Below are 288,358 nucleotides of genomic sequence, written 5' to 3' on the forward strand. Positions count from 1 at the left end.
ATGCTTGAACGTCTGGTAGGGACTAGAGCAGAGCTTTTGGAAGGGCTGGGCCATGGCTTTTCTTTAAGGAGTAATTGACTGGACACAGAGACTTCCTGGCAAGTATGTAGATACTCTTTTTCCAAGATGTGGGGTTGAGAGATACCAGACAGTTATTATTATTTTTAACCACTTATTACATTTAACCAAAAAGCTCAAATTAAGTATATTTTGGGGCATTCAATAGCATAATAAAATAATCCTAATATCAAACACTATGAAGTTTTTAAAGCTCAAAGAACTAGAATCCCCCAAGAAGATGGTGACTATTCTTGCCTGAAAATTTTGCTGGTTTTATTATGTAAAAGAACACAGCATTAGCTTTCTTGAACTCAAAGAAAAATCAAATGATTTAAGGCAGAACTGAAATTCACCTCTAAGGATATGGCTAAAGTAGTCTGTTTTGAAATACCTGGCATTCACCTTGACCTTCCTCCCCACACTGACAGACCTGGGAGAAATACGTGCCTCTGCTCTGAAGAGCACATGTGCTGTCACACAGGCCAGGACCTAAGGAAAAGACATGCACTGGAAGTCACAAACCATTAAAATCAAAATACCACTATCTTTGGCTTGATCTGTGTTACAGTGTTCAGAAAAAAATCCTCAAAAATGTAATACAGTTTTCAGACCACTCTGTTAGATACTGCCCCAGTGTAGGTCCCAAGGATAAGACTAAACATTTCTGCCTTAGAGAATGAAAGCACCACTCTGATATCCATGGGCATGCAGGAGTGACAGCTATGAGGTCTTTCCCTATGTTCCACTGCCTCTTATCTCTTTTTGAGAAAACTTAGGTAGAAGCACTTTCCTCCTCTGAGCCCCACTTCTTAGCAATGGTAGGCACTTCAACATCAAAGCAAAACTGGAATCTTTTAAACCTGGAGCAGTTGCAGAATTGGAAGATATGAATGCAGTTTCTCTATGGTTTAAAGGGGGAATATATTCAGCAGAATGATGCACAAAGTTTTTAAAATGTTGCATCTCAATTTCAAAATGAACGAAGTTAGAGACTTTTCACTATAGGGCAGTCATAAGGTTAGAACAAAGCACAATGACTTTCTATTAAAGCTTTGGACATAGGAAAGGTAAAAATAGCAGTCACACAATACTAGCTTCTTTCTTTCAAATCGAAGAGGTCCAAGTTTTAGGGCAAAAGATCATGTTTTATGCTTTTTAACTATATGCACAACAGATACTTAAATTAATTTATTTTGAAAATTCTTCCTGTCAACAAATATTTACTGAATGCCTGCCATGAGCCCAGAGGTGGGCTGGCACTAAGGATACAGCTGGGAACATGAAGTCTGGGTCTCTGCCCTCAGGAAGCTGGCAGGGACATACCAGAAATGATTCTGGGTGTAAAGCGGGCAGGTGGCAAACACTAGGGACATTGTTGATCATGATGTCTATTTCCCACAGGATGATGGGTCGTGATAATTTGCATTGGCAGTACAAGATGGCTACAGCAGGTCTTAAGGCAGACTGTAGCCATGTCCTATGCTGTGTGTCCCAGTCCTACAGTCATTGCCACAGTTCTAAAACAGATTGGTACTGGCACAAGAACAGACCCATAGATCAATGGAACAGAATTGAGAGCCCAGATATAAACCCAAGCATAGATGATCAATTAATATATTATAAAGGAGCCATGGATATAAATGGGGAAATGACAGCCTCTTCAACAACTGGTGTTGGCAAAACTGGACAGCTACATGTAAGAGAATGAAGCTGCATTAGTGTCTACTCCATACACAAAAGTAAACTTGTAATGGATCAAAGACCTGAATGTAAGTCATGAAACCATAAAACTCATAGAAGAAAACATAGGCAAAACTCTCTTGAATATAAATATGAGCAACTTTTTCATGAACACATCTCCTTGGGCAAGGGAAACAAAAGCAAAAATGAGCAAGTGGGACTACATCAAACAAAAAGCTTCTGTACAGCAAGGGATACCATCAGTAGAATAAAAAGGCATCATGCAGTATGGGAGAATATATTCATAAATGACAGATCTGATAAGGGGTTGACATCCAAAATACATAAAGAGCTCACACACCTCAACACCCAAAAAGCAAATAACCCAATTAAAAAAATGGGCAGAAGATCTGAACAGACACTTCTCCAAAGAAGAAATTCAGATGGCCAATAGGCACATGAAAAGATACTCCACATTGCTAATCATCAGAGAAATACAAATTAAAACCACAATGAGATATTACCTCAAACCAGTTAGGATGGCCAACATCCAAAAGATAAGCAACAACATACGCTGGTGAGGATGCCGAGAAAGGGTAACCCTCCTACACTGCTGGTGGGAATGTAACTTAGTTCAACCATTGTGGAAAGCAATATGGAGGTTCCTCAAAAATCTAAAAATAGAAATACCAATTGACCCAGGAATTCCACTCCTACAAATTTACCCAAACAAGATTCAGATTCAAAAAGATATATGCACCCCTATGTTTATCGCAGCACTATTTACCATAGCCAAGATATGGAAGCAACCTAAGTGTCCATAAATAGATGAATGGATAAAGAAGATGTGGTACATATACACAATGGAATAGTATTCAGTCATAAGAAGAAAACAAATCCTACCATTTGCAACAATATGGATGGACCTGGAGGCTATCATGCTCAGTGAAATAAGCCAGGCAGAAAAAGACAAGTACCAAATGATTTCCCTCATCTGTGGAGTATAACAACGAAGAAAAACTGAAGGAACAAAATAGCAGCAGACTCAGACTCCAAGAAGAGACTAGCAGTTACCAAAGGGGAGGGGCAGGGGAGGGCGCGTGGGGAGAGAGGGAGAAGGGGATTGAGGAGTATTATGGTTAGCACACATGATGTGCATTGGGGGTCAAGTAGAAGACAGTGTAGCACAGAGAAGACAAGTAGTGACTCTGTGGCGTCTTACTACACTGATGGGCAGTGACTTCAATGGGGTATGGGTGGGGACTTGATAATATGGGTGAATGTAGTAACCACAATGTTTTTCATGTGAAACCTTCATAAGAGTGTACATAAATGATACCTAATAAAAAAACAAGATTGGTGCATTTGGAGAAAAAAATGACACCTTTCTATGTGTAATGCCACATTTCTACCAGGTTTTAAAAACATGAACTAAACTTATAATAACTATACTTTTATCAATTTCAATGATAAATTATTTTGCTTTATGGAAACCTATCAATATTATGAGTATTGAAACAAATTTGAATAGAATTACAGTTGGCTTTATCCTATCTGCTCCTCAGTTATTTTTCTGAGCAAGAAGTTTTCTAGATTTTTTTCACCATGAAAATTTAGAGTTAATGTTTCTTTCAACATTTTGACTATGTCCTTCAATAAAACTCCACATTAAACCAAGCGTATATAAAAGAACTACTGGCTGAGTTTACATTTAAGGAGACTTCATCAGAAAAAAAGAAGGACCAGTTTTGATCAGGAGCTCTAGGTCCAGTTCTACATTCCTATTAATGAACTAATGATGATGAATATAACAATAAAGAAAACAATACCAACATTTATTGAGCATGTACTATGTGCCAGACACTGGGCTATGTGCTTCTCAATTACAGTTAATGTAACAGTTCCACAATGAGGCGGGTAGATGAGGAAGATGAAGAAACTGAGCCTGACAGGAGTTAAGTGAGTTACCAGTTAGTAGGCAGCTGAGATGACACACACCCCAGGTAGTTTGACAATAGCTGCACAACTATGAAGAAAAATGTTACATAAAGGACTTCTTTGTCACCTTAAAGGTTATTTTGGGTAAATTTTCTGTTGTATAAGAATTCATGTATATGTTACAAAATGTCCATTTTTCCAGATGCCAGAGTTCTGAAAATGAATAATTGGTGCTTTATCTGCCATTTCTTATCTGAGATGATTCCCCAAATTTGACTCTGTGAAATAGGTATTTTCATCATGACAAGAAGCAGACCAAGAAAGACTGTGATCTGACCAAGATGACATGAATAGCAGCTCCCAAGACTTGTAACTCCATCACATCCCAACTCCCTAAAATCTCACAAAATCTCAATGTTTCTTCAACAGCATTATTTTCCATTAAAAAGAAATGGAAATGCATTTGAATCATCTTTAACAAGGGTCTGTAGTTTCACAGGTAGAGCTCCCTCCAACGACATAAGACTGTTACTTTGGTGTTCCCAGCCTGCATCTGTCCTGTGCATATTCACGGGTTTCCTCATTTGACACAGGTCTCTCTATTAATTACCTCCGTGCCTCTTTTAAGCTATCTGGCTTTGTGTCCATACCACAAGAGAACCCAGTCTCCATTCCTACACTTCATCCATTCGAACATGATCTTATAAGCCCCCCAGTCTTTTCACCAATCAGTAAGGATTAAGGAAATAGCAGTCCTACACTTGTCCACAAGAGGTTCAGTTTAGTGAACTGAGACTATAATCACAATCCATTTGAAAACATACCATACTTTCGGTATTTCTTCATTTCCAAAGCATCTTTCTTTAGTGGCTTTACTGGAGTTCTAAATAGCTTTAAGGTGTTAGTGTAGAGCAATTATGTTTATCTTTTGTATTTATATGCATATATGCTTTCTTTGTATTGAAACTCTTTAAATGCTACCCAAAGAACTTTGAAAAAAACATGCATGCTTAAAAAACCTAATATATAAAGGAGGAAGATGATTTGGACACTAAGTATGAAAACAAAATTGGTGAAACAGATGAAGGGAGAAAAAAGTAGAAATGTATCCATTTGATTTTATCACTCACAGGGCCCTGCATTCTGAACATTCAGGCATCAAACACAATCTGTATTTTTGTATGAAATCTACTCTCAAACATTTTGAAGTTCTAGATATGGCATATTTCCAATTTTTTCCTTTAAATGAAATATCTTATTCTGCATTCTTTTAAATACCTACTTATACACTTAGCAGCTATGACAGTGTATTTCATCTTAAAAGTGCAAGCTTTCCGAGAGAAATTGTTCGAGTCACTTGTTTTTGCTACACAGCTGTGGCTTGTTTAAAGATGATACAAATGCATTGAAAAAGATAGCCAATCTTACTATTAGTAAGGTATTTCAATTTAAACACACACACATACACACGTTTTTGTTACATATAAGTAAATAATGGATAAAGAAGTTGTCAATGATAATGTTAATGTATGATGGCAAAGCTGTATTCAATTCCTATTACATATCTACCTTTCTGGAAAAGGCAGAACATATGTGGCAATAAGAATTGATGGTCCAAATGGGTGAGAAGATCCTAGAGAAAACGTAACTGCTATAAATAAATTCAAATGCTCTGGCCTAGATTAATTCTTTCCAGAGAACTGAGTCTCCAAATTAGGTCTCTGAAGAGTTATCACAGGTGGTGAGGAAATGGAAGGGATGATGGGAGACCAGAGAGGCGATTCCTATCATTAAAAAAGATGAGGCAGGTGGTTCCACAAAATGCAGACCAATGCACTTGACATAATCCTGGGCAACATTCTGGGAAGGGTTACTAAAGGTACGGCCTGTGAGAATTTAGAAAAGGAAGTGCTAATCTCCAGGAACCAATATGTGCTCACCAAGAACAGCTCATGTCAGGGAAGCCTTATGTTTTTTTTCATAGGACAAAATAATTACTGAAAGTTTTTAGTCTAGATTTTACAACATGCAATAAGGTTTTCATGATACTTTGTTAGTGGAGAAATAAACAGAAGTGGATTATTAATTCATTCACTCATTTAAGAAGTATTAAGTATCTATTCTGTGTTAAGCACTCTGCTAAACTTTGAGTATAAAATAGCAAACAAAACAGACATGGTCTCTCATCTCAGAGTTTCTCAAGAGGGAGAGTCAAAACCCAAAAACCCAAATAAAGTATTTGCAAGTTTTTGTAATGAAGTCTATGAAGAAAATAAAGGCAGGGCAGAGATAGAGAATAATTTGGGAGAAACCTCCTGTAAATGGCATGATCAGGTCTCTCTGAGATAACACTTATGTTAGATACAAAGAATGCGAAGAATCTGCTGCGCTATGTGGACCAGTGGAAGATGGCCATTTCAGGAGAGGGCAACATGTGCAAAGGCCCTGAGATGGGAGATGTTGGAGTGCTGGAGCCATTGACAGCAGGACAGTGAGATAGGAGGGCAGCGAGCAAGGGGGAGAGTAGTGTTGGATACGGGTGGGGAGACAGGCAGGGGGACCCTGCAGACAGCGAACTGAGAATATGAATTAAGGAGAGACTAATGACCTATTCCCTCAACACTTATCAGTGGTTGAGAATCTGTATCAGTTGCTGAAAACCCATTGTCTTCTTGAGATGACAAGGATACAAAATGTTGAAAGAAATAATTTGTCTGATAAAATTTGGCTCCAAAAAGCCAAGTACAGTGGATAAAAGCTCAGGTTCTGGCCTCAGACCCATGTTTAAAAATCCAGCCCTGACATTCACTCTTTCTATGACCTTAGACAAGTTACTGAAGTTACCGCTAAGTCAGGTATCAAAGACAGGTAGAGGATTAGGCACAGGCAGCTCAGGGGAATCTTATGTCTTACATAATAATCTGCTGCATCAAGTTAAATATGGTTTGTTTGCTGGACGAGGAGGCTTTTGGCAGCTTTCCCTCTGGGATTAGTTTAGGTACATCACCCAACCTCTGACAGTATTGTTTATAGATCAAATGCAAGCTCTTACATTTACTTCCCTTACATCATCAATAAACCATACTGCTTCTCAGATTCTGTTTGAAGGATGATAAATTTAGGATAGCCAGATTTTAGAAATTAATTTTGGCCTTCTAATCCTATTTTCGTCATTTGGAAAGAAATTGCTGTAGGACAATATTTTAAAGATACAAATTTGTATCATTCAGTGTTGGAACTACTGTAACAAAATATTTCTCTATTCCTGTAATGTCAATTAAAATTCAAAACTGTCTCAATTACACCCAAGGGCACCTAAAAAGTATTTGTAAGATTGGGTGACAAAGCTTTAAACTATTCCAGTTCAATTTTTTAAAAAAGTGTCTGAAAGGGTTTAAGGAAAGCACTATAAATTTAAAATAACTCATCCTAAAAATAGAAGCAAATAAAAAGTAGGATTAAATGTGTAATTTCATGTATTTTAAGACAGATGAGAAAGATTAAACCATTCAGTGTAATAACAGATCATTAAGAAAACCCTTAAATCTCGGGCTTCCAGTTGAAAAGGGAGGCTCGGTGAACACAGAGAAAGGAGTGTCAGGCAGCAATGCTGTATACATTTCCAAGCTAATACTGCCTACAGAAAACGTCAATGTAGTTTTCACTTGACTAAACTTAAGAAATGAGAAAACTACATTAATCACAATAGCATTTTGGGCATTAAACAATTCCCTCTTTAATCTTATTGGCCACCTTTTCCCACTGTTTTTGTTTATGAGGTCAAAAAATTTTGGTAGGTGGAGATTTTACCTAGATTTCCTATTTTTTTCTATGTACATATTTAGCTAGGAGTGATGAATTTTTCCTTATATGATCAAGTATTTTAGTTATTTTTGCATTAAAAACATGCCTTGACAAAAATACTATCTATATTTAGCTTTATTTCAAAACAGGACAGTTATATTAAATGGGAGATGCTAGCTTGGCTTTATGACTTGCTTGAATTTGGAGAAACTGACATATTGAACTACAAAGGCAAATCGCTTGATTTTCTGTACCCCAAATTGTGCTTTTTTCTTAAGCAACTTCTTTCTGATGTACTCAGTTTAATTCCAATGCTGTCAATCTGATCTAGGGAAATTTCACAAGGCTTCCTGCCTCCACTCTCTCCTGATTATGATCCAATTTACAGCTGCTGGCATAGTTTCTAATTCTATCTTGCTAAAGAACCTATCTAAATACACACTCTTCAGCCTAGCATATTCAATAGCTACAATCATCAAATTCTTCTACCTCAGTTCTGCCCCTCACCAGTTGCTACCTACCACTACCCTTTCACACCTGGCTTCTCCATCTTCCCTAAATCAAAATCTTAAGATATTCCTGTGATGAACATGTTACTATGCTGATGAACAGTGACTGAAATGGGGTTTGTGGGGGGGACTTGGGGTAGGGGAAAGCCTAGTAAACATAATGTTCTTCATGTAATTGTAGATTAATGATAACAAAATAATAAATAAAACACACACACACACACACAAAGATATTCCTGTGATGAAATAAATCTAAGACACCAAATTCCACTGCCTCCACTTGGGTCCCTTTCCTGTTTTTCTTTATTATGCATGCAACCAGTTTTTGCTTCATTGCTTTTTGCCTGGTCTCTTTCCCTATGTTCTTATCATTATACATTTATGTATTTGCCTGTCCCCCACTAGTTCCTAAGTTCCTTGAGGCAAGGGTTCTCATCTTCTATGGAAGTTTTATTCCAAAAATCCCTCAGTGTCTGGGCCTTTGCAGTGTCACTTACTCTTTCATTGAATGACCTGCTCAAGAGTCTGAAGTGACCTAAGAAACCTAGGTCCACACTGAGTCAGGGGAAGAGCATGACTTGGAGCATGTCCTAGGACACACTCTGGATGTAATTCAAGGTTTACAATTCTCTTCCTCTCTAAATGTTATCATCTATCTACTTATATCTGTATTTCATAAACTCTCATCTTTTGCCTGTTAAAAATGCTTGAAAAAAATAATGGAAAGGAATATGATAAATGTTAATAGTTTACAGTTAATAGTCTACAGTTACAAAATGGGAGTTGTGGGGGGCAAAGCTGGTACAGAAAATGAAAATGTGGTTTTTCTTTGGTACTGATTCTTTATAATCTTCAGTACTTTCTAAATATTCCATAATGAGCATGAACATGCATTTCTCATGTAAAATTTGTACTGAAAAAGATACACCAGTAAACCTGACATGGAAGGCATGATAACCAAATTTGACATGGGTAAAATTTGTAAAATTGAGTGCAAGGTTTATGATTCCAGTATTTAAAAACTTTTTGAAAGGTAGTCCTCTATTGCAAGTATATTAAAAAAAAGTCGGATACAGTATCTAGAATTGACAAACCAAGGTAAATGTTACCATATTACTTCCCCAAATACTTAATGTCACGCAAAATCTGTTGCCATCCTAATGGTTTTAAATACTACCCATATAGTGACTCCAGTATTTTATCCTCACCTTTTCCTCTACATTCATACATCCAGCTGCCTAGTGTCTCCTTTGGGCTAATGAATAGGAATCTCAAAACTCAGCATATCCAAGGCAGGATTTGATTTACACCCAATTTTTCCTCCACTGGTTTCCTGAAATTTCAGCTAATGGCATTATCAATCTTTGCTCAAAACTGGGGAGTCATCTTTGATTTCTTCACTCTTCTTCACATCTAATCCATCAAGAAATCCTATCAGCTTTAAGGAGACATCCTGAATCATCTCCCTACAAGTATTACCCCAATCGAGGCTTTCACCGTCCCTCACCTACATGACAGCAAAGGTTTCCCTTATTCACCCCACTGTAGCCTATTCTCTATCTGCCAGATAAATATAAAGCAGACCATGTCATTCCTTTACTTAAAACCATCCAATGACTTACCATCCTACTTGGGATAAAATCTAAATTCCTCAATATGACCTCACACCCTAAGTGGCAGGCCCTTGGCCAGTCTCTACAACCTTATCACCTACCATTCACCACTCGCTGGACTCCAGTTCCTACTGCCTTTCTTACTCAACTCAGAAGCTCATTCCTGCTTCGAGACTTTTAGTTTATTGTTCATTTAATCAAAATGCTCTTTTCTTTGATCTTGGTGACTTTATTCTCGTCATTCAAGGTCACTACTGCCTGATGATCTCACTACTGCCTGATGATCCCACAACTTTGTTTTGTACCCCAATGTATATCTATAGCCTAAAATAGTGACTGGCACAGGGATCTTGAATGGTTGAAAACAATCTAAATATTCAATTAAACTTCCTGGTCATGAAAACATCTGTTCCAACGGATCCATGCTTTTTGCAATGGCAACCCCTCTACCCACCCCCACCAAAAAACCCCACCAACCATCTCCCACAGAATTTCCACCCCAAACCTCCTTACAACATACATTTTAGAAGTACATGTTCTGTATCAGCTATGTTCTGTATAAGCTGCAAAAATATGAAACAAAACCTGAGCCTCAGAGACATGTAGTTTTTATGCACACACAACAAGCAGTATCATTCCTTTGCAGATTTCCTCTCAAGTCAGCCCTTTGTATGTATTTTTATCTAATTGCAACTAGATAAAGCTGCATGTATTGGGCATAGAATAAGGGAAGGAACCAGTGTTATTTGTGCTGCATTAACAGATGTGTGAGATGGATCTGGGCTCTGCATTTTTCCTAGAAGAGTTCTGACCATTTATGGCCTCTTTGCCTCTACCAAAAAACAACTTTTCAGCTTTCTTTGCTACTAAATAAGGGATCTAACACCAATCTGAATAAAACTTACCAAACTAATGTTTAGAGCCATGGAGCAAAGGAAGTTTGGGATGAAAATGAATAGCAACCAGATCAAAATGTCACACACACACAAAAAAGTTCATAGACTTTGAATTTTGCCAAAATGAAATGTAGAATTCAAGTATCAATTTTTGTGGTTCCTATTATAAATCTCACATAAACTCATATAGACCATAAGAACACAGAGCAATTTGCACACTTGGGTTCAATTTTTGTCTAAGAAATACAAATTTAACTATGACTCTTAGTAAGTGTATTTAAACCAAGCTGTTGCTTCCTGAAAAAATTTTTTTTACTGTATTTAGCCAGAAAAGAAAACACTGATGAATGCTTTCTCTTTGTGGGGTGATTGTATTACAAACAAGAGTATAGTAACAAGACTAAACTTTAGGTGCTGATAATCAAATTTGAAAGGTACTAGTATATTTAAGGCCTCTAAATTACTTTAAATCAGATGGCAATATTATTCTCTAAAATAATATTAACATTGTAAATGTATAGATTTGTATATGTGTGTATATATATGCATATGTATGTGTGTATATATATGTGTATACACGCACAAACACACACACACAGAACGAATGAATGAATGTGAAAATGGATATGAATCAGAGCCTCTCCTTGGATTAATTACTTCACTCTGAAGGTGTGTTCAAACTTCTAATGAATTTCCTGGTTTGTATCAAAATGAACTTCAAAAAGACCATAAAAACAAAAATTTCTTGACAGTCTACAATGGGTTTCAGAAAAAGACACAGTGACTATAGACTTAGGTGCAATTTCATGCCGGTGATTTTCTTTTTTAAAATGTAAGCCACTAATATTTTAGAAAAAAATTTAAACTACAAGTTGCATATTAATATTACACACAAACTGAAACATAAGTGACTTTTAGCACAGTGTATACATGCTTACATAAAACTCAAATATTTACACATTTAAAACAATTTCCATTTAACATATGAAAGTTCTGAAATACATAAAAGCATTAATACTTTCTATAAAACTACAATTAGAACATCAATTTGCTACAAGCATATAAAAAACATCAAGTGCTTTCTTGGAGTTTCAAGTTACTTCGTTAAAACAAGATCTTGTTTGCATATATAATCTTTATCCAGTAATCAATATGGACTATTTTATTTTCCAGGTACATTATAAGCTCAAGAAAACGGACCCAACAACTATGCAATATAATTATGTCATAACAACTTAATTGCACATAATGCTTTAAAGTAGGTTTGGATCAAGTTCTCAAACACTTTGGTATGTTCTTCAGGGACTTCTATTAGAAATAACAAGATTATAAGTCCCTTCAGTCCCCATTTTGCTTCAAAATGGACAAGTCTTTGGTTGAAGTTCTACATTTTGGGCATTTATTATTAATTAAAATGGTCCCCAAACCAATAAATGATGCTGATGTATCAACAGTTCACAAGACTTCATTTAACTTGTTTCTGATGTAGTGGGAGGCTATAGGTATTCATTTATTATAACATGTCATTGATAGTTTCAATCTTTTACTTATAAGCAGAGAAATCAATAGGTTTAGTCAATATTTCTCTGTTCATTTTCTGTATAATCTAAACAGTACAGTAATTTGCAGTAACTATAGATACTCTTCCACAGTATATGTGATTATAATTGGAAAGATGTATGCCATTAAATTTAAAGTTAGCTTACTTGAAATAAGTCAATATTAGGTTGTACAGTAATTCTGCATTAACTATAGTACGTTGTCAGGTAATGCTTATTTAAAAACCCCAAAACATTCCATTTACAAGAGAAATTGTTGCAAATGTATAAAACAGCAGATATACAAGGAGAACACCAAACATACTTTATTAGCACAAAAAAGCAGCCATAACAGGTACAGCAAGCAGAAACATACATCAGCAGTCAAAGGTTAGTGTTGCATACAAATACAGCTTTTCTTTTTTGTAGCCTTGGCAAATAGCCACCAGGATGTAAAATAACAATCTGTAGCAGCAGGTAAGGAAACTAAGGAGCACTCACCAGTGGTACAGAGCACACTAACCAAAAGACACAAGAAGAGATTCAACTATGTTAGTGCAAAATGTCTAGGACAGAACTGTAAATTCAGTTCAATACTAAGAAGCAAACACTAGAACTTGGTATTACTTCCAAAATAGCTCACTCAAGTAGTATTGCATACTATTATTCTAAGTGACAAAAAGGTGCTAAGTAAAGTTATTTACAGATATAATGGTTGTACAGTACCTTTTAAATCTGCAATTTAGGTTTCAGATATTCCATTAAAAAATAACTGCACTGAACTTCTACAAATTGTACTCAAGCAATCCCGCTATGAGAGCTTACAACAAAGAGTTAACTACTGCCATCCAAATTGTTAATGACAGGTCTAACAATAATCTCAACATCAGCAACCACTGCCGTTTTTATTATCTGACTTGTTGGGTAATCTTCTAGTCTCATTTTCTTCATGTTTCACAAACTCATCACGGGCATAGGAAAGATCCAATTTTAATGAATCAATGATCAGACTACACACATTAATTTAAAAAACCACACACAGGACTACATTGCAGCAGCTATTTCCAATGTGTTTTAAGTTAAAGCACTCATTAAAAAATTAATGCCTAAGGCCTTTAAATAAAATTCTACTACCAACTTTACAATTGTAAATTTTAAGAACTACTATTTAGAAAACCTGGTTTACTTAACAGTACCTTTTGCAGAAGAGAAAAGGAGACTGACTATAAACTATATCAACACGTAAGTGACTGCACTATGCCCTTGTGGCCAGAAGATTGCATTTTTTTTTCTAAAAGGTAGGCAGTCTTTATTTTTTGGACTTCCAGAGCTTGATTTATAATAACTATAAACACCACTAATTTTGGAAGGTTATAGAAAAATCTTAGGAAAAAAATAATTTCAAACATTAGTCACACTGTTGAAATACTCATCCAGTATTAATAATTTGTTCTTCAGTAAGAAATAGAATTCTTCATAGCAAATGCCCCAGAGTTTGCTCACTCAATTACTACGGCCATTAAAAGCCAAACTGCTAAATTGGCAAAATGTTTTTGTAGTCTTACTAAACACCTGTAGCTCTACCCTCTGTTGTCTCAATAGGCACCACAATTGACTGAGTAACAGCAGATCGTACCTGACAGATACGGACACTAGGCTGACCTACAGTGCTGAAGAACTCGAACACTGACATGTGTGCTTGCTACAGGTACACTGTCTGATGCACATAAAAGCAGAACTAGTTCATGCCCTTTGGGGACAGGACTTACTTTGCCTTGACTGGTTCTCTTTCTAACCAGCGAACTCTAACTTTTTGTTTATAATGATACTCTTTTAAAAAATCCTGTAACACTGATGGTAAAGGGAGCCCGTCAATTCCATCATATGTGGTGCACCTGCAGATTACTGCGCGACAGATGTACTGCAGACTGAAAGGGAAAGTCCTATTTAGTGATATAGTAAGCAACGGTTCAAAAAACATGCAAGAACTGGGATCCTTATAGTGTTCCAAAAGTCCTGTTACAGTGGAGGAGTGAAACACACATGGGTCATGAGCATCAAAACTAAAGTTGTGATTCCACTGTTCAATTCGGGCATGCAGGGATCTGTTGTAGCGCCGAAAGCTCACAGAGAAGAGGTAGTCCTCTTGTGCAGAGTCCCTGAGCAAAAATGTGCCTTCAGGTTTCCCATCAAGAAGGGCTTCTGCTTCATAGCGGTCCATCACTCCCCAGTAACAGGGGTTACCGGTAATCTGAAGCAAGTCGGGCACAAGGCAGTGTATGTAATCAATCTGCGTGTGAACTTTCCAGGCTCCCTGCCTGCTAACATGGGCATGGCTGTCTCCAGACACCTGACGTTGCTTCTGCCTCCGTGACTGCAAACACAGGGTGGTTGTGTCCTCTTCTGAGTCACAATTAGCCTGTGGAATTACAGAACTGTCCCCATTTATTTCAGTCATTCCAGGAGCTAGCTTTGGTCCCAGTTTATATAATGGATTAACCTGTGCAGTGGCTTCAAACGTATGTATTTGCGCATTGGGAGGGGGGTCAACCCCTTCTTCAATACTAAGCCGCCTTCTCTCTCTAAGCCTATCTTCTTCATCTTCTGTGGAAACCAAGGATGGATCAAATGTATCAAAAAATGTTGAATGTGGGCTCACAGGGGCTGTATGCTGTTTAATTAAATGCCATTTTTGGGCTAAATCCGAACCAGCAGGAAAAGGGCATTTCTCAAGCATTAATTCTGAAAGGTGTATTTTTCTTTTATTAGAAAAGAGGGGTTTTGACTGCTTGTTGTAAGTTCTCATGGGAAAACAGAAGCCCACAGTATCCTGCAACCTTTGTCTCAGAGAGCGACTTCCTACAGTTCTGCTGGAAACGCTGTCCATATCATGTACAGAGCTTACGCCATATCGCCTCTCTCGCCTTTGAAGTCCACTTCGCGTTCTCCCAAACTTTTTTTCACTATCCAATGAACTCTGGGTCTTTGTGGAACAGGAATGTTTTTTCTTCCCACCCCATGGAGCATGTCGAGAATAGGAATCTCTTCTCGCAAGTCTTGTTCCTGGGATGACACATGAATCATTATCCTTTTCTATGCTTATTTCAACAATCTGAGGAATTTCAGTGGCACAGTTTTGGTTTCTCCTTGAAGAATTCTTTGAGGGGCTAAATCCCAGTTGTAAGGCAACACTGTCTCTTAAGGGACTGCTTTGTTGCTGAGGAGTTGAGTCTCCTATACCAATGTTTTTCTCTTTGCCAGACAAACATCTGTTGGAGTTCATGTCCACATTTTCACTATGGCTTCCTCCCTCATGACTGAAGAGATTCTGACACCTGTACTTGAAGTTATTCCACATTTTCCCCACTTTATCCATTGATTATAAGATCTAAAGACAAAATAGGAAAAAGGAGAAAAATAAGTCAATCAAAGTGGTGTGTGAAAATAGAATACTACCCACTCACCTTCTCGTTGGAGGTTTCAGTGATACCGGCCAAGAGTTCTCCTGACAGTACCCTGCTGAAGTGTGGAGGCAAACCCTACTGCAGCCCAGAACGTCACCAGGCCCTCTGCGGCACTGGGCCATGATTCAAGCCAGTCTTCACCTCCCACTTCCTTTCATGTGAAAGGAAACAAACATTCTCAATTAAACTCTGGTTTCCTTTTTCCAAGCATCAACCTAATTTCATTATGACATTGATTTCTCTGTCACCTGACTTTGAATTATTTAGGTACTGTCTCAAGTATTACAAAGGGAAAATATGTTTTGTATTGTTGAAACACTCCAACTTTTCAAAAGTTATGATCTGGACCACATTTGTGCAACACATTAAAATTATTTTAAAAACTTCTAGGTAGTAATCTTCCCAATCTCACTTACCAACTGCAGTTCAATGCATGCAGCCATCTAAAGCTTACAGCCACTCATTCGTAAAAACTCAGTATCTTTCCTTCCCCCAACACAATGTATCAAATTTTATTCAAGGCTTTGAAAAGGCAGTTTGCGTAGAAAGAAAAATATGAGGAAAGAAAGAGAACATAATATTTAGGTATTATATATTTAGGTAATATATATTTAGAATGTAATATTAAATAGAAGGTGTCTTAAACTTCCAAATTCTTAGTCCTGGAAGGGCTTGGAAATAAAACAGTAATGGGAAAAAGCTATGATACTGCAGTTTAACAAAAAAATATGCAATTTGTCCCCTTTATTCTTACTCCTTAAAAATAAATATAAAGCAGTTTATGGCACTTTACAAATTATTTTAGACTGCAATAACGACAGATGGTCTCACTCAATAACCCAAAAGTCAACAATTAGAAGGTACGGAAAAACCTGAACTTAAATTCAACTGGTTCTGTACCAATGTACAGCAGAAACATTTTTTAAAAGGTCTGTTTTTCTATTTTTGCCATTTCATATGTATGGCACTTTTTTTCACAGAACTTTTTGTTCATGTTTATTATCTCATTACATACTATTCTTCACAGTATTGTAAAACTTATTTTTTTTACAGTGGGGAGAGTCATTAGAGCTGATCCTTCCATAACTTTGACTAATCCTCTTCATCATAAATACTTGGATTTTCAAGAACTTGACTATGGTAAGACACCAATAAGGATTAAATCTTGAATATTTTTCTTAAAATGCATTATATATCTTCCCTTAGTTTTTTACAGAAAGGGTTCTTGGACTAACAAAACTCTTGGACTAATGATAATGCCAACATAGAAAATTTATGTCTATGAAATCACAAAATGTACCTTCAGATTCTTTTTTTTTATTAAGGTACCATTGATTTAAACTCTTACAAAGGTTTCACATGAAAAACACTGTGGTTACTACATTCACCCATATTATCAAGTACCCACCATACCCTATTGAAGTCACTGTCCATCAGTGTAGTAAGATGCCACAGAGTCACTACTTGTCTTCTCTGTGCTGCACTGTCTTCCCCGTGACCCCACATACACATCATGTGTGCCAATCATAATACCCTTTCAATCCCCTTCTCCCTCCTTCCCTACCTGCCCTTCCCCACCCCTCCCCTTTGGTAACTGCTAGTCCCTTCTTGGAGTCTGTGAGTCTGCTGCTGTTTTGTTCCTTCAGTTTTGCTTCGTTGTTATACTCCACAGATGAGTGAAATCATTTGGTACTTGTCTTTCTCCGCCTGGCTTATTTCACTGAGCACGATACCCTCTAGCTCCATCCATGTTGTTGCAAATGGTAGGATTTGTTTTCTTATGGCTGAATACTATTCCATTGTACAGATTATTCTTTATTAAAAGCATACTGTTAGGTACACACTTTGCATCTAATAAAATCTATAGATGGAACCACTATTATTAAACTCGACCAGAACATTACAAAAAAATCTTTTTTGTAAGCCCTTTTTGAAACTTACACTATTTGTACTTAACATGCCTTGTCACTTACTCTTTTTTTATATTAATATTTCTGTTACTTGCTAATAGTCCTATTACATGGAGGACTAATTCCTGCCACATTCTTGGTGTGTAACTTTGCAGACGTACCTTCCAATGTGCTAGCCCCTTCTAGTCTAGTTGCCTTTTAATTTCTTTGTTTTTAAGTTGCTTTTTATTTTTACCTAATCTATACATTTATAGTTTCAAAGGTCAAACACTAGTACAAGGCTTATAGCAAAAAAGTAGCACTGCCTGCTACACCCTTTCCATCCTTGATTCCCACTCCCAGGGAATCAAGGGAAATTACTTAAAATTCTTTAGCTATTTCAGATAGTATTTTCCTCATCATTTGTAGATAACATGTTCATATTGCTATTGGTTGATAAGAGTCTAGATTAGAAATAATTTACCCTCAATTTTGAAGGCACTACTCCACTGTTCTAGTGGCTTCTAATGTGGCTGTTCTAGTCACCAATTCCCAGTCTTCTGTTATGTGACCTGTTTTTATTTCATGAAAGTTGTAGCTGCTCCTCTTTACTCTTAGTGCAGGCCGTTTTTTTACATTCATTGTACTGGGCCCTTTCAAAGTCCTTTCTATTGCTGCCCCCCACACCCCAAAGTCCTTTCATTAGACATTAGACCTCTTAGATTCATCTTTCAATTATCATGTATTTTCTTTTCAATATTGCATTTCCTTCCATTTTCTACTATCTGGTATCTTTCTTTGGCATCACTTTCCAAACAAGTATTGCAGTTACAATTTTTCCTATCACGTTCTTAACTCCCAAGACTGTTTTCTTGTTCTCTTAATGTTCTTTTTAATAGCATCCTCTTCTAGCTTCTAGGATATAATATTTAATTTCTCTGAGGATATAACTTTTTAAAATTATTTCTTCCTTTTTTTTCTTTTAACATTTTAAATATTTTTATCTGTTTCTTTATTCTCCTTAAATCCGTAGGTCTCTGGTTTTTATACAGGAGGCTTTCCAGTTGTCTGACGAGCTCTGGCTATCTATCAGTATTAACATGCTGATCAGAAGCTCTGTTTACATGGGGGTACTTGTCAACTGGTTGGCTTTATGACAAGGTGATGAGGCAATGAATTGGTTTTTTAATAGGAATCTCCAAAAGTCAGTATCTATAAGCTCTACCTCCTGGTTGCTTATCCCAGATTGGAGTGCTCCAATCTCCTGTCTGAGGCATATACACTTGATTGCCATGTTCTGAGAACAGGGCAAGGGGAATGGTGAGGTTTTAACCTCAATATTCAGATTTTTATTTAGTCCCTATTTTTCAAAAGATGTCCTTATTTTCAAAAGATATCCCAACTTCAGCTATGACTGAACCTCTCAGATTAAATTTCTGCAAACACTAACCTCTAGTTTCATCCAGGGTAAAGGAACAACAACAGTCTCCTGGCTGTTCAGGGGGAAGGAGGACACACATGGGAGTCAGGCACATACAGACTGTCAACCATTCCCATTTTTAGCTCCATACTTCACCCTTATCTTCTGAGGCTAATTGGTTGCTCTCATTTCTGAGCCAGCAGTATAAGTTGGTTTGTTTCTTTTTTACATCTTTTTTGCAGGCACTTAGATCAGCCTTCTCAGTTCTGTTAATTTCTAGCTGCCTGTTTCTACAAAAAACTTGTGGACCAGTCAGGCTCACTTCTGTCTTCTCTCATTTGCTTTCTACTTGTGGGTTTATGCCTTCTACCTTTTATTTCTTTAATTTTAGTGGGGTCCCAGGAGGGAGTAAAGATAAATGCCAACGTGCAATCTGACATATTTAACTAGGAAGTCTTCTTTTCACTGTTAAAGTGAGTGAATGGTACTACACAAAATGTCCCCCACCCAGATTAGTTATTTTTCCAGATACAGAAAGAGCAAATTTGCCTGGATCTGGAATCCAACAATAACACTGGCTGCATAATATAATTACCTGCAGTGCTTTTTAAACTTCAGGATGCATAGGCCCACTCCCAAGAGATTTAAATTTAATTGGTCTGGAGTTGAGCCTGGACACTACTATTTTTTATAAGCTTTCTAGGTGATTCTAGAGTAGAATAAGAAAACCACTTGCCTATGGTACCTTAATCATGGGCTTCGATGGTAGCTCTGAAATAGACAAATAAAAGGACACTGATCCACAGTGGTTGGGGGATTCAATAGTGTTAAATAAACTACTACAGCAGTCTCATCACCATTCCTCTTCCTTTAACTTTTGCCTGCGTATACAAGAGGCCTACTGAATCTTTGGTCTTTCCTATCTGTAATAAAGAGACAATTTCTTTTTAACTTCTTTTGTGAGTTATAAAATTCTTTTGTGAGATATAAAAAAAGTAAATTACTGGAAAAATGGAAGGTAAAAAAAAAAGACATGAAATACAAGTGCCAATTTTATTATTATATTGAACAGACATAAAATAACTGTCAAGTTACTATAAAATATTTTAAATGCTTACTTTTAATTCCTATAGTTAACTCGTCAGACTGGTAAAAAACTATAGAATGGCACAAGTTCATGGCCCATTCTTTGAGTAGTTCTGGTCTAGAGCTGTGCTGTTCAGTACAGGTGGTAACTGAGCCCCTGAAATGCAGCTAGAGCCACATATTGGAATGATAATTGTTTGGATAAAATTGGTTAAATATATTATGAAAATTAATTTCTTCTGCTTTTTACTTTTTAAATGTGGCTACTAAAAAATTTAAGATTACATATATGGTTCAGATTATGCTTCTAGTAGATAGTAGGGGTTAGCAAATTATAGCCCACAGACAAAAATCTGGCCTGTGGCCAGACGCTTATGGACCCTAGCTAAGCATGGTTTTTAAAGGGATAAAAAACAAAAACATAAACCCCACAAACAATTTCTGACATGCAGCCTGCAAAACCTAAAATATTTTCTCTGGCCCCTTACCGAAAAAGTTTACTGACCCTGCTAAAGAGTATGTAAGATTATAAACCATTCTACTATAGACACTAGAAGAGCAAATTCAAGAAGTCCAGAAGTCTCTCTTCTTCATGTTTATAAGTTTTGTACTAAGATATTTCTTTGACAAGCAAATTATACCTGAAAATGTCCCTTTTAGAAAGCAACCACATTTAAAACCACTTATCTCCTTACACAGTTCTTTTTAAGTTGTATAAACAATTGGGACATGCAGAAAACGTGTACTTGCCAGGTCACAGAACACAGTTCCAACACTGATCCTTTGGTTCCTTTTCACAGATAGAGCATGAAATTTAGTAATTTCTCTATTCCTAATCTGCAAACTGTTACTAGATTGCATTGTAACAAAATATTCTAGTTTAAAGAAAAACTAAAATGCTTCCACACCCCTTGGGGATGGAAGTGGATTTCTTGACGTGGAGAAGGCTATGTGGGTGGCTGTAATACTGGAAAGAAAAAAATACTGATAGTGATTCATAGAAGAGTCCATGTAAAAATTAGGAAGGCATTTCAACTATTTTAATATTTACAATGTCAGTTTTGAGGTTCTTTTATTGGCTTTGTTGTTAAAAAAACAATGAAAATGTATTTAGCTGAAACTTTTAACATCTAAATTACAACTCTATTACTTTGTGCTTTTTATAAAGTCATATAGGGCTAAAAAAGTATTAAATTTCAAATGTATTGATTCTAGAATGAAAGGTCATCAACCACTATAATCTTTCACATTTCTACATCTACATCCTTAAAACCATCTGAAACAAATTTTTCTAAAAAGTCTTTCCTTCTCCCAAGGACAGTCATAATTAAAGCTGGTTTTATAATGCTGTTGTACATTAAATAGCTTTTGTTGAAAAATGATATTTAACATGATAAGTTATAAATCAGAATTATGGAAAATTAGAGATCAAATTCCATTATTACAGAAATGTACATATGTAAAAAAAGTAAAGACTATAGTCAATGGCCCTCTTTATGCCAAGTAGTATCTATTACAAAATTTTTACCAAACAAAATAACTGAAATAGTTCCCAGGAGTTCATTTCAATGGGACTTAATCCACACTTTATTAGAAATAAATTCAACAAGTTTCAAGAGTACGTGACATGCTATTGTGGGTAAAGAGGAAGAATTTGGCCCTGCTCAAATTCCTACTCTATTGTTTAGTCTGTTTAGACTATTTAGTCATGATAGTACCTTTCCAGTAAGTCCTTCAGTAACAGTAACAAAAATTGGGACACATGGACATGTCATGGGACACATGACTAAAATACATCTGTGCCAAATTCAGGTACAAGAAGCAGTTTAGGAGATTCAAGTTTTGATTGATTTTTTGGTGGTATTACAGTAACTTTTAGAAAAAGATGATACAATGTTTAATATTAAGATTGACCCAGAAATCCAGGGATGCATGACTGTTATGACATCCCTTCAAGTATCTGAGAACCACTTAGGTCTTTTAAAAAAATTATTTATTTAAAAATTGTTACCTATATACTTTATTGTGACATGGCTTATTCAATTGGATGCCTTCTAGCTTTAATACTGCTATTTAATATTATGTTCAACCATATAAAATTACTGTTTCATGGGTGAGAAATAGGCATCTAATTCAAACTCATAGTTACACTATTATAGTATACATAATCTATTAACACAGATCGTGCATATGTGCACTCAAAAAATATGGACTGCAATGATCTAGTACACCCAGATACTTCTGCTCTAACCACCGAGTTTTACTTTTACTGAAATAGTTAGGTTAACTCCCAAATCTGTTTATGCTTTTTATACTTATTATTGTAATCATGTGATTTAATTGAATGTTAAGTAGACTAATGAAATGTTGGGAAGTAGGGAAAACTGAGTTGAATGACTTTGAAATACTCAATAAAAAGTGAGTACACAGTTACATGAAGTATACGCCAGAAATAGTAAAAAAATAATAAGAAAAAATATTGTGAAGATCTACAAGGATTCTAAACTCAGAATACAATATAAGGATCTAAATTCTTGTCTACTTAAAAAACACAAACTGGAAATCTTAGATGATACATTATATCTGATACAAACAATACAGAACTGCAATGAGTGGGCCTGCTGTCAAAGAAAAGGCACCGGCCCCTTGATCAACACTGACAAATGAACACAGTCTTATTTGCAGAGTAAAATATTTAAGTTGTGTGTCCCTTTTTATGATTTCTTGCTTTGTCAGACTTTGTAGACTACTAATCCTGATTCAATCAGATAAGAAGTCTTCCTCAATAATCATTTTTAAAAATGTATTATTGATATACAATCTTATGAAGGTTTCGCATGAACAACATAGTGGTTTCAGCATTCACCCATCACATCAAGTCCCCACCCCTGCATTGTGGTCACTGTCTATCAGTATAATAAGATGCTTTATAGTCAGCACGTTTCTTCTCTGTGTTGTACTGCTTTCCCTGTGATCTACCTATATTGTGGTTGTGAATTATAGTGCCCCTTAATCCTCTTTTCCCTCCCTACCAACAACCCACCCTTCCCAACACAACTTGTTTGGTTACCACTAGTCCCTTCTCGGAGTCTGTGGGTCTGCTATTCTGTTCCTTCAGTTTTTTGTTTTTTTTTTTATATTCCACAAAGGAGTGAAGTCATTTGCTACTTGTCTTTCTCTGCCTGGCTTATTTCACTGAGCATAATACCCTCAGCTCCATCCATGTTGTTGCAAATGATAGGATTTGTTTTCTTCTATGGCTGAATAATATTCCATTGTGTATATGTACCACATCTTCTTTTCCATTCATCTATTGGTGGACACTTAGATTGCTTCCATATCTTGGCTATTGCAAATAGTGCAACGGTAAATATAGGGGTGCATATGTCTTTTGGAATCAGGGATCTTGTTTTCTTTGGGTAAATTTCTAGGAGTGGAATTCCTGGGTCAAATGGTATTCATATTTTTAGTTTTCTGAGGAACTTCCATATTTTTTTCCACAATGGCTGAACTAACTTACATTCCTGCCAACAGTGTAGAAGGGTTCCACTTTCTCCGTATCCTTGCCATCATTTGCTGTTTCTTGTCTTTTGGATGCTGGCCATCCTAACTGGTGTGAGGTGATATCTCTGATATCTCATTGTGGTTTTAATTTGCATTTCCCTGATGATTAGTGATGTGGAGCATCTCTTCATGTGTCTGTTGGCCATTGAATTTCTTCTTTGGAGAAGTCTCTGTTCAGACAATCCACACATTTTTTATTGGGCTATTTGTTTCTTGGGTGTTCAGGTATGTGAGTTCTTTATATATTTGGATGTTAACCCTTTTTAATAAGTCATTTACAAATATATTCTCCCATATTGTAGGATGCCTTTTGTTCTACTGATGGTGTCCTTTGCTGTACAAAAACTTTTTAGTTTGACGTAGCCCCATTTGTTCATTTTTGCTTTTGTTTTCCTTGCCCGAGATGTGTTCAGGAAAAAGTTGCTCATGTTTAAATTTAAGAGATTTTTGCCTATGTTTTCTTTCAAGAGTTTTATGGTTTCATGACTTACATTTAGGTCTTTGATCCATTTAGAGTTTACTTTTACGTATGGTGTTAGATAACCCAGTTTCATTCTCTTACATGTAGCTCTCCAGTTTTGCCAACACGAATTGTTGAAGAGGCTGTTGTTTTTCCATTGTGTATTTATGGTGTCTTTATTGTATATTAATTGGTCACATATGTGTGGGCTTACATCTGGGCTCTCTACTCTGTTCCATTGATCTATAGGTCAGTTTTTGTGCCAGTACCAAATTGTTTTGATTACTGTGGCTTTGCAGTAGAGCTTGAAGTAAGGAAATGTTATCCCCACAGCTTTGTTCTTCCTTCTCAGGATTATTTTGGCTATTTGGGTTTTTTTGTGGTTCCACATGAATTTCAGAACCATTTGTTCTAGTTTGTTGAAGAATGCTGTTGGTATTTTGATAGGGATTGCACTGAATTTGTAGATTGCTTTAGGCAGAATAGCCATTTTGATAACATTAATTGTTCCCATCCATGACCATGCCATATATTTCTATTTATTGGTGTTTTCTTTAATTTCTCTCATGAATGTCTTATAGTTTTCAGAGTAAAGGTCTTTCACCTCCTTGGTTAGGTTTATTCCTAGGTATTTTATTCTTTTTCATGCAATTATAAATGGAGTTGTTTTCCTGATTTCTCTTTCTGCTAGTTAATTTTTAGTATATAAGAATGCAACAGATTTCTGTGTATTAATTTTGTATCCTGCAACTTTGCTGAATTCAATTGTTAGTTCTAATAGTTTTTTGGTGGAGTCTTTAGGGTTTTCTATGTATAATATCATGTCATCTGCAAAGAATGACAATTTGACTTCTTCCTTACCAATCTGGATGCCTTTTATTCCTTTGTGTTGTCTGAGTGCCATGGTTAGGATCTCCAGGACTATGCTGAATAAGAGTGGTGAGAGTGGGCATCCTTGTCTTGTTCCTGATCTTAGAGGAAAAGCTTTATTTTTTGCTGTTAAGTATGAGGTTGGCTGTGGGTTTGTCATATGTGGCCTTTATTATGTTGTGGTAACTTGTTGTTGTTGAGAGTTTTTATCATGAACAGATGTTGAAGTTTGTCAAATGCTTTTTCAGCATCTATGGAGATGATTATGTGATTTTGTCTTTTTTGTTGATGTTGTGTATGTTGATTGATTTTTTGATATTGTACCATCCTCGCATCCCTGGAATAAATCCTATTTGATCATGATGGATGATCTTTTTGATGTATTTTTGAATTTGGTTTTTCTAATATTTTGTTAAAGATTTTTTAATCTATGTTCATCAGTGATTTTGGTCTGTAATTTCCTTTTTTGTGGTGTCTTTGTCTGGTTTTGGTATTAAGAGTGATGCTGGCCTCATAGACTTTCTGGAAAATTTTAAGGTGGATGGGTATTAGCTCTTCTCTAAATGTTGGATAAAATTTAGCTGTGAAGCTATCTGGGACAGGCATTTTGTTCTCAGTAGTTTTTTGATTATGAATTCAATTTCATTGCTGGTAATTGGTCTGTTCAGATTATTTGTTTCTTCCTGGGTCTTGCAAGGTTGTATTTTTCTAGAAAGTTGTCCATTTCTTCTATGTTATCCAATTTGTTGGCATGTAATTTTTCATAGTATTCTCTAATAATTCTTTGTATTTCTGTGGTGTCCACAGTGATTTTCCCTTTTTCATTTCTGATTCTGTCTGTGTGTACACTGTCTTTTTTTCTTGATAAGTCTGGATAGGGGTTTATCTATTGTTTACTTTCTCAAAGAACCAGCTCCTGGTTTAATTGATTGTTTCTATTATTTTATTCTTCTCAATTTTATTTATATTTCCTTTGATCTTTATTATGTCCCTCCTTCTACTGACTTTGGCCTCATGTGTTCTTCTTTTTCTAGTTTCATTAATTGTGAGTTTAGACTGTTCATTTGGGTTTGTTCTTTCTTGAGGTAATCCAGTATTGCTATATACTTTCCTCTTAGAACTGCCTTCACTGTATCCCACAGGTTTTGGACTGCTGAGTTGCTGTCTTCATTTGTCTCCACATGTTGCTTGACCTCTATTTTAATTTGGTCATTGATCCACTGATTATTTAGGAGCATGTTACTAAGCTTCCATGTGTTTGTGGGGTTTTGTTTTCTTTGCCTAATTTATTTCTAGTTTCATACCTTTGTGATCTGAGAAGTTGGTTGGCACAATTTCAATCTTTTTGAATTTGCTGAGGCTCTTTTAATGGCCTAGTATGGTATCTAGTCTGGAAAACATTCCATGTACATTCAAGAAGAATGTGTCCTTCTGCTTTTGGGTGGAGTGTTCTGTAGATGTCTGTTAGGTCCATCTGTCCTAAGACATTGTTCAGTGCCTCTGTCTCCGTATTTTCTGTCTGGTTGATCTGTCCCTTGGAGTGAGTAGTGTGTGTTGAAGTCTCCTAAAATGAATGCATTACATTCACTTCTCCCTTTAATTCTGTTAGTATTTGTTCCACATATTTAGATGCTCCTATACTGGGTGCATAGATATTTATATTGGTTGTATCCTCTTGTTGGACTGACCCCTTTATCATTATATAATGTCCTTCTTTGTCTCCTGTTACTTTCTTCATTTTAAAATCAGTTCTGTTTGATACAAGTACTTCTACTCCTGCTTTTTTCTCCCTATTATTTGCATGAAATATCTTTTTCCATCCTTTCACTTTTAGTCTGCATATGTCTTTGGATTTGAAGTGAGTATCTTGTAGGCAGCATATAGATGGGGTTTTTAAAAAAAACTATTTTGTATCTATGTATTTTGATTGGTGCATTCAGTCCATTTACATTGAGGGTGATTATTGATAGATGTGTACTTATTGCCATTGTATGCTTTAAATCTGTGGTTACCAATGTTTCAAGGGCATTTTCTTTACTATCTAACAGTCTGTCTTAACTTGCTTATTATGCTATTATCAACACAATCTAAAGGTTCTTTTTCCCCCCTTCTTTCTCCTCCACTCTTTATATATTAGGTGTCATATTCTGTACTCTTTGTGTGTCCTTTGTGTATCTTTGTGTATCTCTTGACTAAGTTTATTTAATTTTGTATTTGCTTAGTAATTAATTGGTCTATTTCCTTTACTGTGTATTTATTTTCTCTGGTGACAGCTATTTAGCCTTAGGAGCACTTCTATCTAGAGCAGCCCCTTTAGTATACACTGTAGAGATGGTTTGTTGGTGATGAATTTCCTCAACTTCTGCTTATCTGGAAACTATTTAATCCCTGCTTAAAATTTAAATAATCTTGGTGGGTAGAGTATTCTTGGTTGGAAACCTTTCTGTTTCACCACATTAAGTCTATTATGCCACTCTCTTCTGACCTGTAAGGTTTCTGCTGAGAAGTCTGCTGATGGACTGATGGGGTTTCCTTTATAAGTGATCTTTTTTTTTTTCTCTCTGGCTGCTTTTGATACTCTCTTCTTGTCCTTTGTCTTTGCCATTTTAATTATTATGTCTTGGTATTGTCTTCCTAGGGTTCCGTGTGTTGGGAGATCTCTGCACTTCCATGAACTGAGAGACTTTTTCCTTCCCCAGATTGGGGAAGTTTTCAGTAATTATTTCCTCAGAGATTTTCTATACCTCTTTCTTGTTCTTCTTCTGGTATCCCTGTAATGCAAATATTGTTCCATTTGGACTGGTTGCACAGTTTTCTTATTATTCTTTCATTCCTAGAGATCCTTTTATCAGTGTCTCAGCTTCTTTGTTTTCCTGTTCTCTAATTTCTATTTCATTTACCATCTCCTTTACCTTATCTAATCCACTTATAAATCCATCCATTGTATGTCTCATTTCAAATACTGTATTTTTCAAATTTTCTATCTCTTTGTTGAAGTCCTCCCTGGGTACTTAAATATTTTTCTGTAGCTCCATGAGCATGTTTACAACTTTTATTTTGAAATCTTTATCAAGAAGATCGGTGATTTCAGTTTCACTAAGCCCTCTTTCTGGTGTTTCTTCTTGTAATTTTGTTAGGACCAAATTCCTTTGCTGCTTCATTTTTTAGTGTTTCCTATGGAATAATAACTTTGTGTAGGTGGTACTCTCTATTGCCCAACAGCTCAATTTCCTGTGCAGGAGCTCCAGCTGTTGGCAAGCAATGGGTGTGGTGCCTGTTTTGCTTGTAAAGTGAGGTGTGTGGGCCATCAGCTGATTGTGTGAGAAGGGAAAATACTCTCTGGAGCTGCCATGCATCTGCAACAATGGTGAAGGTCAGAGGTGAGTTGAACTGGTACCTGCTGGAAGGAATGAGCTTGCCTAGGAGGGTATCTTGCCTTCCCAGCTGTAATGCTTGCCTCCACTGCCAGGTCAAGTGGGCCATGTGTGCATGGGGGAGCCTCTGTGCTATGCCACTGTAGCTGCTGTGGACAGGGTCACCCGCTGGCTGGCCTGGTGTGATGGCAGGGCAGCAGGTGAGAGGTACTGGTGCCTGCCGGGAGGAAGGAATGGCAGGCTGCATACTGCAGTGGGGAGCTTTGGGGCTGTGTTGCCAGCTAGAGGCATGAAGTGTTGAAGCTCTTGAGAGTTCCCAATCTGCTGGGCTGAGCATGCCAGGAAGGTTTTGTCCACCTGCCCTTTCTCCTGAGCAGAGAGCTCTGTGTTATCTTTGCCCCTTTAGTGCCCCTCTAGCTGCTGGGAAGTCCTTCAAACTGCCTGTCTTTCTTTTGTCCCAGGGGAGCTGCTTGGGCATACCTTTTTTTCACAAGTGGCTGGAATCTCAGTCTCTCTTGAGTATTTGGCCCATCTTTGCTTTCCAACCCCACTAATCTCCAGAGCACCATGTAATATGAGTTTGTGTTCCCAGAGCAGATCTTCAGGGCTGGGTGTTCAGTGGTCCTGGGCTTCTACTCCCTCCCTGCTTCATTCCTCTTCCTCCAACCTGTGGGCTGGGTTTGGGGGAGGGCTTGAGTCCTGCTGGATCATGGCTTTGCCACTTAACCCTTTTCTGTGATGTCTTCTCTTCTTCCCCAGATGTAGGCAGTCTGTTCTGCAGTTTTCAAGTCACTTTTTCAGGATTAGTTGTATTTGCTGTATTTTCGTGTTTTATATGATTTTGGGAGGAGGTTTCTGCCTCACTTCTCACAAATGCCATCTTTTTTTTCCAGTACCCTCTGAATAATCATTTAGTTATGATTTATAGTACTGCTGGAAGGGAACAGCATAAAGCCCTAATGATACAGGGAGACATGACCTAGTTTAAGGAATGGTGAACATGGAAGACTACTCTCCAAAGAGGTGGTATTTCAAAATTGTGTCCTGAAGGATAAGTAAGAATGAATTAGGACACTGTTCTATAGGCAGAGGAAACAGTATTTGCCAAGATCCTGAAGGAGGAATGAGCATGGCATGAATAATGGCTTAAGTTAACTGACAAGCAAGTGAGGGGAAGAGTGCCAAGATTAAGTTGAAGAGGTAAATCTTGTAATCCATAAGCAAAAAAGAAAGGATGGTGATACTGAACTGAAGACTACTGCAGTGATCTAAGTAAGTGCTTGACTAGGGCAGTGATAGTAGAGATGGATCTCATATGTTTTGAAGTCAAACCTCCAGAATTAGTGATTGGAAATGGAAAACGAGGGAGAGATGTGAATTACTGTCAAGTTTCTGGCTTGGGAAAATGGGTGGACAGATGCCATTTCAGACTTAGGAAACACAATAAATAGAGCAGTTTTGGCAAGTGAGGGCTTGGAAAGAGCTAATAAATTCAAGTTAGAAAACACTGAGGTTGAGACTGTCATCGTGACATCCGTGGGAAGACTTATCAGTTCAGTAATCATATAATGGATTGTTATACAGCTGGGAAGATAAACTACACGTACTTACATTATATACGTATGAATCTCAAAAACATAATGCTTAGAGACAGCAATGATACAGATGATATATACATTAGGAATCAATTTACCTTTTAAACCCCAGAATGTATTGTTCAGGTATACATATATATAATAAAAATATAAAAAGCAAGGAAATGGTCACATACTGCAAGGAAGGATAGAGAATTTAAGGGAGAGGAACTCAGGAGGCCTCTAAAACAATGGTAATATTCTATACCTTCATTTGGGTAATGGGTACACAGTTTTTACTTATTAATCAGTCTTTAGACTATACTTCCATTTTATACTACACTCCTTCCTGTAGATGATACATTCCATAATAAAAAATTTTAAATTATACAGTTCACATTTGACCACAATGGGAATTATGAACCAAATATTAAACAACAAAAAACCATTATGAAAATAAAAAGCTCTCATAACTCTTAGGTAAAAGAAGAATTTGAAACTGAAAATTACAGACTATTTAGAAAGTAGCATATTGGAATTTGGGGGATTTATTTTCTAGATGGCAATTTGTCAATATTTATCAAAATGCTCTTACTCTTTAACTTAGCAATTACATATTCTAGCGAGATGGTTAACCTAAACTGGGCAAAGTTAAAGAACAACAAAACCCAAAAACCAGAATAAACACTAAACTGGCTTTTCTAGTGTAGTTCAGGGTCAGCAAACTTTTTCTGAAAAGGGCCATTATCATAAGCAAATATTTTAGGATTTGCAGACCACACATTCTCCGTGGTAACTACTGAACTTGGCCATGAGAGAATGACCACAGCCACAGATAATATGTAAGTGAATAAACATGACTGTATATCAATAAAACTATTTATGGTCAGTGAAATTCAAATTTCATATTTTTACTTGTCAAAAAACATTTTCTTCTCATTAAAAAAAAAAACATTAAAAAATGTAAAATCCATCCTTCATTCATGGGCTGTCCAAAAACAAGTGGCAGTCCAGATTTGGCCAGATTTCCCAACCTCTGATATAGTACACTGTAAGACCTTTGATATTATATTTACTAGAACTAATCTTCATCCTATGTAACAAGTAGGGGAAACAATACCCTAAGAGATAATCTTAAGTGTGTGATGATAAAGACACACGGATGGTGCCTAGAACACAAAAATGAAAAAAATTAGACACTATTTCTTGTAAAAATGAAGCACATACATATAGAAAATTAAAGCACTACATAAACATACCAAAAAAAAAAATTCAACCCTTATCTCTCATCACCCAAAGATAACCACTGTCACTATTTTGGAGAATATCTCCATATGTTCTCTTTTATGCAAAAAGCTATACATAATCTTTTGTAATTAAAAAAACCCCTTCATGTCTGTGGCTATACCCCTTTCTCATTTCTTGAAAAGTATATTTTTCTTACATTTTTAGTTAGCCATGTCAGAGATGGGATCAGACTGGTAAAAAGAGACAAACCTCTGGCAGCTGTATTTTTTAAATCGACAAATCCAAGAGTCTCTGGAGTAAGCAATAAAACAGACAAACTTCTGGAAAGCTGAAAGAAAATAGTGATGAGGATGGCTGTGAAGATGTTTTACATTGCTGAGAGCTAATACATGCCAGGCACTAATATAAGTATTTTACTTCTCTCAGCAAGCCCATGAGTAAAAATTATCTCAATTTTATAGATGTAGAAACTGATACAACTGAGAGATTAACCTGGACTTCACTTTCTTCCATTATTATTAATCTATTCAGGTTTTCCACCTCTTTTTGGAAGAGGTTTGGAACTGCATATTAACAACTCCAAGTCCAAGTAGTGTCATTAACCAGTTCTTAAAAACTTCAAGGAATACCCCATTTTAATTTTCTTCTCAACTATTATAGAGCAAAAAAGAGGAATGGAATTAGCTAGCACATACACACCCAAAAGACAATTACTGGCTTGTTTCCTTTCAACTAATGTGTGAAAGAACATTCTGACCAGAAGAATACAGAGTGAAAGGTATATTCACAGGTCTACTATGAATGTTTTGTTGTCTGTATCCTATGCCTAGCTACTAAGAAAGTCATAATCCTTTATGCAGGTTTATATACCACTCAGGAATGCTCTGATATTATTACAACCAATCTATATAACTAAGTTGTACTTCTTTTCTAGAACACTACTTCTAACCATATCGTCTGTTAAGAAGGTGTTTGGAATCACGTGCCTAATTTCAAGGGATGAAGCTTAAGAAGTTCTTGTATTTCTTTCTGAATATTAAAGAAAATACAGTTGTCCTTTTAAAAAAGAAAAAGAAAAAAGACGACATAAAATCAAGAGTCACACTGTTATACAGACTCTGCATTAATACTCTCCCCCAAAAGACAACTGAAGGTTTCTTTCTTTTTCTAATAAAAAACAAGTATCTAAAATTTGCATCCCAGTTTCTTAAATTTTACTCAAATAATTCCAACTTCCAGGGTCATGTCAGAGGATGCTCCCAGCAGTCAAAATCCATTCTTAATCCCAAATCACTTGTGGAGACATTGCCTGCACTTTGCTTAAAGTAGCAAAACAAAAAGGACATAGGTATGAGATAGGCCCATTGGTCAGGGCTGGGGGTGGAGGTGGGGGCTGAATTCCAGCTTTACCACTTCAGAATGTTGTGAACATGAATGTATTCCTTCACATTTCTGAATCTAAATTTCCCTCTTGGTAAAATGAGAATAATAATACATGCCTCACTTGTTTGGATGTGAGGATTAGAAACCAGACTACAAAGGTTTTGGCTCATAGGAGATATCAAAAGATAGTGGCTTTAAACATGTTACCAGCACTATCTAGTATGAAGCTTTGGCTTTTCTTTCTTTCAAAAAATATTTCTGCCATTCAATTCTGGTTCATGCCACAAATTTCAGTATCTTCCTATGCACAATGTCTGCCAGACTGCAAGTTATATTTATTGTTTAAGCTTCTATATTATTTCCTAGGGAACACTATGGGGATTTCAATGTTCCTTAGCAGTTGAGGGTATAGTTCATCTATAACCTAAACTAAGCATAGCTAATCTATACAGTACTGGTCAAGGTCCAGGAACATAGTTCTCATTCATTACTTTTCCCTTCAAAACTCCTTTTAGTCTAACACTGCCACAATTTAAGTTTTACCGTATAGATACTGCACACCAGAGAAGCATAAAATCCTAATAAGTTATGCTTCAGTTTCTATGGAGAAAGTATCTTATGTAATATGCTAACAAGCATACCATTCACTGAATTGCTTATCTGCCAACATTACTGGTGCGCTGTAGTTGAACACCAGGAATACAAGTGCCAGCTTCAGAGAGCCCTAAAATCAAATTCAAGCACTCACTAGCTGTGGGCAATCTAAGTCTCAGCCTTTCCATCTAAAAATAGGACCAATTATCCCTCTTTTACAAGGGTTTTTAAGAGGACAACATGACATAAGTACAGCTGAGGATATAAGAGGGACTGAAAAATGGCAGCTTTGGTTGTATAACCAATCCAAGGCAGGAGGAGGTACATGTATGTTATCGTAGCAAAAAGTAAAACTGTTTTATGTCTGGAGAGAGAATTATTGGTGAGTTAGTATTGCCTTTATCTCCCACCTCAAAGGAGGCAACTTCAAGTTGGAAAATCAAGCCATTTTACTAAGCACAGGCAACCCTGTGATCAGTACTGTTGGTACTGCTTCTCTAGGCCACGTCTCTCAGCAGAGGGCCTCAAAACCTCCCACAATCTCCCTTAACACCAGAAGGCAGCTACAAACAAACACACACAACCTAATAAGGCAAAACAAGTCTTCAGTTGAGGAATTTAGTGGATCTAGCTACTACACTGGTCAGCCTTAATCCAGAAAAGAATCTGCTTTAGGGAACTGCTTAACAATGAGCTCACTGTGATCCTGCTAATAATTTACAAAGAATATTTAGTTACCAAATGGTAAGTGAGCAATTGCAATCTGGATCATTTCCTTTTCTAAGAAGGGTAACCATTTTATAACCCCAGTAGTTTAGTATCACAAGAAATAAAAAGACTCTAAAGATTGTAAGAAAAGGACTTTGTTATAAAAGTTTCCTTTTACTTTTTATCTAAAACTACCTAGATAAATCATCCTTTTATAAACTAAAGGATACCACTCTCTTCTATGTCAAATTTTAGGCCTGAAGAAAACTATGGGTCTTCAAATAATCTGACAGCTCATAATGAATCCAAGAAACAAACAAAGGGAGAAAAACATAATTAGGACAATGTCCCTTCTTTTGATCAAGATTCTCCACCAGTAGAAAAAATTTAAACATCTCAAAATTAGTCTATTCTTTAGAAAGATATTTGGTAGTGAGTACTGATAGAAGTAAAGGTAATAAGCATACCTTTGAACCATTTAAGAAAACTAATGTTAAAGAGAAGCACTTTGACCAAAATTAGAGACTAGGAACTAAGTAATATCCTGCAGTTTTGTGTTCTGTATTTCTATGTGACATACAGTTTTATTTTTTTTAAATAACAATCAAAAATCTTTTAACTTGTTACTAGAACTGAAATAAAACTTCACCTATCAAAAGCTGAGAAACAAGTAAACTGAAAAGATGATAGAAAATATACTCATTTTAACATTCATTAATACTACATGTGGAAGATATAAAGTTCAAGCTCTCAAACAAGAATAATTAAAGCCCTGCTCTACACATATTTATTCTAAATTGACCCACAGTTTAAGCAAACTTTACTCTCTAGTTTCCAGGTGCATAGCGGCTTAGAAACTATAGATGAGAAAAGGGGGGCAGGGAGCAGGGAGCAGTTAGAACTACCATGTGTCAGTGCACTGCCCAGGGCAAGAGAAGACCGAAAACCCTGGAAAGTGTAACAGCCTGGGGTATGAACTACATGGATACACACTGTAAGACTAAAAAAAGGATCAGACTATAAAACAAAGATTCAAAAAGTGAAAAGACCATTAGGAACAACCTTAAGCTAATAAATTTAAAAGTTTAGAAATGGCTACATTTCTAGAAAAATACAAATTTCCAAAACTGACCCAAGAAGAAATAAAAAATCAATAGCCCAGACTAGGAACAACAAATGCTGGCAAGGATGTGGAGAAAAGGGAACCCTCCTACACTGCTAGTGGTAATGTAAATTAGTTCAAACATTGTGGAAAGCAATATGGAGGTTCCTCAAAAATCTAAAACTAGAAATTCCATTTGACCCAGGAATTCCACTCCTAGGAATTTACCCAAAGAAAACTTCTCAGATTCAAAAATACATATGCACCCCTATGTTTATCGCAGCACTATTTACAATAGCCAAGATATGGAAGCAACCTGAGTGTCCATCAGTAGATGAATGGATAAAGAAGATGTGGTACATATACACAATGGAATACTATTCAGCCATAAGAAGAAACAAATCCTACCATTTACAATAACATGGATGGAGCTAGAGGGTATTATGCTCAGTGAAAGAAGCCAGGTGGAGAAAGACAAATACCAAATGATTTCCTTCATTTGTAGAGTATAATAACGAAGCAAAACTGAAGGAACAAAATAGCAGCAGAATCACAGAATCCAAAAAGGTACAAGTGGTTACCAAAATGGGAGGGGTGGGGAAGGGTGTGTGGGGAAGGAGGGAGAAGGGGTTTGTGGGGTATCATAACTGGTACACATGATGTGTGTGGGGTCACCGGGAAGATGGTGTAGCTCAGAGAAGACAAATAGGGACTCTGTGGCATCTTACTACACTGATGGACAGTGATTGCAATGGGGTATGGGGGGTGACCCGATAATAAGGGTGAATGCAATAACCACATTGTTTTTCTTGTGAAACCTTCATAAGAGTGTATATCAATGATACCTTAATAAAAAAAATACTTAGACCACACATACAAATGCACACATACATACACACGTACACACACAAAAAGTCAATAGCCCATAACTCTTAAAGATTTTTAATTACTATTTAAAAACCTTTATATTTTTAAAGTGTTCCAGGCAAGTGTTCCAGGCAGAAGTCAATCTAACAATTATTTCTAATTACTGGCAGCCAGAGCAAGAGGTTAGTGTCAAAAGAAAAGTGACACCTTAGGCAAGAATAATAAATAAATAAATGCATACTAATTGGAAAGGAAGAAATAAAACTGTCCATTTTCAGATGACGTAATTGTCCATATAGAAAACCCTAAGGAATCTTCAAAAAAAAAAAGAAAACCTTAGAACTATTAAGTTCCGCAGGATCATAGGATATAATATCAACACAAATACCAATCACATGTCTGTATACTAACAACAAACACAAGGAAACTGAAATCAAAGAGATGCAACAACAAGAATGACCTTAGGATATTTCTTTAAAGTAATTCCTTTAGCAAAAGTCCTAACTTCTATATGATCCAGAAGGATGAGATTCAAATGGCATGGTAAATAATATGCTAGATATCCTAGAGTTACCACTGCCTTTATACTTCCCCTACAGAGTGCTGACGTGTAAGAATGTGGTCTACAGTCCAAACCATGGTTCTGTCAGATCCATTCTTTCTCGCTATCTCCACTGCCCCTTTCCCAGGTTCAGTCGTCAGCATTATTCACATACATGAGTTTTAACAGCTACCTGAATAGTCTACCTTTCTCCACTCATTCCTCTCTGAACATCTTCCATAATATTGATCCCAGGATTTCAAGCTCCTAAGAAAAAGTCAGGAGAGTCTATGTCTGGATACTTCCTCCACACTTTAAGAACCTGCACAAAAGAAGCAACAAAATTATAGTTTTCAGTATTGTAATTTAGGAATATAAAGGTAACATGGCTGAAATTATACCACACAGAGAATGAAAGTGACCAAATGGTTGTTTTTATGCATATAAAAAGGAGAACGCTAAAAAGGGAGATTTTTCTATATTTCTTTCTAAAAGAAGTTGGTTTAGAACAGAGAATTCTGACTGGTCAATCTTTCTGAAAGATTTCTGACAAAAACAAAGAGGCTCTTAGAAGAAAATTAATATTTCAAATAGTTAAAAGTGTAAATAAACAACCAAGAGAGATTTGTGAGGAGTCTTTCATGGGAGATGTTAAAGAGGATAAGCAACCTCTGTCTCTAGTCAGCCCAGGCAGTCCTTCCACTACAAGCAACTGAATTAACTAACCTCAAAGATCTGTGATTTTTTTTAAAGTTAGAATTTAAAAAATAAGCATAGCATTCCAGAAATAGACTCAAGTTCTTTAACATCTAGCACTAGCACAGCAATTACAACCCTGATTCCTAATCATACTACTGTCCAATTAAACTAAAGTTTAATCCTAATGTCCAATGTACTAAGATATCTAAACAGTCTCATACTCTGTATCTAGCCATGTTTTAGTCAGGTGCTAATTTCATGTTCAACTGAAGCCCTATACGTTTAATGCTAGTTGCAAAAATACCTAAAAAAAGCAATACTGCTCTGTTAACACAAACTTTCTCCTTCCTGTCTCCCCCTAAAAAAAACCTTCCTATGTAGTTTAAGGTATGGTAACTTCCCATAAACACAGCTTTAAAATGAAAATTTTTTTTCTGCAGATAAACCAAAGTTTAAAAAGTTTCAAAAATGAACTGAGTAAAGCAAATTTTCACTATTCTTTGATAATGAAGGAAACACTTGCTTCATGAAGACTCAAAAAATTTTTAGACATTTAGTCAGATCTGAAATGAAATAATATTTACTATTTACTTAAACAGTTCAGATTATAATTGTTTGAAGTATAGCAGGCAAATACAGTCCGTTATTGCTATCAGGTAATCCTGTAAACAAACCTACTTACATGAGGTATTACTCCACTTTGTCAAATAACAGTACATTCCAATTTTCACAATAAAATATCAAACTTTCCAGTTAAGCACTTGGATATAATCACTTTGCAATTGCTATTTCTAACTGGAAATCATAAATATACATCAATCAGATCTGATTTAAAACAAATCTCAATTATTATATTGAAAGAACTAGTTTAAGGAATATCTAACCATCCACAAAGATTTTCTATGATCTATCCCTTATCAAATTACTTCAAATATGTGGTTTGTATTATTTTGACTTCTACAGATATACTTTACCAGAACTACAAGTTCATATTATACCCTCAACTTTTATTAAGGATTTATAAAATAATTGGTCTTATATTATTCCATGTTCTATAAAAATGGTATCAAAGGCATCACCTCTCATATAAAGAACAAAACAAAAAATGCCTCAACTTTACTGCCAAGACTTCTCCCTTAAAAAACTGGTATGTGTTCTTTAAGCAGACAATGAAAAAACATATAACTCATTGTGTTTCTCCTTTTTTCTATTACCTGAAAGGAAACCAAAATGGAAGGTCTTAGTTTATAAATTTCTGATACTTAGCAATCACTCTTCAATTCCCCTGTATACATTTAGATCAATTATCATTATACTAAATGTCTAAGTGTAGGTTTATTGCTAACCATCTTCTTTCCCTTCTTTTTGGAAGTAGACTAAAAATGAAGGGTACAAAAATAAAGTTAACAATTGAATTTTCTGAAACTTGAAACCTCCATACTTCTGGGTCTAAAATTTAGTAATCTCAAATGTTCCTGTAAGAGGAATGGCTGAAAATTTCAATGAATTGTAAAAACATATAAATATACCATTAAAAAAGTAGTAAATAAAAGAAACCATATGACCTCTCACAGAAGAGATGGGAAAGACTAAGTAAAATGTTAGAGAAATCAAAAGGAAATCAAAATACTTAATGACATAAAATTTCAAACTTTTCCATGTCAAAAAAAATGCCATAAACAAAATTAAAGGGCAAATGATAAGCTGGGAAAAACATTAACATATGACAAAATATTAAGATATTTATAGGAAAAAGATATAACACTCAATAAAAAAAGCAAAAGACATGTACAGAAAAATCACAAAATTAGATATATACTTGGTTAATAAAGAAATGAAAAGATCATTCTTGGAATTTATCAAAGACATCCAAATTAAAATGTGATAAAAGGTTTTTCACCTATCAACTTGGCGAAGCTTTTTTTTCTTTAACCATTAGATATTACCATTATCACGGTATTGGGAGACTAGCATTTTCACATATTAATGCCAGAACATAAATCCACATGGCAATTCAAGTAGGAAATTTTGTATTACATGTTAAAGCTTTAAAAAGGTGTGTACCTTTTAAAGAGGCACAAAATTTCAATTGTAATACAATTTAGTCACAGGGATGAAATTAGTAATACAAATTAGTCACAGGGATGAAAGTACCGCATAGAGACTAATAGTCAACAATACTGTAATAACAGTTGAATTATGTTGAAGATAGTAACTACACTTACTGGGGTGAGCATTTAATAATGTAGCTAACTGTTGATTCACTATGTTCTATACTTGAAACCAATATAACATTGTATACCAACTATATTTCAGTAAAAAAAGATGAATAAGGTCTAAAGATCTAATGTAAAATATGGTGACTATAGTTGATTAACACTGTATTGTGTAATAGGAATTTGCTGAGAGTAGAATTTAAATCTTCTCACCAAAAAAAAAAAAATGTCAGGTGACGGATGTGTTAATTAAATGGCGAGTATCCTTTCATAATGTAAATGTGCATCAAATCACCATGATTTCTACTTTAAATACCTTACGGTTTTGTATGTCAATTAAACCTCAATAAAACTGAAACATTTTTAAATTAAAAAAATGGCTCAAGATTTCATAATTAGAAATTTATCCCAAGAAAATAGATAAGGACACAAAGATTTACATATAAGAGAAATTCCTTACAGCATTAGTTTCATTAGCAAAAAACTATATTGTTCAGTTAATAGAGGACTGGTTGAATAAACTGTGGTACTTTCAGATACTAGAATAATGCAAAAGACCTTAAAAATTATGTTTTTTGAATATTTAATAATCTGGAAATATTCATGATATTAAATGAATATGGTTATAAAATAGCATTATAAACTGACCTCAACACAAATACATATATTTTTAATAAAGATTATTAATAGGAAATACCACTGTGGTTATCTTGGGTGGTTTTCAATTAATGTAATTTCATTTTTTCTTTTATTCCAAAATTAATTACATTAATTTTGCATTCAAATGTATTACTTTCATACTTGGAAAAAAAATGCTACTTAAAAGGAAGTAGGTCTTGAAAAAGACCAATCTAATTTCATAATATAAACTCAAAACTCTGTATAACATGCAGAAGAGATAAATGATGAGGTATTTTTAAGATTTTTAAAGGAAAGGTGGGGGAACAATGAGGAAGGAAAAAGACACAAAGAAATGGGGGTTAGAGGGATAGATGAACACATTCAATGGAAAAAATAATAACAAGTACTGAGATCCTCACTAAAGCCAGCCTGATTTTTCTCAAACACTAGTAGTAATATTAGACTGGGAAGTAGGAAATATCCTTTCCAAAAGATTACCGGTAATAAGCAATATGCATTCTTTTGTATATGGAGATACTATTTATAGGATAACCAACAGAAATATAACATTGACACTTCTAGTACAGTTAAGCTTAGAAGATGAGCTTCCAAAATGTAATAAAAAGAAGGGAAGAAACAGTAGTAGGAATGGTGGGTATGCCATTGTTACAAAAATGTCTGGTATCAGTTAATCAAAAAAGTAGTAGTGTGCTATGAATTCACTTCTTTCCTTATGTATCAGTCTCTTCTATTTGCAGTGCAAACATAAATATATGTGGTGGGGGAGAAGTACTGGTTTTAAGTAATTTCAATGAGAATTCTCACAGAAATCCAAGAACAAAATCAGTAACACAGGTGGGTGTAGACTTCAGGGATACTGGAACTGAGAGCCTGGGCCAAGGCTGCCCTAGAAGACTGGGCAGCAGGAATTGGTGGATCCTAATTCTAGTGCTGCATTGCGACTCAGCAACTCCCTGGTACCAGCTTTTGGTATCTGATTTGCCTCCAGCCACCAGCTGGTCTCTCTGCTTCTATATTCTTTTTTTACCTCATTGCTGCCACTCTGACATACCTTTGGCTAATTCTTGGCCCATGACAGGTCCCTCCTATCTCTTTCTCCTGACTTCAAATTCTGCTTCCTTCCACTGTTTAACTGCCAAACCTCTTTCTTTTAGTGAGTTTTGCAAGCCCCAATGTCACGTATATACTTATAGTGACCACTGTGCTCCCTTACTTATCTATCTTTTGCACACCCAGAAAAAAAACTAAAGCCGGAGTTGTATGTCTTTAACATGCCACTGAGCTCTGTGAGAGCCTGCTTGGCTCAGCCAATCCTCATCTGGACAAAACTTCATGTGCTGGTGCACTTTAGTGGCTAGTGGCTGGTCTGTGTGACCCGTTGTTTTGATTTGAGTGCCCATGCTGGTCCAACCACCCATGGCCAAGAGGAGGTCATTTATGCCATAGAGAACAGCCGCTCTGGTTTACTCCCTCAATAACTGTTCCCCTCAGACATGACTGCAGGAATAGCAGGAGCGGAAATGACCCTTTGACAACATGTAGTAATGCAGAGATGTTTGATACTTGAATCCTACTCCAGCATTTCATAAATCATGTTCTCCAAAATTCTAGTATGCTATTAGATATTAAGAGGTATTCGACAAATACAGTTTTCAGTTCAAGTAAGTTAATGCCTGAACTTTCTGAGAGACAATATCCTCCTGGGCTTTATTTCCCAAACTTACTTGACAATGGCAACCATATTAAGATTTCACAGGACACTAATGTGCTATGGTAAGTTTGGAAAATGCTATCCTGTAGTGTGCTGCAACATTCCCCAAAAGCCAGAATCCACTACAATGTTAGTTTCAAGAAAGCAGGCACTTTGTTTTGTGCCATGTTTGGTACATATTAGATGCTCAATTTATGAATGTTTGTGAAACTGAGTCATTAACATGAGACTGAAGGGACAATTGGGACCTAGAAGACTAAGTAGAAAAAAAAAAATCAAGAGGACACTACCTTTCGTGGTAATGATAGACTAGGATTTTTCAGACCAAACATCTTGCTGAAAACAATTAAAACAATTAAAAATCCTTAGATTTAAAAAAAAAACAAAACTTTGGGATAAAAAAGCTGACAAGATGATAGGAAACTGCCAAACCAAATTTAGGGGCAACTGGGGAACCCAGAGAGGTAACAAACCCTCCATGAAGACACTGGCTCTGAGGGCACTTGCAGATAGAGCTCGGCAAATTAGGTCTTTGATTTCAGTGGCCTCACAGGATGAGGGGAACAAATGTCAATGCCCAGAGTCCTCAAAAAGTGGAGAATCCAAGGGAACTCTTCCCCAAATCAAACTGGGATCCCAAAGAGCAATAACCTTAGGTAAAGGTAAAATATGACAAATCCTAAACCGTAATCCTACCCCAGGCGACTGAAGGGAAGGTTGTTTTTGCCTAGAGAAAAGTGAGAGAAAAAAAGATGGTTAGGACATCCAGGATATAGGCCCCTAAGAAGTGTGGCCAGCCTGGGTAGGAGTGTGCAGTATGGGTTTCAGTGGTATCCTAGTACAGGGAACTTCAAACTGTGAAATTCTTTTAAAATATTCTTGGGTGAGTGATACCTTCATACATCTTAGTGGAAGGAAGATGCTTTCATTCTAGGCCTCAAAGAATACCCACAAGTAATGTTAAGGACAATAAGCAGTAGAAACAAATATAAGCACATAGAAGACATCATGAATAAAAACAAGAGTCCACAGAAAATAAAAGTAACAGGAGTCAAATTCTTTCCAGATAGAAAATCCTAGGTCTAGATGGCTTCATTAGTGAATTCTATCATTATTTAAGAAAAAAACAATTCCTATCTTACATAAGCTCTTTTAGAGATCAGAGAAATATTCCCCACCTTATTTTATTAACCTAATATAATCTGATATCAAAGCCTAACACGGACATTGAGAAGAATATAGGCCTATCTCAGTAATGAAAATAGATACAAGTTTTTAAACCAAACTACTACAAGCTGAATCCAACAATATATAAAATGATTAAGTTATATATAGGAATGTAAGGCCAGGTTAACATTAGAGTATCAATTAATATAACTTATCACACTGATAGTTACAGAACAAAAAATACATGATACTCTCATTAGATGTAGAAAAAGCATTGCACAAAATTCAGTATCAGTTTGTGGTGAAAATTTTTGGCAAAGACTGAAAAATAAACTTTACCTAACATCAAAAGAGCATTTTCAAAAAATGACAGCTAACCTTATACATGGAACATGAGATTAGAGTACGGCAAGAATGCCTATTATGATCCTTCTATTTCATATTGTGATAGAGGTCCTAGTCAGCAGAATAAGGCAAATAAAGAAATAAAAGGCATTGATTAACTTTATAGATATGGAAGGAACAAGCAGTTATCATTAGGCCCAGATGAAATAACTGTATTTTATTACATATTTAAAAATCTAAAATGAGCTATAAAAAATGATTAGAATTAGTAAGAAATTGGAAAGGCTGGTAGATATAAATCAGTATATAAAATATGTACTGTGGCCCTATATACAGCAACAAAAAGAAAATGCAATGTAAAAAATGTATGCAACTTGCAAAAATATCAATGATCTTCAAGTTCCTAGGACAAATCTAAGAAAAGATCTGCAAATTTCTACAGAGAGGAAAAAAAGGATGTACTGTAAGGGAAAAGAATGGAAAATTATACTACATTAAGAACTTCTCTACTCATCAAAAACACAAAGCAGGAGACAAAATTCTCAACATGAAATTGATCAGAGACTAAAAGACTCTGGAAAATATAAGAACTCCTAAAAATCAGTAAGAAAATACAGAGAACCAAATGGAAAAATGGGTGAACAGGCACTTCACAAGAAGAAATCCAAATATGAAAGGGGCCTCATCACCCTTAATAAAACCCTAAGAGACACCATTCACCTGTCCAAAATATTTGATAATACCAAGTGATGGTGAGAATGTAGAACAGGAATACTAGTATGCTGTTGGGGTGTGTATAAACTGGTATAACCACTTTAGAAAACAGTTTGGTATTATCCAGTCAACTGGAAGATAGGAATTTCCTATGATCCAGCTTTCTACTCCTAAGATACTGGTGCCCATGTGCCCAAGAAAAATATAAAAGAATGGTCATAGTTGAGTTTTCCAGTATCATGAAATAGAGCAGAATATATATATCATAGAATATTCATATGGTGGAATGGTATGGGTACAATGGATTAGAGAAATGAAAAGTTATACCCTTACCACATGGATGAATGGCAAAAAAATAAGTCAGACACAAAAGATTACATATTGAGATTGACACATACATCTGCATATATATGAACAAAAAAGGCAAAAGTAAACTACATCACTTTGGGATGAACATACAGGTGGTAAACTTTAAAGAGAAAGGAAAAATGATTATCATCAGAGTAAGAATATAGGTCCTACTGGGGGATGGGGTGGGGTAGAGACAGGTTGGGTATGACAGAAGGGGCACACAGCAGGCTTCTGGTATACTGCCAATGTTCTGTTTTTAATCTAGGGGGTGAATATGCTTCACAATTATTCATTAAACTGTACCTTTATATTTTATTCACTGATCTCTATATACGTTATTTTTCACCATAAAAAGAAAATAAAGAGCAAAAAAAGAAGCATACACAAGAGGGAGAACAAAGAAAGCAGAAAACAGTATTTGTTGTAGGCACTAACAAAGTGGTACTAAACCACCTCAGGAATCTTCGGTGAAACCGAAATAATAGTCCATCTCCATACTAAAGTACATTATATTTATCATCACTGTAACATACTTTAAAACAATTTCTAATCTAATTATAAGAGAAATATGCCTTCGCCAAGTTTTTTTCTATATGACTCCATATGGTTATACGTTTTGCTATATATACAAAGAGCCATTCTGAGAGAGAAAGCCATAAACATTCAGTACAGCAAATCCAACTAAATGTTCCACTAAAGGAAAACATGAAACGTTCTATTACGTACTAGTAGATTACGTCGAATGTTGTGAAATCAAATCACACACTGAATAGTTAATTCAATAACTTAAGCTATAACATTTAAAAACATAATTTTCCTTAGTATGACATTATTTTGCCATAATATCTATTTATTCTAAGAAGTTGTTCTTTATGAAAGAATCTAAGTTCTTACCCCTGTTCTGCATTTTACTAGCTATGTAAGACAAATTGGATACTGCTTTCTTATTTAAAGATATGGGAGAAGAACTTATGTTTCCTGGATGTAATTTATGAATTTCATCTATTTAACTCCCTTCAGTTGAAATGAAGCTAATGGGAAAAAATTATTTGATTTTAAGACTTTTTATATATATATAAAGCTATAAGAACATATGTTCTTGCCTTCACAGTTTTAACCAGGTATTTTCTAGGACCACATCTTTCCTCTTCAAGTACAGCTGTACACATATGGGAAGCACACATTTCACCAACTTTTCAATCCACTAACAGCCTGAAAGTCTGCCTCAATTTGGTTATTTCCCACTGCACCTCAAATTCACCATCTCTAAAATTAACTTAAGATTTCTTCCTAAATTGGGATATCAGTACCACAGTTTCTACAAAATTTCTTAGAAAAATTTTACTCTTATTCCATTTAACACCATTATATTAAATATTACAACAGTTTCTCTTTCCAGAATGGCTCTAAAATTTACTTTCCTGCACTAGTCCAGATTTCTACTGCCACATTCCTAGACCACTATAACACCTTAGTCTCTCCTCTCTTCCTAGACTCATAACGAGACTCATTTCCTTTCAGGAACATTCAAGAGTCACACCTAGCATCTTGTGCCTGACTTTCACTCACTGCCAGCTACAATTAGGCTCCAATTTATCCTTAAATCTCCTTCCTCTCAAACACCTCCACTACTTTGTCCTTTGCCATTCAATTCTATTTTTAATGTCTACATCAAGTTCTAATTTCTCTAGGAGAGTTTACTGCTAACATCACATTTGTTCTTTTCTTTTCAGATTGTTTCAGGCATGTCAATTTTATCTCTATGACTCTAAGATTCAAAAGACAAGGAAGTCACACTACTACTTGTAACTCAAAACACTTAGGTTGTTAACAACCATTTGATCAATAAATATGAGAGATGCCCTCTCAAAAAAATAACAATAGACCATCACATAGAAACACAAATAAAATCTATTTATGAAAATAATTTCATTTCCAAAAAAAAAAACTTAGGGGATGGATGTAAATTTACATCCAGACATTTTAGGAAAAGACTAAAAGGTATCAGAACCAAGGTGCTCTGTTCAATTCTGGTGTTTTGGTCTTGGCTTAAATGAATAAATCAATAGCTGGTCTGTGAGTTGGCTAATAAAGTATGATTGTTTTGCCAAACTGACACTGCAATGGGAATGTGTCTACGCAATTTTATTTAAACCACTCGACATGTATTCTATTAACATAATTATTTGAAAGCTTGATCAGAGAATTTTAGTAAAAGAATATGATTGCTTATGTGAACTATATACCCAGTGGGATAGAGGCCCCAAAGTAGAATTTTCTAAGCATCAGACATAACTGGCAGTCAAACATCCAGTAATAATTACTGTTACTAAACTAACTTAGACCTAATAACAAAGGAGGTCAAGTGATAGGAATGGAAATACCCTTACTCCACCCATCATTAATCTGTTCCCTTCAACTTTAGAGAAATTTCATAAAAGTGAAACTACTAAGCTATATCTTGTAAGAGTTTCTTTGTTGTCCACTCATGGTAAAATCTCTGTTTTTCAAAAGGATAGGATTCACAGGTTATAAATTCCTCTGTCTTTACCATTTAATCAAGAGATTCTTAATTAAAACAAAATCTAAACTTTTCTTGTGAAAAGGCCACTATATTTCCTTCTGATCCCACTCTTGTATTATTTTCCAGATTTGACAGCAGGATAATGTTTTCCATACATTAATTTTTTTAGTTTATACTTCAGAAACTATAATTGGGAGAAGGGGTGGAATACTTCCTATAAAAATAAGTTCCTAATATGGGTGATTGTTTTTATCTTCTTAAATTGCCTCTTAAAAAGATATGTAATTATGTGGTTTGTGTTTGGGGGTAGTGGTGGTGAAATTTAAATAGGGTAAGATACTATTTGTGTTGATAATACTTGTTGAAAACGAAAATCTTGCAAAAACCAGTATGAAAGCAACCCAAGTACCTGCTGACAGATGACAGGATAATAAAATGTGATGCACATATCCAATAGAACACATTTGGCCTTAAGAAGGGAAATTTTGGCACTTGCTACAACAAGGATGTACTCTGAAGACATGCTAAGTGAAATAAGCCATACACAAAAGCATGAATATTGCCTGATTCCTTTTATAAGAGGTTCCTAGAGCAGTCAAATGCACAGGGACAGAAAGTAGAATGGTGGTTGTCAGGGTGGTTGTCAGGAGGAGGGAGATGGAGAGTTAGTGTTTAATGAGTACAGAGTTTCACTGGGTAAGAAAAATCTTCTGAGAATAGATGGTGGCGATGGTTGCACAACAATGTAAATGTACTTTATGCCACAGAACTGCACATCAAAAAATGGTTAAAATAGTAACTTTCATGAATATTTTACTACAAAAAACCAGTATAACAGAGAAAAATAAACACCTTCATGTTCTATCTGTACAGTCAATTTTGAAGCAAAATGAAAAGCAGAAGCCATGTGCTCCATTACTAGCAGTGTTCACTTTTCTCAATGTAATGGAGAATATAGGAAGAAAAACTTAAGTCTAAGAAATGAATGTCTACATAAGCAATTACCCTTGTTCACATGGGTATTTAAGTATCATCAACTGCTTAAGTTTCTGATAATTTTGTTGCAATCTTCCCCAATGTCTTGAAGTATTCATTCAACACCTTAAGAATATGGACTATGTGCTAAACTTTATTAAGGTGCTGGGATTAAAAAAAAAGAAAAACATACTCAATGTCTGAGAAGTCCGTAATCCAGTGGAGAAGGCAAACAAATGACAATACAACCTAAATGCTGATTAATTAGAGTACTTTCAGAAACACAAAGCACAAGGCAACTATCTCAAGCTGGGAAAGGGTTGCACACTGCTAGGCATACCCCATACCTGTTCTCCATTTCTTCTATAATAATTAGCTGGTCCAGAGCCACCAAGAATAAAGACTATACTTCTCAGCCTTCCTTTGGGCCAATGGGACACAAGCAGATAGGTAGTGTGAAAGCTTGAGGGAACTTTTAAGCAATAGCTTGCATATGCCCTTAGTCGCTTTTTTGTTCTTTCCTACATCATGCTGCTTAAAACAAAGATACCTCAATTTTGTACCATAGGGACAAGGGTCAAATCAGAGATTCTGAAGTCATGAGCTATAAACTACTTTCCTAAAGGCTTCAGGAAGAGCTGTCATTTCAGCCCCACAATGCAAATTCTGAACTTTTATTGTAGAGAGAGAAATCCTCTCTTGTTTTTAGGCCATTGTTATTTTGGAAGTTCTGCTACTTGCCACTGTATCTAATCCTAACTAATGTAGGGTCGGGGAAGGCTTCACAGAAAAGGTGACTTGGAGCTATGTTTTGAAGAATGCCAATTGGAGAAAGGTGCAAGCAGAGATAATGCAAATGCACAGACTTCAGAAAGGGTCTCTTCAAAAGATGAGGAGTGATTCAGATGGTTGAAGTACGGGAAAGGTGGAGTGAATTAAAAGAAAAAGCAATCTAAAAGCTGGGAAAAAGAGACCTAAAAAGTTTTATATGCCATGCTAAAAAAGGTGCTTCATTTCTTTACTTGGTCATATTAAATGGCTATGACTTCATAGAGGATTCTCTGCATATTCTAGAAGAGCCAAATGGTCAGTCATAAAACAATCAAAACAGTATGAAAAAGGTATGGGGAGGACAGGGGTTAGGGAGAAAAGCAAACCTGATTTCTATAACAGAAAGGTACACTAGTATTTCTGCAAATGCTGTGGACTAGATGAAATACCTGGTACAAATATTAAGGGTCCTGAAAGAGTTAAGGGAGAGGAATACAGACATTAGAGAAAAGGAGCACACACATAATTTGGCAACGTCTGGACAAGGTCATGATTAGAATACCTGCCTTTTAAAGTGAACTGAGGCCAATGAATTATACTATAATTATAACCATATGATTATAATACATTTTATTTTTATTACATGCCTATAGCCATGGTTTCCTTTCACAAGTGGCTGTCATAGATTACTTAGCAGTACCTGAACAGCATCTAGTGTCTACAGTAGGAGCTTGGTATTTGACGATCAAATACACTTCCCTATCAAAAAAGTTAAAAATATGACAGAGGAAAAAAGTTAATGCTCTTTGAGGTTATTAAGAGTTTTAATTTTTCTTCAAGAAAGTAGTAATTTTTATTTTTCTGCAACCATCATGTATTATTTTTGTAAATTTTTGGTATAATTTAAAACACAACCACCAATGCCCCATCAAAAAAAAAACAGCAACTGAAGTTTCAGAGACAAATTATTGAGAGGATATATGGCCTCTGTGAATCTATAGTCTATTAATTATATTTTCTAAAGTTTTAAAGAGCAGAACACTCCAAAAGTCTCACAGTGTTTCCATTATTTTTGTCTCCCAGCTCTCCATAAACTTAAGTTTACATTTTAGCCTTTTAACAAACATTACATGCTGATCATACCCTAAATACTGTGATGGATACTGGAGTTTACTAGCTAGAAAAACTGTAGAAATAGCTTTTTATGTTCCATACTGATATTTCTGTTATCAATTAGTTTTAGAGAGCATCTCTGGTATCTTGAACCAGATTATGAGTTTTTTCAGTATCCTACAGTGGTAACATATCCTACACTGGTAACAGACATCAAAACACTTGCTAAGGAGCACTGAGAAAAAAGATTTAATTTTTTAAAGGGTGGCATAAACATCTTTCTTACTTTAGACCTTGTTATTTAAATCATTTTTACATCTAACTTTTGCTTGAAAGAATGTAGCTGTATTATTTTGTTAATCCTTTAATTTCATCTATTTATTCATCCCTTACAATGGTTATTCTGTATTATAAAATGGGGAAAAAATAGGAATCCAGTGGGCAAGAGAACTTTAACCCATGTAATTATTTTTCAGTGGAAACATATTATGATAATAAAACTTCTCCAGTGATGATTCATCACACCATTTTCAAAGACTATATAAATAAAGCTAATAGTAAAACTAGCTATTGTGAAAGCTGGTTATAAATTTATTTGACTCATCACCATATAAGACTAACTCTCATGGTCTTAGCCTTTTAAATCAAGATATAGGATTACAATAATAGTGACTTCTAGGACTGCAGAAAGGACATGGTTTCTAGTTAGCATCTACAGCTTTTAAAATATTCTTAAAGGGGTCAAGCCAATGAAAGATCCATACTAGTTCCTCCTTACCTCATTAGATTCCCAGACTCCAGCTGAGTCCCCTATAAATCAGTTAGAAAATGTAACTGTTCAAAATTTTTCAGTGTTCTCTATATCCTGAGGGATAAAATTTAAATTCTTTCAAGTGGCATATAGGGCCGCTGAGAATCTACTTGCTTAACTACTAAGTTTTAATAACTGTTCCTTTTCCTTCCTTCCTTCTAAGTTCTAACCTTGTTTCTTTTTTTTTTTTCACAAGCAAAGGGTAGTTTAATAAAGTAAAGTACACCCTCAAGGAGGGAGCGCAGGCATGCTCCAGAGGTGAGCAGCACCTCTAACCTTGTTTTAACACTGAACTGTATAAAGTTTCCTGAACATACCAGCCTTATGTCTGCATGGTTTTTCAGAGGCTGCTGTTCCCCTTGTCTGGAAGGCAATCCCACTATTTATACAATACCTGGCAAAACACTACACTCATTCGGTAAGTCTCAGTTGTACTGGCATCTTCTCTTGTCAAGTCCTCCAAGACTCCTCCAGGCCAACTGAAGAGCTCCTTCTCCAGTGGTGTGTTGACAAGCTAGATCTCAGAAGAGGAAAAAGCCCTGATACAGTCAGTTTTGCTTTAACATTTGTTTCGAAAACTTGAATTTGTTTCTATGTGCTTGTTACATTAGGGGAACAACATGAGCACATGAATCCCACTTGCCTGTGTGCTATTAAATGCTAGATGAATGTGGAAAGCTGTACCCAGCCGCACAGAGCCCTGCTCCTGAGTACACACCCGTACTTCAGATCCCTCCCAGCTACCTCAGTTCATCGCCTGTGTCAGGGGCCACACCCATCCACATCTGGTGTTAACATTCCCTCAGATTTCAGATACCTACCTGCCAACATTTCAAATTACAAGAGGCAACTTTTCCACGCCCACTTCCACAAACAAGCTTCAGGTCTTTTTCAAAGTAAAGCACACTATTTACTATAATATTTATGTTTTTCTCACTCCTTTTAACATGTAGAACTGTGCTACCATTTTTAAAAGTTTCCTGGTTTTTTTTTTAATGTGTTACTGAGAACAATGCTATGCCCCAATCCCATTTTTCCCTAGGCTTGGTCATTTTGGGAATGTAAATGTCCCATTATAGTAGAACTGACTATGTGTATGTAGCATTTACCAATCTGTGTTGTACATACCACCGCAGATGACTTCAAATGCTAATGCTTGGGTTCTACAGTCCAGCCTGGCTCCAACACACCAGACCTGCTGTACTCTGTGATATCTTTATCAAAGCAATCATTTTTTTTGCATAACAACTATTTTTATGTTTATTTCAATAGGCAAACCCCTTGAAGGCAGAGCCCTTTTCACCTTCATACTGACAGTTAGTTAATACTCAGCAGTTAGTATCTTGCTATTGCAGGCACCAGAGAGTAACAGAATTAAAATATAATATAAGCAATGATAATTATAACTTTTTTTCTAAAATGGAGAATTAATATCCGCTCTGCCCCAATCTCCAGCCACTCTATCAGTAAGAGGAGAGATGGAATTTGAACAGTGTTTCTCTATAACAAGAGAAACACTAAATCTACCAATCACATAGACTAAAAAACAGATTCTGGAGATGTGGTCTAATAGATTTTTTTTTCCTGACTGGTAAATACACATAAAATCTCTTGTAAGGGTATGCAGATTAAATTTAGTTATACATTTAACCTTTTGTGAAAAAAGTAAAATTACACAAAATGGAGCTATCCTCCAAATATGGGCCATTTTCTAATTCAAACAATCTAAACCAGTATTAAAAGTTATCCTGAAATCTAATGTAAACAGCACTAATATTGTGAAATTTAAAACACAGAACATTATATAACATAGTATTTGCCAGAGACTTAAGTGAATTATTAGCTAAAAACCACATCTAAGTTGATTTCTTCACACACACACACACACACACACACACAAACACACATATACACGAACACTTAAAATTTTTTAATTCACAGTACTTACATTTAACTACTGTTAATCTTAAGTAATATAGGAAAGTATGATTTTAAATCTATTAGTGATCAGTTAAAAAATATATTAGTTCTTACTCAGCATACTATTGTATATTTCAAAAGATGGTGAAAAGTTACTTTAGCTTCCTATGTTACAGTTTTGCTGAGAAACCAAAACATATCAAGTGCTTGCAAAGTCCTGCCACAGAGGGAAGTGGTACTCAAATTTAGCCTGCATCAGGATAATAGAGGCTTATCAGGAGAAATTACTGGGCCCCACTCCCAGAATTCTGAAGGCAGGTCTGAGATGGGGTTAGAGATTTTGCATTTCTAACAGTTCTCAAGTGATTCTGATGATGCAAGTCCTGGGACACCACCTTAGGGTCAGAAATACCTGTGTTCAAATCCCAGCTGGTTACTTAATATCTATGTTGTCTGAACAAAAGTTTTAACAGTTTTTCCCTTCAATTTCCTCATGTCTAAAAGGGAGACAGCTGTCAGAGAATTAAGCAAATAATAAATTTAAAGGATCCAGCACATGATGCGGGCTCAAATGATAAATACATATGTTGGTTTACTAAATGAATGCCATACTTAAAAGTATACATGACAGGGTTTCAGTGCTGGCAAACATGGAGTGAGAACACTCCACCCTGTCTCTCCTACTGAACACAGCTATAAAATATAAACAAAATGTATGGAGCAGTTACTTGAAGACTCTTAACAAGTAAATGGTAGCAGGTAGATTGGGGAAGAAGACCAGAATTCAAAGTACCATGGAACCAAGTGTGGGTGGGTTTACCTTTTACCCACTTCTGTTTTGCTGCCTAGACTGGGCAAAACCTGGAAGTGGGCAACAATATAGACAGTGTTCCAGGAGAAGCCCTCTAATTCTGGCTTGAGCAGGAAAATGAATCTCCTAGCAGTACAGCTGGGGGCAGTGTAAGTAAGGGTAGTAAGGGTCTGAGGGAGGGAAAGCTTTCTCTCCAGTTCCAGTAGGAGTGGTTTCAAGTGGGTGAGGCAAGTCACATCACCAACTTTTTTTTTTCCTCTCTGTGTTCCTATCACTTGTCCCTGGAGGTGGGTGCAATCACAGGAAGTGAGCAGAGCAGACAAAGCTTTCTGGAGGAACTGAACAGGAAGTGAGCAGAGCAGACAAAGCTTTCTGGAGGAACTGAAAAGGGGAGACCCCCAGGGAAGCAGAAAGTATAGGGGAAATTGTAGAGTGAGAGAAAATCAAAGAAGTGATTCCATAAAGTTGATTATGAATTCCTGGGCTCAGTCCAGAGCTGAGCACAGCATGAGTCTCATATTAAACAGCAAACCAAAAACTAAAATAGCCAAACAATTTTGAAGAAGAATAAAACCAAAAGAATAATACTGATTTTAAAACTTACTCTAAAGCTACAGTAATTAAGATAGTATGGTATTGTGGAAGAAGCCAGTCTTAAAAGGGAACTTACATTCTTTTATATAAAAGAATCACATATATTACATGATTCTACTTATGTTATCAGTGATCATTAAGGTTAAAACAGAATTACGGGTGTGATAAAAGGAATAGCATGAGTTTTTGGACTGATGGGACTGTTTTGTATCCTGGTTGTGGTATGGTTACATGGATCTATATACGAGGTAAAATTTATTTAACTCCCTTCAAAATGTCAATTTTACTGTATGTTAATAAAGTTTTTAAACTTTTAAAAATACATATGTTACCTTAGAACTTTCTAATTCTTTACAAAGTAAAGCTGAAAAGTAAATGTTTTGAGTATGTGTGCATCAGTGAAATGGGAGCATAAAGAGACAGCTGTCAAGAGACTTAACTTTTAAAATTATCTACAAAGATATTGTATAGGTAAAAATTTTAGATTCAGAAACAGCTATGTTCTTCACTTAAACACAGAGGCTATTAATACCTAATAGCAACTAAACATAAATATTTAATATTGCCATGTAAAAAAGGTAATTTGAGACAAAACAAATACAGCATATGTCAAATATAATACATATCATATATAAATCAAAAGGAAGTCTAAATGATGATTCACATTCATACTAGATAGTCATTTGGTCCTTGGAATAGAAATATTGTCCATTATCAGTATGTTACGTGCCTTATTTTTTCTAATAGCAGTTACAGATTTACAGTTTATCCATTTACAGTTTTTTCTAATAGCAGTTACAGATTTACTGTGACTCCGCTTGATACAGAAAATAAGTACTTTTAAGAATGTTGACTAGATGAACAAAGAAAATGAGACTATATATGTATATTTATATATACAAATATATACATGTGTAAGTATATATACATATAGATATATAATAAGTGTATGTGTGTGTACACACACATGTATATGTAGTGGGATATTACTCAGCAACAAATAGGACATCATGCCACAACATGGATGAACTTGGAGAATATTATGCTAAGTGAAATAAGCCAGACACAAAAAGACAAGTACTAATGATCTCCCTTACATATGGAATCTACTCAGAGAAGCAGAGAGTAAAATGGTGGTTGCTGGGGGCCGGTGGGTGGGGGAAATGGGAAAATATTAGACAAAGAGCACAAACTTTCAGTTACAAAATGAGTAATTTCTGGGAATATAATGTATGTCATGGTGACTATAGTTAATATTATTGTAGTGTATACTTAAGATTTACTAAAATAGTAGATCTTGAATGTTCTCACCAAAAAAGGGGGGTGGTATAACTATGTGTGGTGATGGATATGTAACCTAACTTGATTGTAGTAATCATTTCACAATGTATAGGTATATCAAGTCCTCACGCTGTACACCTTATATATATGCAATTTTTATTTGTCAATTATACCTTAATAAAGCTTGGGGTTGGGGGAAGAATGCCCCTTGGATCAAGTACTAAGACTGACCATAATTCCATCACTCTATAAACCATCCTAAGAAGCCATAAAATATTTTTTTCTCCAAAGAAATATATCCATAGCAAATCAGTACACCAAAACAAACAGATGGTTATAATTTTAAAAAGCTACTCTCTATAACTATCTGTATTTTTGGATGGCTGCCATAAAAGTTAGTAGGTCTTAGATTCTGACCTTAAAAAACAGAAATGCAACCAGATGACAAAAGTCAGTCATTTATTTAAATAAGCGACCAACCTCTCACCATATCTAACTTTCCCTAGTTTTTAAAGCATTAAATGTAAGTTATCTGTGGGAGCACTTGATTCCTTTCACATGACAATAGCACTTTTATAGCTCTTTTCAATCTTAAGTCTTCTGAGGATATGAACTTTAAGTAGCAAATCTGGCTCTTTCTAAAGCTGAGTATATTAAAGTATAAAGTGTGGTACAATTAAACAATTGATAACAAATACATTTTAACTATTGATCAAGTTAATTACTGAATGCCTGAAATATTCCAAGCCCTAAGGGTAATACAAAAGAGATCATATAGGTCCTCAGGGACTTACCTGAGACAATAAAGACACTGAGAAAATCAGACACCAGAAGTATAAATAAGCAAGTCCTACTGTAGAACAATTAGAGAACGACACCTAAATAGATGTCAAAACATTCTTTAACACAAGTCTCCATATAAGTTAACTTCTCAGAAGAGCAAACAAATTCATCTCATGTAGGGAGGCACTGGGATACAGTGAAAGGAAGAATATGCTGGAGTTTAGAAACCCACTCAATTCTGCCATTAAAAATACTCTCCGGTAAGTCTGTTCCACTGTGCCTAGTTAGCAGACATGGTATCTGATACAAAAAGGATTATTTGTTCATTCAGCTCTGATTTGGATTTAGTTAAGCAAGAAAGAAGGGGCAGGCAGGGGCTCCTTCTAGACGGGACTCACCCTGGATGTCTACAATTTAGGACTAAGGCAAGCCCACTGGTTGAATTCAATACTGTCCTCTCACAACTATTTGAAAAAAGGATGTGACCCCCACCCGCTCCAGAGAAGGAACTGGCTGCTCTCCTTGCTTCCTCCAGAGCAAAGGCTCTCATATCAAGGGCCTCACTGTCCTGGGCCCAGCTGTACTGGCACCTCACAGTCCCAGGGACCCCCTATGATGCATCAGCTGTCTGGCTTGGTTTTAGTCTGATTCTCTGGGTCTCAGTAAGTTCATCTGAAAGAAAGGGAATTGGACCAGGTCCTTCACAACATCTTAATCTACAAATATATTAGAAATATTAACCATAGAACACAAAGCTTACCAAGCTATCAGCTAAGAGTAAAAACAGCTTATTAAGTCTGTTTTACAAGAAGTATCAAACTGTTTTAGAAATGCCAAATTGGAAAAGCAAACACTATTGGATTGCTTAAAATAACAATTCTTACCTTGGTCTAAAAAAATTAGAAAGACTAGATCTCACAGTAAAAACGTAACCTATTCAAAGACTCGTAACAGCTCTGCACTAGATTGAGTTAAATTTTATGACTCAGAACAATAATATTCTTGTAAATCAAGTAATGTTAGTACCTCTACAACAAGTGCAGCTGTGTTCCCAGGAATGTCTGCAGGGAGCAAGAAAGGATCTAGAGTGCTGTTCTTAACTTCCACACCTCAAGTGCACAAGTAGAAGAAAACAAATCACCTTAATAGTTAAGAAATTACTGAATGGCAACTATGTGCTAGGTGTTTTGTTAGTCACTTTACATGAATTACCTTCTGTAGTTTTTGCAACAATACTCCAAAGTAGCTAATTATTACAATTTTATTGATGAGAAAACTGAGGCTCAGGAGGTTAAGAAATTTTGCCCACAGTTACACAGCCCTTCACAAAACCTAAAAATAAGGCAATCAAAGAAGATGTACCACTATTTTGCGCCTTCAGGAAAACATACTCTGAAAAGCAGACCCAAATTGTTTACATTCATTTGGTAGATGAAGCCCCACAATAAAGATGTGGGCCGTCAAACTATCATGGCTTAATATTATATCTTAATGTACATTAATAAATTAACTTTGTTTTCCATGCGAGTCTTCAGTCAATCTGCTTAGCATGAAAACAGTTCCCTGACCAAGCTGACTTTCTGGATCTACAACTACTGAGGAAGAGACATCAGACTATTCAAGTTAAGGTCACTCTCTAAGGTCTGGTATGAATGGCACCTCCCTGGAGGATGTGTCTATTTCTTTGTTCATTAACCACAACATTCCTTTGTCTCCTCTTTTGAATATTAACTTGCTCTTCTGGATTTCTAACATATTCTATATATAGCATAAAATATGAAGCTGAGTCATTAGAGTGAGTTCCTGAAGAGCACCAAGTCTTATGCCTAAGATGCCGGGAACAGCAAATAAATTATTTTATTGAGAAAACTAGACTATGGCTTCCATTCTTTAACATAAGGAAATCCACATCTGCAAGGAGGTGGGCAGTAAGTGTCCAAGTAAGGAAGACAAAAACTTCTTTAAAAAACAGCTCTGGGAGAAAGAAAAGGGAAAAAAGCAACGTTCAATCTCTTCAAGTGTACAAAGAAATGCTTGATAGAAACCCACAATTGTAAACTATGAAACATGGAGATTTCCTTAGTCTGGAAAATTTTAGGGTATATATTACACATACTGTGTAAAAATCAATGTCTCATTCACTAAATTTATACTGGTAAAGCTCAAGCTAAAGAATCTGCAAAAATGGAAAAGAGGCATGCTCAAGATGAGAAAAACTAAAAATCATTTGAATCAATCTTCCTTCATCCTCCCAATCATTAATTTTATCAAAATTTAAAAAATTAAACTGTTTTGTGGATAATTAAGAACATGCTTACTGTAGAAAATGTGAAAAATAATAAATAGTATATGAAATGACTGAAAAATAACCCATAATCTAACTACTCAGTTAGCTTATTTTATTTTATATTCTATCCTTTTAATAAATATTTCCTTTATAAGACACTCAAAAGTATCTTACTTTTTCATTTTCTATATTATAAACATTTTCTGTACTTTATATCCTTAAATATCCTGAAAGTTCATGATTTTTATCACCTGTTAATTATTTTTATTACAATCAGTATACTAATAAAAAATTTGAAGAACACGATTTATAATCATTTTGTAGTATTTGGTTATTTGGCTACAGAATAATTTAGTCATTTAAGATGCTAATTTTTTAGCATTATAAAATAGCATTGTAATAACTAAGTAACATACACATTTGTATACATCTCTTATTTCCTTGTAATAAACTCCTCAGTATGGAATTGTAGGGCAAAGGGAATGAACATTTTTAAGGATTCTGAATATTGCCAAATTGCCACTGTAATGGACTGAATGTTTATGTCCCCCAGAATTCATATGTTGAAATCTAATCCCCAAAGAGATGGTGTTTGGAAGTGGGGTCTTTGGGAGGTAATTATATTATGAGGTGGAGCCTTCATGAATAGGATTCGTGCCCTTATAAGAGACCAGAGTGCTACCTAGCTCTCTTTCTGTCATGTGAGGACACAAGAAGTCTACAGTCTGCAACCCTGAAGAGGGCCCTCACCAGAATCCAGCCATGCTGGCATCCTGATTTTGGACTTCCAGCCTCCAGAACTGTGAGAAGTAAATTTTGTTGTTTCTTTGCTACCTATTGTTTATAATACCACAAATTTATGGTACTTTATTACAGAGTCTGAGCTGACAAAGATGGATACTTAGACAGTTAAATAATTTATGCTCCTACCAACAGCAGGTATTTCCAACACTTGATTGTTTTTTATATGAGACCTCCTGAAGCATAATGATTCTAACCACTTTTTCCATAACCTTATTTCTTAAGCTTAGAGGAAAACCTTTTAGCAAATGTCTTGTGGTAAATAAATACCTGGGGCTAAACAATTTTTCCAGTGTTAATATTATTTAACACATTTATCTCTTAATTAAAGTGCTTCTAATTAAAATAGTATAATAGAGTGCATAAATTCATTTAAAAAACAGAATTATTCTTCTATGTATACATTTGCAATAAATGATGTCTGAAATAATGAAGATAATTAAGGCAAACTTTGGATATGGGGATAGTGAGTTATTTAATTTCTTTTTAAAAACTTTCTTCTTTATATTTTTTTGGATGGCTTTAAAACTAAAATGTGAACTAGCACTTTTTTTAATGAACCCAATAAATGATAAATAAAAAATTATAAAGGGTATTTTTCAAGGAAAACCAAAATTCTACAAACTTTCATTTCCAGATGTGATAGAGTAAGTGACACTAGACTAGACTTCCTGCTATAAATGACCATAAAACTGGGCAATGTATATGAAATATTGTTTTCAAATGTTGGACAACAGAAAGTGCAGGGGTGTGATTCCTAAGAGAAGGGAAACAGACTCATGAATGCCTTGCTTTCTGCTTGTGCCACAAGGGAAACCCAAAAAGAGCATAGACATCACATTGACATAGGAAACAGAGCTCTAAGCTCAAAACCACTGAAGTCACTGTAATTTAAGGGGAATAGTGCAAAAAAGAAGTGTAGAGAAAAAAAGTTTCAGAAATCTATAAAGAGATCTCCTAATTCTTTGACTGGAGACTGAACTGTATATGCACGGGGCAAGACTCCATGAAGCCAGTGAAAGGATAAAAGCTAGAAAGAACAAATATAGAGTGTGAACTGAACAACTACCTGAGCTTGCAAAGGTCTAGGAGATGTTCAAGTTCCCATCAGCTAGAATGGAGAGACCTCAATGAACATCACATGCATTTAACAGAGATCCCAGAAAGGCCATGCCTCTGTATTAGGGCTAGTCCTAGAATGAACAAAATTGCTGAAAACCAAAGATAAAGAGAAAATCTTTCAAGCAGCCAGAGGGAAACAAGGTCAATTACATCAAGTGAACAATAACAGGAATGACCACTACTCATCAGAAACAATTTAAGTTAGAAGATACTGAAATGACTCCACAGTACTACAATTGAAAAAAAAAAAGCTGTCAACTTAAAATTTTATAACCAGCATAAATATCCTCCAAAAAACAGACAACATGAGCAACAAAGTCCTGAATTTTCCTCATGGCATAAACAAGTAGAAAATTAGACAAAATATGAAACAATTGTTTTCAAACATTAGATAGCAGACAGCATGGAAACATGATTCCTGAAAGGGGGAAAAATGAGGTGAGCCCAAAGCTTTCTGTCTGGAACTACAATATAAGGAAGGGGAACCCAAACAGAGCCAATAGTCTCATGGAGTTGATGTGTCAGAGCTTAGAATTTGTGGAGACTAAGACAGCTAGAATTTGCAGCTTATTATCACAAAGAAGAAAACTAAACAGAAATGTTCCAAAAATCTGCAAAAGAAGTCTCCTTGAGTTTCTGGCTAAATACCAATCTACATATATGTGGTATGTAAATCTATGAGGCTAGACAGAGAAAGTAACAAATACTGGGGAGCTCTACGCCAAACAATTCCCAGAGTTCGCAGAGAGCCAGGCTCATTTAAATTCCACTCAGCTAGGGTGAATAAACCTTAATGAATATATGGTGCAATCAAGGGAAACAGCAGAAGGAGCATGCCTCAGTAGCCCAAACTAGCCCTAAATGGGAAGCTATTCTAGAATTGTCTCCAAACCAAAAGATCCTGAAAACAAAACTCGAAAGATTAAGCTGATCCACAAATAAACTAACTGCCTGCCAGAACAAAACTTACTCAAGAAAGAAGAAAAAAATTAAGACACTCGACATCCTAACTCCATAAAAACATTACCAAACCTAAGAAAAAAAACAAAGAAATGGTAACCTATAATCAGGATCCAGAAATGGCAGAGATGAGAGAATTTTAACAGACTTTAAAACAGCTATTAGAAAAGAGTTCAAAGGCTTAAAGAAAAATATGAATATAATAAAGAAAAAAAATCCCAATAGAGAAGCGAAATTTTAAATGAACAAAAACACCAATGGTAAGTCTAGAACTGAAAGAAAGAATATCTGACAAAAAATTAACTGGATGGGAATAACAGCATATTAGCTAAAGGAGACTTTTAAAAAGTCAGTGTACTTGAAGACAGGGTAACAGGAACTTTTCAAACTGAAGAAAAAGAAAAAGAGATTGAAAGAAAAATGGACAAAGCTTCAGTGGCTTGTGAGTTAATATTAAGTGGTCAAAGAAACATATGTAGAATTGGAGTCAGAGGAGAAAAGAAATACTAGACAATTTAAAAGTGTGAAGATAGCTAGCTAAAAATTGTACAAATATGATGAAAATAATACACCCCAGATCTAAGTTCAAAAAACCCCAAAGATAAATACAAACAAAACCACACTAAGAGGTTTAATACTAAAGTTGCTGAAAACTAGTAATAGAAAACCTTAAAAGCAGCCAAAGGGAGAAAGCATATTAGATAAATGGAAACAAACACAAGAATCACCATAGAGTTCTTGTCAGAAGCTATGCAAATAAGAAGATAGTAGATAACATCTTTAATACACTGAAAGAGGGGAAAACCCTGTAAACCTAGAATTCTATATCCACTAATAATAACTTTTAAAAATAAAGGCAAAGAGAGAGAATGTTACTCTGTAAGAACTGTAAAAGGAAGTTTTTCAAGCAAAAGTAATTATGATGCCAGTCATAAATTTGGATCTACACAAAGAAATGAAATCTAAAGAAATGGTGAAAGCGAATATTAAAGATGTCTTTCTCATTTTTATTTACTTCCAAAGGTAGTGCCTAAGAAAAACAAAAAGAATAGCAATGGGGTTACAGCATGCAGAAGATCAAAATGAATGACATAAAAAGTAGAAAAGATAGGAGGGAGGAGTTGGGAGTATACCATTACGTAAGATTCTCGAGTATACATGAAGTACTATAAATATTATTTGAGGGCAGGCTGTTAATTAAAGTGTAAGGGCCACCAGTGAAAAAAATTTTTTCAGAGAAATACGTCATAAACCATGTAAGAAATAAAATGGAATAATAAAAAATAACCCACCAAAACCAAGATAACAGAAACGTAGATAGAAAAACCAAAGAAAAAAGAACAAATAATAAACAAAAGTAAGATGGTATATTTTAATCCTACCATATCAATAACTATATTAATTGTTAATGGTCTAAACTAGAGGTTGTCATATTTTTTATAAAGAGCCAAAAAATAATTTAGGTTTAGAGGACCATATGATTTCTGTCTCCATTACCTAACCTTGTCACCATGGCACAAAAGCAACCATAAACAATATGTAAATGAATGGACATGACTGTGTCCCAATAAAACTTTATTTACATAAGTAGGCGGCAGGTCGAGTTTGGTCTGCCAACCACAGTCTGCCAACTCATAATCTAAACCCACCAAATTAAAAGATATATTGTCAGATTGGATAATAGCAAGACCTAACTACATGCTGTCTACAAGAAACTCACTTTAAATGTAATGATAGATTAAAAACAAAAGAATGGAAAAAGATATACCATGCAAATATTAATCAAAAGTCATTGTAGTATCAGACATAAAGACTTCCAAACAAGGAAAATCACCAGCGTTAAAAAGGGACATTTCATGATGATAGAGGATCTCAATTCACCAACAAGATTTAACAATCCTAAATGAGCATGCACCTAAAAGTGCTGTAACAGTGCTTGAAACATGAAACAAAATTTGACAGAACTGAAAGGAGAAACAGACAAATCCAAAATTGTGGTGAAAATTTCAACTCTCCTCTCTCAGTAACTGATAAAACAAGTAGACAGAAAATTAGTAAAAATAGAAGAAGATATACAAAGATCAACCAAACTTAACTGACATTTACAGAATATTTCACGTAGCAACAAGATAATCACATTCTTCTCAAATACACATTGAACATTCACCAAGATACACCATATGTTGGGCCATAAAACAATCAAAAAGCTTGAATGAATTGAAATTAAGAATATCTTCTCTGACCACAATGGCATTAAATATGTTCTCTAACAACAAAAAAAAATTGAGAAAATATTTTGCATGGAATGATAATGACAATGGCTTTTAATGTTGATAATTTTTTTATTAAGGTATCATTGATATACACTCTTATGAAGGTTTCACAAGAAAAACAATATGGTTATTACATTCACCCTTATTATTGAGTCCCCCCCATACCCCATTGCAGTCACTGTCCATCAGTGTAGTAAGATGCCAGAGTCCCCTGTTTGCCTTCTCTGAGCTACACTGTCTTCCCGGTGACCCCACAGACACCATGTGCACCAATCATGATACCCTTCAATTCCCTTCTCCCTCCCTCCGCACCCCTCTCCTTTGGTAACTGCTAGTTCCTTCTTGGAGTCTGAATCTGCTGGTATTTTGTTCCTTCAGTTTTGCTTCGTTGTTATACTCCACAAATGAGGGAAGGGAAATCATTTGGTATTTGTCTTTCTCTGCCTGACTTATTTCACTGAGAATAATACCCTCTAGCTGCATCCTGATAATATTTTTAAAGTAAAATTTTAAATCAATGGTCTAAGCTTTCATCTTAAAAGCCAGAGAAGGTAGAGCAAATTAAACTCAAAGGAAGGAGGAAGGAGGAATTAATGAAAGATAGCTCATATCAGGAAATGGAAAACAGATAAACCAGAGAAAATCAACAAACTCAAAAGTTGATTATTTAAAAGGATTGATAAAATTGATAGCTGCTAACTAAACTAATCAAGGGGGAAAGGAGAAATGTACCTAAAATCAGGAATGAAAGGGAACATCAGTACTAATCCTACCCACATTAAAAGTAAATATTGTTTCATAAGTATATAATTTATTTCAAGCTAATAAATTCGATAGGTTAGATGAAATGGACAAATTCCTCAAGTGACACAAATTACCAAAACTGGCATAAAAAGAAACAGAAAATCTGAACAGTCTTATACCCATTCTTTTGAATCCATAATTAAGAATGTTTCCACACAGAAATCTCTAGAGTCAGATGGCTTCTTTGGTGAATTCTATCAAACATGTGAGGAAGAACATCAATTTTGTACCTTAAGGAAGAGGGGATACTGCTGGTAGGAGTGTACAATGGTAAACCCAGGTTGGAAATTTTTGTCAGTTTCTCACTATGTTAAATGTACACCTATTCTATAACCCAGCAGTCCCACTTCTAGGTATCCACCACGAGTTAAGAATACATGTACAAGAATGTTCATAGTAGCTTTAGTCATAACAGTTGAAAACTGGTAACAACCCAACCCTTTCCATAGTAACAGATGAGTAACATTCAGGATATCCATACAATAGACTACTAGTCAGCAAATAAAAAGTAATTAACTACTGTTACATGTAACATGGATGAATCTATATTTTAAACAAGAGCTTTCTATAATTTTTAGGCCCAGGAAAGTTTGAGAACCATGATTATAGAAGCACATATATAATAATAAAATAAAAAGAGGAAATATAAGGAATTTAGGTAGTTTATAAATTAGTGCTGTAAACATTATAAATTACAGAAGAGCTGTCATCTTCTATAAGTGCTTGTTCAAATAATGTTACACTACTTTTCTGTTCATGTTCAATATTCTACTAAATTGTTTCAAGGAGTTCCAATTTCAAAGTTTAGTCTTCAATCATCTAAGCTTCCTAATTTCTCATTAATCCCAACTCAAATTGTACCTTTTAGATAAGGAATCCTGTTCACCAGTTCCTTTGCTTTTTCTTCCTTGGTCTATTTCCTTGGTGCGGTTTTCCCCACTTCTGAATAGTGTTATTTTTCCTTTTCATTGCATAGCCTTGCCTTTCTACCTCCTTTAAAACTGAACCCCAAACTCATCCTTTGCACTAAGTGCTAAACCATCTCAGATTCTTTCCAAATTCCCTCAGCACTTGAAGATCTTGCTCCTAATAGATGTATTTATTTTACTGAATTTGGACATCTCATCTTTATGACTCACCAACTCCATCCTCTGGCTTAGAAAGCAGACCCTTTGGAAGAGAACTGAAAAGATTACAGTCCTCTTCAAGGTTCTTTCTTTTGTGCCATTTTTACTTTTCCCTCTTGGAATACTTTCTGTTTGCCAGAGCCCTAAGCCCTATAGGGCTGGAGGGTAAAAGAAAAGGAAAGGCAAATAGATTGTTGATTAGGGCTGCTCTGGAACAGACTTTAAAGGTGAAAAAACCCTTCAGGCTTCAGTATCAGTTCAGACTATCTTACCAGCCCAAAGAAGTAAACAAGATTCCAAAAATGAGTCTTTAGGTGAGGAATACCGAAGTGCATTTGCCAACAAATTCCCTGTGTTGTACTGGGTACACCAAACTGGATACACTGTTTAAAGACACTAAAGTATTTCTGGCTTTCTGGTAGCAAATATTTCTATATATATTTTCTGCAAGGCTAGGTGGTGGGGATTTGACTACAGGAGGGTAAAGGGTAAATATTTAAAAATGTCTACATTCTTGTTGAACCAAGTGCCAGTATTGGCAGTTACTTTTTGTTCTACATAATTATTTAGAAAGTACGGTCATTATTTGCTTTATAAACTTCTCGCCTTCCAAATAATATCTATAAACCTGATCATACTCCTGAGCTAGATCCATATTTCCAACTAATATCATGGCCATGTTATTACTTACCTAAAAAAGTTATACTTATCTAAAAACTCTTTATCTGAAACAAATATAGTACTCCCCCTCTCTTAAACATGCACATAGTGTCCTACTGCCAAGTCAGGAACCTTAGATTCATTCTCACTTTTATCACCTCTAAACACTAACCAACTCTGGAGGACTTAAAGTCCTAAATATCTCTGAAAGTAGTGCTCTTATTTCTATCCCCACTACAAATTTCTTAATTCAGACCATCATCATCTCCTTCCTAAACTAGGGCAGGTCCTTAAGTGGCATCCTTGACTGGACCTACCTACCGCTGGCCAGAGAGAATGCCTCATTCACTTACCTTGCTATGTGTATTACTTGGTGAATAAATAACTCCAATCTCTGTTCCTGTAGACCATTCTCTTTATTACTGCTATAATCAGTTTTCTAAAACACCAAACTATTTGTGTCACTTCCCCACCTATAAAACAAAATGAAAATCCATACTCCTAGTATGCATATGAGATTATCATAATTTGTTCCCATTCTATCTTGGTTCTAGACTGATGTCCTATTTTTCTTTTGCATTCATTTTGACAGATCAAACTGCACCCTTCTCCTTAAACACACTATGGCCTTTCATTGTTAATAATCTAAAAAAATAGTAACTCATCCAGCTTATTTTATTTTTATGAGCACCCTTATACTATGTAAAGGCATTAACTAAATCTGTACAAAAGTAATGGGTGAAGAAACAATCAGAATACAACCAACTCTCATTAGGTTATTTTCATAACTTTATTAACACGGTCAGTGTAGACTAAATGGAAAAGTGAAAAAAATGTCTTATCTACCTGCTGAGCTTTTTCCTTACAGTAAATTTAATGTTAAAAGTCTTCAGTTCTAGACTTATTACCCTCTTTTGACTGACAGGCACAAAGAGATCTATAATTTAATTTCTTGACATCGATCCTTTTCCCTTTTTTCATCAGTAAACTTCCTTTCCCCACTTCTGCTGTTTTTCCTCCTGTACTTTTCTCCTTCTGCTACCTGTTTTCACAGCATCCTCTTCGTCCACCCTCACAAGAACATCAGTTCTCTATCACCCTCTTTAGCAGAGCACTTAGAAACTTATAAAGCATTTTCACATATACCTACTCACTTAGTTCTCCCAAACATGTTTTTTGGGGAGAACAAATGTAATAAAGAAATCAACAAATGTAAACAAAGTGTGTGTGTGTGTGTGTGTTTGTAAAACGGTTTATAAACAGCAGATGCTGTCCTTACAAATAAAGTAAGAAACTTTCTTCTACTTTAACTTAAATTCTAGGAAACTGCAGTTCAAAACCATTCACTTATTAATCTAACATACCGCTATTCCCTCTGCCGAAGATTTCACAATCTCTCTTCACCTGTTCGTCTCTCAAGACATAGCTCAAGCCTTCCTCTACTCCCAGAGCAAGAATGTTATGCCTGTATCAATACTATCTTAGGTTTTTCATAACCACTAGAAGAATTCTGGTCTCTGGACTCCTACTCTGGTGTCACTTCTACCCAGTAATATTTTTCTTAACAACTAAAGTTACGTTTCTTAATGCCCATTAATGATCCAGCATTTTATAAAGTCAACAGGAGAAACATCTTATGGATGGCCAGCACTGATTTAACAATCTTGAGGGTAAAACTGTACACCAAAACATTCCCTGGAGCTTTCTTTAAAAATTAGGAATTTAAGGAATGTCTCCAAATCTTCTCAAAATATCTAGATAAAATCTCATGTGGTAATGACATCCAAAGCTGTCACAGCGTAACAATAAAAGAGTGTTTCATAAAGTCCAAATTAAACTACTATTAGTTTTAAGAGATACCTTCTAGAGTACTGAGCAACATTTAGGACTAACAGACCACCAGGGCCTTAGTCCCAACTCCCAAATGGCTAACCTGGAAGTCACTTAACCTCCTGAGTCCAATTTCCTCTTTGATAAACTGGATAATGTCACCTACCTTTCTGAATCACTTCACCTGGAACATAACAAAGAGTTAAGAAACGGTAACCCCTTTTATAATTAATTTTATGTACATCATTTGTTTTCAGACCCACGCCCAAGAACCTGCAGCATGTTCTTGGATTTTTGTGGGCCAGTAGCAACTACAGTAAATGCCTTCAAAGAAGTTATCTCCATGACTTCTGGATCCCCTTCCTGGGTTACAACTCAGGTCCTATAAATATAATTTGGAATATCTCTTCCTAAATGCATTATCTTTTTCTCTGCCATACAAAAACTCATCAAAGGGTGTTCCTGTAGCTTCTCCCTTGTTGGCTTGACTTTTAACTATCTGGAACAGCACACAGAGTCAGCTGCAAATCTGGCAACTTTCACTGCCAGTCTGTCTTTTAAATCATTTATAAAAATGTTAAATAAAACTGGTCCCAGCACTGATCACCTGAAGGGTAATTAATGCAGCTGGACTGTTGTCTCATGTTAATAACTGAAGTCAAACACTAAATAAATAATTAGATATATCACCTCCCCTTTGGCTACATGCATAGTTAACCCTTAACAGAGTACTTACTTGGACTTCTCCCAGAAGATTATATTTAATGTTTAGTAAATTTTACCTTTAATTATAGAATATACTTCAGCAATTTTCCTAATACAAAGACATGATAATCTGTAGAACCTAGCATCGAGGCTAGGGCTAAAGTACAAAATCCTGGTTTTCCTCAACATTTTTCTCTTTCCAACTTCCAATTCCTATCTTAATTTTCCTTCCTCTGACTATCCACCATTTACACAGTCTTGAAGTTCAGTTCCCTAATAATTCCCATTCCATCACTCTTTAATATCCCCTTTGAAGTATATATGATATTTAAATAAGCAACTATCCTTTTCAGGTGCTTGAAATACAGCATATCAATATTTGATCACCACCTCTAACTGAAAAACCTTGGTCAGAATAGAAAGACTGGATATTATTCCTATTATAGTGGTTTCAAATAAAATAAGAAAGTCTGAAGACAATCCCAGAGCAGATCAGCCCATTTCCAGAAAAATTTTTTCAAAATTATTTTCTTCACTGTTTCCTCTTATTAGCTTTGATAAAAGATTACTGTATGACATCTCATCAAAGTAAAAAAAATGTTTTTAATTTAATTTTGGTATCAAAACATCATCTAAGTAAAATGCTCATGGACCATTACAGAACCTAGGGAACTTCATTCTCACTATACTGTATTCAGTAATAATGTAATTCCTTAGAACTTGTCACCTACATACAGAGTAAGGCAAGTAACTAATTCTCAGTTAAAGTACTCAAATGTAAATTTACCCAACAGTAAGATGAATCAACAGGCCAGCCAGTTACCCTTCAAGATTACTTCTGCTCTAACCAGACTCAAAAGCCCTTTTTCCCTTTAAAAAGTAGTATAGTTGGCTAACCCAGATGAAGAATTTATTAAGCTGGACAAAGCAAATGATTCACACTTTCCCTCTGTCATTCTCAAACATCTACACTGGAGCTAAGAAAACAGTCTGCATGGTCCATATCTGTTCAGTTCATGTATCCATGAATTTTAAATATAACAGGCAATTCACAATGCCATCATTGTTTTTAAGTATATAAAGAAAACTCCAACTTAATGAAAAATTGAGTAATGTTTGGTTATATTTATTATAGTTATTTTTGATATCTTTGGAAACCATACTTAACTATTTTATTCAAATAATTAGATTATGTAATAGACCTGAAGATAGGTTCTACATGTCTGAGTTCTACAAAATTCCTAACAGCACAAGTACAAAATGTCACAAGTACAAAAATGTCCAGTAAGTTGCAACCATCTCATAATCTTTATTATAGTAGTTCATCAAAAGGCGATTAGGAGTTGGTCACTCTCAAACATTAAAACTCTGTATCAATGAAAGAAAAATATGATCCTGGAAACTTCTGATGGCTCCATGTAACTCCCTTAGCCCTCCCTGCTAGCATTACTTCAGACTAAACAGAATGCCTGCCTGAGATCTAAAAATAATAAGAATCTATTATTGGCATAATAAAAATGCTTTTGAGCTATAACTTGTTCCCCATTTTAATCTCTAACCTGTCAAATGGACTCAATTCAGTAAAACTCTAAAAATAAGGGCAATTAAAAAATACTGTGTGATATATACTTAAAAATAATTGAAATTAATGTTTTAAAGGAGGCATAAAAAAGCTAAGCTCATGTATTGCCGATAGTAAGAAGTTACATGTGTGGCAAGAGGTAAACATATGAGAAGGAAAGACCACAAAGATGCATGAGAATCACAGTAAACAGGACTGTAAACGAAGACAAGCTATTATAAAAGCAATAGAAGAACCTGATAAGGTGGAACCAAAGAATACCCAGAAGTCCACCGTCACCAACATTTGCTAAAACACACACTCCTGACACTAATTAGACCTAGGTTTCAGCAAATTAAAAAGAACAAAATGTTACAAAATTGGAGTTACACAAATTGTATCACTAAAAACTAAGAGTTTAATGAATGAAGTTATCAAAACATTGATTTTCTCATAGCTCCAATGGCAGAAAGGGGTTGCAATTAATAACAGACCCTGCTTTCCTCACCTAAGTTTACCCAATAGGCACCTAGAACTCCCTGTATTTTTCACTAGAATACCTGCAAATCAATCATTAATATTTTGGTTCTAGAATAATGAAATTGCAACAAGGGTCATTTAGGAAATGACCCTACAACATTTAGGAAAAAACAAACAAACCACATTCACTCTAATTTGATATGCATACCTAATTAAAGTTCTAAGGTGAGCCAGAAAGGAGAAAAAAACAAACTTACATGAGGGCATCATTTGCAATAAGTGCCCCTTAAGACAGATGATTTTTTGATCATGTATTACCTAGAAATTTTTTGTAACCTCAAAGTGACTCCCTTAACAGCAAAGAAACAAATGGGCATACAAGTGCCTAATGAACCATAAAGACTAATGTCTAGTATTTGTTGCATGCTTACTGTGTGCTAAGGAAGCACTTTTAATGCTCACCACTACCCTATGAGGTAGGTACTTACATTACCTTCACTTCACCAATGAGGAAACCTAGGTACAAAGTGGTTAAATCACTTGCTGGGGATCATAATATTATTAAGTGGATGAGATACAAATCAAGTCTTTCTCTATTACAACTATGATAGAAATTTGTTTCCATAATTATGTAATTCTACTGCTGCTCTATTTAAAGGTACTAAAATCCATTTTAACATAACCCCCCCTACTTACTGAAAATAAGAATTTTCCTGTAATTTACTTTGAAAATATAAGAGCTTTTTGATTTCTAAGAATCTTTGAAGCAATTAATTTTTAGCATAAAAATGCTAGAACACTAGCCTACTCTAAGAATTCATCTAATATTTTAATCTAAATGACAGTTTGTCTTTTTGCAATGAAGGAAATATCAGGACTTCCAGTTACAATGCAGCACATTGTTTTAAACTTTTCAATAAAAGCTCATTCAATTTTATATCATTTCATGTATAAAAGTAGTCAACTCAAGCTTCCCCCATCCTTAGAAGCAATTTATTTATTATTACAAATAATCCAAAAATCACTTATAGTTGGCACTAGAATGCTTCAGGAATCAACAATTGAAGGTGATAAAGTAGAAAAACCCTGCACTATAGTCCAGAGACCTCCCCACCAATCCTGGCTCTGTCACTAACTAGCAATTTAGTCTCTTCCACTGCTCTGGGCCTTGTTTTCCTGATTTGCAAAATAAGCACCTCCATGGTCTACTCTTCCAGCTCTAAAAGAAATGTGACTCATACACATACATCTTTTCTCCAAGCTCCCCATTCTCATTCTGTTTAGTTATTACCATTTGCAGGCATTAAACATGATTTTTTCCTTAGTTCAACAAAAGGAGAGAATAGCCCATTCTAAACAAAGATGATAGGGGGAAAGCTTTCCCAACCACTGGTTTGCCATAGACGAATCTCAAGGTGAATAATGTGGAAGCTATTATATGTTAAAAGGTGTTAGGTTTCAATATTTTAGGCTACTGTTTTGTGTGCCAGTACATTCTCCCTAAGGACGAATAGTAAAATTCAAGGACAATAGGGAGAAAAAAAATGTAATTATCCATTAGTTATTCAAGAACCACAAAGGCGCCAACTGAAAATATTAACACCTTTTTGCAGAAAATTTTTCCCTGACTGATGAATTACATTAAAAGGCAAGCTAGGAGCTACAAAATTTTCTCATACGTTCAACTACTCCATTAAAAAAAAAAAACCTTCCGTTTTGTAAACTGTGAGAAATGGTAGAATAACACACATATGATTAGGCAGATTATTAAAAAAGACTAAAGATCTAGCTGTTCAATTCATAGCTTCCTCTTCTCAGTGACATGAAGAACCTCCATGGGGTGCCAGAGTTGGCTTCTGTGGACTGCCACTGCCTAACCCAGGTATACATCTTCTGTGTTCCTAACCTATTCTCAAGAGAGTTATGCAAATACAAGATTATTAAAATTAAGCTATGCATCTGACAGTAAGACTCCCGACTGTTAGAAAACTCAACCTGATTTTAGCATTACTTTCTAGAGCTACTAGCTTACCAACATTTTCCCAGTTCGACACTTAAAATTTAAAGTATCTTAAAACTGCTCTAGAATGTGTAGTTCAATTTTGCATGACCTTGTAATGAAACAATTTAAAGCAAGGGAAAGAAAGCATGCGAATTACTTATGAATCCTGTGGAATAAAAGCCAGGAGCGAACCTTAATAGTACAGTCAGCTCTAAATGTTAAACTGGGAAGAAGTAAGCCACTTCTATAGGTGGAGAGACCTGAAGAAAGGATTTTCAGTAACTGGAGAGGCTGCTGCAAGAGTTTCAAGGTGCAGTTATGAGAACTTCCAGCAAAACTAGCAACTGGTACAATACCATCAAACATACACACATTTTAAAATAAAAGATCACTGACAAGGTCCAGCAGCAAGCCACTTTTTGTTGGAATGCCAAAATGCCAGTAGAAAATGCCAAAATTCACCTTTTGACTCCAATTCCCCAGCCTTTCAAAGTTCAGAACCTACTTATACTGTTTATCAGAGTCCTTTTTAAAATGCAACTCCCTGTCCATAAAGTCATTTCGTTTCAGCTACTTGAATGCCCAAATCCCGCACCAGAGAATCTCAGCAGCCCAAGTTGTTGCAAAAGGGTCTTCCCCGCCTGCGCATCCCTTTCCACCTCGGGTTAAACCCTCGGAGGTGCTCCAGTCACTTCCCCCATCCAAGCTGTCCAGTTCCCTCTCCATCTCCCAGTGGACCTCTTCTCTTCGACCTTGAGGACCCCCAAATCGGAGCCGAGGAGCCCCAACTGACCTGGCCGGTGTCCCCTTACCTATAGCGCTCGCAATTGCCCCCAGTCTCGGCGGCCACTTCCCGACTCTGATCACGAGCGCCCTCCTACTGGACCGGACGACCCCCTTTCCCTCAGATGCCCACGTTCCTCCAACCGTAGAAACAATCCTACAGAAATGCCTCGAGAGCCTACTAAGCGCAAGGTCCCACTACGCGCGGCGCGGTATGCACCTGGCTTGAGGCCCGGACTCGCCGTCCCCCGCCCGACGTCCTCTTCCCGGCCAGAGGGCCGGCGCTGCCTCCGCCCGGGGTGTGGAGGCGCCGGCCGCGGGCACCGGGCAGAGGAGAGTCGGCCGCTAACTGCGGCGCAGGGACTGAGGGGCGGGCGCCGGCCGGGCAGGGCGCGGACCGCAGGGACACTCACCGGTCGGGGCGGCCTCATCCAGGGGCACCTGCAGCCAGGCAGGACGGGCCCGGACAGCGCAGTCACCGAGAGGGCAAGTCCGCCGCCCGCCGGTCCCGTCCCGTCTCCTCCGACTACCCTAGCGAGGGCAGTCTCGCTTCCTCCGTGCGGAGCCTGAGGACCCCAGCTCCGCCGGATGCCCCAGTCAGGCCCCCACCCCCTTTCCCGGCCGCCTCCCCCCTTCACCCTTTCCCCTCCCCCTACCCCAACCCCCACCGGAATGGAAAATACCTCCCGGGGCGGGGGGCAGCGGGGGCACGCCTCTCTGAAGGGCAGCCTACCGTGACCAATAGCAGGCGAGGCTCTGGAGGGGCGGGATTCCTGGTGGCCAATCCGGAGGCGTGTGGGTGAAGGCCGAAGGAAGAAGGCACGGAGCGAGAAATGGGTGGCCCAGGAGTCGGGGAGGTCCGGTAGCTCGGATGCGCGCTAAACGCGGCTGCCATTTTGGAGTCGGGCAGCTGCGACGGCGGCCGGGTCTGGACCGGGGGGAAAGGAGGAGCCAGTCAGGTGGGAGAGGAGGTCACGTGGGCATAAGGGGCGGGGTAAAGCGGGCTGCCCGAGAGGAGGGGTCTGCGGAGGCGAGTCACCGAGGCTGAGGAGGATCACGTGGCTGAGAAGCGCCTTTGGTGGGCTTCGGAGTGGGGGTCTATTTGAGGTGGGAGAAGGGAGGAAGTTTTGTACCTGGCTTCAACTCTGTTAGGGAAAAGGAAAGGCAAAATGATGAATGGAGGGCATGAGTGCCGTGTTGGAAAATGTGAATGAGTCTTCCAAGCTCCCTCCAATATGGAGCCGCCCAGTTAGTAAATTCCAACATCGACGGGAAACTGGGCACTTCATTTAATTCAAGTATTTCCATCCCACTCCCAGCTGTCACAAACATGACTCACAGATCGGATTGAGGGGTGTTTGTTTCCCACTTTTTGCCTGCACTTTATGTGGAAGGGCCCTCGCCCTAGAAATGGCTAAAGGGTAGAAGCTTAGTTGAGACACTGTGACACTGGCAGAACTCTATCTGGCCTTTAGAAACCTTGTCATTCACAAACTTAACTACTTCCGTGTTTGACATACCCGTGATCAGGTTACAAGGCCTTCAAAGTTTAAGAAAATGAAAACAACAAAACACAAAACTTGTCTGTCTAGCTCTCATCCTTTTCAATTCACAGGTTAAATTATACTCCCTTCTAGTTCACTGAAAGTACGCTTGAGGCTACCAGTGTCATCCGTATAACCAAGTTCAAGGGTCACTTTTTAGTTCTTATTTGACCTCTATTGTAGTAGGTTCTATGGACCACACCCTTCTTGAAGTTTTTTCTCCCCAGTGCACCCTTCACCTCAGTTTCCTTGAGGCTATAAACCTTCAGATTGTCTTTCTCTTCAGTTAATCTTCCTAAATCCGTTCTCTCTTGGCATTTAGAGTCCCAGGATCTGATCCTCAGTCCTTTCCTCAGTAGGTAGACAGTCATTCTACTGCACACTCAGTGATCTAACCATTTGGATGGTTGAGTGTACATTTAATAAGGTCCAGATGTGCATATGCAAGTGTTTTCAAACATCTTCACTTGAACCTCACTGTGACATGTCCAAATGAGAATTCAAATACCCTTGGAAGTCCACAAAACCTGCTCCTTCCCCTCTGTTCCTTATCTACTTTGATAACATTACCATCTACTCACCTACCCAAATCATAAATCTGTGAGAAGTCCTCCATGCTACTACCTCACTGCTGTACACTTCCCTACTCTTTCTAACCTTGTCGTGTTGACTACATTTCTAAATGCCCTTTCCTCTCTGTTTCTACATCTGGGTCATTTATTCATTAGGCCAATATTTACTGAGTACTTTACCTTGTGGCAGGCATTGTTTGAGATGGTCAGGATATAGTGGTAAACAAAAATGACAGGGTTCCTGAATAGGGTGAGACAAACAGTGTATGAGTAAATTAGTAAATAAACAAGATAATTTAGGGGGTAAGTGCTATGATGACAAAAACAAACAGGGAAACCTGTAAGAACCTCCCAAGTTGTTGCCCAACTCCTCACCTTAGTCCCTCCCACCCCTACCCCCTACTCCTTCTCATCTTTTCTTCTTGTTCTCAGAGAGGAGATAGCCCTGATCCTTGCACTTAGAGTCCTAATTTCTTTTCGTTTAATCTGCGAGGGCTTCCCTCTATATTATGGTTGTCTGAATACAAATCCCACAACTAGAAGATAAGCTACTTTGAGGGCAGGGATCATACCTTATACATCTTTGTGTCTCCACAGTGCCTTGGCTCAGAACAGGTGCTCACAAATGAGTGGTAAATGAATTGGTGAATCCCTTAATACCTGAATCAGACCACCACAAAAGCATCTCCAGCTGAAATCTTGTTGGAAAGGTCAGTGAACTCACCTACTAGAGTGTAGTGGCAGTGGTGCTTTATGGCAGGGGCAAGGTTATGAACGAGACAACCTGTTTTGGTCCCTTCCAGGCCTTGTATTCCATGATGCTGTGTGCCATATGTGGCAGTAGTTGCTTCATAAACACCACTGACAGTGTCAAGTTCACATGGGCAGCTTAAAATTACTCTTGGTTTCTGATGACGAGCTCCACACCCAGAGCATTCTGGGTGAATTGCCAGGAGAGGCCTTGCAGGAGAAGGCTGCAGTTGCCACTTTACTTTGTATTTCTAGACCCTTGGGTATTGCACCCCAACAGGGAGCGAGATGTTGCCAGTTCCATCACAGTCATTGTAATTAAATCCAAGTTCTGGCAAAAGGCAGTGCATAATTATGAAGTATTATTATGGTTTTTATCATTATTAGGCACCCAGCTGCCCAGCCCAGGAAACCACAGTAGTAAAACACTGAGAAGCCAATCTCCTCTCCCAGCTGGCATGAATTAATACCAGGTGTATTGGCACACAGTCTTGGAGCTCCACTCATCAAGATGAGACCTTCTGTCCCCTCTTTTTGGCAAGTTAAAATTTTAAATGAATGGAAAGAGGAAATGTAAAGGAAGACCTTTGCCACCGCTTCTGAATGAAGTTCTTTTATTTCCATCTCTCTAAAATGATCTCTCCTTGACTATGATTTATTGTGTAAATCTTTTTCAGCTCTATCCTTGATCTGCCAGTAAACATCGTTCTCAATGTCTGTTGAGGATATATTAGGATGAGAGTAGCAAGCTCCAGGAAGACTGTATCTACTTTCAAGAAATTTATGATAATTCAAAAAGTATACTCAGGCTTTTCAAGATGTCTTCCTATTATTGAGCACCTACTCAATACCATACTCAGCATTTTCATATATGCTGTCTGACTTAGTCCACACCACCCTGCAAGATAGGTTTTTTATTACCTTCCTTTCTTCAAGATCTCAAAGACAGTAAATGACAGAATTGAGATTCTATATGCAAAACACAGATTTGGTGATTGTATACTCATGGTGAATGTGTCCACACTGGCAGATGAATATAGGTATCAGATTTTACCCCTTTCTATCAAATTTTAAAAGTTTTTTTTAGTACAAAACAGATTTTAAGCTGAGCACTGAAAGGACAATTCAGAAGTATTGCTGAGGGAATGATGCCAAATGAGGAAGCCAAATTGGTCGGAAGCCTAAAATCAATCAATAAGGAGCAATTTCTTGTTCAGCTATGAGTCATATTATATTCTTCAAGTACCTTTATTGTTTCAGTGACACCAAATGCAGAAGCCAACCCAGGTGGTATAAGGGTGAACTGAGAATGGAGAGGGATGGTTTGGGGAGGGAATAAGTTTTTGAATGGAAAACACCCAAATGGCTCATAAACTGGCACATCTAGCACTGGCTTTTTGGAATAATTGAAACCATAGCAGTTTCCCTTGCTGCCTGCCAATCACTTGTTTTTAAATGATGTGTGTAGAACAATTTCCTATTCTTTTTCCCAAAATACTTGATTACAATTTTTGAAGATTAGCACATACTATGTTGTATAAGGCAGTTCATTTCTACTATTTTTAGTGGGTTTTTTAAGGGATGTAAGATTCAATAAAATGCACACATTTGAATTGTATAGTTTGATCTGTTTTAAGACATGTATATTCTTGTAACCACTATCATAATCATGAAATAGAACATTTCCATCACTTCAAAAAAGGTCCCATGTGTCCTTTTTGCTGTAGGAATTTTAATGTGACTTGTTAACTTGATGACTCCAAAGATCTAGATCTCCAGCTTTAACCTTGCTTTCAAAGTCCAGGCCCATATTTTTAGCTACTTACTTGACATACCTACCTGATGTTACAGACAGGTACTTCAAACCAAACACAACAGATAAAGAAAACATAAAAGATAAAGAAATACTTTATCTTAGCTACAAAAAAGCCCCCATCTCCCACCTGCAGGTCCCATCTCAAGCCATTTTTCTGTTTCTTCAGTTTGGTTGAGGTAATTGTCATCTATCAAGTCACATTAACTAGAAATTTTTAAAAATAATCTTTACTCCTCTCGCAAAAAGTGATTCTAATTAATGCACTTGAACATTCTTTAATCAGTCTTTTCCACTTCCACTATCCTCAATCAGACACTTATCTTGCCTGCACGATTACAAAAACTCCCAACTTGTTTCTCTGTGCTCCAATTCATCCACCTATCTGCCACTTTAATTCTCTTTTGAAAACCCAGATCCACCTGTTTGCATTCTCTGCTTTCAGGGATCCAACTACACACAAAATGGTACTAAAAATCTTCCACAGTATGGCCCAAACCTCCCCTTCTGGATTCCTCCCCTGAAACCTTCCCAGAGAGCATGCTATACATTTTCATCTTCTGTGCTTTTCATCAGATCTTGGTCTCAAATGTGCTGCCTCCACCTGAACACTGTTCAGCCCAGTTATGACTTTTCCTCAGTGAAGCCTTTCCATACCTCTCCCAGATAAAATCAGTGTTCTCTCTGTTACACTTGATCTCCCATAGCATGTTGCACATGTTTACCACACTGAATAGACATAGTGGTGAAAAAGAACAGAAGAGCTGAGTCAGAAGATCTGGGTCTAACTTAAAAATCTCATTCCTTACTTGCTGTGCCATCTAAGACAAATCATATAACATCTCTGAGCCTCAGTTATTTAATCTCTAACATTGAAATAATAACTATAATACCCTATTTCACAGGACTCTTGTGGTGATCAAATGAAGTAATTATAAATGTGAATGTGGTGTACACTATACAGCTATTGGATATTTTAATTACAAGCTGTATCTTCTGAAAGGTTTTGAACTCTTTTGAGTACAAAACCAGAATCCGGTCCTCTTAATATCCCTTCTACCTAACACAGTGCCTGGGCCTGCTTGTTGTTGCCTAGATTAGTTTGAGACATAAATTACCATTTTTTTAATAGAATCATGTTCTCTCATTTAACTCTGCCCACTTTCTACAACATTTCTTCAAAAGCCAATCATAACATTTTTATTTCTTTTTATAATTCTTTATTGCCATCATAATTAAATAGTTACATTAAAAGTCTCTGAGGAAATGAAATAAATATTCTATCCATGATTAATTTTAAATGCTTTCATTTATTCAACAAAAACTTTTTAGAGCCATTATGTGCCCAGCCCTGTTCTAGGTACTGGTTGAACAGAGGCAAACAAGAGACTTCGTAGAACTTACATTATAAGGAACAATAAGCACAAGCTAACAAATAAAGATGTTAATCTATATAGTTAAAGGTACTATAAATAGAACAATGTTGAGTTCAGGGCTGTTGTAACTAGAGTGGTCAGAGAAAGCCTCTCTGAGGAAGCGGTGTTTGAGCATCCAAGATGAGAAGGAGGTAATCATATAAAGAGAAAGGAGAACAGCCTTCCAGGTGAAAGGAAGAGTACAGACAGAAGCCCTGAGACAAGAGCAGGCAAAGCAGATGTGAGGAACTGGAAGAAGGCCTATGTGGAAAGGAGGGACAGTGGTCTGAGGTGAAGTCAAAGAAGCAGACAGGAAGCAGACCATGTAGGGCTTGGAAGGTTGGGATAAAAAGTTATTTTATTCTAATTGTAGGAAACCACTGAAGGAGTTTAAGCCTGAGTGTGATATGATTTGTTTTTAAAAAGACTGCCTTAGTTGAATATGGAGAATATATTCTGGAGGCAGTGGGAGAAGGAATCAGAAGGTAGGCTGGTTGTTTTGGTCCAGACCAGAGGTGTTGGTGGCCTGGATTAGGGTGTTAGTGCTGAAGATGGGGAAGAGTAGTAGGTTCTGGGGTATGTTTGGCAGGTAGAATTTACTGATAGATTTAATGACAATGAGTGAGGGAAAGATGTTAAAGATGACTATTATGATCTAAGTGGTAGGTAAAGCTTTAGTTTACTGAGTTTACACAGTACCTATAGGAGCACTGTGCTAGGTTCTGAGAATACAAAGCTCAGTGAGTAAGACTGTTCTTGCCCTCAAAAAACTTCCAGTCTAGTGGGCAGTGCCTCCTACCCTGGTGATTTCTGTGGGATGTTTCCCACAGAGCTATGCACAGGTTATGATGACAGCATCAAGAAGGATCCCCTAGCCCAGTCCAGCTAAGTGAACCAGGAGTTCTGCCCTCTTGGGAGAATAACTAGGGAACTTTCTCAGGATTTGTGAATATATGCAGCAATTCACATTGCTAGTAAAGCTTTAATTTAGCTTACTCCTTATGAATACAGTATGATAGTTGTCAATAGCATCTTCAGGATCTCTGATTTGTTATTTCTTTTTGAAAGAGAAAAGAAGGATATAGGAAAAAAGTCAGGAGGCTAAAGATATTGAACAGAGGCAAGGTGCTTGGTTAATAAGAATGGGAGTCAGTGTGGTTTGGGCTTCTGCTGCAGCCCCTCCTCAAAGCCTATCAACCGCATGCCTGTGGTTGAGGGCAGATGGAGTTTTGTTTTGTTTTCATTTTAATTGCAATTATAACTTTTATGAAATTACCATATGACCCCTGAATGACTTCTCAAGTTTTTTCTTTGTGGTATTTATTTAATTACTTACATTTAACTAGCTGATACATTCATATGTTTCAAAAATCAAGACAAAATGAACAGGTATACGGTGAAAAGTTTCTCTCCTACCCTGCTCCTTCCACCCAGTTCTCACCCGAACCCCCTCATAGGTAGAGATAACTTTATATTGATTTTTCTATGTATCTTTCTAGTGTTTCTTCAAGCAAATATAAGCAATTCTTATATTTCTTCTCTTCCCTCCTTGTACACAAGAAGTGGCATATTTTATTCTCTGATCTGTATCTTGCATTTCCCTCTAACAATGTGTCTTGGAGATCTGTCCTATCAGTACCAAGAGAGCTTCCTCATGCTTTCAAACAGCAGCATAGCATCACATTGCAGGATATGCCATGGTTTGTTTGACTACTCCCCTACTGATGAACCCTTAGGTTGCTTCTAATCTTTGCTATTTATTCCATACAATGCTGTAATGAAGAACCGGGCACATATGTCTGCAGATCTAGCTTTAGAATAAATCCCCAGAAGTCTCCCAAATGCTTAAATAAAATCTTCAAGATGGTATGACTGGTTGTCCAAATTAGAACCTCAGCTTTCCAAGGATTAATTCTCACATTTCATTAAGAGTAGTTCCTCATTCTTTAGCATTTAAGTTGTATTTTTTCCAATAAGGAAAAGTATTTAAATATTTAATTTTCCTTTTCTGCAACCAACAATATATTTGGTATGATGTTTCTAAAAAGAAAAATAAAACAGTGAAATTCAGTTATATTATGCTCCAGCTAATAATTGCAAGCTCCAGCAAATACTCAAGTTATCTTACTTCAATATATAGAAGCCTCTCTGTAATGAAGTCTCAGATGGGAATGCTGGGTTTGGAGTTGAGGACTTGTAGGGTACATGCTGGCCCCAAAAGCTCTATTGCTGCCTCTCACCAGGACCAAACACCCCTTGGCCACTTTTTATTGGGGTCCCTTTTCATTTCCCTTAGTAATTCTTCATTTTCACATAACTGCTTTTGGAAAATAGGTTTATAAGCTTGGTGAAATGAGTAGACTTTGGTAAATGTGCTTTGTAACTATGCCATGTAAAGTAAGTACTCCATCCTTACACTAGCCCCCACCTCCAACCCAAATACATTTTCTTATTTATTAGATTCCAGATACAGGAGACCAGGATGGAAGAATCCTAGGGCACTTAATTTACACAGATCTTTGGGAGAACATGAACAGATGCAGAAAGTGATGTGGCAGTGAGAGCTGCCATTTAAGAAAACATATATCTTAAGAAGCAAGCTCAGCCATATTACTATCATTATTAGAAAAGGAAATGATCTTTCCACATAGTACTTCTCTTTCATTGGGCTTCATGTGTGTGGAGGTGTTTTTCTTTAATGTATATAATTATAGCACAAGAGAAAATGTTTAAAAATAAACTGTGAGGTTGATAAGGTAGAGCAAATAGCCATCCAGAAAGCTTTTCTTAGCTCTAAAGCTCTCTTCCTCAGGAATCACAAAACCTACAAACTGTAGAACTGCCCAATATTTCTGAAGAGTATCTAGTCCCAGCTCTGGTTGAAACTATCTTCCATTTTTACATTTGTCTCACATAAAGATTCTATAGTCTCCCTTGTGGCTTTACCTTTTTTATTTTCTTTCATTTCTTTAGCTAGTAAGGCTTAGACTGCATTCTTAGACATAGGTAAAATTCCTTCTTAAGTGAAAAATAATACTTGAAATTATTTGTGCATCTGATTACTGAGCATCTGTAGAGAACATCAGTTCTAGTGACCACACTTTCATCTTGTTCTGGGGACCATGGCCCTCCCTTACTCCAGTCCCTGGCCTTGGGAGGAAGAAGATGTCTCCACCTGCACCGCAACCCCTGCCTCAAGGGTGGAACATGTGTCCTTAGTTTAGGTCATCTAATATATCCTATTCCCCTGGCCACAGTAATCCATTCTAGACCTACTAGAAAGTTGGCTCTGGATTTGAACCTAAAGGCAAATAGTTCCTGGACCTGCTTACCTTCATATTGGGTACATGAAGAGAGAGCTTGCCCAAGATTGGACATGCTGAACTGAGAAATGGAGAGAGAGAAACCAGGGCATTGGTCACACTGTTTGAGCCCTGGATCAAACTTCACCTGAATCAAATACTCTAAATTCACATGAGCTAATAAATTCACCTTTTTGATGAAGCTAGTTTGCATTATGTTTTTCATTTCTGGCAAACAAAAGATTTTTAGTTTATGCACTATCTCCAAACAAAATCAGATTAAATTCATGCTGTTGCATGGTCTGACGAATTACATGATTTCCCTCACTAATTCCCAGACTCCTCTCTTCTTCACTTTGGGTGACACTACCATTGCACCAAAGCTGCCTACACACCAGCCAGAGTTCTTCTCTCCTTCTGCCAAGGACTCCTCCAGTTCTGTGCTCAAATCTAGCCCACTGGAGAAGTTTAAGAAGGAAGGGAACAGATGGCAACCTGATTCATATTCCTCTGAAAGGGAATTAAGCCAATTTATTTTGATGGTCAGTTCTAGTTCAGTTTCAGCAGTGAATGGAACTTGTTTGAACCCATTTCTGGTTCAGGCCTTTAATCATCTGCACTAATACAAAGTTCTTCACATGGTAAAGGTATTTTGGGGGGAGTTACAGTTTTGTTCTAGTTTGAGAGAACTGGAACATGGAATCAAGTCACACCGGGCTTATTAGGCTTTCTGTGCTAAAAGAGGTAGCATATGGGCAGGATAGGGAGGTGATTAATAGTATATTTAATACTAAAATAATCTGCCTAGACAGCATCCATAATAATCAGTGTCATAAAATCTACTCTTTGGATTTGCTTTTAATATTTCTAATCCACATGAAAGCACAATTTGAAATACCATATCACATAGTATCCACTAAAGCGATAAAATAGAGGTTGAAACATTTTTTGAAATGTTTGCTCCTTTTAGAGGAGCATTTCATTGGTATATTATTTATGCCTCTGCTTGAAAAGTATTTGTAATTACAATGATATTGTGTCAGTATCTTAAAGTGCTAAAACATAGTGAGCAGTTTGAGTATGGGATTATTCTATGGAAATGTTATTAAAAATCTAGGCTCAGAATAACTGAACCATTTTCAAATTGCTTCAGGTAATCTAATGGATATGTTCCAGTATTAAGTATTCTTTGTTTCCATAATAAATAAACATATATTTTTATATAATGATAACTATAAATAAATGATATATAAATCACATATATATATTCAAGACACTTACAAAATGCTCAGCTTGTTCTAGGATATTTTTTGTTAGTGGTATGCAAACAAAAGATAGAATGACAGATGCCATCTATGCATTTTACAAAAACATCTCTTGCTTATGAATGTGTTTGCAGGAAGTTGGATTTGACAAGATGCAAAGAGATGTCTTACAGATGGCACTCGTGAGCAGGGTGGGTCTTCCCAAAGTGACAGAGCTGTAAACGCGGTTGTCATGTCACACCTGTTCTGCAAATAAATTGCCACTGGTAAACATGGATCTTCAGGATCAGAGCCCAAGGCTAACTGAGCTTAGTTCAGTTTTCTATTAGTTCAAGAGAGACAATGACCACCAAATGTATTGTGTATCCTTTTGTGACCCCTCTGAGACTTTTACATTTTCTCTGGCGTTGTGTTATTTAAAGATTAAAATGCTTTTACTTGGTCCTTGAAGAAATAAGCATAATTAATCTTATAGCATTAAATTCATTGGCATTGTCTTTGGAGGGAACAAACTCGTATTCTGCAAAAGGGCTTGGATGTACAGAATTTCAATGCTCCAAATGATGTCATTTTTCTATGATACTTAGCCTGCCATTTTTAGTTTGGTATTTGTATAATAGGAGATTTCGAAGAAAAAGCTAAAGGGAGGCTAATTTGTTTGGTAGTGTTTCTGTTCTTTTGTTCTTTTAGAATCTAAAATTAACCAACATCTGCAGTGTCAATAAGGACTCCATATGGCATTCAAGTTTGTACTTTTCCTAAATAATGCAATGTAATCTGAGAGGAATTTTGAGGTAATAATGAGTAGAATGCCTTATATTGTATGGTATTTACGAGTTTCAAGCAACTTGGACTTCAGTTGATCCTTGCAACAATGTTAAGAGCCAAGGAGATCAGGTATTTCTTACTCCTGTTTAACAGAAGAGAAGATGGAGGTGCAAAGTGTTGAAGAGAAATAACCACAGACACAAGTCTGGGGAATAGCAGAATAAGAATGAAACCCAGGCCATATGGCTCCTAATCCATGCCTTTTCTATCATATTACTATGATCAAGTTATTGACAACCCATATTAAACTAGCATGTTTTCAAAATAATAGATCCCACAACAACTGTGTAGGAAAATAAAAATAACTCAATTCCAGAAACTAAATAATAAATATGCCTGTGTGGTTTTCCAGAATTTAAAGGATTTCATTTGCTCAGTTAAGTCAGCAGATGATTTCCACAGAAATTTATCTAATTGCTCTTGTGATTTCCTATTTTACCTACAAAAAAAAAGACTTCACTGAAATATTGTTTTCTCTCTGTGAAAGCATACTTCATAAATCCTGATCATATCTAAAAAATTCAAACACTTTCCTGTAAAAGATGTTGCAACTAAGAGTGTTTTCCTCCCAGTAATAAATTATAATTTATGTCTACCTGAGTTTTGAAACATTTCATTTCAACTCAAACTTCTGTAAATTTCTGCAGTATAGCTATCATTTGGAATTTTTGGGACAAGGAAAACAGTAGTTTGACATTAAAGAATGTATTAGAAACATAGCTTGTGAGTGATGCATGGGCATAAATTTAGAAGGACCCCATTTTTGAGAGCATAAATAACATTGCCAATCTGCACTTTAGAGAAATTTCTATCCATATACTATTACCATTTGTACTTTAAAATGCAGAGAAATTCAATTGCTTCCATTTCTTGAAAGTCTGAGGCTTAAAAATGATGAATGCTGGCATTCTTGAAGAGGAACACTGTGAATTTGTAATATCAAAAATGTACTGGTGTTCTTAAACACTGACAGGCAGATATAGTTCCAACAAGTGGAAACAGAGGACTATACTGGCATAAGGAGCAGCCAGCAAGAATTTTGATTATGATTTGGCTCAGTCTATGCTGGTTCTGACTTCCCAAAAGTGTATCTTCAGGAAGCACCTCCTACCAAGTGGCGAGCTCCAGGAAGCAGCATTAGAGGATGTGGATGCAGTAACCAGAGCATGCTGAAAACATAAAAAATGTTTCCCTGTTAGTTGTTTGGATATGTCACAGAGAACCATAAACAAAATGCAATTTGAATTTGATATAGTCCAAAATATTCTTGTGACTGTAATATCTTACTTACTTTGCGTCCAGAATTATTGGAAATGCACAAAACATTTTTGAAAAGGTCATCTAAGTAATGTTATCTTCCCATGCATGAACATACTTGCACATGGGAGCCATGAAAAAGAGACACAGAAAGAGACAAGGGGAATGATATGGAATGTACAGTGTCAGAAACAAGTAATTGGGAGAGACTTGGGGGGTTGAAGAATTTGGGTAAGAAAGTTTTGAGGCAGGGATGGTTTAAATCATGCAAGAAGGCAGTAACTCCATCTGGCTAGTCATGGGAATCTGGAAGAGGGGAGTCAAGGGTGCTAGACGAGAGTGCCCATGGTGGTACCTTTAGCTTTCAGAGTTAATCTGACTGCAGAGAGATGGAGGGTGCAGAGACGGGGAGAAGGCAACAGCGCTAGGAAGGGAAGTGCCCAAGGGTCCACAAGAACTGAACTAAGTTGTTTTCTTTTCCTTTACTCAGTCAGATCTAGTTTTTCTCCTTCTTCCCCACCATCTCCACACCTCTACATCCCTGACCCCCAAACTGCAAGAAACATCTGTGTTCACAGGCCCAAGTTTGCTTAACTTAATCATTATTCACCACTGAAGGATCTGTGGAGACTGGAATTGGTAATCATTATTTAGCAATGACTTCAGCATTAATCAATCAGAACTGGAATGATATAACTTTGCTCCCAGTCAACCCACTCCCAATCACAGACCTCTTTGTGCTACAGTGAAGCATTGCGGTCCCCTGGCTGCTCTGCTGCTGATTAATGGACTGGACAGAAAAGTGTTGGAAGGGCTGATGCAACTCCCACAACAGTACAGTGCTTTCCTGCTTGATTTGCTTCAAAAAAAAAAGCAGCAGATCATGTCAAACTATGTTCGCCAATACCTGTATTGTCTGCCTGAATTATAAAGCCCAACAGGGCATCTTGTTCTCTTGCAATTCATTGTCAGAAGGAAGAATAAGGGGAAATATTAGACCATGCCTACAATATACAAAACAGCTAGATGGCCCTGTGCACTCCTACACTGCCCATGGAGCGTGTCATTTGCACACTAATACAGTAATGATTACTCTCAAAATTAAATGCAATATCACTCCTTCTCCCCCTCCCTTCCTAGATGTAACTGAACAGTGACTCTCAGAGGCAGTGGGCAAAGCACATGGTCTTGCCAGCTGGTGCTAAAATGGAACCAAAGATTTAACTGCATACAAAAAAGTGCATTAACCTCTCTCAAACCACTCAGTCCACATACATCATTGCCACAGAGGGATCGGGTTCCCTCCCTAAGGTCGTCTACAGGTGTCTATGGAGGGCAGCTGGACCCAAGGGACTTTGACTTTCTTCCTCCCCAGACACCCTAAGGATGATGTTTTGGTGCCTGTGCACTTTTAGGAACCTAGTTTCTCCTGTGTGAAAATATCAACAGCCAGGAAGAATGGAACACAACATGATTTATCCCTAAATTCCTCATCCTGCTGGACATGCCCCAGGGTGGAGTTATTCTTGCTGTCACAAATAATTCAGTCCTGAGTGGATCAACATGTTTAAAAGAAGTTTCAAACTCTAGGTGCAGAAACTTAAGTGCCAATTAACAAGAGCAATTTAGAATAGAAAACAGGTTGGAAATTAGAAAAACAGAGTCCTGTGAAACGATAGCAAGAGCCAGCTCCATCAGTAACTAGTTGTGTGCTCTTGGTCAGGATGCTCATGTCTCAGTTTCCTCAACTCCAAAACACACACTAAAATGATAGGAATTCGGTGAGAAAAACTTCTGAGAAATAGCGATTTATGCTTTTTCTCTGTACTTTCCCCATTCATTCTTCCATTCTAACAGTCTCTATGTGTTTTTACCTTGTGACGGGACTTCCAAGCTTTTATCCCTAACAAATTCACCTAGAATAGGGTTTGAGGAGAGCTGTATTTTCCCAGACTAAAAGGATGTATTCTCCCAGAAGCAGAAAGGATGTCATCATGCTTCTTGGCAGTATTCTTGCTATCCTTGCCAAAGAGTCCCTCTTTTCTAGACAACAGCATTGGGGTGAATTCAAAAGGACAATACACATTGGGACTTGCTTGTGTGGAGTAATAATGGGAAGGGCCTGCAGATGTTATAGGGCTTCTTAAGATGCCTGATCCCTGCCAGAGCCCTCAGTCAGTTCCTGAAGGGTACTTCAGACTGACCCGAGTTGAATTTCCCATCCACCAACAGTACAGAGGCTTCAAGCTAAAACTGAATGATCATACTCAAAAGAATCATTGGTGGTAAGATAACATCAGTTTAATTTGTGTCTCTTTATTATTTAATAAAATTAAACCTGAACAAATCTTTTGCAAGGTAGGAAATCTGCTTCTTGGGGTTGGGTAAACCAATAGTTTACTTTTCCAGCCATCCTTGTCATGCTTTTCCAGCTCCAGTTCTTTCTGGCCTCCATGTTTTCTCATTCAAGATGTCTTATTGAGAAAGGCTGGTGGCACCTTGAAAAATATCATGTGCCCTTTCCCAAATCCCTGAATATTTTTTTCAAAGTAGAAAAGAGAATCTTTCATCCCCCCACACATGTCAGATGTCTGTGCTCTCCTGAGGAGCAGCTCATAATAACAGCAGAAAGCTAGACTACTGGCTCTTTGATTTAGCATCTCTGGGTCCATGTGCCATTCTGGAGTCGCTAAAAAACAAAATTTAAATTTAAAAAAATTTTAAGCGATTGTTTTTGTTGCTGGTGTTGCTGTTGTTTGATCGGCGAAGGCTTCTCTTATTTCTGTCAGGGTTGTGCTGTGGTTGGAAAGGGGCAAAATACTTAGTGCAAGCGGAAACCTTTCAGGACAGGCTGCCAGCTTTTCTGACTCTGAAAGCACTTATCTCATGTGTGTTTTTCTTGGTAGAAGACACGAATTGTCATGTTCTTCCTAAGGCCATTTTCCTGGTATGGCTTGCTTCTCTCTTTAAATATTTTGGGAGGAAAAGTAATCTATTTTTTGTTTCTTTTGTTATTTATTTACTTATTTTGTGATTTAGAGAGCCTATATTCTTGATTCAGTCAAAATAATCTTTGGATCACTTTGTAATTTTGTATTTCATGCCAAATAGGCTTTCTTAGAACTTGGAGAACAAAGTAAAATAGTACCCAGAACTTTCCTTTCCTCTTATCTTACTGAATTCTCCCATATAGCCAAGGAATCATCATTCTGAGGTGGGGGAGGTGGGGAGGAAGTCTCCCTTTAACTTAAGGCTGCCTAAATCTGGATTTACTATTGTTGTCCAAAGAACTAATTATTCTGAAAATTGTAGAAAAAATAATGCAAATATTTTCCCAGTAGAAACTACTAAAAGTAGTCATATGATCTCTTAAAGTAGAATTTATTTCATAATCAAATGAAAAATAAAAGGAAATCGTGCACAAACTTTCAGAGAATTTGACTAAAATATAAAAAAAGTAGCTGCAGCCAAAAAAAAAAAGAGAAAAAGATGTTGAAATATGGAGACAATATGAGAACTCAATTAGATTCTTATGTTCCAACCAAAACCTGAAACAATTAAGAAAAGCTCTGAAGAAAGGTAGAAGAATGCAGATAATGGAGAAAAGCAGAGGAGTACAGAGAACAATGAATAAGAATATAAAGCAATAAATCAAGAGTCTGGGATGATTCTTAACTAAAACACTTTTAAATTGTAGCTTTCAAATAAAATATGATATTGAAAATCTCATTTCTAGAATAGACAAAATTAATTTGTAAAAAGTCCCCTTTGAGCTAACAGCCTTCAGAGGTAAGGTCAGCTCATTGAAAAAGAGCTGAAACAAAGCCAAGTGGCACAAATGAGAGTACATTTGCTAAAAACCATCATGGATTTGCCTCCTCCACCCTGCATGCCAGATAACACTCCCAAAGGCAAATGTCTTGCCTTAATGTGTCTACTTCCAAAGGGAGACAGGGCTTAGTCAACCATAATAGTTACATACTGCTGTGTAACAAATATCCAAAAACTTAGGGTTTAAAACAACACATTTCTCAGTTTCTTTCTGTGACTTAGCTCCTGGAGGGTCTTACAAAACTGCAATCAATGTATCAGCCAGAGTGCTAGGATCCACCTCCCAGCTCACTCTGCTGGTAGGATTCAATCCCTTACAGGCTTTTGGACTGAGGACCTCAGTTCTTCGCTGGTTGTTGACCAGGTAAGTCTCAGTTTGATTCTGTGTGCCATGGGGACTTTTCCACATCTCCCAATGTATTGTAGCTGGCTTCCCTCACAGTAAATGAGCAAGAGAACACCAACAGAGTGTGCAAGGAAGATGGAAGTCATCTTTTGTAACCTAATCACAGAATTGACATTTGCAGTATTTTATTTACTAAAATCCAATCACTAAGACCAGATCACACTTGAGGAGGGGAATTACATAAGGGTATGAATACCAGGAAGCAGTCATCTTCAGGGTTGCCTACAATACCAACTTATTTTATTCTTCATTTAATTTTATAGCAGAGAAATAGTTAAACTGCTTTCTTCAAGACCAAAAGTACTTTCTTTGGAGAAAAATGCTCCAGAAATCTGTTATGTTCCATGTCTCTTTCATTGAGTAGCAAATATATTTACTTTTATCATTCATATGCCACTGAATAGCCCAGATCATCCTGGCCAGGACAACTATTAAAATCAATGAAGGAAATATTCATTCACATGTTTCATTGGGATGTAAGCTCTATGAGGGCAGGGACTTTATCTGTCTTGTTCTCTGTTGTATCCTTAGTACCTATCACAGAGGTTAACATATAGTAGATATTCAATAAATAGTTGTTAAATCAATGGCTTCAACTATACTTATTGTGTATCTGTTATGATATCATATGCCAAATACTTGACTACATTCCTTTAGAAACTGAGCATCAGAAATACTTGCATTTGTATCCAGTTGTGGACAGAAGAGAACTTTAGCACTTGGAGGTTCCAAAGGCAATCCCAGTTACTAACTTTGTTAAAAATTCAGTTTCTAATAAAAGAAGGGCTAACTCCATTTTCTCATAAGGGAAGGTGGCCTTTTCTCCTTTAATAAGTCTTACTTTCTGTGGTCTATCATTCATTATTTGAGATGAGTATAAAGGACCACAAATTTTAAAAAAATTAAACTAAGCTTTAAACAAATACAAAAACAAAACGTACACAAAAGGAAAATAGTGGACCTTCCAAGGAAAGGCTACATGTCCTATGGATTTTCATTCTGAACCAAAAGTCTGTGAATAGGCATCAAAGAGTTCTGTAAGTAAGAGCCTGTAGGATCTTGCATTCTGTAGAATATTTACAGAATTGTTTAGGGCTGCTCTGGGATGATTAATGCAGCTGGAGGACAGGGGTACACACTGCCTTTCAGAGGCCAATCAGGAGGAGGATACATATGAACTTCTCAATAAGCCACAGCATCTTTGAAGCAGCAACTGAAGATCTCTGCAGGACCAAGTTTGAATATAAATATGTTGGAGGAGTTTATTTGGTCATCTTTCAAACCACCAGTCACATGTCTATGTTTTTTCAGTTCTCTTCAAAAATTAAATCGTTGGGAAGGACAGTTGGTTTTTATTATATTCTTCTATTTCAATAGACTTCTCATTAACAACAGACAGCTTCTGACAGAGAATTTAAGTTATATTCTCAAAAAAAACACCCTAGCTTTTTTAGACCACATATTTAGTTTATGTCTATACTGTAAAAACAAGTGCAAGGTCTCTAAAAGTAGCAGCTAACATAGTATTGTCTGCTTAACTAGTGCAGACATTTAAGGTAGAAAAAGAAAACATTCTGTATTCGACTTACTTTCCCAGACTGATGTGTGGATGGGTTTCCTGGTCATTGACTAATTATGTATTTTAGAATATTAGACTCAGAAATCTTCTTCCTTATGCTCGGATCAACATTTGTCCCTGTGAATTTTGTGTTCACTCCCCATTCAGTGAAATAGGATTCCACCTGCTCAGTGGTCTGATTATGTAAAGGTGAAGATTCCACATATGTCTTCATGCAGCCCTTCTAGCATTGAACCTGTCACTGGAAAACTCAGGATGAAAACTCAGTAGAAGCTTTCTCTGGGGGTTTGGAGGCCAATGATGACTCTCTGGACTAGATGAAGAGTACTCATAGTGGAGAGTTCAGTGAAAGACTGAAGACACCCAGGAGTATCTACACTACCAATTTTCATTTGCCTTTTTTTTTAAAGCTTTTCCTGAGTGAATGGGTACAATGCTGCCTTTTTTGAAGGTACACTAGTGAAACATTTAAAAGCATCACTTTCTAGAATGAATTAACTTATTTTAATGTATGTTGCTGTCATATTTGTATTGATTCTGCAGAATAACAGCCTACAGTCTGTCAAGAAGGAAATATTACCTCCTAAAAACATAAAACTCATATATACCATCCATTCCTCATTAGCCCACTGCATGATTTCCTTTCATCCATCAAAAACACTCATAGAGCAAATTGAACTTTCACCACACATCTGCAGACAGAGCCCTTGAACTTTGAAATACATAACTTTAGAACATGAAAGAATAAATTCTAGTTTACTCTCTGAGTTATAAACTCATCATACCAAGAAGCACCATAGACACGAACAAAACAAATGCTATAGGAATTTAGGTAACTGCGTGGGTAAGAACTCATAATGAGTTGTTGAAGGGAGCTAGTGCTGTTTATGTTACATCTGTAATTTTGTAAATATCACGTACTGAAGACTATTTTTATCTTTTCACAAAAACACTTCTTGGTTTGTCTATCAGAGTAGTCTTCCAAATGAACCAGACTCGGTCTTCCTGCTATGACAACCAATACTTAGCACAGTACGTGGTGGGAAGTGGGTCATCGGTCTTGGCTTGATTCAGAGAGATACGGTCTTCAGAAAACTGATGTTGACCTAATATCCTAATATTTAATTTGGATGAGAAAGTTACTTACAGATAATTATTATTAATAAATAAACAAATGGAATGAATTGTTATTAACAATGGGATGTTAATACGCAGGATATAAGGCTGCGTTAAGACTCCTGAGTTCCATTGTGGCTTCTCCTACTTCCCCAGGAGTGGTCCATTCTCCCTTGATAAGTAAAATGACACAGATAAACGAGGCTAGACCAAGGCAGACAGCTGCCTTAATAGGCCAATTTGGTATTGCTTCAACCCCATTTTATTGAAGTATGTGCTTAATATTGATTTGGAGACAGCCTGACAACCACAAGGGAAAAAGGATAGGATCAGGCTCTTCTCTATTGGCTCGAACTTAGTTCTGACCCAAACTTGACTCTCTGCTCAGCAGAAGAAGAGCTCTGCCGTTTGCCCCACCCTCTCCTCTTTGATGGCAGGTGAGTGAACTGCTGTTTCTTGAGCAGCCTCCTTGGGAGTCTAAGCTGCCCTTTGAGAACCTCCCACTCCAAGCAGCTTCCTGAGAGGCTTCAAGTAAGTATAATTATCTCTATTTTATTGCATTTCAATATAGAGATCAATTCACTGTACAGACTGAGTTTATATTTCATTTACAGAATGATGCCTGGAATTCCATCCTTAATTCAATCTTCAGATAAAGCAAAAGGAAGGGTGAGAAAGATTATCTAGTACATTTAAGATTTTTACTTAAATTATTTACGGTAACCATAGATGGCATTCCATGAGGGTAGTAATTTGTGTTATTTCTGTATCTCCATCATCTGGCCCACAGTGGGCAGACAGAGCATACTTAGTCAATGCTCATGGAAATAGTGCATGGATGATTCAAAGACAGTAACACAGCATCACTCTCTCATTCTCCTCTTCATTTGGTCCAGGAAGGCACTTTAATGACAACCAGACTTTATTCTTACATTGAGTCACAATGAGAATCAACTCAAGTTTATGAAGAGGAGGAGGCATCCGAAGGCTACTCATTTCATGCTGGCCAACAGCACAGGAAATTCAGGTTTTCAAGGCCAATTATTTAAACTATTCTCTTCTTCCTAAACAGCTCAATACTCATTATGTTAGACTGAGCCATATAAAATAGCCTATTTTCAACCATTTTTGAGCTACAAAAAGGCTAATCATAGTGGAAGCTGCATTGTTTCCAGCATGACTTGTTGGAAAGGACATGGAGATCGGATTCTGGAGTTCTGAATTCAAGTCCCAGTACTGTGAAACCTTGGAGAAGCCACTTACTCTCCCTATGTTTCATTTACTCATTTAATTAAGTATTATATACAAGACTCTATGGGGAACACTAAGGTGTGTAAGACATGTTTTCTGCTTCCTTTGGGCTCACACTTTACTTGGGAAGATAAAATTCACCTGCAAAAAATTAACCATAGCAATATACGATGGCATCAGTCACCTTTTTTAAAATAACTGCATCCCAGCAAGCGGTATTACTTCCGGCTGTAATAATCAGGAGAGGAAAGCTGAATTTGAGCTTAAAGCATGATCAAGTTTCATTAAACAGAGAATTGGGGGAGGGCAGCTCAAACAAGTGGTATGGCAGGAGCAAAGGTTCAGAGGCTGAAAACACTATGCTATTCTGGTGTGGCTGGACAGATGGTTTGTGTGGGAGGCTGTAGGAGGTAAGAGTAGAAACCTGTTTCTTCCATGGTATGTAGTCCACCAATCCTCTGGACTCCCTCTAACAAGTCATTATGGGGCTGCATTGCCTTCAGCTTGTGAAATGGAGACAATTGGTCTGGTCCCTACTTGGCCTAGGAGTTACAGGGGCAAAATGAGCAATCAGAAGGAAAACTCTTGGGAAAGGAAGACTGCTGGGCCTTTTTAGTATAACATGAATTGCTATGGATTACAGTACATTTAAATGCTCCTGGTGACAATAAAAAAATATATGTACCTTCTTCCTAGAATACTTATTGCAGGTCATCTCATTTCATTTACAAGTGGAAGAAATTGGGGCATGGGGAGCCTAGAATGTGATCACCTGGGTAGCTAAAAATGCTACAAAGTCTTTTAGATGGAGGCATGGACAAAGACAGTGTGGGAATAGCTGCTCAGTATCAAAAGAAAGGCCCATCATGGCACCTGGAGAGAAGTCAGGTGAAAAAGCCTCCTAGAGGTAGGAGATCGGGTGGAAGAATTCATTGAGCCGCAGAAATACCATCAGATTGCCAAAGCCTCCTGGTGTCCAGTTCTACCCCAAGCCCTTGCTCCAGCGGAGCATGACCTGTGCATAGGTTGATGATGTAGAGCAGGAGGAAGTCTTCTTTGCCAGTGACTTACCTGGAGCCAGTCTACTTTGATAGCCAGCCACCAGAGCAGGATGGGTGTGCCTCCATCACAGCTTATTGGATGAGTCTTGTTGTTTTCAGCTAACTTTCCTCAGCTTTTAGGTTCCAGGATGGACTCTACCAGGTCAGAGTCTGAGAACAGCCACACATTTTCTAAATGAGATTTGGTTTTGACAGATTCTCCTCTGCTGACTCAAATCAGGTCAGATGCCCTTGGAGACATCCCCTATGCAGATCCCAGGGAATGTGGCTTCTTTCTGTGTTTACCCTCTGTGGGTATGAGAAGGCTCCTGGCTGACAGACTCATCCATGTGTCACTGCCACCAAAGCCGCAGAGGAACAGCAATCTTCTGGGGAATTTTCCTTGGCACTCCTAGCCAGAGTCATTGCCATCTGTAGGTCAGTGACCAGATGAGCTCATTTTCCCCAGTGCAGTGAGGTATCCTAGGAAATCTAGACCAAACCCCTGTGGAGCAGAGCCTCTGGGACTCCAGTTTTCATCATGGAGTAGCTCCCCAGGCATCTTCTTCCTTAGCAAACCCTGAGCATCCATCTCCAGTAGAGCTCATGGGCAGTTTGAGGAAAAGAAATGAGGACTGGGTGGCCATGAAATGGGAAGATGCTTGCATCCACTGCTTCTGTTCCCTAGGCAAGCTGATCTGGGGCCAGTATATGAGGTGTCTCTGATTGGGAAATTCTTGGCCTCCCTCATTCTACCTAGGTCACATCACAGAGAAGCAGGAGTCACAGGGGGAGTGATTCAAATATTGTGGGAAAAAACCTAATAGTGCAGAAGAAGAAATGCCACCAGGTGTGGACAAGATGAGAACAACTACATTTTTCCATGTAAAGAATTAAAGAAACACTTGTGTGGACCCAGTGAGAGAGTTTTTCTTAACATTCAAGTGAGCAAGAAACATTTGCACCAGAGAAGTTCTCCACCATGTAAGTCTCCTGGCCTGGGAAACAATACCAAAACATTACCATTTAAATCTAGAGGTAAAAATACCTGTCCTTCCCTTGTGTGTCTATCATTTATATCAATATTTCAGAAAGACTGTCTGGTGCTTGTGACATGTTTCAGCTACCACAAAGTGGATGAGTTTCAGAAAATTGTCAGTAACCATAGATGGTCTCTAGATTGGCATTCCATGAGGGTAGTAATTTGTGTTATTTCTGTATCTCCATCATCTGGCCTGGTGTGGGCAGACAGAGCATACTTAGTCAGTGCTCATGGAAATAGTGCATGGATGATTCAAAGACAATAACATGGCATCACTCCTCATTCTTCTCTTCATTTGGTCCAGGAAGGCAAATGCCTCACATCATAAAAGAAGACAAGCACAGAGCCCAATGGTGAGCTACTAACAGGGCTGGCATTTCACAGCAGAGCTGCCATGAGCAAGATCAACATTAATGCATAACACACTGATATACAGCAGGGCATTGTTTGGTAGCTCGGAAAAGTCCCATCAAGACAGGCAAGGGTCTGAGCCTCAAGTTTGTAGATTTCGTGCTGAGGCACCCAGGAGGACCAGGGTCAGGTAAGGTCTCCGTGTAACAGATAATTGTCACCTGGCTCCTGAGGACATCATGAGGGTGAGCAGTTGGGAGTGTGTGGATGTGCTGTGCAGGGGTATAGCAACACAATTTTGTAGCATATAGATTTATATGTTTGATCATTCGTGGCTTATTTTTATACACTGATATGTATTTACAGTAGCCATTTATGTGCTGAATGTCATTGTTTGCTGCCAATGGGACTAGGCTGAACATTTTAGGAAACCTATTTTTACCATCATAAGTAGTTGGGGATATATATAGATGTTTCCACTCCTTAAAGAAGGCAACTTTGGGGGATTCATTTGATGTGTAATATTTTAATCCTCTTATACCTACCTTCTGAAAATGTGTCCACAACAGCTTCACTAAAGCACAGTTCCAAAAGCACCAGGACAGGCCCTGGAATGGTTGGGCAGGAGCTGCATCTGTCCTCTGTGTAGGACTGTTGGGTTGGAAAGGATTTTCTCTTTTAGCAATTCTTCTCCTTCTGAACAACCCCAACTTGTTCTGCTCATTCCTTCACTGTGTCCTCTCAATATTTATGGACTCTTTTCCCTTGGAATTGTGTAGTGCATGCTGCTCTGTGAGAATTCTTTTCTAGAGAGCCAGAAACTCCCAAGCTCTGGGACCTGCTGCCTCATTAGCCCGGACTTCCCAGAGCAGGGGCTGGTTCTCTCCCAGCCAGCCTTGGACACTGATGGGACAGAAGCATGCTCTTCTCCTCCTGTCTCCTCCCTAGGCCCCTTGGGAAGGTGGCTGCTTTTAGCTGACTGACCTCAGGTTGCCATCGAACCACATAGTTCAAACAGGAACACAGGCAAATAGACCTCCTCTTCATAGTAAAAATCGTGGCCAGAGCTGTTTCACAGACCATGTAGTCCACTGGGAATTTTCAGGTAGCTTGTTGAGTCTACTTCTCTCCATCCTCTTAGGTGCTCTCCGTGACCCTTCCCTCCTCTCTGTTTCAAGCTTATTTTCTGTAACCTAGTTTGGTGGAAGAAAATCTTCTACATCTGCCTGTACATTTTGCCTAAGCTAAAATAAAACAAAAACAAAAAATAAAATATACGGCAAAGTCCTGGCATTGCCCTTGAGTCTTTGCAGCTGGCTGGATCATTGCTCATGAGCTGGTGAGGTTGGGAGGTGGGGATGTGGTGGCAGCTGGATGCCTATTAGAGGGCTTTGGAACCCCTTCTCTGAGCTTCACCATATCATATAGCCCCAAATTATTTGGATCCCTTTTGGGGCAACTGCTTGGCCTGGAATTGTCCCCTGAGTGTTTTTTTATTTTTTTATTTTTTTAATGAATTGGCTGCATTTAGCAGAGTAGAGTTAGTGTTTTAATAGCCTGAAAAATGATATCCAGATGCTTCACACAAAGGAGGGGGCCCTTCCCTGTAATTCTGGGCCTGCCACAGTCATCCTGAGCCTAGGCCCTCCCATCTGGACAGTTGCCCTGAGCTCTCTAGGGGTCTACCTTGGGAGACCGCCCAGGAGCTCCAACTGGCCTCGAACCCAAGGAAGGAAGGCAAACCATCTGGAATGCATTGTCCAGATCGGCTCCACATTGCCCAGGCACCCTGACAGCTTTTTGGGACTGTTGGAGGCTTGGATTTAATCCATCAGGCTCTCTAGTCAGACCTTTGTCTTTCCTTCCAGAATTTGGATTCCACAGAGGCACAATTAGACCTGCTAGTTGCTTCCAAGTTTGGCTTACTAAGGAAAAGAACTAAGGTGTGCTCTGAGAGACACTTTCCAGCAGCTCCTGGACTAGGAACAAATAAAGGAAAGGGAATGGTTTCAGCAAAAATTTCTTTCTCCTCTTTTTCTATTCCCACTGCCATATCCTGATCATCCATTCCAGCCCTGATGATTGACACTTATTTGGAGAGAAGAAAGAAAATGTGTCCCATTCCAGGACACTTTGGGGAGCCTTTAAGAATGGCAACCTGGTCTTTCATAATACCTCCTCACCAAGCAAGGTCTGCTTGGGAGAAATTAAAGGATAAACTCTACAGGGGAGGGAGTGGTTAGGAAGAGGTTTGGAACTATCCTCAAACCAAAATGTAAAATAAGGATTGAGGGTTTTAAAAAAATTCTTCTCTAAAACCATAACCCCCCCATAAGCTATCAATGAATTTATTGCAAGTTATTTTTTTCCTAGGACAATAAAAATTCTATTAGGATACAAGAATTACTAAGTTGCCTTTACAAAGGCTAAACATCATTCCTACCAGTTGTTCCTACTTCTGATGTGTTTCTTCATAAATAAGCAAAGGATAATTTGACCCAAATCCCTGACTACCAGAGCACAGATTCCAAGTTATCTTGGATCCAAATTTAAGTGAATCTAGTGGGCCTCCTATCAGGCTAGTTCTCTCAAATGGTTAGAGTGTAATGACAATGAATCCCAGAATAACCCAATACCATCACCTAAGAGTTGCCTCCACGATGTTTGGTACCTGGAGGGATGTTTCCTGTCCCTGCATGAGTTGTCCAGCTGGCAGTTGTTTCTGTGTCAAGGATTCCTTCTGCTTCGCCCACTCCCACTTTTAGCCTCTGCTCACCCCTTTGGTGTTGCCCACCTGTAACTAGCAGATTACAGCCTACAACTGAGATACAGGAGCACTAGCTACCTATGATTCTCAGTCGGGGGGAGGGAGTGAAGCAGGCCACACTTCTGTGTGTTGTCCTGTTTCCTCCCTCCTCATGGCACCACCACAAAAGCTGTACAGGTGTATCAAGACTGGAAACAAGGAAGAGGTCATACTGTCCACTGTCCCACAGCAGACAAATTAAAATTGAACAACATCCATCCTCTGGTCATGCCACATAGGAAATCTCTTATTGGCTACTTTCCTCCTAAGTTCTAGCTTCCTGCTATGTCACTCAAATTACTCCAGCTTTCTCCAGGATCCTCTCTTGTATTCTTTCCTTCACCTTCTATCTACCAATTCTTTGTGTAGAATAATTTAGCTAACTCTTTGTCTTCTTTCAGACCATGCCTTTGGAGCATCACTTCCAAAAAAAGAAAAGGCCTCTAAAGTACCATTGTGGATGGGTCACTGTATCTCATACCCATGCTGGGGACAAACCATTTGGAGCCCTTGCTCTCTTCAGGACATTTTTGTGCTGGATCTCACTGAGCAATTGAAGGAATGTGGCTAGGGTGAGAGGGGCTTGGGGAACTAACTGCCCAAGGCAGAAGCTGGTGCTGGAAGTGCCAGTGATATGATAGGTAGACAAGCATCCCAAGGCCAAAATTTCATTTTTGATTTCATATCAGGTGAGCCTGGGACAGTTGCCCTGAGCTCTCTAGGGGTCTACCTTGGGACCCCTCTGGGTTCCAATCTGGCAGGCAGAGTGCAGACCCAGGGAATTCAAGAGGCCATCAGTGCTCAGAAGACCTCTCAGTAAGCAGATATCATGTAGGAGGCTTGCTCATGTGCTGCAGGACCTAGGCACTAGATTTGGGTGTAGGCCAACACTCCAGCCAAGAAACGGGGCCAACAGAATCTCCCACCATTGGATGGTCATTAAGAATGAAGCTTCAGTTTCAGAAGGGGACTTGGGTGCTAGGCAGGATAAAGGAATTAAATATCATACACTAAGGTCAAAGCTCTGGTAAACATGGCAGATGTAGAAAGAGCTTTAATTCAGGGCCAATATGCATGACTGGTGGTCACCAGAGAAGCCTCAGATCTCTGGCTCATTTACCAGCAAGGATACAAAGGGAGTAATGTAGGAACTAGGCACCTGGATGTGGGAACAGGACTTGATTGTAAGTCTCACTGGATGACAGGGTCAGTGGCCAAGCTGAGCTATTGATGTTCTCAGCCAGGAGGGCCAGTGAGGTTGGACTGGGGAAGAGAGAGGAAGAGGAAACAATGTGGAGACTGGTAATCTTCAGCAATTAAGGATAGCATGTTTATTATTAGATTAAGACTGTCTGGCACTCTGGCCATGCACCAGCCTGAAGTGGTGGGGAAAGCACCAGATTAGCAGTTAGGAATCTCTCATCTAGTCTGGCTTTAAGCAATTACCAGTGGTGGGTGGGCCCTTGGACACACACTTTCATTAACTGTTAGGCTTCAGTTTCCTCATCTGTGACATCAGGAATTTGGGCTAAGTCAGTGTTCTCAAAGTGTGGTCCTCAGGCTGGCCATATCAGCGTCACCTGGGAGGTTATAAAAATGCAAGTTCTTAGGTCTCACCCTATAACCACTGAATCAGAAACCCTGGGAGTGAGGCCTAGCAATCTGTGCTTTAATAAGCCTCCAGGTAATTCTGATGTACAGCAAAGTTCGAGACATACTGTGCTAAATAATTTCTTAGTCCCTGTGTGCTCAAATGCTTTTGGATCTGTTAGAAGAGATGAAATAATTTCTCTGTTTCTCTATCTCTCCCCCCACCCCCCACCCCACACGAACACAGCTACATACAATTCAGCCAGTAAAATACCAGTCTTCTGATTCTGTAGTTAAAAGCTCCATAAGCAAGTCTTCACTACATGTCCCAGAAACCCAGCCCACATCCTCTTTCTCCTCTGCCTGTCACTAAAATCAGAGCCTGCCTCTGAGCATTAGTGTTCTAGTCAGCGGGTGGCAAATTGTACAATAAACTTTTGTCTCCTCTGCCTCCTGCCCAATTAGCCAGAGATAAGATAGGAGGATTTACTCTTTTCCATGAGCAAGGTCGCAACCTGAAGTCATAATAGAAGCCAGTTTCTATCCTGGCTCTCCTGAGGCTGCTGCAGCGGATTTGCTGAGAGGCAGGTAGATCTGCCTGGTAGCAGGGATTTAATAGGTAAAGCAGTGCAGGGAGGAGAACCAAAAGGGAGGAATAGCTGTGCTAAGCCTGTTGCCTTCTAGTTTAAAAAAAAATTATAGATCTATTTATAACCAGTCTTGCTCCACAAAGGATTTAAGGTACTGCCTTCTTGTTGGAAAACACTTGATGCCAATACTTCAAATCTAATACCATGGACTTCCTGGCCCAGAACAAAGGGATAAGTTTTGTTCATGCAGCACCTGTGGAGGGGATAATGGCTACTCTGAGTAGTTGTTCTAGAATACCCTTCTTCCTGCTCATCCCCTTCCTTCTGCCTGCCTCCGCAGAGAAAATGTGATCATCACCACCCTGTTTCTTTTTGTTTTTAAACTGCATAACCTGACTCCTGACCTTACAGGTTTTTTCCTTATAGTATTTTCCCATTCAGATCAAATAAACAAGATTCACTAGGAAATATTCAAAAAGACCTGTTTGAGAGTGGTGGTCAAAGGTCTATCAATAAACGGGAATTATCCGGCTTCCCTCAGCAATCTGGTCCTCATGGGAACATGCCAACTGATCAATCAGCTGGATACATACTCCGAGTAGATTGTATTGGCAAGGGGGGAATGGGATTTAAATGATTTAGTACATGCTAAGTGCCTAGAAGAGAGTCAGGCCTATAGTAAATGCTCAGTGTTACTTAAAAACCAAACAAACCCAGTAATGCACACACATTTGTACTGGAACCATGAACATTCTCTTTGGGAGAAAATGGGCTGCCCCATGGGTTCAGCTAAGTTTGCTTCCTTGTGATTTGGATGCCTCTGAGTCTTAATCCCCAACTCTGGCCTCTCTTTCCATTTTCACTTACCTCCTTAGCCTAGAACAGTACTCAACAATTAAGTCAGTCCTAGTTTTTCTCTTTTTAAGGATAAGTAATTCTAGTTCCTTAATAAACCTCCCCAAAGGAGGCTTTTGAGAGAGGTTTAGTACCTGTATGATATCCCTGGGCCACAGTGCTAATGAAAACAACACAGACAACCTGATAATCACTTTTTGATATTGGCTGAGCTTCCCCATACTGGGTAGTCTTGACTGGGCTGCCAAAGGCTTCGGCCTCTGGATTTCAGATATGCTCTGGTCACTGGCACAATCTTTCATGGTGTGGACCCTACTCTGCCCCAAGAGGCCCTTACTGCTCTGCACGTAGGTGCTCCTCCCTGATCCTGCTGTTTACCAGTGGCTCTGCTTAGTAGGTTCTTTTTGGAACTTGACAAATCAATTAAAAATGTCTATAGGGAAGAGCCAAGGGCAAAGAATAGACAAGACACTTTTAAAAAAGAAAAGAGACTTATTCTACCAGGTATTACAACTTACTATTAAGCTACAGAAATTAGAAATTTTATTATTGGTGCATGGATACGTTAGTAGAGCAAAGGAATAGAAAAACGAATCCAGAAACAGACCCCCATACATATAAATGCGTAACAGAGAAGGCACCAAGGATAGGCAAGGGAGATAGTTGGTTGCCTAGTCAATAGGTAGTACTGAAAAATCGGTTTCCATTAATAAAGAAAAAAAGAAAATGGATCCATACTATATACAAAAATTAATTTCTGATAGAATAAAAACTTTAAAGGTACAATTAAAAATATTTTCAAAGAAACTACAGGATAACTATGAATTCAGGATAGGAAAGAACATCTCAAGTCATAAAAGGCAGAAGCCATAAAGAGAATTATTAATGTATTTTCTTACATTAAAACTTCAAACTTCTATTCACCAGAATTCACTTTAAAAAGAGTAAAAAGATGAACTACAATCTGAGAAAAAATATTTTTAACATATGTAACTGGCAAAAGATTAGTGTCCAGAATACATGAAGAACACAAATGAATCAAGAAGAAAGAAAAACATCCCAATAGAAAAAGGGACAAAAAACATTAACAGGCATTCACAGAAAAGCAAACACATATGGCCAATGAAAAGTGAAAAGATGCTCAACCTTTGATTTGCAAAATGCAAATCTACAATGAGATACTTATTTCATACCCACCAGATAGACAGATGTTTAAAAGTCTAAAAATAAATGCTGGAGAGAATGTGGAGCAGCCAGAACTCTCATACCTTATCAGTGTGAGTATAAACTGGCACAGGTGTAGGAAAACAATGTGGCATTTCCTGGTAAGGGTCAAGATAGGCCCACCCTATAACCCAACAATTATATACCCAGGTAAACACCCTAGATACTCTCTGTATCTCTATCTATATAATTTGAATAAATAGTCCATTTCAGATAATATTTTTAGAAAGTTACCATGGTAGTAGTAACTAGGTAGGTGGGGTAAAATGAAGCACTCACTAGACCTGCAGGCAGAAAAGGATGAGAATCCAGGCCTTACCACTAACTAGCTGTTTGAAATTAAGCAAGTAACTTAGCTTTTTTGATGAATCCTGTTAGAGGCTGAAGAACCACAGTCCCTAACCTCACTTACTCCTGGGGATTTTAGGATTAAATAAAATTATATAAAGTATGTGAAGTCATGTACTAACAGATGCATAATAAATATTTTTCCTCTTCCCAATCCAATTCTATGTCTTGTTTACTCCCTTGTTTTTTACTCCCTTAAAAATCCCTGTGCTCCAACCAACCCAGGTCCCTCCCTGACCCCCACCCCTGGCCCTGCACCCAGACATGGGTCCATGCATGAGTCCTTCTCCAGACTGGTCCTTCCTCTTGTCAATCTGCCTGGCTGAAGCCCCTCCCCTCCAACGTGGCTTCCCTTTGGCTCCAGCACAGTGTCTCCCTAGTCCCTTACACATTGTAAACATTAATAAAAATAGGTATCAAGATCTTAGCACAGAACCTCTTGTCAAATTCAGTTGGGACTGTTGTTGATCAGTTACTTGAAAAAAAATGACAAGAGCTGATAAGACAATGAAACACACCAGGCCTATAGTATCTTATTTTAACTTAAAACACACAGATATGGGTATATTTGCAAGTCTTCTGATGAAAAGAATTTTCATTTGGCACGAATTCCTCATCATCTTTCTTGCATCGTTTCAATTTCTCTAAGGTGGAGCAAGAACACAGTCAGTTGAGAAACCCAAGGTCACAGAGCTTGCAACAGACCTGGTACTAGAATGACTTTGTATTCCTCAGTACAGTGCTGAGTGGAGGAGTGTCCTATAAATTTAGTTGAACTGCAGAGAGCTGCTTGGATGGGTGCCCGAGGAGGGTTGGGATGGGAACAAAGAGGATAAGCTGTGAGATGCAGGCACGTGCCAAAGAAAACTTGACTTACATTATAACACTGCCCCTGGTGGTCATCCCCAGATCAAGTACTGGGCATAGCTATACACACATGAAGCTTCAACCAATGTCTGTCTGTTTTATAGCCAGTTGCTCATCCTGGGACTTAATGCTTTTGTATATAGTGTGTGTGTTGCAGATGGGTTTGGGAGGCTGGGGAGGGGAGGAGCACATGGCTGATGAGAGGGGCAGGCTTCAGCTTCCCTCCAAAGCTCAGCTTCTCTGGCATCTCTGGGCCCTTTGTCCTGTCTGTGTTTCAAGGTCAAAATCTAGTCCACAGCTACAGTAAGTCTTGATTGGATCTTAGAATACTGGCAAGCTCCAGCAGAATTAGAGTTCATGAGTAGTTTCCTAGGGCTGTTGATGCTTCTTGTGAGAGGCACAGCAAATCCCAAGGAGGCAGTATACATACACGCATATGTGTGTGCGTGTCTATGTACACGTGCATGTGTGTATGTGTGTGAGTGTGCGTGGGTAGTCCTTCACCCCACCTAGGCCGGGTGAGTACAAGGAGTCAGGAAGTGCCCATTCCAGTTCATGGCTCCTAGAATTTCAAGGTGCACATGTTGCTTTCGATTTTGTTTCTTATAAATATTACCTTACTTCTCTCACATGGGCACTGCTCCCCCAGGGTGCAGGGGAGGCCATGCAAGTCCAGTCTGTTTGTCCTGGTGGTGACCTGCTCAGGCATAAAGAATGGCAGGCATTGGCTCCAACTGCAGTGCTGGCAGCCAGCTGTTGGGGAGCGCACGGGATGCACAGAGAAGGACAGCAGGGCCAAGGCACACGGCGGCGACAGTGGCTGGGGCAGAAGGTGGGGGAAGTGGCGATATGAAACTCTTTTAGCACTATTTTCTCCTCCCCCTGCCCACTCACAGATCCTGGTTTAGGAGAGCTGAAGCATGGCTGTGCAACTGCTGCTAATCAGGAAATAAGATAGAAATTCCTTGAGTACTCTCGATGAATACTCCATGAGTATTAATAATTCATTTCCTGTTAGTGTGATTTAGGTTCTTGAGAGATTTGGGCTGGGTAGGAGGAGATTCTTCTTTGAGAACAGAGGTCAGAAGCTCTTAGATGGCAAATCCCTCTAGAATAGACTCCTGATTTTATAGATTTCAAACTATAGCCCAGAGGGGTTTGCTGAGTTGCCCCAGATCATATGGCTTGATGGCATGCTTCATGAAGCTTCTTTTTAGGACTGAACCATTCAGAAAAATTTCATCAATTTTTACACTAAATAAAGAACAAATTAGCAACTGGCTTCTCTGTTTATTAGCTTTGGTACTTTGTGCAAGTTATGTGTCTTTCATTTCCTCCTCAGTAAAATGGAATAAATAATACCTCCCATGATCACTGTCAATGTGCGTTAGACATCTATCTCAAACACTCTAAGGAGCAATAAATGCCAGTTCCTTTTTCCCTCCCTCAGTATTCCTTTCCTCCGTGAAAATCACAATAAACAAAAATAAGTTCACATCTTATTTCATAGACAGGCTTACCTCAAATCTATATGGTAATGAAATGTAAATAGAAATGTCTCAGATAAGTCAATGGCATTGTGACAGGTATTGTAGGAAGGACACTGGGAGCAAGGGCTGAGGGGAAAGGAGGAGGGGAGAGTGGATTAATTTAAGAGAAAAAGGCCTCCAGATGGAAGGCCAGAAAAGACTGTTTCCAGTTAGAGAAACGTGCTAAAGGAGGAACAGCCTTTCTCTTCAGTGAGGGAAGGGAGGTGACAGTGACTGCAAGAGAAGAGTAACAATGCTCTCTCCTGTGAGTACTCAGAATGCCACCTGTGGGGTCAGATTAAGAGCGGAAGCCAGTGATGAGCAGCCCATGGACCCCAGGAGGGTAGCGAGCAGGACACTCAATATCAGTCCCCCAGGGTAGGAATGGGAGCATCAGAAAGGTGGGGGCTGTTTAGGGATGAAGTCCAAGGAGAGACACCTCCCTCCTCTGCAGCATCATGAGTTAAGGAAGGACCTGCTTAATTCAGTTCATATTTGGTGAGACATGGGCACAGAGGGGTTTGCCAGCTTCATATACCAGCCGCCAAATTAATGATTCTAAAGACTGGTTTTATGTTCACTGTGCTGCCTCTTACAGCTCCTCTGTCAGAGATGTTTGGTAATGGAAAGCAGACAACTTGATTTGTGTAATAGATATTTTCACATATAGCATACATGAAAAAACAAAAACAAAAGTGTCATAAAAATTTAATCTGGTCTTTTTGTAACAGCTATGGGAAGCACAAAAGATCTTTTTCATGCTATCTCCTGTAGGATCTATAGCTAAGCAGAACATCCATGGAAAAAAAGTGCTGCTGTTATGCAAAATTGGACTTGGGGATCACTTGAAAGTTGAATGCAGTGTGGATAAAACAACTTCAAGGCCAAGTGAAGTCCAGTCTCTTCTTGGAAGCTTTCCTGGCAGAACGCTAGAGGTACATGATGACTTAGCTGAATCTCCTCAGGCCACGTCAGTTTGTGGGAAACAGTGCAATCACCTTTGACTTCTGGGGTTTCCAGGTGCTCATTTCCCACCACAGAAATCACTGTAGGGGAATCTCCCCTTTGTTGTGCTCCACTCGGCCACCTGGTGGCTCCACTGTGCAGCCTCCTACTCAAAACCTAAAACATCAGAAACCAGGGTTGAATTGCCAAGCCCCACAGCCATCATCCAAATCCTTCACACAGACAAGGGGTCCCAGGGCAACATCCAGGGGAGAAATGGAAATGCAAACTAGGTACCATCCAATCTAGCCATTTTACTGAAAAGGCTTAGGAAAGATAATCAATTTGGAGATGAAGCTTCACTGCTGGGAAGAATTCCCCAAGCCTCGGAGCACAGCTCCTGCCACTTCTGAGAGGTGGGATAAGAAAGGGATGGTGGCTTGGTTAGACAACCAGTGTCCATTCAAGTGCTCATTGCCTTTGTCACTCACCCTGGAGAAAGGTTCCTGTTCTCTCGCTGTTGCTAATTACAACTCTTACCAGGTTTGCAAAATGAAGTTTAACACTCCCTCTGATGAAGAACTTGGGTGAGTTCCTAGGACTTTGCCAGGAGTTAAGGCTATTTCTGAATTGCCACATCACTTACTAGAGATGTTCCTTTCACCCATCCCTGGCTGTGAGCTGAAGATTAAAGTCTAAATGGATGAAGCCAGGGAGCTAATTCTAGGACAAGTGTTTCCAGTTGGTGAGGATGGCAGTCATGGCGAAATCTGCAACATGGGATGGAGCCATGACCTGCCCAGGTGTTCTACAATATGAGGCAAGAAAAGGCTGCATTTATAGGCCTCCCAAGGCATCCAAGGCCAAGGACTAGGTCGGGGCCTCACCAGGTTCCTTAGTTCTCCTATATGGGGCTTTCAGCGACTTCTTCCCAGAGTTGAAGGCTTGTTTATTGTCCCTCTTACTTCAGGAATGTAAGGCTTGGAGTTTTGGGACTAACTGTCACTTCTCAAGGTCGTCTTTGCTATTTTGGCTCCTGTGTGACTGCAGCAAGTCATAGCCTCTCTGTGCCTCAGTCTCCTCATTTGTAAAATGGGATAAATAATAGTACCTACATGTTAATTCATTTATAAGAATTAAATGAGCTGATGTGTATAAAGTGCTCAAAACAGTGCCTGGGCCAAAAATGTTTATTAAATAACAAATGAACACCAAAATGGCAGAGCTATTTGTAACCCAGGTGGTTTGATTCCAGAGCACACATTCTTAACCGCTCTCCTATCGATTGTTGCCTGCTGTTTCTTCAGAAAACTCTGGCAGGGATTTTGGTTTCCAGTTTACAAAGATAGGGAAACTGAGCTATAGAAGTATGAGTCCAGGGCCACATAAGCTTCTCTTCTGAGAATTCCCTGGTTACAGTTCATGTGTTCTCATGGGCCAGACACTGCTCTGCATACTTCATACATACCAACTCTCAGAGTTCACATACAGCCTTAGGAGTTAGGTACTATTATCCATCCATTTCACAGATGAGGAAACTAAGGCACAGACCAGATGGGCCCTGCTGTCATACTGTCTTCTACCTAAGCCCTTCCTCAGGTCTGAAGCCAGCCAGTTCTGCCCTCAGGTCCTAAAGCAGGAGCTCTGGGCCAGTAATCTAGGGACTCAGCATGAAGGTATCTGAGGGACCAGCACCTCTTCTCTGCCTTGATCTATGACCAAGCCTTCAACTGGAAGCCAGATTTCAGCAACTGCCCTAGCCTAATTTCCATGGGTATATCAGAACCCCCCCTCCAACCCCCGTCTGGCCTGTTCTAGGGTGACCAGCCATCCTGGTCAGGAATTGCCAGTCTTAAAGCCAAAAGTCCATGTTACAGGAAACCTCTGTCCTGGGCAAACCAGAACGGTCGGTCACTCTCCACACTGCACAAGCCTGCAGCCATTCTGTGACTTGGGGAAGTTTTCTGTTGGTGCTTGGTAGTCCTTGCACCTTCCTATAGACCTCCAGAGAATAACCTCTCCTCTCCAAATGGTATCTTAAATCATTTTAATTCAGCAACAGCTGCATCACATTTTAAATCAAGAGAGTAAGGAACATTATTAGGGAGACTTTCTTTCCTGCTGGAGACCTCTCACGTTTGCTTTTCTAAAAGACACTGATGGAATATAACTAGTCAGGCCAACACTTTACTCTGCTTTTCACACATGACCCACCAAGCTATTCTTTTCTGTTCACATTTCCATTCTCCCCAAACACTTCTCCTGTTTCCTTTCAGCCAAAGGCAGGCAGCAAGATAAAGAAATCAGGGCTTGGCATTAGGTACAGTGTGAGAGGAAGAAAGAACATGGACTTTGAAGGCAGAAAGACCTGGGTGTGAATCTTGTCTCTGACATGTCCTTTTATGCCTTTGTGCAAGCTATTTAACCTCTCTGAACATTCAATGTCTGAAGATAATAATCTGGATAAAGTGCCTGAATGCAATACACACACACACACACACACACACACGCACACACACACACACACACACACACACGCACACACACACACACACACACACACACACACACATAAAATATAGCATGTGATGACAGGTGCTAAATGACTGATAAAGGTGGCCACAGTTCCAGACTGGCCCTCCCGTGGATGGGCAGGATCCTGACCCTACCTGGAGTTATCTGAAGAGATGCTGCTGGAGGCTGATACATGGCTGATGTGATCTCTGACCCAGTCTCATCTCACATTCAGTGTCACTTCCCTTGGACATTCTGATTACAAACTCACAGCGCTTTTCACAATTTGAATTCAAAATTTACTTGGGAAATTATCTTCCCTACCTAATGACAAACTCCCTAAAGGCAGAGACCGTATTCACTGTTGTAGATTCAGCAGCATAATCATTCTTAGCACATTGTAGGCATTACACAAATGCTTGTTGAATGAAATGAATTGATCAAATGACCATCAAAGGTACTAAGGGGATGACTTGATTCTGGTAAGGGAGATCAGGCAGTAGTAAGCCACTAGATGGAGCTAATACACTGCATGTAAACTATGCAGTAGGCTTTCAAGCCAGAGTACAGGTGGCAGACTCGATGTCCACTTTCCATTGGAAACAATTCTGCAGAGATTTTAACATCTATCTTTTACTCAGCACCATGGTAGGCAATTTACAATGCATTTTCTATAGTTCTCAGAACCACCACAAGAGAAAGCAGCCCATTTTACCAATGAATAAATTCCCAGTCATTTTAAGTAACTTTTCTAAAGATACACAATTTGTAGGTGACAGAATAAAACTCTGAATACCAGGTCTGTTGGCCTCCAAACCTGTGTTCTTATATATCCAAGGCTTCCACTTTAGTGTCTGATGCAGCCAATGAACATGCTTCCTTCTGTGACAAGGCCTTCCTGCCACAGTTTTTTTTCCCTCAAAGCTGGTTGTTGTTTCATCATATACCCAATCAGAACTCTCCACACAGCCACTGATTTCTAAAAAGTCAACTTACAGAGAGGGGAAATGAGAGACAGAATAGATTCAATGTCTCTAGACCAGACATTTGATTTAATTCTTGAGCTCATCTATGAGCTAGGTGTAGCACTCTGAGGGAGGAGTAAATCTTCAATTTATCAGTCATGCATAGTTCCTCATTCAGCATCTGTGTTTGCACACAGGCTTAAGTTTACAATCTGGTTGGGTATCTAAGACATTCACATATGGGACATAATACACTGCAGTCTCTAAGTGCCTAGTGGATGATATATATATATATATGATAAGAGCACTAAGGAAAAAAAGTATGTTAAGTGTTTGGCAAAATTGGACTGGAGGACCATTTGGAGCAGGAATGCAGACTTGAATGCACCTCTGAAGGCCAGAACGATTCCTGTGGCTGGGGTGGTCATGGGTCAGTGTTGACCTTCACAGAAAATACATTTAGAGAGATGGGTCCCAAGCAAACTAGTCCTTTCCACTAAAGGTGTGGACCAGCACCTTTGACACCACCTGAGAACTTTTTAGAAATACAGACTCTCCAGTCTCCTGAACCAACAGCTGCACTGTAACAAAGATCTCCAGATAATTCGTACACATTTAAGACTTGGGGATTAAGTATCTGTATTCATATGTCTCTAATACTTAAACTAAAATACTCTTAATTTCACTGTGTACTTTTAATTTTGGATTTTAATTTGCTTTTAAAAGAATGGCACTAAGTCTTGAAACTTCTGCCAGTCTGCTCTATAAGAACCTACGGAGATTCTTAATAGCTAAATGTTCCATGGCCTGTTGATTTATTAACTGGGAAGAAAGCTCTTATTCACAGCACCTTTGAGTGAGATTTGTTGTTTAAGAAACTAGGCCTTAAAAAATCTTAAAAGATATTTTTTGGATCTAGAAGGAAGTTTACTTTATATTCAATATAATTTCGGTATATTCTAATTCTTTGCAAATTGTTAACCTATGTATGGTATATGATGGAATCATAACACTGAACCACATCTTCTCAGGTCACTCCCTACCTCCCCACACTGTCCTTCCATTTGTTATTCTGGGTAAATGAAAGCTGTTGGAATGTGGAATCCGTGATAACTGTGATGGGGAAAGTTACACATTTAGACACCAGCATATCAATAATACTTGACTGAACATGTCAATAAGAAGTGATTGTGGCCCTAAGTTTTATTGTGGTCCCATTTCACTTATCCTCTTGAAGAAGCTGCGTAGATAAATAGCACTAGAAAACTAAGTGATGAAACACAGGCTCAGGTCTGACATGTTAGCTGGGTAGTGTCACGTCTCTACTCCCAATTCCCCATCTATAAACCTGGGAGGTAGAAGTAGATAATTGTTAAGGTCCCTTCCTGATTTAGCATTATATGAGTCTGATTAACTAGGAGTTAAGAGCATGGGTAGTTACTCATAACCCAGATTATACACTCCCAAATAGAAATGGCCACATTGTCCTTACTTACAGATATAAAAGTTGATTAGGCTGGTTACCACAGCAACTCACCTTCATGGAGTCATTTATAAATTCAGTTCTGTAAAGTGACAATCTTTTATACTGAAAACCTGCAAAGCTCCTCAATCCTTCTTTTGCTTCCATTCTTACTGGAGGCTATGGTGCCAAGAGCTGTCCTAATCTGGAGAAGTGATCAGAATTCTCAAGCTGCCTTTCGGTCTGCTAGAACAGAAGGTGCTGACAGGGGTGGGAGTGAAGGCAGGCCTCCTTTCAGTTTACTAATTCTGCAGCCGCCCTTCACAAACTCCAGCAAATATTTTGTGATGTTGCAAGGTGTTACGAGAAGTGAAAGGCAAGCTGTGATTCAGCTGGTATGAAGACTTTGCAAACAAAAAAGTGATCTGTTTTGCAGCAAACTATTATTTCTGCCAGAGCCCACAGACTGGAATACCAAAAATGATATTTCTGCAAGACATTGCCGTCATACATATTGGATTTTCGAAATAAGACCAATTTCAAATTAATTGGCCCAGTAGGTCCCAACATGTGGGCTTCAGATCCCTGGGAGCTGTAAAATTACCTACCTCAAGGGATTTATAAACCCATGTGTATGTTCCTTCTGTAGACTGAATGAAAAATATGCTCATCCATATGGATTACTTCTTAAATATGCATAAATGTTGTTGTGATGAATGTAAAGAGTGACAACTTACAATGTCACTGAATGTAGCTTAGCTTTTTGTTACGTATTTTCTTAATCAATTGATACTAAAAGTAGAGTTAATAACATGCTTGAGTTTAAGAAAAAACTATCTTTTTTTTTGTTGAAATGCAGCTTTCACTCGTCAAACCATTTGACTTGATGCTTAAATCAGAGACTATGGGCACCTTACCATTAGGAGAGACCCCTTCTCCCAGTTACTGGCTTCACTTTTCATGACATATGTTAAATAATATACTTACAAATACTGGAACCTTAAAACCTGTTAGGATGACCCTTAATGTGAGCACAGCTCCCCTATGAGAAATGTCATCCAGAATTCAACTATAAGCAGTGGAAACATTTCTTAGTCTACAAATTTATGTAAGAAATATAAATTTTTATTTCAAGCTTTCATTTCTTTGCATTATCAGAAATAATCTCAGTGAACGTGTAGATTTCAACCTCCCCTTTTCCTGGGATTGTGTCAAGTTTCTGGGGGTGGTGGTTATGATGTGCCAAGGTATGCGGGGGGGGAGGGGAGGGAGTGAGGAATATGGTCCTCAAGTCATCCTTCCACATTGATGTCTACTGAACCATCCTTCATCCTGTTTGCAAGACTCCTTCAAGTCCAGGAGTCCTCTCCATTTCTCCAGTGCTCTCTTGGGCATAAGGAAACATGTTTCCATGTCTCACTGGGGCAGAGAAAACTTTGCAGGCCTGCTAAGGCACTTGTGGTGACAACCCACCACATACTCATTTTTTTCTGAGGTCTTGCAACCTTCCTGGGGCTCTGCTGAGGATACAAGGATCATGTCTTTCCTACTGCCAGACCCACAGAAGTATTTGGGATTGTGCCACCTTCCAGGGTGAGCCAATGGAGTAGTGCACAAGAATTAACACCATCTCTGCCTTTGGGATTTTCCTGTGAATTTACTTCATTCCCCCAGGAATAGGGAACTCTTTTCTAACCTCATTATCTTTTCATCCAAGTATTTTGTCTATGCTGCCAGCTTTTTTTCCCCTTCTTTTTCTCCATCTTTTTCCTAAAGGCAATTTCTGAAACTAAAAGCCAGAAGACAGTCTTATTTCCCTGCCTCTTGCTATCACATCCCTCCTGTGAGATAAGAAGCACAAACTAGGCTAACTGCCTGAATGAGGGGGCAAGGTGGCAGGAAGTGATCTGCTGATGTTACTCAGCTACATATATAAATGAACATATATTCCATGGGTCCACAGCCTGCAAGAGAAGTCAACTCCAAATGAAATCAGACACTGAGCAAAAAGTAAACTTTTATAGAACAATTAAAACTGATGCAATGTCTCTATAGGCTCTTCCCATTTTCTGTATTGTGGCATTTGGAGCTAAGGGGCTTTCACAAACAACACTGAAATAAAGGGATCTTTTGCAAGGATAGAGTGAGCAAGGAAAGCTTCATCAATGGAATATGGAAACTCTTCAGCAAGTCAGACTGGGGTTTTGGGAGAGGAAGGATGAGATCGGAAGGTGAGGCAGCTGCATACAGTGCAGCACCATCCTGAGGCTCTACTCTCCCTCAGACCCTCTCTGGAACTTCCTTGCCCCTGGGGCTACTGGAAAGGCAGCTGCCTTCTCTTTCTACCCCAGGAAGATCTGAGGTCCCTTCATTCATTCAGAACTATTGAATTCCTATGCTGGGCTATATACAGAGGAAAAAGTAATCCTATTTTGGTCTTGGTGAATTTACCTAAGAGTCTTGTTGAACAAAAAAGACATGTTCTGGATTTAAGGATCTTAGTGTTGGGGAAGGGAGGAACCCAACAGAAAAACAGGTGAGGGAGTGATCTCAGTGTTACAATGGAGAAAATGCAGGTGGCAGAGGCAAACAGCAGCAGGACAACAAGCCAAGGCTTCTTGGATCAGACAAGAAGGAAGAAGTAGAACTTGAGAGAAGGAGCACCACAGCTTTGGGGACAGGGCAAGCTCCGACAGGCCAGGCCACAGGCTAGATGCTGCTTATGTGGGCAACGGCACTCAAACAGCCCCAAAGTTCCAGAAGCAGTGATAGCTATACATTTCAAATCCAGCAATTATGAACACACATTTTTCTTATTCAAGTAGCTAAGTGCTAAATGACTGGGCAAGAAAGTTCTATTTTCCTGTTTCCCAACTTGTAATTTTTGAATCGAGAGTCTAGAGGAGAAACATGGGGATGGAGGGTCCTTCACAATGCAAAAGGACAAACTCTTCCCTCCTCTCTTGGAGAGAGAGCGGCAGTTAACTTTAAGAATCCTCTATTTTAGGCAAAGAAGAATTTGTTGGCAAACTATGTAGGAGGCACCAGCATGAGAAATTAGTTTTTGCAGCAATGTACTTTCATTGTTGAACACTTGACTAAAGCTCGTTTGTTCCAAATGGACTGCCTTAGCTGAGCATGCTCAACTGAGTATGAGGTGAACAATTTGAAAATACAGTTTGTTGTCTATGATCCACAAAGATACCAAGTTAACATTTATTTTATAAAAAAAGAATAGTGTGAGAAGGCAGGGGGCTCACTGGTCCACTAAATCATGAAATAGGATTATGTTTCTCCAGCTGTGAAGAGTGAAAATTAATATCCTGTTTGGGGAACCTCAACCACGTCACCTAAAGGCCAACTCTATGTCATGGAAACAAATCAAAGGACTGCATTTGGAGAAAGGGCCCAACATTCCAGATCACACAGGAAGTAATTACATACTATTATTCTTGAGCGAATGTAGCAGGAAAATATAATCCTTGAGTAAATAACCAGAACAGACTAAAGACACGTGTTAAACTATAAACAGTCATCTAGATCAAATTACTTAGTAGTTTAGTCCATGAATGTAGAATAGTATGTGCTTTAGCTTACGCCAACAAGGCAGTCTTTAGAGATGTCTGCGTGACTTCTGGCTCAAAATTGAGTCCATAAGGTGATGATTAAGGAATTAGGAAACAATAAGGCTGGCCTGGGAAAACAATGTACAACTACTGTGCAGCTACTAATCTTTTATATCAACCCAAGGTTTTCCCAAAAATGATAATTTCTAGAGCTATCTAGAACAGGCATCAGCAAACTTTTTCTTAAAGGCCAGGTAGTAAATACTTAAGGCTTTGCAACCACAGACAATCTGTTAATGAATGGCTATGGCTATGTTCCAATAAAACTTCATATACAAAAATAAGTAACTGGTCTGTGGGCCATAGTTTGCTGACCTTTTATCTTAATTGCATAGATGTAGAAAAACTGTATGTTCTTTTGGAAAAATTATGAGCTCCTTGGAGCTCCAGAGCAGAGCAATTTCTGTGGGGCTGTGTGCTGAGGGTATAATGGTTCACTGGCTAGCAAACTGTACACTTGATCTATAAACATTACAAAAGGAGGCCTGGACGAGGACTGTCTGGTGTTGCCAAAGGCCAGATGACTCACAGACAGCAGACCTGGTGCCTGGTTTCAGGAAGAGTTATTAGAGTTATTAGTTTGAGGTACAAACTTCGTATGTTGATGGAATGAGCACACTAATCCAGTCTCACAGTCTTCCCACTTTTACTTCTCATCGTGGCCCTGTGAGGTAGCATGGGAATTCTGAATCGTACACCAACTTCAAAAGGTAAGTTGTACACCAAAAAGTTCCAGCTTCCTTTCTAATTCAGATCCATTAAAACAACTGTTTTGTTTGGGCAAGTCAGTATTCCTGCCATATTCATGGTTACTACTGAATGAATAATGCTGTGTAACTACTCCCTCCCCACCCAACCTCTGCCACAGATGGCCACTCAGGTATGTGTAACTTGTACCCTGAATCAAAAGATGGAACTGCATCCTAATCCTCTTTTCAGAAAATTTGAACTGAAAGACCAGAGGGAAGATACAGATGATGGCAGAGATGTAGCCAGAAAGGTCATGAGGCCTTAGGGGTTGGAATAGGCCCTCATGGGCCTTGTACAGGATGTGTACACAGCATAAGCAAAACAGAGAAAGTGTTTCAGTTTCTTTCCAGTTCCATGATCCAAGGAGGCTGGTTATTTCTTTATATTCCAGCGAGACTGCTCTGTGGATCTCTAATAGCCTCCCTTTCCGTTTTCTTGAGTTGTCTTGATTGGGTCTTTTCTCAGTAACTACATTTCGTGGTGCTCTACTAGGCACATTTCTTGCCATAACCAACATTTTACTTAATGAGTTTTAGATCTGCCATCCAGGAATATAAGATTCCATAGGTTCAACTGTGATTTATTTAACTTTTATACCTGCTAGAGGTAACAAATACAATCAAATTTTCCTTGTCAATGACTTTTCAATCTGTCCTTTGCATTCCTACCCCTCCCACTACAGCCTTGTATTTTATCACTCCTATCTGGATTTCAGCCAGTCTTCCAGAAAGCCCCTTTGCCTCGACTACTCTTCCCTATTCTTGTCCGTCTATTGTCAGATCTGTTAGATTTTTATAAAATCTACTTTCATTAAATCATTTCTCAGACAAAAAGTCCATAATGCTTTCCTATTGCCTCTTGGATCCAATATGATTTGAGTATTTTAGGTTTCATAATCTGGTCCTACCGTATCTATTTAAAGCATGCATATCTCACATGACATTTCAACAAGAACTTCAATTTTAACCAGGTTAATCCCCATATTCTCTGTTAACATTTCATTCTTCATTCCCACTTCCATATCTTTGCATGTTTTTGTTCCCACCACTTTCCTTATTATTCAGAATATCTCCTCCCTGTATTAGAATCTAATTATATTATTTATAAGAAATAGAAATCTAGTATTATCTATAAAAAAGAGAAAGGATGGAAAGAAAATGAAGGCTGTTATCTGTCCCCTTCCACCTGACAGCCCACAATCCAAAGTAATAGTCAATATCTGGTGACCATTAGAAACAACAAATCTAACAGAAGTACATGTAATTGAAGCTTCTGGATAAGGACAGCAGAAAAAAATACACATCTAATTTTTATCCTTCTCAACCTCCCACATAGAACTACAATTAAAGGTATTTTTAGGGTTGGTGTAAATCCTAAGGATAAAGAGAGTGAAGAGGATATCAAAGGAACTAGAATTTGGAGGATAGAAAGCTGAAGGACAAATAGTAATAAACTTGGCAGACTTGAAAGATCAAACTGAACTGATACTAAGTAAAGATAAAAGCAAATTCAATATGCAGTCCAGAATCATCAAAAGATTCAAGGATTGATGGCACCTCTGTTTGGATTCTTGGGTTTCTCCCCTCCGTCACTCTGCACCACTGGCTGACTACCCCTCTCACACTCTCGCCAAAGTCTAAAGGCTTAGGTTCCAGAGGTGGGAAACACAAGGCAGAGTTGAGGGTGGGTATAAAGAACTTAAAACAGGAAGAGTAAGTGAATGCATACATAGTGAATTTTAAGTCTCCATTTTACCCTGCAGGCAAGAGAAAATGGAGGATATAAGCATCTCAGGAGGAAGTATCTAAGTATACTGACTTTAAGAGACCTCACAAACAGCCCAGAGATCATCCTACACTTGTGATTCTCAACTAGAGGCATATGGCAATGCCTGGAGACATTTTTGATTGTCAGAAATTTGGGGAGAGGGGGCTGCTACTGTCACCTAGGGGGTAGAGGCCAGGGATGTTGCTAAATATCCTATAATGTACAATAAAAGCTTCCCACTACAGAGAATTATCCAGTCCAAATTCTATTGTCACTGTTGATGAGCTCTTGCTTTACATGAAATTCATGGTCAACTTGGCCACCAACACAGTTTCCAATAGTCTCCCACTCTTATTAAGAGTGAGCAGAAAACAAAAAATGACGAGACACTTGAGGAACATATCTAACAAGGAAGATAGAGACAGATAAACAGATAAAGGCAACTTGGAGGAAACAGACTCTGCAGGAAGAGAAAAACTCTAAAAACCTACACTTCCTTTCCACATGATGGACTCCCAGGGACCAGATTTACCTTCTTGCTCTAAACAACTAGAAAACTAGACAAATTTAGAGAATTCCCATATACTTGACAACAGGCAGCTCAGGACTTCCTTTCACATCGAAGTCATGGATTTGACTTTTGCATATAGGGATCCAGGTGTGCATTTACTGAAGAATTCCCTCACTGACTTATGATGCCAACTGTGTCATACACCACCTTTCCATATACGTATTCATCTGCTGAGATCTGTTTCTGTCTTTGTGCTGGTAGCATACTGTCTTAATATTTCAGCTTTATAATCAACTTTGATCCTTGGTACAGCTAATTCCTCCAACTTGTTTTTCTTTAAAAATGCCTTTTGGCTCTTTGTCCTCCCATAAATTTTACAACCAGCTTGTTGAGTTCTATCTTGTTCAATAAAATTTTATCATTTTCTACATACAGGACTTGGATACCTGTTATGCTTCTAGTTGCTATTATATATATTTTAAAATTACATTTTGTTTTTGCTGGTATACTCAATGCACTTTATTTTTGTATATTGATTTCCTTCACAGTAAACTGGATAAACTATTTACTAATCCTAATAATTTACTGTGGATTATTTTAGAATCCACAAAATACTGGAATACTGCAAATAATGATAGTTTTGATTTTTTTCTTCTGATCTCTACACCTTTTCCCCCCTTTGTCTTGTTTTACTGCACTTGCTAAAATCTCCAGAACAATACTGAACAGAAGTTCTAAGAGTAGACATTCTTGTCTTGTTACTGACTTTAAAGGCAAACAATGCATCTAAAACTTGATATGATATTTGCTGTGGGCTTTTAATGTTATCCTTTACTAGGTTAAGGAATTTCTATTTCAGTTTACTGAGTTTTCACTATGATTGGGTGAATTTTATCAAAAATAGTCTTAATTTTTTTCTTTATTAATTTATTAATGTGGGTATTAAATTAATAGATTTTTCTAATGTTGGCCAATCTTGCATTCTTGGGATAAATCCGCATTGGTTACAAAATATTGTTATGCATTACTGGATTAGTTTTCCAATATTTTTCATCTTTGCTCATATTTGGTAATGCCTTGTAATTTTCCTTTCTCTTGAGTACATGCCTGGTTTGGGTAACAAGGGTGTAAGTGAGTTGAGGAGTATTCCAATTTTTGTCTATTGTTTGTAAGTTTGGAATCACTTGTTACTAGAATTCTGCCATAACTTGCCTATGAAACCATCTTATTCTGGTGTTTAACTCCTGATAAATTTCTCTAATGATTATAGGTCCTTTCAGATTTTTAATTTATTTTTGAGTCAGCTTTGATTAATCATTATTTTTACAGGAAACTGTCCATTTCATCTAATATTTTTCAAATATATTGGCATGATTGTTCATAATTCTTAACCTATTGTATGTACAATTATGTTCCATTGTTTATTCCTAAAAATGGACTATTCTTGACTTTTTTAGTCTTACTAGTTTTAGAATTTTATTACTTTTTACAAAGAACTGACTTTTGCTCTGTTGAGCTCTGTTTCTTCTATTTTGTTTTACATGTGATTCACTTATGATCTTATTTTTATTAATTTCTTCTTCTTACACTCTTTGGATTTGTTTTTCTAACTTAAGTTCAATTCATAGCTCATTTTTTCCTATGTAAGCATTTAAAGCTATGCATTTTCTTTAAAATTCTACATTCACCATATTCCACAAGGTTTGATAAAATATTTTCATTTTTATTTTATCTTAAGTATTTTCTCATTCCACTATGATTTTTTTGACTCATTGGTTCTTTAAATGAGTGTTTTAAATTTCCAAATATATAGTTTTTAAAAATTATCTTTCTGATTTCTAAACTTACTGTGTTGTGATTAGAGGATGGTTTTTCTGATATCAAACTTCTGAAATTGTTGAGACCTGTCTTATGGGTTAGACATGATTACTTTTTATAAATGTTCCTTGTATGCTTAAGAAGAATGTATATTATTCAATTATTGTGGTGGTATTTTATATATGTCCATTAGAGCAAGCTTGTTAATTTACTGTTTAAATCTTACTGAATTTTTATCTTTAGGCTGCTTATTTTATCAATTACTGAAAGAAGTATATAAAATTTTCCACTATAATAGCTTTGTCAATTTTTGCTCTATGTATTTTGAAGATGTATTATTAAAAGCATATAAATTAACAGTTTTTATTTATTTTGGAAACCTGAAACTTTTATCAGTATGTGATGATCTTTTTTCCCCTCTAGTAATGCTTTTTACCTTAAGACTACTTTCTCTATATCAACATAGCCACACCAACTTTTAGTTAGTATTTGCCTGATAGTTTTCCATCCTTTTAGTATAAACTCACATTTAACGTACTCCTAGAACATAAAAAAAAAAAAAATCAACATGACAGTATTCATCTCCTTAACTGGGAAAGTTAGTATCTTCACATTGATTATGATAAGATATATATTTGGATTTATTTCCTCTGTATTACTTTGTTCCTTCTTTTCTTTATAACTCTTTTCTCCTCCGCCCCCTTCTTAACTTGTTTTGGACTGATATTTTTTCCCTCTTTCTACATGCCTCTGGTTTGGAAGTTACATACTCTATTTTATTGTTTAGTTGTTAAGAAATCGTAACATGTACTTTTAACTTGGCCATGTTGAAAGTTAATCAATCTCTTTTCCTTCTTTAATGCTTGATCTGATCAACTAAACTATGTTCTATTTTCTAGTATTTTAGTTCTTATTAACTCCACAAATTATATATCATCATCTTACATAATCAATGTTTACCTATACTTACCTACATATTTATCATTTTCTGAAATTCACCATTCTTTCTTATATTTTGTATCATCCTTTTGAGCTCATTTCCTTCTTCCTGAAGTATACGTATATCTTTTGGTATGTCCTCTAGTTATGATCTCTTGGTTGTAAACTCATTCACTGCCTGAAAATATCTATTTCATTTTTTTAAAACTATATGAAAAAAAAATGAATATATCTCTTTGAAACTGGGTGTATATCAGACTTTTTTCCTCTGCTTTTCATGTCTCAATTTCTATTTCATATTTTCTGCCCTGGATCTTTGTGCTGAAATCTCTGGAGAGATTTTATTTTTTTTCCCATGGTCTTCCCAGGGCAAAGGTCAAAATAGCGAAGTATTGCCCCAGCCCTTCTCTGTATATTTGCGTGCATATATCAGAAAACCAACAGAAATTGTTACCTTGCAAAGCTCTCTGCTTTATGCACACATTTCTGATTTCACCTCCCCACTTTGCTCAAGTTCGGGGCTCTGTCTTCCATGCATTTGATACCCTTTAAGACATAGACTTTAGACCTTCAGGGATTAGACTTTAAGGGATACTCCTTAAGGCAAGCAATGGTTTTGGTAATAGTTTACCCTTTGAATTTATACTTTCCCTTTGTTTCTGGTCATTGAGGGCCACTACTTTCTTGTCAGTTTAACCATATTCATATATTAAAGTTAAATCCATATATAAATTTTGTATATTGATATGCACATATCTGTATATATATAAAAAATAAATATTTTCTAGGACTTTTATTGGACGGTTTCTCTATCTTGCATACAAGTTTCTGGAAGCTTAAGTCCATCTATTTGATCTTTAAATTGCTAAAACTGCAAATCTTCTAGCCTGATGAAAAATTATACACTAAGAAAGAACACTATTGCCATCTGGTGGAGAAATCTACTATTATGACATCTAAATGAGACCAACTGTGATTCAACTCCTTATTGCCCCAACATTTAATCAGTAAGTCCTGTCAGATCTTCTTTTACCAGGTCTTTCAAATTTATACTTCATTTCCATTCTCCTAGCACTACCTTAGTTTATTCCCTAGTTGTTTTTTTTTTGCTAGAATTGTTGCTTTTGAATTAGCCTCTTCCTTTAGTTACTTTTCTGTCAATATTTTCCTTGTCCCTATTGTCATACCTTACTTTTACAACTTTACATTAATCTGATGGGTTGCTCATCAAGTTCTTGCTTATGAACAAACACTTTGAAACCAACAACAGCAATCTGATTACGGATGAGAAGAAGAGGTTCAATAAATATTAGCTGTATTGAAAAAAAATATTTAGTACCATTTGCTCATTTGCCAAATTTATCTGGGAGGCACAGAAATTTCCAAACCTCTTTCTTTGTATAATAACAGAATGATGAATGACATTCACATATGTAATTCTCCTGTAGCTTACCTAGATTTTTTTAAAAACTTAAAAATTATTTTTAATCAAAAAATACATCACTGATATAAAAATCATAGTTCTGCAAGTGAATAAGTACATTGATGATGCTGGAACCTAGGGTTCTCACTGTGGCAGAGGATACAAATATGAAATAGGGAAAGGCAAGAAAAAATCCTGCGAGGTTGGGTTGGAGTTGGAGATATCAGTAAAACTTGTGATTTCTAATATATATGTATCCTAGCTCTTACTGTTGAAGGGGCCTAAAGGCACTATAACCCATCAGACCTAGATCTTATTATCTGAACACTATTCTCCACTTAAATAAACTAGGGATCTTTGGAGAAATGGCTTCCAGGGCTGGGTAGGGGGAGAAAAAGATAAACTTGAAACATCTTGTGCTAGAAAGTAAGGAAATACTTAAAGAATGATAAGAATATGTCAGACAGTCCTAGGAGACAGACTGAAAGGTCTCTTACTGGGACATCAAAACAAATGAGAATAACAGACTGAATAAAACAGGAATCTGTGAGTTAATATTAAGTTGGAAAAAGAGAAAGCTTTTCCTTACAGCAAATGCAGAATGCCAACTAATAAATGTAAAAGGAATGACAGAATTAGAAAACAATTTGGCAACCCCAGAGTAACAATTAATCCAGCCAAGAAACATCACTGGATGTTAAAATTAGTGTGTGAAAGTTTGCTGAGAAACAGAATATTTACAGTTTCAAAGTATCTCCCTACCAAATGCTTATTAACTTAATAGAAAAAAAATAGAAACTACAGTGGAGAAATCTAGCAGGTATCACCTAAAACAAGTGATCCAAGTTAATACCTTGTAATGGGACAACTGATACCATGGTATGATGCACTGAAAAGGAGAAGGCATCACTTCTGATATCCCTACCAAAATGTGTATGTTCCATTTAATTGTAAAGAAAAAGCAGAAAAACTTAGATTAAGTGAAATTCTATAAAATAACTGATCTATGTGTTTTACCACCTTGATATTTTTGTGAGACAGATTTTAGAATGGTTCTAGATTAAAGGAGATGAGAGACATGACAACTAAATGTAATGTGTTATCCTGGATTGGATCCTGGATCAGTGTTTTAAACAAAGGCCATTACTGGAAGTAGTGAAATATGGAAAAGATTAGCTAACAGTATTATATTAAAGTTACTTTCCTGGTTCTGATAATTGTGCTATGGTTATATAAGAAAATATTCTTGTTCTTAGAAAATATATACTTAAGTATTTGAAGTAAAGAGGTATCACATCTATAACTAACACTCAAATGGTCAGAAAAAAAACATTTATTCTGTACTGATATCCACCCTGGTTAAGGGAAACCTTTTCCTTGGAGTAGAAACCTTTTCTTAATTAATACAGAAAGGATGATGTAATGAGAAAATCACAATTTTGTAAACATCACAGCAAAAATTTTTCAGGTAAGATTCATCAAAGGATGCTAAATCTAGAAGGAGCAGGTTTGATGAAGGATTAGAATATCAACATGGTCTCAGAGTTTATCCTCACAAATTACTCACTAACTGCAAAAGGAAAAAAATAGTAACTATTCAATGGAGAAACTGGACTTCTTATCCAAGAGAACAAAATGAACATTATTAATAGGGGGCAAAGGGACATTATGTGAGTCTGGCTGTGACACTCGGAGGACACATCAGTCATAGTATGTCAGCCCACACTGTATAACCAAATGTAACCATAAGGAAACACCAAAAAAACCCAAGCTAAAGGATATTCTACAAGTTAACTGTCCTGCATTCTACAAATATAGCAATACCACAAAAGACAAAGAAGGCTGAACTGTCCCAGCAGAATCATGATGATCTAACATCTGAGCCTGGACCAGATCCTGTATCTGAAAAAGAATTACCAATGGAATCACAAATGAAATTGGAATAGGCACTGTAGATTAAAGTATTGTATCCATGCTAAATTCATGAATTTGATAACTGTACTTTGATGTTTGTTCTTATTAAGTACATTCATGGTATTAAAGGGTAAAGGATCACAACCAACACAAATGATCAACCAAGTGAAAAGACAACCTATGGAATGGGAAAAAATATTTGCAAACCATATAGCTGGTAAGGGGTTTAATATCCAAAACATATAAAGAACTCATACAACTCAATAACAAAAAGCCAAATAATCAAGTTAAAAAATGGGCAATTAAAAGGATCTGAATAAACTTTTCTCCAAAGATACCCAAATACCAACAAGTATATGAAAAGATGCTCAACATCACTAGTTGTTAGGAAAATGTGAATTAAAACCACAGTGATAAATCACCTCAGATCTTTAGAATGGCCAACATCAAAAAGACAAGAGATAACAAATGCTAGCATGGATGTGGGGAAAAGGGAACCCTGTGCACTGCTGGTGGGATTGTAAACTGGTGTAGCCAGCATGGAAAACAGTATAGAGGACCCTCAACAAATTAAAAAGGAATGACCATAAGATCCAGCAATTCTATTTCTAGAAATATATTTAAAGATAATGAAAACTAACTCAAAAAGATCCCTGCATCTCCATGTTCACAGCAGCATTATTTATAATAGCCAAGACATGGAAAAACCTAAGTTCCCATTGATGGATGAATGGATAAACAAGTGATGATGTGTGTGTTTGCATGTGTGTGTCACACACACATACACAATCAATGAAATATTGATTCATTGTTTCATTGATTCATTGATTCAGCCATAAATAAATGAGGAAATCCTACCATTTGCAACAACATGGGTGGACTTTGAAGGCATTATGCTAAGTGAAATAAATCAGAGAAAAACAAATACTATATGATCTTACAAGTGGAATCTAAAAAATTAAAAAAGACAAAAAAGACCCCAAATGCATAGACAAAGAGATCAGGTTACTAGAGCCAGAGGGTTGGGGGGAGGGGGACTGAAGGTAATCAAAAGGTACAAACCTCTGGTTATAAGATAAATAAGTACTAGGGATGTAATGTACAGTATGACTACAGCTAACACTGCTGTGTGGTATATAAGAAAGTTGTTAAGATGGTAAACCCTAAGAGTTCTCATCACAAGGAGAACAGTTTTTTTTCCTTGTGAATAAATTTTTATTTACACATAATTCAAACAAAAATTTTTATGAAAAGAGGGATAAAAATTGTTTCATTGCATCTACACGAGAAGATGAATGTTAGCTGGAACCTAATGTGGTAATTACTTCACAATATATATAAATCAAACCATCATGTTGTACTGCCTTAAAAAAGGGGGGCAAAGGATATGATGTCTGTAATGTACCCTCAAATAGGTCAAGAAAAAATATACAATAAGAGATAGAAAATGGTAAAGCAAATATGAGAAATATTAAAAAAGTCAAAGTGAAGAACAGTATATATATTTCTTCTACTTAAAATGCGCAGAACAAATATATACATATATCTGCTCGTAAATATTCATTTCCAGGATACTAAAATTCTTAATATTCTCCTGTTACCCCAGGTAAGGGAACTAGGGGCTAAAATTATTAGGTTGTTGGCATTAGGCTATAAAGGGTTAAGCCTCTCTTTTCTTAACCCCCAGCTCCACTCCACAGAGCAAAACAGTACTAATAAGATTTCAGATGTTTTCTATGTATACATAAACTTCTGTACATATATGTAATTCTTATGTCATCTTGACGGCATATTCTAATGAATACACTTAAGTGTTCTATTAGTATTTAATTGTTTCATATTTATGTATGTATATAAAATGCAATCTGAAATTTAAAAAAATACATTATCTCATCATTTGTGCATTTACTTTAATAAAATCTATGTTTGTCCTTAATTCTGCTATCTGAATGCGGTATTTTCTGTTTTTATGACTTCTTTTTAAAAAACACTATGTTCATGTTTGGTTTGGGGATCTTCCTTTTCATTTAACAACTATTCAATTTTTGGTAGTCATAGTATTACTTCAATAATATGAAGATTTACAATATTTGTATTCTGTTCTGAGATGTAATACTAGCAAAAATCTTCATAGAACCTAAGCTAGGCCATTGGATCATTTATGGAAGCAGGGTACTCAAGGCATGAATATGAAATGTGAGTTGTGGAAGTCTAGATCCCAGTCGATACCTGAGAGATGTATTCTTCCCAAAGTTGACCAACCCAACTTTTCATGAACCTTCGCCACTCTCTACCGGGGTCCTATTATGGATCCCTTGTATTGATTTTAATTAAAAATTCCAAATTGATTACAGCATGAGAAGATACTTCCTGCCTTCAGAGCTACTGTGGCAAATTGCATTTTTTGCACCATCCTTGTGATCTTTCTGGATAAGAATAACAATGTATTCTAGAAAAAGTTTAAAAAACCTTATAGATAAATGAAACAGTTAAAATTTTAAATACTTTCTATAATGTTTAAACAAATAAAAATGTAATTATCTATACCCCATATGTTACGTTATCTATTCTACATATCTTACAGTGATATGTATTTATATATACTGCCCTTGGCAATTAAAAAAGTTGTACTTAATCCCAAACCTCTTGGTCTCCCATAGTAGGCTGCAGGTTTCAAAAGCAGAAGTCCTGAACCTCTGGAGGCAGCATAAGAAAAATCTTTGTGGTCTTTCAGCAGTCTATTATATATACATATTTATATGTACATATAAAGAGTCAAAATGCTTATTTTGTTCTATTTATTGGGCATACAGGGATGGGAGGCAGAGAAGGAGGTTAAAAAAAGTTTGGTTTCTGCTTCAAAGAGAGTTTCCAAAGAGTGGCAATTAAAACATTACACATCATCATGGGTGAACATTGTTCTCCTGGCCTTCCTGACAGTTTGAATTCAAAGAAACATGTGTTATGTGTTTTTCTAAAACCCAGTGTATTCATTTGGATACATACAGAGTGTCTCTTGCATTCCCAGTTTCACATGAAAGGTATTGGCACTTTGGCTTCAAGGACAAATAAAAAATATCATAAACACAACTTGTGTTCGATTTGAGTCTGAGCTAATTACTAAGGAACTCTTCAGCACCAATGGTCTGATATTTAAATGCCCTGTGAAACTGCAATGAATGAAAAGACTGCTGATTCTATGAACTATGCAGCCAACAAGGGAATGAGGGAAGAATAAATCTGGATGCCAAGTTCAGAAAAAAATACCAATGATCTCACTTTTTCAATATCTATAAATAAGGTAAAGGGAGAGGATAGTAAGAATTACATGAATAATTAAATAAAAAGTGCATACAGAACTGGGAAAGTATTTTTTTGTTAAATTTGCTACTTATTCTAGTTCAGTAAGATGTTTGTCATGAAAATAACAACAAGGCAGAAAATTGGTTACAGTGTTGCTATTCAGAACTTCTTGAGAGCAAAAGAATGAGTACCAATGAACTTGCCTGGTTTAAAATTCATGTCATAATAAGACATGTTATTTTGTAACTTGAACATCTATGTTATGCCTTGCAAATTCAAAGCAGAAAGTAAAATCAAATAGAAAGCCAGAAACTTCACCAATACATTTAGACAGATGTTTGCTTGTAGTTTTTGATATCCAAAACCTTTTTTCCACACATCGCACAGATGCCTAAAACAAAAAAATATGTAGGCAATCAAATCATAATATCAACTAATAATAACAAGCAAATATCAAATACTACTGGTCTGGTTTACTTAAGTCACTCCTGAAGCTTAAAAAATAATTAAGAGAAAAAGAAAATATATACCTTTACTGTGAACAAGTTCTAAATTTTATTTTGCTTAGAAAAAAGAACATCTGACTAACAGGACTTATGAAAGGCTAATAGTTTTCCATGTTATCTAATCAGTACCAAATGAAGTAGGTTTGATACGAACTGAAATACAATATTAAAATAAACTTACCCTTTTTGTATGCACAGCCCTGGCAGTAATGAGAACCTGGTTGGTGCACGGAACTTTTACAAATTCTGCAAGTGGAGAACTTATTCTTTCCATAGGGATCAAATCTAGAGATGTTTTTAAAGGAAGAAAAATATGTAACACAATAGAAATACTCTTAAATAGCTTCATGTAAGCAACAAATGAGATTAAATCCATGCTCTCTATTCCCTCTATTAAACTCTAAAATTGACAGGCACAGCACTCTTCTAGCTGGCCCCTCTCCTAACATGCCTGCACACCTCTGCCCCTTCCATGCAAGTTATATGCTTATAAAGAGTAAGTTGTACTTAATCCCAAACCTGTTTATATCAGTTATATCTGTTAATCTATTTGTGTGATATAATTAAATATTACGGAAACTGATGAAATGCAAAAAGTGTGATTGATTCTATTAAAAACTTAGTGAATGCTTCAGGATGACTAGATAAGTATGAATCATAAAAATTGCTACTGAATTAAGCATGAGTAAGACAACTTTAAAATTGGGGAAAAATCGTAGTGGAAGGTCTTGGAACTTTGCAAGTGTCAGTTCTTGCTCCACTTTAAAGATACTGGATATATTTATATATACTCTGGTCATGATTGATGTGAGGAAAATGATAAAGAAGTCTTATCACCATTGACTCATACTCGAAAGACCTTGTCTTCATCCCAAATGACTGGTGAATGCATGTATAGTTACGTGTTGTAACTTAAAAGTATGTATATCTTTTAATGATTGCTGGCTTTAACTGATGTTTTCAATTAACCAATCCAATCCCTTTAGATAAAAAGGTTTTTATTACATAAAAATGCCACCTTATACTGACTGGAGTGCAAAACAATTTTAGAGGAAATTCTTCCCCCTAAATTATCAGTAACTTTTTATAATGCTATTCATATACCAAACACCAACACTGTTCTAGACCTGGTTTCTTCTCTTAGGATACAACACAATGGCTCATTTTCAAAGGTTAATTTTTCCAAACCCAGAAGAATGCCACTTTACTCTTCACAAGAGAAGACAGAGTAGACACTATTCTTCCTTTAAATAAGCTAATTTTGTTTGTACCAGTGTGTCTAGAGATTACTTTTTCTGAAAACCTTACTGTATTCTAAGATGCACATTTTATTATCTCTAAAATATTGTAAGTGGCAGAGCTCTTTCCTTTTTTAAGAGACGATGAATCTTACAAATATTGTTATCTCAAGATTCCATGCAGTACGGTAGTACACTTTCCAAAATGAGATAAAGTATCCACAGTAATAGCTACTTATTAATGGTATCAGAGTAAGTTTGGGAACATAAAAGAACCAGAAGTTTCTAAAATAACAACGTGGTCAATAAGAACTGAGTGGTCTTAGAAGACAGCAATAAATCAGTCAACAATACATAGTGTGATGCTGCACTGAAAATTACAATATCGTGTTTTATACCCATTATTTAATAAGCATCTTTATGTGCCTAGCACTGTATGTTGTACAAGCTTTATTATTATTTCTCATCCTTGGGACAATGCCATGAAACAAGTATTTATTCATTTCGCAAATAAATATTGAGTGCCTAGTATGTGCCTATTACTGTTTTATATACCAACAATGAACGTTGACCTTAGAAAGCTGATATTCTAGTGAGAGGAGATACATATTAAGGAAACAAACATGCTTTTCCAATACTGACACATGTTGCAGAGCAAATTCAAATAGGATACTGTGGCAGACATGAAGGGAAGAAGGGAAGACATTAGTTTAGATGCTGTTAGACCCTCTCTGAGGTGACATTCCAGCTGAGACCCAAGTAAATAGAAGCCAACTATCTAAGCTCTGAGGGATCAGTTCAAGGGAGCAGCAAGCATAAATCTCTTCCAGTGTGAGTGGACTTGGGATTTCTGATGCAGGAGCTGATATAACAGCAAGTCAGAGAGATGGGAGGGGCCTGATCGTGGAGAACCTTGTACGAACATGGTAAGGGGTTTGGATTATATTCAATGTGAAAAAGAAAACCACTGTACACTTTTGAGCAGTGAGTTATATGCCCTTTAAAGGACCACTCTGGTTACTATGAGACTGAACTACAAGGAATTAGAGAGGAAGCAGAGAGATAGAAAGTTACAACAGCATCCAAGTAAGAAATAACAGTGATTTGGAACAGGGTGATAGCAGTGAGATGGGCAGAAATAGATGGATTCAGGCTGTATTTTGGTGGCAGAGTCAAACAATTTACTGATGGATATGGGACGTGAGGGAAAAGGAGGAATCAGTGAAAGATTCTGGCTTCTAGGCTTACACAGCTGGGCTGGACAGTGGTGCAGTGATGAGAAGACTACGATTGGAAGACTAAAGGAAAAAGAGGTTGCTTGTTAGATATCAAATTGGCTAAGTCAAGCAGGCAGTTAGATACATGTTTGAGCTCAGAGAAGTCATGACTAGAGATAAATCTGGGAGTTATTAACATATAGTTCGAATTTAAAGCAATTGGACTAAAGTCACTTGAGAGATTATAAATTTATAAATAGGGAAAAGAAAAAAAAAAGAAAAAGAAAGGTCTAGGATTGAGTCCAGAGGCACTTGATTAAGAAGGAACAGCCACTGAGTTGGAAGGAAAGGAGAGTGTGTTATCCCAAAGCCAAGAGAATACAGGGTTGCAAAAATAACAGTTGTTAAAAGGTTAAATAAGGTTTAGAATAGAGAAGTGGTCATCATTTTAAGAGGTCATGGGCAAGACAAGAATCTTGACAAGAGCAGTTTCAAGGGTGTGGTAGGGATGAAGGCCTGACTGGAGAGGCTGAAGGAGAGAATGGAACTTAAGGACACTGAGAAGGTATCTAGATAAGGCTTTTGAAAACTTTTGCTATAAAGGGAAGTGAGGACACAGAGTGGCAGCTGGAATGGTTCATGGACTTTTTAAGACTAGAAATAGTAAAGCATGGTGTCAAAAAACTATTTTTAAAGTGGGAGACACTTTTATTCCCATGCTCATATTAAAAAGCAAAGTTCAAAAGTTAAGAAACTGGCTTAACTTGATTAAGGTCAGAGAGCTGGACAGTGACAGACATACATTCAAATTTAGGACTGACTCCAGAATTTATGATCTGTCACATTTCTCTGTTGCCTCTAATTTGTGGGATAAAAAAGAATTAGATAAAATACAAGTCATGTTTTCTGCTATAATTAAAAACTAAGTAGTGCTAATATCTTCATATAATGATACAGTGAATAGGAACAAGGTGAAACCAGCAGGTTTTAACAGACAGTTTGGTTTTGCCTGCTAGAAACTACCAAGCTATTTTATCACAATAGAATGATGCATACCAGGTTCACTCCAGTATGCTAAAGAGTAAGAGTGGAAATTTGTGACTGCTTCCATACCTACCTTGCTTTTTTTGAAGTCAAAGCTTTATTTTCATTCAGCTTTCTTCCACCACTTTCTATAGCAAAATATACGTATATATTAGTGGGTTATTTCTACACATTTCACATATAACATATACTGGATTTATTTATTTATTTGGTACCATAAGTCAGTATCAGTATCATTTATTTTATAATAAATTTTTGATGAAGCTCAATTATCTTTATTGCAATAGTCACACTAATGTGAAGTTTTCTTTTGTTAAATTTGGTGCCTCTTTATCACCTTCACCTATTTCACTCACCCACCACACCCTCCCCCATGGTAACCACCAGTCACTTCTCAGAGTCTTATAAGTCTATTGCTATTTTGTTCACTTTGTTTTGTTTTAGGATTCCACATGTAAGTGAAATCATATGGTGTTTGTCTTTCCCTGACTGGTTTATCTCACTTAGCATAAAACCCTCTAGGTCCATTCATGTTGTCACAAATGGCGACTTCTTTCTTTTTTACGGCTGAATAATATCCTCTAAGTCCATCCACATTGTCATAAATGGCGACTTGTTTCTTTTTTATGGCTGAATATAGAAAGGCTATAACACTTTAAATGACTTGTTCAAGAATATAAAAGTCAGTAAGGAGGGGGAATTAAACACAGATACTAATTAAGCTGAATCAAGTCAATTATTAGATATGCTCATTGAGTGAAAATCATCTAATTATTTTGCTACTTCCTGCCTACTAGATTAGGAACTCCTACCTGAAAATGAGAGAACTAAATAGAAGATACAAATCATTAGGGAATCTGGTATTAATAAATATACAGAGTATATAAAACAACATTTTATTTTACAAATAATGTAGAAATTGAAACATTGGTCACAGGAAGAATTTGATTCAACTTCCATTATCTAAAAGGAAAAATACCTGTGGTATTCCTTGCACCATCTTTCCATGTATCTGGAGTGATAACAGTACCAAGTTTCTTTTCACCTGTTATAACAAAACAGTAAAAGTAATGGGAATTAGAATTTACTATCTATTAAATACAGTACATTGTACTTAAAGTTCACAATGGTATCAACAGTCATATTACAGTAGGAGCCTGTTAAAGCTGAGGTATGGGGTCAGTGAACTGAGACTTAAGATATTAACTATGGGTTATGGATAACTGAGTCTCAGTAATACACAATAAGATGGCTTAAAATAGGCTTTCACTGTGCTTGCATACTTTACAAATATCTGATAAATCTTAAAAAACTCATAAATCTCTTCATTCCATAAATATTAAGCACTTATGATGTATAAACCACTTTACAAAGTTCAAAGAAAAATAAAATGATTAATTAGATAAAGCTCTAGGTTTTCAGGAGCTTACAATACACTATTTTCTCTAGGTTCCACATGTGACAAGATGAAATTTTATAAACCTGTTGCATATCCATTTCTTTTCTTGTAAGAGTCTACAACTTCCATCAGATTCTCAAAGGAATCAAAGACCCCCCAAAATATTAAGAACAATTCAATCAAAACATAAACTAGAATATAAAAATTATAATAACTGAGAGTTAAATTACTAGGAAAAATTCCATGGAGAAAGAAATAACCTTGGCTAGGAAAATTCAGGAAAACTGTGTGGAGAAAGCCTCAGAGGTTTGGGTATGTGGTAATGGAACTGTGAAGAATGAGGAGGAAGGAGGATAAATGCAAACTAGACAAAGGACGTATCCTCAAGAAAGGCACAGAAAGCTCAGGGTACACATGGGCATGTAAAGTACTTTGGTTTGACTAAAGAGTGAGGAAAGTAGGAGTAAGTGAAAATGAAATTGGAAAGATAAACTGGAACACTATTGTGGATGGTCATCCTGAATGCCAGGCTCTAAATACAGAAACCCAAAATTATTTTACTCACACTGAGAATTCATTCAAGGTTTTAAATTAGAGATATGATAGAGTGCACTAATATTTAGGTTCTATTCAGGTATCTGCTATGACTACTCTGAACAATGTCCCAGCATAATGATGAAGAATAGTAAGACAAGGTCCTCACCCTTTGGTCCTACTGTCTAACACTTGGTATGAATGGGATACTTGTTTCATGAATGAAAAGGAAAGATAAGAAAATGCAAGAAGGAAGGTGGAGTCAGGGTTTAACGGTGCCTGTTGATATGGAAGGGGAGCTGATTAAAGATTCCAGAGGATATAGGGGCGAAGGACCTAGAAGAGGTAAGAAGGGATGGCAACAAAGACACATGAGCAGCATTTTCCTCCAAAGATGAAAGAGAAAGAGGTAAAGTGGGTATGGATGTAGATATGTTTACAGGTATAGTAAAAGTGAGAAGTTAAGAATGTTCCCATTTGAGTACCTTGCTTTTCTTATACCTATAAGAAGCTATTTGTCAGCATTAGATGAGATAGATGAGGGTAGGAGGAAGTTTAAGTAATCAGAGGGCTTGGTACAATCCCTAATGACAAAGGGCAAGAGACCTGAGAAAAGATAAATAAAAAAGACTGATAAATAGTATTAGAGATCTAGAAATTAGGAACTGCAAATTTTAGTGTTAACAATCCATTCATTTGGGCAATTTTCCCTGGTGGCCTTCACATGCATGTAGGATGGTTTACTGAGGAGAGCCAAAAGCAGGGAGAGAAGTTTAAGGGGAAGGGGGCTGATAGGGGACCATTAATCTAACTCAGAGTGATGGGGATCTCAACTAGGGTAGCTGAGGAATAAATGAGAGGCTAGGGAAAATCTGAACTATCCTATGGAAGTAAGATAAGCAGGACAGGCAACTGTTGGGATGTAGGTTTACAGAGGATAAGGGAATGAATGAGAGATGATTGAGGCTTTGTAAATAGGTAACTGGGAAGACTGTCATGCCATTAAATCATGGGAAAAAATGTACAGATTTGTGGAGTATGATGATGAATTCAGTCTTGGAAGTATTTAAACTACTAGATAACAACCAAGTAGAGGTTCCCAGGATTGTTTAGGAAAAAAACTTTCAATTGGTGCTTAGGTAAGAGAGAAGTCAAGTTTGGAGATATGGATTAGACATTCATTGGCTTGATGGGCTACTCGAAGCCATGTATTTCCAAAAGCAAGAGTCAAAAGTTTTTCAAAAACTCAGAGTCAAAGAAAGTCAAAGACATCTCAATGGGAAACATTTAAAGGAAAAAAGGAGAAATAAGAAAACTTGAATATTATAATGGTAAGGAAGCATGGGAAGAAGTAAATTCAAAGAGAACCTAGAAAAAATATTAAAGCTACAGAGGAATAGAATAAGACTGAAAGAAATGTCTTTGAATTTGGTGATTAGGAGATCACTGGTGAACTTCTTAAAGTTCTTTCAGTAGTGTGGCAATGTAACAGTCAGTTTATAAAACACTAAGAAGTAACTGAAAATCTGAAGGTAATAAACAATAAGTCTTTCAAAAAATTTATGAAAAGGCAAAAAGAGTGCTAAAATAGTTATTTAAGAGAGTAGCTTTACATATAGGAGAGGTCTGAGCTTATTTACTGGGTGAGTGGAATGACTTGATAGATCGAGAGATATGAGACATGTAATAGAATATATTTTTATTTGTGGAATATGACACTACAAAAGGTAGAAAGGTATTAGACCAAAAAAATAATACAGACTTTCAGAAGAGCAGAGAAGTAAGAAGTAAATGACCTGTCTTGACACATGGTGGTCCAGAATCAAGTATGTGTATTTACTTTAATACCACCTTAGATATTGGGTTCTCTAAATTTTTATGTACCTTGGAAAATTAACTGTCACAATTTTCCCAGTATCCTCAATTTCCTAGGGACAAAGCACTTACAGTGTGAAAAACATCACACAAAACAAGTGAAACCAGGCAGAATTCCCATCCTCAGAAAATAAATGTACAGAATTTACACAAATTACATAGAAGGTCAGATTTACACATTTAAGGACTATGCTACTTAAGAGAAAAGACATCAGGGCAGGTGCATAATCTAAAATATTTAAGTCATATTCACTCAAATAAGCAAGACCAAAAAACTGCTTAAGTACAGGATGGAGGAGAATTAAAGGATGTTAATGTTAAAAAAAGCCTAATGTTCTTTTTGATGATGTTCTAAAATTGTGGTGTTGGTTGCACAACTCTGAATATACTGAAAACAACTGAATTGTAGATTTTACATGGGTGAACTATATGTGTCAATTACCTCTCAATATAATTTTTTAAAGCTTACTGTGAGACAACAGTGGTATCAAGTACACATAAAAGGAAGTATAAGTTTCACTTGTGCCCTCCCACAAAATAGAGCAGCATTTAATTCTAATTGCCACATATTAGGGGGTTATGATAGAAATGACCAGCTTTTTAGTATACACTAGGGCACTTTTATAAAAGGCTTTACCCACATCATCTCATTTAATTCTCACAAACTCCTTGAATTATGTATTACTCTCACTTTTCAGATGAGAAAACCGAGGCCAAGAAATACTAGGTAACTAACTTGTCCATGATCATTCTTTTACCTAATATAACAACTGCAATTCAAACTCACAGGAATCTGTGTTCAAAGTTTTTTGCTGGGGGGATATAAACAAAATAGGTCATGTTAATTAGGCAATGATCAGGATAAGAGGACTTGAAATTTTGTCACAGAAGAGCCAGAAATGTCTAGCCTTAAGAAAAAGAGACTTAGAAATGATGACAGCCATTTTTAAACATAGGTAAAAACACCATAAAATATTTTCTAAAAAACTCAAAGGTTAGCATTAGAATCACTGGATAGCATCTATAGGGGCAAAGACTTTTGTAGAAGCCAGTGAAATCTACACAGCCTGCTTTGAAGGTGGTGAAAGTCTATGCCCGACCCCCTCAGTTCTGTAGGTATTGATGCAAACAGCAGTTAAGCCATCCGAAGGCATGTTAACTTAAGGTTGCTAGATAAACTACAGGATCCCCAGTTAAATTTAAGTTTTAGATAAACACTGAATAATTTTTTAGTAAAATATATCCTAAAAGTGCAAAATACTTACAGTAGGAAGGAGCAGAAAGCAGAGGAAAGCCTCAAATATTGCATGGTATATGATTATACTAAAAAATTATTCTTCGTTCACTTGAAATTCAAATTTAACTGAGCATCAGGTATGTTTATCTGCTAAGCCTGGTAACTCTAAATGCTGCAGAAATGACTTTGAAGATCCATTCTAACCACGAAGGTCTGCGAGGTGAAGCCAGTCAAGAAGCTGTAGGGGATGAGATCCGGGGTCGGGGGTAGGCAATGGAAATAGACAAAGATGTAGAAAACAGACACCACCCTGAAAGCTTAACAACTATATAGTCATCGGGGAGGCACAGGAGCCGTCAAAGGGAACGATAGCAGAGGCTGGAATCAGAGACCTGTGGCCGAAGAAAAAACAAAGAAAGGGCAAAGTTCCCGGAGAACTTCAGTTAGATTCTCTTAGTCTCCTCCCGCAGAAGCTGTCCCTTAACTCACATTTTTCGCACACCATCCTTCCCGGGGGTTCCCTTAATCAGAGACGTAGCAGTAACCCGAAAACATCAACACCACAGCCAGCGGAGGACTCCCCTTCCGGGTTACTACTATCCACTTCCGGCCCCCCCGCCCTCTGCCGCGCTGATCCTACACCTGGAAAGCCACGGGAGGAATAAACGCAGGCAGGAAGGCGGGGCTGCTTCCATAGCCCGCCCTTCCACCTCTGCGATTGGCTGTGAGGCTTTGGGTTTCCGCCCCCACAGGCCTGCGCCTGCGTGAGAGTTGGGGCGGTGAGTAGCACCTGATGGTGGGAGGGAGTAGTCGTGCGTTCTCCTCCGCGGGCGGGAGAGTTAGGTAAGCTCAGCTGAACGCTTCCGGTATGCGAGCGTCCCGCGGGTGCAGGCAACCCCAGCCAATCGCCCAAATGGCCATGAGCCTGCGTGCCCCTGGCCAGCTCGTGCCCTCGGGTCTCTCCAGCGCCTCCATTCTGGCGTGACCCAGGGGCTGCCCTTCAGGTCCCACCCTCTTTCGGATCCGACTGTCTTGTGTCTTTCTTGGTTTCTCCTGGTCTCCACCCTGTGCTCTTTGATTATGCCTCTTAGCTCGTCCCCTTCTGCCCACATTCACGTTGGCTGATGCTTGGACAGAGTCCCGAGGGACCCAGTTTAGGGTGGGTCTGCAAAAAGGTCCTGCAGTTCCCGCTAAGGCTCCTCTGGGATCCGTTCTGAATGGCCTCCGCATCCGTAGTGCTTGCGGACCCAGCCAGTGGCCGCCCAGCGGAACACCTGCTGGGTGTCCTTATGTGCTCGCTAGGGCCTAACACAAGACTGGTTTCACAGGAAAGGCAAACACCCGCCCACTTTCTTTCGTTCGTTATTCTTTCAGCAAGCATTTGAATTTGGGTGCTGCTCGTTGGGTTAGATCCGAATCTGCGTGTATCAGTTGGGATTCTGAGAGTGGTCCAGAAAAATGTACGACTAGGTATCTGTTGAGACAATGAATTCCTAACTCCCTCCCCGCCCCACAGTCAGTTGAGGATGACACCTGTGAAACACGTGTCCTTTCTCCCTTCTTGGTATTCATTCTCCTCTCGACCCCTAGTGTATATTTTTATATTAAAGGTATAAAAGCTAGACTTTGAAATGGCTTTAGCACTTGGGAGCTTGGGACCTTCCACGTGACTCCTAACTTGTCTTAGCCTGTTTCCTTATCAGTAAAATATTTGCCTTTGAAATATACAGTGTGAATTAAAAAGAGCTGTTAGGGTAAGGTCTGGACTCGCCCTTTTGCATTAGTGGGCGCCCTCTGGGTGTGTGTATAAAATATATATACTGTATACTTTTTCCCCTTGAATATTCACAATGTAATGTGGACCATTACTTTACATTTATATAATGAGCATTTCCTGCTAACTGCCTAAATGACTGAGAGCCTCTGTGCCCCTGGCCAGCCTGCTCAAGTGCCATTTCAGCATGGCCCAGGGGCTGCCCAAATGGACCTGCCTTCTTTTGGATCCTGAACAGTCAATACTATGTATAAGTTCTCTATTAGGTAATTTATAAATATATATATAAAACTTATGCTTTATATATATAAAAGCTTTTTTCCTCCTATTATGTTCTACTTTGGATTGGAATCTAGCACTTAGTAACAGACATTGTCATTTTGGTATTTCTGAAGCACTGGGGAACTTTGGTTAAGCACAATGCACAATGTTCTTTGAATTTTCTTGGTTACATTGGCCACCGTTTGAGTATTTGAGTGTGCACTTGGTGTCACTGGCATTTGCCAGAAGATTTGAACTACTATGATGTAAGAGAAGGGTCCACATTGGTAAAATGCCAACAATTTAGCCATGGTGTATTCATGAGTTTCTAGAATGTGTAGGTTATATTTCCAGTTATAGTTATGTAACTATAAGGGCAGATAGTTAATTCATGCAGTTTTCATCTCTGTGATTTTGGCAAAATAAGGAAAATGAATTGCTAAATTCATCCTAGTATATAACCCTTTTGCAGAAACTAGTCACAAATATTTAAGAAATTAGTAAATTTGTCCTTTTTAGATTCTGAGAGCTGTTTGTACCACACTAGTCTACATGTGCATTTGCACATACTCATCTTCCTATATTCTGAAACTTAAACAGTTGACTCTTGAACAACTCAGGGGTTAGGGCCTCAGTTGAAAACCCATGTATAACTTTTGACTCCCCCAAAACTTACCTTCTAGTAGCCTACTGTTGACTGGAATTCTTACCAGTAACAACACTCAGTTAACACATATTTTGTATAGAGTATGTGTTAGTACAATAAAGTAATCCAGAGAAACAAAGATGTTTTTTAAAATTGTTACCAATCTCCAAAAATTTTTCCAATGTATGTACTGAAAAAAATCCACATATAAGTGGGCCTGTGCAGTTCAAACCTGTGTTGATTAAGGGTCAGCTGTATGTTACTGTCCATAGATAATTGACTGGTTCGTGGCTTACTTTAAGGCATTGGAGCATTTAGGACAATGGAAAAGTCATTATTGCATATGCTCTTTTCTTAATTTGTTTTTTATTAGAGAGCCACTCAAGGAAACACCATGAAAGATACTGATATCAAGAGACTACTGTATACCCATCTTTTATGCATATTTTCAATTATCCTAAGCATTTTTATTCCATCATTCTTCTTGGAGAACTTCTCAGTATTGGAAACACACTTGACATGGTTGTGCATCTGTTCTGTTTTTGTAACTACCGTCAATCTAGTAGTATATTTAGTAGTGAAACGAAGTGCATCCTCTAAAAGAAGTTCATTAACATACAAGGTAAGGCTTATTTCTTGATAGCTGATTTTTAGATTGAAGCTGGTGTTTCTTTTAAGGGAAGAATAAAGTATTAAGTACTCATTGGGTTGGTCTATTTACAGTGAGTAAGGAGAACCTTATCTTTTTTTTTCAAACCAGTAGCTTTTTACTTTCTGGAAGGCTGACCACAGTATTGGATAGCTCCTTGCTATGTATTTATTGTGGAAATAGGACATTTTTAGTGGGTGTTACAGCATTGTGAACCTATTAGTCATGTTTTATGTCACCATTGAAGGTAGATATATATAATAGTTGTATCTTTAAACCATATTATATAAGACATTTCAGTTTATTTTCATTTCTTCTTTGCATTTCTGAAAGACACTTAGTAGTTTTTCAGAAATTACAAAATAAGCCTCTGTGGTAGCTCTTGTTTCAAATATGGCCTTCCTTAACAAAATAGTGTTAAAATTTTCAGATATCAGAATCTATTTTCTGAAATATGTGCTATAGTTTAACCCTTAACTATTACAAAGTCCTCACTTAACATTATTCAATATTATATGTAAGCTCTCTGTTAGGTAGTTTAAAATACATTTACTGCCCTATGATTTAAAAAGCTGAATGTGTGTTTTATGAGATCTTCTTAAGCATCAAACCCAGTAGGTCTCACACCCTGATAACCAGACATGCAAGTTTTTTTTAATTTGAATCATACAGTAACATGAATATGATCTTGGGCACTATTTAGTATTGTGCTTATTTGGTGCAATTTTCCTAGAAATTATGTGTTTAAATGAAATAAAATTATTGTCATTATTTTCTGTAAGTATTTCATCTATCATGACATAATAACTGTAATCTAGCTCTTTTTTTTGGTATCCTAGCATTACTGGTAAATATTTTGTAAATACTGATTAATAACATAGCTGAATATATGCTATAGAAACTCTAGTGCTGGTTGGGTGGGTGGGTAAGGTGATACTTGCCTTGCAGGCTTTTTGTCAGGACTGTGTTGAGGCCCGAGCACCTGACTATGCACAGGTCATGTGATGTGACTTCAGCATGGCCAAACGCAAAGAATGTTCAACTCTCTCACACGGGAATACATGGTATTCACAGATAAAATGGAAGCATTCACTGTCCTTTAGGCATTCTCCTGAGTCTTTAAATTATTCATTTCTTTTTTAGGTAACCAGATTTTTGAAATGCTGTATCTACTTTCTTATGTCTTGTTTCTTCTTTCATGTAATTTTTGTTCTATATGGAGCACCACTAATAGAGTAAGTCTGAAATTTTTACCTTAAGGCAAATTATATTTTAAAACACTCATTTACTAAACAATGTGCTAATTCTTTTGATGATAGAGAAAAAAACATGGTGTATTTAATTATTGGATCAGAGGATACTGACATCATTGCCCTTCCTTAGCAGTGTTATATTTTAGAAAAATAGTGGAGTAACTTAATTCATTAAATGCTTCTATTACCTAGCCTGTTATTAACCAGTTGCATGTGGTGGGGAGGTAGAAGAGAACTACATTGTATGAATAAATGTGTGGCCCTCAAAACCTCTGACTTATAATGATACATGTAAGTTAGTTATAATTAACCTATCAGTTCTTAGTAAATGTGATTCTGAAGTGCTTGAAGAGAGTTTTTCTTAAAAAAAAGTCATTAGATTCCTGTATTTAATTACTTAATAAACAAATGTTTATGATTTAGAAGTAAAATTTAACTCAGCACTTTTCCAAAACTGACCAATTTTAAATTAGTGAAAACTAAACTCATGAATGTTTCTTATGCAATGTACCTTAGATTGTGAAACTTGAGTTTAGCAGTGATTAATGGTCGTGGTGAAATGAGTGTTGTGACACATGTATAGCTATGTATGTAGTCTTGTATATATTTGTATATAGTTATATATGCACTTAATTATCAGGTAATTCTTTTCTAGAGAGGGAAAGACTAGAGGTTTGTAATGGGAAATGGTAGTTTCTGTCTCATCCATTTCAGAGCAGAATGTCTGGAGCAGTGATCCTCAGTGTGGTTCTAAAACCAGCAGTATCATCATTTAATAAAAATGCAAGTTCTCAGGCCTTAGTCAGAAACTACAGGTGGGCCTCCCAATCTTTAGTTTATCTACCTTTCCAAGTAGTTCTGATACAACTTAAAGTTGAACCACTGATTGCAGAGAAAGTTCTAGAGACTATTGAGGAAGAAAGTTAATTTTATAGAAATAGGGTTTCTTGAAATGGACAGTGTCAGTATGGATCATAGAGTATTTAACACTTCTGAACTTTAAAGCCAGATATTTGCTAGATTGTTTTTTATTACTTGCATTTTGGTAGTAAAATTTTTTATAGTTACCATTTTGATAGGATTCAGGTTACCTTTCAAAGTAAAGTATAAAAATATTTTCATATTAAATCTATTAAGGTAAGGGAGATTATGTGTATATGTATGTGCACCTTTAACGCTTCTAAAAAATTAAACTTTTTTTCTAGGTTGGTGTTGGAAACATTTTTGTTTGCAGTTATTTTGTCCACTTTTACTACTGTACCTTGTTTGTGTTTGTTAGGACCAAACATCAAAGCATGGCTAAGAGTTTTCAGTAGGCATGGGTAAGTTTTAATTTTATATTTTAGTGATGTTTGAAATTTAGAAAAATTAATGTAGTATTTTTCTATCTATGCCAGTTTGCTGCTTGTTCCCTGTGTGTTTCTCTGCACTGAATGGTTCTCCTAGATGCCTTAAGGACCCGTTGCAGTTGCAGACTGGGGACAGGGAAGGGGTGGAATGTACTTGAGAGTGACCCAAGCGGGCAGAACTACAGTCCCCTTCCCTCCATTTTAGCAAAGTCAGCTGTGCTTTTTTTTCTGTATAGTAGAATTCCACTTAGCTTTTTGTTGAAAAAAGGTTTTGGCTACCAAGAGAAAGCTTTAATAACTACTCCTTAGGGATAATTTGTCACTGTGATAAAATTGCTACAGATAAAATTGCTTCCATCCATCTTATAACATAAAATTGGGGCCCACAATCTAAAGATGTTTAGTGTAACAACTATAATTTCTTATTTAGCCTCTTGTGATAAGATGTCTGAGTGTAAGTTCTAAAGGATTTTATTTCCTTAGTAGCCATATATATTTTCAGCATAGCTAAGTTAAAATTTTAGCTTCTTGAAAGGCATTGAAGTGATTTGTACCAGAAATGGTTGGGTTGTAACTGAAGAAACTGGAAGGTTATTTGGTGCCCATGATTTTGTTCTATTTATCACCCAGCAGCAGGAACTTCTTGAGTTTCTTACTCTGTGCTTTGTGTTGCACTCTGTGTGGATTCTGAAATATTAGTAATGATCCTCTCCCTGAGGAGCTTGTATGTTCGAGTTGCAAGAGTGAAGTGAGCAAACAATATGAGACTAAGATTGTAAATCAGACAGGAAGTGCTGTAGGAACTCAGAGGGGTGGGAGACACTGAAGAATGAGCTGGAAGGGGGATGGTCTATGAAGGACTTGGATCAGTAGTATGAGATTTGGTGAGACCAAGGGGAAAAGGAAGGACACACCATGCCAGGGGAATGAATGAAACCATAGAAACTGAAATGGAACATGGTATTTTTGTGTGCTTTGGAAGGGAGCAGCCCAGGTAGCACAAAGGATGCATGCTGGGTAGCTAGGCTGCATGAACTACTGACTTCTTCCTTTTGAAATGAGTACTTTTGGTTCCTCTTCTGAACCATCTCGTGTCCGTTTAGGAACACTTGTTACCACAGTATCCCAAATAACATTACTTTCTTTTAGCATTTTAGCTTTGAATTATGTTTTCTGATAATGACGTATTTGAGGGAGGCATTGTCATCTGATTCTACAGTTAGTGCTGTTATAATATGGCATATGCATTCCAAAAAAATCCCTGAACTATGCAAAATTGGGCAATTAAAAACACAGCTTATGGGAAGGACAAGGATGGGGCATAACACTCAAAAACTTCACCAGTAACACATAAAAAAGAGGAACTTAAGGGTAGGACAGTTCTATACAGTTAAATGTTTAAGAAATAAAATAAATATTATAATAAGTATGGCACTTTTCCTTGGAAAAAAACTGCAGATTTGCTTTTGGAAGTGGGTGTGGGTAGGGTTATCTTCTAAGTTATTACGAAGTGGGGAAGGGAGTTGTTGAAATTCTGATGGGAAGTTAAGCCCAGATGTGGAGAGTATGGTTCATATACACTAGGGGAACTGAGGTAGCTTGGAGATGGGTTTTTAAAACAGTATTGAACTGTAAGGCAGATATCATCCACTTCACCTGTTTAAAGTGTACAATTCAATGGTTTTTAGTATTTCCACAGGTATGTACAACCATCACCAGTCAATTTTAGAACATTTTCATCACCTCAGAAAGATACCCATTCCCTGTAGCTGTCACTCCTTATTCCCTCTCCCCTAGCTCTGAGCAACCACTAGTGTACTTACTGTTTCTATGAATATGCCTATTCTGGACATATCATAAACTGTTATAATATAAAATGTGATCTTTTGTGATTGGCTTCTTTAACATAACATGTTTTCAAGGCTTGTCCATGCTGTAGCATGTATCAGTATTTCATTCCTTTTTATGGCTGAATAACATTCTGTTGTATGGATATATACCGTATTTTGTTTATTTATCCTTTCATCAGCTGATGGATGGGATGGGGTTGCTTCCACTTTGTGCTGTTATGACTAAGTTGCTATAAATGTTTATGTACAGATATTTGTGGGGATGTATGTTATTATTTCTCTTGAGTTTATGCTTAGTGGAATTTCTGGGTCATATGGTAACTCCATGTTTAATCATTTGAGGAATGGCCAGACTGTTCTCCAAAGTGGCTGCACCATTTTATGTTCCCATAGCAGTGTATGAGGGCTCCTGTTCTACATCCTTGCCAAGACTTGTTATTATTTGACTTTTTTTTTTTCTAGAAACATTTAAAAAGTTTATTTCCAAAACAAAAAATTGAACACAATTTCAGCCAGTTCATTTAAATAAATGATCCAGTAAAGTGGAGTGCATGCCTGCAGGGCTTCAGAAAATCAGTTTTTCAAAAATAATTTATAATGTAATCAGTCATTTCTATTTTATGAATCTTTTCAGAGTTTTAATTTTCAAGTTGGTATTTCAATTCTTCCTATTTTTATAGACTCGTGCCTAACTTTTTTGTTTAGGGTATCTTGCTTTAGAAAATTCTGAGGATTTTAGAAGGACTTCAAATTTCTCCTATCCATTTCCTGAAGCCTTAAAGCCACAATGGTGTCCTTACGTAATTCAGTTTTTGTAGCTTTTCATTTTTTTTTTTTTTTTTTGAGAGGGCATCTCTCATATTTATTGATCAAATGGTTGGTAACAACAATAAAATTCAGTATAGGGGGGTCAATGCTCAATGTACAATCATTAATCCATCTCAAGTCTAATTCTCGTCAGTCTCCAATCTTCTGAAGCATAACGAACAAGTTGTTACATGGTGAACGAATTCTTAAATAGTGAATAAATTCTTGTATGGTGAACCGTACAAGGGTATTCATCACAGAAACTTTTGGTTTTCATCACGCATTATGACCTATAAACAATCAGGTCAACTATGAATATTTGTTTGATTTTTGTACTTGATTTATATGTTGATCCCACATTTCTCCCTTTATTATTATTATTATTTTTATTTTTAATAAAATGCTGAAGTGGTAGGTAGATGCAAGATAAAGGTAGAAAACATAGTTTAGTGCTGTAAGAGGGCAAATGTAGATGATCAGATGATCAGGTGTGTGCCTATGGACTAAGTATTAATCCAGGCTAGACAAGGGCAGCAAAACATCCACGGATGCAGAAGATTTCTCTCAAAGCAGGGGGGGTGAGGTTCTGAGCCTCACCTCTGTTGATCCCCAAATTCTCACCTGATGGCCCCCCTGCAACTGTGCCTGTCTTAGGTTGTTCCTCCCTTGAGGAATCTTACCTGTCTCTGGCTAACCAGTCATCTTCCAGGGCCATACAGAGAAATGTAAAGTTGGTAAGTGAGAGAGAAGCCATATTGTTTGCAAAGGTTAGCTTTTTACTTCTTTGCAGATTTATGCCCTGTGGCTTCTATGCCCAGCACTTGTCTCGAGGTATCTTTACCACCTGGAGGAATTATGATACTCGGTAAATTCGATATGAGGCACGAATTCTATTTAAGGGTTGTAATTAGGAAGAAAGAAGAAAAGCTACAGATGTAGCATATGGAAGGAAACATGAGAGGATTGATTATTTCTTTGACATATCTTCTTGTAGAGTACCTTAAGTATGTATAGGTTTTAAACTACTAACTAATTTGCACACACGTATTAACATAATAGGAATACGGTGACATAAACAAAGCAAATCTATAATTACCATCCATCTCCAGTGAAGCCAAGAAAACCATTTAGGCACCCTAGGCATTTGTGAAAATTTATCTATGATATGATGGATATTGTCCAACTGTACTTGAACCGTCTGAGAGAAATCAGACAAATTAAAGCAGCCCATTTCTGGGATCTGTTCACATCCCATATGTTCTTTTAACCGTAGATAGTCTATAGTCATAAGATTTTGGAGTGCTACACCTTGCACCCCTCCCAACTCCTGGTTGAGTTCCAACAGTACAGATCCGGTCAAATTCGTTGTCTCACTGTATGCACATGCCAGCCTAGACATCTCCCTCCTCATTCCAATGGCAAGTCCAGGAGACAGTGGGCTGGATGCAGCCACAACCGCAGCATCGTCCGGATCCCTGTGGAGGCTTTTTGATGATCATCCCCTGGCACAAGTCCTCCAGAGAGTGCTGATGCCGGAAGCTCCTCCTCATATCGTATCTTAGTTCATTTTCTGGGTATCCAAGCTAGGCCTTGATCTTCTGCATAGAAACAAACAGACCCTTTGCCCACACTTTGGCATGAACTCTATACCACTGTGCAGAACTCATTGGAGGTCAGCACACAGTAACTTCTTTTTTTTTTTTTTTTTATTAAGAGAAAGGAATATTATCAGAAAAGAGTACCTCCATAGCTGATCATCTGACACCCTTTAAGTGATCAACATTAAGGATATTTAAAGCATGCATTGATCTTTGATTTACCAATGGCTTTATCCTATCAAGGAGTAATCCCCCTTTTCTTTCTTTCTTTCTTTCTTTCTCTTTTTTTAATTTTTAATCTATACCTACATGAAGAATACTATGTTTACTATGCTCTCCCCTATATCAGGTCCCCCCTAACAACCACATTACGATTACTGTCCATCAGCTTAGCAAAATGTTGTAGAGTCACTACTTGTCCTCTCTGTGTTGTGCAGCCCACCCTCCCCTTTCTCCCTCCCCCCATGCATGCTAATCTTAATACCTCCCTTCTTCTTCTCCCCCCCTTATCCCTCCCTGCCCACCCATCCTCCCCAGTTCCTTTCCCTTTGGTACCTGTTAGTCCATTTTTGGGTTGTGTAATTCCGCTGCTGTTTTGTTCCTTCAGTTTTTCCTTTGTTCCTATACTCCTCAGATGAGTGAAATCATTTGGTATTTCTCTTTCTCCGCTTGGCTTATTTCACTGAGCATAATACTCTCCAGCTCCATCCATGTTGCTGCAAATGGTTGGATTTTTCCACTACTTATGACTGAGTAGTATTCCACTGTGTATATGTACCACATCTTCTTTATCCATTCATCTACCGATGGACATTTAGGTTGCTTCCGATTCTTGGCTATTGTAAATAGTGCTGTGATAAACATAGGGGTGCATCTGTCTTTCTCAAACTTGATTGCTGTGTTCTTAGGGTAAATTCCTAGGAGTGGAATTCCTGGGTCAAATGGTAGGTCTGTTTTGAGCATTTTGATGAACCTCCATACTGCTTTCCACAATGGTTGAACTAATTTACATTCCCACCAGCAGTGTAGGAGGGTTCCCCTTTCTCCACAGCCTCGCCAACATTTGTTGTTGTTTGTCTTTTGGATGGCAGCTATCCTTACTGGTGTGAGGTGATACCTCATTGTAGTTTTAATTTGCATTTCTCTGATAATTAGCGATGTGGAGCATCTTTTCATGTGTCTCTTGGCCATCTGTATTTCTTTTTTAGAGAACTGTCTGTTCAGTTCCTCTGCCCATTTTTTAATTGGGTTATTTGTTTTTTGTTTGTTGAGGCATGTGAGCTCTTTATATATTCTGGACGTCAAGCCTTTATCGGATCTGTCATTTTCAAATATATTCTCCCATACTGTAGGGTTCCTTTTTGTTCTATTGATGGTGTCTTTCGCTGTACAGAAGCTTTTCAGCTTAATGTAGTCCCACTTGCTCATTTTTGCTGTTGTTTTCCTTGCCCGGGGAGATATGTTCAAGAAGAGGTCACTCATGTTTATGTCTAAGAGGTTTTTGCCTATGTTTTTTTCCAAGAGTTTAATGGTTTCATGACTTACATTTAGGTCTTTGATCCATTTTGAGTTTATCTTTGTATATGGGGTTAGACAACAGTCCAGTTTCATTCTCCTACATGTAGCTGTCCAGTTTTGCCAGCACCATCTGTTGAAGAGACTGTCATTTTGCCATTGTATGTCCATGGCTCCTTTATCAAATATTAATTGACCATATATGTTTGGGTTAATTTCTGGAGTCTCTAATCTGTTCCACTGGTCTGTGGCTCTGTTCTTGTGCCAGTACCAAATTGTCTTGATTACTATGGCTTTGTAGTAGAGCTTGAAGTTGGGGAGTGAGATCCCCCCTACTTTATTCTTCTTTTTCAGGATTGCTTTGGCTATTCAGGGTCTTTGGTGTTTCCATATGAATTTTTGAATTATTTGTTCCAATTCATTGAAGAATGTTGCTGGTAATTTGAGAGGGATTGCATCAAATCTGTATATTGCTTTGGGCAGGATGGCCATTTTGACGATATTAATTCTTCCTAGCCATGAGCATGGGATGAGTTTCCATTTATTAGTGTCCCCTTTAATTTCTCTTAAGAGTGACTTGTAGTTTTGAGAGTATAAGTCTTTCACTTCTTTGGTTAGGTTTATTCCTAGGTATTTTATTCTTTTTGATGCAATGGTGAATGGAATTGTTTTCCTGATTTCTCTTTCCATTGATTCATTGTTAGTGTATAGGAAAGCTACAGATTTCTGTGTGTTAATTTTGTATCCTGCAACTTTGCTGTATTCCGATATCAGTTCTAGTAGTTTTGGAGTGGAGTCTTTAGGGTGTTTTATGTACAGTATCATATCATCTGCAAATAGTGACAGTTTAACTTCTTCTTTACCAATCTGGATTCCTTGTATTTCTTTGTTTTGTCTGATTGCCATGGCTAGGACCTCCAGTACTATGTTAAATAACAGTGGGGAGAGTGGGCATCCCTGTCTGGTTCCCGATCTCAGAGGAAATGCTTTCAGCTTCTCGCTGTTCAATATAATGCTGGCTGTGGGTTTATCATATATGGCCTTTATTATGTTGAGGTACTTGCCCTGTATTCCCATTTTGCTGAGAGTTTTTATCATGAATGGATGTTGAATTTTGTCAAATGCTTTTTCAGCATCTATGGAGATGATCATGTGGTTTTTGTCTTTCTTTTTGTTGATATGGTGGATGATGTTGATGGATTTTCGAATGTTGTACCATCCTTGCATCCCTGGGATGAACCCCACTTGGTCATGGTGTATGATCGTTTTGATATACTGTTGAATTCTGTTTGCTAATATTTTATTGAGTATTTTTGCATCTACATTCATCAGGGATATTGGTCTGTAATTATCTTTTTTGGTGGGGTCTTTGCCTGGTTTTGGTATTAGGGTGATGTTGGCTTCATAGAATGAGTTTGGGAGTATTCCCTCTTCTTCTATTTTTTGGAACACTTTAAGGAGAATGGGTATTATGTCTTCTCTGTGAGTCTGATAAAATTCGGAGGTAAATCCGTGTGGCCCCGGGGTTTTGTTCTTGGGTAGTTTTTTGATTACCGTTTCAATTTCTTTGCTCATAATTGGTTTGTTTAACTTTTGTGTTTCTTCCTTGGTCAGTCTTGGGAGGTTGTATTTTTCTAGGAAGTTGTCCATTTCTTCTAGGTTTTCCAGCTTGTTGGCATGTAGGTTTTCATAGTAGTCTTTAATACTTCTTTGTATTTCTGTGGAGTCTGTCGTGATTTTTCCATTCTCATTTCTGATTACGTTGATTTGTGTTGATTCTCTTTTTCTCTTAGTAAGTTTGGCTAGAGGCTTATCTATTTTGTTCATTTTCTCAAAGAACCAGCTCTTGGTTTCATTGATTTTTGCTATTGTTTTATTCTTCTCAATTTTGTTTATTTCTTCTCTGATCTTTATTATGTCCCTCCTTCTGCTGACTTTAGGCCTCATTTGCTCTTCTTTTTCCAATTTCAATAATTGTGATGTTAGACTATTCATTTGGGATTGTTCTTCCTTCTTCAAGTGTGCCTGGATTGCTATATACTTTCCTCTTAGGACTGCTTTCGCTGCGTCCCACAGAAGTTGGGGCTTAGTGTTGTTGTGGTCATTTGTTTCTGTATATTCCTTGATCTCTATTTTGATTTGTTCATTGATCCATTGATTATTTAGTAGCATGTTGTTAAGCCTCCATGTGTTTGTGAGCCTTTTTGTTTTCTTTGTAGAATTTATTTCTACTTTTATACCTTTGTGGTCTGAAAAATTGGTTGGTAGAATTTCAATATTTTGGAGTTTACTGAGGCTCTTTTTGTGAGCTAGTGTGTGGTCTATTCTGGAGAATGTTCCATGTGCACTTGAGAAGAATGTATATCCTGTTGCTTTTGGATGTAGTGTTCTATAAATGTCTATTAGGTCCATCTGTTCTAGGGTGTTGTTCAGTGCCTCTGTGTTCTTACTTATTTTCTGCCCAGTGGATCTATCCTTCGGGGTGAGTGGTGTGTTGATGTCTCCTACAATGAATGCATTGCAGTCTATTTCCCTCTTTAGTTCTGTTAGTATTTGCTTCACATATGCTGGTGCTCCTGTATTGGGTGCATATATATTTAGAATGGTTATATCCTCTTGTTGGACTGAGCCCTTTATCATTATGTAGTGTCCTTCTTTATCTCTTGTTACTTTCTTTGTTTTGAAGTCTATTTTGTCTGATATTAGTACTGCAACCCCTGCTTTCTTCTCACTGTTGTTTGCCTGAAATATGTTTTTCCATCCCTTGACTTTTAGTCTATGCTTATCTTTGGGTGTAAGGTGAGTTTCTTGTAAGCAGCATATAGATGGGTCTTGCTTTTTTATCCATTCTATTACTCTGTGTCTTTTGATTGGTGCATTAAGTCCATTTACATTTAGGGTGACTATTGAGAGATATGTACTTATTGCCATTGCAGGCTTTAGATTCGTGGTTACCAAAGGTATTGAGAGATATGTACTTATTGCCATTGCAGGCTTTAGACTCGTGGTTACCAAAGGTTCAAGGTTAACTTCTTTAGTATCTTACTGCCTAACTTAGCTCGCTTATTGAGCTGTTATATACATTGTCTGGAGATTCTTTTCTTCTCTCCTTTCTTATTCCTCCTCCTCCATTCTTCATATGTTGTGTGTTTTGTTCTGTGCTCTTTTTAGGGGTCTTCCCATTTAGAGCAGTCCCTGTAGGATGACCTGTAGAGGTGGTTTGTGGGAAGCAAATTCCCTCAGCTTTTGCTTGTCTGGGAATTGTTTAATCCCGCCATCATATTTAAATGATAGTCGTGCTGGATACAGTATCCTAGGTTCAAGGCCCTTCTGTTTCATTGCATTAAGTATATCATGCCATTCTCTTCTGGCCTGTAGGGTTTCTGTTGAGAAGTCTGATGTTAGCCTGATGGGTTTTCCTTTATAGGTGACCTTTTTCTCTCTAGCTGCCTTTAAAACTCTTTCCTTGTCCTTGATCCTTGCCATTTTAATTACTATGTGTCTTGGTGTTGTCCTCCTTGGATCCTTTCTGTTGGGGGTTCTGTGTAATTCCATGGTCTGTTCGATTATTTCCTCCCCCAGTTTGGGGAAGTTTTCAGCAATTATTTCTTCAAAGAGACTTTCTATCCCTTTTCCTCTTTCTTCTTCTTCTGGAATCCCTATAATATGAATATTATTCCTTTTGGCTTGGTCACATAGTTCTCTTAGTGTTGTTTCATTCCTGGAGATCCTTTTATCTCTCTCTATGTCAGCTTCTATACGTTCCTGTTCTCTGGCTTCTATTCCTTCAATGGTCTCTTGCATCTTATCCATTCTGCTTATAAATCCTTCCAGGGATTGTTTCACTTCTGTGATCTCCTTCCTGACATCTGTGATCTCCCTCCAGACTTCATCCCACTGCTCTTGCATTTTTCTCTGCATCTCATCCCATTGCTCTTGCATTTTTCTCTGCATCTCTTTCAGCATGGTCATGATTTTTATTTTGAATTCTTTTTCAGGAGGACTGGTTAGGTCTGTCTCCTTCTCAGGTGTTGTCTCTGTGATCTTTGTCTGCCTGTAGTTTTGCCTTTTAATGGTGATAGAGATAGTGTGCAGAGCTGGTACAAGTTACCGCTGGAAGAGCTTCCCTTCTTGTTGGTTTGTGGCCTTCCTCTCCTGGGAGAATAGCGACCTCTAGTGGCTTGTGCTGGGCAGCTGTGTGCAGACAGGGCTTCTGCTTCCTGACTGTTTGCTATGGGGTTTATCTCCGCTGTTGCTGTGGGCGTAGCCTGGCTGGGGCTGCTCCTCCAAAATGGTGGAGCCCCGTTTTAGGGGGAGCGGCTGGGAGGCTATTTATCTCCATAAGGGGCCTCTGTGCTCCCTGCTGCCCAGGGGTTTAGAGTGCCCAGAGATCCCCAGAATCCATGCCTCTGGTCTAAGTGACCTGTCCTGCCCCTTTAAGACTTACAAAAAGCACTCTCCAAACCAAAACAACAACAGCAACAATGAGAGAGGGAACAGAAAAAAAAAAAAAAGGAAAAAACACTTGATTTTTTTTTTTGTCCTCAGGCGCTGGTCCCAGGCACCCGCTCACTGGTCCTGCTGCCCTGCCTCCCTAGCACCAGGGCCCCTGTCCCTTCAAGGCTTCCGAAAAGCACCTGCCCACTGGTCCCGCAGGGAAGAACGCGCGATATTCTTTGTCCTCAGGCGCCGGTCCCAGGCACCCGCTCACCAGTCCCACCGCCCTGCCTCCCTAGCACCAGGGGCCCTGTCCCTTTAAGGGTTCCAAAAAGCACTCGCCAAAAAGAGAAAAAAAAAGGGGAAAAACGCACGATTTCCTCCGTCCTCAGGTGCCGGTCTCAGGCACCCGCCCACCGGTCCCGCAGGGAAAAACGCGGGATATTCTTTGTCCTCAGGCGCCGGTCCCAGGCACCCGCTCACCAGTCCCGCCGCCCTGCCTCCCTAGCACTGGGGTCCCTGTCCCTTTAAGGCTTCCAAAAAGCACTCGCCAAAAAGAGAAAAAAAAAAGGGGAAAAATGCGCGATTTCCTCCATCCTCAAGTGCCGGTCCCAGGCACCCGCTCACCGGTCCCGCCACCCTGCCTCCCTAGCAACGGGGTCCCTGTCCCTTTAAGGCTTCCAAAAAGCACTCGCCGAAAAAAAAAAAAAACCGCTCCGGTTTCTTTCCACCCGCCGGGAGCCGGGGGGAGGGGCGCTCAGGTCCCGCCTGGCCGGGGCTTGTATCTTACCCCCTTTGCAAGGCGCTGGGTTCTTGCAGGTGTAGATGTGGTCTGGATGTTGTCCTGTGTCCTGTGGTCTCTATTTTAGGAAGATTTTTCTTTGTTATATTTTCATAGCTCTATGTGTTTTTGGGAGGAGATTTCCACTGCTCTGCTCACGCCGCCATCTTGGCTCCGCCTTCTTATTTGACTTTTTGATTATCACCATGTATGAAGTGTTACTTCCTTGTGTATTTTACTTGCATTTCCCTACTGACTAAAGATGTCAGGCATCTTTTCATGTGCCTTTTGGCCATTGTATATGTTCCTTGAAGAAATAGCTTTTCAGATCCTTTGCTCATTTTTTAATTGGGTTGTCTCCTTATTATTAAGTTGTAGGAATTACATATTCTAAATTCAAGTCCCTTATCAGATAAATGATTTGTAAACATTTTCTCCCTTTCTGTAGGTTGTCTTTTTACCTTCTTAATGGTGTCCTGTGAAGCATAAAGGGTTTTAATTTTGATGAATTTATCTGTTTTTGTTTTTGTTGCTTGTTCTTTAGGGTCATATCCAAGAATCCATTGTCAAATCTGTTGTTAAAAGATTTACTCCTACGTTTTCTTCTAAGAATTTTATAATTTTAGCTTTCACATTTGGGTCTTTGATCTATTTTGTGTTAGTTCTTTTATATGTTATGGGTTAAGGTCCAACTGCATTCTTTTGCCTGTGGCTTTCCAGTTGTCCCAACACCGTTTGTTGAAAAGACCATTTTCCCCCTTGGAGTGATCTTGACCCTCTTGTCAAAAATCAACTGATGATAAACACAGGAGTTTTCTCATTGCAGCTTTGAAAATAGCCTAAGTGTCCTTTAATAAGGGATGGATTAAGTTAAATTGAGTCCACACTGTTGAATATTATGCAGCTGTTAAAAAAAACAACCAACTCTCTCTATTTACTGATATGCTGTTAGGTAGAAAAAAGCAGGGTGAAGAAATGTGTGTAGGATGCTACTATTTATGTAAGAAGTTGGCAGGAAAGGAGGTATATCTGTATATCTTTGGGAGGATTCATTCATAAGGAACTGATGAAATGTTGTCTTTGGGAAGGGAACCTGAGAAGCTAGAAGATAAGGTAAGGAGATTTTCCACTGACTACCCTTTGTTATCTTTTGAAATTTGAACCATATTAATGTACTACCTAGTCAAAATGAAAATTATAAAATGAGTAAGATTTTGCCAGTACTGAACTTATTTTCTGATTATTGAAAGTTAGGCCTATGTCAAAAAGCTGTTAGATTTCTGATACCACTTAAACTTCAGTAGACTACAGAAATATCCTAGAATTTTTAACATGCAGCCAAGTAACAGCTCAGTTGCTAGAGGATTATAGCTAAAAACAATCAATTTGTAATATAAAACATTTATTTAATATCATACTAAGCATAGCATGAAATAGTAACAGGCAAAAAAGCGCTTTTCAGCTTTTAAAGCATTTTCATACTGTTACAACATTTAATTCTCAGAGCAATCTGGTTAGATACTCCTATTGTCACTATTTTCTAGATGAAGATACTGAAAAGCTGACAGGTTCCGTTATTGCCCAAGCCATTAAGAGGTAGAGCTGGGACTTGGATCCAGATCATCTGATGGTAGAGAAACTTTTAGAAGACTCCACTAATTGAGGGGCAGAATACAAGTTCCTGCTCTGCCTTCTTAGTGGCCAAGTGATCTTAGACGAGCTATTTAACTTCACAGATCCTCATAGGTAACATTGTTAGAATAAGACTACTATGTACTCTGCAGGGTTATTGTTAGAACTGAGTGAGATGTTGAGTAAAGTCAAATAGTAAGTGCTCAAGAAATGTTTGCCAGGTGGATTAGCAAATGTCAGGGAGCATTTTTGTGTTTCAGACTCCTGATCCTGACTGCTGTTTGTCTTGTACCTCTTCCTGGTGTAGGTAACAGACCAAGGGGTGCAGGACATAGATAACTACGGAGAAGGAGGAACAGGTTTCTCAGTTCGTTTAATCTAAAATTAATTGGAACTTTATCATGAGAAGGGAACTTAAGTCTTCATGTCTCCACCATACAGGTGCTGGTTCAGTTTCTTCTCTTCAAGAATTTAGTATACAAAAGTACGTCAAATTTTAAATGAGTTAGGAAATAATTGACTTGATAGATTAACTTGTTTAATGGTAGATTTGACCTTCTTAAATGTTCACTCTTATACAAAAATATTTTAAAAATTCAAAGATCTGTTGGTTCTGCAGTGATAATATGAAATGCCCACAAAAAAACAATTACTTGTGTTATTTTGAAAATGTCCCAATACTAGCATTATTTATATTGAGTCACAACTTTAATTTCAAAGAATTCTGTTGTAAGGAAGTTATATAATACCTTTGAATAATACATTTTTCTTCCTACCCAACAATTATTTACAGTAGAAATTAAAGTTCTGATTTGAATTTCTTATTTGTATTTGAAGTTCTTTTTGCTGCAGTATTTCATTAAAAGTATTTAAAATACCTTGAAGTACTGATAGAAGATTTTAGAGCTTTAAATATTTTTATCATCCATCCTGCTTTTCAGTGTATAAAACAGTGGCGTTTTTTGTTTTGTTTGTTTAAAGATTGTCCTTTTAGTAGTAATTGAAATATGACTAATTCACATGTTCAGTGTCAATAGGCCAGTTTTGAATTGGGCTGATATCTTACTCAGTATTGAATCAATATAATGTGTTATACTATTTTTAAGTGGAATAAGTATTACATCCTAATTTTTCTGTATTCATTTGCATATTTAATATTGAGTAAATGACAATTAGATGAAGACTAAGAAAGACAAAAGCTTTCGTTGTGAGAACCATATAGGAATTACATCCCAAGATAAAGGACCAGTTCTAACACTATTGGGATTTAATACATAATTAAGTCACATTATTTTAACAAGATTATTCCTTAAAGTAAATAAAAAATGACTACAGATTAAAGAATAAAAACAAAAGGATACTATTTTAAAGAAACCTGAAAATATTTGGTTCCTTAAAAAATTCTGCCGGTTTCTTTTGGTATACTTATTGCTTGCTGAACATATGCAATTTGTACTAGTTTAATTCAGTTTGTTGCTTTGGTATTATAATTGTGGGATTTTTTTTTAATTCACCAAAAATGATCATATTGTGACTTAAACATTCAAACAACAGTATAAAAGAACATAAAAATCAAAAAGCAAACCTCAATCAAAAAGACGGATCTAAGGTAGAATGCTTCCTTTAAAAGAAAGTCACAATCTGATCATTTTTGGTGAATTGAAAAATTTGAGTTTCTAAATAGGTCCTTGAATTTGTAATTATCTTGCCAAGGTAAAGACAGTCAGTAAGACCTATTTGTGTAGACAAACACAAGAGACGTCTTTGTATTGAAATGATGTTTTATAGAAAAAACACTGCACATTAAGAGTGAAAAGATAGTGTAGGACCGAAAATTTATACATACAAAAAATGGGTAATTTAGCCTTAATGTAGAAACAGAAGTTAGGGGCAAAGAGGCATTGTTTTTAGCATTCATTCATTGGGGAAGGGGAAAGTTTATTTAAGAATTCTGTTAAACATGTTTTGTCATCAGGAAGAGTTGTGTGGTATCTCTTGTTTAGATGAAGAGAGCAACAGTTGAAAAGGTCAACTCCATCCCAACAAGCACTGTTTCTATGACAGCTTATCTAAGCCATCGTGTTTGCTGTTAACTACCTCAGGTACCCGATACAGTATCTGGCACAGAGGAGGCATTCAAAATGGTCTATTTATTTCACTTAATATTTGATGTATTGAATTTCACTGGGGTCAAATAATGTGGACAGATACTTGGAGCTTACTCTCATGAAGATTGATCTGTAATATTGCTTTAGTAACTTTTGAAGTTTGTTAATAGTGAGCCATTTATTCTAGTCTCAGCCCTACTGACTGTGTATACATCTCTTAACTATAAAACTTAGCCAATTACCATACAATTCTGATGACTTTTTTATGGAAACTTATAAACCAGTGTCAGCACTGCTATAAATTAGTTAATAAAAAGGAATTTACATTCTTTTTATCTTGTTTATTACAAATATATATTTGTGTACATATATAGTAAAAGTTCAAATAATAGAAAAACATGGAAAGTTAAAGATCCTAGTAATGCTATCAAAGAAGCAGCCATTGCTAACAGATTTTATATATTCTAATTTTATCTGTGCATATAACATATGTAATTTAAAAACAAAAATAGTTATCCTAGTCACTGTTGTGTAACTTGCTTTTTTTCTCCACTTATTAGAAATGTCTTGAACAGTATGTGTGTATAATCTACCTCTTCTTGCACAGTATCCTTAGATAGTATATCTTCATCTAAAGTAATGGAAAATATCAGTTTACATTAGTTTGAACAATAAGGAAACTGTTGAAGTGTGGCTATACTTCTCAGTGACTTTCCTGGTTCTTGTCCTATGGCTAGTAGTGAGATGGGCAGCAGCATCTCTTCCTTGAGTCTTCCTAATCACTGGGAAAGAGCAGGGGATCACTGTGATTTAATTAGGCTAATCATCAGGGATAAGATGAATGTTGGGCAGTTAATCATCATTGCAAGTATTCCATGTATCATGATTTATTTAACTAATTTCCTATTCCATGGTTATAAATAATGTTATGAACACCTTTGTACCATATAATTTTGTGTACTCGTGCAAGGGTTTCAATAGAGTAGATTTCTGGAGTAGAATTACTAGATTAAAAGAAGTTGCTAGACAATGCCAAACTAAAGTTCTAATTTGAAGAGTATGTATGTATTACACACACATATATATATGCATACACACACACACACACACACACACACACACACACACACACACACACACACACACACACACACACACACCCTATGAACAGAACAGAGTGCTGGTTTCCCTGATTCTCTGTCAAGGCTGTTTACTTTTTATTGCTCTACCAGGGCTGCTGCCTACTGGGCTCTGCCAATTTCAGCTGAATATTTCAGGGATAGCCTTTCCCTTACCCTGCCTCCCTGCCTCCATTCTCTTTTTCTGCCTCATGTTATGGAAAACTGGATAGAAAATAGCATCTAGTCCTGAAAATGCATCTTCAAGGCAGGAAAAAATACTGGTGGCAGTTAAGATGGGAAGACAGCTTAAAAGAGAATTCACTTACTGTATCTGAGCAAATAGATAATCTGGACAATTCGCCCATGTGAAATGAGAGCAAGATGAAAAGAAATGGCATGGCAGTCCTAAAAGCACACTACAGAAGAAGAAGAAAAAGGCACACAGAAGACAATCCATTGTGGAAGAAAATATTGCCCAAGGACCAAAAGCAAACAAAAACTCCACACAATTTAGCATAGAAAATGTTATTAAGGATATGAATTCAATAAAATAAAAACTCAAAGGTGAGATAATGAAACCAAATGCAGTGGATAAGATTGCATAATTAACAAAATATATTGAAAATCTAAACCACACCATTACAGATCATAAATTAGAAACATAGACAAGTTAGAAAATCAAGTTCTACTGTGGAAGAAAGGTTTGAGCTAATCGAATGATGGGTAGGGAAGGAGTTGGGAAGAATAAATCAATCAGAGAAGAATGATAGAGAACAGACAAAGGAGATCATTTTAAGACTAGCCCCTAAAATACAAACCAAAAAATAATCCAAAGGTAAGATAGAAGACAGTCTTCCCAAATGAAGGAATGATTCAGTTTGCATATTCAGGGGGTTCCCTATAGCAAGAAAATAACGGAATGAATGAATTAGGGTTACAAAACAGAATATAAATGCCATAAAAATAATATAAGCAATAAAAGTTATACACTAGAAGTGGGGGAAGGGAAGATAATACTGGCAGCTAGGCTTATACCATCTAAGCAGAAGAGTGAAATATTAGTTTCTGGGAATAATGGTGCAAAAGAACAACCTACAGATACTGACACTTAGGGGTTTTCTGGAAGGCAGGGTTCCAACTCGACCCTTGGTAACAGTGAAGCCCACCAGTTGAGTCTTGCTAGTCATGCACAGTGAACATGATTTGTGTTTGTATTTTTTACAATCAACTAGTTTGTATTTTGCTTTTTGTTTTTTTAAAAAACATAACTTTATTGAGATAGAACTTAATACCACAAAACTCACCCATTTAAAGTGTAAAATTCAGTGGCATTTCGTATAGACACAGCTTTGTAACCATCACCACAATCTAATTTTAGGAAATTTCATCACCCCAAAATGAAGCTATGCCTATTAGCAGTCATCCTCGATTCTCACCCTTTCCCACCTACCACCTCACACCACATCCCCACCCTCCATCCCAGGCAACCAGTAAAATACTTTTCTGTCTCCATAGATTTGCCTGTTCTGGACATTTCATATATATTGTTTTACTTTAAGTAAAATGAGAAGTGAACCATCACTAGACACTTAAGGAAAACCTGTAAAATGAAATGCGGAAATGAAAACAACAAAAAAGAAGCAGTGGAAACAAGCAACATAAAGCCCAGAAGATAACTTTAAAAAATGTATCTTTTTTACATCCATAAAACATGAACAGGAGGCAATCAAATGGAATATTTAGGGAATAAGAAGGCTCTTGGGAATTAAAAATATGGTGGGAAGAAATTCAACAGAAGTAGAGACAAAGTTGAAAAGATCCCTTAGTCAAGCAGAAAGGCAAAGATACAGGAAATGAGTTCAAAGGTAAGGAAATCACTAATTCAAAACAATAGTATTCTTGGCAAAAGAGTAAGAAGAAAAATAGAAAATATTTAAGGGATCTGGGCAGAAAAAGCAAATTTTTGAATAAAAGAAAATTTCAAGAACCAGAAGACCTGAGAGATTTCAGGTTAGGCAGGCCCGTGTAATTCCAGCCTAGTGGATGGAAAGACACCCACTCCCAAACACATCATTTTGAAATTTTAGATAACCAGGAATAAAGAGACAATTCTAAAGGCTCCCAGAGAGGGCAGTATCTCCTAGAGAGAGCATTGGTGGGCAGGAACATGTTAACAGTCCTCCCAGAAAACTGGGAGCAAGAATGACTGAACTTCTCAGGTGGGAAACAAAACAGTGGAGCAGTGCCTTCAAAATTGGGAGGCAAAATGATTTCCAACAATTATAATAATTTTCAGACTTTAAACATCTCTAAAATCTATTTTCCACATACCCTTTTATCAGGAAAATCTATTGAAGGAGGTGTTTTAAAAAAAAAGAAAAAGGGAAAATAAAAGGAGGAAGTCTTGGAATCTAGGAAACAGGAGATCCAGAAGTACGGAGAGAAGCAAAAGAATCCCAGGCTACTGCCGTAGGGGACTCAGGACAGCAGCTGCACTCGGGCCTCGGGAGCACCTCGTGCAGTTTGGAGCAGGTGAGGTGTCTCAGTAAAAGGGAGAACAGAGCACAAACAAGCATTTACAGGCGATGTTTAGTTTCTTTGGAATATTGGAGAATGATTTAGTGATAGGCACATAGGCAAATGGAGAGTAAAAAAGAGGCAGTTCTTTCAAAAGAAAATTAAAAATTTACTATAAGAAAGGAAATGTAATAGTGGTTTACATGTGGTTCAGCTGTGATAAATACTTTCATGATCATCATTTAGATACTGTGTTTGCTATTGATTGAGCTGAGGGGAAGAGATGTTAGCATCAGAAATGGGGATAAGAGAAATGTGTATGAGGATGGGAGGCTTGTTGGTAAAAGTGCTAACTCATTATAGAAAGCAGAAAGTAACTAAATCTTGAAAAATCTATACATGTATGTGTTCTTTAAAATTTGAGGTGCATAGAATAGACAGTGAAGAGTTCAAAGTGTCTGCCTCAAGAGCAGAAATCGGAGTGGGGAGGAGGGGATGCAGGGAGGGATTATTATTATTATTAGTGTAATTGTGATCTTTGACTTAAAAGGTTTTTACACATTATTTTGATAAATATATTTTAATTTTAAAAAGATGAGCAACAGAATTTTTTCATTTTTTAAATCTAGGTCTTGAATCCATTCTTTTACATTTATTATATACATGATCATAAACACTCTTCGATACATGAAACAAAATAGGGGACGACCTCTTGGATGTTTGCACTTTTTATTTTGACAAGATGGCCAAGTGTTGTAAGAATGAAAAATGTGAAGACATGGGTCTTGCCCCTTAGCCTGAGTAACATGGTGCTTATAAGTTAGATCAGACATGTATGTACTAAATTTTACTGAAACTATAGCTCTGATAATACTGCTGCCTTGATTTCAAATCTTCAGTGTCTTCTTTAGTTTGACTTTTAGGCTTTTCTAAAATCCCAACCCTAAATCTACTACAATGAGATACCACTTGACACCTACTAAGATAACTATAATCAAACAAGTGTTAGCAAGAATGTGGAAAAATTGGAACCCTCATATACTGTTGGTGGGAATATAAAATGGCTCAGCTGCTTTGGAAAACAGTTCGGCAGTTCCTTAGAAGGTTAAACATAGTTGCCATACCAGCCATTCTATTTCTTAGTATATCCCCAAGAAAAAATGAGAATATACATCCTCAGAAAGCTTGTACATGAATGTTTAGAGTAGCACTATGCACAGTAGTCAAAAATTTGAGACAACTCAAAATATCCATCCACTGTGGGTTTATGGGAAAAATAAAATGGGGTATATCCATTACAACAAAATACTTTGAAATAAAAAAGAATGAAGTATTTTTACATGCTACAAAATAGATGAATCTTGAAAACATTGTGCTAAGTGAAAGAAACTAGTTGCAAAAGATCATGCATTGTATGATTCTATTTATATGAAATATTCAGCATAGGCAAGTTCACAGAGACAGAAAGTGGATTAGTGGTTGCCCAGGGCAAGAGGGAAGGGGTCATGTCATAGGGAGTCGCTGCTAATGGATAAAGGGCTTCATTTTGGGGTGATGGTTGCACAACTCTATAAATATACTAAAAAACATTGAATTGTACACTGTAAATGAATGAATTGTATGGCTAGAAAAGGGTTTTCTAAAGTACTCAATAAGCTGCTATTTTTTAAATCCTGTTAACTCTAACCTACTTTTCCAGCCTCGTTTCCCATCTTTCCAACTCAGTCTCAACCAGTTTTACTATGTTCTTTGCACCTGCAGTGCAGCTCTTTTTCCTGTTCTTCAAGAACAAATGGTATGCATCCTAGCAAATCCTACTGAACCTTCTCCTCTCCTAAAAATGGAAGAAGTAAACTCTTATTAGCAGAAAGTGAACTCTATTCTCAATCTCTACCAAACTTTATGTCTCTAGGCTCATCACTTTATGTATCGCAACATTGATGAGTTGCATGTTAAGTGAAAGCTAGTCAACATTTTTCAACCAAATGCAGTCAAAAACTAATTATTTAAATTCCCTGAACAGTACAGTTCTCTATTTATGCTCAATTCATCAGTTTTTTCCCCCTCCAAGATTGGAACAGATCTCTGTTCTGTTGAATGCTATTTGAAGAAATTGACTTGCTTTTTAGATGTTATATAAAATTAAAAAAAAACAATAAAACCCAGCAAGTCACAAATTTGCCTATACAGTGATTGCCTCCCACCTTCTTCCATCAGCAATTTTCAGTAGAAACAAGCTAAAGTTCTTATCTTGTATAGGTGGGGTAGGGGCTTAATGAGATGGACAGGTGATAGAGGGATTGGTTTACAAACTGACTTGTCATTGAGGACTATTTTAATTTGAGTGTAATAATTGGTCTGTTTCTAATGAAAGAAATCATCTAACAAAACAAATGTTTTCCCTTTTTTCCACACCAGCTAAAAGAAACTGCTTTTCATAAACTTGATAATAACTCAGCCCTGCATTTCAAACAATTGAGTATTTGTACCCTACTTAATGCATTGTGAAGTTAATTAATGCATGTATCTAATGTAACCAGACTCACGTCCCACGCAGCTAAGTGGTCACACTATGAGGGGAGGCTGAAACCAAGACCTACTAAGAGAATGGCAGAATTATGTCTTCCCACCATTAAATTTTAAAATATGCACTTAATAAATAAGAATGGTAGGCAAAATCATTAGCTTATTTGAAATATTTTGTTCTCTTTCTCTACTCCTTCCTTACCAAGTAAATAGAGCTAGTTTGTTTAAATGAAATGTGCCATAAAAAAGACTAGTCAAATAAATGACATTCCTTTCATGCAATGGAATACTATGGAATAGCACAATAGAATACTACTATAGCTGTTAACACTGGAAACCATACATTCAGTTGAATACTGGTATAGCTGTTTACAAGGGAAAACAAAACAACTGGGTCTATAACGATGCATTTGAGTTTTTTTTTTAAGGTATGTGTGCATGTGCATCTATACAAATACACATATTCTAAAAAATTGTGTTTGTGCATGCATAAAATTTTCTAGAAGGATACGTAATAATTTGGTAATAGCAGTTGCTTCTGGAGAAAGGAGATAGAGTTGATGATAAGGGTGGGAGGAAGACTTAGATTTCATTGCAGATGCTCTTTCATATTGTTTGACTTTAATATGCACTTATAATACCTTTCCAGCTGAAAAACATATCTTCCTACCAATTGTTAATAGTTCATAGTAAATATTTGTCAATTTGAGATGCTTTTTTTAGTGAATAGAATATATGTGTATACTGTTAATTTTGAATCTCCAGCAGCTAAGATATATATACTACCAATGACTTACATATTTGTGTTTTACAGAGTCACATCTGTTTGGGAGAACAGTCTCCAGATCACTACAATTTCTAGTTTTGTAGGATCATGGCTTGGAGCCTTCCCTATTCCACTTGATTGGGAAAGACCATGGCAGGTTGGTTTCTGCTACTTAAAGCAGCAAAATAAATATTTGTACAATGATAGTAAAACCAATGAAGCTAACTAGTGTGTACATGTAAATACTAGCATCAGTTAAGTAAGGATGCCAATTTTCTCTATCACTGTAATCTAGGCAACTTCTTATTGAGGCCCGTCTCAGTGCCACAGGCACCCAGATCAGCCTGGTTCTACCTTCCAGAACTCTTTTTTCTACATGTATAGGTGAATGAACAGGCTTAATTGTGAATCTGTATAGGAATTTTTTTAAAGATAGGCTAGAAGTTGCAAGAATTCCTTATTTTCAACTTTGATATTCATTGCCTTTGTGGTCTTAGATTCATATTTTCTTAACTTGATTTATGGCCAAGTTGAATGTTGATCTTGAAGTATTTTTTAAAAGCATATACCAAATTAAGTTTTGAAACAGAGATACATGATAATGGAGGAAGCTCATCAATACCAGGGTTTTGTTTCCTAACACAATAGGATACAGCTAATAAGCTAGGTAGAGCACTAAGGTAAGGGTTTTTATCCCCTTTTTACAGATAAACTGATACCTAGAGGACATTTAATATTTCCAAGGTCACTGAGCTACCAGTGGATATATCTTTGCCTTAGTTTTTAATGGCTTTGTAGTATGCCATTATATAATTATCCAAAATTTAACAAATTTACTATTGATCATTTAGGTTATTACCAATATTTTACTATTATAAATAGTACTTTGATAAATTTCTTTGAATCTTTATCTCCATGGATTTTTCCTATTATTTCCTTAATTTCTCCCAAATGGAATTGTGGTAGTAAAAAAATACACTTTTTTTCCCACATGAAGATAGTTTTTTTTCTGATTGCAAAGACAGTATACATTTTAGAAAATTCAAACAATATTAATAATTATGAAGAAAAAAGTAAAAATTACCAGATCTCCAACCACCAGAGGCAACCCCTATTTGTATTTTGGTGATAATTTTTGCAGCTCTCTCTCCATGTGTGTAACTATTTATATATGTTAATTTCAATCTGCATTTTCCCCCCCTTTAGCCATATATTGTACTCATTCAGTGAAAACTTACATATATGTAATATTCCATTAGTTGGGTAAAAGCATATATCAGTTTCTTATGAATGGACATTGAGATTGTTTACAGTTTCACAATTATTTATTCTTATTATGGTATTACTATGCTAAAACATACTTTTGCATATTCATTCATTTTTTCCTTTAGTTGTAATTTCTAGGTATTGAATGACAGATTAAAGCTTAGCTTGTATTTCACTTTCCAGAGGTCCTTGAGGGGTCTGGATTATATGTCTTACACTTAACTGCCTACATAAATCCATTCTTTATGCTTTCTGTTAGATGTTCTCTCCTAGACAAGTTGTTCTTATATATTCAGTAAGTCTGGTGGGTTTGGCCTTCCCTATATTGGTTCTTTGTGTTATAGAAATCCCTGGAGGTTTGGGGTGTGTAGTGTCACTGATATCTTTTCCAAGGTTTTAGTACTTCATTAATAAAGGTTTTCTTTATACTTCCTTGACCATTTCAGCGATCACTGGGAAATGGGGACTCATTTGCACTCAAGTTACAATCTTATTATGAAACTTAATTTCACTCAAGTGTCAGTGATTTCTAAATTGGAGAAGGGCAATCAAAATCATTGAAAAGTATAAATAGAAAATTGTGTTTTAATCTGTAGTAGAATAATTACTTTTAGATTCATACAATTAAATCTAAATACAAAATATTGATGTATATAACATAATAATATAGAATATATAGAATATATAAAGCATCATGGGCCATCAGCATTAATGAGTTGGCATGGTAATGTGCAAGTAGCATGTCAGTTTGCATGTAGATGGAATATTGAAGGATGTGAAAATTTGGTATCTTACACATTTAAATCTTCTGTTCATAAGACTATGCAGAAACAGAAACTGAATTATGAGTAGTAGATGTTTTTGTAAAATCTTGATGTAGGTTTGCATAGAAAATATGTATGTTATTCGTAGTCCAGTTATCCATTTTGGATTGTTCAGGCTTTTGGCTACTGACTCTCATTTTTGTACCTCAGTGGTTGTTTTATAAGAGGTAAGCTGGATCCAAATCCATGGTATCAGGCTTTTAAAATTAATGTAAAGTTTCTATTTGAATTAATGACTTTTAAAAAAGATTTTCTAGCTAGCTAATTTGAATCTGTAACCATTGTTGGCTTCATTAAGAATGTTTCATTCAACTGAAATATTACTGGTTGTTTACTTACCTTTACTGTTGGATTGTTTTAGAGTGTTGCAAGTTAATGACCCACTTATTCACTATAATCTTTTAAAATTATGATACGTATATAGTGGAATGATAGAATTGAGGTATAATTATCTTTTGTTCATGCAATAATTGCCTGCTCCTCTCCCTTCTAGCAGTTATTGACTGATAAACTAGAGAAATGATGAGTTTCTTTTTTTTTACTTTTTATTTTCAGCAAAGTGTTTTGTTTTGTTATTCTTAAGTGTAACTACACAAAATAAGTACTCAGCATGGCTCTTGGTGCTGACAGAATCTGCCTGAGAAATAATAAGCTAGAAAAAGGAATATGGCATTACCTCAAAAATTGAGATTTTTCTAGAGCAGAATTTCATGAGAAATTTTGTATACACTTTATTATCTAAAATGTAACATGTATTAGGAGATTTTACTTCTTTGCTCCATGTAGCCCAATATAGATTTGATACATCTGTGGTAAAGCAAGCTTTTCTGGATTGTTATCTGGTTTTATTTATTTCCTAGTCAGAGAAAGAAGAATGTCTGGTTAAGCAAGTATACCTTCTTTAAAACCACACACACAACCCCACAAAAACTTTTACATGTTTTAGTTCGATTTTCTTTACTTTGAACTCAAATCTAACTTTGTATATAGTTTTTTGTATACAGTTTCAGAGGCCAAACATAAGATTATAATAATAATGTCGGGGTCTGTATTGAGCAATTTCAAGCACATTTATATTTTTTAAATACTTTCATCAACAAATGACCAGAAAGACCCATTGAAAATATGTACTCAGTGAAAAAGCTTTTTTACAGACTGATGTGAATTTTAAATAGTTTGAAGTAATGACAAGTGACAGAAGATACTAGGCATCTTTATAGTTGGAGGAAGCTTTCCCTTTGTAAGAGGCAACAGGAGGATTTGATTTAAAAGAATATGGTAAGGTTGCTATCCACTACATTGTTGGTCATCTTTGTTGTTTTTTTTAAAAAAATATTTTTTAAAGTGATTTTGCCTTTCTCCCCTGCCTTAATTATTTGCCTTTCAATATAGCAAGAAAGTAAACATTTAAATTACCCAGAACCTAGACAGTCTTCTTCACTCCCAGAGAAAGTTTATAGTTATAGTTACTGACAAAATACTTTGTGGAAAACTTTTGTATATTACAATTTGATGCTTTATCTGTGTCACTAAGTAACTATTCAGTACATATTTGTTGAGTTCTTAGTGTGTACAAAGCACATATTTTATGTAAGTATACTTAAATACTACATAGGACTGGAATTTATAACAATAATTTAGATATAGATTCAGATTTAACAGAATGTAAATATTTTGTAGAATAGATAATCAAGAGCTTTCATCTAGAAAATGTTTTAATCCTTTAGAAAAATGAGCTAGTATTTCATGTTATAAAAGAAATTAATGAGAAGTTAAAAAAATGTTGGTTATTCTGAGCAAAGGATATTTGCTGTGAAGTTTTTAAACCCACGTTTTATTAGTAGGTAACAGGTAACATAATTAAACGTTCTAGATCAGATTACTGGGTTCAAATCTTGGCTCTGCCACTTGCTAGTGAGGATTAAATAATATAATCCTCATAAAATATTTAGTTCAGAACCTGACACATAGTTACTGCTTAATGTTACAGGCCTTTATGACTTACAAAAGCAGTTTAGCATTCCCAAAAAATGCAAATTCCATTATCAGTTCTCAAAGTGTTAGGGAGTGTTAAGTGTCTCAGTTTGTTATTTTATTCATTCTGCTGGCAGCCTGTCATTTGGTAGAATGAACTGTTTATCCATTTTTCTCTGGTATTTAGGTATTTAGGGTATTTGAATTTCACATAACTTCCAGTCCTGTCTGACATTTGAGATAGCAGTAGAAAGAAAATGTAACATTTGTAGATCTTTGTGTGTACCAGGCATGGGGTGTGCCACTGTCACATAAGTACCTTTATCCTGACAATTGAAGTGCCAGATCAGTGTTTTTTACACATAAGAAAATCCAAGTGTGGGGAGAGGAGTACACATCTTGCTGAACATTACTTGGCTTATAAGAGGAAGACAGGATCCGAACTTTATTTTGTTCATTGCTAGAGACTCTGAAACAGCTTTTTTTTAAAAAAATGGCCGTTATTTAGATCTCTTTGGAAAAGCTTGAGTAGATACTATATTGCATTTCTTTCCCCACATAAGCATTTCATTTAAATGCCCTGACCACTCTGCTGCTTGTACATACTTTAGACCATGAAATTAAATATATTTGTACGAGAGTATATGAAGCTAATTCCAAGACTTTTGTGCCTAGAAAACCCACAAATGCCTTTGAATTCTGGACTTCAATGTTTCCAAAAATGGAATTAAACTAAATAATAAAATCTTTTCTGAGCATGTTTATTTCTTATAAAGTTAAAACCCAAAGTTGATTCAAATTGTCTTTAAAACAATTTAAAGTTGCTTAAAAATATTTGTACCTTTTTCCATCAGATACCAGAAAAAATGAGACTGTTAAATTTTAAAATCCTTTTTTTTCTCTGGTTTTGGCAGGTTAAAAAATTCATTGTCTGTGAACATATATTCATTTTCTAAAGTCACAGATGCCACAGATAATTCATTCATTGAAGCTAGAGATCATAGGGATTATAACCAAATGAATTACTGCAAATAATGCTAGAATGAGGGATGAAACTAAGGTTATGGATTTACTAGAAAAGTTGCATGTTTTTAGGTTAATTGGTATTTTTTACCAAAGGTATTACAGTGTTATAGACAGTCCACAGTAAAATACCAATTTATATAAATATGATTTATATGTTTTGAGTATGGAAAAAAAAACCCACAATATTTAACTGACAGAAAATTATTTTAGATGTAAAAGGTGGGTTTATTGTAGGGTAGTCATGTGACAATGCTCTGCTAGTGAGACTTTCATGTGAGAGAGAATAGTGCTGGCCAGGTTAAATGCAAATGATCTTGGCATGGAACTTTTAGTGTCACTTTGACAAGAAGTTCCAGACAGATTACACACCACAAATAGATAGCTCTTCCTAAATGTGTACTCTTCGTCATAGTGTAGATTTACAACTAGAGAAATGTTTCCAGATGAGTAGATTCATCTGTACATGTATTCCTATATCAGACAATAGCATTTGCTTTAAGAATATCTGGAAATCATATCTCTTGCAACCAAATTCAAAGAAAAATATAAATGATCATTTAAAACTAATAAAGTGTCAGCAGGCTTTGAAAGATGAGTTCAGTTTGTCATGCAAATGCAAATTTGTGATAAGCATAATAAAACGAACATATTAAAAAGTAGCTTGTGAGAAATCTAGAACTGCCTGGGTTTTATCTTTCTTTTTGATCTGAAAGCCAGTAATCCTAATGGTTGTGAGTTGTTCTAAGCATTTCTACATGTTCTGATTGGCAGACAGGTCAGTTGCCTCAAGGTATCTGTGATGGCACATACCTTTCCAAAAAATTATAATTACATTGCAGCACATATTTCTAAGAATTTGTTATTAAAATTTATCCAAAATTAAATAATCTTAGTTTGCACATTATTGCTTGCTTTATATTAGGGGCTCAATAAATAGTTTTGAATCAGTGGAATCATTCATATGAGACTCTTAAAAATGACACAAATGTCTAAAACCACTGTACTTAACGCTTCTTAAAATTTCTGAAACACAACAGCTAGGAGCAGGAATCACTCTTCTGTTTCTAAATCGAGGCTACGTATGGTTAATATAATGCAATGTGTTAGATGGCTCTTGGGAGTTTTCTTGTAAGCTTTATACTTTCCAGATATTTCATGTGAAGGTTGTATGAAAGATGATTATATTACAAGAGCAAGGGAATAGTTCCTTCAGCACAGTATAACATTGCTCATTAACTATTTTATTTGTTCTAAACTGCTGGTTCTAATTATTACCTAGCAGTGTCACCTACCTAAGAAATACTTATATTAGTGACCATATAATTTTTTCAAGTTAAAACACACAATAGAGAAAATGATAGTGATGCATGGTACTTTACAGCTTTCATGACAAATTTTAAAATACAGTAATAGGCCCATGTTTTTAGGACAAGAGATAATATTAAATTTTGCACATTGGTAAACTGAAGCTCAGATGTTAAATGACCTGGCCAGTAAGTGGCTGACCTGGTCCTGCAATTCAGATAATTCTCACTCCACTGTCCAGGCTGCTTCTCAGAAAAGCAAAATAAAGCTCCCAAGCAATATATGAAGTACTTTAAAAGGCAGCCTAATGTTTTTGTATAATTTTAAAACATTTTGCTGATATTTTAAACTAATTTTTTCTTAAAAATTATCTAATTTCAAATACCTGATCATTTTAGGAAACCTGCAGGAGATTATAAACTGCCATAGTCAGTGACATACCAAATTAGCCATTATATGGAGTATCAAAAACTTGCGGGTATCATTTTAGTGACACATTAACGTTAAAAATCTATTTGTACTTAATATGTATTAAAGAAACAAATATTGTGCATATTATAATTAAGCAAATATATTTAAGCTGTTTACTCTCAAGTCACATAACGACAGATAAATGCCATCATTAAAACTGGTCGTTAAGACTCTGAAGCCAAAATATATAAAGGGTCAACATATTTGTTTGGCCAACTAGAACAGTTAATATATTTGTTAGGCTAGAGTAATGAAGAATGGGGATTCTTAACCAGAAGTCCATAGATGGGCTTGAGGTTTGTGAATGCCTGGCAATTACATTATATGTATATCACACACACACACACACACACACACATATATATATATATATATTACACATATAAAATATATGGGTCATGTTTGACAAGGAACCATGAATTATGTTAGATGTAGGTTTTTAAAAATATTTTGTAAGTACTTAAAATTCTGGCAGAATTTTTAATAGAATCAGCATTAGAGATGGTGCATTTGGGGAATGATGGGTGGTCTAGATTATGACAACTTATTCTATATGTGTCCGTTTGGAATATGGACTAAAAGATTAGTATCAATTATAGCCAGCATGCATTGGTCACTTGTACTATGTGTCAGATACTGTTATAGGTATGGTTATATATACTGCATAGTGCCTTACCTCATTTAATCATTGCAGCAACCCTGTGAGGTGAGTTTTATGATCATTTTGCAGATGAGAAGCCAAAACATAAAAAGGTAAGGTGACTTGCCCAAGCTCACAAATTTAAGTAATGGCAGTCAAGACTCAAGTCCAATCTAATACAAAAATCAGTGTTGTTAATCACTATTCTGTAATACTTACAACATACTTTGAAAAATACTCAAACACTACATAACTGTACCAGAACATTTTCTTACCTAAAACATAAGCAGACTATAGTAATGCCTGGTCAGAAGAGAGCAGGTAGTCTTCAGGTAGAAATTAGTTTGTATAATATTGAAATGTCTTTCAACCAGCAATTACATTGATTTCTTTAACAGAAAACATATAAAATTATATCTGTATATTTCTTATTAAGAAGTTGTTTTTTAGCTTATTAGGGTGCAATTGTTTTATTTCTGAAGGAAAAATAACTTAATTGCTGGTACTGTGTACCCAGGCCCTATAATTCTAAGCCTTGCTTAATGCTGATTATTTTAAGAGAACATTGATCTTTTTTAAATAATGAGAAATACATTATAATAAGGAGTCATTTGATTTAGAGAGATAATAGTAGTACTCTAAGCAAGATACTTTGTTCACATGGTATAGCTACTCATTTTTTAAAATAGGTTTTTCTTTGTAACAGTAATCTTAATAATTTTACCCACTTGGATTTTACTATCTTTCATTACCCAACAGGGTTTTTCATTTTTATTTAGTGCTTAAAAAATTTTTTTTTAATTTATAAAAAACTGGATAAAAAGATGTTCATTTTGGTGGCAAATGCTTGTGGATTACTTTCTTTACAGGAATGTTTTTGTTTTGAATTTTCTATTTTCCTTAAAAACAAGATAATTATATATAGCTGTCTCAGATTATAATAATTTGGAGAAGTGTTGCAGCAATGCAGTGAATTGTCTGTTCAATAGATAACACCATGTTGTTTTTAATGTTACTTGTGACATGAAGAATGTTAAATAGGGGCATCTCTATGTGAGACAAGTAAATCATTTAAAAATGGAAAACTTCAAGATCTAATTATGACAATATGTGATTAAGCCAGGACTATTTGACAAGTCATTATGAATTCTGTTGCCATGGTGTAGTTTTAATTTGTTTATGGAATTATAAGAAGGTTAGTAGGAAACTGCTGGAGGAAAGGTTATTAGTGGGCAACCTCCCTCAGCTCCTTTCAGCTGCTGCTTTTGCCATTCCCATCTTAGTCTACGAAGATCGGGAAAGTTGCCTTCATATGAAGAAACCCTCTTTTTCAAAAATGACTGTTATGATTAAGGACTACTTATTTCAGGAAAACCAAGCTGGAAAGTCCGACCCATCACTAGCAAACAGTCTTCAAAGCCAGTTCAACATTTTAATTTGCTGATAGCGTGGATTTCTTGAGACCTTGAATAACAGCAAGTGTTCCAAGCCTTAACCCCTCATTAGACAAAACTTTTTAGCCAATATTTATTTCATTTTTGGCATTCCATTGGAGGTGAAGTATGGTAGCTGTTTAAAGAATGTGTGTGATGTATATGTATGTATTGGAAACAAAGAGTCATACTGAAATTACAAAGTGATTTGGGAAAAATTTAGTAACCAAATTGGAATTTGGCTGGGATTATTTTTCTCCTTACACTTTGACAATGCACACTTGAATGAAGTGCAGGTACTTGCACTTGGCCAGTGATGGATAGACTCAAGCATTACAAACAGAGGAATGAGTATTATCCCAAATGTTTACACTGGGTTTTAAATAAAAACTACTAAGGTAAGAAGTTCAGTGCTTTACATAAATAGTAAACTATGCATATTATTTTATTTGTAACCCCATGTGTTAAGATGGAATGCTGTTAAAGTAACAATCACATAAAAAACAATAGCCAGCAAACCAGTACTTGATTTGGTACTTAATAATTAAAAATCAAATGGAAGCAATGCCTAAAGTAACTAAGATAATTCAACATGGGCTAACCTAAAATGTGCCTTTAGAGACAGTGTAAGTTAGCAAAGTATTAAATAAGCTTTCAGGGAGCCCCTAAAATTATTTTTAAGAACTTCTATATGCAGAAAATACTAGCTGTAAGTTTTCTTTTAGGTTCATTCATTCATGACTTTATTTGAAGCAATGTATTTGCATTCACTATGAAAATTCATGTTGATGTTTTTGAAGTACTTTATTTCCCAGATATTTTACTACTTTGAACTAGTTGTTCCAGTGATTCATCTGAATTTCTCTTGAAACTTAGGTCTTTAATGAAGACACGCTACAAATAAGGCAGTTTTCTACAATCTGCTTATGAATAAGAAATCTTTGGTTTTTAAAGTGGCAGGAAGGATTGAGTGCAAAAAGAAATACTAAAGAATTAAAGCACTGAAAAGGCTCTTACTAAGCAATGGGAAACTCCAAACCCCATCAAGGTCAATAGAGTACCTAAGGCACCTCAGGTTCAGGCAATACAATCATCTTTGCTTAGAGTTCATAATAATATATATACAGGATTTTTACCATCTGAAGAATGCGAAGCTGAAAAGGTAATGTCCAACAATGATTACTGTGAGTAAGAAAGAGAATCATAAGAGTTAATAAATGGGAGAGATGCTGGAGATCATCTGTTCTACTTCCCATATTTATAGATGAGGAAACTGAGGTATGTGACACCGGAGTTTGTTACCAGATTCTTAGTCTATTTCTCTTCGGACAAATTCTAGATTTTAACTTTCATCGGCTAGTAAACCAAGTGTGAAGAATTTCAGAGATGTGAATTTGAGGGAAAACTCCCCAAAGGCAAGGTGGAAATGTATAACACTTTACTGTCTTAATTCCTTTATACCAAGTGTTGAACAACTTAGCTAATATATTAATTGATTTATACAATTCCTTTCAAGTCTATCTAAAAGTAGACCAAAAGTTAAATGAGAAAGTTACATAAGATTCCATTTGAGCATACATAAGGCCATGGTACTTAATGTGAACCATCACTTCTTGGGAGAAGGAAAACATCCACTGTCCAGTTCAGAGAGAAAGTTCCTGACTAGTTATCCAGTAGACTCTCCACTCTTCAATGGGGAAGATGATGCTTGTATTTTTAAAAATCTCTACAAAGAAGCTCACACACAAGACAGTACATCCTAGATTTGTGACTGATATGAGCAATTAAGGCTGTCATTTTCAAGTATAAAAGTTTAGTGTTCCATTTCCCAATCTGTGCAATAAGATAGCGATAAGCTCAGGCCAAGAAAATTAACAAATTTACCAAGGACATAAAGAAATCATAATTTAGGCAACAGCAAGTTTAAATACAGGAAAGTCTGGGAAAAAGAATTGTGGGTTAGATTATGCTTCTTTGAATTGCATTAGTTTGTTCACACTGAAACTTTTCTAACACTATTGTCTGTTGCATGGCATTTGGAATAAGGCAGATACACAGCAGACGAAACAAAGAAGCTTCATTAGCTAACAGAACTAGAAATTAAGATGGTTCACCTCTAACACAGTTCTATGGCCTGTTTCCCCAGAGAAAGATTAGAAATGGCTCCAGTGCACCAAATAAACTTCACAGATGAACAAAACAGTTTTTAAAGCAGAGCCTTTTCCCGAGGGACCAACGTGCACTGCTTGTGGATGAAATAAATCAACATTACTTCTGGCTTGATATAATATTGTGAAATGTAACATGGCTGGAGAAAATAGGTATTTAGAAGCCAGTATTTCATTTAACTTACACTCCTGGTGTATATATAAGTTGTAGTTCTATAACTTCAGTGGTTCCAAAATCTACATCTGAAAGGTAACATCAGTTTTATTATGGAAGCAGTTGCCTTGTTATAAATTCCATGTAAAACACTTGAATTCTAGGTCTTTCTCTTTAACACGATTTAGTTTCTTGTGATTTGGTCAGCATACACATTTATCATTTCATTTGATATACAAGCCAATGTGGAAATGAAGAAACAAAATTACCAGCTAGTTCAGAGAGCTAAATTGAGTCCAGGATTGTGGCAGAGTCTGACCCAAAATTTTAATTTGTAATTTTAGCATGTATCTCATGCAGTTTGGGGAGCATCAAACTAAATCTACAATCGCCAGAAGCGTTGTTACAGTTAAATGCACATTAACTAAAATGTGTACATTTTTAGTGTTCATGATAAATGCAGTTATGACCTTATTACACTTTTGGCATTCTTTAAGAAAGCACATTAAGCTTTAATATAGAAATGTTTAGGTTACACTTAACTTGTGCTCAGGTGGTAATAAAACATCTGTTCTTTCTGATCTCATACATTCTCTCCTCAGGTATGGCCCATCTCCTGTACACTTGGAGCGACCTTTGGCTACATGGCTGGCCTTATTATTTCGCCACTCTGGATATACTGGAATAGAAAGCAACTTACATACAAGAACAATTAATTAAAGCAAAGGGAGAAGATATTTCTTTGTGCAGATTCCATAAAGACTGTGCAGAAATGCATACGGTCTAAGCCAGGCAGTTCCATTCACAGCACTGTTTTTTATGTAGTTACAACATGATGTGATTGTAGCTTTTTAAACTATGAAACCCCTGAGAGATTGTACCTTCTAGTTGAAATAAAGTATTTATAATAGATTGTGGCTTCAGATGCTGTTTGCTGCTCTTGTACCTTTAAGAAACATTCTTGGTGAACTTGACAGAATTCTGAGGACAGGGTTGTAGGACTTTTTTCTTTCAAATTTTAAACTGCTTCATTCTCAGAGGTCTGGGTGTAGCTGTGGCATTTCATATGCTTTCTGAGAGAAACGGACAGTTCCTTGGCCAAGGAAGATGTTTCACGTAATCAAACAACAGTTTATACATCTTGATCCTATTCTTTTTTTTACTGTGTGTTTCTTTGGAGTTAAAATGGCTATGATAGCCTCATCAAAAACAGTCTTCAATCCCTTCTGGGTTAAAGCTGAACATTCCACATAGCAGCATGCTCCTATCTGAGAGGGAGAAAAAAATTACAAATATATAAAATCTTTTTTTTACACAATTGGTGTAACAAAATACCATTATAAGGAAAATTATAAAATACAACTGCAAAAAGCATGAAGTCATCATCCACATTTATAATACCCAGAGATAGCTAACTGTTAAAATACTAGTATACATCCTTTCAGACTTTTTCTATGAGAAATTTCATCCCTGGAATATTTACTAGGTACCTACTATAGGCCAAGCACTGTTTTTGGTGCTGGTGGATAATGTCAATGAAGTGAACAGAAGAGCAAAGTCACTGCTGCGTGCTGCTCTCATTTGCTTAAGTTCTACTGGGAGAGGCACACGAAAGAAGAAAATAATAAAGCTGATGGTGGTACTGGCTCTGGAGAAAAAGCAGGCGGAAAGAGGGAGATGGAGAGTGCAGGGGGCAGTGGTGGTGGAAAACTCAACCAGGTGAAGTGTGAGCAGTGAGGGAAACCTAGGGGGAGTTTCCAGGCAGACGGAGCCACAGGGGCAAAGCCCTGGCAGGCCTGGAGTGTTCAGGAAATGGTAAAGAAGCCCAAGTGTCCAGAAAGCGGGAAGGAGTGGCAAGAGATGAGTCAGTGAGGTAACCTCAAGGCCACTATAAGGACTTTGGCCTCTGCTCTGAGAGGACCTATTCATTCATTGAAAATTTACTGAGCATTCTCATTTAGCAAATGAGAGAATGCACCAAGGAACTCAAATCTGTACTCTTACGAAGCTTGCATTTTAGAGGGAAAAGACCATGAACTAGCAAATGCAGAGGCAGAAGGTCAGATGGTAGTATGTGGTCTGGAGAAAATTAGGGGAGGGACATAGTGGGGACAAGTTCAGGTCTCATTGAGAAAGTGATATTTGAGCAGGGACCTGAAAGGAGTGAAAAAATGAATAATGTTCCACAGGGAAGAAGAGTCCAGGCACAGGGAGGCAAGTACACAGGTCCAGAGGTAGAAAAATCTGGAGGAATGGCAAAGAGGCCAATGTGCCTAGAGTACAATGAGTTGCAGAGGCAGCAGGGGCCTCTATAGCCATGGTAAGGACTGGCCGGTATTCTGAGTGAGCTGGGGAACCACTGGAAGATTCTGAACAGAGCAGTAACCTGATCAAGCTTATATTTTAAAAGACTCAGGCTGCTGTGTTGAGAACAGACTGACATGAAGCAGACAGGTGAGTTAGAAGCTGTTCCAGTCATCAGAGACAGAGGAGGCCTGAACCCAACTGACAGAGGAGGGAGGGTAAGGAGTGTTTGGATTCTGGGTGTATTCTGAAGGTAAAAGTGTTTTGGTGTACGGTGGGCTGTAGAGAAAGAGCAAGGTCAAGTGTGACTTTTGGCCTGAGTAACTGGGAGGACAGGCTTGGAGGATAAAATTAGGAATCCTGTTTTGGAGTGTTAATTTTGAGATGCTTAGTCTAACACAGATGGACTTGTCGAGTGACCGGCTGGATAACCAAGTTTAGAATTTAGGGAAGAGGCCGGCCTGGAGATAGAAATTTGGGAATCCAGTAATAGATCGTTCAAACCACAAGACTGACAAGCTCACCTAGAGAGCTCTGAGTGTGGATAGAAAAGATGTCCAAGAAGCTGGATGCTGGGCCGTGGGCCCTCCAGTATTCAGAGGCAGGGAGATGAAGTGGGGGAGAGGCCAATGAGGGGAGAAAAACCAAGACAGGGTGTTTCAGGAAGCCAAAAGAGTGTGTCAAGAAGGAACCAACTATGCCCAGTATTGCTGACGTGCCTAGAAATGGGATTGTATCATTTTGTAGCCACTTTTTTTCTTATGCTACATATAAATATGAACATCTTAATAGATATATTAGTATAAAATTTTAATAGATAGATGGTTGGGTTTTTATTTGTCATTATAAGCAATGCAGCAACCGTGTAGCCATCTCTTTAAGCACATCCCTAACAATTTTCTTAGGATTAATTCCTACCCATGGAATTGCTTGATCAAAAGTATGCATGACTTTAGGGCTTTTGTATGTTACCAAGATTGCTTTTACTCAGCAACCAACAGTACAATAGAGTGCCCATTTCTTTGCTTAAATAGTGGCTATTGTAACTAATTTCTCTTGTTTTTTTTGCCAGTTTTATAGGTGGAAACTGAACTTACATTTGACTACTAAGTTTGAACATATTCTTATCTTCAATGGTAATCTGCATTTTTTGGTGAATTTTCCATTGATGTTCTTAGTCTGTTTTTCCTACTAATTCATATGCAAGGGGTTCCTATATCCTAAGGATATGAAACCGTTTTCCTGCCATACATGTCAACTTTGTTATATGACTTTTAATTCTATTTCTGGTATTTAATTTATTAAATTTTTACACAGTCATCAGTATTTTCATTTATGACTTTTACCTTTATGACACTTAAAAATTCCTTCTCTCTCCCAAGATTACAAAATTGAATACAGAGAATTTTTAGAGCAATTTATTAGTGAAGCTAGTTTATCTTTTGCTTTAGGAAAAACTGTCCTCCAAAAAGTCTTCTTGCTTCTACTTCCTGATGGCACATTTTAAAAGACCTTATTAGATTCTGTGCCCACAAAAGCCCTATTAAAGTCACAATATCTGAAAAATAGAATCCAATAATGTTATGGCCAAATGGAGAAAAAGGGAAGCCTAGCTTTGGGGCAAGGGAGAGTTACCAGTTAACAGGTATTATGCACATCCTACTTACACACTTTTTAGAATACTAATATTTTCCATCTTTTAATAAAAGGACTGGAAGAAAATTCAATCCTTTTCATACCATGCCATAATTTTTTGTTTTTCACTGCAGATTTAAACTGTCCTCTTTGGCCACATTCCGACCTACTCCTAACCGAAGACAGCCTGATTTGGTACAGTAAAAAATCCTTACATGATTAAAAAGGGCTTAAAGATCAGCACCTTTTTCTAATGCCTCATTCTACCTATGACTAATTAGGAAGATACTGCCGCCAGCACAGCACTTAAGAGCCTGGGCTCTGCAGCCAGGCCCTGACCAAAACCCAGCTCTGCCATTTTATTAGCTGAGGGATCGCACAAGTTACCTGACATCACCAAGCCTCTGTTTCTCTTCTGTAAAATAAGGAACTAGTCAGCCCTGCCTCTGAGTCAGTGTAAGGATTCAATGCAATACTGCATTGGAAGCACTCAACACAGTGCCTGGTGTACAGTAAATACACAATAAATGCTCGCTTCTCTTATTACCTTAGCTTCTTTCACACTTATTTTTAAATTCTGTATCAGTTCCATTACCTCTTTTGCTAGTTTCTGTCCTTGTTCCACACATACAGGTTTTTCTTTCATATCATTCAGTCTTGCTAAAGTTTTGGGGTCATCTCGGAGATCAATCTAATCAAGAGAAGGTCAATAATGTCCCATGATATTACAAGTCTTTAGAGATAAATCAAAGCATATAGTCCCATTTAATCCCAAATAACAAAAAAAAAAGATTAAACCAAAGAACTTAATTTTAAAAACCAACAAACATAACTGCTTATTTTTGGCACTACTTTTTCCAAAAATGTAATAGAACTGATTGTAAATTGCAATTGAGATTAAACACATACATCATTTGTTAAACTTCAGTACCATTTGTCTTAGCCCAACACCACAAGATAAGCCAGAAAGATGATTCTTAAATGGATAAAATCAAAGCAGCCATACCTGAGTTCCTATTAATAAAAAGGGTACATTTGGTGCATATTCCTTAAGTTCTGGTACCCACTCCTCTTTCACATTTTGGAATGAGGCTGGATTTACCACAGAGAAGCATATAAGGAAGACATCAGTCATTGGATAAGATAAAGGCCTCAGACGATCATAGTCTTCCTAAGGAAGAAAGAAAATCCTCGTTATTTCCATTTACAGTTCTTTAGTAATATGTACATTAGATTACATGGTCAAAGATGCAAAGTCAGCCCATAGTCCACAAATGGAATGTGTATGGTACTCTACATAAAACAAGATAATTTCACTGTTCTTTGTTATTCTTCCTTTTAAAGTTACTAGTGGGGTAAAAAAATGACAATATCACTAACAACTATGATAAAACTTCAGGAAATACATTGTGATTACTAAAGCTATCACCAGAAACATTTTTAACTGAAAAGTTTAAGCAAAGAATTAATTATAGTTGGATGCTGTCTAAGTATTATAATTTGTAATAACTAACATATTCTGAATGTTTACTCTGTGTCAGGTACTAATCCATTATTCTCTCCCATGTATTACTTATTTAATCCTTGTAACAACTAAGTACCATTATGACTGTTTTGCATTTGAGTGAAGTGAGGCCCAGAAATTAAAATAACTTGTATAAGGATGTATAGCCAGTAAGTAAAGGAGGTGGGATTCAAACCCTGACAGTTTCATTCCAGAACTTACGCCTTACCCACTGTATATCTTCACTGAGACCTTGAATCTGTGCTTTCCCTGTTTATATAGTTTTCTTAATTATATGTATGTGTAAAAATATAAAGCTAAAAACATATAGAGTAAATCCTCAAAAATCCCTTTTTTCCCCAATTTTTATTCCCTTCCTAAAATGTAGATGTTTTCATTTGTATCTTCCAGGCCTTTTTCTATGTATGTATTGCTTATAACTGTACATATTTGAACATTTGTACATAGTGGGGATTGGGTAATCTATGTTATCTGCACCCTTCAGTATGTCCTGGAGATCTTTCCAGACCAGGATACGTTAGATTACCATATAATCTTAAACTGCTACTTTGAGTTCCATTTATTGATGGCTGTTTCAGTATTTATCACACAAGGCAGTGAAAATCCTGTTTGGCTTAGACTATTTCCCATGACACAAAATTCTGTTTATTTATATCCTAGTGAGTGAACAGAGTCAGGATTTCATTTTTGTTGTGGATAGATTCTCATCTGATTTCAAGAAACTTTCTTTATGGCCTAGGCCACCACCCCTCTTAAATGACCCATGTCACTGGCCAGAACTACCTGAATGTGGAACTAAAGGAATATTAAAACGTCCTCCACTCAGTTTCAACAGTAGAGTTGTTCCTCATGGAACGTGAATTCCTTTCATGTCTTCTAACATTTTTCTTAATGTAACATTCAACTCAAGCCTATTAAAAAAATGTCCCAAACTCATGACTTTGGAATTAATCCTTCTCTTTTTCTGTGATGCTTTCAAAAGGCACACCTACAGTCTGGAGCTGGGGGAACTGAAAGAATTCTCAGGTGCTGGCTGTTACAGGAAGAGGGGGAAATGCAATCCTCAACCCTCTCTGCCCTTTATTTTTAAAAGAGGCCTCTAATTGATTTTGAATAAAGCATCGCTCTGGTGCTAAGAAAGTATTAATGAAGAAATCAAATAGGGTGGAAATGAAAAAGGTTGCACCCCAGCCAGTGACTCTAATAAGAGAATTACTATAAAAAATATGTTTTAAAAAATGAGTTTGAATGTTTACTAGTATGACTGGGTGCCTTCAATACACTTTCTGTACTCTACTACCTGTTTCAAAAACTACATGTCCATAAGGGGAAATAAAGGGACAGCATTAGTCTCAGCATTCTACTAGCAACTCAATGTTCCTGAGCAAACTTACACTTAGCATGGTCAGGGAATGGGATGCTCTTCTTAAGAATACCTCCTCATCCATATGTAGACATCCAATTTTCAACATCCAATTTTCACAGAATTAGACTTGAGGATACTATCTCATAGGTTTATGAGGAATTCATGAAATAATAAAACTAAAGCTCTTAGCATATTGCCAGGCACATAAAAGAACTCTTCCACTGCTTTCACATAAATTCCTCATCCCACAGGAAACACATTCTCCTAATCCTCTGCAAATCCAAGCAGGCTTCCCATCAGTCCTACATCTGTCCTAACTTTGCATCTTTCTCCAACAACAGAGAAGAAACTCCTTTAGTGAGAAAAAAAGTTTTCTACACTGGCATTAAAACTCACAAATCAAACTGATGTCTCTTGAGGGCAGTATAATTTTCAGGGTAATAAAATAGAATATGCTATATTATTATTATACTAATTAGTCATTCTGGAACTCAAGACCCTAAAGACTATATAAAATGTAACACCCCCCCAGAAAAAAATCAAGTTATATTTTTTAATGAAAACTTTACTTCTCAAGCAAATTTGTCTCATCAGGAAAATAGAATGTGTATGTACTCTTGCTCTAGAAAGGTATTACAAGAAATAAAAAGTAAGTGAATGCAAAGGTTTCTAGAAGTGCTTAATAATATTAAATCCAAATATTCTACAGAACATAAGTTTGTTGTATGGATTCCTTTCATAACCAAAGTGAATATTAACTTCTTCAGTGAGAGACATGTGGGCACAAAGGAAGGAAATTAATCATTCTAGACATTTGTTAAATTACAGATTTTGTTGGAATAATTAAAATGTGATGGACTTGGGTCACAAATTATCAAAACAAAGACAAGTGTGTTTAGAACTCCTTGGAAAGAAGTGTTTCTAAGTCTGAACTATCTAAAATGAACTCCTCCTGCCTATAGTCTCCACCTAAATAACTGCCATTAATATGAGACCTTTCTGCTTTCATCCAGCCTGAGTAATTAGAAGCTTAATAACAGACAGCAAATTAAAAGAATAAATTATCCCCTGTGCATACTGTACCCTGTGTCATAAGAAATTGTTTATAACCCCTGTGAAGTATCTTGAATGAACTCAATGTGAAAGGAAGATTTGGATTTGAGGATAAATAAGCCAAGCATGCTGACACTTTCATCTCCAGCTGTGTATTTTCAATTTGATGACAAAATGTGGAGCAACTGCCCTTACTTTTAAATAGCCACTCACCGAAATCAGAACTTTTTAAAGCCAATTCTCTTGTGTCCTCTTAATTAGCAAGTCAATTATATTTTAGTTTAAAAAAGAGTAGATATTTAAATATTTCAGCATGGTAACTGGAACGCTCTCAGGAAGAGAGAAACATGCCTTACCTCAAAACCATGAAAAACAATGGTGGGTTCGGTTAATGGAATGGTTGGACTGCTTAGTAAAATGTTAGCTTCTTACTGACTGGCTAAGAACCAGAGATATAAAATATAAAGTTTTTTAAAGTGTGTTCTGGTTGCTTAGTGATTAACTCTCCATTCTTGCCAGGAGTCCTTGATCTGTGATGATGACAACCTTAACCCCTGTAAAACACAGCGCTTACAACCTGTCAAGAATCTGCAGATGATAAGAGAACAAAGAAATGTGCTCTGTGAGGAAACTAAAGGCCTGCGCGTAATGCAAAGAGCTGTAGCCAGTGCCAATCAGTGAGGAAACTGCCTTTTTTATGTACAGCTCAGCCAGCAGTGCCCCTGAGCACCCCTATATCTGCACTACCCTGTTTCCTTTGTGTAGACCTGGGCTCCCTCCTGCATTTGTGAATTCTGTTCAAAATGCATGTTTTTAGGATGTATATGCCTAGTTAAAATATGTTCTTCAAACATATACTTTAAGCAAAACCACTCAGGAGGGTGTAGGCCTTGTCATACTTTGTTACCTGGAATGCTATCCGGCACTGGTCATTTAAGTCAATAAGGAAAGATCTACTGACATCAGGTTGCATGGAAGATAGTGCTGTATGTATTACAGATACATACAGACAAAGAAAAGAGTTGGGAATTCAAGGCATACACTTATAAAAAGATAGTCACACACATCAACAAAACAAAAAGGCATCCTACAGTATGGGAGATTATATTTGTAAATGACATATCCGACAAGGGGTTAACATCCAAAATATATAAAGAACTTACACACCTCAACACCCAAAAAGCAAATAACCCAATTTAACAAATGGGCAGAGGATATGAAGAGACAGTTCTCCAAAGAAGAAATTCAGATGGCCAACAGACACATGAAAAGATGCTCCACATCACTAATCATCAGGGAAATGCAAATTAAAACCATAATGAGATATCACCTCACACCAGTAAGGATGGCCAGCATCAAAAAGACTAAGAAGAACAAATGTTGGCGAGGATGCAGAGAAAGGGGAACCCTCCTACACTGCTGGTTGGAATGTAAGCTAGTTCAACCATTGTGGAAAGCAATATGGAGGTTCCTCAAAAAACTAAAAATAGAAATACCATTTGACCCTGGAATCCCACTTCTTGGAATATACCCAAAGAATACAACTTCTCAGATTCAAAAAGACATATGCACCCCTATGTTCATCGCAGCACTTTTTACAATAGCCAAGATATGGAAGCAACCTAAGTGTCCATCAGTAGATGAATGGATAAAGAAGAAGTGGTACACATACACAATGGAATACTATTCAGCCATAAGAAACAAATCCTATCATTTGCAACAACATGGATGGAGCTGGAGGACATTATGCTCAGTGAAATAAGCCAGGCGAAGAAAGAAAAATGCCAAATGATTTCCCTTATTTGTGGAGTACAACAATGAAGCAAAACTGAAGGAACAAAATGGCAGCAGACTCAGAGACTCCAAGAATGACTAGTGGTTACCAAAGGGCAGGGGTGTGGGAGGGCGGGTGGGGAGGGAGAGAGAAGGGGACTGAGGGGTATTATGTTTAGTACACATGGTGTGGGGATCACGGGGAGAACAGTGTATCACAGAGAAGGGACATAGTAGATCTCTGGCAACTTGTTGCACTGATGGACAGTGACTCATTGGGGTATGGGTGGGGACTTGATAATTTGGGTGAATGTTGTAACCACATTGTTTTTTCAGGTGAAACCTTCATAAGAGTGTATAGCAATCATACCTTAATAAAAAATTTAAAAAAAAATATGTATATAGTCATATATATGGGAGAAAGAAAAGCGTAAACTAGAGTGGATGAATATATTAATGCTCAATCCAAGAAACATTAATAAGCACCTCCTATGTGCCCAGAATGGTGCCAAGTGCAATCATCAGGGATGTGAAGGTAGGACAAGGTTCAGACGATATTTGGCTTATAAAACCACTTACAAACATTTGCAAAGCTCTCCTATAAGATGTCTGTACATCAAAAATAAGGCAACAAGTTCAAATGATCAGTGGCTGCCACAAAGGGCCTGTGCACCTAACCAGTGCCTCACAGACCTCAAAGCCAGAGGCTAGAGGAGAAGAGCCTTCAGTGCTGATGTGGGCACATGCACAAGGTTAGCCCCAGCGGGGAGCATCTGATAGGCAGGGAAAGACACAAACATCTGTAACAGTCTCTGCTTTTAGGGAGCTCACAGTAAAGACAAATACATGTGAACACTGTATTACGGTCAGAATATGGCAAATATCGAGAATTACGGTAATTAGGGGACGCTAAGAAAAGCCTTAGAGGAGGCAGCACTGGCATTGTGCCTTACAGAGGAAGGATCCGCACAGAGATGACCTACTTGCAATGGGCCTTGGTCAAGTCACTTGTTTCTTAAAGGCTTAGTTTCCCTATAAGCTAACTGGAGAATGTCAGTAGCAGTTGCTTTGAAGAGCTATAGGAATGTATTATACTGCCAAATAATCCAAGATGTTACTTTGACTTAGGAAATAGTTATTTAGCAAAACCTACATGTTTTCCTCTGAAACAACACAGGAGGAGAAATAATACAGTAATTCTTTTACAGACAAGCCCCAGACTTCCAAGTCTGAAACAACTTCTGACCACAGTAAGAGAAATATAAAACTTAAGACAACTAAGTGAGAATGCCCCTGACAACTGGTGGCTTGCAGCACATGAAGGAGAAGTCTATCACCTGCAGAGCACACAGTGGGGATATCCATCTGAAACATCTGCTTCTAGTAAGAAGCCCCAAATAAGTATTGGGCATGGCTCTTGAAACACTCCGACCCCCCCGGGGTGCTATGCAGAAGCCAAGAGGCCACATGGCTGCAGCTCGCTTCTGACGATTAAGGTGTTCTGTCATAAATCAAACATATATTAGAAACATTTCTACAGTAATTCTTGGTAATAGTCTATGAAGCTTCATTGTGTTCGTGTTGTCTTTTTTGTCACTTTTGAATTCATTTTGTATTTAACTCTGTGAAGTGAAAATCATACTTCACTGCCTTAAAAATAACTCTGTTTTTCAAGGAGGCTGGATTGGGTCCCTTTGGGGAGCGTTCTGGTAAGCTTGGTTCAAAGTGCACCAGAGATGAGTTTACTGAATTTGTCTAACACCTCCTATTAATGTTAAAGAAAATTTGAGGAGGAGAAAAATTTTTTTAAACTGACACTTGCTGTTTGTTTGTTTTTTACTGACATTAAGAGGTAATTGCTTCTCTAAAACTTCAGATACTTGGCTTTTATTCCCCTTCTCCTTTTTTAAAAATTTTTGGTTGTGAAATGGTTATTCATAAAACACTGACTTTATTAGCTCTTATTAAAAATAATTATTGAAATTGAAGGTTTAGCTTCAAATTTTCAGCAACTGTCATCTTCATATAGTCAGTCAGTCCCCCAATTCACAATTATTTGAGAGCTAATGGACCAGATCTCTGGCTTCTTTTCCATCACTATCTTACTTTTGACTACCTCACTGATCAAAGTCATGTTTAGACTGGCTGGAGAAAAAGGAGAGAACATTTAAATGTGGTGCAGCAGAACGACAACCAGCTAGAGAAACTCGTTCTGCCGTGATCTAACCGTGCTGTTGTGAACCAGCACTTCCTCATCTCTAAAAGGAGGACTGAACTAGATCACCATGTCACACGGTTAAAAATGCACCAACTAACACTTTTTACCCTTGTGAGCAGCCCTAGTAACAGATTTAATGTGGGAGGAGGTTCAAACTACTGGATAAAAATCAAGTTTTAGGATTCTGTTTTATTTAAGCTGACCCCACAAGACAGAGGATCAAGACTTAGCTAAATATGGCCTTTCGGCTAGCTGCATTTCTCCATCTGTGAAGGGAGAATAAATATAGCATACACATGTTAAGATAAATGAGAGAGCTGGTCAAGTGTTTTGAGCTCTTCAACAGACAAGCCTGACTTTCCAAAAACAGACAAACCACAACTTCAGAGCCAGTGCACTTTCTTTTGTGCACAGTGAGATGACTTCTTTCATTGTGAAGAATTCAGAGCTGCAATTCTACCTTGTCTGGAGCTATAATTACAAGTCTCTTTCACTAAAACAGGTCAGCTGGCCTAAGGCATGCAGACGAAGATAAATGTCAGGTCACACTGCCGTGCAAGATACTCCTTTTCTGACTTTTTTGGCACAAATCTCATGTTGATGGAATATTCACTCATTCATTTATTCCAATAACACCTGCCAGCTAGGTGCCGAGAACTGTGTACGGATCGTGCTCTCGGGGAGTGCGCAGCATGAAAGAGGACAGGCAAGTGCCTGTCAATAAGGGAAGTACTACTCTACATGTAGAGGGACATTTTGGAAATGTTGGGGGTAGTTCTGATTGTGAACATGAATGGGGAACTCTACTGACCTTTAGGGGTGGGAGCCAGGGTACTATGTAAACTGTGTAATGAAAAACAGTCCCAGGTGCCTCCTGATTTGTGGGTGTACTGCTAGGTGTTGATAAATATGAAAAACCCTTTTATAGTTACCTGAACCTAGGACCTGACTCTGTTACTATAAAGGCACAAAGTGCCTTTTTTGCACCGCTTTAATGAATTTTCTAGAAAGGTAATTTCAGCACAAACTGAAGGGAAAAGGTAGACTGCATTTTATTTTATTCAAAACATTACAGGAGTTGCTCCTGTTGTAGAAGATCGTACACCACTGGCAACACTGCCTCTAGAACTAGAATCTGAACTGCCAATAAAACACAACTGTACCAGCCAACATTTGCCACTGTTGCCTTCACAGTAATTCCACCCACAGGTGTAGGCACTGGACTACTTCTTTATGATTTGTAAGTTAGGAATTTAATACTGACATAAATATTTTTATTATAAGTTACTTTATTTTTATTTCTCCTTCATATTACTGCTATAAATATTACTACTGATTTAAAATTATGTGTATAGAGAGGTTATATTACCTGTAGGTTTCATTTGAGGGAAAGTAAAAGAGAAATATTCATTATTAAAAGGGGGATGGGTCTGATATACTTGAGTCACTGAGCCAGACATTTAACAAATTTGGACAAAAATGACTATAAATGCAAACTGGCATAGGTGCAATGAAGGGAAAGAGCCTGGTACTGGAAGAGAGAATAACCAGGATGGCCACCTTCGGTGTAGGGGGTCAGGGAAGACCTTTGGGAGGGAGAACATCTAACCTGAGATCTCAGGGATGGCTGATGGAGCCAGATCCAGGATGGTGCGCTCAAAAGCCCCAAGGCAGAAAAGCCAGGACCGCCACTGAAGGCCCTGGCAGAAGGCCAGAGGGACAAGGTGGGGCTGGAAAGGTAGCCATCCAGGATCACCAGAGCCTACTGCAACAGGAAGTCATCAAAGGGCTGAGAAAAGAAAGTCACGTAATTTGTTTTTTTAAAAACAATTCAGGCAGCTTTGTGGAGAACGAATTAAAGGCATGCGGGAGTACAGGAGAAAGATCATGGCAGTAATTCAAGTGAGAGGAGATTGTTGGCTTGGAATGAGGTGGCAGCAGCTGACAGCTAGAGAAATGGTGGATTCTAGCTATATTCTGGAAGTAGACTCAGGCTTGGGTGGTGGGCTGGATGGGGGCCTAAAGGTCAGAGTGATAACTGGAATAATCCAGGGTTCAGCTTATGCAGCTGCATAGATAATGTTTTACAGGAATGAGAAAGACTGAAGGTGGGGAAGCATGTGGAGAAAACTCAAGAGGCCAATTTTGGACATGTTAAGCTTGAGATGCCAAGTACACGGCCAGAAGAGTATATCTGGAGGAGCTCTCTGCCTCTGAGTTCCACATCCAGCTCTAGACATCTCCTTTTGGCTAATCAGAATTATCTCAAATTTGACACTTCTGAACTAAACTCATTTCCTTCCCCTCAAACCCTGTGTCCACCACCTCAGAGGCAGATAACCCCACCCAATCAGGCCCAAGCCAGTCCCCTTCAAGTCCTCATTATCAGCCTCAATGCACAGCAAATCAGTCACTTCCCAGCCATCCCACTGTCCTCCCCCTCCCGTCCCCCTCCCCCTCCCCCTCTCCCTCTCACACTTCCTTACTGTGGGTGCTTATACTCATCTTCCAGTCTTTGGTCTACAAGTCTCATCTAACAAATCTTGCCTCCACCCACAATTCAGATTAAGTAAGTACCTCACAGCACCTGGGCCTCTCCTGTTATCTCATCTCTTACGTTGTAATAGGATTGCCTCTTTTCTTCTCTATATACTCCACAGGACTCCCTAAATGCAGGGGACAAGTCTTTAACACCTGCCTTACAGTAGCTGCTTAAGAAATTCTTGCCGACTGAATGGAGGTATGTGTGGGAAGGTGACGTCAGAAAGGTGGCGATGTCGTGGGTGGCTGGCCCTGTGCTGGCTTGTACCTCCTTCACCAGCTACAAAGCTGGGGAAGTTAGATCAAATGTCTGAATTCTCCAGGACAAGGCTAATTTCTCAGGTAGCTGTCAAATTGCTGTCACCACTTTCAGCCAAGGATCAGGCTGCCTCCATGATCAAGACTATTTTTCCGTGTTGCACCAATGGGTCCAACCCACCTGCCTGAACAACCTGAGCTCTGAAAAGGAGAGCCCCAGACTGGGCCATACTTTCAGCATTTTGGGTCCTGCTAATGTTTTTCAGCACTGCCGTTTTTTTCATTGTTTTGATGTTCATTTTACCCAGGCATGGAGGGTATTGTTGACTGTCTATCCAGCGTCCTTCTACTTCCTCCTTGCCAAAATTGCTGTAATTTAGGACCTATCTCTCCTCCACATGCTCCTGGGGACCCTGACCCTATAAACATCAAACTAAAAGGATTCTTGCTTGGATTAAGCCAGTCATGGAGTTTCATTCCCCAGGCTCTGGCCAAAGCCATTGGTTCCCGGGAAGGCACATGACCTAAGTGGTCCAATCAGAATCATGCAGTCCTTGGATTAGCCAAAAGACTCCTCCTTTCCCCTTCTCCTAAAGCTGCTCTGGTTCTTCTCTGTCTGCCCCGACCCCACTCCGCAAGTAGGTATTTGCCACTCATTGGCTCCACCTCTGCCACTCACGGAGGCCGCAACAGATGCTACCCCAGTACTTGCTATTTAGAGGGAACCATGTGTAAGTATCAGGCCAGACAGTTTCATGGAGCAGCCATCTCACCCTTTCAACACTTGAGCTACAGAGGACCTTTGGGCCCTTTGGATTCGGGCCACCCGGGCTTCCTGTGGTGGGGGCCGGGGTGGGGCGCAGCCAACACAGTCCTGGGAGGCCTGGATACGCCAAATCCAGAGGAAACACCATTTTCCTCAGCTGCGGACTAACACCTGCCCCTCTCTGCCTTTGAGGTCAGGAAGGAGGCTTAGAAAGACTGAAGTGTCTCAGAGACATATGCCCTCACAGCTGGCCTTTTAAGGTATTTGGAAGACAAGCAGCCAAGCAGCGAGACGACCCGGGAACTACATACTAATGAAACCAGAAATGCCAGTTTTCTCCGTGCCTAGAAGAGGCAGCCAAAATATGTGTAAGAGTTAAACCATGACAAACAAACCCATTTGCAATCTGGGTACTTGACCCATGCTCCTTGGACACACACTGAAGTCTGCCATCTGAGGCCCAGGAAGGCTCCCACTGACACAGGTCCTCACACCTGGGCACACAGGCTGAATCAGGACAACCTAACACAGCTCACAAATACACTTTCCTGGACAGTCAAATACACACCATTTCTGCGGGGAAAGACGAAAATGTTTCAGCACTAGATGAACATGGTGGTTGAACAACATTGTAAAGATACTAAATGCCACTTAATTATACACTTTAAAATGATTAACTTACTATTGTGTGAATTTCACCTTAAGAAAAATACATGAAGGCCCACAAGTGTGCAAAGCTGGGACCTCGTGGTCTCATGCATGTATATGCACACTCACAGGGATTTCTTTGCTACACACAGCAGAAAGACCCTTCAGGAAGCCCCAGGCAGAAATACTCCACACATCAACTCCTCGGGACCTGCGTCAAACACCACTCCACACTTCCCAGTCGTTAAGCTCAGCTTCTCCTCCTTTGTGCATGTTTTATACCCCCAAGAGGTCTGACTCTTCTGTGTGTCTTCCTTTATCTTCTCCCCTCCAGCTGTGGCCTTCCTATACTACTGGACATTCCCAGCAGAGCTCTCGCAGGACGATTACACAACACCACATCACATTAGTGCGTTTCACCCTGCAGCCCCAAGCAAAGCACCTTGTTCCTCCTCTCACACTGACCCCAACAATCGCACTGAACCTTCACCATTAGCCTAGGAGAGAGGGCCACTCCCACTTTACTAATGAGAACACAGAGGCGCCAAGAAGCTCAGCACTTGTCCAAAGTCATGGAATTGACAGGCAGCAATGGGGTAGGAATGTAGTTCTCCTAACAACTAGTTTAGGACCACCTGTGCCCTTTTGGTTTAACCAGGTAGTGGACCATGGGTTTGGATGCAGACCTTTTGAATCTTTGACTCACAGGCTTATTAGCTGTGTGGCCTTGGGTAAGTTATTAACCTTTCTGTTTCCTTTATCTGTGAAACAGAGTATACTGTTGGGAAGATTAAATGAGCTAAGGTATGAAAGGTACTTGGCATACCTGGTGGCTGCTCGCTCACACCCATGCCCAGCAATGCTTCTTCTCTGTTCAGTTTCAGCCAATTTGAGGCAGAGGAGTAATAGGTGGAATATGAGGATTGAGGGTAAAACCAACTTTGTGAAAAACACATTGAAAAGCTTTGCTGGTTTAATAAATGTGTATGTTTACATGACAGGCAAAGGACTGAAGTTGAGTATTTCATTCAAATAGCCCAAAACAGCTAAACCAATACACCTCAAATATGTTTTTCTAAAACAACAGCTAATGACACCTGAAAAGTGAAAAAGTCAAGGTGCACATGGCCTTTGATGTGGCCATGGAGCCCTCCAGCTGCAGGCAGTGTGCAGTGGCTGGCTGGACAATGTTGGTTAACACTCATCTGCACCAGTATCCTTTGTGTTCCGAGAAGCTCAGCCAATCCAGGAGCAGGACTTCCCACTGTAAAGAGTTGGGTCAGGAAGATATGATATTTACCAAAGCAAACTGAGACCCAGTGAAAGAAAATCAAAGAGAAGCAACACCACAGGCAGAAAAGGAAAACGTCAACAACCTAACTATAAGGGCAGCACCCAGAAGCGGTCACTCCAGGAGGCCGTTCTCTTTGGTGCACCCCCAGCAAGCCCTGGGTGGCAGCACAGCTCAGGTGCTGTCACTGCCCTCCAGGCAGGTGGGGGCAGCAGCTGAGCCCAAAGCACATGGTAAAGTGGTGGTGGAACTATGGCTGAAGCAGTCAGGCCAGTCAGCAGGAGGGAGTGGTTTTCCAACTCAGAGGTGTGGGCCTATGGTTCCTTCAAGTGGCATAGGAACCTGTGAGCTCCCAGCTCTTAGCCCTGCCTTGTATTTCCCACTAAGGTGAGTCCTGCCCTCAGAGTCTGCCATCCATCACGTCAGCTTCTTTACTGAGTGTGTTCTGAGATGCCTGGAAAATCAAACAACATACATGTCCCTTCAGAGCACCACTAGCTGAGCTAAGCAATCTAGTAAGACCCTAGCAGCAGGGGAGTGTTACCAGAATAATGAATTACAGATCTGGAGCCGGAGGGTCTGGTCTGAGATCCAGAGCTGCCTCTCAGGTGCCATGTGTATAACCTGTGCAAGTCATTTCACTGTCTCTGAGTCTGTTCTCTCATTCACTAAAAAAAAAAAGAAGACGAGGGAAGGATAGATAATATCACCTACCATGTAAGGTCATTATTTTGATTAAATGGAATAAACAAGTCCAAAGAAGCACTCAAATGTAGACACTAGGTTAGGGACAAGAGACACATATGCTAAGCGCCACAGGGATTCAGACAGAAGATGGTGTGGGAACTGGAGCAGTGTTTTCTTCTGCAAGTCCGCTCTTGAGGACTAGAAAAAGCTACACAGGAAAACCGACATTACCTAATGTCTATTAATCTCCCCATCATGACACATGACACACATCTCCAGAAGACTTCACTGGCTCCCCACTGCACCCTTTAGAAAGTCCAAATTCATTAGCCTGATGTTCAAGGCTAGCCACAGCTGGCACCAAGCTCCTTTTCTAGACTAGCTTTAATGGCTTCCCTGGGGACCACCAGTTCTGTAGGCACGATGGAGGCAGCCTGCTCCCACAGCCCTTCCTCCCGCCCATCCCAGTGCTCCTGTGTGCTTCCCTTTGTGCCCTTCTGTCAGCCTGCAATACCTCGTGCAACCTGTGGCCCTCCTCACCCCAAACCCACACACACATGCCATCTCCTCACCTAGGAAAACTCTCCAGACCCCCCACATCACCAACCAACCCTAGAGCTGCCGTGCTCCTTCCCACCTCCCAGTGTCATTAATACCTGTTGGCATAGTTAATAAATAGAGGGGAACTATAGTAGGACACCCTAACAATCTGATATACAGCTTATTCCGAGAATTAAACTCATGACTATTAGTCATCTGCAGCATAGGTCACAGTAAGAGATGCCTGAGATTCTAGAAAACACCCAATTCTAATCAAGGCGACTAAAATGCAACTAATGGAGCATGTTTTAGCCTGTCTGAAAAATACGTTAACTGAAAACTCATGGTCTATGCAGATGCTACACAGAGTCTGGCAAAGGAGAAATGGCATAATTAGAATATTAACGTCCATCCAGCTCTGCCCAATGGGAAGATGATGGACCTGGTGGACACACAGATTTTAGTCACTAGAGAGCCATGCACTCATGTGGAGGGAAAAATTCATCATGTGCTTCCAGGTGCCAGATGAAATATAAATCTCCTCTAAGACCTCTAACTCCTTTTTCTCCAAAGCCTCAATCCCAAGCCAACTTCTTATGAATTCATTTTCCCAGGTACCTTGATGCTAAGGAAAGGCACACTGGACAGCAGGCACTGAGACATTATCTTTGTTCCAGGCACTGTAACTTTGTTCCAGAAAACATATTTATGTTTTCTAGTCATAAAAAAAAAAATAGGGATGGCTTGAGTTAAGTCCCAGTCATGGAACACACCAAAACCCTCTAGCATGTACAGTAATTAAAAAAAAAAAAAAAAAGGCATAAAGCCACAAGGACAAAAGCAAACAGGAAAGGAGCCCAAGCAACACAATGTTAGAAGCTAGAAGGCAACAAACAAGGAGAGACTAATTAAGCAGACCCAGGGAGCCAAATCCTGGGCCAGCAACAAGGGATGAGTTCAGAAGCACCTTGTCCTGCACAACGGAACCCCTGAAGATGTGGGAACTGGAGCACTATGTTTTTCGGCAAGTGGATTGAAGGTGGAGCCAGAAACCAGAAGGTGGGTTGAATCTGCTTACGAAGCAGTTAAATCTCAGATCCCATTCTCTTTCATGGCAAACACTCTCCTCAACCCTGACAAAAGGCAGAGGATATTTATAGTATAAATAAATAGAACAGAGCATTCCCTGGATGGGAGGACACAAGGCCCAGGTGTGAACATACTGGCCACACCACGCCAGGGTACATGCTGAAAACTGATCCCTATTCTGCCTCCTCCACCCACCTCCCAGAGTAGAGGCAGCCCTGCAGGAACCCCTCAGGCAGGAGGGTAGGAGATTCTGGGCTAGGAAATAATGTTCAGCCCAAGAGGAAAGACCAAAATCTGACATTACAGGTTTCCCAGTGAACAGGCCCAGAGACCCAGCAGTGGTTCCTAACCAGGAGTTCAGGGGGCAGTGGGGGTCAGTGTTGCCCCAGGGAACATCTAGCAATGTCTAGAAGCATTTTTGATTGTCATGACTGGGGTAGAAGGGCTACAGACATCTGACGGGGAAAAAAATGCTGCTAAACACCCTACAATGCACCTTTTCTGAGAAAAGTAATAAGCTATATTAAAATCGCCCAGGGCAGCCCCCACAACAGAGAATTTTCCAGCCCAAAATATTGATAGTGCTGAGGTTGGGAAACCCTGACCTTTAGTAAAGACCAGAGTCAGCCAGCCCCACTCATGAACACAGAGCTTCCCACATGCCCCAGTGTCACTCTCATAAATATGAGTAGGTATCTGAGGAAGCACCACGAAGGATGGAGATCAAAATCAGAGACTGTGCAGGGAGACAAAAGCTTCAAAAAACTATCCTTCCTAGCCTCAGAGGAATTAGAGAAGACATTCAGTCAAAAAGCAAGCCAAACCACACTCAGCTGATGCAAAGGAAAGAAGGAATATCCAGAGGACAGAGAGAGGCTCTTGAAAATTAAAAACAGAATCACATTTTAGAAAATGAAGGGTTGGATGATAATATTGAGGAGTCTCCACAAAAATAGAGATAAAAGACACAGGGGGCAAACATAAAAAAAAAATCATGGGACCAGCCCAACAACTCCCACGTCTAAATCCTGGGAGTTCCAGTGTAACAGAAGAGATGAACTGGAAGTGAAGAAATCAAAGAAGTACATCAGGAAAATATCTCAGAACCAAAGGACCTGAGTCTGAGGTTGAAAGGGCCCACGATGGCCCGCTGGCCCCTGCTCCGCAGCCCATGGATGCGAAATTTCAAGAGGGAGAAATGGTGGAGCCAAAGCTTTCAGTGAGGAAAACCAGGTTCCTGACAATGAATCAAGGATCAGATCGGCATTGGACTTTCTCACAGTGTGAACTGAAGCAAGAAGACCAGTGGGGCAGTGCCTTCCAAATTCTGAAGAAAAACAAATGATTTCCAATCCATTCTCAAACTGTCCGTCAAGGATGAAGGAAATAAAAACATTTTCAAACATACCAGATGTGAAGAGTTTTGCCTAAGATGTACCTTTTCTGAGGAAAGTAATAAGCTATATTAAAATAAAATAAAATTTATTTTACCACAGTGAGGGAATAAGCCAAAAGAGGCAAAATAAAAATAAGAATATGATACAAGAGACGGGGCCAAAAGGAGTCCCAATTATGATGGGAAATCCCAAGAGGAAAGATGTGTGGCAGGCCAGAGGCAACCGGCCCAGACGGGCGCAGGTCGGAGGGCTCGTGAGGGAGCTGCCTCCAAGCGGCAGCAGCTGACTGAATACCCAACGTGTCTGGTTATACTGAAAGGTAAGGTTGGGATGAAACAGTGAAACCTGTAGTGAAAACTAAGCATGGGAAGAAACAAGATAATTAGTAATTCCAGAGAAACAAAACATGGTACAAGAAAGGAAAAGCAATGACAGAGCACTACGTGACCGAGCTGTGCACCACCATAATGGAAATGTAAACACTGATCAGGGATCAAACGGAAACCACAACACAGCTACCGGGAAAGGGTGGATGGGCAGTGGAAGGTATGGCTGAGAGCTGAAGCCTCATCATGCATGGCATAAAGTCAAGAAAATAAACATCTAAGAGTTTAAACTGGGTGGGTAAGTGGGAAATGGCTTTTTTACAGGGGAAGTAGAAAGGGATCTTTTGTTTCCCCTTAATAGGACCTTACCAAGAACTACTGACTCTTCAAACTATCTGTGTATGTTACTTTCATAAAAATAAAATGGCTTTTTAAAAATTGGAGGAAAACAAAATGAGGCATAAAGAAATTTCTAAAAATATTCAGTATCACCACCTAGAGTCAACCACTTTAACATCTTGACAGTTTTGTTCCAATTTTTTCCTTGCACGTTATACATACGCATATTTTTCAAAGTTGTAATCATGCTATATATAGTTTTGATTTCCTGCTTTTTTCACACTTAACACATCATTAGCCTTTTCATGTATCTTTAAATATTTGTTGAAAGCAGTTTTAAAGGCTGTGATTATTCCAACACACATCATGCAATCATTTAACAAATTCCTTTCTACCATGCGTTAATGTGTTTATTATTTATCACTATTACAAACATTGCTGTGAAGAATATGGTTTTATGCAAATCTTTGTTTATCCTGAATGTTTCCTTGCCATAAATTCATAGAAATTGATCACTGAAAATTTAAGGGTCTTTGCCAAATTAACTTCCAAATGGTTTGTGTCTGTTTCCACTCCCAATAATGATGCCTAGAGCATCCATTCTCTGATTCCTGAGTATCAATTTTTCCCATCTTGTCCAATTTGATAGGTGGGAGAAAAATTTGCCTATCATTGCTTACCAATTTTTATTTGCGTATCTCTGCATGTTGGGTGTTCATTGGCTATTTGCTTTTCTTCTTTTGTGAGCTACTGGTTTCTCTTGTGTCCATTTTGCCACCGAGGCCACAGAGTAAAGTAATCCTTTGGCAACATCACTTATGTCTGGATCTCCTATGAGTTAACACAAAGAAGACCCATGGACTTGATGATCAGTGAGTGTCTCATTCAGGTTTCTGGATCTCAATGGCCCCACTGAGGCTTTCCCTAGCTGTGGGCTCTGAGCAAATAGCCACGCAACTGGGCACCTTTGGACACACCTTGCACTTTGCCACTTTTATCCTCACAGCACACCCCATTTTCTACATGCATTTTGGTCCTCTGTATACTCCCACTCTTCCCACTGGACTCTGCCTCTTACAGGGGAAGAACCCTACCTGATGGACCTTTATATACCTCATCTCGCTTGTGTTTAACAGATACTCTTACTCTTGCTGAATAAAGGTATACTGGTGACAATGAACACAGGCACAGAGAGATCCGGAACCCTGGAAGGGTACAGCAGGACCTCTGCTATCTAAGGTAGGGGCAGACAGTACCAGGAGTGCATGATCAAGCACAGTCACTTTCTGTCTGGCACCCAAAAACTGGTTCCCAGAACCTGAGGCAGAATGTCCATGTAATAAGACTGACAAAAGGAATAAAAAGGAAAGACAAGTAATAGCCAGTCAAAAAAAGGAATGAAGCACTGATACATTCTCGAACAGAGATGAACCTTGAAAAACCGTATGCAACGTGAAAGAAGCCAGACACAAAGGGCCACATGTTGCATGATTTCATTTATATGAAGTGTTCAGACTAGGCAAACCCATTGAGACAGGAAGTAGATTAGTGGTTGCTAGGAGCTGGGGGAAGGGGGAGAATGGAAAGTGACTGCTAATGGGTCAGGATTTCTTTCTGGGATGATAAGAATGCTCTGGAATTAAATAATGGTGATGATTACACAACTCTGAGTATACAAAGGCTATCTTATGAGAATTTTATCTCAACTTTTAAAAAGGATAGGAGTAAACTTACACATCAAGCAGTTTGGTTCACCAAGAATTTCTGAGTAATGACTGTGTAACACCAGCTTGCCTAGACGCTGATGTTTCCACATTGCTCTGGTAGGTCGGACAGCAGCATTTGGGTCTCTGTTCCTATCAAGGCAGAGCCGAGCAAATCAGCCCATTCATTGTCCTCTCCCTGCCCCCAGCTTTAACAGAGGGCCACAGAACACTCTGGAGGGACACTTGACATAAAACACACTGAAGGATTTCTACAGCTCCAGACTTGCTGAAGAACAGTGTACATCCTGGTCAATATTTTATCCAAAGAGACCTGGCAGCCTTTCTGCTAGTGGGCTCCGCAGGTTAAGGAATGAGTTCTAGTGTGCTTAAGCAAGCAATGAATTAAAATGGTCACCACCTATAACCTGATTTGAAAAACCTTTAATAGTGTCCAGAGAGATCAGAATCCCCATTAAGAGGAGCTCATAAGAAAGCCAATGGAGGTATTGTAAAGTTATGGGAAAGGTTTTCCATAATAATCTTTACGACGGATTCCCTTCAATCCAACATACACCTAAGCTGCTACTGTGACCCCCAAACCTTGTGCTAAATTCTATATGCCACATGCAGTCCCCTAGAGGGTGCTGAGTAAAGATTTACACATGAATAAAACCAAATGCTAGATTGTGGCCTATAGATAATGTGCTCAGTTGAAATTCAAAGAAGGGGCTCAACCTCAAGAGGGCTGCAGCCACAGCAGAGATGGTCAAGGGCTGCCTCAGCCTCAGAAGGACTTCTCAGGTTCTGCAGGCTAGACGAAGCCCTGAAGCTCCCTGCTGCTGGACAACGCTCTTGTCTGAAGAAAGTAAGGACCCCACTGCCTCTCTCCTCTGTTCCCCTCTCATCCCTCCTGAGCCAAACAGCCCAGTAGAAACACCTTAAGGTAATAAATGTGTGCTGAACCAGCTCGCTGGGGAGGACAGCCCTTTGGAAATTAAGCAGGGGTAAATAGAATCTTAATTGCACTGGACAATCAGAATTAAATGTTCTCTCTTGGTGGCAGCTCTTAGAGGAAACAGCATTTGAGCCAACTCATTTATAATCCCAACCATTATGCCATTTTAAAGAGAATGGTTTTTCTACACTGGAACAAGTTTGGAAAAAAAGAAAAAAGAGAGAGGGTGAGAGAGAGGGAGGAGGAAGAATTTAAACGTGGAGGGGAAGGCAGGAGCACAGACAAGAAGGACCCTTACATGGACAGCTTTGGTCAGCCAAGGAAGTAATTACTGCCGGCATGGGTACTGGAGTGACAGGCCTTCCTTCCTCCAACCACTCAGTGACCTGCCTGGGGAGTTTTAATACAAAAGGACATCATTGCCCACCTGTTGCTTTGGAACTAATTTAGCACAAACCAAACTGGCATCATCCTCATGGGTAGACCTGTCACTACTCAGAGTGGTGCACTAACCTCAGCTACAGTGCACAGGCCAGGGCCCAGGCCCAACCAGACTGCTTAATGTATGGGAGAGAAAGTGCCTGGGCACTTAGGCTTCATCAAGGAATAGCTGCAGAGCCTACGACATGCACAGTGCTGGACCAGACAGCATACCAATGGAGCCAAGCAAAGCTTAGGGAGTTCTGCTTCCCTTTTCTCCCGGTACCGCCTTGGCCCCACCTCCACGGGGCGAACTAGGTAGGCAGCCCAGTAGCTGAACCTGTAAAATGAGGCAAACAACACTTGCTTCTTTATGCATGGAGCAGGTGAGAGGCCTCAAGAAGGTGCCAAACAAAACATGCTATGCAGTCTGCAAAAGTGCCACTCAATGACGAGCAAGTCATTAAACCCCAACTTCTACCCTGAGCCTGGGTAGAGATGGCAAGTCTGGGGATCAGGAAAGAGGCGGCTGGTTCATACTCCTACCAGTCACATGAAAAGAAACAGTGACAACACTAAAGGCCCTCTCCTCCCTCTTTCAGTTCTTTTTATTAAAATCAACAAGCAACACAGCACCAGATTAATCTCTCTCTAATTACTAAGTTGTCAGTTACAGGGTGAAAAACTCCATAATTTAGTTATCAACCCAACTCCACATGTTGACACTGATAGCAGGGAACTAAGGTCCATAAAAAGACACATTTGGGACACCCTGTAAACCTACACTCCCCACACTGTTCCTCCCACCCAGAATATGAGCTCCTCATGCCATATACCTGCATGACCTCATTTAATCCAAGGCTACACAAACTTTCACTTCATGGTAAAGGTAGAGACTGTGTGTTCCATGCACAAGGGAGAGAGTGGAGGGGCCTTGGGGTAAGGACTGAGATTGGACTGCACAAGCAGGAAGGGACAACCTGAGCCAGGGGCCGTCTGTCCCAGCCCCACCTAGCCTCCCTGAGCCTAAGAAAATCCACTATCTAGGAGCTGGGAAGCTCTGATTTGATCCAATGATTCAACAAAGAGGTAATACTATGATCCCCATTTTATAGATAAGGAAACTGAGGTTTCAAGAGGCTAAGCCCCTTAATGGCAATTGGACCCTGGCAGTCCAATGTGGGGGACCACAGTGGTAACCAGAATACTCTACTGTCTCCCATCTCTTCCTGCAAGCCTAGATCTTCTAAAATAGCTCATTCCTGCCACATCTTCTCAGTTGGGACTATACAGCACTCAATTTCACATGATGCACTTTCTCCATTGCACAGGTTGATCTGTAATCAGACCCCTCCTTCTTTTTCTCCACGGAAGGTTGGAACCCAATGCAGCCACTGAATTAACACCAACTGAACTGATCTGGTGTGGAGTCCCCAGGTCTGGCCAGGGCTGTCACTCTTAGTTACCACCAGCCAAGCACAGGAATGGGGTAACTACATACACCACTTCTACTTCTTACAACAAGCCTCAGTTCGCATGAAAAGAAGAAGCTGGTGGGCTCATGGTCTCACAGCTACAAAGAGGAGGGGCTGGGATTCAGATTTGATCTGGAGAACCCAAACCCCACACTTCTGCTGCCATGCTGCCTCCTCTGACCAGGGAAGATGCAAAACCTGAACCTGAGACAGCAGGTGGGAAGGGCCCCCTGGTGACCACTAAGCCTCTAGGCTCTGAGTGGGGATAAAATCGATGGCCTGCTCCATACCTACATGCCTGTCACTCCTTGAACCTTGGAGACTTCTGCTGTAGTAACACAGCCTTTTTCTAAGAAAGGGGTTGTGCCTGAAGCTATTATCTAACAGCTCTAACCTTAGTCATTGGTTAATCTTTTGGCAGAAATGAGTTGATAGCCAAATGAGAATCAATTCCATCTAAGAAATATTTGTTGCGTGCTTTCCATGCTTCAGGCACCAGGTTATATGGTGGGCAAAAAAAGATAGATGCCATGGCTGTCCTCATGGAGCTTAGAGAGAGCAGGAGGCCCTGGCAGGCAGCGGGTCTGGGAGAACTCTCCTGAGGGAGCCAGGAGGCCCAGGAGAGCTCCCACAACTGGGCCACGCCGCCCTGCCGTCTGCAAAGCCTCCCTGGCTGGGTGTCCCCTGGCTTCCTCATGCAAAGCAGCTGCCTGCCAGAAATTAAAAGAGGAACAGCAAACTGCTGAGGGCAAGGAAAGCTGCTCCTTGATCCAAGCATGCCGAATTAGGGCAAAACGAAGCCCCTCCAAGAGAAAGGAAATTCAGCTGAGGCTCACGAATTTTAGTTTTTAAAGACACGTGTCGTCTTTGGCTTTGTTTCTTTGTAACTGCTTGTCTTTCCTCCTAACTAATAGCACAGTAGTGCTATTCTGTGTCCGAGACCTCTTGGTAGTACCCACTGCTGCCAATACATGTCACTGCTAGAGACTGACACCCTGGTGGAGAGCTGCTTTGTTTTATTACCATTTAATTCACCTCTTGAAACCACAAATTCCACATCAAAACCAGTTCTCCATAACGTGTCTGACCCACGAGCTTTGAAGCAATGCATCCCACGTCCTTCATATCCTGGCACACACAGAAATGACATCTGCTCAGCCTCCCTTGAGGCTTCCCCCTGGCCCATCCCCCAGAGCTAGGGGGATGGTATCTGAGTGCACCTGTATCCCCTGTTTCTGATACACCTGCTGGGGAAGCTTTGATTCCCAGAGTATAAATGTCAGCAAACCTCAAGAAAACCAAGACAGAAAAGGAGAAGACAGCTGGATCAGAGGGCGAGGAAGGGGGTGGGGCCCATCTGAGGTACACACAGAAGCCAAACAAAGCTGGTAGGGACTGCCCCCACCCTGAGGTCTCTGCTTGCCAGACCACAGTCTGAGCTAGTACATCCCAAACCCACATCAGAGTGCCAAGATGGGGAACAGGGCATTCAGTCACTGCAAAGGCTTCGCAGCCAGCAAAGGCCATCCACCTTCCCAACGCAGAGAAGGAAATCAGTGCTGTGCGATGCGGTACAGGCTGAGGATATAAATAGCTCCTAAAAAGGTTAGCAAACTGCACAGATGACAAATCTACAGTAGGTTACTAAGGGAGACCAGGAGGCTCAGTGCCAGCATCTCACCTGTTGCAACTGATGTCTGGAAGGGATGCTATGGCTCCTCACAAACTTGTTTCCTGGGCCCCTCAAGGAGGCAATGTGGGGCTGCAGGGACCTGGAGCCTGGGTGACGTGAGTAGGCACTTCTTAAGCCCTACTGATGTTCCCTGCCAGGCCCCCTCCAAATGAGGGAAAAACTTCTTCCTCATTACGTCTCTGCCTGGTTTCCATAAACCCATCACTCTCAATTTCCTCATCTGGAAAAAGTCTACCTGGGAAGGTATTGGGAGGATGCCTGCCTGAAGGTGGGAGGAGCTCAAGGAGTGGCAAAACCTGACCCTTCCCATTCTCCTTCCTGTCATCCTGGGCCTTGGGTGCTGCTCCATGAAAGGCAGAGGGCAGGGCACAGCAGCAGGTGGGGCATTCCGGGGTGGCCTCACGGAGACTCCTGAATGGAGGGAAAGAACTTCCCCCGGGGCATCCAAGGGCTCAGCAGCCATAGCTGCTGGGCAACATCAAGTGTCACAGACCTCACTTGTCACTGAAAAACCAACAGCAGGGACACTTGAGTAAAGGATATTTATAGCTGTCGTGTATGCATTCTTGAACTTGTATGCGTTTAGGTTACCAGTGTAGCAAGAGCACTCCCAAAAGCATACATACGGTTCCACATATGGAGGCAGTGGCTAACTCTAGAACTCCAGGCAACCCACTCACCCCTGACACACACCCTGCTGACGTGGGTATTCTGGGACCTGGGATAAACTGGGCATCAGTCCTTCCCTCTTCAGGGTATCAAGTTCTGCCTTCCTGCCAAGGATTAAGAGATCAGCCTGGAGTCAGCCTGGAGCCGGCAGCTCAAGAGCAGCTTGGCAGGCAGCTCCCACTGGCTCCTCTGCACAGAGAGCAAGAGCTCTTCCCACTTCCCCTGAGATCCAAACAGTACAGAAGCAGGAGGGAAAATCTCTCCTCTCCAGTCCTTTCCTGAACAGATCATGGGGCTGCTGTAGCGCCTACACAGAGGACCTGAAAGTCCAGGCAAGAAAGGAGAAGCTCCAGAGGACCAGGGCGGAAGCCAGACCCCAACACCCGGCCCCAGGGAGGAGGAAGGCACTGCCTTCAACTTCCACTCCCAAATGCCTGGCAGGATGTCAGGACTGCTCCTGGGCCACCCAGGGGCTTGGCCAAGAAAGGGGACTTCCCTTTGGCTGGTGAGTATGTTGGGTATGTTGAGGGATGTGCCCAGGCAGAGCACATGACGGGGACAAACACTGCCCAACACACAGTCATATTCATTCTCTCTCTACCAATATCACCAGAGGTCAAGAGGGAAGCAGCCTGTTCCAGAAGGCAATGGGTCATTGACTAGAGTCATCTCTTGAGTTCCCTGATATGTTCCCTAATACAGAAACTGGGCAAATATTATCTATGGCTTTGAATTGACTGGAATCAAAGAAAAGACCAAAAGTAATCATATAGATTAGAAGTTCCAACGCGAGGGGGGCACTCTTGCTGTTACTCAAGGGCACTAAGCCGGTGTGCCTGAGCAAAGCAACTGCTTTCCCACGCTGTGAGCTTCCTCCTCATCCCATCCGACCTCCCGAAGCAGAACCAGCAGAAACCTGCATACCCCACTTGCTTCTCAAATTCTATACTGAACTCTTAGTTTTTCTGAGTTTCTCTGACATTGCTGGGCATGCAAGCTCTACTAAGAAAGGAGAACAGCTGACACAACAGGACATTTAAGCAGGGGGCACTCAGCTATGTCCATGAGTTCAGTGATAAGGACTGCAGGAATTCAGAAGTGCAAAGTTGGCTCCACACCTCTGCAGAAAAGGCTCTACGATGTGGCATCTAATGGAATTTCTATCAACTCCAGGAATAATACACTATCTTCTTCCACTTGCGACCCCTTCCCCCCACAAAACTGCTCACACTGGAATACAATAACTTCTTGTAATACTTACTGCACACCCACTGTGAATGAAGACCAGCTTTAGTTACCTTTACATACACTAAACAAGTTAAGCCAGCCTACAACACTGCAGGATTAATTCTAATCACCCATAATTTTACTAGATCGCAAAGAAGGTAAATAATTTAGCTAGAATCACATGATTAATACAGCAAGGTAAAGCTCTGAGCCCAAGCTTATTTGGTTCCACAGTCCATGGGCTTCCCTCTGCAGCCCTTAAGGCTTAAAAACTCTCTGTATCTGTGTATGTATATGCATGCATATGCGTTTATTATTTATCATTATTGTTATTCTAAGATGAATCTGATACTGATTCATAGAGGCATGAAGTCTCAAGTAACCAAATACAACACAGGAATCTCCTACATAACACACATGAACAAGCGTCTGATTCAGACACTTCCACCTTTACTGTCAGTATAGTGTGGCAGACCCCTATCTTAAATTCATTCTTTTGTACCCCCCAGGAGTTTGACACAGTGCTAGTGTACACCGTGTACACTCCTCATTCAATCTCATGGATGATTACCTTGCTGGGATTGCTTATTAATAATAAACCCTTAAATGCTGAAAGATGAATTATCACTAACTTTGATCCAAAAAGAAAAACCTTAGACACTGGGAAAAACACCAAGGGGGCCTAACACACATCTTGGCCAACAATGTAGGTGTCCAACCATCAGGTAAAGACAGTAATATTTGAACCTTACTAACAGGTTGATCCCACTTGGTATAAATCTTACCATCTTCACTGGAAAGAGCAATTATAATGACATATGGGAAGCCCTGGATTTGTGAGGGCCAACTTTGGGTGACCCTTTGGATCTGGGTTCTCTCCTCTGCATGGGGTCGCAGACAAAGAATGGCTGTGAAGATTTCAAGTATCATGTTCACAGACACACAAGCAATCCAGTCAACCCAGGTGGCATCTCAGTACCTCCCATGGCTCCCTGTGTACATCACCACCTCAAACTGGGGCAAATTCAGACCCATGTCCTAATCCCAACAATACCCTCGGTAGCTGTGTGACTGTAGGCCAGCAACCTAGCTTCTCTGAGCCTCAGTTTCCTCATCTACAAAGATGTAGTATCACCTATCTTACAGGGTTGCTCTGAGGAGACCATAAAATGATATTTGTACATGACTGCACCATGGCTGATATTTAGAAGGAACTCAGAAAATATTAGTCGGATTTGACTGTATACCATAGAACAGCTCTGACATACACAAATCCTGTTGAATTAGGCTCAAGGTCAAAACATCATCATAGTGACAAATAAAGGGGAAAAGGGAAGAGGCAGTAGTTGAAAGAAGTTAAAAGAAGTTAAAATTAGAGACAATTAAAAAAAAATCTCTCTCCTTTCAACCAGTATCTTCAACCTGTTGTTTATCAACTACACTGCTTAAAAGTTGGTCGAATTTGTTTGAATGAGTTCTGCCTCTTGCCCTCCATATATTCTGATAAAGGTATAAGGAGTAACAACTACAAGGCAGGGACCCAAAAAGGGCCCTGGAAAACTAAGAACTGTTTGTACTGACTTGGGCCAGTCTGGTGAAAAGGGGCAGCCTCTGGCACCTTGCACTGCCAACAGTTTCTCCGTTCTCAGATGCTCCTCTAGCTTAACAAGTTAGAAACCAGAGGCCACATCAAGGCACCCCCCAAACAAGACACTTTCCAGAATCTAACCCGGAACCACATTTCTGAAATCCAAATCGAGAAAAGTGAGCACCTACCTAGGTGTGCCAGACTCAGTGCTAAGCATGAGGCATATAATATACATGCACAGGGGAATGATCTCAATTCTTTAAACCTCATTTTAGATAATGAAACTACTACTGGACATCCCCCAAAGGCACTCTCTAAGCCCCTCAGCTACACACATGCCCTTAAGGACTCAAAGCTGCGTTATATGTGGACACTTCTGCCCGAGTCTTGGGGTCTATCACAGGGCTGGATGCTGCAGAACTTCATCACACAATCATCTGAGCCCCACAGCCAAAGTGGGCCTGGGAAGAGGGCAGAGCAGGGGCAGAGAAAGAGAACTTACTCCTCCAGGAGCAACCTCTAATTGGCAAATAATGCCAGAGGCTACTGGGAGGAGTGTGCGTTTTCTTTCTGCACAGTAACCTCCCCCAAAGAAAACCCAGGCAAAGTCACCTAGCCTTCCTGTGGGCTGGGAAAGCTCTTCCTCCAAGATTCACACTGAACTCTTAACCCTTCTTCCACCTCCCAGCCTCAGGGAGTGGCTGGATGGTTGTTGTTTCTTTTCTTTTTTCCCTGTGGTCCTCTGGTAACACCACAAATTACGTTTTCAGGGACTCGAGTCCCAGAGTGCAATGATGTTGTAATAAACATAACCAGGACCAAATGCCTTCCCATCATATTAGATGATGCCATTTCCCACCAATCAGGCTTCTCGGGCAGGCAGACCACTCACCAATGAGGGAGCAGACAGAGGCTGTGAGGGGAGACCTGGTCATCTGCAACTAAAAATAAGGACGCTTCACCATTGGCCACAGCCACTTTGCAACAGGAGTTGGGACCCACACACCAGGCACCATGCAGAAGGCACACACAGGCGAAAACTTTCATAGCCCAGGGGTTCGCTTGAGGGGAGCTGGTCTGCGTTTGTTGTTTCCTTTTCCTAATTTGCTGACTTGAAAAAAGAAGTAGACTTGATCCAAAGGGCCTTTCGGCAGACACACCCTCCCTCCTAGACACCTCGGCTTCAAAGGCCCTTCGCAGCCACCCTGAACTGGGGAAAGGAAAGGGATGTAGGCCGGGGGCCAAGACACTCACCTGTCCGGCCGTGTCGTAGAGTCCCAGGAGGTACTGCTTGCCCCCCACGGTGACGCTGACTGCGACGGCACAAAGGGGGAAAGGGGAGAGAAGATCACAGTTATCTAGCCTTTGGGGCAATTCGCTCCTCACCAGTACCCTCCCTCTCCCAACCCAGCTGGAGGCCTGCGGGCGCTCTCCGGGAGATACCACCCCCTTTCCCTTGTACCCTTCCCTCTGTGAAAGGGCGTGAGGCCAGAGTGCGATGTAGCCCCCAGCTGCCCGCTCTCTTTTCCCAAGTGCCATAGGCACACATCTCGCCCGGTTCCCTCACATGTTTCTCCCTGTGGCTAGAAGCAGTAGGGGAGCTGGCTGTGGGAAGGTCAAGGAGGTCGGCTCGGTGCCAGGGCGGTTGGGAAGCGCAGGGAGCCCCGACTGGGCGCGGGGATGGGGGTAGGAAGAGGGGTTGTAATCGGAGGCAAAGGAGCCGGCCAGAGGCGAGACCTGGGGGTGGGGACGGTCGCCCGTCCGAGGGCGCGGCGGGGGAGGGGTGGGGAGCGCGCTCAGGGGAGGCAGCGAGGGGGCTCCGCCAAAGTTGCTCCAAAGTTCCCGGCCCGGGGAGCGGCCCCTTAGTCAGCAGTTCTGAGTCTTACCTGCGTAGTGGTCGAAGACGGTGGGCACGTACTCCTCCGGAAAGGCGTCGTTGGCATAGCTCATGAGTAGGCACGTCTTGCCCACCGCCCCGTCGCCGACCACCACGCACTTGAGCATCAGCGCGCCGGGCCCGTGAGCCATGCTGCGGCCCGCCGGCCTCCGGGCATGGTCTTCCCGGAGCCCCCGCTCCGGACCCGGGCTCAACCCCAGCCCTCCTGGGGGGTCCGCCGCCGCCGCTCCGCGCAGCACGGCCGTCCCCCTGGCCCCATGCAGCGGCTCCCCCGGCCCGAGAGGAGGTGGTGGCGGGCCCGGGGCGCTGCCTGCGCCTTGGTCCCTGCCTGGATTCCCGCCCGGACCCCGGTCGCCTTGCCCTCCTGCTGCTCCCGCCTCTCCGTGCCCGCGCCCTCTCCCCGGCCAGGCCTCCCCAGGAGGACCCGCAGGATCATAAGACTGTCCGGCCCCGGGGGAGACAGCAACTTTGGGGAGGGAAATGGAGGGGAGGGGCCAGGCGGCTCTCTCCGCCCAGCGTCGGCCCAGGCCCCCTCCCGGCTGAGCCCGGGAGGAGGGCTGGCTGAGGCACCACCCCCGGTGCCGGCCGGCCGCCGCGCGCCCCCGCCCGCCGGCCCCTGCGCCCCGCGCCGGTGCCCCTCCCGCAGCCGCCTCGCGGCCCTGCCTGCGCACCCTAGCTTGACTCCCTGCCCGGGCAGGGGCGGGGAGGAGGAGGAGGAGTCGAGGGGGAGGGAGCGGGAGGTAGGTGGGGCTGGGGGAGGGGGCCGAGGGCTCATCGCGAAAGTGCCCGCAGCGCCCAGAAGCGTCCAAAGGCCACGGTACTGGGAGCAGACGGGGGAACCACGACGACGCCCACGATGACGCAATAGTCCTGCAAAATTCTACATATACATTTAAACTCCACCCGGAAGGCAGGATCTGTCCTATGGGCCTCTACGCGCACAACAGAACCAGAAATCGGGAAAGAAGAAAGGCCAAGAGAATAAAAAAAATTTTTTACTGTACGCGGGGTGGTGGGGGTGGAGTGTGGTGGTCCTTGTGTCGGAAAACAGGGACTCCCGGCTTATTGCTTGGTGCCCTCCTCCCACCACCACCGCCACCTTCTAGATCGTTCATAGAACGAGCTTGAATCATTTACAGTGAAACTGGTGACTAAGGGAGTTACAGCATCATGAGCCACTGAAGCCGGAATCAGGAGACCCAGCCGGCTCTGGATGCGGCAGGTGTACCTGTGCTCCCCCTGGAGGCGACGTTCTCTGAGGCCCGCTGCGGTCCGGAATGTCCCTCGAAGGTGTTACGTTGTGATCATTGAGGAGTGACACACGCTCCCGCTCTAAGACTTGGCCTGTGATCCAGGTGGCAGCTCCTGTCCCCTGCCTGGGCACAGCTTGGAAACATTTAAACAGTAGGCACTGGGGGAGAGGGCTGACTGGCAACTCCCCAGCCCTGGCTGACAGCAGAAAAGTCACTTCCTTTCATCCATCCACAGGATTAGGAAGTGCCTTGCCGAGAGGCACTGCAGAGGTCTACCATCTCCCTTAGGTTCCCGGTGGGCACACTGAAACCTAGAGGTGAAGGGGTTACCCCAGGGCTTCTGGCTAATTCCAGCATTCAAGGACCTGGAACACACTTTTGGAAATGCTCCGCGTTCCTCACTTCCCACCCTCAACTCTCAAACCCCAAATCTGATTTCCATTGTCCTAAAATGACTTTCTGGATTATTGGAAGTTCCCTGTAGAATCACACGGAACATCTCACCAGACCCTTCCTTTTGGGTCTGAGTGTGGGTACTTGTGTTGCTCACTGTTTTAGATCAGTCAAGGAATCTGTAAGATACTTTGTATGTACTGAATGACAGTGCCTTGAAGTAAGATCGTGAGTCAAGGCCAGTCTCTGCCACTTTCTCCTAGAGGGGAAGAAAGGAGGACTTGCCCCCTTTGCCTACAGGAACATTTCTTCAGGAAGCACTTGCTGGGACTGGTATTCTGAAAGGAGAGTCTATCAAAAGAAGTTTATGCACACAGCCAGGAGAGTGCCTCTGGTCCCAGCTTTGGCCCTAGCTGGCAGTGTTACCTTGAGCATGCTGCTTCTCTTCCCTGGACCTCAGCTTTCTTATCTATAAGTAGGAGCTCATCTGTAAGGCTGAGATCAGTTCTCACCCTTGAGAACTCTAGGACCCATCACAATGTATCTTGAGAGATCCTGGTAAAACCTTTGGGACAAAGGGGAGAAGCAGTTGCTGGAGACATGGGGAAGGCCTTTATGAGGGATGACAAGGTCTACCCCAGGACTGGCGGATGGAGCCTTCTCTGAGGTTTCCACCACCGAGGACTCCAACCTCCTGAACTCTTACACTACTTCTCAGAGAGACAGACATTTACTAAGAATCCAGAACGCTAGAGGATCAGCTCCAGAACCTTGAAAAATGTCAGGGTCCCCAGGTTCTGGGTGCTCTGGGAGAAGCTCTGGCAATGTCAGAGTCCTGCAAGTGGGAAACTGATGTTGGGTGAATCATGCAGCGGTGACTTCATTGAGGATGGTGATTTCATCCCTTTGGCCCATAGAAAAGCCAAAACTGACTGCCAGGAATCTTAGAGCTCTGGACTGATTCCACCAGTGTGTATGTGGAGTGGGAGGGGGAATTATCCTGGATGCCTGAGGTCAGCCAACAGATGGATTAACTGGAAGGACCAAACAGATCTCAACAGAAATCTCACTTTCCTATAGTCAAAGAAGATGCCTCAAGTGGTTAAAAAAAACAGAAACAGTTCTTAAATTTCAGGGATTGAAGGGACAGGAAGCAACTTTGTTTTCTAAGCATCTCCTAGGCTCTGTGCTTGCTTTTCTCCTTTTCTGTCAGCTGCAAATGTCAAAACACAGGTCTGTGTGAGAACAGTGAAATTTCTATCTAGCCTTCTCTTTTCCTCTACTTCCTACTCTTCATTGATTCATCCAGTATTTCATTTAACAAGCATTTATTGAGGTCTGTCAGATCCCAGGCTTTATTTCTAGATGGGTGACAAAGAGCTGGAAAGCCATAGTCACTAGAGAGGAAGACAGAAAGGAACTGATGAGCAAATGAATAAATACTAAATAAAGTGATCAGTGCTGGGGTAGAGGAAAAATAACAAGTTGGAAGCACAGAGGAGGCTTTTAGTACCTACTTCTGGGTGTGCTAAGGAAGGGTTTGCAGAAGGCTGTCATTGGCCTGGGCTTTTCGGGGACAGTAGGAGTAAGATAAGAATGCCTGGTAAAGACACTGTGCACCAGGGCAAAAAGGAGTGCACACAGTTTCTGGGGAATGTGGGCCATCTAGAATGAACAGAGTGCAGGGTTAGTGGTGCGGGGGAGCAGGTTTGTATACAGGAACTGTATAATGCAGCCAGTCCCTGGGCCTCCGGGAGCCACGTTAGGAAGCATGCAGGGCCCCACCCAGGCTGGGCAGTCTGTGCACTGTACAAAGGCCAAGGGAGAAAGCTGGCTCAACATTATGTTCATCCGAATTAAGGGCACTTTTTTCTTATCACAGATGTGACTTTGGTTTGTCAGACCTGTGCCCATAGAGATGCATCCACTCAGAGAGGGGAACCTTTTTGAAATTACCAAAAGACAAAGGTACCATCTAGGCAAACATTAGCCCTGGGAGTGAGGATGTGAGGATGGAGAAGGAATTTGAAGAGCGTCTGCTGGCTGTGTACTCTCACTGTATACTGTGCTCAGACACTGTCCTGGGTACCTGGTGCCCATTTATGTAGGTCATCTTATTCCCCAAAACAACCATGCAAGATAAACTTCATAGAGAATATATACTGGTTTGTCTATCCAGAACAGCACCATTTGCTTCTGCTACATGTTCCTTTTAATCTAATCTCTGTGATCACTTTAAATAGAAGCTGCCATCTTCTTACACATCCTGCCCCAACTCCTGTTGATTAGCCCTGGGTGGGCACCTGATCTAAAATAGGGCAGTCAGAGCCCTTCCTGAAAGGTTTGACTTTGGGGTTCCAAACAGGAGTCTCCCCTCTTTTACTAACCAAACTGTAAATGGTAAGCCAAAGCTGTTGGTCATTGATGTTTCAGCCATTCACAAAACAGCCAATCCAAAAAAATGAAGCTAAATGCTGAGAGAAGCAAAAATGGAGAGATAAACCTCCTCTTTCTAGCCCTTTTCCCCCAAAAAAGGCAGATATAACACAGGCTATTTGTGAGTTCCTATTTCTAATTATCCCCAAGCCCCAACAGTCGTACAACATACTGTTCTATAATTGGTCACTTGAGTTAGTAAGTCTCTCCTCCCTTTTTGCCTAGTGAGTATGGGTTAGTTTTCTGTCCCTGATAACCAGAGAAATCCTGACTATTACAGTGTCACTGCTATAGTTGAGATAGGTGATATGCAGAGAAATTTAAAAAATTATCCAGAGTCACACAGCTGCTCAGTGTCAGAGCTAGGTTTCAAAATTATCTGTCTTCAAAATTCATGCTGTTTCCCATCCTCCATCTGAAGGAGACATCAAAAGTTTTTCGGGAGGAAATGACAACTTCAGAGCTGTCTTTTGAAAAGATCACTCCAGGAGTGGTGTGGAAAATGGACTTGGAGGGACGAGAGTGAAGGCAGAGAGAGTGAGAAATACAGAGGTCATGAAGGTCTAAACTAAACATAATGGTGAAAATGAAGAGTAAGCCATGAGAATCAGGGATACTGAGACAGAATCCCCAGGGCTTGGTACCACAGCATGGAGAAGAGCTAAGATAACTCTGAGGCATCTCCATTATGATTCCACTGGCCTTCTCCCTCTCTTTGATTATTTAACCTCTGTTTTCATGTTCCCTGCTATTTTGGGGGGCTTCCTTCAAATTTTTTACACCTTTCTCACTGGTTCCTAACCATGGGCCAACTGAGTGATCTAGCTGAGAGTAGAACTCTGGAAGAACAATAAGGTTGTAAAATTTAGTCACTTTTTGTCATTTTGTTTGCTCCACCTCACACCTACCTCAGAAATGGAAAAAATGGATTCCAAGAAATCATTTGGCATCCTGGCTAGGCTGCTTTGGGCTGCAAATAATAGAGCTCAAACTGGCCTCAACAGCAAAGGAAGCACAAGGACTTCTCTAAGTGAAACATCCAGAAGTAGCGTGAGCTTCAAGCAGGGCTTAATAAAGCTTACCTTAATAAAACTCATAGTTTAGTCTTTCATAAAAACTCTTGCTCTATTTTTTCTGCACTTCTCTCAGCTTTTCCTCTTCTTTTTGAATCAGCTTCCTATTTAGTTTGCCTTCTCACCTGATGCTAAAATGATGGTACCAAAACTAGCCATTTCCACCCATGCACCACACTGCCCAAGAGGAGAGAGAGTTTCTCTTGACTCACTCATTGCACAAAAGTCTTGGGCTTCCTCTGATCAGATGAACTTAGTTCATCCTTGGACCAGTCATGGTGGCCAGAACAGTGGACAGTTATTGCCTTAGGCCTGTACTGCTCATCCCTGAAACCATCACTGTGACAAGGGGTCCAGACTACTCTGAGCTTTACTCCCACTCAGATTCTGTGGTTCCTGTACAGTGGGTGGCAGGTATGGGGGGATGTATGCTGGGGAGGCACCTAGCAATATCCATTACATCTGAGTTATTGCTCACCAAATTTCCTAGGCCTACCAAGCTACATTAGAAATAAGGAACTTTAGGAGAAGCAGATTTCAGGGGAAGAGGGAGGTAAGAAGGATCCAGGTCAAATCCATGATTTGTTCCAAATTTCAGTCAGTTGGTTTGTCAACATGTGAATCCATGCTCATCCAAGGGCTGTAGTCAGTACTTTTCTCACCCACTGAATCTCTTTCTTAGAATTATTGGTTAAGAGGTGAAATGGTTACCATCCTTTTATCTGGTCCACCTGCTCTTCTGTTATACTTCTTTCTTCCACATATGCCCAGTATCTTCAGACTGCAGCCTCCTCACTCCCCAGGGCTCGCCTGCTTCAAAGACTCCACCTTACGCACCTTCATAGCATCATGCCATATGTCATACCCATTCCTCTTTTCCTTCCTACCACTAACACCTCCAACTGCACCCTTTTCTTTTAGGGCTCAGATGTAATGTACATTGCACAATTTTTTTTAGCTAAGCTGTACATGGCTTAAACACTGCAGCAATTTCTTAAAGGTCAGTGGTCCCAAATGATCAGAATGATAAGTCTAAGAAGATTGGCTCACTTGAATGTCATTTCTAGTTATGTTTCTAGAATGCATCTAGATGCCTTTTTCCAGTTCATTACATACCAGAAACTCAAAAATATGGCCCAGCCTCTGAGAATTTTGGCTCCAGTACCCTTACTAATGTTTTGTCATCTTCATTTGTGTCTTCTGCTGCAATCTGATCAGGAGACCAGTCATTATAACTGATGGAATTGCCACCCATTGCTGAACTATAGAAAAAGACACTTTGTTAGAGGTTGCAATATGGAATACTCATATGATCTGGGAGTGGTCCCCTCTCATAGGCTCCAAAGGAAGCCAGTTCACAGATCCTTCTTCCAGAAATGAAGGTAGTGATTTTATCCCATGCTTTAGTACTAAGAGGGGCAAAGAACCATCCAAGACTCATGGTTATTCTTCTGTAGAGGCTGTTTTGGCCACTGAGCGTCTTGACCACATTTTTCATTTGGGAATCTTCTAGTTTGTAAGCTTTGGTGGGAAGAAAAAAAATCATCCCTTACAGAAGCTGAAAATTAAAGACTCTTACTTTCCTTGTCAGACTCAAGAGAAAGTGCAACTAGAGTTAAATACAGGGCACACTCTCTCTGGAGGTTGCTGCTTTAGCAGTGGGTATACAGTGAAGTTCCTGACACAGGAAGTGGTACATAAGGGTAGGTGGTTGTGGTATAATTTAAGTTCCTGGTGCAGAAGTAGCAGCTATACAGACTGTCTACAGTCTTTGGTGGCAGCAGTGGTACCAGAAGTGGTTTTCTTATCAGAGCAGTTCCTGAAGCATGTGCTGGGCATTGTTCCTATAAAGACTGTTTGGGTCAGGTTCTCTAGCCCTTCTACTATCCTGAGAGCTATGTGTGACCCTTTGAAGTTCCTCTTCTTTTCAGCCAGCCACAGACAGCTTCTGTTGTTTGCAATCCAGCCTCCTGAGGAGTTGGAGCAGATCACTACAATGTGCTTCATGCAGAGGGAGTAGAGATTCTCATTTTTACTACATCCAAGTAACTGGTACCAGACCCACACTCTGTCTTAGTCTGTAGAGGCTGCTGTAACAAAATATCACAGACTGGGGAGCTTATAAATAACAGAAATTTATTTCTGATAGTTCTGGGGAATGGAAGCCTGGGATCAGGGTACCAGCATGGTTGGGTGAGGGCCCTCTTCTGAGCTGTAGACTTCTTGCTGTGTCCTCACACAGTGGAAGGGGCGAGAGAGCTCTGTCAGGCCTCTTTTCCACTCATGAGGGCTCTTCCCTTGTGCCCTAATTACCTTCCAACTTCCCCCCATTCTCCTCCCCACAACTAAGACCATCACACTGGGCATTAGGTTTCAACACAGGAATACTAGGGGACACATTCAGCCTATAATACCTTCCTAATGTGAGCAACTCGAAAATTGCACAAAATACATGAAACCACTGTTTTCAGATATTAGACAGCACCTAGCACAGGGCTGATTCCTGAAAGAAAGGAACAGGTGAAGCAAGCTTTAGTGTCACCTTCACTTTCTGCTGGAAGTCCTTTCTGAATTGCAGCCCCGTGAGGGGGAGCCTTAGCAGAGCACAGCGGCCTTGCTGAGCTGAAGAGAGAGCTGAGGGGATAGTTGAGGAGACTTTCTAAGGCAGAGTACCAGGGAGGAGGGAGCATAGCAGTAAAAAGGCTCCTCCAGCATCCTCTTGAGTTTGTGCCTGATGCTAAGTTACACATGCATCGAGTGAAATTCCACAATGCTAGGCAAACATCTGCCAGGGAGTCTGAGCTGGTGGGTTGCTAGGGCTCACACAAGGCAGGAGATGTTTTGAGTTTCTAGCAGTCAATGTGAAGATATCCAGAGAATTGTTAAATGTCCAGAGAATTCAGCAGAAACTCCAGGAGGGTTATAAGGAAAGACTATATTAGCTCTAGAGTGAAAGTAATTCTAGATGTCCCCAAACAAAGGGTATCAACAAGCCTCTTAAAGAAGAAGTTCATCCACTAATACCAATACTGCCAGCCCAGACAAATTTCATCATTCAATAAAGGACAACAAGAAAACACAGATGTTGAACAACATAAAATTCAGAATGTCAAGAATTACTAGACATGCAAAAAGAATAGGGAAATGTATTCAGGAGAAAAATCTATTGAAAGAAACTAACCCAGAAATAGTAGAGATAGTGGAATTCACAGATGAGGACTTAAGAAGGAATTATAAATATATACACGGATTTAAAGGAAAATGTGAACCTGGGGAGGCCAAATCAAACTGCTAGAGTTGAAGAATACAATACCTGAAATTAAAAATTCACTGGCTGGTCTGAACAGCAGATTAGTTGTTGTAGAAAAAAAATCTGTAAATTGAAGACATAGCAATAGAAACTATCCAAACTAAAGCATAACAAAAAACTAATGAAATAAAACAAAACAAGAAACAGTACCTGTGTCCTAAGCCATGCACGTCTGAACCATACATTCAGTTAAAGGCGTGAATTTCTTGCAGATGCCACAGGGGTTAGGCTAACCTTCAGCTCCTTTGCAACAATGTGGCCAAACAGGGTGTAAAAATAATGAAATAATTTAGTGTTTGTTGGTAAATGCGCCCTGCCCTGAATGCTGCTCCCCACTCTCACCCTGTTTTCCAGGTACCCAGTCACCACGGGCCTTTCCCTGGTTCCCTCTAACCTCCTGATTCAATATCTAAAGGGTTGATGCTGGCAGAGCAGGGGGTCTTCAAGACCCTATTCTAACTGAGGCAGGACTACTCTCATTGGTTAGTCATTAATTATGTTGAGTGTCATCCCTGGTTAGGGATAGGTTAGGATTGTGGGAGCCTGTCTGGGCTTTCAAGTCACCTCTCTGAGTAGACTAGACTCAGCAAGGGAACTTCAGCAAATTCATTTATGTACCTTCTTACTGAGCATGTAAGGAAGATGGGCAGGACAGAAGGAGGGGGTCCCTTTGGGGAAAACCACTGTGTCACCTCTCCCATTTTCCCATTCCTCTCTCTTCGGCTATGAATCCCTATGGTTGTGACAGTCTCTGAAGAAGACTATTTCCTTACCACCCATCCATTCATCTATGGGTCCAACAAGTAATTATTATTAAGCTACAGCTATGTCCTGGACTCTGTGGGAAGTGTTAAGTTGGATACAGAGGGAGTCAGACATAGTACTTTCTCCAACAAGGTCCTTGTGGAAGTCCCAACACATGTTGAGGGACAGAATTGGAAGGGCAGATTTTCTTGATTGCAAACCAGAACATTCCTAGTATCAGGTGTTAGGTTATGTCTATCAGCAGAGATGAGCCAGTCAGGACCTATCACAGTGAGAGTTAAGTCCATATTAAAGCAGTATTCAGCATCTGACTGTATCCTCTGAGCTGAGGACTGGGGGCCAACATTGCTCCTGTGTATTCCTAACAGAGCATCTGACCTCTCTTGGGGCTGTTCCTGACCATAGTGCACAGGCTGGAGGCTTGGCCAGCCAGCTCCCTCTGAAGGGCTTGTGTCCTGGGCTCCTCACTGACCTCATATCTATCCTCAGCCCCTCTGCAGGCTTTCTGGGGCTCTGACCACTGGCCTGTGCCTACCACCCTGCAGGCAGCTTGAGAAGTGTGGTTCTAGGACAGGAAGGGTGACTGGCATGGTGTTTTGTGAATTATGACATCTGACGTTCACCTAGCACTTTACAAAGTTTGTTCATTCCTGACATCATTCGGATTTCACATCTCTACTGCAAGGGCAGTAGAATTCCTTATTAATATCCTTTTTTTTCTTTCTTTTCTTTTCTTGTTTTTTTTTTTTTTTACAGATAAAGCTTTATATCTTTATTCAGATGGAGTTTGGGCGGTTTGAGCCTTTATCCAGATTGCCTAGCTAGTGCGTGACAACCAGGTCCAAAGCCTGGACTTATGGTGCCAAGTCCAGTACACTTCTCGCAACACCAAGCTGCAGAGTGACTTCCTATTTCAGGGGCAGCCTGATTCCTACCTCAGGGGTCCCTGGTATGAGGGGGTAGAACTGGGTCCTGCCTTGGAGTAGTTACTGATCTGTGATGTTCTGTGACCACCCAGATGTGGGCCATGCTCAGTAAATATTAACCGCATAAACTGTTTATACATTATATAGCCAAAATCTCAGACTACTCCCACCAACCCCCACCTCACCTCAGAAGAGGCCTGTTTTGGGTATCAACACTTCAATAAATGGATTGAGGGAGAACTTCCAAGGGTCACTGGAGTAACCCTGCTTTCTCAGAAGGGTCAATTTAGTTAACTTGAGGATGGTATTTTTCAAACATTTTGTACTGCAGATCAGAATAACAAATACATTTCAATTGTGAACCAGAATATACACATATATACCTATTGCATGTATATACATAAAGCAAATAAAATTTGACAAAATAATACCTAACCCATAATGAACTCTGGATATTCCATTCCATTTAGTTCCACGGCCCACTTTTTGAAAGCCCTACTGTAGGGCTCTTTGCTGGATAGATACCTGACTTGCAGCTGGAGTTGAGCACTCAGGACCACAGAATATAAAGAACTACAACTAAACAAAAAAAAAATTGAAAATTTTTAAATTTAAAAAATAGGCAAAGGGCCCAAAAAGACATTTCTCCATAGAACATATGCAAATGGCCAATAAGCAAATGGAAGTTACTCAACATCACTAATCATTAGAGAAATTCAAATCAATACCACATGAGAGACCACCTCTCACCCATTAGGATGACTGTTATAAAAAAGTACCCAGAAAATAGCAAATACTGGTGAAGATGCGGAGAAATTGGAACACTGTGTGTTGCTGGTGGGATTGTAAAATGGTGCAGCTGCTGCAAAATATGGAATTCAAAATTCTTCAAAAAAACTGAACGGAATTGCCATATGATCTGGCAATTCCACTTCTAGGTCTATACCCCACAGAAGTGAAAGCAAGGACTTGAACAGATATTTGTACACCCATGTCCATAGCAGCATTATTCACAATAGCTCAAAGGTGGAAGCAACCCAGGTGTCCATCTATGGATGAACAGAATGTATACACACATACAATGGAATGCTAGTCAGCCTTATAGAGAAGGGAATCCTGACACATGCCACAACATGAACTAACCTTAAAGACATGGCAGTAAGTGAAATACACCAGTCACAAAGAATAAAAATGACATCATTTCGCTTACATGATGTACAAATTCCTGACCATGCAAAATAGAATGGTGGTTGCCAGGGGCTAGTGTAAGGGAGGCATGGGTGTTAAGAGTCTGATGGGTACAGAGATCAGTAGGGGAAGGTGAAAAAGTTCTAAAGATGGAGGGCAGTGATGGTTGCACAACAGTGTGAATATACTTAACACCACAGAATGTTATTTAGTGGTAAAAATGGTAAAAAGTTATGTGTATTTTAGCACAATAAAATAAAGAAGAAAGATAGGTGGATCTTACTTTTAAAACAGAATTTCCAGCTTCTCTAAAATATCAGATCCTATGCCCCCAAGCCCACATTTCCTAAGGCAACAGAGGCCTGAGCCCCTGGGACAGGGTGGAACTGAAGAGCTTTTCTTTTGGGGGAACAACCACTGAAAACCTTTTAGCTATACAACTTCAAAGCAAATTGTTTTGGGGGAGAACCTGCTTTGAATCCTCCCGCAGACATTTGAAAAGGAGAAATTAAATTGTGAATCCTTAATGTAAATAATTTTGGGAAAAATGTTTCTTATCCTGCCTGGTTCTCTCGCTTATATTACCTGCCTGGCTTCTGTTGGCACTAGTTTTTTCCAGCCCCAACCAAAATCTGCTTTGCCTCTGGGATGGAGTTCATGGAATAAATTGTATGTAGCCCATTAGTCATCAGTGATAAAATTTTACCGACCCTTCCAATTTTTTTTCTGGATGTCTCTTTTTACTTCCAGATAAAATGAACTCTCTGGCTGTTGCTTTCTCTCTTCCCAGTTTGCTCTGGAGGGACTAGGGTGCAAAATACCTGTTTGCCCGCATCTTCACCCTGAGCTGAGCTACTCAGCCTAGTGAGTGGAGCTGCAGCAGGCGTGGCCAGGGTCAGACCCCAAGTCATCAAAACTGCCACCTCTTGCACCGTATCTCCTTCCGTCCCAAACTTCTCTTTTGTGTTCTCCTCTAAAGCCTCATCCCTGCAATCTCAACTTGGCATTTGGCTTATAGCTGGACTCTCCAGCCTCTGCCACCTCTGGTTATAGCCCTGCCCAAGCCTTTTGAGTTCTCAAGGGTGTCATTAGCCTAATGCCCCAGTTCTCAGGCTGACGCTTCAAACCTTCCCCAGTTAAACTCCAACCATCTTTCTAGACATTGCTCATTCCCACTCCCACTGCAGGCCTGTCTGCTGCTGCCAAGCCAATCTGTTTTCTGCACCCAGACTTCCTACACACTCTACCACTGTGCCTTCACCCATAGCATTCTCCCCACCTAGGCTGTGTCACTCTCTCTTTCTGCTTATTGAAACTGTCCTTCCTCCAATGACTATCTTTAGTCCTCCCTGCTGATTCACCCTTTGACCACAGGATCACTCTGTCGGCCGAAGCCTGTAGCCACTCAGCCTGTGTCCTTTTCTGGCTCTTACTCCATCCCATTTTGGGTGTCTGGTACCTTTCCACATTTCTGAACCACAGAACTCTCTGGAAATCCCAAGGCATTGCTTAGAGTCAGGTGTCCATAAAATCTTGATCAATTCTTTTTTATTTGGCTAAGTTCTCCTTAAGGAATACTACCAACTTGCTGCCTTTTCCAGGGGCTCTGCCTCCAAGTTAAGGCATCCATTGTCACTGATGGTATGTCTCTAACTTCCGACTGCAGGTTCACCCATCTGTAGGGCAATACATTATACCAGAGCACATGATGTACTTGGAACAGGGCTTAGGGATTAAATGCTTTCATTCTCTTAACTTCCTTGAATTTGCTGATTTGCAGCACTCCCCACTGGAATGTGATTTGCTGCTGTGCCGCTCCCTTCCCCACTCCCACTATGGGCTTGGGAGGCAGGGCTGGTGCCTGCCTTGTTCTCTACTCCATCTCCATTACCCACACAGTGCCTGGCATGTAAGAGATTTTCAACAAATACTTACTGAGAGACATAAGGGGATGCCTCCTTTTCACATGTTTAATATTTCAAATCCCCCTAAGGAATCATTCTTCTTCTAAATTTCCTCACCCATTTCCTGGGTCCTGCATGTTGCCCATGCTCAAAGCTCTGGAAAGCCCCTTTGCTTCCTTGCTTTGCAATCTCTAAGTGTCTGGAGGCCCAAGTTTGGCGCTTCTCTTTTTTGCTAGGGGTAGTGAGCCCACACCCAGACATGTCTGCCCTCACACTTGCTTAGAAACCCCACTTGGAATGAAGAATAGTTGCTTCTGGGTCTGGGCAGGGCTCCAGGCTGTCAGACACATTTTTCCCACCAAGCACTCCTGCCTCCCCCTCCTCCCACTCATGGTGCCGTGGATCCCTCACATCCATGGATTGCACAGAGGTTCGCATAGGCAAGGGCTGGAGCGGTCTCTAAGCTCACACTTCCTCTAAGGATCCCTCCTATGCCCATGAGTACAAAATCATCAGTTTTGAAATGTCTCCTTCCCCTGGCACACAGGGAGTGGCTTCTGGGTGCTGGCAATGTTCTATTGCTTGGCTTGAGTGGTAATCACAGGGTATTCGTCACATAATAATTCAGTAAGCCATACACTTATGTTCTATACACCTTTCCAAATGTGTGTCATATTTCACAATAAAAAAGACAAAAAAGAGAGTCCTCCCTGCCCACCCCACTCCAATGCCCTAAATCCATCCATCCCTGTTTGACAAGTGCCTAGCTGCCTCCAGCCCCTGCTAGAGAAGGAGATTCTTGTCCTCAAGGAATTTCCTGGAGGAAGCGAAGGAAATGAAACAAGACACTGAATCTAGCTCAGAATTATATCTGGAAAATAGGCCATGCTGTCACTATTTTGAGGAGGAGTCCAGAGGTCAAGGAAGTGAGGGGGCTCAAACTGGGCCTAAAGATTCAGATGGGATTTAGGTAAGTGGAGAGAAGCCGAGGAGGGCATTTTAGCTGAGAGAGTGGTATCATCAAAAGTTCTTAGGGGGGACTGAGCCTGATGTGTTTCGGGGCAGTGAGGAGACCCTGGTGCCGACCAGTGTGTGGGAGTAAGACTGGTTTGGCGAACCCCAGACGCTGCCCAGCCTGACACATAGGCAAGGAGGATTCCAGCCACAGCTCAAGTCTGCCTCAGTGGAACGGAGCCTTCTGTGTCCTCGTGCAAGAGCAGATGTGTGCATTTCACATCTCTCAGTTTGCTTTGTGTTTTGCTCAAGCCACAGGCCCACATGGGCTCATAATTCCCATCCCAGACAGACTGGAAGTTAACATCTGCCAGACACATTAGGCAGGCACCCGCATCCCTACAGAGACACTTGCTCGATCCCTGCAGCTGCCTTCCAGTCCCTGCACTGTTGAGAAGCAGCAGCTCAGGGAGGAGGCGTGAGGACTGCAGATCCCAGGGCAGTGATGTGTGACAGGCTATGAGATTACTCCGCCCCACCTCTGTCCAAGATTCAGGGATTCAGGGACTCTGCCCACAGTCACCAAGGATGTAGCTGGCTGCCTGAAGCTGGGGGTAAAAGTGTCACAAAGTGTGGGGAGGTCCCCAAACTCCGGTTTATACGAGGAGGCAAGCCTTGGAAGTGTTCCCACTTACTTTAGGGAGTGGATATCAGATCAGTCCTAAGTACTCTGTACACACACAGAGTGCCTGGGATGAGGAATGAGACCTGAAGCAGAGAAGAGCTAATAATAGTAATAGTAGTAACGATGATGGCAATAACTACCCAGCATGAAGACGGATTACCTGTCCAGCGTAATTCTAAACCTCACTTCTTTCATCTCATCCTCACGGTACTCCTAGGATGTGGATGCTATCATTATTTCCATTATACAGATGAGAAACCGAGGCTTCAAGCAGTGAGCTGCTTTCCCAGAGTCATACAAATGTTAAATGCAAAACTAGGATCTGAATGCCGGCAGTTGGACTCCAAAGCCCCAGCATGGAGGCCGGCAGTGCCCTCTTTAGACCTATCTGGGCTTGGAAAGGATGTCCTCCCTCGTAGACCAGAGCACACCAGGCCCTGTGGGTGGCTGTGACACTCTTAAAGACCATCTGGCAAATTTTGCTCTCTCTGGCTTCTCATTAAACCACCTTTGGATTTGGCTGTCCATGCAACCCACACACAGAGAAAGAAGGCCATGATCTGCCAACGTGACAGCTGTATTTTTCATTAGTAAATTAATAAACTGGCTTCCTGGTTTCACACACATATCTGTTTCTCAGGGCTTTGTTACAGAGAGCCCACCTCAGAGCTGATGCCCATCATGTGCCAACTTAATTGATATTCCAAGCAGGAAAGGGTAGCCCCCAGCGATGGCCTGTGTGCCAAGGAAATTCCTCTTGGCTTCCACTTGGCAGGCTTGGCCAGCCTTCCCCAGTGACAGTCTGGCTCTTTAAATTCAAGGTGCCTGGTCAACTTGAAGGTGAGGGTCGTCTGCAGAAAGAAGGAAGCAACAGTGCCAGGTACCAGGGTGCATTCCAAGTTCCACATTCTGCTTGCAGACTCCCGGCGCCAGAGCAAAGGCCAGTCCTTGGCTGAGTCTGGTAACGGTTCAGCTGGTACTTTTTTTCTCTACACACATAACCTGGGTGGGCTTCTTGGATCTCTCATGCTCTCTGTTATGATTCCCAGCGGCAACAAAAGCTAGTGACCAGCAGGGTTACCCAGGGAGCCTTTTTAAAAAAAATGCTTAACTAACTGACTTGTCTTATTTAGGAGTGGAAAATGTTTTGTTCTATTTACAAAAATGCAGTTTAAAAAATTACATCGTAAAATAATGAAGAATGAATGGGCTAAATCATTTTCTTTTTAACTTCCAATAACTTTTGGTGTCATGTCAATAACTTTGACTCCAAAGTCTGGGTCTTTGTCACAAACACTGGGTTGTGAATGGTGAATTTTTCTGGGACAGCAATCTATCTCTGTTTGTTTTAATTGTGGTAAAAAAACACAACATGAAATCTACCCTCTTAACTGTTTAAGTGTACAGTAGTACAGTACAGTATTGTTAATGTATGCACATTATTATACAGCAGATCTCTAGAACTTGCATGACTGAAACTCCAATCTGTTAAACAGCAATTCTCTATTATCCCCACCCCTACCCCTGACAACCACCATTGTACTTTCTGCTTCTGAAAGTCTGACTACTTTAGCTCTCTCATGTAAATGGAATCGTGCAGTATTTGTCCTTCTGTGACTGTCTTATATCACTGTCTTATATCACCCTTAGGTTCATTCATGTTGCAAGATATCATAGGCTTTTTTCTTTTTTAAGGTTGAATAATATTCTGTTTTGTGTATATATACCACATTTTCTTTATCCATTCATTGGTAGAAGTGCCTTTAGGTTGTTTCCATATCCTGGCTATTGTGAATAGTGCTGCAACAAACATGGGAGTGCTAATTCAAGATCCTGATTTCAATTCCTTGCATAAATATCAAGAAGTGGGATTGTTGGATCATATGGAAGTTCTATTTTTAATTTTTTGAGAAACCTCCATTCTGTTTTCCATAGCTGCGACACCATTTTACATTCCCACCAATAGTGCACAAGGGTGCCACTTTCTCCACATCCTCATCAACACTTGTTAATTTTTGCCTTTTAAAAAATACATATGATGAACCATCTTAATGGGTGCAAGATGGTATCTTATTGTGGTTCTTATTTGTAGTTCCCTGATGATTAGTGATGTTGAGCATTTTGTCATGAACCTTCAGGGCATTTGTGTGTTTTCTTTGGAGAAGTATCTATTCAAATCTTTTGCCCATTTAAAAATGTGTTTTTTTTCTTTGCTTTTGAGTTGTAGCAGTTCCTTATAATATCAGACATTAACCCCTTATCAGACATATGGTTTGCAAAAATTTTGCCCCATTCCATAGGTTGCCTTATCATTATATTGTTGTTCCCTCTGCTGTACAGAGTTTAAGTTTGACGTAATCCCATTTGCCTGTTTTGCTTTTGTTGCCTGTGTCTTTGGTGTCATGTCAGGAAATCATTGCCAAGATCAATATCATGAAGCCTTTCCCCTATGTCTTCTTCTAGGAGTTTTTTATTTTTAAGTCTTATGTTGAAGTCTTTAATACATTTTGAGTTGATTCTTATAAGATGAGAGTCCAACATCTTTCCTTTACATGTGGATATTCAGTTTTCCCAACACCATTTATCAAAGACACTATCCTTTTCCCATGGTGTAGTCTTGAAGTTGAAGATCATTTTGCTGTACATGAGTGGATTTATTTGTAGGCTCTCTATTCTTTTCCATTGCTCTCTTTGTCTTTATGCCAGTACCATACTCTTTTAATTACTGCAGGTTTGTAAAATGTTTTACAGTCAGGAGTGTGAGTCCTCCAACTTTGTTCTCTTTCAAGATTGTTTTGGCTATTCAGGGTCCTTTGTAGTTCCATACGAATTTTCTGTATCTTCAAAAACATGCCATTGGGACTTTGATAGGGATTTTATTAAATTTGCAGATCTTTTGGGGTAGTATGAACATCTTAACAGTATTAAGTTTTAATCCATGAACATGGAATGTCTTTCCATTATTTGTTCTTTAATTTTTTTCAGCAGTATTTTTTAGTTTTAGTGTACAGATATTTAGCATCCTTGATTAAGTTCATTCCTAGTATTTTGTTTATTTTGATGATATTGTAAATGGGATTGTTTTCCTAATCTCATTCTCAGATTTTCCACTGTTAGTGTTTAGGAACAATAACTGATTTTGTATATTGATTTTGTATCCTGCAATCTTGATGAAGTCATTTATTCATTTTAACAGGTTTTTTATGGAATTGTTAGTGTTTTCTAGGTATAAGATCATGTCATCTGGAAATAGAGACACTATTACTCCTCTCTTTCCAATTTGGATAACTTCTATTTCTTTCTCTTACCCATTTGCTATAGCCAGGACTTCCAATACTATGTTGAATAAAAGTGGGAGAAGTGGACATCATTGCCTTATTACTGATCTTACAGGAAAAGCTTTCAGTTTTTCACTGTTGAGTATGATGTTAGCTGTGCCCTTTTCATATATGGCCTTTATTATATAGAGTTACTTTCCTTCTATTCCTTGTTTGTTCAGTGTTTTCACCATGAAGGGTTGTGGAATTTTGTCAAATTCTTTTTCTGAATTGATTGAAATGATCATGTGATTTTATTCTTCACTCTGTTAATGTGGTGTTTCACACTGATTGATTTTTGTACGTTGAGCAATACTTACATCCCAGGGATAAATCTCAGTTGGTCATGCTGTGTGATCCATTTAATGTGCTTTGAATTTCATTTGCTAGTATTTTGTTGAGGATTTTTGCATCTATGTTCATGAAGGAATTTGGCCTGTAGTTTTCTTTTCTTGTAGTGTCTTTGTCTGGCTTTGGTGTCAGGGTAATGCTGGCCTTATAAAATGACTTCAGAAATTCCCTCCTCTTCAATTTTTTGTAAGATTTTAAGAGAGATTGGTATTAATGTTTAAATTCTTGGTAGAATTTTCTGGTGAAAGCATTTGGTCCTGGGTTTGGGTTTTTTGGGAAGATTTTGATTATGATTCAATCTCATTATTAGTTATAGATATATTTAGATTTTCTATTTATTCATGATTCAGTTTTGGTGGGTTGTGTATTTTCAGGAATTTATCTATTTCTTCTAGGTTTTCCTATTTATTGTGTATCATTGCCTGTAGTAGACTCTTATAATCCTTTTTATTTCTGTAGCATCAGTAATAATGCCTTCTCTTTCATTTCTGATTTTATTTATTTGAGTCTTCTCTTTTTTTCTTGGTCTAGTTTAAAAGTTTGTTAGTTTTATCTTTTCAAAAACCAACTCAGTTTCATTGATTTTTCCCTATTTTTCTGTTTCATGTGTTTCTGCTCTGATCTTTATTATTTCCTTCCTTCTGCTAATTCTGGGCTTAGTTTGTTCTTCTTTTTCTAGATCGTGGAGATGTAAAGTTAGTTTGCTTGAAATCTTTCTTTTGTAATGTAGGCATTTGCTGCTATAAACTTTCCTTTCAGTACTGCTTTTGCTGCATCCCGTAAGTTTTGGTATGTTGCATTTCCATTTTTGTCTCAGGATATTTCTATGTCCCTTTTGATTTCTTCTTTGACCCACTGATTTTTCAAGAGTGTGCTGTTTAATTTCCAGATATTTATGAATTTTCCAGTTTTTCTTCTGCTACTAATTTCTAGTTTCATTCCATCATGGTCAGAAAAGACACTTGGTATGATTTCAATCTTCTTAAATTTGTTATAACTTGTTTTGTGACCTAATGTGATTTATGCTGAACAATGTTCTGTGTGTGCTTGAGAAGAATGTATATTCTGCTGATGTTGGGTAGAATGTTCTATATGGCCTTTAGGTCCATTTAGTCTATATTATTCAAGTCCTCTATTTCTTTATTCATCTTCTGTCTGGATATTCTATCCAGTTTTGAAAATGGGATATTGAAATCTCCTCACATTATTGTGTAGCTGGCTATTACTCCCTTCACTTCTGTCAATGTTTTCCTCATATATTTGGGTTCTCTGTTATTGGGTACATATATAATTATTATATCTTCCTAGTGAATTTTTTTATCACTATATAATATATATGATAAATGATAAAAGTGACAGTTTTTGACCAAAAGTCTATTTTGTATAAGTATGCAAATATGGCCACTTCTGCTCTCTTTTGGTTACTGTTTGCACAGAATATCTTTTTTCATCCTTTCACTTATATCCTATGTGTTTCCTTAAATCTAAAGTGTACCTCTTGAAGATAATATATATTGGGTTTTTAAAAATTTCATCCATTCAGCCACTCTATGTTTTTTGCTTAGGGGGCAATTCATTTATATTTAAAGTAATTACTGTTAGGGAAGGACATGTTATTGCCATTTTGTTCATTGTTTTTGTCTGTCTTGCTGTTTTTTTTTTTTTTTGCCCCCTTTTCCTCTCTTGCTGTCTTCTTTTATGTTTCATTGATTTGTTTTAATGACATGATTTGATTCCTTTCTCATTTTCAGTGTAAATCTGGATGTCTATTTCCTTCCTCATATTTGGGGACTTTTGGGGCACTATTTTTTCAAATAAACTTTCTTCCCCTTTCTCTGTCTCTTCACCTTCCGGGACTCCTCATGTGTATATTAGCCCACTTAATGATGCTTTTTATGTTCTTTAGGCTTTATTCACTCTTTTATTGTTGTTGTATCTGATCAGATAATTTCAAATAACCTGTCTTTGAATTTGCTGATTTATTCTCCACAATCAAATCTGCTGTTGAACCCCTGTAGTGAAAATTTCAATTTAGTGATTGTATTCTTTAGCTCTAAAATTTCCATTTGGTTCTTTTTAATCTTTTATCTTTGTTATAAGTCTTATTTTATTCAGTATCATTTTCCAAAGCTTGTTAAGGTTTTTTGAGATATAGATTCTCAGACCCCACTGATGAAGATTCTAATTCAAATAGTTTGGAGTGGGGCCTCAGAAACTATATTTCTGAAAGACCCCCCTAGGTGATTCAGATGCACATGTAGGTTTGGAAACCACTTCCAATGAAAAGACTACCTTAAACCCCTCCCACTTCCCAGTTTTCTCCAAGATGCTACCATCTACCTACCAGTATTGTCTCTTTGTATCATTTGAGGGCTCTTGAAACCCTTCTGCCTCCAGGAAGCCTTCCTGGATTGAATACTGTCTGACCATGAGTTTCATAGGGTCTCCACAGCCCTCTCCAGCCCAAAATGTGTTTGCATTTTCCATTTCTGTATTAATTTGGCATTTGCATTTTGCTAACTTGCTGTCTGAGTCTTAAGCCATCATGGACTAGAAAACTTCTGGACTAGGACTGCCCTAATTGACTCATTATTATTTGAGAATAAACAGGTAGTGAGTGTAGCAGAGGTAGGATTCCGGGAACCCAGGTTCAAATCTCTGTTCTTCAAGGGTATGACTTCAAACAGGTTGTTTTCCTTCTGGGTCTCAGTTTCCTCATCCATTAGATGAGCAGTGGGTTGATGGCCTCCATGATCCTGTCCTCTGGACTCCGACTCTTTCCTTCCTCCCATGTGCATTCCGCAGCTAAGGAAGTGGGACTCAAGACACTCCGGAAGCTCTGCCCTAAATCAAAGGAACCAGAGGTCTGCCAGTTCTCTCTCCACCTCCCGTTCCAGGAGCAGCCATGGCCTTGAATGATGTTGATGTGCCGAAGCAGGTTAAGCACATGATGGCTTTCATTGAGCAGGAAGCCAATGAGAAGGCAGAAGAAATAGATGCCAAAGCTGAGGAAGAGTTCAACATTGAGAAAGGACATCTTGTGCAAATGCAACAACTAAAGATTATAGAATATTATGAGAAGGAGGAGAAACAAATAGAGCAGCAGAAGGAAATTCAGATGTCTACCATGAGGAATCAGGCAAGGCTGAAAGTTCTGAGAGCCCGAGATGACCTCATCTCAGAGTTACTGAATGATGTAAAACTGAGACTCAGCAGGACTGTGGCGGACCCAACAGTCTACCGGGGGCTGCTGGATAAACTAGTGCTCCAGGGTCTGCTCCGATTGCTGGAGCCCATGGCGATTGTACGCTGCAGGCCACAGGACCTCCTCCTGGTAGAGGCTGCAGTGCAAAAAGCCATCCCTGAATATGTAACAGTCTCCCAAAAATGTGTGGAAGTTCACGTTGATCAAGAGGTGTACCTGGCTACAAATGCAGCTGGAGGTGTGGAGGTCTACAGTGGTGATCAGAGAATAAAGGTTTCTAATACCTTAGAAAGTCGACTGGATCTCTTAGCCCAGCAAAAGATGCCAGAAATACGAAAAGCCTTGTTTGGAGCCAATGCCAACAGAAAGTTTTTTATATAAGCCTCTGGGAAGTAAAGTTCATATTGAACTGTTAAGCCATAAAAGCATAAATTATTAGGGCAAAGGAAACTAGTAATGTTTCCTCCTCTTTTTTGCTTTGATATTATTCCATCTCCTTTCGTGAAATACCTTTCAAAAAGCTAAAGACATTATATTTTGGAATAAAGTCTGATTTAATGCTTAGAAATTTAGTTCCAGTTCATCTATAGATAGCACAGCTTCTGGTAAGTTCTGTAGTCTGGATTGAAAGGAGTAAAGATATCTCTTCTTTATCCTCTAGGTGAGATATGAATGATATTCTTGGTTTATGGGTCTGAGTGATGAAAATTTCTTTAATATATATGTGAAGGGTTTCCTTCTTTTGTTTCAGCTCCCTGTACTTATGTTATTTAATGGGGTTTAGAGATTTTCATCATGCATACAGAGCCAACTTCTGGACATATGACCAGTGTTCAGAACCCGTGGCACTCAGGGGTTAATGCTCTAAAGCCTGCCTTGAAATTCTTAATTTCATCTTTGAATGTGTGTTTTATAAATGAAGCTGAGCAGAACTTCAGAGCATGTGCCAGGGCCTTGAAGCCTTGGCTCATGCATGGTACCAGCTCCTGAAGCCTACCTATCTCCCTGGACCAGGTTCTTGGCCACCTACTGCCCTTGTGTCCTGAGATCCAGCCTTCCCCTCCTTCACCCAGGGAACATTGGTGCTTTCCACCACTGACAAGGGCCTGGTGCGCATTCAGGGAGCATCAGGGTGGAGTGTGCATGCTTAGGGGCATAATGGTGGCCATATCTGCCTCAGGCTGGCAGCTCTGTGGCACATGCAGCAGGTGACTTGATGAGGATGAGGCTCTTGTCTACTAGACACTGAGCACATCCCCATGTGGAGATTGAAAGACTCTGGGGTTCACCTGTCTGCTATGGGTTGGGTCAGCCAGTCTACTGGAATGGGAAATGCCTCAGTGGACTTCCTTGACACCAGCTAGGGAATAACACATAGATCTGGGGCTGGTGGGCAGGAGGACCCAGCAGTGTCAAGCTTGCTGGGCCTGAATCTCAGGGTGGGAACTTCAGGAGCTTATGTAGGTCAGCACTTATCCTGTAAGGTACCCTGGTGCCTGATGGAGTCCTCAATCAGATAGCTCAGTGCCTTGGGGGCTGGGGCTCAGCTCTTCCGGCCATCTTATGGCATCTTTTGGGAGAAATCAAGAAATACAAGTTGTGTAATTTCAATGATCCTCCATACAGACAATGCACAATATAATGTTAAGTAATAAAATTCATGCTAATGATTTAAATTTTTGTTTTTATTTACTTAGACATTAGGTGGCAAATAAATATCATGACAAGTCAAAAGAGAGACTGCAGAAAACATGGAAAAACTTCATATTCTAGAATCTTTAAATATACTTTTTGAATGAAGGATCCCTTATTTTCATTTTGTACTGGGCCCTATGAATTATGTAGCCGGTTCTGTTAAGTGTATGTCGATTTAAAGTCTAATCTATGTCCAAGTGTGATTTATGTATTAGAATAAAAGCTTTTTGAAGAGAACAAACGCAGGCAACTCAGCCAAGGGCAAAGTTGGGTGTGTGTGGTCAATAACAGAACTCCCGTGATGCTCAAACACAAAGTAGGGGACAAGTTATCAGTAAACAGGGCTGTCTCACAGAACACAGTGACCACAGAAATCTACCATGGTCTCAGGGGAGGGCTAGAGTTGGGAAGGGAGCCCTCTGAAATCTTCTATCTGGCCACTTCATTTTCTTTCTTAGGAGAGACTTTCTACTGTCCAGTTAAATAGTGGAGTATGCATGCCCCACAAAACTTATGTTCCAAAGGTTACCTGCTGTAGTTCCAGAGACAAACCTGCTTCTCTTGGAGTCAATTCCCCTTTCCTGAGAGAGAATTCATGTGGCCTAGCTCAGGTCAAATGTCCAACTGTGGTCTGGTTGAAGTCTGGGGAAAGTTCTCAGAGAAAAGAGGGTCTTTGTCTGCTAGATATCTCCCCAAATGGTGTCTTCTTTGTAGATCCTTTTGAGTTGTGAATTCAGTCACTTACTGAACATTTTTTGAATACCAGATATGAGTTAGTCCCCATGCTAGGTGTTAGACTACAAAGAATACAATTTGCTCCTGTCCTTTAACCAGTCATAGACACATAAACAGGTGATATACTGGTAATGGTACAATGTAGAAATGGCAGCTAGTGCGGCATACAAGGTACTGTGAGAAAGCAGTAACAGAAGAGAGTGTCACAGAAGGCTTCTGGGGTGTTGGCAATTGAACTGGAGAAAGCACTTAAGGCAAAGAGTGGGGGAAGCATATGCAAAGCTCTGAGCTGTGAAAAAGCAAGTTGTGTTAAAGGAAAGCTGTGTAGTTGGGTGTGTATGAGGGGGAGGGGTAAGTGACCATGGATGAGGCTGGAAAGATGGACGTAGCCTGATTATGAGGTGCTGCATGCCCTGATCAGGAGTTAGACTAATTCTGGAGGGTGAGTGAGGAAGGAGTCATTGAAGGACTTTAAATAAGAGTGAAACCACTGTATGTGGAAGACACATGAAAGAGAGGGAGAGATTGGAGGCAAGAGCTCAATTGGGGTTTATTTGTCGGCCTGAGTGAGAGATGATAAGTATTCCACACAATTCCTTTGTGAGGTAGGTCAATTCATTGATACATAGTCCAGAAGAGATTAGAATCAGTGAGCTGTGTCCTATCTGATCCCACCCCCTTCCTTTCCCCAGTAAATCCTTTTACTTGTCCAAGACTTGAGGCTTCTCCGTTTCACATCATCTCACAGGTTTTCCCTGTGAGTCCTCTGCCCTCAGAGCCTTCCCTCTTCTCTCCGAGCCATCACTCCAAGCCCAGCAAAGCACTCCTCTCCCGGCTGACTGAGCCCCCAGCCCCCTCCGCTACTGGGAACTCATACCTGCTTCCTGCTGAGCCCAGCAGTGTCTGCACCCCCTTGGCCTTGCCCAGCTCTGGCCTTCTGAGCCAGCCTCAGCCCACTAGTGGGGCCCCCAGCATTAATTTATCTCCAAAAAAAATGGGTAGTCAGGTAGATTTTGTGAAAAGTTTTGAGGGAAGTTGTACTGCACATGGTGCCTGTGGGCAAACTTTCTCCTAAGTTCCATTTAAGCACCTGTTTCCCCAAACTTTTCTCTCTCCAGAGCTGCCAGATACTATCTCTTTCTCCCCAACCTTCTCCTCCTTAGCCTCTCAACTCACAGGTTCCAGTTTCCTCCCTCATAGTGTCCCTTCAGCAAAACAAAACCTGGTGGCTAACCAAGTCCTGGTCTTGTGCAGTCACTGGCTGCAAAGGACTATAGCTCCTTGTGGACTTTTCCTGCATCACCTGTATTTACTCTTAGCTGCTTTTCCTACTCACCGCATCTTTTGAGACACAGCTCTTCACAGACATGGGCAGCGTCTTCATTCTTCCTTTGCATTCCCTGCCTTGTGGCTTTGTGCTGACACGGGGTGTGTGTGTCCTGGGTCCTGAATAAACAGTTATGCTTGCTACGTTCTTCGTCCCTGGCCTGGCTCTGGATTCTGCAGGGAGGTTTCCAGAATCTCTCTGTCTTCAGCCCATAGACTGTGCCATAGAAAGGGGCAAGTATGTGGGACAGGAGCCAGGGAGGGGTGACTGAGCTGTAATCCAGGGATGGTGTTTGACAAGAAAGTCCTTCTTGGCCACCCCTGGGGGAAGGCTGCAGATGGGCAGAGCCTGAGCTCAGCAGCGCTGTGCCCTTGCTTCCCTTCAGTCAGGGCTTGGGCACCTCCTGGACAGATTCTGGGGCTGATTGCATCCCTTCCTCCCTGGGCAACAAACAGGAGGGGCTTTGTTTTGGACCCAGGAGCAAAGGTGGGAAGGACTGGTCCTCCCTGAGGGCCTCTGGCACGGGCGAGGCAATCATTAGCCCTTGCATTTCTGTAGCCAACACTAGGCTTGACCTGTGGGGTGGGTTGCTTGTCACCCTTCTGACTGGCGGCACTGTGCTAAGGGACTTTGCTTTAGAAATGCTTGCATGGCGTTCTTTCTGTTAATTGATGGGTGCAAACATATATGCTTTCTTTATTGGTGTTAAGCGTCCTGTCCTCAAGAAGACACATTCCTTCTGAAAGCTCTTCAGTCCCTGTGAACCAGAAGGAGCAAACTGTTACGGTTACAACCGCAGGCGGGCACAACCCTTCCCCACCCCTCCCCTCATTAACACTTCCTCCTGAGGTGCGAGGGAAGCTGTTTGCTACTGACGCTGACAGAGGCTGCTTCTGTCGGCTCACTCCTTGCTTGGGGAGGGCTGCGGGATCTGAATGGCCTTGTAGCCAGGCCCTATCCCTCCCCGAGCCCTCTGTCCCAGGAACCCAGGACTCCTGTTGGTAGGGGAAACTTGGTAGAGGGAGAGTAGATTCAGCCCCAATCCTGAGTTGCCTGAAAAGCCAGAAATGCAAGGGATGCTTTCAGCCTGTGCTAGAACCTCTGAGAAAGCAGGGAGAACAGACAGCAAAACAGAAAACCCTGCAGAACTTCCTCTCTGTAGCGGTGGGTCAGCAGATCTACTCTGTGCCAACCATAACCCCCCACATATCTGGGGAGCAAAGGCAGCCTCTTGATGAGTTTCCCAGAGAAATTGCTCAAAACCTGTGCTCTCTGTCTCCTTCCCTGTACCCTCCCAATTCATTACCTCATCTCTGAAGTCATGCCTGGTATTGATAGCACTGGGAGAGGATGGAGGCTCTCCTGCGACCCCACCTTCAGAAACTATTCCAAAGGCCAACAAACCCTCGCTCTCTCAGAGCACCCCAGGCTTTCCCAGTACAATCTCAGAGCTCCCAGTGGGCTTCTCCTGCAGGGCAGCACCACTTCCACTGGGAGGAAGGCTACTCCGCTTCTCTCTGAAGATGCAGCAAAAGGGATCCCCAGTTCCAAAGTGGCAGCCCTGGCAGCCCTTGGCCCAACTCACCATGCTCTCCCATACATCCTGGGAATGCTGGAATTGAGAACATTCTGTTGTCACTGGGAGTGGAGCCCATAGAGGGTGATGTTTGACTCATCCTGATCCTGGCTGTTACCAAATCTGAACAGATGCACGTCCTGGTGATTACAGCAGATTTACAACTCAAAGGATCTGGAGAGCCAAATGTTCATTTGAATCTGAAGCTCAGAGGAAGCAAGGGTCACAATCAGCCAGTAAGGTTCCTGAGACTGCAAAGAAAAAACCTGAAAAGACTGGGTTGCTATCATTTATTTTATGACAAGCTTACTGTATAGAAGCTCCAGAACTTTGGCGTCCAGCAGGGACAGTGCAGCCATAAGCAAATATCTGGTTCCTCTGAGAAATGTTCATTTTTCTTTCCCAGGTGTTCTCTGACTCAGGGTTCAGTCACAATGAAGGTCACAGAGAAGGGGTACCAGCGACTGCATGAGAGATGTCACTGGATGAGGCCCAGGGAAGGACTGGGGCCCTATGTGATGGCAGGGCACCAGGGACAGGCTGGGCAGCAGAGTGGGTGGGAAGGAGCCCATCACACAGCACCTAGCCCAGAGCTGGCCCACTGCAGCTGCCAGTGCACCTCTTGTTTCCAAAGAGGGAAACGAGACGGGATGAGGGGCGAGGAAACAAGATGCACTGGGGCCCATTGGGAGGAAGGGGAACAACAGGGACTGTTTGAAGACTCTTAACCGTTTCTCATTTGGAATTTGAGCCTCGTGTTTTCACTCAGCTAAATTCAAATCAGCAGACCTCTTATTCGTGCATACATTCATTCATTTATTCTACAAATATTTATTGAGTGGTTACCAAATGTCAGGCGCTCAGCAGGGACTGCATGCCTTGCAGTGAACAGGACCGGGAAAGTCCCAGCTTCCGGGAAGGAGCATTCTAACGTAGATGCTGGGGGCACAGGTGGGGAGGGCCAGGGCTCGGGAAGGAACACCAAACAAGTAGACAACTGATGATTTCTGGTTGATCTAAGCGCTAAGTGCCCTAAGTGTAAAGGGCTGTGGACAGCAAGGCTTTCCAAGACCCTGGCTCAAACAGGGCCCCGCGCACCTGAAGCATGAGAAGGAGTCAGCAGTGCAAACAGCAGACAGGAGGGGGCAGAAGAGAAGGACATGCGAGCAGAGAGAATGTCCAGTGTCAGGCTGCAAGGCAGAGAAAGCTCTGCCAGTTTGAGGAGCAGAAAGAAAGCCAGGGGGCTTCACTAAGGGAGTGAAGGGGAGAGAGAAGGCAGAGTCTCATAGTGGCATTTAAGGACTTTGGATTTATTCTAAGTACCATAGGAAGCCATTGAGCGCTTGCACACATGGAAAGGACATGACCTCATTTTACTGTGTACAATGTACCCACTTCTCTGTTAGGTCCCAGGTACAGAAGGTGCCCCTCCCTTCTTTGCTCAAAAGAAACCACACTGGCCCCAGAAGAAATAGGAAAGGAAATACTCAGTCATCAACCAGCTCAGACCAAAGATGACTCTTTTTATAAGCAACACTTTTTTTTTTTTCTGAAAAGTCCCCCATGAATAGTACTTGGGGCCAATGACATCCCCTTTGCTACAGAAAGTTCCTTAGCTTCACCTTTGTCTTCAGTAGCAGGAACTGCTAACATTTGGGTATTCTACCCCTCCAAGGTAGGCACAAATATTAAATGCATAATTTACAGAAATCACCCTATCCAAGCACTCCCAACTCCCAATTCTCCCCTGCCAGTGGGGTTAGTTAACTTAGCTTAGCAGCCCCCTCTCCTTAACTTTTTGTGCTGTTATTATACCTACGGAATCTTTCAGTTTTCTCTTATTTCTTTACAGCATTCCCATCTTTCTGGACCACTTGAGCCCTGCCTCTTACTGACTCCATCTGCCTTCTGGAAGCTTTCCCCCACCAGGCTCTGGAATCCTTGGTCTTGGACACACCCCTGGATGCTCAGCACTGATTTCTTTAACAAGCTTTGGAGTTAGGGTTTGTTTGCCTGGACAGGAAGCTGTCCCCTTGCTTGTGACTTCCGAGATTTTTCCCACCTTGAGCCATGGGGGTCACCTGACCTCTAAAGGAGGTGGAGTTGGGGATGGGTTACTGGCTCTGGTCCCGTAAGAACAGAAAGATCTGGTAAGCAGGGATGACACTGAGTATTTCTTGAATGAATGACTGAACCTTGGTTCTGTAGAATTGTGGCCTGGTTCCTGACTGCTTCCCTTGGACTTTGGATTGGGCACATTCCTACTCTGGCTGGCTGGTGTGTAACCCCTGGAAGGTCACATCTCCATCTATTAAGTGAGGGAGGGCCCAGGACCCAATGACCAAATTCCTGGGGTTCCTCAGCCCCCAGCTCCCTTTACCTACTGTCACGGACCCTTTACTTTTTCTAATCTTTCTTCCCAGGCTTGCTTCTCTGGTGCCTACCTAGCAAAGGCTGGTTGTAACTAGCCTTTGATACATGCTTGCCTATGGGATCCCTACTTCTCAAATGGGGTCTGTGGGCAGGACTGTATCCTAAAGGGTGTGGAGGAGAATGAATTGCAGTCTACTGGCCTCCCTTTCCATCCAAGGTCATGCTTCCAGGGAGCCTGCTTTTGGGGACAAGTCTAGCTGTATATGTGGGTGTGGGTTTGGGTGGAGGGGGTTGGAGGGGAGTGGGAGAAAGCCTTAGGCCTTAGGTGTTCCCATTCTGAAAACAAAGAGCATAAATAGGGCATTTTTCCCCACCTCCTAACTCTCATCATTTGGAGAGAATCTACACTTGCATCTCAGAGTCTAGGGTCTTAATAGTAGTCTGTATTTTCCAGGCAGTGCCATGCAGCCCTTTACCAAAGGAATCCATGTGGCTTGTAGGACATAGCCCTGGGGTGGGAAATTGCAGGACTGGGTTGCCATTCATTTGCTAGTTTACCCCCAGATAATTCACTTACCTTCTGTATGCTTTAACTTGCCTATCAGCAAAATGGGAGAGGAAATGTTTATTCTCACTGGAGGGTTTTGGCAATGACATGAGAGAAAACAGAAAGACAAAGGAGATTCCCATGTGTTTCATGCTAATCTTGATAGCTGAAACTGAACTCACTGGAAAATATTTGTATTATTAAATAAGAAATAGAAAAATATTATAGACGTTAAAAAAAAGTTTTAAAAATCATGTATAATGTTACCATCCTCATAGTTATCCTTTTCTTTCAGATTTCAGTTATATCTACAAATAATCATGCATAACATGCCTCCCATTTTGAACCTCAAGTTTTCATAAAATGTTGTTATTTGCTCTTTGTAAACTTTGGTTTCAATACCTGCAAATTATTGTACCTAATATGTTTTGTGATTTAACTATTTAAACAGTGATTGACATTTGCGCTGCTTTCAAGTTTTCATTATAATAAGTAATGTTGTAATCAGAACAGGGGTTTTTAAGTGGTATCAATAACATTTTGTGTACTTATTAAATTAATACATACACATTGTAGAAAAATTTTAAGACAGTATAAAGAAAATTTAAATCACTGATAATTGTACCACTGAGAGATACTATCATGAAAATGTGGGGTCTGTCCTTCCATTCTTTTTCTATGCATATGTTGTGTGTAGGGGCACATGTGCATATACACATTCCTGTCCTGAAGGTGTATGTGTAGTGTTGCACCCTGATTTCTTTCCTTCTCTAGGCCACAGCTTTTAGAAGGATAGTAACAGTATCTGTCTTCCGAGGTTGTAAGAATCAATCTATATAAAGCATTTAGCAGAATATCTGGCACATAGTAAGCACTCAACAAATACATGCATTTTCCAAGTCATGAAAAATTATTGGAAATTGCCATCTTTAATAACTGCCTAGTATTATATTGTTCTTTTATATCCTAATCTATTCAAGTTCATCATATATTTTTTTTAGTTTCAATAACAATGCATTGAATTTTGTGTCCCTAAACCTTTGCCCTAGTTGGGATTATTTCTATAGGCAAGCATCCTAGATCTGGAATTAATGGGTTAAAGAGCATGACGATTTTTAAGTCTCTTTAATATACATATGCCAAATTGTTTGGCAGAAAAGATATTTAAAAACCAGGGTTTAAACACAGTTTCCAAACTGTAGCAGTAAGAAATACAATCTTAGACTTTTCTCTCTCTCCTTCTTCCTTCCTTTCCCACCCCTTAAGTTGTAGCCTTTAGAGCCAGGCATGCCCTTCAGGGTCTTAGACTTTTGACACAGTCCCTTGGTGTGAAAGACACCAGCACACCACAGAGGGAGGAGGGAGTGAAAACTGGTTTGAATGTCACCAGCCCTGCTGTCTGAGTAATTGTACCACAGTTGACAGATGCAGCAATAGCCACGTGACCTGATCATGACCTCATAGCTCCTGGTTCCCCTGGCAGGGCCCCGAGCACTGAGCCCACCAAGTGGCAGCAGGAGGAGGAGGGCCTTTTTGTCACCTGTATGTGGCAAGGAGAGGTCTCTTCTCCAAAGGAGACCTGGAGGTTTGGGAACTTTCCTTGGTGCCCAGGGTGAAGAAAAGGGAAGCCGGGAAACCCAGACTTCTATTAGCATTGGTCAGTGAGAAAATTTAACCTATTAGCAACTATTTGCTGAATGCAACTGGGTGCCCAGTTCTGGCTCCAGGTCTGGTTCTGTGTCAGGTGTTGTACAAATTTCATCTTGCTTACTTCTTAGTATCCACATTTTACTGCTGAGGAAAGAGACTTGGAGACTCAGATGAGAAAATGTATGGCCTATCTGGGGAGAGGAGACTAGCCCAAAGCAACAGAAAACTGGAGGAGGCACTGGGTGCCAGGGGCCTCAAAGGGGTTCAGACTGGGGCCAGCCAGGCTGGGAGTGGGTGCTGGCAGGATAATGCCAGCCCCAAAGTTTCCCAAAGATATGACCCATTGAGGCAGCATGAGAAAACCCCAGCAGAACCTGCAGTGACATGATGAGGCACCTGCAGTGGAGAGAATGGGATTTTAGAGGAATGCTTGGAATAAAACAAACAGTCCAGAGAAAAGTATTGATAGGATGAAGGGAGAGCATCTTGGACCATTCCCACAAACCCAGCACCAGTAGGGGTCTCCCCTTACCCCTTTAAGGGTGCCCTTGGGTCCCCCAACATTTAGGAGAATATTCAAAGCTCTTGATTTTGCTTTCATTCTAGGCTCACTCCCCTTGCAGTCAAAAGCCAGGATATGGTGTTTTAAACGTTTTTCTTGCAGATTTCTAAAAGAATATTGACCATCTATGTAAGCTGGTGCACATATTTTGGAGCAAACATTCACATTTTTTTCATAGCACAAATACTTACATAGGGTATGTTTTCTGGTGTATGCAAATATTGACATTTTAAAATAAAACTGTTTTAGAACTCTGAAAAATGCTTCTAAATGAAATACTATAGTGATTGGATTCCCACTATCATCTTTTTACAAAATACATGAAATTCTTCTGTAACAGTGGGAAGAAAATTCATCTTTGTTTTTTCTCCTTGTATTTATTTTTCCATTCTACTTCCCCTACAGAATTTTATCCTAATATATTTTATGATTGAATGTCTTTTATGTAGTCCTCTATCATAATTCTTTCCAACAAAGCTGTGTATATAAAATGAACTTATTTTAAAATTTACTGGACCATAGATTCTAAATGTTAGAGAATATTTTGTCTGGATTTGTACTATGATGACTAGTATACAACCAATCAAAACAAATGCTATTAGAAATTTTAATTGATAGTAAAGAAGCATAAATAATAAATCTTAATTGGAAATGCATCTCTTAATGAGATAAAGCTTTTTTCCCCTGCCCCAATTAGTTCATATATCCATGGATGGATATTACTCATTGCTGGAAGGGGTCAGAGTTCAGCACTAATTCTATTTGTGTTTTTTTTAATAGATGCAAGAGTTGAGCTCAGAAACCTTTTCAAATACATAAGTACAAAGAACTATAAGGAGTTTTCCTATAACAATGCCACTCAATTTTATAAACTCCTCTTGAGTTTTATGCCAAAGCTCATTGAAAATCTATCAGCTGACAACTGCAATAGATTCTCCTTCATTCTGAATGACAGCAGAGAATTGGAAGCTTGTCAGTTTCCTCAGTCATTAGTTCTCCTTTTTTCAACACAGTCCCAGGATTTAGAGTGTCCCTTCGCTGCGCCGTATCCTTTTCTCCCAAGCCCATGTACCCTGGTAAGATTTGGGATAAGTAAGAGGTGCTCTTCTTCTGGAAAGTGGGAGAGGGGCGATCCTGGCAGGGGAAGGAGGAGAGAAACCAGCAGCAGCCCTGTTCAGTGCTCACAGGCAGAACACATGGATGAGAGGGAGTGTGTGGGAGTTCAGGACTTGGGTGAGGCTCCTCCAGTGACCCACGCTAAAATATGTACCTTTTGGAGCATCTTCCTGTATCCCCAGGAGCAACTGTACCTTCGTTTGTACTGGCGCATTGCTGATGGATGAGCAAAGAACAGGAAGGCGATGGGGGGAGGGGTTCCTTCGGGTGCTCTGGGTAGAGATGACCTCCCTGAGGGGTGACCGTCTCTCTGGAGGTCCTTTCTGCTGGTGGGCAGAAGCAGGTCTGGACCCTGCCACACTGGTGCTGTCTGTCCCCAGATCCCACACTCTTCTTTTCAAGCTTCCCTTCTCCTTTTGGTTCAACCTACTCTGAGCTCTTGAAGGAACTTCCTTCTCATCCTTCCATGAGGGGCCTCTGCCAGGGAGGGTGGGGGCCCCACAAACCAGTCAGAGCATTGAGGAGAGCAGCAGGGCCAATGGGGGCCGGAGAAAGCTAGAGTTCCCAGCAGGCCCTGCCAGAGGGCTGGCTCCTTTGCTGGCTTGCCTCTCCTCCCCATGCTGGGGTGTGCTCATTCGTGGGCCCTTGGCTGGCCTCGGTGGTGCCTTTGTATCTTTAGGAAAGGCCCCCTCTGGGAAGATACGGCACCATGAGCCCATTAGGTGGGGAGCACAAGACACCTTTGCACTACAAGAAGGGTGCCCCTTCCTCCCCTTCCTGCATTTCAGCTCACCCTGGTCCCTCAGCTGGGCACTTTAGGCATTTCCCAGTGTATCACCATGTGGGGTGTTTCAGCCTCCCTGCCTCAGAGCACACAGAGTCTCCAGTCTGCAGTGCTATCCTAGGATGTTAGCCGTGTCCTGCCCATCCTTTGAGGTCCAGTTCCTCCTCCAGGAACCTGGCTCCTCAAGCCCATGATCATCTCTCCCTCCTCTGGTTCCCTGCAGTACTTTGAGTCTATAGACATTAATTAAATTGCATTGGAAATAATTGCAGGGGTGGAGGTTGTAAAAGCTAGAGCAGGGGTTGTCAACTGGGGGCAATTTTGACTTCCAGAGTTATGTTTGGCAGTGTCTAGAGATAATTTTCACTGCTGGCACAAGAAACCTGTTAATGGTATCTACTGGGTAGAGACCAGTGATGGGGCTAAATATCTCACAATGCACAAGGCAGTACCCCACTCCCAGCAAAGAATTATCTGGCCCAAAATGTCAATAATCCAAGGAGAAACTCAGGACAAGATTCTTAGTCTTGAAAACACTTTATGCCACACCCTAAATTATATTGTGGGTTTTTAAATATTGTGCATGACTTCGGTGTTAGTGTTATTTCCTCAACCAGATGGTGACTTCTTGGAGGACAGGGGTGGTATGTCTTGCACACCTCTACCTCACGGGCACAGTGTAGGATGCTCCAGGGGTCTTGGCCAGCAGCAAAATGCAGAAGGCTAAACAAACACTCTTTGGCTTTCCTCAGTCCAGCTTTCAGATGTTTCTCAGGAGCTTCTGCCAGAATTCCTTCTCGAGTGTGCTCCATTACATGCTTTCTGCTAAAAAACCAAAAGACAAAAAACAAGGGAGCCAGACAGCATTCCTTATTTTGGCTCATAGATCCACCCCAGTCTCCAGCTGCAGCCTACTGCATGCTTGACCTGTGGGATGTTGAGAAATCATTAAACTTCAAGGTTGCAGGCAGGCTTTCTCTTTAGCCTGGGGCAAGGAATCTATGTATTGTGTTTTCCAAATCTGTAAATGCAGCCTGGGAATACCCTGCACAGGGATTCATTAGAAAGAACACTAATAGATTTCCCTCTTAGATGTAGCATCTCCCAGCAGGTCAGATCTTTACATTTGTGGGGGTCCAGAGTAAGAGGACAAATGGAGGTCCACAAACTACAAGTTTAAATATCTTAAAACTATAAAGCTAGCTAACAAATTTTAAACTGTTCTAGCTTTCTATCTTGAAAAATATGTCTTCATAATGGCCTAGAAGGTTGATTTTGAAATGAGAATTCTTAGACTCCTTAAAGTCACAATGCTGGAATATGGTGGCCCCACGCCACCTCTGACTCTATACTCAGAGGCCCATGGTCTACCCCCTTCTCCTCTTAGCCTCAGCTCTGCCTCACCCTTTGAGGGACCTGACACAGGAATTTCACCCTACATATGCAAGTTCCAGCCACACCTCTTGTATGCTCACCAGTCTATCCTAGGGTGGGTGGACCTGGCAAGAGGCCTTGCAGGCTCTAGAAACAGAGGCCTTTCGGCCAAGGAGTTCCCAGGCCCTGTATACCCAGGTATGGTCTAGGAAGAAGGTGTGACTGTGGTAGAAATGTTAACTTGGCCCCACAGATGCCTCACACAGTGGAAAGGGGTGAGCCAGAGTGAAGCCCTCTTCAAGTGCCAGCTCAGCATGAGATCCCTCTTGTCAGGTTTCCGGGCAGAACTGCCTCGCAGAGGAGCAGCAGCTATGTGATATGTCGCGAGCCTTTTCGAGGCTGACCCCCCCCCGCCCCACTGCCCACCCCTGTCCCTCCTTCCCCCACAGACTGGGCAGGATCCTCAGGAGCCTTTTTTGGAAACAGCTTTATTGAGCTATAATTCATATATCATATGATTCACCCATTTAAAGTGTACAGTTTAGTGGCTTTTAGTATATTTACAGCTGTGCAATCAACGACAATCCACTTTAGAACATTTCATCACCCTGAAGGAAACCCTGCACCCCTAGCTTTTCCCACCCCCTGCTTCCCCTGCTCTAGGTAACCACTAATCTCCTTTCTGCCTCTAGATTTGCCCACTCTGGTCATTTTGTATCAATGGAATCAATATGCGGACCTTTGTGATTGTCTTCTTTCACTTACCACAATGTTTTCTAGATTCATCCATGCTTTAGGGTATATCAGTGATTCATTCCCTTTTGTTGGCACATAATATTTCATAGTATGGCTGTCCCACCTTTTAGTCACCCACCCATCAGTTGATGGACATTTGGGTGTTTCCAGATTTTTCATGGTCTTTCTGGGAGCGCCCTTGTGAGTGCAGTGCTCAGTGTGCTGGCAGTGCCCAGCATTTCCATGTCTGTGGGGTTTCCCTTGGGACACCCCTCTCAGCTAGGCCCTGCCACCATGTCCCTTGGCACTGTCTTCAATGCTCCAACCCCTCACAGTTGCCTGAGCAGTGCTATTTTCCTGGAGGAAATGGCTCATTTCCTGCTGAGGGGTGCCCATGAGAGCTCTATTCCTCCCCATGTCTTCCAGACTCCCTTGTTTAGGTTCATCCCCACATCTTTCTCTCCAGAACAGGCTGCGACCAGGTGCCACCAGATCTCCTCCATTAGGTATTGTGGAGTCTGGGTTCCAACTCATATAATCCTCTTCTCTTTAATCGAATGGGAAGGCCCTTGCATGAATCTCTTCTCTGAGATTATCACTTGGTTCCAAGTGACAGAAAACGCAGTTCAAATCAAAGTTTACAGTAGCTGGAAAGCTTAGGGTTGTCTCTTATTTTAGGTGGACCAGGGGTTCAAATCACACCAACAAGGATTTACTTTCTCTCTCCTCTCTCCCCTCCCTCCCGCTCTCTCCCTCTTTCTGTGTCTTCTCATCTCTTCTTGCCTTTGCTTTTCTCTATATAGGCTTTGCTCTCAGGCAAGCTTTCCTCAAGTGAAACAAGATGGTCCCCAGCAGTTCTGGATATATATTTTAGCCATTTAGTACCTAGTGGGGGGTTTATCTTTCCTGGGTGTGCTAGAAGAAATCCTAGGCTCAAGACTCATTGGTCGGGCTTGGCTCATGTGTCCACGCAGGAATGAACCATTTCCACCAGGAGATGGGATGCTCTGGCTGGCAAGGTCTGGGTCTTGTCTTCCTGACATGGTCAGCCCACCTAAACCTGGTGGACTAATTAAGGAACAGAGAGCTCCCCAAGAGAAAATCAAGGGGAAAATAATGCTGGACACACATAGCAGGTATCACTGGAACCACCCTGTGAACTGACCTGTCTGGATCTGCCCTACCAGTTTATCATACATGTTCAGATATGCCTGACTCCTACTACTGGGCATTCCCGGGTTGAAGCTGAGATCCCTGTACATGTGATAAATTAATTCCTTGTGACATTCTATAAACTGATATTCAAGCTGTGACCCTTCCTAATGAGGGTTTGTAATTGAACAGGAACAAATCCTTAGGCTAAGAAATTTTGCCCTAGTGGTAGAATAATAGGTTTTACGGCAGGACAGTGGGGGAAATATTTTTAATTCAGTGGCCTTTTGGAGACCCAGAGGCACAGTAAATAGGTACCCATCCACCCACCTGTGTTTAGGATCTAAATGTCCTTGATGTAATCTTACAGTAATTTATCCACACCAGGGAGGAGCTGAGTCGGTGGGGATCTCAGCAGGGCCAGGGAGCCATGGACAAGGTGCCTAGGGGGAGAGGAGAGAGATTTTCTCTGAAATCTCCTCTCACTTCTCCCTTTTGCCTTATCCCTCGGTTGCCATGGCAACTAATGATGCTCCCTCCTCCTCTTCCCCTCTCAGGCAGACTCTGGTCCCCAGGCCCCACCAATCTGTCTGACCAACTTCACAGAGATGTTGCTGGCCTCTCCTCACACGCTCAGCCTGGGCACCCACCTCCAGCCTCCTCCCCTAACACCCTCCACCACCTCATTTCTCTGTTTTAATCCTGATCAGGGCTCAAGCCAAATTCCCATCTCCCTTCCAGAAGTTTATTGAAAATTAGATTTTAGCCACTCTTAACTGATTTGAAATGCATTAAGAGATCTGCCCCTCAAGCACGTAAAGGTGAGGCAGTTGGTGAAGGGAAGAGCATCCCTTACTGATGTCTCAATGCTTAGACACCCTGCTGGAGTGAACTACATTCTATTTTTGTACTAGGAATGTTTTCTGTTTAAAAAGCATATCTTGAGTGAAACAGAGGCTCTTATCATAAGGGAAATCACATCTCAATTTCAGAGATTGTGAGTGGGTGGGTACACAGAATTCTGTCAGGTCCATAGCATGGCTAAAAAAAGAGAAATGGAACCATCAGTTCAAAATAGCAGGTATCACATAAAAGATTGGATTCCTGGTTGCCCTTGAACAACAGGGCATGGGCCCTGCGTCCTCCACATGATGAAAATGGGCTGGAAGGGGTGAGCAGGGGCTCTCTCCTTACACTGGCTTTTCACTTCTGCTAGCTACACCTGGCCAGCTTTACTCACTTACCTGCCCCAGCTGCGGCCTCCTGGCACGCCAGTTTTTGACTCCTGCCTTAGCATATCTGCTGGAGAATCAGGATCATCCTGCTGGGTCTGCTTCAGGAAGTCATCTGGAGAGCCTCTGAAGGTAGCCTGGTATTGAAAACCCACAGGTAGCCCTGGGGCATCTCATTAACAAAGAGAAACCAAAGCCCCTCAATTACAATACAGAGTGTGGGAATTAGTCTGAGGAATTAGAGATTAAAGAAAATGAGAGTTTGCAAACCAAGGTAAAGGAAACTAAACAGACACAGGCCTCTTAGTTCCCAGTCAAGGCTATAGATAAACTCTTAGGTCATATAACCTTCAGATATTTTTCAGGAATTTAGATCCCCACCAGATGGACCACCTCCTGACAACAAGCATATAGACTCCAGACTGGTCGGAGTCAGAGGACTGATAACTAAAATTCGTGAAACACTCCCCTATCACCTTACCACTGACCAATCAGAAGAATGGGCACAAGCTGATTACACATCTGCAACCCTTTCCTATAGTTTTGTCTTTAAAGACCCTTGCTTGTAAGCCCATGGTGAGTTCAGGACCTTGAGCATTAGGTCATTAGGTAGCTGTTCTCCTCGCCTGGCGCCCTGTGATAAACGCCCTCTTTCTTTCACTGCATCCTGAAGTTAGTGTTTGGCTTTGCTGTGGGGCAGGTGAATGAACCAAGGTTTGTTTGATTCAGTAACAATATTTGTTTATCTATAGCCTTGACTGGGAACTTTCTACACTTTGCTGTGTTCCAGAATGTTCCAAGCAAAACTCATCGTTTTCTAGGAACCCACTGGGGCCAGGTCTGGTAAGGGGGTGTGAGTGAATAGGGGAGGGGGTCTTTGTGTATCTGATGCAGAAATCACCCACAAGTGAAAGTCAGTGAGTGAACTGTAAGATTTCTCTCTGGGTCCAGCCACCTCCCTCCTCTTTCATACACCTGCCATATATCCTGGTCTTCAGAAAGTGAGTCAGGCAAGGCTGTGATACAAGAGGGAAGACCCCCCAGCCCAGCTATGGACCCATTCACCTGACTTGAGACACCCAGTAGAGGATGTTGGCTGGGCTCCAGAGGAATCTCTCCAAGGCTTTGAATATGGATCTCCCACTTGAGACAGGTGTGTGGAATGGTAGGCTAGTGAGTGAGGACCTACATCCCTGTCTCCTCTCAAAGACATTTCCCTGCATGGCCCTTGGTGGGAGGAAATGGGAGAAGGGGTAAAATGAAAGGGTAAGCTTTAAGCCCAGTACCTTTGAAGCGGCTAGCCCTCGAGGTACACATGTAGAGACACAGTGGGATCGCATGATACCATCTGAAATACATGGATAGTACTCCTCACATGCTATCAGAGTTGCTCTGAATCTTCATCCACAAACTCAAGTAGACAAGACATATGTTTCTTTGTTTTCTTTAAATGAACTTTTTGCTCCTTGCCACACTTGGTCTCTGCCGCCTTCCAGTTGAGAGAGCTCAGGCAGCTCCCGAACCTGAATCTGTTTTCTCCTCTGCAAAGTGAAGAAGCTAGTGGCACTCCCTCAGTGGGCGGCTGCGGGGGAAATGGGATAACAAAGTGCACCAGACAGGGCAGAATTCACAGTGGGCATTGCGAAAGGGTGCGCTTCCCTACCCCTCCTCCAGGAAGCCTTCACAGAAAACTTGACCTCTCAGGGCCATTCTCAGGTTGCCCACTGCATCCTTTCGTTTATCGGATTATTCATTCATTTGTGTCTCAGGTTGAGCCCCTGGCAGTGGGGAGTCCCTGCAGACACGCAATAGGCTCCTCTGGCATCTCCGCCAGAGCTGGTGCTGGGGGGCAGGCTGCCCTGTGGATGGGAGTGGCTGGCACAGGCTCCTCTGAGGGAGGGAGGCTCCTGAAACAACTCTGCTCCTCAGGCCAGGGTTGCCTTGCTCAGCACTTTTTCCAAAGCTTCCTGGTGGCCGGCTTCCAAGGCCAGCTTTCTGCCCCAGGACACCACAAAGGCTCCTTTGAGGAAAAGTCTGAAGCCAAGTGACTGTGTCATTTGATATAAGTGAGGCTCATGGGGGTAAAAAGTGTAGCTTTATTCTTTTGTTTTGGGATTTTCTAGCACAAGGAAAATGATCGGCTGGACTGGGTGAGAGGCAGGAGCCAGAGGGAGGGGTGTCTCTGAACTGAGGACCTTTGAGCTCCTGTGGTCCTGCGGTAGCAGCTGCAAGCCTCCAGTGTGACCTGCAAGCCAGGAGATGCCTCCTGCTCAGCCGGATGCTGCATCCAGTGCGTGTGGGTGCATGAGTGGCCCACTTGGCCTGGCAGGGGGCGTTCCCTCCCCCCAGACCACTGGACTCAGCCTCCTCCATCCCTGGGCCTGCTCCAGGGGTCCTCACCCCTTCCAAACTGCAGAGCCTGCTCCCCTCCCTCTGGCTGACAGGGTGACCAAGGACATAGTCTCTCTCAGGGTGGGATTGAGAGGTGCCACAAAAGCCCCTGCCCAGAGGGTCTCCATCTACCTCCAGGGATGGCCTCGTGGTCATACCACCAGAGTGCTGGCACCCGGCCCCAAGCTCAGAGAACCCCTGTGGTAAGAGGGACCCCATTATCTGTGGTGGGGAGCACGACTGGTTTCAGGCCCTGCTGTCATCATCTTGAAATTCTGAATAGTTTTCAAACAAGGGACTGGCATTGTCCTTTTGCACTGGTCCCCACAAATTCTGGAGCTGGTCCTCCCCACTTCCAGTTCTTAAAATCCTGTGAGCAGTTGCTACAAGTTCCCTGCTAATCTCTTATTGACACTTCTCATTTCTATAGCTCTGCATTTACTATGAGCTTGCACCCCGTTGTCATACTGTCACTATAGCCCTGGGAGGTGGCTAATATCATCAGCTCACTCCTGGTTGAAGAGAAGGTCGTTTGTCCGAATTTATCCCATAACCCTAGGCCCTATGATGCCACCCCTTTGTTCTTCTTGAAGAACAAAAATGCCTACCTTCTGACACTGTCTATAATCCCTCCTACTTAAATGTTGGAAATTTGCAAGTCTAAAGCCAGTCCAAAGCCCATCCTTCTCTTTGCTCTTAAGGGCCACCAAGCCCTCTGAGGGCATTTAATAAGTACTGACTTGGGAACCTGCAGCTGCTGCTCCTTTAGCTAATTAAATCTAAATAAGTCACAGGCTTTAAATTATGCAACAAGACTTGGCTAAAACAGCTTAAAAATGCAGAACCCTAGCTTTTCTGCTGTGCCCTGTGGAAAAATCTCATCTTTTAATCAGGCTTAACCTTCCTGAAGGAACAGTGGCAACCTTTAAATAATGAATGAATGTATATTAACAAGATTTTCTCAAGCTAGTCATACTGGAGCCAAATAAAAAAAGGTCAGAGGCAGAGACAGACCTGGGGGATTCCAGAAGTTTCTGGTGAATCCCAGAGTGCTGGGAGAAATTGTTTGGCTCCTCAGAAGCCCAGAGCAAGGACTAGTAAAAGCACAGAGGGAAGAGGGCACATGCACTGCCACCCCCAGTTGTTAATGGAGGCTCTCAAAGCACTTCTAAGGTCTCAGTTATCCTGTGTCATCTTGCCTCTACATCGCTGTCAACCCCAGACCCTCCAGGCCAAGAGCAGTGTCTTCACAACAGAGTTTAGGTATAAACCCTTTCATCCCAAGAACGTTTGTCTGGTCAATGGGTTTCAGCCTGGACAAGTTAACTATGGATTCAATGAGACCAAGGAATGACAGTGGAATGTTCTTGGGGTGAAAGGGTTCATAGCCAACTTTATTTCCATGGTGGCAGGTCAGTCACTAGAATCCTGTCCACGCAGAGCGAATCTGCATGCAGCAAGCTGGTCTCTGCCTCTGGGCCTCTCTACCCACACAGCCGTCTCAGTCTCTGCTCTCCTGCAGGCTTGCAGCCATGCCACAGTGTTGCCTAGAGCACTGGGTAGAGCTCTTTATAGAAAGTCAATAGCAACACATTGTCCACACATGTGTAGTGAGCTAGCCAGCCAGAGCCAGGTGAGAATCCTGGCCACAGGAACCTTCACTTTATCCACAACGTTCCATTGTCATTTTTCATTCTCATTGAATCCATAGTGAACTTGCCTAGGGCTGAAACCCATTGGCAAGACAAAATCCCTGGGGATACTGTCAAAATGCCACTGAACGCTGGGTCTGGGGTGGGCCTGAGATGCTGCATTTCTAAGGTGCCCCTGGTAATACTGATCCTGCTGGTCCTCAGCTCATGTAGAGTAGCAAAGACTTAGGTTTTCTAATGTGCCTGCACATTAAAATCAGCTGGGGCACTCTCAAGGCTACCAGCTCTCCTGGACACCATCTCAGATCAAGTAAATTAGAAATTTCTGAAATCAGGCCCTAGGTGCTTGCTTAAACTAGTTAGTGTCTAGATTAGAATGACACAAATGAACTTAACCAGCTTGCTTACCGTCACCTGCTAACATGGGATTTGGAAACACACATGGCAGGGGAGTGACCTTTGGCCCCAAGCCTGTTGCCTTTCCCTCCTGTAGACTTGGTCTGTGTCCAGGACACTAGCCTTTGTTGCTTGGCTTAGGGTTGCAACCTATGAGATTCCATTTGGGGAGCAGAAAAGAGTCTTTTATCTTTCTCTCCCTGAGGCTGTCTGAAAGTTGTTTGACTGGACTGAAGCCAAGTGGACCTTTGTAATGTGTGGGAGTCTTTAGCAGTCTGACAGAAGAGATGTCAGGGGTACTGGGTTCTGTTCTGCAGGATCTGGGACTCAGGTGGGGAAGTATCTACGGGCAAACTTGCCTCCTCTTGCAACTTTGCCAAGGGCACCCAACACAGAGGAGCATGTCTTTTCAAGTCCCTGGGCAGGGCTACTGCCCCAGTTGTGTGAGGTCAGGGCCTCAGGCAGAGGTCAGGAGAATGAAGGCAGAGCTGCTCTAGTCTCATGTGTCTAGAGAGAACCATGACCTTCCTGCTGTCATATGTGAATGAGGCTTTAGGGCAGAAATGCAGAAGCCGGCCAGGCCCAGACTGGCCATAGCTGCGCTCCACCCAGTTGCCTCAACCCCCATGGAGACTCTGGCTCAGCACAGAGGAAGGGATAGAAGCTGGGCCTAAAAATGCAGGGGATAGTAGACAGTTATTTGCTTTTTCAATATCATCCTTCCCTTCTCCAACACTGTCCCTCAATACTATCAGAATGCTAATTTTGTTCAAGCTGGCATTAGTGCCCCGGTGAAAAACTTACCTCCTCAGATGCCCTGCAGTTAGCATCAGTCACGTGATCTAGGGTGACCAATGAGATTGGGCAGAAGTCTCCAGGTGGGTCTCTCTGGAAAGCTTTTAAAAGGTGGCTCCTTTACTTTTCCCTCTTTTCTGACCTAGAGTTGTAGAGCTGACACCTGGAGCTGCAACAACCATTTCTGAGATCTTGAGGCTGAAAGCCATGGGTGAGGAGGATAAAAGCTGTGCGCTTGGCCTTGTGGAGCAAAGTGAAGCCTGGGACCTCTATGATTTCTTAAAGCAGTTTCGCCAATCATGAACTGCCTTACCTGGGACTTCTCAGTATGTGAGAAACATAAACTGCTATTTGGTTAATCTACCGTGGCTGGGTTTCTTTTATAGCTGAATGTAATTCTCATACTCAGGGCCTTAGAAAGAATGTTTCTGGATTGAACATAGAAATAGAAGGTCAAGGCAAGAACATAGTCCCCAAAGAGGGGGAAGGAGGCATTTTTTCCTTTTTTGGGGCGTGTCACTATCTTACTCTACAATCTTTCAGAATTCCCTATTTCCCATGGGATTAAGGTCCTAGTCCTCAGACCAACACTCAAGGCTGTAAAATGTGGTCCCAAATCAATTTTCCAGGTCTCTTACCCTTTATTGGCATGAGGGTGAGCCTTCTGTTACTCAGTTTATTCCCACCGTGGTCTAGTTCATGTGAATTTTCCCTCTTCCCTTCATCTGCTCTAGGCTTACCTGCCCTCAGGGGCTGCTCTTTCAAGGAGACTTGCTATCACCCCGGGCCCCAGGGACCTCTCCTTCTTTGATCTCCTTCATTACTGAGGTCTGTATGCTGAGAGCATCTTTACATTTCCACATGTATTAGCCTCCTCTCCCCAGCAAGGCTGTGAGATCCTTCAAGGCAGAATCCTGGGAGCATGGTACTATGGAAAGATCATGTCTCTGGGAGTCAGACTTGAGATCTAAGATGATCTTGGGTAAGTCACTTAACCTCTCTGAGGCTCAGTATCCTCATCTGTGAAATGGAGAGAATACATGAGTCTTCTGCCCAGGGTTTTGGTGAAGATACCTTCCATAAAGCATTTAGGGAAGTGCCCTGTCCTTTGGAGGTGCTCAAGAACTGCTTGTATATGTTGACTGTTGCCTACTGGGTAACACTTCAGCAGTGCTGTTTTCCTAGCCTTTTCATCTCTCTCTACCTTCGTCTCTCCCTTTTGCTTTTCTGCTTTGCATTTGAACCAGGAAAATTGTACCAAGTCTGGGGAGTGACTTTTTTTTCCAGAAGGCAGATCTGAGGCTACTGCCTTCAATCATCAATCACAGCAGGAGGGACAGAGGGGGATTTTATGCATTGCTAAGGGCCCGAGATGAAATTCTAACTTACCTACTCAAGGTAGTTAGTGGTGTCTTTCTCTGAAGATTTGTAAGGAAAATGGAATATTCTAGTCCTGTTTTACCTGACAACAGTGGATTGAACTTATAGCACTTGGTGTTTTTTACAAACTCCCAAATCTGTCTGCTGTAACAAGTTAAATTTCTGGGTGTTAATTTTTTTGATATCCCGATTTCCTCCTCCTCTTACCTCAATTGCACCCCAGGAACCCAAATCAAATACGATAATAGTGAGAAGTGACTTATAGCAAAAAAAATCCTATTATTGAAAGTTTAATGAGAAATTGCAGTTTTATTACTTCCGAGTAAATACCTGTCACATTCAGCTATCAGTGGGGGTGGGTGCACTGAACTGGGTGGAAAATGAGGAGTCACCACAGACTTAAATGGCATGATATTGTGTACTGACATTGAATCCCAGGGCGCTCTTCTTTTTCTTCATGTGTTTTCAATGAGCATCACTCAGAGAGCCCAACGAGACAGAAACTTATTCTTGTGTCCCTCTTAAGGCAGAGCGTCTCGCTCAGGAAAAGGAGGGGTCAGTAAAGACTTGATTGATGGCACAGCTGTGTCCAGCCTTATTCCGTCTGCTGCATTATCCCTCGTCTCCTGCACTGTAGCCAGCCGGCCAGCCATCAGTCCTGGGCAGGGCTCAGGGCAGCTGACCGCCTGCGAGGGTTGTGTGTTAGAGAAGGAGCAGGCCGCTGGGGCTGGGGGAGTTGAACTCTTTGTCTTGTTACAGACACACTGGGCAGCTTCATTTTGTGCCTCCTGTGGGCCCTCTAGTGTTCAAGATATGTTCCTTTTGCTGGTTGCTGCCTCTGTATTTGGGGGATGGGGGTGCTGTGTATAACTCTACTGTGGACAGCTGTTTCCTTGCTGTGTATCTCCTCCTACTTTTACACCAGCATTTATTTAATCCCTCCTTCTGAATGCCCCCAATAGTATGCTCAGGTCTTGCCACCCTGCCTCACCCTAGTGTGCGCTGCTCAGGGTATGATGTCCCCTGTCCATCAGATCCTGGTAGGCCTCTCCTGCTCTCTCTTTTGGAACCATATGCTGCCTGAGGGCAGGCTCCAAGCCTGCATGGCTGCCTGTGTGCAGTCCTGCTCTCACTGCACACTAAATGGACCCTTGCCAATGGCCTGCTGATGCTATCCTGACATGTTTGCAGAGCAGGGGACAGCCTGGGAAGTCTTGGCTCCTGTGTTAGGGTCCATTTGCTGGTGTAATGCTTTACTACAAACTTAGTGGCTTAAAGCAACTCAATGTATTCTTTTGCATTTCTGGAGATCAGAAGTCTAAACTGGGTCAGCAGGGCTGCATTCCTTCTGGAGGTTCTAGGAGACAATCCAGTTTCTCACCTTTTCTTGCTTCTAAAGGCTGCGTTCATTCCTTGGCCTGTGGCCCTGCATCACTCCAACCTCTATTTCTGTGGTCACATCTCCTTCTCTGACTCTCACCCTCCTTTCTCACTCTTATAAGGACCCTTGTGATTATACTGGGCCAGCCTGGATAATCCACGATCATCTCCCTATTTTAGGATTTTTAATATAAGCATATCTCAAAGTCTCTTTTGCATATGAAGTAACATAGTCACAGGTTCTAGCAACTGGGACATGGATATCTTTGGGGGGATGTAGCCCCAAGCCTATCATCCATGCTGTGAATCAGAGAAGATCTATGAATATGAGTAGATGTGCTGGATCCTAAACCAGCCTGGCCTTGGTGTGGTTTCTGTGATTCTGGAAAGGCTTTCTTAACCCCTCACCCCTAAAGATATCTCTCTATCCTCCTAACTTCTGAAATCCTTCTCTCTGGATAAAGTATCTTCATCCTCAGGCAAAACCCAGGGTCAGTACAAGGCCTGAACATATTTCTTCACAGTAAGATGTAAACGGTTGACATCAGAGCCTTTCCTAACAGCAAGTTCTGATAGGAGGGAGGCGCTTGTAAGGGGAAGAGCTGTTAGGGAGGGAGGAGGAAGGGAGACTGGGGGCTCACTGGGATCATGTACAAGTATGGAGGTTCCCAGTGAGGGAGAGAATGAAGGCACTTGGAAGTATGACCGTAACATTTTAATCAAGCGGAGCAGAATGGCCACGATACAGAACAGGTAGTGCTTGGAGAAGAGAAAGAAGATCATCTCCTTGGTGACACAGATCATGTGTATAAAGATGAAGCAGTACAGGAACATGGCAAACTGGTTCTGGGGGAGCAGGAGGCCCTGGAGGCCCCCTGAGGACTGTGGGGGGAGAAAAGATGGAGCTGGTGAAACTGGGCTTGGGTGCCAGGCAGTTCTGGGGGTGATCCCACTCTTGTCTCTTCCTGAACGTGACCCTGGGCAGGTTGTCTTCCTCACCTGAGGGGGAGTAATCATGCCCACCTCACGAGATTGTGAGGAAGAAGAAGATTATGAGGAACAAGAACTGAAAAATTTCTAGCAAGGTCACTGGCACATGGAGGAGCTTAGGAGCTTTTCCTTCTTGAGTCTGCTGTAAGAGCCTCTCCGAGCCTCCCCAGCCAGGCACAAGGCCAACACCTTTCCTGCTCTGTATGTTCCACACTGCCTCTGAGTCAGAGAGGTGGGCAGTCTCTCTGACTCTGAGATGCCCAGATCTGGTCGTGGGGTCTGAGGAGTGTTCTCTGAACGGTTTGCCTTGTCACTCAATCTTATTTTCTGGAAAGAGGCACAAGGAGAGGGTGTCCCTTGGGCACAGATGACTGTTTCTGACTTCCTTGTCCTGGATATGTCACACAGGGTCAGTCCGCAGTCCGTCAGCCTAGGGCTCTGTCTCTCCTGGGGACAGGTGGTGAGAGATGGGTGGTGGGACCAAACCCCTCATGGTTTTGGGCTGTGGGAAGGCAGCCTCACTGGTCTGGCTAACTCCGCCTGTGTGCTGCTCATTTTCAGAATCTATGTAATTGAGTCTGACAGACCCCCATTTTGACTGTAGAAGTCACTGACATATAAGTAAGGCAAAAGCTGATGTAACTATTTTGGTCTGTAGGTAAGAAGGTATCACCATGGTCTATTCTTTAAAATGTCTCTTAAAATCATTCCACTTATTTTGTAAGCAGGTAGAAGGCAGTGACTGTGATGCCCTGAACTAGCTGGAAACACACAGAAGTATTTGTCAACAAAATGGGACCTATCTGCTCACCCCTTCACCCAGAAAGAGTGGGCAGTAGGCTTAAAAGTCAAGTCAACTCTCCACCTTTCAGTAAATGTACAAGTCGAACACTTATGTAAACTATTACTAAAGGCTGGGATTTGGGACACACCAGAGCTGGGACAACTACCGTGAAATGTGAGGGCAACTAAATAAAACTGAGGGGGCAGGAAATGGCTCAGAGATTCATCTTTGAAATGCATAGCAAAGAGGGTTGAAGACCAGAGAAGAGCCCTAGTGTTCGGGGTTGGAGGCAGAGACACGGTGTGGGCCTGGACCTGTGGGCTTCCTGCCACCTTCTGCAGTCTGCATGTGTTTTCTGCCTGAAATGCTGAAGGGTGATAATTATGATTTTGGTAACCGAACATGCATTTGTGAAACCTTTTCAAAATACTTTCAACAGTCAATCTTTTGAGCAGAAGACAGACAGCAGATAGGACTATACACCAAGAGTTTCCAGCTCATCCAGCAAGGAGTAAAATTTCAAACTAAAAAAGGGAAAGCAAATATGGTTAGGAGGAGACATTGACCAGAGGCCGAGTACCGTACCATATCAGCTTCAAATAGTTTCAGGCCCTGACTTGTGACAAATTCTGTCCCAGGCTATTGAGGACAAAGCCACAAGTTTAGAAGTGGAATTTATTAAGGAGAAGTCAGATTATCAGGAAATGTGCCCAAATCTTAAAGACAGGGAAATATTTTCTAGATTTTTAAAAAGAAGGGAGAAAAAGATGGATTCTGGAAATCTCAGTTCAGTGATCTTGACTTGGTTCAGCAAAATCATTTAGTTCATAAATAAGAAGGTCTTTTGTGAGCAAGGAAAAAAATGATCATTGTTAAGAAGCCAGCCTGTGTTCATTGAGAACAAATCAGGCAAAACCACCCCCTTTTCCTTAAAAAAAGATATTGGGGGAAATGCTATAGGTAGTATAGTATCTAATTCTGGAAAACCATTTGACTGTTTCTCAGGATAAGGGCAGGGTACAGAAATGTGAGCTGGATAAAATATAACTCGAGGGTGCTGATTAAGGGAACATTACTAACCTATTCAGAGACCTTTTAGTGCTATTTCCTTTGGGTTATAGCCTCCTCAACAATTGTAGCAATGACTTGAATGAAGACAGAAGACAAGTCTCTCAGCATTGAGGATGACTTAGAGCTGAGAAGCATAGCCAATATATTCTATCCCAACAAAATTGAGAAGTGATGAATGTATATTGTTGCATTTGGGTCAAGAAGTGAGTTGCTTGAGTACATAAACATGGTAATTGCTCACACTTATTGAGAGCTTACCTAATGTGCCAGGCTCATTGTAAAGTGCCCTGCATACATTATCTCATTTAACCTTCCCAACAGCCCTATGAGGTAGGTACTACTTTCTGCATGAGCAAACCAAGTCTCAGAGAGGATTTGTAACTTGCCCAGCGTCACACTGTTTACACATGGTAGAGCCAGGGTTTTATCCCAGAACTGTCTGATTTTAAAGCCCAGACAACACTGCTTTAATTCATAACATTTTTCATTATTTAGTACTTATAGTGTGGCACAGCCACAGTGCCAAACACTTCACATACCACTTAACTGCAAGTACATTTTCTTATCCTGGTTTAGTATGGATTAGGGAAGAGTGGCCTGGCTCTCACCAGGAGCTGTCTAAGCTTTAGCTGACAGCACGGCAGTGATCCTACAGGGCGAATGCCGCCCTGATCAGGGAAGGTGATGGTTTCATCAAAATCCACAGACCTTGGTAGGGATTCTGAGTTTAGTCTCAGGCATCAGTCACTTAAAAGAGATGCAGAGAGGAATGGAGAATAGGGGAAATCAGTCATGGAGGCCATATTGAGGACTTTCCCCTGAGAAGAAAAGCCATGGGCAGGCAGGTGGACAAGGTGGTTCTGGGCTGCTCCTAGGGTCAGCTCTCCTTACAAGGTCGGAGTTCAGCTTAGCATGGAAGCTCAAAGCTGTGAGTCCCCCACATCTGAACCCAGGGCAGGTGCAGTAGGTCAGGTGGGCCCCTGGGCCCCAAGGTCAGTCCCTGGCCCTCAGGGCAGGCCCTGCAGGCCTCTTGGCCAGTATCCCCATTCACTGTCACCTACCAGGTGAGGTGCGGCCTGCTGCTGCAGCTGCGCCATCACCCCCTCGTGCTGCCGCTGGCACTCATTCTTCTCGTGCAGGTACTTGAGCCGTGTGAGCTCGAACTCCATGCGCACCTTCTCCAGCTCCATCTCAGCATTGCATTCCATCCCCAGGGTCCCTGAGGTCCCTGGAGTTGGGGCCGAGGCCTGGGGCAGCTCTGTGAGTTCGGGTCCATCACCCACCTGGCCCTTAGTGGCAGTGCCGGTCTTGGGGGACAGCGACTTAGACAGCCCTGGGCAGCCTTTGTCCTCACAAGCTTCCATCTCCTCCAGGCAGTCATAGGAAGAATCTGACTTTGGTGACTCTGCCTCCTGGGGCAGGGAGGGGGGCATTGGGGGACAGTGAGGAGTCAGTATGGGGCTGTCCCCCACCCCACCCTCACATGGACTGGGGTGTTTGGTAAAGATCTAGACAGAGTTCTTATCAGAATTGCACTTCACATGGAGTATCAGGCCCTGAGAGTGATGAGAAGGACAGGGCAAATTGGCACAAAGCTTTAGCACCCTGACGTGCCAGCCAGTGGAGGCAGCGGGGAGCTGAGGTAGAAGGCCCCCTTCCTGGTGATTTTCAAATCACCGTGGAGGTGACTTGTCCATCCCCAGCCCCCTCTACCTAACATTGAGACCACTTAGACACCTAGTCCTCAGTAGGGAGTGGGGGTACAGAGGGAGGAAGAACCCTAAGGGCTGCACTGAGAGAACGTGTACACATGGGAACCAATGAAAGGGCTACGGGGGCGCCGGGTGCCATTCCTAGATGGAGGACAGGGCTCCAACCGGGGAGGCAGATGGAAGAGACCAAAGCCAGTTTCAAGTGATCTCACAATCTTGTGAAGGGCTGCCAGGTCCCTGCTTAGAGCTGGGTGTCAGCTGCAGGGATGGGGTGCTCTTGTTGGCCGCTCTCAGGAATCTCAGTGCACTCGGCTGCTATCCCAGGTCCCCACAGCAGGCTAGGGCAGTGAAATGAGGCATGCCCTTACCAAAAACACTCTGGGCTTCCCTTCAGACATGGGGTCATCAGGCACGCCCTTGGAGAAGGCTGGGCAGTTTTCTCCTGCCCCATGGGCTCCCATTGTCTCCCTCTCCTCTGCTGTCATGCAGAAAACTATGCTGCTTGCCAATTTTGAGGCACTAACATTTGGTCTCCCCAGATTCCACAGCTCAGCCACCATCACAACCCCCTGTCCTCATAATAACCCGCATTCCACCAGTTAGTTGCTAGGGCCCCTTTGGCGGGGGGTATGGCCCCTTTGAGGTGTCATTATTAAGAACTGCAGGATGGGCCTTTGCCACCTTTAGGGACGACTTTGAAAACTAGAATTCCACCACCTGAAGAATTCCGTTATTTGAGATCTATTCCCTTGGGTTCCTCTTTTAAATGCAGACTTTATCAGGATGAGTCACAATAGCTCCACAAACTCTGTTATGAACTGAATTATGTCTCCCCAATAAAATGCTTATGCTGAGGTCCTAACTCCAGTACGTTAGGTAGGACTGTCTTAGAGAGAGGGTCTGTACAGAGGCAACTAAGTCAGAATGAGGTCATTAGAGGAGGTCCTAATCCAGTGACTGATGTCCTGAGAAGAAGAGGAATTTTGGACACAGATGCATGCACAGGCAGAAGATGATGTGAAGATAAGGGAGAAAATGGCCATCTACAAAGCAAGGAGAGAGGTTTGTATTAGGTTTCTACAGAGAAATAGAACCAATAAGAGATTTTATGTATATGATACATGTGAGCTTTATTACAAGGAACTGGCTCATGTCATCATAGAGGCTGGGAAGTGGCATGATCTACTCTTTGCAAGGGGCAAAATTAGGAAAGTTGATGGTATAAATTCCAGTTTAAGCCTGGAGACTGAATACCCAGCAGTGCTGCTGGCAGAAGTCCCTGTTTAATGCAGGAGACTGGCAGTCAGGCAGAGAGAACCTGTTGTGGTTTCCTCCACTTTGTTCTAGTCAGGCCCTCAGAGGATTCAATGATGCCCACCCACCCTGGGCAGGGCTATCTGCCTTGTCTGGTCCGCCTATTCAAATGCTAATATCTTCCCAAAACACCCTCAGAGACACACCCAGAAGCATTCCAGCATCCCATGGCCCAGTCAGGCTGACATGTAAGACTGACTATCACAGGCCACGAACACATGCTTCCCTCACAGGCTTCTGAGGGGACCAACCCTTCTGACACCTCGATCCTGGACTTCCAGCCTCCAGAGCTGTGAGAAAATAACCTTCTGTGGTTTAAACCATCCTGGCTGTGGTACCTTGTCACAGCAGACCTAGTAAGCACATGCAACCCCTGTTATTCATAGGATGGACTGAGGGGGACCAGCAAAGAGATTGGTGGGCTGGGAAAATACCTTGTGGTCGGCAGTTTTGTGAGAATGACATGAACATTTTTGGTCGTCAAAGGCAAGGCTGTGATACAAAAGGAGAAGGGGCTTTATTCTCATCTTTAACCAAACCATGGCTGCCCTCTCCCAGTGTTAAGATGGTGGCCATGGAAACTACCTCTTGGCGATTGCAGATGTCAAGCCTGCCCCAGGCACTCAGAGTAGGCTTGCCAGAAAAGTACATGCCCTTTGAATTTAAAGTTAAATTTGAATTTTAGATAAATAATTTTTTGCATATTTAAAATTATGATTTTAATTATAATAATTACATTAAAATTTGCATGGGATACACTTACAGTTCTCTTTATTCTTCATTAATCTGAAATTCACATTTAACTGGGAATTCTATATTTTCATCTATTAAATCTTATCTGCCCAAAGAAATTATTATATATGACTAAATAGTGAACTATTAAAAATCACCAATCACTGAAATGTATACATACTTGGGTAATTGTATAGTGGCATATCAAACACTAAAATCTCAGTGACAACATAGACATCTAAGAGTTGGTTGATCTGCGATGGACTCCACTAGGCAGGTTGGCCAAGGCAGCTTTGTTCACGTGTCCCTCAGCCTCTTCTTGGCAGCAGCAGGCTGGCCTGAGCATGCTCTTTTCATGGCAATGGAAGAAGCACAGAAGGCCCTGGAACTGGCCTGCCGTCACTTCCGTTTTTACTATTGGCTTTGGCCAACAGTATAAGGTGGTCATACGGCCAAACCCAAAGGTAAAGGATGGTGAAATGTGCTCTGCCCTTTAATGTGAAGAACTGCATGGACAAAGGGTAGAAAGTGTAGATATGGGGCAGAATGAAGGGTTGGGGCCCATAAGGTGATTTACCATCACAGTCAAGAAGATGGGTGCTGATACGGTGGGAGTAGCTGGGGAAGGTTTGGTGGAAGAGGTGACAGGAAGCGTGGGGGGCCTTTGGGCATGAGGGAAGGATCAGCAGGAGCTGTCTCGACTGATAATTTATTTTGTCTATTTGCCTCGCCATTTTTGCTCTCTGCCCTTCTCTGCCCTGCCCTTTCTTTAGGGGGCATGAACATTCATTCATTCATTAAACAAAGTATATTCCAAAGCCAAATAGAGTCTAGGATTCCCATCTCCCTGTTGTGAGGTAAGATCCTCACACACCTGCCTTTAAGGGAGTCTGGGGGAAGCATGGGAGGTAAGTCTCACCTGCCTTGGGTTGGCTTGGCACTCCTGGCAGCTGAAAACCAGTCTCCTCTCCTCCACTGAGCCCAGGGAAAGGGGCGGTTATAGTAAAGCCACATGAGGGGCAGGGCAGACAGGATCACATGGGAGCCCAGCATTTTGGATGGCTTAGCCTCTCGGGGACTGTGCTGGACTCAGCAGCCAGAGCTGCTGCCCCTTCCCGTGCTTTCTCATTGTTACAACTTGTCCAGTTCTAGTGTTTCTGCTTCTCTGGGTCCTCTCACTTCTCTCCCACATCCTTCTCCACTTTTTTCCTGACCTCATAGTTTCAGCATTATGACCTCTGCTTCCTCCCGATTTCAGTTTACTCATAACTTGTACTTCTAATGATCCTTCCTGGCCCTGACCACATGGCCTCTCTCCATGCATTTTATATTATGTTTGTCCTCACTATCTTAGTCACTCATAATTTCCTGGTAGATTTTTCCAGGGCAAGAATCAGAATGACCTGGTTTGTCTCTCTTTGGGCAAAGCTTTTCATTCTAGTTCTGGGAAGCTGGTGGGGCGTCCAGTGTGCTCAGCCCAGTTCAGCCTGGTGGTGGAGGAGAAGTGGGGGTTCTGGAAGGTGGGGGACATTCAGTGCTCTGCACAGAAGCCTCGGGTTGTCCTTTAAGCAGTTTCCCTTGGAAGGGGCACTTGGTGGAGCAGGCACTGTGTTGAATATTGATGGGCACATTCATGCAGCAATATATCAGTTGTGGGTTTGGAAAATGAGCAGAAGAGAGACTTGAGCATTAGGACAGCACTCCCAAGCACTCATGTGCAGTTTCATCTGATTCTCAGAATGCCCTTGTGAGGCAATTTAAAGCAGGTACAAATATTGCTGCCTGACGGCAAGGAACCTGAGTCACACGGAGATGGAGTGATTGGTGTCTGAGTGCAGAACATTGATGGCTGAGCCAGGACTGTAGCGCAGGTCTCCTCCCATCTCCTTCCCCAGTTTTTTTATACTAGACCATAAGGATGGCCTCTGGGGCTCCGACTCTAAAAAAATGAGATGATTTTCTACTTCATAGAAAGAAAGAAGTCAATATGTATACAGATATTTATTACAACATTGTTTACAACAGCCAAAAACTGGGAAAAAGTTCAATGTCCACTAGAAAGAATCTGGTTAAATAATTAGTGCTATCTCCATTTCAAGAAGACTATGCAGACTTGAAAGAGTAAGATTAAAGAAGAAAAACCAAATAAGGTAATAATACAGTGCAAATATGGAATGGTCTCCAAAATACATTGTTCAGTGAAAGAGCAAAAACAGTGCTCCCATATGTATTAAAATATGAATACATATTTTACTTGTAAATGCCTAAAATATGCCTGGAAAGACACATAAGAAACTGGTTCCTGATGGTTGTCTCTGGGGTGGGAAAGTGAAGATATTAAGGGTTTGGGGTGGGAGGAAGACATTCTTAACTATACAGCATTTTGTATTCTTTGATTTTAAAAAATGTGCATATATATTCAACTAAAATTTTAAAAAGAACTCTGGAGGAGAAGGCTTTGCTCAACACAGGTGAAGGGCATTTAGGATGTATAATTTGTTCTAGCTGAGGACAGGCAGGGATCTTGGAGCCAATGGGTCCTATCTGTCACCCACATCATCCCCTACTTCAGTCTAGAATAGTCTTTAATTCAATCGGGGACAGATGTCTTCCTTTCCTGGCTGCCTCAGCTATAGACTGTTATAGCTTTGGGACACTTCAGCTCAGGTTGCTGGAGCATTTAGAGGATTATAATAGAAACACTAATAATAGCTTACATTTTCTGGGTAATAATACATCTTCTGGGCACTAACCATGTATCAGGCACTGAGAATTTTTCATGGATTATTATATGTAATTTTTCAGAGAAACTGTACTAGTTAGGTGTTATTATTATCTCTATCTTTATAGAAGTAGTAACTGAGTCTCAGAGAGGCAGAGTCACCTGCCCACAGTGACACAGTCAGGAACAGGTGAAGCCAGGACTTGAGCACCAAAGTCCCTGTATTAAATCCCTTCCTGCTTGAAATACCTGGAGTGGTTTCTGTTTTCCTGACCGAATCCCGGCTGATACAGGGCGTACTAAGAGGAGCAGGTGACTCAGGATGCTCAGATGATTTGCTGGGGAAAATCCAACTGAGCTGGAGGGAGCAAGGAGCTGCTAAAGGAGGGTCCCTCCAGGGCGTATGCAGGGATGCTTGTGAAGGCGTGTGTGTGCACGCTGCACCAGTCAGGGCCTCATCAGCAGACAGAAACCACGCAGTCACTCCAACAGGGAAGGCTGGCTATAAAGAATTATTAACTAGTTAATAATTACTAACCAGGACAGGAGATTGGCTTTTTAAGGGTACAGAGAACTCTAAATAATACAGGAAGAAATAAATTTGGGAGAGATGCACCTCTGAGGCTGAGAATAAGGTCTCACTGGAGAAGGGATGGCTGGAGCCCCTGGATGGTGTACAAGTTCACTGAGGTCAAGGTCAAGCAGGTCAAGGCTGGCAAACAGCAAACTGTTCCCCGGGGTACCAACAAAACTCACAAGGAGGCTGCTGGGGGTTCATGTTAAACTTGCCAGGAAGTCACTGGAGGGAACTTTAGCTGGAAACTTGTTGGGAAGCTGCTTCAAATGGGCCACTGAGACCCTTGGGAGGTGAGGGCCACAAGGTGTTCGGCCAAGCACTGCACCACTGAGGGAGTAAGAGGAAAGGAAGGCCCACGGGGAAGAGGAGGAGGGTCACTATGTCAAGGAGCTATAGCTTCTTCTGTTTGTCTATACCCTTAGCAGAACCACAGGCTTTGCTTCCTACCCACTCTCCTTGTGATTCCTTTATTCTGACGTGGGTGAATTAGCAGCAGATGAATTCCCATAAAGCTGGGTGTGACTCAAAGTCATTTACGTTTAGCTCTATTTCAAATGCTTGAGAAGTAGGGTGATGGGTGTGGGAACTTTGTTATTTAAAGGAATATTTGCATAATTTTACAGAGCTGCTTTCCCCCAGTCTACAGTTTATGCGAATCCAGTGGCCCTAACTGGGCTTGTTACAGCAAAGCCCACCTGTGGTGAGCCCAGTGAAGCCGGAATACAGGTGCCTTTATGCTCTAACAAGATTGGCACTCCGGATGGGAGGAATCTTCCAATAAAGAACCTGCTTAAAGCTGAAATCATGGAATTTCATCATTCAGAGCTGGAAGGGGCCATGGAGACCCCCCAGCCTAGGCCACAGTGGCTCTCGGTAACATCTCAGCAGTTAACTTCATCTGGGGTCAGAGGAGGGGCCCAGCAGATAGCAGTAGAAGATGTTCTGCACCAGGGATAGGGGTCCTGGGGTTCTGGCCCACATTCTGCCATTAGCCAAGCCAAGACTGTGGCAAGTCATTGAAACCCTCCACAGGTACAGATTCTGTGTGTAAATACGGTGGCAATTAAGCCTGAACTGCTTCACACAGCCTGCTATCATTGTTTCCACTTTATAACAGGTGGGCTTGGAGTCGGGTGGTGCACCTGCTAATAGAGCTACCCCCAAGTGGCCTGTTAGCATGTACTGAATGAGGTAATGGAAGGTCTCCCCTATGACTTTGTGGATGTCCTCAAACAATCCTCCTGGAACGTTTCATCAGATGCCCTTTTTTCATTTCATTTAAGTTAACATAAAATAAACTTGCTCCTGTAAACAACGTTACTCTCCTCATCTCTGTACTGGTCCATCCTCCCCATCCCCCGGTAAAACAGAAGGCTGACATTGCCACTCTGGGAAGCAAGTGTTGGCCAATACTGCCCCCTTGTGGTCAGTATTGTCCTTACCGGGAGGCTTTCAGCCCAGTTTTCCCATAGATTCTTGATGCCCATCATTTGCAGAATTATCAGAAGGTCACCCCAGAAAAGCTGCATCCACAAGACCCTTGGGAGGGGTTCTAATGCCTGGTGGCAACTCAAATCTGCAAACCTGGCTTTGTGGAGGTCTGTGTTCCAGGGAGGAGATTAAGGTGGGGGAGACTATGTCCTAAACAGAAATAGCTGGGAAGTTTGGCGGTGCCTCTGAGAACAGGTGCACATTTCTGAGGCCTGTGTGCATGAGGTCATGGGCTAGGGCTCCACGTGCATGGCCTCATTTCATTTTCTTCAGGGTAAATTGTTATCATCACCTCATTTACGTGTGAAGGAACTGCAGCTTGTAGAAGTTAAGTGATTTACCCACGTCCCACAGCTGTTAAGTAGCAAGTTGAGAGCCAGGCCAGGTATCTCTTACTCCAAAGTCTGGTGTTTTACTTCCTTGTGGCCACAGCACTTAATGTCCCACCTGTGGATTGAGTCAATGGCCCTAGAGCCTCCACAAGTCATCTTCAAAAAGACCCATAACCCTTTTCTAGATGCTCTGCAAGATTCCCAGTGGCCAGTGTTCCACCAACAGTGTTGCTGAGCACAATGGAGGGTGAAGGAAGTGGAGGGCATTTTCCAGTCAATAAGACTTATTTGAGACTTTTAAGTCCTCTTTTTTTTTTCTGATTACCATCAGTCAAATGTCACCTTCCTTCTCTGTTCCCTTTGGGCCATTTCCCCTTTCTGCCCCAAGCAGACTTCTTCTTTTGGGGTCTGTGGCATGTGTGGTACATCCCCTTGAGGCTGTAATCACATTGAAATATCACTATCATTGCACATGTTTCTGGACCTCTGGACTTCTAATTTTTTTAAGTAGTTTTTTTTAAGAGAAGTTTTAGGTTCATAGAAAAAAACTTTTAGCCTACTTCTTCCTTTTTTAAGAGCAGGGGCTATCTGATTCACTTCTATCCCAGCATCTAGTATAGCATCTGGTATGTGGTATGTGCTCAGCTGTGGGTTTGTTGAATGCTGAGTGAGAATGATTTAAATACAACAACCAAGAAGTGTATCATTAAATGCACTTCGCTGTAGACAATGAAATTGATTACTACTTTCTTGGCAGTCAAGAGTAATTTTTTTCATGGCCCTTGCCAGAATTATTTTTGAGTTGTCTCTGTCTAGAAGTCTCCGCCCAAGGAGTCTATCGCAGTACCGCCCTTGTCCAGCAGATGGCGGGCAAGGTCAGCGGGAAAGCCTCGTAAGGCAACGGGCCAGAGCCAGGCAAGCGCAGGTGACCCCTTTTCATAAAATTTGCAGGATCCTGAAACCTCTTTCCCAACTCTGTAAGTGTATCGGAATGATAAGAACTCGACTTCGAGATAGGTTCTCTGAATGATCCCTGTGAAAAGGAGTGCTTTGGAAAGGGGGCTTCTCCTCATAAATCCCCTTGGAGAGCTCTCTTGAAACGCAGGGGGAAATGAACTTAATATAAAGGAGACACAGTTGTCAAACTCAAAATGACTCAGGACAACATCCTTTTTGCCTCCTGAAGTTCCTTTGCTTTGGAAATAATTCCCAGCTCTGTGGCCACCTGCCCTGCTGACTGGGCGCTTCTCTTGCATCACATTCATCTGCTCAGCTCTGTACACTTACCTCAGAAGAGGTAAGTTTTGACTTGAGCTGACTGGAAAGAGGTGATAAACTCACGAAATGGCTCCGGGGCAACCCAGCATAGGTATGGCCATGCGAAGAGGCGGATCATCTCCTAATCTTGTGCTAAAACAGATTTTAAAGCTGCAGCCACCCCCACCTCCATTTTCCTTCTGACCTAAATCCTTCCCTGAAGCTGAGCCGGGCTCTGGGCCAGGGTGTCAGCTGCGGACAAAGGTGCCCTGTTTTGAAGGCCTGGCTACTGTGTCCCTACTTAGTCTGGCAAATGGTGTTGAACTCCCCCAGCTCCGTGTGATAACGTAGAAAAAGGCAAAGGCGGCAGTGGGCTCAGTCCTGCCTCCCAGGAAACACTGCCCCCGGGAGTTTCTACCACGTGGCACCAGGGTTGTTGCTATGAGCCGCACGCCCCTACCCCAGGTCTGGCTGATCACATGCTGGGCACCGTGCTGGACGCTTCCTCACGCTGCGCTTGCCCTATTTTTTCTGGCTGACTGGGGAGCCGACCATTACTCACTGCTGCTTCTCAGGGTCTTTGGAGCGTGAGTGACAGACTTTGCCCGCCCCACGATGGCCCACTCTCCTCCCCCAACCATTCCTTCCTCCCCCCAGCACCCCGGCTCCTCTGCCTCTGGTGATGCAGAGCAGTGGGAAAAGGCTGGGCTGGCTGGAGGACAGAGCTAGTTCTGTTCAAACTATTAGTTGCTGGGCAAACTTGGGAAGACAGAGCTTTCAGCTCATTAGGCACCATCTCTGCTCGTGCAAAATGGAGGTGGTAACACATACTCCGCTTGTCTGGAGGCTGTGTTCATATAGATGGTGACGCTGACACATGGAGTGCATTCGAGATAGACAGGGCTCTCCGCGGGCCTGGGAGGCAGAGAGAGGAGGAGGGGGACTTAGGCATGTGCACATGTTGTGGGGTGGTATCTGCCAGGTGGGGAGATGGTGGGAACAATAGCAGGAATCCCTGGAATAATTCCTAGAAGCAGAGGGCATGTCACTGGCTTAATCAGCTGTGTGTGTGCACACATGGAAATGTGCCCCTACTGGGGAGGTGAGTGGGGAAACTTGGTGGGATTATGGATTGTGGAGAGCCTTGAATTCCCAGCTCATTACTTTGGGGAGCATTGCAAGGTTTATGAACATGGATCACCTGCAAAGTAGTGTGAGTAATTTTAATGTGGCCATTTGTGTATGAGAGAGGCTTGGAGAGACCAAGGGGAAGGGGCCCATTTAGGAGACCATTGTCAGTTCTGGGTCAGAGACGAGGGCGGGTGAGACCAAAATGGTACCCAGGGGACAGATACAGCTGAAATCATGCCAGAAGAACCAGCAGGACCTGACCAGGTTCCGGCCTCAGAGACAGAGGATGGTGGTAGCCTGAAAGAAACAGTCAAGGCCACTGGGGAAGGCCTTGTGTGGGGAGAATGTTCAGCTTTAAAGGGGCTCCACCTGAGGTGACTGAGTTTATTTGGCCCAGTCTGAACAGTGAGAAGGAAAGCAGAAGCCCCCAGTTGGTAGGATTCCTCCACTGAGTCTCCCCCCACCCCACCCGACTCCGTCTCCTGGCCCTTTCAGAACGTGCTCTCCACCCTGACCCTGTGTCTTGACTGGGCTTCTAGCCACCAGTCAGTTCAGAAACTGGGCCTGCTGGCCTGGCTTTCTGCTGAGATCTGACCTGGGCCTACAGAGAAAGATCCCTAGCTGTGGCTGGGCTTCACTTCACCAGGGGCTGCAAAGCCAGGACTCAGCTGTTTGGGTTGGATAGGTAGAAAGCTTGGCCACGTTTGGCAGGCTCTATTTGGGGAATAGAGAGCAGGAGTTCTGCCTAAGAAGGAGAAGAGAAACAGTGGCTGCAGATCATTTTCTGAGAAAAGCAAAAGGCAGCAGGAGGCATTTCAATCCTCTAGTTCAGGCCCTTTCCTACAGCTGCTCATATGATTGACAGAGACATTTACTTGCCGCAGTTTCCTTGGAATCCCTGACCTCCAGTAAATGCTCAGTGCCGGGCTGGAGAGCCCTGCTAGCACTGTGAGGTGTGCACTGGGATTCTGTGGGTCCTGCAGATACAGGCAAGACATCTATTAACTATGGAACTAGCAGGGAAAGGCAGGTGTCTCTGTCTGTAAGAAGGAGCTGGGTTGGGGGAGGAGGCCCTGCTATCTGGCTGACTAGTCCCTTTCTCCCTCCAGATCTCAGTTTTCTCATCTGTAAAGTAAGGGTACAAGCTGGAGGGCCTCCAATTTCCTTTTGTATCCTGACCTTCTGCAATTAATTTTGTGTGGCTGCCCTAACCTGGACCTGGGGGCAGTGGTGTAGAAAAACACATGGACTTTTGCCATCTGGAAAGGTCACCTCAAAATTGTCTATCTCCTGCCTTTCAAAAGCTTTCAAATCTTTCTTAATCAGTGGAACAGAATTGTGGTCTTGCAGGCCAGCATCAAACCTCACATTGTCCATGGTTTGGCCCTTACCAAAAGCCAGTTGTAAGACATAACTTTTATGAGAGATGGTCAAAGACTGATTTTCTAACAGTTTTGAAAGCAGTGAAATTTTTTTTCAAAGGGAATTTTATGTGGACTTGAGACAGATGCAACTCTGACTGCTCTGATAGAAGGAACCTGGAATCCCCAGGCTTCTCCATGTCCCCAGGCCCTGAGGTACACAGCTTGAAAGTGGCTGACCTAAGCGTCAGGCTAATGACAGATATGGGGACAAATGAGGTCTCAGATCCCATGTCTATGTTATGCCTTTGCATTTTAGCAAAAGTCACTTTAAGAACCAGCATATGAATGTTCGTTCTATATTTGCTGTAAAGGTTTTTATTGAAGACACTGCACGCAACACCACTCAGCATCCACCTGGAGTGCCCCTGCAAGGAGAAATTTCTTTCACAGTTCATGTTAGGGAAACTTTTAATTTTTTCATCAGGGACTAAAATGTCCTTCATTTTACAACCAATGAGATGCAATCACTGTCTCCCCAGAGAGGAACTTTGCCACACAAACATGTGTATGACTTAACGCATCTCCCGCTCTGTGCTGTGTGGTAGATGTCATGGACTGGCACTTGGCATCCACTTCAAACTCCTTTTGTGTGCATTCCTGTACCTGACAGGCTGGAAAGCTAAAGATGGCATTTCATAGATCCCCTGCTCCTAGGATTCCAGATTTGGATAGTTTCCATCATTAGATTCACTGACGCACTATCTGGAAGTGGGAGTTCAGGGGACATGGCCTTAGTGCAGAGCTGGCTCTTGCTAGCAACTGGCAAGGTTTTGGGGTGTTTCTGCAGCTGTGACTCAGCGTCTGGTCACTGGCTCCATGGTGTCATGGCACATGGCTGGGATGACAGTGTCTCCCTGGTCCTAGGACTGGAGATTTGGTGATAGGGTTTTGACAATTCTGCATACAGGGCTTTGATTCTCTGCTGTCCTGATTATGAAAGAGGTGGCAGCATCCCTGGTAGACAAAGTTAGGTGGCAAGAATCTGATTGTCATTTCTGATGGCCCAGCCTAGAGCCCTTTCACCTACCCTTCCTGTGATCCATTCTGTATTCATGAATTACTTATGTTACAGCATTTTTGTTTAACAAACAAGAGTATTCTGTTTCACATACATAGACCCTGATACTCCTTGGTTACCAGGATTCTTAGATCCAAGTCTTTTTGCTCCTTGCTCCTTGTTGAAGCTTAAAGGGTCTTTAAGCCTCAGTTTCTGCATCTATCTGTACAACAGTACTTATCTTATTGTAATTGCTTCCTATTGTATCTCTCATATTGGCTCCTGCCTCCTTCCATGACTAACATCTGTTCGAGATTTTACAGCTTACGGAGCCTTTTCCTCTATTGTCCCTTGACTGTCACAACCACCGTGGGATGTCAGTTGGGAAGGTTTGTTGTATTATAAAACTGCAAGGTAACTGCCATGTGGAGGCATGTGCAAAATGTGGATGGAGAACGTGTAGAATGCTTTGGGTTGCTTGGGGGAATCACACAAGGCTAACTGAACTTTGAAGGATGAGACATCTAAACACAGATAAGTAGGGCTAAGACTTTACCAGAAGAGGGAAAAGCACATGCAAAGGCTCAGTGGCACATTCAGAGGAGACTGTTGGCATGTGGTGGCATGGGAGGGTCAGGGGTTGGAGATGAGGCAGGCGTGTAGGGCCTGTATGCAGGGCCTGGCATTCCTGTCTAAGGCGAGTTTCGATTTTCCCCTGTAGATGCCCAAGAGGCAAGAGAACCACCTGGCTGAGTGGCCATGCTGAGACCGTGTGGAGGATGGGCTGGAGGAGTGAGATTAAAAGCAGAGAGACTGAGCAGCCTGTGAAGGCAGGTCAAGTGCAGGGTGAAGAGGAGGTAGAAGTAGGAGTGGAAACAAGGGGGCCGTTTCCTGACCGATGGACCATGGAGGGTGAGAGGGGGGAGTGATGTGGGATGTTCCCAGGTTTCTGGCCTGAACACTTGGGTAGACCGTGCTCACCGAGGACGGGAACTCTGGACGAGGATCAGGTTTAGACATGCTGACTTTGAGATGATCTCATCACCACCTGCTTGTATAGGTCTGAAACGTGGGAGGGTATAAATTCTAGATAAGTCAATGTTCAGGGGGTGGTTGAAACACTGAGTGGATGACCTTGTTTAGGGAGAATGTGAAGACTAGGGAGGAGGGAGATCGAGGCTAGAGCTGGGAGGACCATCAGCACCTGAAGGAAGAGAAACCTAGCAGGCTGAGATGAATGGCCAGAGGTGGGGGTGGGCAGTAACTGAAGGAGAGTGGTTCGCGGAAGATCCAGGGTTCAGCAGTGTCAGGAGGAAAGTTCCCTCTGGGTCTGTCAGAAGTTTGCTGGCGATCTTGGTGATTTAATTTATTTTTCAACAAATATATATTGAATGCCTACTGTATGCCAGGCACTGTTCTTAGACCTTAGAGTATATCAGCAAAATAATTCCATTTGAGTGAGGGGAGAGAGCTAATAAAGAATGAACAAAACAAATAAGTTTATTTATAGCATGCTAGAGGGTGGTAGGTGCTATAGATAAAGAAAAAATAGTTGAACATGTAAGAAGAAAATCAGAAGTCCTCATCAGCAGTTGCAGTTTTAAATATAGTAGTCAGAAAGTTACATGTGAGTAAAGACTTGTAGGTGATGAGAAGCTGACTGTGTGGCTATCTGGGGGGAGGGGAAGCATTCCAGGCAAAAGGCAGCACAAAGACCTTAAGGTGGAATGTGCCTGGCATGTTCTAGGAATAGCCAGGAGGCCACTGTGGCTGGGGGAGAGTGCGTGGGGGAAGGGAGCAAGAGATCACGTCACTGAGGTAAGGGGAAGGGTGGAGGTAGATCTCCCAGGGTCTGGGAGACCATGGGAAGGACTTCACCTCTGGGGAGCTACTGGAGAACTTTGAGCCAAGGAATGACATGGTCTAACTTATGTCTTAAAAATGATTATTTGGGCCGCTGCATTGAAAACAGACTATGGGGCGGGGAGGGGAGCACCAGGGAGACCGCCGTGGTGGTGATCCAGGCAGAGGTGATGTCTTGAGTCAGGATGGTGGCCCTGGAGGTGCTCAGAAGTGTCCAATTCTGGATAAACATTGAAGGTAGAGCCAACAGAATTCCTGACGGATTGGGCTGTGAGGTAAGAGAGGGAAAAAAAAAAGATTTTTCATTTCCTTAGCATGAACAGCTGGCAGGCTGACGCTACCCTCATCTGAGACGGTGAGGATTGTGAGTGAAGAAGATTTGGGTTCGAAGATCAGCAGTTTGGTTTTGGACGCACTGAGTTGGAGCTGTCAACCATCCAAAGACAGGTGCCGACCAAGCACTTTCAGTGGCACGGGCGAGGCAGAAGCCAGATGGTCCACGCTGGGGAGTTGGTTGGAAAGGACAGAGTGGAGACCAAAACTACAGGCTACATGTCCCATAAGTTTGTCTTTGGGAGAAAGGTGCACTGTATGGTGAATGTGAGGGGAAAGATGATTGAAGGAGAATTCAAAAAAAAAAAAGATGCATGAGCTTGTTTACAGGGTGAAGTGAAGGATCCAGTGGAATCCATAGGTTGATGATCATGAAAGAGAAATTGTTCCTGGTGGATGCAGGTCCTGAGGAAGTCAATGATAATGGACGTATGTGAATACCTCGCATGTCTTTTCTTCTGAGGAGGGGTAATGTTGAAGGCAGTGGTAGATAGATTTCTAGGTAGCAGCCATGGAGGGATAAGAAACTGAGAGATTTTCATTTATTTTTCTATAAAATAAGAATTAGGGCCAACTAAGAGAGAAGGGAGTTGAGTTGGGAACTTGAAGGAAAACACACAAAATTGGGAGAGATGCTGAGAAGAATGGGAGAAGTCATGGAGTTGTCACTGAGAGTGACAGGGGTGTAGCTCATGCTGAAAGCTGGAGCAACACTGTTCTTCCTTGTGGTGAGATTTTCTCCAGCACTCTTAAATGCAGCCCAGGCACTGCACATGGATACTTTGGGATTGGGAGTTTATGGGGGCAGATGTGATAGAAAGACAAGCAGGTGACAGAGCTGAAGTGATGGTCAAGAGAACAATTGAAATGAAACCCTGCAGGGTCTCAGCTAGATGGGAAGGAAATGAAGTAGGGCGATGTTCATAGATCTGGAGAATCAGGTAGTAAGGAGCTCGGAGATCCAGGTGAGGTCAGAGAGCAGGTATAGAGGGAGGACCTGAGTGAGAGCTGGAGGAATCAGGATGTGACCTAGGAGTGGAGCGCTGAGATTAAGCCTTCAAAGATGAAGCGGTTCTTGGTAGTTGTAGTACAGAAGCTGGGATCATGATGGGCAGATGGAGCTGAGAGTATCAAGGACCTGGGGACTGAGTTGTTACATATCATTTACACAGAAGAAAAATTCTTCCAAGTTGATGTCAGGAATTGGGGTGGAAAGGAAGTCAGTGGGTCTGGATGATAAACTCCTCAGTCTAAGTTGGGAAGAGCGGAGTCCCTAAAGAATCATGTTAATGGGGAGTTGGGGACAATGTGATGCTTGGCTTAACCATCAAGGAGGGAGGGGGTTTTCCCCAAAAGCTGAAGAGGAATGGCCTGGTGGGTTTGTCCCTCTTTCTGAGATTCTTCTGTATATTTTGTGCACCTCTATGACAGAATGTATTACTGACTCTTTTTCAGTGTCTTTGGTTTACAATATTGTTAGGTCCTTGGGGACAGGTGTAATATACTCCAAGATGAATTGGAGGTACTTAATAAACATTGGTTTAAATGGCAAGTGTTGGGTACACTATGAGAAACAAATGTGAGAGAGCTTTATTGTTTTCTCCATCAATTTGTGTTTTCATTGGGAATTTCCCATCCCCCAAATACAAGGTTTGAGGACAGCTGGCCTCACATGAAAAATGCAAGAGATGTTAGGTTCCCATAGGTGTCCCCTCCTGGGAACTTGGGGTCAGCAAGTGTCCCTGAAACTTGAGTGTGTTCAGGCTCCTGGTGACCTCACAACTTATGGGGAAACATGAGGAACTGGAAAAGAAGCCAAGTCCAGAAGTGGCTTCTGGAAACCCAAGATGCAACAGAAGATCAGATGTACAATAAACAGCAAACCTTAGGCAAAGACAAATATTTAATTTGAGGTGGAGCTTTATTTTCCTTGTATCAGAATAATGAAGACTTTGGATCAAAGCCTCAGGGACTAATGACAAAAAATTAAATCAAGTGCAATTATATGCCACTCAAAAACTCCTGGGAAGCCATTCAAATATGCAAGTGTCCTTTGTGAAAGGTGGAGTTACTTCTTTCTGACTGAGAAAGGCAAACCGAAGGGGAGGTGGGTTGAGTGGACGTAATTATATTTGATAAACTCAATTACCACTTCTCAGCAACTGTAATGGGTTCTGCTCAGACAATGGAAAAGTGATTATGTGTCCTATCCCTTTGATCCAAGTGAATAAGAGAAGAAATAACAAAGTTTCTAGAACCTGGCAACCTCAAGGCAGGACCAGATCCTAGATTATGAAAGACACTTTGGGAGTCATGAGTACATGTTGGACTGACCCATTTAGCCCGTGGGTGGCAGATGTTTGAGTGCCAGGGACAGAGGGACGGTGGTAGCCCCCTAAGGTGGGGTGCCATGTTCAGCTTTCTTTGGCATACTCTTGCACACTACACAGGCACTGGCCATTGTTGGTTTGGGGAATGTTTTATTTTGCTGTCTGGTTTTATTTTTGATACATTTGGTTACATAGTTTTCTCTTGGTGGTGGTTGTAAAAGGCAGCTTTAGTTCACACATTGATTCCATCTATAAAAATCAACAAACAAACCCATAGCTTTAGGTGAAAACTAGTTATGACTTGAATTGGGTTAGCAATATTCTTCTTTTCCTATCCTGATGAGTCCCAATGTGTTGCCTCACCAATTTAACCCTGATCTTTGTCCCAACCTCCAGTCCCACCAGTTCAGGACTTTTCTGACTGCTTCCCCAGGTGCTGATTCAGTTTTAAGCCTTCCCTCCTCCTCCTCCTCCTCCTCCTCCTCCTCCTCTACCTTCTTCCTCTTTTCCCCAGATTGTCCCCCAGCCTCCTCCCCAGTGCCCCCGCCCAACTTCTCACAGTCACCAAGGGTCACCTTTCTCTCTCAGCAAGTCCAGTGGGTACTAAGTAGTGGTCTCCAAACTCTCTAAAATCTGTCCTCTTTTCTCCAATTCCAGTAATACCATCCAAGCTAATATCTTGTTACCCATCACTTGGATGGGGCAACCATTTCCCACTGGCCTCTCTGACTGTCTATTCTTGCCAGCTCACCCTCTGTGTTATTGCTGGAATACCCTTTGAAAACAAAGGGGTCGCACTGCACATGGCATAGCGTGAGAGCAGAGACTCTGGGCCAAGGGGCCTGGGTGTGAACCCTAGCTCTTCCAAGTCCTGGGTGTGAACCTTAGCTGCCTCATTAGTAAAACTAGGACTAAAAATAATCCATCCTTCAGAGGGTTATTGTGACAGCTCAGCGAGCAAACCTTCGCTGGCTAAGAAAATGAAGCCTGAGGCTTACTGCCATTCTCTTTGGAGTTTTCTCCCCTGCATGTAGCCCTAAGTGTGAAGAGACTGTGGAAACTTCAAATAAAAATCAGACTATCCAAAGCAGCCCCAGTTTAGGCATGAGTGTGTCTTGGGGGAAGGAAACTGGCCTTCAAAAGGGGCACTGGGTGGGGAGAAAGGTAATGCTGAAATGATTAACTGTTTGCATGGCAAGTAATAATTTAAACAAATAATTTTAAGAAATCAATGAAAACTTTAGAAAGAGGTCTTGGTAGGGAGAAGGGAGAGGGAGAACCTGCCCTTCAAATATGTTTCCCCTGAGGTCATGTCAACTATTTGTCTTAAACAGTTTTTCTTTTTACATCATTGTATACGTATATGCTTTCTTGGCAGGGTTATGAGCCTCCAATATGTACAGTTTTTCACCTTGCCTTGACATGTTTACATGTTGCTTCATAGATTTTTAAATGATTCTTGCTCAGGGCTGCCTATTATTGCAATGCCTGAGGAGTTCAAAGTTTAACCAAACAGTCCTCTTTCATGGGAGAGTGCGGTGGCTTCTGTGTGTAAACAGTATTACCATATTAGTCTTAATGATTTCTTGAAGAGGAATGTCCTAGGCAAATTAGGAAACAGTTTAAGGAAGGGAAACTAAGCTAAACCTCCAAAAGGGGGCAAAGTGACTGGTAATCAGCAAGAGTGAGCCCCAGTCAGTCTGCCTCTTGCCTCCCCTGACATCACTTGAGGCCGTGTGCTCTCCTGGAGACTGTGCAATTTGTTTTGAATACCTGCCACTGCCATGTGTGAGGTTCACTCAGATGCTGTGTAAAAATGACTGTAGTTTTTTCTCTTCTGTGTAGCGCGAGAAGGGAAGGCCCTTCTCTGTGATGGTCTGACTGGAAACATTCAAACCTGCAACAGTTTTCACTTTACAAAGGGATAATTGGCTTTATAAAATCTTTAACAACCTTGACTGCATCTAAAATGTCTTATTCCTGATACACTGGTGGGGCTTGTGATTGGGAGAGGAGATAGGAATTAGAGGGACTTAAACCAAAAGCCTGGGGTGGGGTGGGGGTTCCCTGCCCCCTTTGCAGATCAACGGAAAAGCTGTAAGTATAGTCACACAGCATAGGATTCAGTTTATAAGACTTCAAGCAAGTTAAAACAGCTAGAAAGGAAGGTGAATAGCATTTGTTGAGCTTCAGAGTCAACATCATGGTGAAATCCTAGAATCTCTGCTTTGGAAAGGAGAGCTGACCCTTCGCCCTGCTGAGTGTTTCCTCTCTGAGGTCTCCCGGCAGAAGGGCCCGGAGTCTTTGGGACTAGAACACTTCCCTAGAGTTCTAGTGGGAGGTCCCTGCCCCCGTGAGACCCTTGGGTGTTCCGCCCATGGGCAAGCTCTTCTTCCAGTGTGACGTCCTCTGCCTCCCTTGGAGCCAGCTCTGGCGGCCCTCCGTTCTGCCCTGAGGAGCAACACCAAGCACTCCCATCCTCTCTGTCCCCCTTTTAGCTGCTTGGAGCCATTTTCACGATCCTCTTGATTCTGCTAAATGCCCTCATTCCTCCCTGCTCCTCCTCAGGCATGGTTCCCAGGCCCCTGCCATTCTGGTGCATCTCCTGGGCAGAGGCCAATCTGCTAATGTCTAGCAAAAGTGTGGAAACCATAATGATGTTTCTGGGATTAGGACTTGCTGAGCAACCCCCCTTCCAGCCTCAGTGCATAGAGAAAACCTTGCAGTGATTTTTTTTTTCTTTTTGGCACAATGAGGGTCACAAACAAAAACAGACCTACTGATCCTACCCAGGTTTAGTTAGTCATTGCTTCTCTAATAATGAGACCAATTGCCTGTCTGGGTCATCAGGGCTCATGGGAAGGAGAATGGATAAAGGAGCATCAGAAAAGAAGAGCTGCTCTTGACCTGTCTCTTCCCAGCACTGAAAATAGGATCTCCTTTATCTGCAGTCCTAGGATGAAAGAGCTGCAAGATTCTCAGAGGTCAAGTCCCTCAACCTCCTGATATTTGTGTGGCAAAACTGATGCCCAGAGAGGTTAAGTGACCTGCTCAAGATCATGGAGAGGTTTAACCAAAGGCCCCAAACCAGAGTCCAGATCTTTAGTTTTTTTCCATTAACTTCTGCTGTTTTGTCTCCTCTGCCTGTTCTTAGGTTCTACATCCGCACTGCCCTGCAGACTCCAAAACCTCCTTGTCTGTCTGACCATTATTCTTACCTGAAAGCTTCAATCTGAAAACATGAGCACCAAAGTCAAAGGAAGCCTTGGCACCTTTTTTTTCCCATGAGAATCTTTTGCACTGTGGTTTGTGGAGGAAGCTGACTCTGACAATCTAGGTGACATGGTGGTTATCAAGAGAGAACAGTGGCCGTTGAGTTAATGTATGTGTCTAAATATGTCAGCAGGTGCAAAAGCTGTCTTGTCTCACTGGGCTACAGGAAATGTATTCACCCCAATTTTCAGGTCACAGATAAGTCAGAGAGATAGTGCAGTACCAGGGGTCAAACCAGCCACAGTGTGGTTTCTATAGACATGTGGCCTCTCTAAGGCCAGGGGAACAGGCCTGCACATCTCTAGAAAGTGACTGAATGTTTACATGGGCATCCATAGGGAGAAGTCTTTTCAAAAATTTTCTGCAGTCAAGGACCATCTTTAATTTAATCTCTGGCCTGCTCAATGCCTCTAAAATATATCTTGGACATTCCAATTTGTTCTTTCATTTCTCAATGCTTTTCATTCATTCACTCATTCAAGAATTGAGTGTCTCCTTTATGCCAGCAACTCTCCCTTCTTCCCTGCCTATCTGAATTCTACTCTGAGTAATTTACAAATCAGCTGTCCCAAATGTTCTTTGGAATGCCTTTGTTGTCCACCTCAGTTCAAGAATTCTCTCCCTGTGATCTTCCTATTGCCTGTACCCCTCGTCTGCTTTGGACACTTAATGCTCTCATGGGTAGACTTTACCTTACCAAGCAGATAAACAAACTGACCAACTGGATAAACAAATTTGTTTTGCCCTTTACAGCCAGCCAAATTCATGTGCATTTTCACATTCAATTCCCCCAACAGTAGGTATGTATAGTATTAACAATGAGAATGGTAAAAGTGAGAAGGCTGAGGGCTCAGAGGGATTACCAAACTTGCTTGTCATGTGGCTGGAGGTTATGGTGCAAGACTCAGAGCTCAGGTTTGTCCATCTGACTCTTCAATTCCTCTACTTTTTCTCTTTCTAAATCATCTTTTTTCACATTAAAACTTCCTTTTACTCCCTCTGGAGTCTTACACATTGTCAATACTTAATACATTCTCATTGATTGAATTGTTTTAATGTTTTCTACTCTTGTTTGATAGTTACAGAAGGATGTATTCACTTGGAAACCATCACAGAAATATGGAAATGTTGGATTGTAATGTGGCCATTATTGTTTCTAGTGTTATCCTAATTGCTTAGGCTGAGCCTGGAAGATGATGAGATGCTTTGCCATTATAAAGCAGCTTATTGGTATATAGCTATCACATCATGTCCTACCCTCTGGAAGTTTTCTGGGTGGCGGAGGAGAGGGAGAGTGCTATTGAGTTGGTCTAAACAGAACAGATGACTTTTCATATAAGTGCTTTAACATCCATATCAAATCAGTTCAAGTTTGCTATTTAAATTATAAGTTTGGTTTTATTTACATGTTTTTTTTTCTTTGGGTGGTTTCTGTCAAGTCTCTAGCATGAGCTGAAGAAATTAGTTCTACTCTCTTGATTCAAAATTACACTATCAAATTGGTAAGGATCCTTCCTATGGTGAGTGCCAGATCTATTCAATAAGCAATCATGTCATCTGTGAATAAAGACAGTTTCACTTCTTCCTGACCCATCCATATACCTTTTTATTTCCTTGTCTTATTGCAGTGGCTAGGACTTCCTGTATGACTGAGAAGAAGAATGGTGAGAGTGGACATGTTTGTCTTGTTCCTGGTCTTGGCAGAAAGCCACCCATTTCTCACCATTAAATGTGAAGTCAGCTATAGGTTTTGTGTAGGTGTTCTTTACCAAGTTGATGAAGTTCCTCTCTATTCCTAGTTTGCTAAGGATTTTTAACCACAAATATGTGTTGGATTTTGTCAAATTTTTTTCTGAATCAATTAATGTGATCATATAATTTTTCTTCTGTAGCCTGTCAGTGTTGTGGTTTACACTGATTTTTTTTTTGAATGTTGAACCAGCCTTGCATACCTGGAATGAATTCTACTTGGTCATGGTGTATAATTCTTATCTACATGGTTGGATTCTATTTAATATTTTACTGAGGATTCAGACTGATCTATTTAAGCCACAGCCACAAATAAATCACCTACTTGTTTAAAAGCTTCAATGGCTTTCAGGTGTAATAAACTAAAATCTGGATTCCTTAATCATTCAAAGCCCACTATAATCTTGCCCCGTAATACTCTTCTGCACTTCTCTCCCACTCCTTTCTGTGATGTATGCTCTATTTCCCTAAACATTTTCTGTGTGTTCTCACCATCCTGTGTTTGAAAATTCCGTTCCCCTCATTTGGGACTGGGTATAATATTCAACTCTTTTTTGCTCCCATTTTCTGAAATCCTACTCTTCTTTAGTACCAAACTCAAATTATAACCCTGCCTCCATACTGAAATGGTATCTTTTTCATCTCTGTATCTCCTGAAACACAGTGTCTCGTGTATAAGGTGCTTATGAAAGGAACCTGGAATTTAACTTTGGCCTCATTTCTCAGAATCTGACTTTCAGTCTTGGTTTCTTGATTTTAGGTATTGAGATTATCTAGTCCAGCTTTTCAAGCAGAGTAGTGATCCCATCTGTATTGCCTCAGACAGAAAGTTGTTTCTGTGATGAAGTAGTCACCAGTGCATGGTATATTCTGCTGTCAGACTTTATAACTGTTAGAAAGTTTAGGTGACACTGAGCCCAGTCTCACCCACCTATGTCTTTCATCATTGGTCCAACAGTCACCGGAGGAGTTCGTGGCTTCATGAACTGTTTTTAGCAGACAGCGCAGCAGAGAGGAAAGAGCTCAGGCTTTTATATTGGGCAATCTTGGAATCAAAGTCCTCTGTGCTATTTACTAGCTCTTCTGTCTTGGATGAATCAGTGGATTTGCCAGAGCTTCTATTTCCCCATCTTTCAAATAACACCTTTCTGGGAGAATTGTTAGAATGAATGAAAAAATATATGCATGAAATACATAAAGCTTCAAGTACAGCACCCAGAATAAAGTATTCAAAAATGATAGTAATTATTGAGCTCCTACAATATACAGAATACCCTACTGGGTGTCATGGGGATTCAAAATTACTAATCCTTCCCTCTTAAGGCATTTAAGGCTAATTTGAATTGTGCCCCAAATTTGTTGCTCCAGATTAAAAGAGAGGGGAAACTTTGTTCCTTCATTTGCCTGTGGGATGAGTCCAGCTTGGTAGATGAAGGTTGTGAGTTCTGATGGGGACAATGTCACAGTTTCTTGGTGTCAGGACTGGCTGCCTAGAATTGATTGATATGTGATCAGTTCAGTTAAAATTGTCAGTGGTGGTTTGGAAAGGCCAGACTGTTAGTGTGAGGCTTGTGTGGGAAGGAAAAAATGAAACAGACCCTCAGGGTTTATTGGGTGACCTGAGTGAGCTGTGGACAGTAGGGCAAGAGGGGGAAAAACAAATGTGAATTCCCTTAGAACTTTCTTTTCATGTCATTAGAAGACTTTGTGGGGACAAGCATCTGTTTGCAAAGACAATAATTCATAGTGAAATGCAAACTTTTTTTTCTTTTTAACATTGGTATGCTCTTCCCACTTTGTTCTCACCTGGTACTCTCACTTTATGACTTCAGAGATAATTGTGTGCAGCTCATTTTGGTTAGGCCATGCAGTGTTGTTTATCTGTGAACTGGTACTAAGGATCTAAGTGTTTTGGGCATTTTATTAAATGTTTTGAGGTCTTAGTGGGCAACTGGTAAACATCTGCTTTGAACGTTTTCTAGGCTAGCATGCCAGTGGCCGATCTCTGACATGCAGCTGCTGGGACTTTGCCCCAGGTTGGAATAAATGTAGAACTAATTCCTGTGGGAAACTTTGCTTCTCTTCTTGGCTCCCTTCTGGGTGAGGTTCAGTGGATTTTCACATTGGTTCCAATCCTGACGAGGCTCCTTAACTTGGCAAAAGAGGACATGGGCTCCTCTCTCTACTTGGCTTTATGGCCAAAGCATAGCCAGTTTTCCTTTAACAGGAACAATAGATTTTTCTGAGTCTCTGGCTTTTACCTGATAGTGTAACATCAAACTCTGCAGTCTGCTCATACCAGAAGCTCTTATTTTTAAGAAATAATGTTCATGGAGGATTACTGGAAAGATAAGCCATTCATCTGTTTCTTTATATTCTAAATATCATCCTTGAGTCAAAGGATATCCTCAGATTGCCTCAGATTTGGATGGCTTTGTCTTGGTCTTTCAAATAATTTATTTTGTTGAATTGAACTTTGACCTGTGCCATTATTCTAGATTGAAGAATTGCCCCTTGAAACCTGCTATTGTATTCATCAAAGGTCATTATTGAAGGTGGACATCATTTCGACCCATATGTGAGTCAGAGAGAGAGTTCTCCCGGGTTTCAGTACAAGTATGAGCTGTACTTCACCTGGGCACCTGTTTTTGCCTTTTAAAAATCAAGAAACTTGTAATCAATATTATCCTCTGTGTATTTACACTGGGAAGCATACTGTCAAATTTGTGGTCTTCTGTCTACCTAGCATTGTGTCTTACTCCTGACCTCACCTCTTTTGTCTACCTTATTTTTCCTTCAGCCCAATTTTCTCATTCAAACAAAACTCTGTACTGCATGGATATCTGTAACTGGCACAAATTCCCTTGTGGGCAGGTCAAGGCAAGTCTAAATTTATGAAATCCCACTCTTCCTTGATGAAGGTCAGCACCATCTGTGGGAAATTCCAGAGGAAAGTGCAAAGGGGAGGCATTTAGAGAACAAAGGTCAGGGTTTGTTACATCTCAGTTCTGCAAAACCCTCTTCTCTCATTGGCTGCATGCAATGCACTCAGGCCACAAGGTTGGACTTTCTCAGGAAATCATGGAGAAGTTCCAGAAATGAAAGTCTGGGTCCATTGACCAGAAATGCAGTCATACTGGGTAGATGATTGGGGTCACAGCCAAAACCAAACATACTCTTTGTCAAGACCCCACTGTCCCAGTCTGCCTCACCTCGGAGGGACCAGCAACTTCTCTGAACCACGCCTATTCCCCACGCAGCAGAGCCTCCAGCATCCCACACATTTCTGTGGCTCTGCTCACTCTACAGGTCTCCTACCAATTATCTTTATTTCATCCACCAAATAGACAGGAGAGCCAGTGAGCTCTGTACAGTCCTGATGAAGACGTAGAGGTCCTTGGGATGACCTGCAGGAGAAGTCATGGACTCCTCCAGCCTAGAATGTCTTCCCCAGCCATTTCCCCTCCTCTTGAGAAGCCCTTACTCCCTGTGTTCTGTGCCATTTTCTTAGCCCATAGCAGCCTCTCGAGTGCTGCGCATCTTCAAGGCTCACATAAATCCTTTAAATTCTTTCCAGACCAGTAAGAGTTATCCCTTCACACTGGGAATTACTGCAGCCTGGGTCTGGGACATGCTTGGCCCTTACATTCCATTGTCCCTGTGGTTAGGCCATTTCATTTGCTCATGGCTCAATTCCAACTAGATCTTAAACTTCTAGAGGGTAGCACTTACATCCTAACCTTGGCCTTCTATTTCTCAGACATTAATATGATTCCAAGCACCAGTAGGTACTCAAAATGTTCTCTTCGTCTCCTCCTGTTGCTCTGTATTGTTGTCTTCTATCTCTCCTGTTCCTGCTGTTGGTGGGACTCGATGTTAGTTGTGATAATCCCCAAGTCTAAATGGCTCATAAAATGATTTGTTTCTGTGTCCTGAAGGCCTTGGGGCTGCTGGGGCTCTGCTCCATGTGTCTTCTCATCTGGGACCCCCACTGAGGGGAGGTCCTCATTTGAGATGAGCCATGGCTGAAGGCGAAAGCAAGAGAACTTGGAGAAATTCAAGCCTGACATGGATGGGAGTATGAAACCCCCTACAGGGGAGCACTTAAGTCATATGGCAATGGTGGGACGTACAATCATCTTTATTTTAAGATGAGCTGAGAATTTGGAAACATTTTCCTATAGATTCCAACTAGGAGCCTGGCCCTGTTGGGAGCATCAATAAGGTAAAGGAAGCTCATCCCCAGGTGCAGTAGTGTTATGGCATGTGACAATTTTAGCCCTATTTTTGTAACAAGGAAACAGAAGCACAGATAATTTAAGCAGCTTTTGAGTGAATGAATGAATGTCTGCATTTCTTTCAGCTTTTCTGGCTGATTGTCCTCACCCATCAGCATTTTCCTTCACTGGATAATGCTACTCCAGTGTCACTCTTAGTTTTCCACATGGTCCTATAGAAGAGCATTCAGTAGGTCTTAATAAATAATCTGGAGAGAGAACAGACAGGATACTTACATCTGAAAGGGGATTTCTAGAGATGCCTCAGTCCCTAGTGGGGAGTCTGATGGTGGAAACCAAGCACCACACACATGTAGGATCATGTTAAGCCACTCTTAATAAATGTTCCAAATTGCTGGTCTCAAACCTTTAGTGTGTTTTGATTTGAAATCAATTTAATGGGTCATGAAAAAAATACTTTTAAAAATAAAACGTAAGGTATTCTGATAATTTGTACTCCATTCTATGTAATGAGGATAAGTTTCATTAAACTTCTGTCTCAGTTATGTGTGTGTATATGTTGTATGTGTACAGAATTGCAATGTAAAAGTTTTTGTTGAGTTACCCTCAAAGCTCTAAATAATACCTCCTTCAGTTCATTCACTGGGTCTATCCTTCCCGAGATCCAGTTCAATGAATAACTTTAAAGGTCAGATTCCATCTTCATCTCCAGCACACCATGGGGGACAGACTGGATAACAGGATTGGGTTCTCCCTCTTTTCCAGGTGTCCAGAGCCCAACCTAGGACGAGGCATACAGGCTTCCAAAATAGGTGTTTTTTATGTTACTTTATGTCTATGAAATTCACAGTGGACATTTGTTGATACCATGGACTGGATAGTGGACATTTGATGTTTTTGTCTGTCTAGCCCTCTTTCCTGCCAATTCTGCTCCTAGTTTCTATCAAAAGCATGTAACCCTAGCAATTGGACCACTGGATAAATGTGTGGCCCGGACACAGTCAATCAGAAACCTCCCTTGAGATTTCCTTTAGGGAAGCTGAGTAGTTCTTTTCCTGGACTCCTAGCTGTATACTCAAAATGATGTTAAGCCTAGAGCTTTTTGTGCCTCTTCTGTCTCCCTTCTGTGCAAGGAGGCTGTTTGCAGTAGAGCATGAGGGGCCACGCTCAGAGAATGGGTGTGTGGTTGGTATTGTGAAAATGATTGAGAGAGAAATCACAGACCATACAGACTGAAGATCGCATGGTTTGGAGATAGCATGGTCTGACCTGATGCCAGATCTACCCCCATTTTTTCAAGTTACCTGTATCAATATATTTCTTTTCACATATAAAATTAGTTTCAGTTTTATTTCTGTCCCTTGCATCAGAAGGAATCCTGATCAAATGGACATGACATTTGGGTGGTTTTCTAAAAATATGACTTTTGGTCCAGATCTATTCCCATAGCTTTTGTTTAAAAAAAAATTACATTCCTTTCTTCTTTCCAAAAGTACTTAAGCACAAAAAATGTGTCATGTGCAGTATCAGATCTAGACAATAACAATTCAATTCTTTAGCCATTTGTGCTTCAATTTTTTCCACTTTTTAATGTAAAAATATATTAAGAACTTTTCAAAGAACAAGACTTATCTCTATTTCCACCAATATATTTTAAAAATTTTCCATGGTTTCTTCTATTGTTCCCTCTTATGCAATATAGTTTTACATGATTAAAATCATAGTCTGCCCCAAACTTAGAATTCTACTTTTTCTCTGAGCATCAAATCATAAAGTCCTCATATTAATAATACTTAATTTCTATATCACAGGGTTGCTCAGTCTCAGTGCTAGTGATATTTGGGGCCTGTCCTCTGCATTATAAAATGTTTAGCTGCATCTATCCTTTCTCACTTGATGCCAGTAGAAGTCACCTTCTCCCTCCTGGGACAACTAAAAATGTCTTCAGACACTGCCAAAAGCCCCTTGGGGGTGGCAAAATTGACCCTGGTTGAGAACCATGGCTGTCTAATGTTTCTTTGACTGC

The 288,358-nt window shown here is 40.1% G+C and overlaps 6 protein-coding genes and 1 long non-coding RNA gene across 13 annotated transcripts; 3 read left to right on the forward strand and 4 right to left on the reverse strand.

The window, feature by feature from the left end:
- Positions 1–11,287: 11,287 nt before the first annotated feature.
- On the reverse strand, positions 11,288–75,501 carry SOCS5 (suppressor of cytokine signaling 5). 3 transcript variants are annotated; one of them, XM_017646049.3, is made up of 3 exons: positions 75,302–75,501; positions 73,739–73,933; positions 11,288–15,426 (listed from the first exon to the last, which is right to left on the reverse strand). In XM_017646049.3, exon 3 carries the CDS (start codon positions 15,412–15,414, stop codon positions 13,804–13,806), a length of 1,611 nt encoding a protein of 536 aa, XP_017501538.1. In that variant the 5' UTR covers positions 15,415–15,426; positions 73,739–73,933; positions 75,302–75,501; the 3' UTR covers positions 11,288–13,803. The 3 variants fall into 3 exon arrangements, with proteins under 3 accessions (XP_017501538.1, XP_036880349.1, XP_017501539.1); XM_037024454.2 differs by lacking the exons at positions 73,739–73,933; positions 75,302–75,501 and adding an exon at positions 73,419–73,641; XM_017646050.3 differs by lacking the exons at positions 73,739–73,933; positions 75,302–75,501 and adding an exon at positions 73,226–73,349.
- LOC108387702 (uncharacterized) lies at positions 73,355–76,908 on the forward strand. The gene is made up of 3 exons (XR_012121507.1): positions 73,355–73,491; positions 75,719–75,831; positions 76,259–76,908. It is a non-coding gene; the product is annotated as an uncharacterized lncRNA (long non-coding RNA).
- Positions 76,909–76,912: 4 nt separating this feature from the next.
- Positions 76,913–137,804, reverse strand: CRIPT (CXXC repeat containing interactor of PDZ3 domain). Of its 3 annotated transcripts, none has more exons than XM_073213569.1 (5): positions 137,653–137,804; positions 133,098–133,163; positions 132,192–132,246; positions 128,801–128,904; positions 76,913–85,663 (listed from the first exon to the last, which is right to left on the reverse strand). In XM_073213569.1, the coding sequence occupies exons 1-5, from the start codon at positions 137,666–137,668 to the stop codon at positions 85,632–85,634; spliced, it is 273 nt and encodes a 90-aa protein (XP_073069670.1). In that variant the 5' UTR covers positions 137,669–137,804; the 3' UTR covers positions 76,913–85,631. The 3 variants fall into 3 exon arrangements, with proteins under 3 accessions (XP_073069670.1, XP_073069671.1, XP_017501544.1); XM_073213570.1 differs by lacking the exon at positions 76,913–85,663 and adding an exon at positions 106,850–107,298; XM_017646055.3 differs by lacking the exon at positions 76,913–85,663 and adding an exon at positions 127,594–128,504 and having other exon boundaries at positions 137,653–137,803.
- Positions 137,805–176,926, forward strand: PIGF (phosphatidylinositol glycan anchor biosynthesis class F). Of its 3 annotated transcripts, none has more exons than XM_073213548.1 (6): positions 137,805–137,942; positions 140,218–140,466; positions 141,637–141,728; positions 142,952–143,068; positions 164,802–164,910; positions 176,617–176,926. In XM_073213548.1, the coding sequence occupies exons 2-6, from the start codon at positions 140,239–140,241 to the stop codon at positions 176,728–176,730; spliced, it is 660 nt and encodes a 219-aa protein (XP_073069649.1). In that variant the 5' UTR covers positions 137,805–137,942; positions 140,218–140,238; the 3' UTR covers positions 176,731–176,926. The 3 variants fall into 3 exon arrangements, with proteins under 3 accessions (XP_073069649.1, XP_073069639.1, XP_073069654.1); XM_073213538.1 differs by having other exon boundaries at positions 137,875–138,006; XM_073213553.1 differs by having other exon boundaries at positions 137,877–138,006; positions 164,802–164,914.
- Positions 174,117–210,046, reverse strand: RHOQ (ras homolog family member Q). Its single transcript, XM_036990802.2, has 5 exons — positions 209,390–210,046; positions 208,758–208,816; positions 180,960–181,124; positions 180,549–180,644; positions 174,117–177,282 (listed from the first exon to the last, which is right to left on the reverse strand). The coding sequence occupies exons 1-5, from the start codon at positions 209,529–209,531 to the stop codon at positions 177,127–177,129; spliced, it is 618 nt and encodes a 205-aa protein (XP_036846697.2). The 5' UTR covers positions 209,532–210,046; the 3' UTR covers positions 174,117–177,126.
- Positions 210,047–230,860: 20,814 nt separating this feature from the next.
- On the forward strand, positions 230,861–231,541 carry ATP6V1E2 (ATPase H+ transporting V1 subunit E2). The gene has a single exon (XM_017675099.2). The coding sequence runs from the start codon at positions 230,861–230,863 to the stop codon at positions 231,539–231,541; it is 681 nt and encodes a 226-aa protein (XP_017530588.2).
- Positions 231,542–237,525: 5,984 nt separating this feature from the next.
- TMEM247 (transmembrane protein 247) lies at positions 237,526–261,054 on the reverse strand. Its single transcript, XM_073217062.1, has 4 exons — positions 260,938–261,054; positions 259,919–260,269; positions 256,706–256,894; positions 237,526–237,591 (listed from the first exon to the last, which is right to left on the reverse strand). The coding sequence occupies exons 1-4, from the start codon at positions 261,052–261,054 to the stop codon at positions 237,526–237,528; spliced, it is 723 nt and encodes a 240-aa protein (XP_073073163.1).
- Between the last annotated feature and the right edge of the window lie 27,304 nt (positions 261,055–288,358).

This window comes from Manis javanica, chromosome 1 (assembly GCF_040802235.1).
Source record: "Manis javanica isolate MJ-LG chromosome 1, MJ_LKY, whole genome shotgun sequence".
In the NCBI taxonomy this organism is placed as follows: domain Eukaryota; kingdom Metazoa; phylum Chordata; class Mammalia; order Pholidota; family Manidae; genus Manis; species Manis javanica.

What these genes read in the sequence shown, in the direction of transcription:
- TMEM247 (XM_073217062.1), bottom strand. Translation starts at nt 261,054, where the DNA reads ATGACAGCAGAGGAGAGGGAGACAATGGGAGCCCATGGGGCAGGAGAA. An exon ending in GGAAGCCCAGAGTGTTTTTG is followed by an intron (nt 260,270 to 260,937) that starts GTAAGGGCATGC and finishes TCCCTGCCCCAG; the next exon opens with GAGGCAGAGTCACCAAAGTC. An exon ending in TGTTACGGTCATACTTCCAA is followed by an intron (nt 237,592 to 256,705) that starts GTGCCTTCATTC and finishes CTCATGCTTCAG; the next exon opens with GTGCGCGGGGCCCTGTTTGA.
- ATP6V1E2 (XM_017675099.2), top strand. Translation starts at nt 230,861, where the DNA reads ATGGCCTTGAATGATGTTGATGTGCCGAAGCAGGTTAAGCACATGATG.
- PIGF (XM_073213548.1), top strand. Translation starts at nt 140,239, where the DNA reads ATGAAAGATACTGATATCAAGAGACTACTGTATACCCATCTTTTATGC. An exon ending in AGAGTTTTCAGTAGGCATGG is followed by an intron (nt 143,069 to 164,801) that starts GTAAGTTTTAAT and finishes TGTGTTTTACAG; the next exon opens with AGTCACATCTGTTTGGGAGA. An exon ending in ATTGGGAAAGACCATGGCAG is followed by an intron (nt 164,911 to 176,616) that starts GTTGGTTTCTGC and finishes TTCTCTCCTCAG; the next exon opens with GTATGGCCCATCTCCTGTAC.
- RHOQ (XM_036990802.2), bottom strand. Translation starts at nt 209,531, where the DNA reads ATGGCTCACGGGCCCGGCGCGCTGATGCTCAAGTGCGTGGTGGTCGGC. An exon ending in CGTCTTCGACCACTACGCAG is followed by an intron (nt 208,817 to 209,389) that starts GTAAGACTCAGA and finishes GTGCCGTCGCAG; the next exon opens with TCAGCGTCACCGTGGGGGGC. An exon ending in TCTACGACACGGCCGGACAG is followed by an intron (nt 181,125 to 208,757) that starts GTGAGTGTCTTG and finishes TTTCTTCCTTAG; the next exon opens with GAAGACTATGATCGTCTGAG.
- CRIPT (XM_017646055.3), bottom strand. An exon ending in TTGACTTCAAAAAAAGCAAG is followed by an intron (nt 128,905 to 132,191) that starts GTAGGTATGGAA and finishes AAACATCTCTAG; the next exon opens with ATTTGATCCCTATGGAAAGA. An exon ending in GGGCTGTGCATACAAAAAGG is followed by an intron (nt 128,505 to 128,800) that starts GTAAGTTTATTT and finishes TTTTTGTTTTAG; the next exon opens with GCATCTGTGCGATGTGTGGA.
- SOCS5 (XM_017646049.3), bottom strand. Translation starts at nt 15,414, where the DNA reads ATGGATAAAGTGGGGAAAATGTGGAATAACTTCAAGTACAGGTGTCAG.